The sequence below is a fragment of the Nelumbo nucifera genome, chromosome 5, assembly GCF_055504915.1.
Source record: "Nelumbo nucifera cultivar China Antique chromosome 5, China Antique-T2T, whole genome shotgun sequence".
Lineage (NCBI taxonomy): Eukaryota > Viridiplantae > Streptophyta > Magnoliopsida > Proteales > Nelumbonaceae > Nelumbo > Nelumbo nucifera.
Window position 1 is genome coordinate 4,976,511 of NC_142653.1, and position 265,737 is coordinate 5,242,247.

A 265,737-nucleotide genomic window follows, 5' to 3' on the forward strand; every position below is an offset into this window, starting at 1 on the left:
CCTACTTTTATGTTAAGGTCATGAGTAGATATTCTCTATGTATGGTTGGATGTTACATTCTAAGGATGTACACATGACTTTATTTTTTGGCTTTTTTAAGGAGATTTTGTCTCATTCAAACTCCCTTCATGAAATTTGATTAATAGCCACCTAGTTAGTTACCACTTTTTATAATGCTCATGGATTTCCTCTCCACACCCACCTTATAGCACATTGCAACTACACATTGAAAACATCTCCCATAATTGGATGGTCGCAAGTGTTGTGAGGAGGAAATTCATATTCTTTGGTATCATATTTTTTATCATCTTAGTTGAACCCCACTAGTTAAATATATTAATGATGAGAACAAAATACAAGAATGAAGACCAGGAAGATTTCAAATTCCAATCTCCCACTTTGCTTTTAGAGTAATATGGTGCAATTAATTTAAACTCATCGTCCATCCATATTTGAACAAAGGTTCCTTAAGAGTAGCTACTTTGGAAACCTTCCATGCCTAAGTTATAGGTGTAGTGTGGGTCACGACGGCTTGACACTATTTTCATTTTTTTACAATGGAAAAATAAAATTTATATATTTATATATTATTAATATATAGGAAAATCTTCATTCATTTACCCCACCTTACAAATTTTACTTCACCACATGGTTGGGAATAGTAATACTAGGGGAAATGATGTCAATACATTGGGGCTTTGGTGTCAAAAGTGGGGTATAATGTGGGACTCAATCCCTTAACCCAGCATGGCCGAGGGTTGTGGCCCATGCCTAGAAATAGCATGGCCCATAACTGTAGCATGTAGGCTATTCCAAGCCCAACATGTTTCATAGATTTATGGCTATCTATGCTGAATGTATGTCTAAGATTAAGATTGCTTAGCATGGAACATCTGCTATTGCCTAGGGCCTAAAATAAAATGATTTTGATTACCTAGCTCATATTGTTGTTGAAATAAGGATGATCATTCTTTGAATGGCCTACATTTAAGTCCCAAGGTAAAGGCTGGGCTGGGCTTGGGATTTCATGAAACCCCTTATGAGTCCCTAGCTCGGCATAAACCGGACCAAGATCACCCTTATTCTAAAACTCATAACATAGACATGCATCATTCTTTTGCAACTTCACCTAAGAGGTCGAGCTTAAACTTGAAGGCATGCTTTGCTTGCAATGCAATTTTATTTGCACTAGTGTAAAAGTTGAATGCAAAAGTCTAGTTTGTTTTGTGGATTTTTTTTGCTGCATAAATAAAATTCAGAGCAAAGAAAAGCAACATTTGAAGCAAAAGTCAATTGGGATTTATTTATTGCGTTTATATTTTCATGCATCTATTACTATATAAAGCGAATAATTGCCTAAATTTTAGTGCAGGTCCAAAAAGTTAAATTTGATTAAATGATGTTAGTTTATATTCTTACCCTTTAATTACACACGCGCATAAAACATGCCCTTGCACTAGTTTGTACTAATGCAAATGGAAATGCATTGCAAACAAATAGAGCCCAAAAAATATAACTATATTTTTCTCAAATCAAAGGCATATAAAACTAATCGTTGAAGGAGGTTTGACCCATAATCCAAAGCCTAGTCAGAATGTTTAAGTCCTACCATATATTTTTTTATATTATGGGTTTTCTCATCTACGGCCTAACCCATTACTCAAGGAGAGCAGACTTTTCATCCAGGCTAAGGGGCAAGCCCAATGCTTATGTTGAGCCCATTATCATAGTATCATCTTTCACTTTCCAACGATTGAACCACAGGATGCTCTCCAACCAGTGTCATAATCTTTTACTGTTGATAGACAAATCAAGGCTGCTAATTGTTATTTAAACCATTAAGAATGTGTCGTGGATAACATTGATGAGAAGGCTTCAAGTCACTCTCAACTCCAATGAGAAAACCATCAAATGGATTAATGATATCACCCCAATTTAAATCATTTAAGGTGTTGTTCGTCAAAATTCAGTGGGGAAGGCGGTGGTTTGATTAACTAAAGCTCTTGTATTATCATACCTTTTTGGTATCAAAGGTAATTCTTTTAAGCTCATTTTGGAAGGAGTAGAATTACAAATATGTAGAGTGAAAAAACCTTGTATTGTGTATTATTTTGTATATATTTGTATTTATACTCTTGGACTTTCCAAACTGATATTGATTAAATGTTACATCACAATTGAATGAATTGGCATAATATCATTGGGCCAATAGAGTATCCCCTCCTCGATGGCCTGGAGATTACTCAGAGTGACACTAAGAAAACTGGTTCTGCATGCCTAAAATCTATAGCTTTTGCACTAGCTGTTGGAATGGACTTGACAAAAGTGAATTTCATCTTTTCAAACTAGAGATTCATACGTTTTACCTTTTTGTTTTATATTTATATGGGTATTTTGCATGCAGGATTGTAAGTATCTTTTTTCCTAAGATAATGATGTGGAGATGGTTGCTTCCAATTCTTGTTAAGTTACGTAATGATGGGAAATATTGGCATGTTTACTAATGATTTGGTTTAATAGAAAGTGATACAAAGCCAAGCAAACAACATATTTCAAGTATAATAGTAGTAATAGAATCTATGGCTCCTTGAAATTCTTTTCTAAGTAGATTAAACTGTTGGCTAATTCATCACTTAAGTTTCCAATAGTATCTTCACTTGACAAGTTGTCCATTGTCATGAACATGCATTGCATAGATTTCATAGTGTAAAATTCTAAATACAAATATGTACAGTTCAACACCTTGAACACAGTATTCCTAAATCTTGTGTTTGAACTGTATATATTTGCATTTGCAATTTTCACAAACTGGGCCTTTAAAGGAATATAAATGCAAATGTGTAAAGTGTAAATACTTGTATATATTTTGTATTATTTTATTTACATTTGCACAATACATGCACTATATCCAAACCAGACCTTGGCTAATTTGATGATATTAGGGCAGTGTTGTGGGTCAATCAATTTAGCGTAGTTATTGAATGAATACTACCCAGGTTTCAGTCGATTTCTGCTCCTTTTACTGGGGCATAATTGAAAATAAAAAGAGTAGACTGGTAGGCTCATCCAACGTTTTTTCTAGTAAAAGCCAACAACTATTATCTTTTAAAAATCAAAGTTATGAAGCTTGTACATGTGGCCAATATTAAAGTTCCTCAACCATTTTTGACGACCATGAAAGAATCCACTTCTCGTCGAGTTGATTCTAGACCGTTGTTTGTACTCTCTTCTATGAGTTCGGAATTCCTGCACCTGGTTTTGTGTCTGCAAGGGTGCACTCCTAATCAAATTGGGACACGTTAGAATTTGGATAGCACTCTAACTCAAATATGCGAGTTATTTAAACGGCCAGTTTGCCTCTATTAGTTTTTTTAATAATACTTAGAAAATAAAAAAAAAAGGGTGAAAACTTTCCGCAACCGCAAGACTATTCCATGACAAACTTTAATATTGTCTGTAAAACCCTAATCCCTTTTTCTTCGTTTAGTAGAGAATGAAGGAAAAATCAGAACTCTAAATAGGGAGATATACACTCTACTCTACATACCTCATGAAACATGGGATGAAGAAAATAGAAAAGTTTATTGTCAATGGGCACAAATCTATCACTCCATGAATGCCGATCTCCACAGGTGAAGACATTGCTATTGGAAAACTATCAAGGGATTAGTGAAGCATATGAAATCTTGACTGATGAGTATTGAAAAACGAAAACAAAGAAAACTGTTGCAAACCAAACCAGCTCTAACCTGGTGCTGATGCATTAATAAACGATTGCAGACCAAATAACGGTGGAAGTCATTTGCAATAAATTGTTTCAGGTGCCCATCGTTTCTTATTCACTTGAGTACTCTGCTTTTTTCAAAACACTTGCAACCCATTATGAACTAGATTCGGTAATGATTCCCTTTTCAAGTCAAATTTATAAAATGTGAGCTTTATTTTCTAATGATGGTATTGAGAAAAAAATCATGAACAGAAAGACAATAGAGACTTCACAAATTAGGAAGCATGTTTCAAAGTAATTAACGTCTACCAAATTTGTTTTTGAACTTATCTCAACTTGAAGATTTCTGAATCTTTACCTCAATCAATTGGATAGAGTATACACTATAAAGTCATCAAAACAACAAGATTTGCCTGTTTGTTGCTTCAATTCTCATTTGCAGAATAAGAAACACTGAACATTGACTTAGAGAAAGCAAGTTTACCATGGAGGAGCTTTGCTAGCACTTTAGTATAAACAATTCAACACCTGAATTTTTTCCCCTGCAATCATTCGATAATGGCATCTGCTCCATGGAAGGGCTAGGTCTGAACAGTTTTCTCTATATTTTTTACCGTCTGTTGAGCTAGGCGGTCAAAGTATCTATTTTTATTCTTTCTTTTAAATTTTTAGTTTGAAAAAATTGAGATATTAGAAAATGCAAACGGTCCCATTAAATGACTCACACATGTGACCTGGGATACCATGCGAAGTCTGACGTGTTTCAATGTAATTGGGAGTGCACCACAGCACACACATAACCAAGTGCAGGAAATCTGTACTCAACAATGGTTTTGGCTATTTTTTATTTAATTTTTAAATTAGAATAGACTATTCATTTGAACTGGATGATCAGACCGTTTGACACAGGAACTAGTAGCCAAAATGGTCCTGTGTCTGGTTTGGTTTTTAAAACCATGTTGAGCTATTGGCAATAGATAGAAAATAGACTCCATGAGTGATGAGACAAATCGTGGTAGAGTTCATCCCACTTTTTTTTTTTTTTTTTTGGCTTAAAGCTACTACTCTAGATAGACATTCTGATTCAGCCAAGATTGTTCAACATTTTTTATTAGTGTGATGCCAACTAGGAGTGGCCACGAGCCGAGCTCTTCACAAGCTATTTGAGCTCGACTCTTGTAAAGCACAACTCGGTTCAGTTTCAACTGAGCTTTGAGCTCGAATAGCTACAAGCTATTCGACTCGTTTATTAATCGAGCCGAATAGCTACAGGCTCGTTTATTAATCGAGCCGAGCTCGAGCCTAATAGAGCTCGACTCGTGAGGTTCGCGAGTCGAGCTCGAATAGCTACATATATATATAATAAAATATAAAATTATAGAAAATAATATAGATAATATTTTATTTTCATATATAATAATAACTAATTATTATAATTCTTAATTCTTTAAATATCAAATAAAAATGTTTTATATATATATATTTTTATAAAACATTTTTTCTCAAATTGAGCTTGACTCGAGCCGAACTCGAGCTTATGAGTTTTTTATTCGAGCCGAGCTCAAGCCTCGTACTACCTTGGCGAGCCGAGCTCGAGCCTCGTACTATTTGGCTTGGCTCGGCTCGGCTCGGCTCGAATCCACCCCTAATGCCAACTAAAAAGTGGGCATGCGGTAGCAAATGTCATAGGTTGTGTTTGGAAGTGGTGTAAAACATCATCGATGTAAAAGTCCATCAATGACGTTTCACATCGAACCGCTTGAAAATGTAAACTATTGAACATAGAAAAACGTGTTTTTTTATTGATGTAGTTTTTACATCGATAATTGATGTAAAACCTCATCATAAGTAGGGGTGGCCACAAGTCGAGCTTCTCACGATCTATTTAAGCTCGACTCAGCTTGGTTTAAATCGAGATTCGAGTCGAGCTTGAGCCCAATAAAGCTTGACTCGTGAGGCTCGCGAGCCTAGTATTATAAATAAATAATTTTTATTATATACATACATATATATACATATACATATATAAATATATATAAATTATATATAATATTTTTATTTTTATGTATAATAGTAAATAATTTTTATAATTTTTATTTTTTTATATGTATAATAATAAATAATTCTTATTTTTTGTATGCAAAACAAAAACATTTTTTATATGTATAATAATAAATAATTTTTATAATTCTTAATTCTTTGTATGTAAAATAAAAAAACATTTTTTATATGTATAATTTTTATTTTTTAGAAAAAAAAACTTGGCTTGCAATTGAGCTCGAATTTGCAAGCTTTGAATTGAGCCACACTTGAGCTTAAGTCTCTAGCTTGAGCCTAACACAATTTCAATGGCCGAGCTCAAATAGCCAAGTATTCGGCTTAGCTCGGCTCGTATCCACCCCTAATCATAAGTGACATTTTACATTGATTTATGATATAAAACTCCACTCCATTCAAATGCCGACAAATCTAAAACAGAGTGAAGTTTTTCATCGATCTTGATTTAGACTCCAAACAAACACCAACAAAACTAAACCGATGGTGAGGTTTTACATCTATGATGTTTTACACCTCTTCCAAATGCAGCCTTAGGGATGCCTCTATAGGAAACTAAATTCATAGAAGAAAGGAGTCAAAACTTTTCGAGGAAGGATTGCAAAAAGGCCAACTCAAATCATTGGGTATCTTGCATAGTTAGGGCGCTAGGCCATTAGCAAATAACAATAGGATAGAAAGAGCATTAGAGTTCGGCTTTGTTGACCACAACACATAATGGATTGATAAACATTCTCCTACTCACCATGTTTATCATCTCAAATATGAGCCCAGATTTCCTACCCACTCTCTACCCGTAGTGAATTGGAGTCACACATATCTCAATTCATAACAGAGATGTGTGTCTCCAATTCACAGTGGGTAGAGAGTGGGTAGGAAATCCCGAGTGCTCAAATACCCCTTCACACACTGTACTTTAGTTTGTAGTGTTGCCAATGATCGGGTCTAGTCCAGGTTAGTGTAGGCTTGGTCCCAACTCTCTATAGAATTAGTTCGGACCAAGGTCTATTATACTAAAACATCATTAACCAACATGTCTGACCTGTTAAGATCAAATTATAATTGATATCTCTACTTTTAATTTATAACTAGATAATGACCCTTCATAGTACGCCTTATTGATTTAATAAAAAGGTGTACTAATTACACCTATTTTTATGTTATAACTTTAGGTTATTATTTTATTTGATATTTTTTAATATATAAATTTGTTATTTTATTTAAGAGATTAAATAGAATTTTATTTTTAATTAAATAATAATCCACTTTATTCCTGAGAAAAATAATAATTCACTTTATAGATCCTATATTATCTTAAATGTGGCTTTTTTGTTTTTTTTTTTTTAATCTTTAGTGGAGGTAACTACCACTAACCTTTTTGAGACTAGAGGTAACTAACATTTGATGTTCATACCTTTGTTTTGTTTTGTGTTTTTTATTTTATTTTTTTGAGTGGGTAGACACATGTTTAAGAAAGGACCATTTTATTTGAAAGTGGTAGTAACCACTTTTGAGATAATTTTTCTTTAAAAGAATAAGATGCCACTTATTTGAGAGAGAAGTTCTCTAGTCTACGTAGCAATGGCAACAGGGCAGGGACTATATTCACCATCCCCGACATTAACTTTAAAACAAATCCTTGTCAGGTTGTCCTCGACCTCAATCTTTGTCGGGGATAAAAGTGACCCTCCATCCTCAATCCTTATAGGAGACAAGTTCCCCGTTAGGGACTTAAATCCCTAAAATTTTTAAATTAGACTTAATGTAAGGAATTTTTTTTTTTAAACAGGCAGGGAACATAAAAATTTTAAATGTATTTTGATATATATATATATATATATATATATATCATAAATAATATCACAAGTAATATAGATAATACTATATATGTATATATTTAATATATAAGCAATGTCGGGTGAGGTAGGGAATTCACTCCCCATTCCCATCCCCATCATTATCAATCCCTGCCACCCCCTAGGTCCTTGCTAAGGCAATCTTCATGTTCAACCTCATTGAGTTGGGGAAGCTAGATACTCAACAGGTATGGAGAAATTTGCCATCTCTAAGTCTTAGTGCTTTCCTTAAGGGGGTGTTCTTTTTTTTTTGTATTTTGAGAGGGGGGAAAGTTGGCCAATTGGATTTATGTGGGAACTAGGGAAAATTTATTTTCCTAGGCATTCTCCTAGGTGGGTAAATAAGTTTTCCACTTGGAAGGAAAGTTGCCAACACTTGAATGAGACAAAAATGCCCATTTAATATTGGATTTTTATGGCTAAAATGGTCATTGCCTTATTTACATGGGAAATAAAAGAACATGGGTAAATACACTTACCTGGGTAAATCTTTCATGGGAAACACTTAGGGGACGTTCTTTTTGTGGATTTGGAGAGGGGGGTAAGTTGGTCAATGGGATTTTGGTTTCCATTGACCAAGAATCCCATGTTTATTTTTTAGATTAATGTGGTGACCATGGAAAGTTTATTTTCCTAGGTATCACTTACCCAGAAAAGTGATACCCATCTCCTAGGTGGATAAATAACTTTCCCATATAGGGGGAATGTTGCCAACACTTGAATGAGACAAAAATGTCATTTTTAATAATGGATTTTTATGTATAAAATGGTCATTACCTTATTTCTCTGAGAAATAAAAGAACATAGGTAAATATACTTAACCGAGTAAGTGTTTCACAGGAAAAACTTATACAGATAATTGCATTTACTCGAATAAATAACTTACGGATAAGAGAATCGAATGAGGCGTTAATTGAATAAATATGTTTACCTTAATTTACCAAAAAAAGAGCCCAAAAAGAATATAATAATTGGGACACGCAAATATCGGAATCTCCACTACAAGTCTTGCAAATTGAGCATGTTGGCAGATTCGCCGGTTAAGTCTCACAAATTATCTCGATTTGTATGCAGGGGGACCGAGTCACTTGGTTATTCCTCTTGGCATGACCTCCTCTCTTCGGATCTCTTGGCCTAGTCAATCTTCGATCATGATTGGGATTTACATTATTCGAATCGTCAACCTATACTCGTCACCTATGTCAGAATTCAGAACAACTCCATGAATTTCAGATAGAGTGAGCGAGTATGGAAACCTGCTAACAACCACTATTCAATGGATTAGTTTAATTAGCACATGACAGCCAATATACATGCAGTGGATTGGTTGGGTTTATTTTACAGAAATCCTGTGATCAATTGAATCTTCATGCTCTAAGAAGATTAATGCTATTACGACTTTCTTTCTTGGTATGACTTCTGTTACAACTCAATTGGAGCACTAATTAAAAAAGGAAGAGAATAGAGTAAAAGAAACGGTAACAGATAGTTCAACAGTACAAGGAAAACAGCAGTTTCAAGTTCAATATCAACAAATCCTTATCAATCACATCCAGTGGAGTATTAGAAGATAGGAAGAGAGGGCCTATACCCAAAATCAGCATGATCAAATGGTATATTGCTATACAACTTTTGACAAAGTTCCAAATAAATATTTACTCCAAAAACACATTTAAATACGAATTTAATTAAATTAAGTTTTAGTCGGTCAATCTTGAAGATGGGAACTTCTTGCCCCAAATCGTCAAAAAAATCCAGTATGCGGTTTCCTTCATGCAGGTGAGAAGATGTGAGCCAAAGAAATATCATTCCCGAAATCTTCTGCAACTGGCATGGAGTTTTTTTTCTTTGTTTTATTATTATTATTATTTGAAGTTATAAAATAAATAATTTGAACGTTTTATAGATTTTTTTGGGTTTGACTATGATATGAAAATGATATGATATCCAAAAAATCATAAATGTGATAACGCAATTCATGAATGACTTTCCATATCATATTTTTCTGTACCATAGTTTTTCCCTTTTTTTTTGATAGGCTTATTGTCTTAAAAGTTGGTGTGATGGATGCCATGTGCGAGAAGCGTTGCGTTTGTGTGGTTGCGCACATGTGTTTCTCGTGTTCCCTGTACAAAAACGTCTTCTTGTCATATTGTGTATCGTTTATCTTTGACACTTGCCTACCCGATCATTGACCACACGAATTGTATGGTCCGGCCGATATGACGCGGCCTGTGGAGGATATGGTTGGGTTCCTTTCTCCTATGCTATCCTCACCTCCCTCGTCCCTCCACAACTCCACTTGTATCTAATTGTACAAAATCTTGATTTCTCATGTCAAGATATTATATATCAGCCATTCTGATTATTAAGGCCTATTCATAGGCCGGGCTAGATTAATCTTTGACTCTTTATTAAGAAGGACCTAAATCGAGCCCAACCCTTACATAAATCATGAATCACAATTTGAATAAATATATTATGATATACTAATTGTATTTTTCTTATAGTATATTATATACTTTTATTTGTATATAATATTATTGGTCAGGCTTGTTTGATAAAACCTAATAAACCTGGTCTGAAAAATTATCGGACCTGATGTTTAGGGCTCAAGCCCAAACCTATGGGCTTAAAACTTTCTTCAAGCCTGATGAAAAACGAGCCAAGCCAGCTGGCCATCCTGTTAGGCTACCCGGGTATGAATAGGTTTAATTCTGACCCACTCTGAGCCTCCGATAAGCACATGATCTAGACGACACGTGGCACACCCTATCATCACTTTTTATCCGGTCTGAATCGTGCTGATTAAAATAGAACACATGGGCTCAAACAAAATTAAGAGAAGAGAAATATTTATTTGAATATAAAGATTAATGAGTACTTGAATAGGTAGAATTGGGATCAAATCCTCAGAATGTTCCGAGGTCGATGTAAGGAATAGATCCGGACTTGAATAAGTAAAGGGGTTGTGGATGGCTGAAGACAAGTTTCAAATCCCAAAGTCCAAAGCTTTACCAAACTAAGCAAGCTGGCATTCAAGATTATATATTCATGTGTGTGGGTACAGGAGTTAAGTTAATAAATGTACTTCTATACTTTTGCTAATTTAATGGATTATGGATCAATGGATTAGGTTAGTTTGGGATGTCCTTTCTCTAGAGATATCCATGGCTTGTTCTAATATGGGAATCTACCAGAAATGATTAAAATATAATTAGAGACCAGTGGTTTAGTTCTGATGATCGATCAAATATTTTGCCAAAATTCTTTTAAATTAAAACATATCAGATGGAAACAACAGGCTTTAACTTATTAGGCGATGAAATGCCATCTTATCTTCATGATCAAACACACTCATAATAACAAAAACAAAAGGCTGATATTTAAATAAGTTAATGCATCGTACTATTCAATTCTAATGGGTGTTGTTTGTTTGCTACTTTGCTTTTGTTTGTTTGTTAAAAAGTAAAAAAGATAATGGACTTTTGTGTTGCATTGGCGACACAAATAAGTGAATAACATATGTTGCATTGGCGACTTTTCGAGTGTATAGTGTTTTCACCAGTCACTACCAACCACTCCCAGTTTTCGTCGCAAGATGTAGAAGGACGTGCATGCTCAATTGGGCTCTGTCATTTGTGTCGGTGTTTCTTCTTCCTTCTTCTTTCTTTCTGTTTGCTTTTCCTGATACTTTGGGTCCTCTACTGCCATGAAAATCCGAGCTAGAGAATTACAGTATGCTAGTAGTTGAGTTGAGTGAATGCAAGATAAAAAGAAAAGCAACAAGTGCGTAGTAGAATAGCAGGGAGAAGAGGAAAATAAGTGAACATTTTAATCAAAGTTCATTGTTAACCACTAAAGAGTGGGTGGACAGATATTTCCGTATTGAAATGGATCAGCAAAAGCAGTATAGGATAGGGACAGACATGGAAAAATGAAGCATCTTGGTGTTGAAATATCAAATATAAATATAATGCTGTCTGAAATATTCGTGTGTAGCAAATCAAGTGCCTCCTATACTTTGATAAATGAAGATGATTTTATAGTGATAAGACTGCATGAGTGATTATTCTTGCGCGGCCCGTTAATTTGCCCCAACAGATTTTCGTTTATTTGGAGCATGTTTGTTTGAATTGATTGTGCCCAACGACGCATCAAGTTAACTATGGTGGTGTTTGGGATTGATGCCAATTTTTCAGAAATTGGTGCTATATGAGAGTTATATCAGTGGTTTCAAATTTTGTCCATTATTTTGATATTTGGTTGATTGATTATGAGAAATTGGTAAATTTATTAGATGTTTATTATTAAAATCGGCCTAGAAAAAGAATCACAAAAAGTGATGATTCTCCTTTTTAAGCCTTATCGTAAATACAAAAAGGGAAAATTACTGATCAGTACCCTATACTTTGGCTCGAGAGACAATTTGGTCCCCGGAGTTTAAAATGAGACAATTCAGTACTCAACTTTCAAAATGTGACAATCTAGTACTTGTCGTTAACCAGTCCATTAATCAGCCGTTGAGTGACATTTGAAAAGTCAAAAATGCCCTAAGAATGTCATTTAATTCTCTTTAGCAACCATCTAAACATTGATAATAAAATGAATAACCCAAAATGCTAAATTCTTCTAAACAGTTACCAACTTTTTTGAATAGAAGAGGCTAGGATTTGAGACTGTTCAGTTTTTCTTGTCAACATTTGGATGGTTGATAAAGAGAATTAGATGGCATTTGAAGGGCATTTTTGACTTTTCAAATGTCACTTAACTACTGATTAACGAACTGGTTAATGACAGGTATTCTATTGTCACATTTTGAAAATTCGAGTATCGGATTATCGCATTTTAAAGTTTGGGGACCAAATTGTCACTCGAGCCAAAGTACATGGTATTGATCGGGAATTTTCCCATACAAAAATTACTGTTGATAATCACTAACAAACAAATTCATAACCGATTTATGAAAAGTTGGTTGACATGGCAACAAAATGTATATCAAACAAACAATTTCTCTGCTTTTTCAAAAATCAATGATCTCAAAAAACACTATTTTTTTTTGAAAAATCTCATAAGAGGAATCATCATCGATCCCAAACATCTATAGGAAATCGGCCATATGAATGCATCCTATTTTGCCATGCATTTAGTTCTATTTAATGCCATAAGCCCCAATTGGTTTTATATGTGACAAGCCCCATTCTTTTTATTCCTTTTCCCTTGTCAAGGTTGTAACCTTAAGGCTGTGTTTGGTTTGAAGGAAAAGGTAGAGAAAGGAAGGGAAAAGTAAGGAAACTTTAACAAATCTTGTATAGGTTTCTCTACCTTTTCTTTCCCTACCTTTTCCTTCAAACCAAACATATCCTAATTGATCAAGTATATGTTTGGCATCGATGCTGCAGACTGCTGATGTGTGGGTTGGAAGCACCATTTTTTGAGAAAGTAGTGTTTTTTTTTGGTTTGGAATCGTTGCTGCCAAGTATGACATTTCTTGGAGCAACAACTTTTTCTGTTTGGTACCAATGCTCCAAGAAGTTTTTTTCAGCACTGGTATCCATTATCTAGTGCCACATAACTGCCATATCACTACCTTGTTAGCAGCAACGAGTTGTAGCTCCAAGAAACGCCAAATTTGGCATTACTCCAAGCTATGCCTTCCCGATTTCCGAGGCATGGCTTAGAGCATCGTTTTTTATGGAAAAATGTTCCAAACAAATGCCCATTTTTTGGAGCACCATTTTTTCTGATGTGACGCTGATGTGATGCCGTTTTTTGGAGCACCATTTCCGATGTAACGCTAATGTGATGCCGTTTTTTGGAACAACAACAACGACGCAAAACAAATGCCAAATATTCCATGTGCTTCTTAAATCTGAATTGAGACATTGAACTTGAATTAAGCTTCATATATATAGTTGCCTAAAGTCAACTGGTTTTTGTTTAAGCTATGTTTGGTTTGAAGGAAAATGCAAGAAAAGAAAGAAAAAAGTAGAGAAACCTTTACAAACATTATATAGGGTTACTTGTCTTTTCCTTCCATTCCCTACCCTTTTCTTCAAACCAAATATAGCCTTAGGTTACGTTTAATTTAAAAAAAAAAGTAAGAAAAGGAAGAAAAAAATAAGAAATTTGTATAGATTTCCCTACCTTTCCCTACTTTTTCCTTCAAACCTAACGCAACATTAATGTAAGGCTGACTTTGTTTGTAAGTATGGGGACGGGTTACCCCCGTTACGAATTGGTGTGAAGTAGGTGAAAAAGAAACCCCACAAGTTCCTCCATAATGGGGCCTTTTACTTTGTCAAGGCACCTCACGAGACCCGCCTCAGTCCATTAATTAATATTCCTCTTGGCGAGACGACAAACACAAAACAACTGATGGATGGTTTCTATCTTCAATGTGGATTACAAAAAACCAGAGACCTTACCAATAATTTATCCAGTTCCCATTTTTTCCTACGAGTTGACTTCACTGGTTCATCCAGTTACAGAGGAGATATCCTGAATCTCCTGAAAGTCAAAAGCGTATAAATACATTAAGAAACAGGGCATTCAGCCCCGCCTCAGGAAATAGTTATATGTTTAATTCACGGAGAAATGTTGGATTAGATTGTATGTTAAGAACATACATATATTTGTATATTTTTTTGCTTTAAAAAAATCCCAATCGTGAATTAAATCCAAGCACACCAGTTGCCCATCTTTTATTAAAATTCAAAACATTATTATTTTTATTTATTATTTCTTGTTTTTCATGCTCGCTTCTTGGAATAAGACGTAAGAGAGCTGGAGTGGTAGGGGAAGTGATTTGAACGTGTATTAAAAAAATAATGTAAATTACGCAATTAGCCTTTATTTTTGTTTGAAAACAAAAGTTTAGAAAATTAAATTAAAAATCTTTTCTTTTTCTTTTCATTCTTTTCACATATTTCATCGACCTTCCACTATCATCGATAATTCAATATATGCTGGTCACTGTCATTGCAGCTTGCAGGTAAAATCAGTTTTATGGGTTCGTGAATGTTTTCCCTCCAAATAACCTCCTTCCATGATCCATCGATCCAATATCGCTGACTCGTTGGTACACATTCAACTCATCCTAATCACTCACTATTGGTTATGTTTGGTTTGAAAAACAAAAGGAACGGAATTGAAGGAAAGACTTTCCTATATATATCCTAGCTAGTTGTTAGATTTGGATTAGGGCCCAATATATTGCCAATACCCTTTAGTAATTTCATTATATATACATTACCACCACTATTGTGTATGTATGTATATAAAAATTATTATATTTATTTTTTTTAATTCTCATTCTCAATATTATTATTTGAGATATTATATTTGTTTAATGATTAATTGAATTAGATGTGATTTATTTTATATTTGATCTTATTTTGAATCTATCACTACCATCGTCATTATCCAAGTCTTATCCCAACTATATGGGGTCTGATTTTAAATTCATATGTTTTATCAATTCTTAAGCTTAATCTTATATATAAACCTTCTTCTACGTTGTACGAAAAAACCAAAATCACATGAGCCATGCAATACCATTTAATATTTCTGGTCCAAGAAAAGTCTGATTTCACTTTGACAAAAGCGGGTCCCATATCTTTCAATTATATAGTATACAGCAGGTTTTTTAACTATAAAGCAAACACCACCTTAATTAGCTGATGGTTAAACTGGTAAAACTAATGGCACAATAAGCTTTCCTTTTCTTTTTAAACTTTTTAATCTGACCCTAGCTTGACAATATTGATAATAAGCTGTAGTTGAGGTGAATTCATTTGGTCTCACAACCTTTTGCAACTTTGCATTGGAAATATCTCTGTGTTTGTATATTCTTAAGTGTAAATTTCTTAAACTACCCTTATGGTTTAGCTAATTGACTAACTGTGTCCTTATTGTTTGAAAATTGACTAAGTGTACCCTTATTGTTTTTTACAATTGACTAAGTTTACCCTTAACCGTTAAATATGTATGAAAAAGGTAAAATGCCCATTATACCCCTATGCGAAATTACATTTTTATCCAGGTTTATATCTTAACTCAATCCCTCTCAGACAAGCTGCTATCGCCATCGTCACTGATGGTGGTCGTTGCAAATACCGAACGGCGAAGGTCTAGCAGAAGTCGACTCCGGCCGACGATGAACAGTGTTGGAACCACCACGGACTTCCGCCGGAGGTCGGTGAGTTTTTTTCTCCTATGTTCTTCGTTCAAAGTCGTTTCTTCCTCTAAATCTAATATCTCTCTCTCTCTGAAACATCCCAGATCTACAACACTGATCTGTGGTGGTTCCAATATCTAATCTAAAACGACCTTGGAGGTCGTTTTAACAATTGCAATGGTGGAAATATGTTGTGGAGTTGTCAGTAAAAGTGAAACGACGGCGCCGTGCGAGCTGAGCTCCCAAGCTGCCAGGCGCCAGAGGATGGAGATCCGGCGGTTTAAGTTTGTTGTTGGAGTTTCCATACCACGGGAAATTTGTCAAAAATGGCTGAGATTGGATGTTTATGGGGCTTTGTTGTCGTGGGATTGCGAAAATGCAGTTGAGAACTGTGGCATTAACGGAGTGTGAGGGAGTTTGGTCGCGTCGGATGAGGAGTCAGATATAGAGGAAGAAATGACTTTGAACGAATAACATAGGAGAAAAAACTCACTGACCTCCAGTGGAAGTCCGTGGTGGTTCCGGTGCCATTCGTCGTTGGCTGTAGTCGACTTTCGTTGGACCTCCGTCGTTCAGTATTTGCAACGACCGCCGTCGGTGACGATGGTGATGGTAGCCTGTCTGAGAGGGATTGAGTTAAGTTAAAAACATGGATAAAAATGTAATTCTGTATAGGGGTATAATGCACATTTTACCTTTTCTGTCCATATTTAACGGTTAAGGGTACAATTAGTTAATTGTCAGAAATAGTAATGGTACACTTGGTCAATTTTCAAACAGTAAAAATAGAGTTAGTCAATTAACTAAACCATAAGGATAGTTTAAAAAATTTACCCTATTCTTAATGCATATCTGCAAGGGGCTTTGAAGAAGATGTAGGGATGGTTTTGTAAGGATTAAATCCCATTGCTGTTGAGGTGGATAAAATCAGGTTAGAATAAATTATAATCTCATTGTCCACCTAATGTTATAAGGGAAAAAAAAGGTATCAACAATTAGAGAGTTGACCAATTTAATGATCTGAAATCTTCAGCTTGAGCCAATTTACCTTTGCCTCTTTAGGGATATATGGAAAAAAAAAGAGGTGTTATAGACATTAGGATAAAATTATTGCTTAAGACACCACGGCATTTTACCTTGCTAAAAACAAAATAATATAAATGTCTTTCTCATTTGCTTTTTCTACATAAAAAATAGAATCTTACAGAGAAAATGGAAAACTCTGCTCTCTCGGCAATGATCCTGAGAAAGGGAACCACTCATTTTGTCTCCCATTATCATCCACCCAAACCTTCAGATCTCTAAAATGTAGCATGATTTGATTCATTGCTTGAACAGCCCCCACTCTGACACTCATAAGAATCATACATTTTCCATCAAATCCCTCCAAAATCTCACTGATTGCAACATGAATTGAGAAGGATAGCGAGGAATACAAATTCCGATTTGTTTGTGTTTAGTGGGGTTTCATATTAAAACTTTTTGAAGGGGGATTTTGTTGCATTTTACATACAATTATATAGATAGATGGGCTGGTAATCTTTTGTTAAATTTTAAAAGTTTATACAATTAGCTTTAACTAATCACTATAAAATATCCAAAGAGAGAGGGTGGAATTTGAAAGTTGAATAGATAAAAAGATGGAAAAATTTTGCAAATAAGAGCATTAAATGTGATATTATTTTGGTGATAGCATTGAGCAGATTTATGTGGATGATCAATTACTGTACAGCTGCCTAGTATTATATCTCCCCTTCTCAATCATAATCCATGGTAAAGAGCTATTGCCTAAATGTCTTGATTAAGCAATAAGGAGTCCTTGCATATCAAAACTCTTTGCCTAAGACTGCATTTGTTTCAACGTGAGGGAATGATCATACTTTTAGCCATCCAAGTTAGACTTCCAGATATTTGAAGCCATTAGAAGTACAGTGGTTTAGATGTTTTTAGCTGATAAAGATATTTACTTTATGGTTTCAAATGGTGGGTCGGTGGGTCAATTGGGATAACGGAACTTGGGCTGTCCACGTTTGACGCATATATATGATATGTTATTTCATACAATCATGCCTTTTGCACTGTTTTATATATTATATAAACTACCGTATCACGAGAAAAGATGGCCAGCTAACAAATGCTGTTGAACGTAGATAGCTAATTATTTAGTTTTTTTAATTTATGATATGTTGAAGGAAGAAGTAGGAAAAGGAATAAAAGGTAAAAAAAACCTTTACAGACCAAATATAGCCATGGGGATTTCTCAATCACGCCAGAAAAATAACCTTTTATTTTATCGATTTCAACCGATCATCGGCAGAAAAGTGAGTGTGCATTGTGTTTGGTTTTCTATATAATATATAAAATAACCCAATTATAATTATCGATTTCATGATTTCACTCATCCAATCTCAATTTTCTTTTGTTAGGATGGGACGCGATGCATCAAAATGGTTGAGAAAACAATCCAAATTATCCAATTAGTACAGTGATCTCCCAGAGTTACTTTCCCACCGGGATTGGGACCCTTCAATTGGCTCATAAAACACAATCTAGCACTCGGCTGAAATGCCTAGCATTATATACCTAAAACCTGTACCCGGGCAGTACTGTTGAGATTCTATTACGGTATGGTGCAAGGTTTTTAAAATCGGATCAGACAGGAAATCATTGGGGAATGGATCCTAGGTTGAACGGTCTGACCATTGGTCTAAATAGATGGCCCGTTTTGATAAAAATAAAAAATTAAAAAAAGTAAAAAATCGTTACAGTTTAACTGCCTTGGTCAGCGGTTCATTAATCAAATCAACATTTTTCTGGTCAAATAACGATTTTGGGGTGAAACAGAACCAGCCAGGTGACTAATTCCCAGTTTTTCTGATCCGACCATCTGGTCTGATCCGATTTTGAAAACAATGGTATGATGATGGGTCTACAGTTATAAATGACTGTGCATCATTATATGTCATGGGAGGCTCTGCTTGGTTGCCAAAGCAATTTCATTTGCACTAAATATGATTGTATGGGAATACAAATAAGAATTTACACTCAATTAATTTGCATTTCCATGTTTTTTGCATTAACACAAATGAAATTGCATTACAAACAAACCATGAGAGGGAATTTTGTTACACTTCTAATAGCAAATTTAGAAATTTAGACTTTGCTTGGCAGCGTTTCCATTTCAAGTTGATAAATTGCCACGTCAACACTATATATGAGTTCGACTTCAATCAGGGCAAAGCCCGTTCAAGCAACTTTTACTGCCTTGCATTGAAAATATCTTCCTAATTATATATTTTATTACATGAGAAGATATTCTAAATGCAAGGTTGGAAAAAAGCTGCTAGAATAGTGTGGATACAAATTTGCCCCTCACTACATATGTGATTCTTTTACTTCCAAGTTGAAATTATATCTCGCATTGTGTAATGTCGAAATTATGTTTCCTCAATTTTGAGGGCAAGCCTACTGTCTGCTTCATTCTTCTTATGTGTTGTGCTATATAATAATAAAAATAACGATATATTATATTTTGAAACTTGTGCCAAAACTTACCTCATTCTCATTAGTGCAATTTTATTTGCACTAGTACAAACGTATGGGAGTATAAATGAAAAAAATGTATTTTGGTTTAATTTTGTTTTGAATTTTATTTTATTATACTTTAGATCTTATTTTACTTCATTTTTAATTCAATCAAACAAAGTAAAGTAAAATTTAAAACAAAAATAAATCAAAACTTGCAGCCAAACCATTTACACTACCATAGTTTTGCATCAGTTCAAAAGAATTTGCACTGCAACCAAATACAACTTAAGGTTCTGTTTGTTTGTAGTGCAAATAGACCTTGTATAAATGCATGTGAATGCAAACGAGTTGAATGTGAGTTTTAGTTTATTTGACTTAAGGTTTGACTTTGTTTTGTTTGATTGTGAGGAATAACTTGAGAAATAAAATAATGTAATTCCCACTTCATATGAGATAGAGCTAAAGTAGGAAAAAAAAAGGTGGTGCAAAATTCACATCAATTATTTTTGGGATGTAAAATTTGCATTGCAATGATGCAAGCAAAACAAAAAATGGAAATTTTGCATCAAAGGAAACAAATAGATGGAAATCTAAACCCCACACAAAATTTGTATTTGATTCAGATGCTTTGCAAACAAATAGAACCTAACTGCTGAAAATACTGCATTTAGTTGGATAGAATTAATTTCATATGCCCCTCACCTTTTTACATTTAAATACATTAAAGGTGCCGTTGATAACCGCTGAAATTACTAAACTGAAAGACTTATTGTTTTGTCTTTTAGTAAATATAATGATTAATAATAAAATATTTAAAAAGCATAATAGTCTGTTCAGTTTCAGGTTCAACCACTAAAGACCCTGCAACATTCTTAAAAGCTTTTTTTCATTAAAGTTCAATATGGAAAATAATACAAACAGCCTAAGTGTCAGAAGAAAGAGGCTCCCGTATTTAGAGGATATTCCTATTTTCGTCATGATATGTGGCACCTAGTGGCACCCCGTGCATTGAAATCATGGTAAGTCATTGAGCAGCTTGTTTGGTTCCAGGATAATAGTAACAGACAACAAAAGTATGCAATGTAAGGTTGGATACAAATTTGGTTAGGTTTGGTTACGCAAATTTGGGTTTTGATATTAATACGAGTATAGGCCAAGGTTAATGTTTAGGGTTAGTCTTGAGTTGATTTTTAACCTAACTCAATCAATTTAATTTATAACTTTATTTTATTATAAAAAGTTTTGCTTATTTCATGAATCATGTAATTCAGCGGATGATAAGGTTATGATTCTTTCCTTTAAGTTGTTCTAAATTAATTTAAATATTGAATGAGGTGATTTTAACATCTACCATATGGAATGGAATGGAAATAATATGGGAGCGTAATAAAATTCTGTTTTATTGGGAGGGTTTAAAGGAATTCAAAGAAATTCATGAAAAAAAACAATGAATTTTAAGAAAACAGGGGAATTGTTACTAGAGGTGCAAATGGATTGATTCATGATCTGATTCAAGATCAGATCTTATTTGGTTGAATTTGAATCAAATAATAGGATCTGATTAGAAATCAGATCAGATTTGGATCATTCCCTATCCGATTCAAAAAGATCCGATCCAATATATATTATATATTTATATAAACATATAATACATATATATGTTATTTATTTATAAATTTGTTATATTATTAAATTTTTTTATAATATATAATAATAAAATAATTAAAAAATACTTATATTTTATTTAAAATACTTATATTTTATATTTCTTTTAATAATTTATTAATTTTGCAGACAACAAAATCCAAAGATTTGACTTACCGATAATACTTGAATTCAAATCGAATCCTACCACATCCGATCAAATACGACGGATTCGAATCCGTTTACAAATGTGAACAGTGAAGAGAGAGATAATCTAACGATGGTTTTAACAGAGAAAATAAAATTTAATAGGGTTTCAGATTTTCATTACGATTGTTGATATTTTTACTAATTTAATTGAATAAAGCTAACATCATATGGTTGTGGCGTGTAGCATATCAAGGGATACAGGTGCGTGCACGACAGCACGAATGTAAATGATACTGTGTAAGGGTATATCTGTAAGTTAAAAAATAATGGCATTTCTAGTAATTAAATTATATAAACAGAGTAATTTGGGAAGTTAAATAAATTGCCAGCGAAGCTTCCTAGTCTTCTTCCGCACGTATTTATTCACTGCCACCCACACATCTGACATCTCCCCCTCTCGCTCTCTCTCTCGCCACTGCTAACTGACGCTCCTCTCCTTCCGCCTAACTCCAAGTTCCCTCTATAAGTCTAGCGATCTTCTACTTTATTCTGCCAAATCTGGAGTAGAAAACATCAACTCTAAGACAACACGAAAGCAAGCGGAACCTACGGATTCGCATTTTTAGGGTTTTCTTTAACAGAGCTCGATCTGCAGTTCCTCGTTTCGAGGGGCCTTGTGTTTTTCAAATCGAACATTTTCACCTCTAAATCTTATTGGTTTTACGTGTTAGGATTGAATAATAAGGAGAAAACATTAAGCTAATCTATAAGGCTAGGGTTTTTGTTCTGTGATCACTATTTCTGTTATTGTGGGTGTTTTCAACGGGCATGAGGTTTAACGGAGAGATCTCCAATCGAAATGAGGAGGAGAAGGAGAACGACAGGATTTCCCAGTCGTGTTCCATCGGTCTTGGGTTTCCGCATCCGCAGAAACTCGTAGTTGGTTATGCTTTGACGTCGAAGAAGACGAAGAGCTTTTTGCAGCCAAAGCTTGAAGGGTTGGCTAGGTAATAGATTAATTTAAGCCGTTGGAACTGAGTTTCTAATAATTCTTCTTTACTGATTTTCTCGTCTCATTTCGTCTCCCTCTCTCTCTCTCTCTGCGTTTCTTTGGTTACCTCCTTTTTGTCTATGTCTCTCATCCAATAGCTATATTGCAGTGTTTTACATTTCCTTATCGAGGAAGAAGGAAATTTGGAAATCACTCCTTTCCCACTAAGATTAATTAGCCTACTACTGGTTCGATTGTATCTTCAACTAGATTGTTTTACAGATAACTGATAAAAAATTTCATATTTTTTTTTTCATCTCCTTTTGGTGCATGCGTACGTGAGTATGCCACCAGATTAGTTCTCTGTTTTGATCCGTGATGACAAATATGGTCCTCGTCATCTCCTTGAGTGGGTGAATTTTACCCGAGGAATGACGGTCGTTTACTTTTTGGTTTTGCGGCTTTCTGTAGCCATATGAATCATATCTCTTGCAACAGAGATTTTGTGGAGAAAATGATTTATTTGTTTAGGTTACTTGTTTTGAAGCACTCAATCTGCATCCAATATGGCATCCGTCTTCTTAACGGTGGATTTCTCTTATAATAATAGAAACATCTGTTCAGTCGATTTCCTATTTCGGGATTTCTTTTTGTCGAATCCATACGTGATATTTTTTATTTGAATTTATATCCTCAGTTGCTGTTCTTGGTATCTTTAATACAATTAGAATATTCCTCGAGATATGCCGAAAGCATTTGAGGTCAATTCTTGATTCTCATGTACTTTGGTTTAAAAATATTAAAGTCTCAGCCCTTGTGCAACTTTTGTCTTAAAGAATGCATTTACATGCCCTTAATTTATTATCAGTTTTATGTTCCTCGGACTCTCTGAGGTTCAGATTACTGAGATCTATAAATGGAAGCAAAGTTTGAGTGGTTCTCGTTTGAGTTTCATACTCCCATGGTTCGTAGGAAAATTGCATTATTTCATGTTTATGCATATTAATATTAATTTATCTGTGTACAGAAATGTTTTTGCACATAAATAATTGTTGGATATTTTTGTCTCAGTTTTTTAATCATCGTATTTTCTATTTCTCACTATTTGCATTTACCCGAAGTTCTAAATTGACATGTAACTTCCTGTCTGATAAGTTGTTATTATTTAAATCAAAGAAAAATAAGCTTTACTTCTTATACGATTACTTCCTATGGTTATGCTTGAGCAACTACTGCTTCTTGGATTTTGCTAATGGTTGAATGTGTTAGATGAATTGTTGATTTTTCTGCTCTTCCTTTTCTATTTTTATTTGTTTGTTTGTTCACAAGATATTTTCCTTGAAACAATAAGTCTAATTGACATGGCCACTGTCTGTAAGCTTTACCATGTCTCTTTGCTTTGTGATAATAATGATATCGTTATTATTGTAATGTTTTTTTTTTTTTACATTCTTAATAATATTACTTTAATATTTTATACAGTGATTGCCTTTTTTTTTTCTTTTATCAAATATTTTAATTTGAAATTTAGTAACAATGAAGAAAATTTTCTGAGAACAATTGACTGAGTTAGCATCTTCTTGACGAAGATAGGATCTCATAGACTTATACTCTATTTTGTTTTCCATTTTCTAGTTTTTCGTTGTTTTTTGAGGCATTTCAGAGTTCAAACCCTCTCTTTATTATTTCCATCTCTGGAGTTTCTTTCCATTGTATTAAATAATTGTTGGTCACAGACATTCATTAAATGATGCAGGAATAAGGGGATATTCTTTGTAGCCATTGACCAGAACAGGTCACTTTCTGATCAAGGTCCTTTTGACATTGTTCTACATAAGGTCGGTTGGCATCTTTTGTCCTTTTGCATTCTCAGAAATTCTTGCATGCATTGGTCAAAAGAACTTTTATTTATTTTTTTAATGGTTTTCTTGCACTCTCTTTTCTGGTTTTAGCATGCAACTTCGACCTCCGAATTCATTTCTAGTCTTGAATTTTACTCATCCTCACATTTTGTCGAGTAATGCACTGTATTAGTGTTTGACTTCTGCATCTTTCTCTGATCATCAACTACATTTTAAGGTTAACACAGGGCAGATTCTTTTAAATCCTGATTAAGTTTATCTGGGTCTTTCTTGTCCAGTTATCTGGAAAGGAGTGGCGCCGACTTCTTGAGGTTAGTATGTCTGAATTTGTTTCATACTGTAGGTCCAATGGATTTTTCCGATGTTAACACATGCATTTGATATCCTGATTGTTTATGTCACCATGTAATGTATCTATTCTGGGGGTCAAATACACATTGACAGGCTGAACATGTCTTAAGGCTTAAAACTCATTTCTGCCTGACATAATTTGCAGAGTGCTTGCTCTTTCCTCCATCATGAGTCATGACCAGATAGTTGAGGTCGAAGCCTTAAGAATTTCAACAAGTGAGGATTTTTCCCCTTATGGCTGCATTTGGTAAGAGTGCAAATGCAAATATGTTCAATGCAAATACAAATATGTATGGTTTATGAAAACGCAAAGTTGGTTTGGTTTTGCATTGATAAATTTTGTATTCTTGCCAAATGTATTTGGTTGTGATGGGTAGAAACATGAATTCCATGACTTGAATCTACTTCTTTTTTTTTTTTTTTTTTTTCTTTTTATCTTTTACATTGACCAACTTTCATTGCAAAGTTTGCATCCATTTTTTTGGGAGCAACCTTTGCTCCCATTTTGAATGCAAATAATGTCCAAGAAAAAATGTTGTCATTTTCAGTACAAAAATGTATTCTTACCAAATGTCTGCAAAACTTAACCGGAGTGCAAATTTTCTTTGGTTCAGCATTTGCACTTTTACCAAATGCAGCCTATGTGACAAACTTGGGAAAATTTGTTAAGGTGTTGGTAACATTTCTGCCAAAAATGTTCTGGTATCATTTGACCAATTGTCCGGAGCATCATCTCTTTCATTTGTATCAGCTGAATGTGTAGTTTCTTGGCTATTCTGCTTATTTTTAAGTCTATATTTTCAGTTTCTGGTTTTTGTCCAATGCTTTTTAAGCATATTTGGTAGGCTATTTTTTTTTCTTTGTAAAAGATTGCTGGATACGTTGACATGTGTCAAATATCCAAGCTTTTAGGATGTGGGGCTTTTGTGCAGTCCCATGATACATGTGAAAGAATTGAGCAGTAGCCCCTTGTTTGGCCTTGGATAGGTCATTATCTTTTCATTAAAATTGTTGGTATTGATGTTTCTGCAGGATTTTAGTAAACAAAGGAACTACTAGCAGTACCTTGTTTTTTCGCTTTAATAACTATATGATTTAGAAATTTCTCATGCTTCTACAGCTGTTTGTGGATTTGCCATTTTATGACGACACTAGGTCAATTCATTTTGCTGCTCACATACTTGGGTTTACCAAGTTATGTGTGCGGGGCAGGGGCTGTGTTTGGAAGACTACTTCTAGGGTTAGTTTCATAAATTCAGGTTGTAAATTGTAATTATAAACAAAAGCCTGCTGAGTGCATTCTCTCTCTCTCTCTAATCCAGTGATGAATAGCTTTTTAACAATGAATTAAGAGAGTCCCTCAATGCCTATAACATTATACTCCTTTGAACTTGTTACTTTGTTTCAGAACAAGTCATCTCTGATGCCAATCAACCTCTAGAAGGTCAGCAATCACGCTAAGGCCTCCCTCCTTTTGCTTACTCTGAAGCTTTCAGATTGTTAAGACAACTAGGACTAGTGGTTCATAGTGTTATTATATGGTACATCATTTCTTCATTTTATTCCAAGTACATGTAGCTACATGATATGATGCACGTATAGATCTGTTAGATTGATCAAATTTGTTCTTGGCAAGTTTTGGAGTTGCATGCCTATTTGGACCCATGCCCAACTTGCTTTATGAACTGATTTTGTTGGAGGTTCTGGTTGGAAGTGAAATGTCAATATAATACAGAATGCCCATTAAGATGGTAGATTTTAGAGTTTCTTATTGCTTCTTATCAACTTTTCTTTTTTCCCTTCCCTTTCCTTGTGGATCATTTTTATATAATCTTTTTATTGTTAATGCCCCTTTTAATTGGATACAGATAGCTGGATGCATCTTTGGTTATCAAATATAGCTTGCTTGTTCACTTGGAAATTATGTATTTATGGTTCAATGTTCAATGCATGCATATCCTAGACCCAGTTGTTAGAACCATCTTACTGGAATCTACACATCTTGAGATTTTATATTTATATTTTTATTTTCTTTAGGACTGAAAGAATGATATATGGTTCATTTCTTTTTTCAAACGTCTTTGGATGGGCATGCATTAGAAGTTTAGAACCACTTCAAAACCCCCACCCCTCGCATTTGAACACATCCACCACCATTCCCCACTCCACAACACTTCCTCTCCCTCATGTTGCTATCTCCTTTCATGTGGACCTATTCATCTTTCTCTATTAAAAATGATCTAATTCATAAAAAAAACACCATTTAACATTAACTTTTGAAAGTTAAAGAATTGAAATAAATAAATAAATAAATAACCATAATACTTTACACAATTACATATGGTTCCCTTAACCTGATTACTGTTTTTTTCAGTAATAAGTACATACACACACAGACAAACATATGCATAGACATAGACATGTACACACTCTATTCCCACTTCATATGTTTGTAGCTTTTCAAATTTGATGTTCCAATGCTTCTGTTCTCTATCCTGCTTCTGATCCAGTCCCTGCTTCTGAGAACCTAGGCATGGAGTAGGTTCAAAGTTAATACCTATCTTCACATTTTGAACATTGTCTTAGCAATCCTCTTCTTCATTTATTTATTTCTGTGATGAGAGAGAGATGGCAAGTGCGTTGTGTGTGTGTGTGTGTGTGTGTTTTAAATGTGACTGGTAAATTACAACTACCTGTTAGATTCCTTTTTCATGCCAATCTATAAATAATTTCTTATTGGATAGTTGTACTTGGCAGTCTTGGTGATTGCCTGTCTGAATGAATTTTTTTTCCTTATATTGTCTTATTTTTCTCCAAGGCATGTCCTTTGATAATTAAGTAGATAATTAGTGACATACACAAAACTAGAAACAACAGGGTTAGGAATGAACTCATTCAAAGGAGTTGCCAAGTATCTCCAATGAGTGATAAAATGAGGGAAATTGACTAAGATGGTTTGGCCATGTGCAGAGAAGACCATTTACGCTTCAACTGGTGATGCTAATCTTGTGGGGGTGCCTCATGTGAATCTCTTTGCTCTTCAATTGCCTTATTGCTAAGCTAACCTTGAATTTGATGTTTGATGATTTACTTATTATGAGTTGTATCTATGATTTTTAGAGTTTAAACAGTTTAGGTTATGGACAGGGACCCGCAAGGCTGCAAATTTATGTTAATGGCATGACACTCCAACCTATCGAGCTAACATGATTATATTTTCTGAAACTTATGTATATATGTATGTATGAATGACAATATATATGATGATGTAGAGGTATGATACTGGAAGATGTTTGACTAATCAGCTAGTATCATAAAAGTGGCAACTAATCAGGGGTATTCATCAAATTTCAACCAGGGGGAGTTTGATTGATCAAACTCCTCCAGTATCATAAGCAGACTTGGGTGGAAGTAATAAGAAATGATTTAAGTGTCCATAATTTAATGATGAAATGGCACTAAATTGAACGGAATGGTGAAATATCTTTCATATAGTCGGGACAAGGCTTAGATGATTTCAGGCATGTGCCTTGCTTTGTGCCTCCTTCCTTGGGTTCTTACAATTGTTTCTTCTCTTCTTTGGGGTTACATAACTTGTGCAAGCCTAGGGCTTTTGATTTGCTTGTGTTAGAACCAGGCTCAAGGTATCTGAGTATGTAACTTGTGAAGAAAAGGAGAGATTGGGACATTTCCTCTTCCTAGATGAGTGGCTTTATTTCTTGACAGTCTTAGGAAAGAATCTAGGATAAACAAGATCCAGAAATAGTAAATTAAATAAAAAACCTTGGGAAAGGGAAGGGCATTCAGAAAGTATGGTTCTGAACCTATAGTAGCTATGACGCCTCTGATTGAGATGGTGTGACTGGTTTCATACATATTTCGGTATTTGCCTTGGTGGCCATTATCCTGTTTGTTTGTTGAGCAGAACTGCACCCAGCAAGAGAGATACATTAAAAAGGCCATTACCAAATGCTGGTTTTGCCTCTTCTGGGTCTTGGGAGGTTTGGACTGGATACAAACCCAACCTCAATCACTTATGCAGGAAATGGCTGTTCTGTCTCATCTCACAATTTTCTGAATTCTTATGCTCACTATCAGTTTCTTTTTTCTTTTTTTTTTCCTCACTTGTGCCTGAAATTTCACATGGTTTTTCTGATCATTTTCTTTGGTTTATTTGAAAGTTGTTCATGTGGCGCTTACTGTCCTTAACTTACCTTCTCTTTTGTGAAGGATTATAGAGAAAAGCATCCAGAAGTTACAGTTCTTGACCCTCCTGATGCTATACAACATGTACATAATCGCCAGTCCATGCTAAAGGATGTGGCTGATATGAACTTGTCCGACTGCTATGGTAATTCCTGTGTGATTTTTCTTACTTTCTTAGTAATAGTACTTTGTGTGTGTGTGTGTGGGGGGGTTTACTGTAAGGTGTATATTTTTTTTCTTTAAGGTTAAGTTTACTAATTATTAACTACTGTTGTAGGAAAAGTTGGTGTTCCAAGGCAATTAGTTATTAAAAAGGATCCATCATCAATCCCTGATGCGGTTTCTAAAGCTGGGCTTATGCTACCTATAGGTTAGCTTTTATGTGCAAGTGTACTTTCCCATGTTATTGTGCAAATAGGCTCATGTTTCAATATTAGCTGTTTATCACCCCTCCAAAAAAAAAAAGAAGAAACTTGTGTCGGGAAACTGATTACACCTTGTTTTTGCTTGGATACTTCCTGGTGTCAATGGAAATATTACTGTTCATCTTTTTTTGTAGTTGTTCTTTCTTTCTGATTGAGGAAACCATTTATGTCTGTTTGGTTGATTTCTGTTTCAGTTGCAAAGCCGCTGGTTGTGGATGGAAGTGCAAAGTCGCATGAATTGTCTCTTGCTTATGATCAATTTTCCCTTGCAAAACTTGAACCCCCCTTGGTTCTACAGGAGTTTGTTAATCATGGTATGTTGCTCTATTAGCAGCGGTCATTATCACCCTTGCTGTAGCTCTAACATAAATTAACACAGTGCATCTTTAATTGTCTGGTTGTAGGAGGTGTACTGTTTAAGGTTTACATTGTAGGTGAAGCTATAAAAGTTGTTCGTCGTTTCTCTCTACCTGATGTCAACAAATGTGAGCTTTTACATAATGCTGGTGTGTTCCATTTCCCAAGGGTTTCTTGTGCTGCAGCTTCTGCAGATGATGCAGATTTGGACCCTGGTGTCGCAGGTGAGATCACTTATTTCTTTTGATCTGTTTATGTAGTTCTTCTATTGCCGTGCGTTGTATTTAGTTTTGTTTGCTCGGACTCTTAATTGGCAAAACAGGATTTGTGCAGCTAATCTGAAATAGTTGGGATAAATCTGTTTTGAGTTTAGTTGAGTTGTGCTTGTTAGGTTAGAAAGCACTGCAAAATATTACTAGGTTTCTACTTTTTTTGCAAGGTTGGGGTTCAAAAGGTGGTCCTGCTCGACAGACTTTTTTTTTTAAATTATCTGTGCACATGTTTTTTTGGTGCTCCTCCATATGGTGTCTGCCATGTAAACCTCTATCTTGGTAAACATCAATTTAGAATTGATCAGAATTCTAGCATTTTTCTTTTACATTTCAAGTTTATGCTAGAAAAGATACTGACTTGTATCTTTCTAACAGAGCTTCCACCACGACCTTTACTTGAGAGGCTAGCAAGGGAGCTTCGTCGCAGACTGGTAATTCCCATCCTCCCTCCAATTTTTTCTTCCTCTTTATTTTTGCAGTGTTAATTCAATTCATATTTGGTCTGTACTCGATTGACTATTGAACTTTAATGTATAGGGCCTTCATCTGTTCAACATAGATATAATCCGGGAACATGGTACAAGAGACTGCTTTTATGTCATTGACATCAACTACTTCCCTGGTAAGAGAAAGTTGAAGAACCTATCTTGTTTACTTTAAATACATTTCTTGCTAATTTTACCTATATCCAATGTTTTACAGTTCAATTACAATGGTCCTTTGGGATCTAACCCATATTGTCAAATTTTAAAATGTCCCAATATTGTTAATTAAAAAAGGGCAACCCAGTGCATGAGGCTCCTGCCAATTTGGGGTCTGGGGAGTGACAGATGTACACAGCCTTACCCCTGCACATATAGAGAGGCTGTTTTCAAGATTTAAACCCTGGTTACCCAGGTTGCAATGGAGCAACCCAGGTTGCCAAGGCCCACCCTCTGTCAAAAGTTAATTGAATTGTCTAAAGGGTGGAATTCAAGTTCACTTGGGATATGAATCCCTTTCTTTTGTGAACCGGGTACATCCCCTGAACAACCCTTAAATACCTTTGTCCCCGACAAAAATTAATACATAGGGATGGGCACCTTTTGGCTGTGTTTTTTTAGACCCCTAAATTTACTCCAGGTGGAGGGGTGGCCACCTTAAAGTTTGATTAACCATAATCAAAAGGGAGGTAGTATTTGCTTGAATTTTCTATCAAACTAAACTCTACTTGTGTTTTTTTCTGTTTTTCTCTTATTTTCTATCAAGCTAAACATGGCCTTAAAGATTTGTATGTGCTCAAAATCAAATTACCACCCCCATTGTTTGGAAAGATGATTCTCAGGTTCATCCCGTATATTCTATGCATGACTAAAGTAAATTCTCTCATCGTTGTAGTATGCGATCTAGTGTTCTGGTTTTTATACAGGTGTTATATTGAGCTTTTGAAACCATCTCAGGATACGGGAAAATGCCAGAATACGAGCACATATTTACAGATTTCCTGCTGAGCCTGGTGCAAGGCAAGTGCAAGAAACGTGCTGCCAACAAGTGTTGAAGGATCCTGTTACCGGACAATGGCGTACTTCTAACTCGTAAGAGATTGCAGTCAAAATTCCTGGCTTTTCTCGCATTGGAAAGGGTTTTCAAGCATCCAAGAATTAGTTGTACAGAATTGTTTGTGAGATGTGGCTGCAGCTAGAGGTTTTACACCGAGAGTCAGTGTTAAGTGGACTCTTGTTTTTAACTTGTAATTACTGACTGGCATGATGACATGCCCTCTCCTAAAGCCTCTTATCATCTTGCAATTTAAGGTGGAGTTTTCTTCTTGGTCCAGCTTTCATCCTACTTGTCATCATCTTTGATAGAAATAGATCTTAATTTGGAATTGCATTGCTCCACTCTGGCTTCTTGGGGTTTGTTCTTCAGATACCACATCTATGCTCGTTTCCTTCTCTGTGAGCACCACATCAACCTCACGTTGGGATTCATGTGTACTTGACCAAATGTTTCAAGGCTCACTGAATCATGGTTTTACTGGTTAACTGGCTGGTTAGATCGTTCGGCCTCTGAAAACCATCAAATAACCGGGACCGAAAAAACTAATGAGCTCACCAGTTCACCGGTCAGGTATCTGGTAGTCTCGGCTCTCGAGTTCCGACAACACCGCTATTGGTCTCGATCTGCTTCAGTTGTCTCGGTGTACGTGCCTAAATCGGCAGGCAGGTATAGATGGGGAGTGTCAATGTGTCGTGGTGACAAGGGAATACTTGAGCTCCGCTCTCCCCTATCTGTAGAAATGAAAGGCATTGCTTAAACGAGTTGTGAATAGGGATGTCAACGGGAATTTTAAGGTACTTGATCCGTTTATCAAAATCCTAGGTTTGGGATTTTAGTAGACCTGGGTTGGGTTGCCGAATGCCAAACCCTAACCCTAAATGTGTTAGGGTTGACCCATGGGTCAATTTGGATCATCTCAAAAAGTAATTGAAATTTAAAAAATTAAAGAAAAAATATATAAAAATGCCAAGGAATTAACCTTAAAATTCTAAATATAAAACAAAAAAACTTGAACATTTAACAACTCAAAGAGTGAACAATAAAGAGTAAAGACTAAATAGAAAAAATTAAAGAGTGGAGACTTCTAGCAATGCATAAATAGTCCCAATTAGATTTGACAATCGGGTCAATGGGTTGACTCATGACCCAACACAATCCAACCTAATTTTTTCAGGGTTGGGTCATTCTCACATTCAGGTAACTACATATGAGACCCTAACCTTGCCTTTTCAGGTTGGATTGGGTCGGGGTTCACGGGTTGGGCCAACTCTTTGCTAAGCCTAGATTTTAGATTAAAACTCTATAGGTTTGAGTTTTAACTTTAGGATATTTTATACTGATTATATCTAGGAAAAATTCCTGATACCCTGTATTTTTGGGTAAGTCTCGATTTAGTATAGAAATTCAAAACGTGTCATTGCAGTATCTGACTTTAAAAGCCGTCAATTTAGTCTCTGTTGTTAAAAGTTGGTCAGTTATCTATATCACGTGATGATAAAATTTAAAAAAGGTCAAAATTATCCTTCGAAGATGACGCTGTTAATTGTCTTCTACATTAAAATTGAACCAAGATTCATAGCATGAAAACTTGTGAGGATTTGACAGCCGATGGCACGAAACTCCAGAACAAATTAGCCAAAAAGAAGAATCAGATCAAACTCTATAGAAGAGTTGGCCATTTGAGATTACTTCTTTATTGTTGAGAGAAAGAGAGAGAGATGATCAGGCGTTGGGAATGGGCTAAGAGATGGTATTTAAAGGGGAGGAATCAAGAGAGAAAGAGGGAGAAGCGAACAAGCTGTTTTTGTCTTTCTGAATTCACATATTTGGAGAAACGTTAAAACCAAGCAGAATTAATAATAGTCCACTCATTTGAAGAAGGGTTAATTACACTGCAGCCCAATGCAGAATACTGAATTATAACCCCCATAGTCTATTAGTAGCCCCCCTTATAAATCACATCCTGTCCATGAATTTGGTATCAATCCACGAGCAGGATTCATCCTTCTTGTACGATGGGACTAATGCCAATAACCAAAATAGACATCCGATGCTGTATTTTCCCTTATTGGCTGAAATCCCAATATCAACATACCACGTAACGTTCTACCTGAAAATCTCAATACTTGGTTCCGAGATGCACGTCCGCGGCCAACATGATCTGGATGTCGCCTCCTTCTGTGACAACCCCTTCATTGTGGTTGCCATGGCTGCTGTTAGAGTCACTCTTGATCGAGTAGATAATAGCTAAGGGTTGAGACTGCTGAGGGTTGTTTGATAATAGCTAAAGTAGTTGAATCCCATGATTTTTTTTGATCAGTAATCAAAGTAGATTTCATTACTTGGAGAAAAAAAGATAATACAGAAACATGGGCAGCCTCGGCTACCAACAATAGAAAACATAGACAAATTGATGATGAGTCTCACGATTGAGCCCAGAAGCACTTTGCTCTGTTTGCCCCTTGCGTTGCTAGATGGTCAGCTAAGCCATTTGCCGACCTAGGAGCCCATTGAAATATCAGCTGCATATCCCTTGAGAACCTCTTGAACTGTTTGAAATTGTTTCTGAAAAATCAAGGAATCTTTTCATTCTGCTTAAACCAATTTATTACTATTTTGGAGTTGCCTTCAACTATTAGCTTCCGGAACCCCATTTCCAAAGATTTCTGCATCCCATAAAGTACTGCCTTCAATTTTGCTGTTACAAAGTCACACACCCCAATGAGACCCGAGTACATTCCCAAAATCACTCTGCTTTCATTAAATCCCATGATTTTTTATAGTGAATAAAATTGTTTTTGCCTTCAGTCTCAAGAACAACATCTTCTTTTAAGGGTAGTGATGAAGGGTGATTTGACATGACCTAGTAAGAAGGGGACACGTAGATGCGATCTGCTCGAGGGGTGACAATTCAGTCAAACGAACCCATTTCACAACATTCGGAGCTCGAGTATCCAACCACCTCGACCTAAAAAACCATCTCGACGTAGAGACATCTCAATACCCATTCCAGTTCGGGGCTAAAGAATTGAAGTGCCAGTTCGGAGCTAAAGAGCCGAAACACCACATAATCGACTCCAAAGGCCTCCCCAATGGACCCCGAATTTCTTGGGATCATGATGAGACTCGTCCTAGCTCCGCCTGAATCGGAGGTAAACGATAAACCTAATCAACATATTGCTCTCCTTAAAAAATGGAACAAACCTTATCTACATAGCCCGGAGATCCCAGAGCTCTTTCATAAGGCCCACGACTACTCCATTATATAAGGACATGAAACCTCAAGGCAATGGTACGTGTGATTATTTTACTCACTAGCATTCAAGCACTCAAGTATTCAGCTCGCATTCACAGTATAAGTACTGACTTAAGCATCGGAGCGACCTCGATGGGTTAGCTACCCCGGGTTCTCTGATCTACTATTCTGTAGATTGGTCTAGCTCCCCGTGCAACTGGAGATCGGATCGTCTTCCAGCTAGGAGTATCTAAATCGCACATCATCAATTGGCGCCGTCTGTGGGATACGATCGAAAGGTCATCCCAACTTTAGTTACAATTTTATTTTTCAATTTACCCCAATGGACTCTTCTAGCAACACCAGAAAAAGTATTGAGATGAACGTCACCGGGGGGAGGGGGGCAAGATCAACAATCAACCTTCCCCCAAGGTCCTATGGGGCACTATGCAAGTGAGCATTCTGCTACCCCCAGTGGGCGCAACTTTCTTCGAGCCATCTGTGGTCCCTCTTGGAATCGGGCACTCCTAATTCCATGACCTCGTTTAGTGCATTCGGACGATACAGATCTACATGCAACAGTACTATCTGTACCAATAGTACCAGCAATAGTTCCCACCACTACAACCGATTCCACTCCGACACCTAGAGTTGCATCAGGGCCAGAACCCAAATCAGTTAGGAACTAGTCAGAACGTCAACCGATCCCCCCATCGGGGTGAGAGGACCTCACAAGTACCGATTCCTCCCAGGGGTCAGGTTTCGCCCCGTGGGAGGAGAGACAGTCAGCACACTTCTCCAGCCTCGCAAGAAAATTTTAGAAACAGGTCCGGGGATAGTCAGCTCAACAGGGCCAATCCACCTCGGCACTCCTAGCAGGAAAATGACCGCTCACGAGGAGATAATAATCAGCCCAAAGTCCGAGGTGCAAACTTGAGGCAGGACCTCTCTATCCCTCGTGATAGCCAGTGCGAACCCCGCAACCAAGAGAACCTAGCAAGAAGGAACCAGGATCTACCTCATGATAATGTCCGTAGTGATGCCGAAATACCAGACCAGACCGAAATCAACAATACCAATGCCGAGCCGGTGAAGAAGCAACAACAGTGACGTCGCAAGACACGTCGCTCCTCGGCCAAAAACAATTCACCGGCGAAGCTAGGCCAACAAGCAGAGCAAGCCAAAGAAAGGGAAGAAGTGAGCTTGGTGGCTACGAAGACTGCGCCTCCATTACTTTGTCGGTCATCTCCTCTGTCTCCCGAGCTCTTGGCAACTCCGATGTCGAAAGATTTCAAGGTACCCCCGTTAGACAAGTATGACGGGTCGTTTGACCCCAACGATCATGTGGATTCCTTCCAGTCTCAGATGCACCTAGCTGGGGCTGACAAGTCCTACATGTGTGTGGCCTTCTTCACTACGTTTAGGGGGTAGTCCGAACTTGGAATCGGAACCCCACGCCGGGTTCATCAAAAGCTGGCCCCAATTTTTCGATCTGTTTACTACTCACTTCATTACCAGTAAGAAGTGCCCGAAGTTGCAAGAAAGCCTTCTGAACGTGGTTCAGAGGGAAGGAGAATCAATCGGAAACTATATAAAGCGCTTCAACGATACTTGCTTGTAGATACCAGACCTCGATCCAGCGGTGCAACTCACTACGACAAAGAAAGGAATCACCCATAAAGAGTTCAAGTGGCACGTGGTAGCTAACAAACCAAAAGATATCACTGAATTCCTCAAGCTAGCAGATCAATTCATTAGTACCGAGGAGGAGATCAACCAAAAGTTCGACAACCCACCGCTGAAAAAGAGGAAGAGAGAGAATGAAGGAATGAGCAATGGTGGGTAGAAAAGAAATAAAGGAAATTCCCCGAGCAGGGGAAGAAGCAAGTCAAGAAGTCGGTCCCCCTCGCATACCCACAAGCAAGGTCGGCGCTCCAGGATCCCACCTGTGGAGAGAACAAGCTATACGCCTTTGAATGCTAAGCGAGGAGAGATCTTAATGGTTATTAAGGATTCCTCCTTCGTCAAATGACCTCCCAGGTTAAGGGGAGACCTGGCAACAAGAAACCTAAATGTCTACTGCCATTTCCACCGAGATCATGGACACAACATGGAGAATTACAGGAATCTTCGCGATGAGATAGAGGAACTTATCCACCGCGGGTACCTGAAGAATTACATATTGTGAGAAGAGAGGGGGCAAGTAGACCGACAGGTAGATCGATAGGAGACCAGAGGAGGAATGGCCCCGAGGTCAACAAGTAGAATGAGCAACCACCGCGACAGTTGCTAGAGGAAAGACCAGTCCACGGGGTGATTAACATGATCACCGGTGGGTTCATCATCGTCGGATGTACGTCGACAGCTAGGAGGACCTCGGTCTGCGAATTGGAGAACGAAGGTGAAAACCCGCCAAAGCGACCTCGACTCGAAGAACCGATCTACTTCACTAAGGACGATGCACGCGAGATCCAGTACCCTCATGATGATGCTTTAGTGGTGAAGCTAAGAATTAACGACTTTGAGGTAAAATGCATCTTGGTGGACTCAGGCAGCTCAACAAACATACTCTTCAAAGAGACCTTTGACAAATTACAGTTATAGCAGAGCGACCTAAAACCGGTAGATACACCTTTGATAGGGTTCAGCGGCGAGGAGGTCAGACCTCTTGGTCGAATCATAGTACCCGTGGAAGCTGGCACGTGGCCAAACATTGTGCGATTCGAGCACAAATTCCTGGTAGTCATGACTACCTCCCCCTACAACGCAATAGTAGGTTGGCCTATCACGCATGTTTTATGTGCGATAGTATCCACTTACTACTTAGCAATGAAATTCCCAACTGATTACGAAGTGGGAGTCGTGCGAGGTGACCAGCTCGAATCCCACAAATGCTATGTGGCTGCCTTGAAAGGAAAAGTGAAGCTGGCAGACGATGTTGAGCTCAAGTGACCGGTGGTGTATACCGACGAACGAGTTGCCCCGAAAGAAGAGATGGTCCACATACCAATCTCTGCCATCGAACCAGCCAAAGCTCTTCATATCGGTGCCTCTATCAACGAAGCACTTCGAACCCAACTAGTAAGTTTCTTACTTAAAAATTTAGATATTTTTGCTTGGTCCGCGGCAGAGATGCCTGAGATTAATAAAAAAATTATAACTCACAAACTTAATATTGACTCTTTAGTCAGGCCAGTAAGGCAAAAGAAATGCAACCTCGCCCTGGAACGTTGGAGGGTAGTTGATTAAGAGGTTGGGAAGCTCCTAGCGGCAGACTTCATCAGGGAAGTCCATTACTCGAGATGGGTGGCTAACCCGGTTCTGGTAAAAAAGCCAATGGAAAATGGTGCATGTGCGTCGACTACACCGACCTGAACAGAGCCTACCCGAAAGACTGCTTCCCATTGCCCAAGATCGATCGCCTAGTGGACGCAACCTCAGGGCATGAGTTGCTGAGTTTTCTGGGTGCCTATTCCGGTTACAACCAGATTAGGACGGATGCTACTAACGAAGACAATACCGCTTTCATAACTGAGCTCGGGTTATATTGTTACAAGGTCATGCCCTTCGGATTGAAAAATGCTGGGGCAACATTCCAACGCCTTGTAATTAAGATTTTTGAGCCGTTGATCGGCAATAAAGTAGAATTTTATGTTGATGACATGGTCGTGAAGACCTAGTTTTCAAATTCTTTACTGGATGATTTAAAAAATGTTTTTCAAATTTTACGAAGATATAACATGAAGTTAAATCCGAAAAAGTATGTCTTCGGAGTCACTTCGGGTAGTTTTCTAGGCTATATAGTCAACCGACGCGACATCGAGGCCAACCCAGACAAAATAAAAGCGATTCTAGATATGAGACCACCCCGAAAAATAAAAGAGGTCCAGAGGCCGACTAGCCGAATAGCCACCTTGAGCCGCTTCATATCTAAATCGGCGGATCGGTGCCTACCCATTTTTAAAGCCTTAAAAAAGAGCAAGGATTTCGAGTGGACTGAAGAATGCTAACTCGCTTTTGACGAGCTGAAAAAATACTTAGGTACCCCTCCAGTTTTAACTCGACCCAAAGAAGGGGATGTGTTAAAACTATACTTCTCTGCGAGCGATGAAGTGGTTAGTTCGGTACTGATCAAAGAAGTAGATTGGGTTCAACGACCCATCTACTAAGCAAAACTTTGCAGGATGCAGAAACTAGATATCCGAAGATCGAGAAACTAGCATATGCATTGATCATAGCAGCCCAAAAACTTCGCCCGTACTTCTAGGCTCATACTATCGTTGTTCTCATTAACAAACCCCTGAGGCTGTTTCTGCTCAAGCCCGAGGTGTCTGGAAGATTAATGAAGTGGTCCATCGAGTTGAACGAATACGATATCTGGTATGAGCCTCGACCAGCAGTCAAACCTCAGGTGTTGGAGGATTTTGTAGCAGAGTGCACGTTCGGCACAACGACCCCCCGAGTTGATCGAGCTCGCCCACCCGACGGGAGCATCAACCAGCGCGGCGCCAACCCTAGTTAGAATGGAACCGACCTGGGACGAGGAGCCCTGGATCCTCCACGTCAACGACTCGTCCAACCAGTAGAGGAGCGACGTAGGACTGATTCTGTATGACCCAAGCGAGGTGAAACTAGAGTATGCTCTCCGGTTCGGATTCAAGGCGTCAAACAACGAGACAGAATATGAAGTGCTGATCGCCGGACTAACCTTAGCAAGAGAAATGAAAGCAAGGCACCTCATCGTATCTAGCGACTCACAACTAGTGGTCAACCAAGTCACTGGTGAGTACGAAGCCCATGTTCTCTGATCTACTATTCTGCAGATTGGTGCATCTCGTCGGGTTCTCTGATCTACTATTCTGCAGATTGGTCCAGCTTGCCGCGCAACTGGAGATCGGATCGTCTTTTGGCTAGGAGTATCTAGATCGTGCATCATCAAGTAGTTTTGATATTTTAAAATTAATAGATGGATTGTTAATGATGGGGACGTAATTGACAATTTTTAAGAGTTCGAATATTGCAGTGCCACGTTTTGAAGTTTAGGTACTAAACTAAGACCATTTCTAAATTACAAGATACTAATTGCCTTATATTTATTACGAATACCATATATATATATATATATATATATATATATATAATAAAGAGGGTTGAGAGAGGATGCAAACCTTTGCCCTTGTATCCCATTATAGGCATCTTTAGCATTGGCCTAGGCCTATTACACTATTTTTATTTAAGAGAGGCATTGCATTTTACTAGTGTGATAAAACTGGGTGCAAAGTTCAAAGCATCTAAAAATGCAAAGAATATTGTAGAAATAATTTAAAGAAATGTATTTATATTTGGGACAATATATAGATATGGTGGAAAAATTAAGATACACACGATTCACCATGAAAATTCAAATATATATTAAAAATATATAAATTATATATAATCTACAAATCTAACTCTTCCGATATATGGGATGCCACATATTTCATGGGTTTTGAAAATTGGGAGAAAAATGTTAAATGGATTTGGGGCAGATTTGAAAATGTGGATAATTTATGCGGGTACCCGAACTGTTGCCATCCCTAGTATTCATTATATGGAGAGCTTTTCATGCTCTAGGCTTTTAGCGCTAGCAAAGGCCTCAAGCACAATACCATCCTTAAAAAAAAGTCCAATGGTCACCAAAAATCATTGGCGCTCAATTATTATTTTTTTACACTGATGACCGAACCACATGGTACAAAAAGACAATCTCAGCCAAATATATGTTTTCCTCCCTCTGCTTTCAGCTTAACTATGTATGTATTTAGTATAGCTTTTGTATTTAATTTGTCTTTAAAATCGACAAAAATATTTGATAAAGCATTTATTGACAATTAGTCACTACATCAGCAAATTAGTGAATAAATGTTCAACTGTTGGGGGAAGGCATTAAAATGAAGCTTCCCCCAACCATTGATGGGCATATAAATCAAGATTAACTTTTGTGAATGACTGACTATATGTAAAAATAGAAATAAAGAGACAAATGCTGATTTGGTGATGATATGACAGCATTTATCAAAAACTCCTATCATGAAATTCCCACAAAACCAAACATACGCTATGTTAAGAGTGACATCTTGATTATTCAGATCTTTATAAACCCTACAGACCGAGTCTGTATGCTGATAGAAATAAATATAATGAAACCTATAAATGCTGAGCAATGAAGTGTTAAAACACTCTTCAATCAAAAGAGGAGAAAAAGAAACATATAAGTACGAAGTATACCATCAAACAGGTGGTGGGTAAAGGCATCCGTTTCAGTTTTTTGCTGTATATAGTCGGGTTCGAGATTTATTTCGAGCCAAAGAATGACACAAGCAAACGCATATCACGTAAGTCCTTCCGACCCGCTTCAAATTGACCAAAATATTTTCGTGCAAAGTTACAGAACAGAACGAAAATCCACCTAATCTATAAACAACATAGCAAGTACTAAAGTAACAGTCAATCAAATATCCGATCAGGGGGCATTTCATTCATCGATCCATAAAGGGGAATAAGCAAAGATCCAAAAGAAGAAAAAAAAAATACCTAACGCATTAAGACGACGATAATAACGAAGGGTAGGGTGAACCGTCCTCGTGGTCATGGGTTGTCGAGTGGTGGTTGAGGAGGGGCAGAGTCATCAGAGGGAGCAAGCGTCCAATCGGGAGGGAGTGGAGGTAGAGGGGGATAGACAGTTGGGCGACGCCTAACATCCCAAGGCTGAGTCTTCTTTGGTCTTGTCTTCATGTGGTGCGCCGTTGCCTTCTTCTTTGGCCGAGACGAACATTCTATCACCATTCCCATCCCTCCTGCTCTTCCACCTTTTGGAGCACCCACTGCTAAGGACTTGTTGGGCACCATGACCCTCGTTCCGAACAACGCCGAGACCGACATTCCTTCGTTTCCTTTCTCCTTTCTTCTTCTTCTTTTTCTCTTGATTCCTATTAATTCTTCTTTCCCGCTACTTCTCTTTTTCCCTTTCCGCTTGGACTGAGTGAAGAGTGATCGATGAACGCTGCTGGCCTCTCATTTCTGCCAATAACGGATAATGCTGAACTACCTACCGTGTCAAATGAGCGCGTGCGACTCACGTGATTTAAACATTTTAATCAAAGGAACCAAAAGCAGGGTAACGGGCCTAACGGCCGGTTAGCCCATTAAGACGAGTTCGGCTTCAGTCAGGACTCGAACAGCATTTACTGCCTTGCATTGAGAATATCCGGAAGCCGAACTTATTTGACATCACTCGATTCATGTACGGCAGTAGATTCTACACAGCAGCGACTGACGAGTTGGGGTCTCCCACCAACAAATTTGTTGTTCATTAAAAAATAATCAAACTAAAGATGTAAAAAGAAAAAAAAAGGGTTTCTTGCAGATATGGGCAACTTTTGCCCTTAATATCAATAAAAATAATATTTTTATTTAATAACTAAAATAGGGTAGCTTTTTTGGAAAAATATCAAGAAGGGGGCACTGTTGCTCATCTTCCTCCTCTGCCTTTGGCCAAGTAATAACCGGTCATGTCCCAAAAAGCAAACCGGCGGCCACATTCGAATCTTTGATTTGTTTGGTGATCTTCTGCAAGGTGTAGATGGGATTCGCTGTTGTGTTGGTGGCATTGTGGTAAGATGTACCAAGGAAGGCGAAGACAAACTCGGGCGAGTTGGGCAGAGAAGCATGATCACTTTGACCTATAAATGAATTCCTTTTGCTTCGTTGCAGTCTCCACCGGAGCAGCTGGAGCCATTATAATTAAGCTGTGTTTACTTTCTTAAGTTTCTTCCAAGAACTAAATAACCAATTGCCTCTTATGCTATATAGCCTATATATCATTCTAGTATGTATCGATTCTTTTGACCTCTTACTGTGCTATATCATGTTAGTAGGCTGTCTGCATGGATGCCAAAAGAATCGTCACTTATCACTACTCTATAGTTGAACAGAGGCTAGTTTCCTTTTACATCCAACTAGTAACCATGGATAGTAAAATATACTATAGATGAATTTAAGATCTCTGGTTTTTTGTAAAGACTAAGACCTATTCTTTGTGTGCTATTTATGCAGAGGAAAAGTCACTTCGTCCAGTGTTCTCCGCCATGATCTGATGGAAGTGCGACAGAAGATTTCCTCTTGGATAAATGTAATTCCTCAGAGAAGGTCGTCAGGCAGCTATGTTCCTTGCTAGGATTTCACAAAATGGGCTCAGTTTTGCGGAAAGTATCTGTTTCCTACCTGCATGCATCTGACCAACTGCATTTTACATGTTAATTTTAGAGTTTAAGGGTTTAGATATGAAAATCAGAGGTGGTTGGATGATTCATCCCATGACAGGAGCGAAGTAAAGCCCTTTGTTTTGCATGAATGAGAACGTGCTAGAGAATTGGGATCAGCTCCTCACAGAACGCACCTGTACTGGGAACATCTCACCATCAATAATAAATACAAATACAAAAGATATTCCCAATGTGTGGTCAGGATATGCTGTGAAATTGGTGTGAGGTGCGCTCTGTGAGGAGCAGATCCGGACTTCATGTTAGACATAGGGATCACTTCCGTTGTTCTATTGTGGGAAAATCAATTAACATTAGTTATATCAATTGAGCTTTGGACGGAGAGGATCAAGAGACGAGCACAGCAAGAGACCACATAGAGACTAAACAAAGGTGGAACCAGTTTTTACGTTTTTTTTAATTTAATTTAATTTATTTTTTTTTTTTTTGGGGGGGGGAGGTGGGAAGGGCACGGATAGGGGGGTCAACTATCCAAGAATTAAGTAGGGATTTTGGGGCATAGGAGGACCAAGCTCCCCTGGTCCCCTGTCTCTACTGTGCCTGTGCCCATTAAATCATTTATTTTGTACTCTCCGAACTATTATAGATTTCAATGTTATTTTAGTGTGTAGGTAGAGAGATACAGAGACCGTACGAAGAAAGTCACATGCACTGTGTAGGTTGATCCCACAAGACCCTCCATGTGTTACAAAGAGGAGGGTTTAGAACTGTAAATGGACTTCAATGTTTGATATCCAATTTGATTCCCAATCTAATTATCCTGGGATTTGAATGTTAAAACTTGCATCTGACCAATAATCAAATTGAGGTCTTAAAGGCATAGTTGAGGTGTAAACTTTAAATCTTAAGAAAAAATTTATTAAACTTATATATCAAATTAAAATGATAGAAGGTACAAATATCTATAAAATATACATTTATAAGCAATAAGTTTTGGTGGTTAAGCATTAAATAAAATAATAACTAAATATTGATGCTAGATCTATGATAGAAGAAAGAAAACAACTTAGTTGATTTGATATATGCAAAACATAAAAAAATAAAAAAAGAAAAAAGTCCATTAGAAAAAGAAATGAGAAAGATAACAAACTCAAGATGTAAGATTTAGAATATTAAGAAAAAACCTCATTTCTCACTTGATTAAGGAAATGAGAAAGATAACAAATTCAAGTGTTTTTCTATATATTTTGGACTATAAATAAAATACATAATATATATTGTATTAAATCACTAATGGTCCATTTGGTTCGTAGTTGAAACTGGAATCCAAATACTTTGGAATTGGAATGGTCTATACGAATAGCCTGTTTGGTTCAAATAGGAATCAAAGTGGGAAATGAAATCAGCTGGAATGCCATTTCATCAGGAATGGGACCCAACCAAACAAAATCGGAATGGCCAATTCCGATTCCAGACCCCTATTTCCACGAACCAAACTGGATCCAAGTAATCATTGACAATTGAGGCATATTTTTACACCTCAAGCTACATGAGGCTTAATTACATGGTTACATCTTATTCTGACAAAGGTTTAGGCCTCAAAGTGTGAGGCACTCAGGCACATGCCTTGAGGTAAGATCTGTGTGACATGAGTAACGCCTCAAAGCTTAAGCCCTTTAAGCTGTGTTTAGTTTGGAAGAAAAGGTAGGGAAAGGCAAGAAAACCTTAACAAACCTTGCATATTGCTTCCCTACCCTTCCTTTCAAACCAAACACAACCTTAACCTTGAAGCAATGAATCAGCTAATATGTGGATTTAACCTCATCCAATATGATATTTTATATTTATATACATTTATTCTGTAGGTATAGGTAAAAAATAATTAATTTTTTAAACATCCTTTTTAATTTTTTGTTATTTTGAAGACAATATGATGGGCACGGTTTAAATTCAAATTGGATTCAGATCCAAAGGTTTGATAGTCAGATCAGTATGAGGATGTAGCTGGATTCAAATACAAGGGTTCGAAGATAGATTAGACGAGGATGTCATTGTATCGGAGTTGGTTACAGCCCGATGTGGGTCTATTTGACCCATTAGCAAGCCCTTCTTTTTAGAATTGCTTAAACTACAAGCCCAGGTGGTCAAGTTGCATTTACACTACAGTGCCCCAGAAAAATGTATGCGACACTTTGCGTGTCACGGGCTTCACCGCTGTGGTAGTGTGTTACAAAACTCAAAAATTAAAATAAAGCTAAAACGGAGTTCATGCACATAATACACAGGGTTACATGAGAACAAAAACTATGAGAGCACTGAATCTAGCCGCACATCGAGAACATCTCCCATAAATGTGGAGAGATGTTACCACTGTGCGGCTGGATGTCCGTACCTGCATAGTGTTGGCAGAATTTTTGCTTTCAGGAGATCCCATCATGGGTTACAGGGCTATTGCGTGTTGTGCGCGAACATTGGTGAAGAAAATGATAGGAAACATTGACATTCATTTTCCCTTTTGACGTCTCTTACATGATCACGGACTTTACAGTGACAGACATCATAAGAAAAAAAAAGGGGTAGGGAGGATATGTACACGCCATATACATAATATATTACAACTAATTCCCTGCTTACCAAAATGGACACCACCTGAAACAAGAGAGAAGTAGCAACTGTTAGTCAATTTATTATTATTTTTTGAAAAAAACGGAACAAAATAAATAACCCAATAATGGCATAAAAAGATTATCTAGAGGCAAGAGGTAGAGGAACAGACAATATTTTATTGAATGCTTTATCAGTAATTTAAATAATCCAAGATTCACATGAATCAGCATAAAAGGAAGTTACTAGAATCTGGGCCCCTTGTAACTTGCCAGGTAGGCACAATGGGACGTGGAGGCACAATAAAGTTCCTCTGTAATCTCAGGTAGGCAAACTATTTATGATATGCATGAGTAATAATTAGACTTGATTAACCAAATTGATTTGTTTATTTTTGATAAAAAAACTGGTTTCTTTAAAAAGGGATTCAAATCTAGGGGAAAAAAAGGGGGGAGGGGGGTAAAAGGGAAGCTGATTAACCAAAAAAAACTGGTTTCTTTAAGAAGAATTGAGAAAAGAGAAACAAAGTCTCATCTCACTCCATGAGAATAGAATGAGACCAAGGTAAACGAGCAGTTATGGCAACACCAGAGAGTTAAAAGAACATGAACAAAATACATAAAACAGCAACCAAACAGTATCACTGTTCATTTTTAACAAATTCCTAAAATAGAAGGAAATAAACAATTGGAAAAGCACGTACTTCAAATGCAGTAGAGAGATTGATTGAAATGATAAATACCGTCCAAGATGTGTTTACATAACAATCATTGTTTGGTAGAGACTTTTGGGCTGTCTTGGATATTGTGACAGAGGATGTTAAGAATACACAGCTCTAACATTAATTCTTAATAAAAAAGGATTAGAGGAGAAAGGGAAGATAATTCAAATCTTCTTCTTCTTCCTTATCTTTTCGCCATCTTCTTCTCTTGTATTGCTACTCTTACTTCTCTTCTTCCTTTTTTTCCCTCTAATCTTCAAATTTACACCTAATATTTGAGGACTGATTTACATCTACAACCGAGGGGGAGCAACAGGTAACATTGGCTGCAATGAGTAATAACAATATGGGGAAGAAAAGTGACTCCAAGAAAGCTGATGATAAAGACAAGTTGTTTTGTACCCACTGTTGGCGCTCGCGACATGCATGTGACACATGTTGGGAAATTAACGGGAAGCCCAAGTAGGTAGTGAAGAACCAAGAATAGGGTAACTGTGATGGTGAACCTCTGAAAGATGTAAAATAGTTTCAAAGGTTAGTGGGGAAGTTGATTTATTTGTCCATGACTCGTCCAGACATTGCCTATTCAGTTGGGGTTCTGAGACAATTCATGCACTTTCCTAAGAAACCTCACTTGGAGGCAGCAGAGAGAGTTCTTAGATACTTAAAAAAGTATCCAGGAACATGTCTACTATTCAGTAAGCATAATCATCTAAAGGTGGAAGTCTTTACAAATGCTGGTTGGGCAGGTGCGGTGGAGGACAGAAAGTCCACAAGTGGGTATTGCACATTTGTGGGAGGAAACCTAGTGACCTGGAAAAGCAAGAAACAAAGTGTGGTAGCAAGGTTAAGTGCTGAAGCGGAGTATAGGGCTATGGCACATGGGGTGGTTGAAGTTCTTTGGCTTAAAAATCTTCTAGGGGAGCTTGGAGTTGCTGTTCACAATCCTATGTCTCTTTATTGTGACAACAAGGCAGCCATTAACATAGCCAACAATCCTGTCCTACATGAGAGGACCAAGCACATTGAAGTGGACAAACACTTCATGAGGGAAAAATTGGAAAGAAAGGAAATTTGCATCCCTTATGTCAACTACAAGGAACAACTTGTTGATGTCCTCACAAAAAGACTTCCATACTCGCGGCACAATGAGTTGTGTGACAAGTTGGGTATGATAGACATATACAGCCCAACTTGAGGGGGAGTGTTGTGAATCTTATTTATTGGTTCTGTGTTAGTATGTTGCCAGCCTAGTCTATCTAGGTGCTGACAGCTAACTTTCTTTTTTTCTTGTTAGTTGTTTGTTATTAGGAACTGCCAGGGGCATTCTTGTAACTTCAGTTCTTATTACATTAAGTGAATATAAATAAGAAGCTGGGAACGACCAGCCCAGAGTTTTTGAGTCTCAATCGGCTCTCTCTTCTCTTCTCCTCTACGTTCTCTTCTCCTCTTTCTTCTCTCCTCTCTCTCTCGTCTCTCTCAGGAAGGAACACAAATTCCTCCCATTGGAACTTCTACCCACATGCTCCTCTTTGTATTAAACTTCTACCCAGCTACTTCTGAAATGGATTTTTAGACATCCAATTATCTTTTTCTATTGATTGTTTTTATTAATGAGGAAAGATCCAACCATATTTCATTAATCATTAAATCCATTTGAATTTCCGACAACATGATTCTAGCAAGCTAAGTTTCAATAAAAAACTCAAGAATATAAAAAAAAATATTCTCTTTTGTTGATAAAATATTGAGTAATGCAAAACGGAGTTTGTATCAGATTTTAGATGTAGTAGGCATAACTTTAAAAACAAGGAAAATTAGTGCAATGAGTTCACTAAACTACCCTTAGTTGGCATAAGGAATGAATATCATACCTAAAAAGGTTTTGATGGCTGTAAGTTTTATGATTTACAATTTTACATACTTTTCCCTGTTTTGAAGTTCTTAAGTTTTCTTTTCCCACTTCTTTCTCTTATTTCTCTCTCCTAAAATCATTGATATTGCAACTTTTGTGAATCAGACTTTTGCAAAACATGCTGCCTAACAATTACTTCATTAAGTTTGAATAAGTTCTACAGATGTTGCTAATGCAGGAGCCAATGGTCATATATGGAATTTTCTATTTTTTTTTTTATGTATTTTGGGTAACAAGGTCATTTAGTCTTTAGACATTGCATGTGGGGCCCAGGTTTCATAGATTGCAATGCCTCAAAATAAAGGCATTTTCTACATAGCACAACTAAATGGCGAAGACTCCGGTCTTCTAAAAACTCCTTTAATAAGAAATTTAAAAAGAAAAATCAGTTATTTTAATGTAACAGAAGCTTTCAATTGAAACTCAACACCAAAGTCGATAATTGAAGAATGAAAAGGTGGTCTGGCACATACCCAACATAGTTTTGGCACAAATTCTCATGTGATGTAGCTTGGATAATCAACTTCTGAACTTGCAGTTTAACAGATAAACCATGATCAACTTCACGAGCATCTCCAGAAATCAAAGTACTATGGTCTAGTGTGTGTTGCATGTAGCTAGTGGTGCCAGGCATAGAAGAACCAGTAGAAAAGTCACGTCCCGTAAGTTTATTACTCATCCGAGCCATAACAACCACCGCACGCTCATTTAGAACCTCATTAGCATCACCAAGTTGGTTGACAGCCTAAAGGCGGCGAATTGAAATGAAAGAATGAAATGATAGAACCAACACAAAAAAGTTCAGAATATTCATGATACAATGGAACAACCAAAAACAATCACCTGAAGAAGTTCCCTCTCACGAGCACCCCGCAAAGGTTGTTGAAGCTCTCTATTTGGTGCTGCTTCTTCACTATTCACAACTGGCTGGACATGCGTGCTTGCAAAACTTGACATTTGTGGCACTTCATTAAAATTGAAAAGTCGCCAATTTATAAGAGGATCGTGTACAAAGGCCTGAAAATAGGTTGCATTAAGAACTATTAACATGACATAAAATCAAAGATGATATAAAGATTTAATCCATGAAAAGTGACCAATTAGCAGACCAATAAATTTCCTACAATTGACATCTAGTTCCAGAAAAGCATACAAAATGTTTACTAAGATGGCCAAGAGGCTGTTTGATAACAGCTGAAGTGGTTGGACTGAATGACTTATTACTTTTGTTTTTTAGTGAATGAATTTTTAAAGAGGTTGTTAGCTTCTTGATGGCTGAAATTGGGTTGGTTACTATGCCCTCAAAATAATTTTTACTTAATTATTTCATCCACTAAAGGCAAAGCAATGAGTCATTCAGTTCAACAACTTCAGCTGCTATAAAAAAAACCCCTAATACAAAATAATTAAAAACTAAGGTAACTCATAGATACATGTCAAGTTCTGAGAGTTCAAGTTCATTTCAAAATTTTGATAATGAATCCACAAGAAATGAAGCTTTTGTAATTGTGCAAAAACAGAGCAGGAAAAAAGAAAAAGAATTGCCTCTTAGATAAACATACTGGAGAAATCTTTCTTTTCACTGTTTGTTTGTTTACACTGCCTCAAATGCTGGTTGATCTTCCCCTTACCCTTTAAGAACCTTTGACCTGAACTGGGTCATTCAACACTGGTCTATTCAACATAATTTATTTCACATGGCTAAATCCTAATAGTCTATCTCTCTTCTTATTTTGTTGCCAACAGGGTTACACTGATTCCCTTGAGATTCATCTGACACTTTTCAGATCCGATCTCTCAGTTTTGCTCATCTATCCCAGGTTCTATGCAATGCCCTGATTACCCAACATTCTTTAAGTACATACATCTCTTACATTACACCAAACAGCTCTACCTCTACATTATAAAGGAGCATTTTGTGTAATTATCTGTTTTCGAAACTTTATGAAATATTAGTATCATATCTTCAATTAGTGACCTGTGAATATGTTGATATGGTGAAATTTCTTAGGAAAGCCATGAGAATGATAGCTGATCAAATTATATTTCTAAAGGTAGTAATAGATAATAATTAGTTTGCATGACCATACCTCCATCATAGCCATGACACTATCCTTGTTTGTTCGGAGAACCTGCATCACATTTTCGCAAGTTGAACGGAAGTTTCCCTCAATGCCACTAACCTCCATAGCTTTCACAAGCATTCTAGTTAAGCGGAAGGGAACCTGTATCACAGTTTTAGGATTAGGAAACTAACATATTTGATTAGCCTTAGCCAAGGAACCATAATGTCCATGAAGCTTATGATAAAACCATATCTACTATTTGGAAGAATACCTTCTCAGGAAACTTCTCCCGATTCATAGAAGCTTCAAAGCAATCTCCAAAATCGATATGCAATATTTTCCCACTGAAAAACATGATAATTGATGGTTGAAAAAGATAAATATATGTAACTTGTTTCTATACAATTAAAAAAGGTAAATAAATTGTACCTGTAACGATGCAACATAAGATTACTTGGATGTCGATCACCCAATCCAAGTAAGTAACCAACCTGTAACACATGCAACTTTTTCATAAGCTTTTGTACTGACAATGCAATGGAAAAATGACTAAGAATATACATATGAGTGCATACCATACTCATGACAGCCAAGCTTCTTGTATAATTTGTCCTACGATCCAGCCATACCTCAGAAGTACGGCTTTTTAACCACAAAACCTACCAATGCTAATTACTGGTTAAAAAAGCCATAATAAATTTGCACAAAGGAGAAGAGTATTAAGAACCTTCAGTCTGAGATCATAGAAATTGTTCCCCACATGGTAATGATCAACTAGTTCAAAAGGAGATGACAAGTTCTGATGAAAGACAAGAACATAGAGAACCCATGGTCTGCAGTTCTGAAAACCTTTATCCCACATGACTACAAAATGTTTTTTTTTTTTTTTTTTTTTTTTTTTCTGGAAATAAATGAACATAAGAACAAAGAACATACCCTTGACAAGTCATTTCCTTCAGTATTTTGCAAAGCATGCTCAAAAACTTCCACTTTAGCTATAAGTGGCAAGTGGTCATAGTCAGGTGCAAAAGCTAGCATAAGTTTATGCTCTTGGTTTAAGGTGATCTGGAACTCACATGGAATGTGAAACAATAAGATAGAATTCTATAGTTACAATATGTAGGAAAGAAATACAAATTTAGTAAGCTAACCTTTCTAGCATCTCTGTATTCCCGTATGAGATGGTGAAGTGTGTCACAATTTGGAACCCATCCTATCAATCCACTGTTTGGAGATAATGGAATAACAGCATATCGTTGAATAGAAAGATCCTTTTCAGCAGTTTTTCTTGAATTCTCTAGCAGAGTATTGACCAGGCCAAAAAGCTAAAGGAAACAAAAAAGGCATTTATGTTAGCCATGACCAAAATTCTTCCCAGCAGCAAGGATGCTTAAAAAGAATAATGCAAAATTGTCATAGCAACTCGTATATTTAGTATAGTATTTGATGCCAAGTGCCTAATCATCAGCACACGGACTTCATTGTGCATGGTGTAAGGAAATTGATGAATTGCATTATCTGTTAGAAAGGAAGCAGACCTGCATGACACGTTCATCTTGGCGCAAATCTTCATGTCCCTTTAGCAAGAAAGCATAGTCTTCCCCATCACTTCCATGAATTGTCAACTTTCGGGGTCGTTGCTTAGATGTTATGACAACAAGCTGTGGTGCAAATGAAGCAATTGTCACCACAGGTGATCCTGAAAATAACAAAAGATGGATCCGAAATTAAGTGTCATCTGACCCAAGGACTAAGTATGCACATATATATGTATGTGAAAAAGTTGCCCAAATACCAGCACGGTATGTCCCAGGTACAGCCAACTCCAAATTGCGGCAACTCAACAACTCTGGGGAAACGGACTGTTACAAAATGACGAGGAAATTAGGAAAATGACCTTAAAGAGAACATTTTCATCTCAAAGACAAAAGATATTCCCACCTGCAAGTCCAACGTAGTAAGACTAGGAAGCTGCTTGTCTATGCGTCTGAATACATGATAATAAAGATCCCAAGCCTAGCAATGAAATAATGCAATCATTAATATCAAGTATCCAGAATACAGAATTCCTCGGGAATTGATATTGTTAAATGTCAAGCCAGGACCAAAAAAATTTATGTACATACCACAGAGTTAGCAGTTCAGTATTTAGAAGAGAAAGTAATATGAATCAGAAGCCTCTAGTAAGTAATGAAAAAACATAATTAGAAAAGAAGTAAATGTTAAGACACAAATGACTGAAACAGGGAGACAAGTGTACAAGAAAAGGCCACATCAACCTTTAAACAATACAACCGAAAACCAACCACTCGAACAGAATAAATAACAGAACTATACAAGTGGATAGGCTGGTGTAACTGATTTGTGTAACTGATTGTATCACAGTTATAAATAAGGAAAGAAAGATCAGATTGATTCTGGGAATTCTCTCTCTCTCTCTCTCTCTCTCTCTCTTCAGGAGGTAGGCTCCCTCGAAGATCCCTGCGTTAGGCAGTTACCTAACAAGTTGGTATCAGAGCTAAGATGCCGAGCACAAGGTCACCCTCGATGGAGAACAGGGTCGACAACATGGAAGGGGAGATGCAGCGAATGTCGGCAGACATTAAAGAAACGAAGGAGAACTTTGCGTTGCTCGGACGACTGGAGCAGATACCGCTGGGTTTGAATCGAGAAGGGCAAGAAATTACAGTGATACCAGTCATCGGAGCGGATCAGGAACCAACAGAACAGCAAGAATCGAGTTTCCCATCTTTGCAGGGGGTGATCCAACATCTTGGCTTCTTCGAACAGAAAGGTATTTTGATTACCATGACACGCCTGGACCTGATCGCGTTCCCCTGGCTTCTGCACACCTGGAAGGAGAAGCGATCGTCTGGTACCAGTGGTACCAGCGACGACACCCAAGAGCCACATGGGCGGACTTCACAGATGCCTTAACAATAAGATTTGGAGCATCGACCTTTGAAAATTATGATGAAAGCCTTGCCAAATTACGACAGACCGACTCTGTCCAACATTACCAGATGGCATTCGAAAGATTGGCTGTGCACGTGCAAGGGTGGCCGGAAAACGCATTGGTCAGCAGTTTTGTCGGCGGACTAAAGGAAGAACTGCAACTGGAGGTTAAAGCCATGCAACCTACCACCGTTCTTGATGCAGCAGCCTTAGCTCGACTCCATGAGGATAAACTGAATCGAGCAAGAAGAATTAATCAACCTTTGGGAGCCACAGTTAGACCAGGTATACTGAATTTGGAACCTGGTATCTTGGGCAAACCGGATTCCAGACCAGGAGTTGGACTCATGGGCAAGGAAGCCAACTCCAGTTCAGGCCCACTCGCCCTAGCTAAGAGGTTAACCTGGGCCGAGATGCAAGCCCGTTGAGAAAAGGGCATTTGTTATGCTTGTGGTGACAAATTTGGACCGGGCCATCATTCCAAGATCCAGCAGGTATTCTTCCTTCAGCCCGAAACTGATAACACAGAGGAACCACCTGACATCAGCGAGCTAGTGGATAACCAAGAATGGGGGCAGTTGACAAAAGAATATCCAGAAGTATCCTTGCAAGCTTTAACCGGTCTTGCATCCTCTCAAACTACGAGAGTAATGGGACTGATACAAGGGCGCCATGTGTCGGTTCTCATAGACAGTGGCAGCACCCTCAATTTCGTTACTCAAACATTGATCAGACAATTAACGATTCCGGTCCAACCGTCCACAACATTCTGGGTGCACGTAGTTAATGGGAGCAACCTGGTGCATGACAGTATATGCACAGGGTTAAAACTGAAAATACAAGGACACGAGTTCGAGGTAGACCTACATCCCCTAGAAATCAGTGGAGCGGATGTAGTTTTCAAAGTCCAATGGTTAAGGCAACTAGGGCCGGTGATATGTGACTGGGCCCGCCTCACAATGGACTTTCAAGTGGAAAAATCACAGGTGCATATTCAAGGGCAGATGTCCAGGGATCCAGGGCCCATTAGCCTCACCACTCTAAGAAAACAAGCGGCAGATCCAGCCCACATCATTCTAATGCAGATAGACTCCCATTGGAACGGTCCAATTCTAGCCAAAGGAAATAATTCCAGCAGATCTAAGGAATTCTGCATACAACTACAACAGCTACTTCAGTAGTTTTCGTTGATCTTCGAAAAGCCTAAAGAACTTTTATTGGAACGTGCCCATGATCATTGCATTCCCTTGCTGCCTGGAGTTGCACCCACAAATGTAAGGCCCTATTGTTACCCTTATTTTCAGAAACCAGAGATTGAGAGACAAGTGAAAGGTATGCTTGATAGAAAAATTATACAACCCAGCCATCGCCCATTCTCCTCACCGGTATTACTTGTCAAAAGGAAGGATGTGACATGGTGGTTTTGTATAGACTATAGAGCCCTGAACAACATTACTGTGAAAGATTGATTTCTCATACCGGTGATTGATGAACTACTAGATGAACTCGGCCAGGCCACAATATTCTCCAAACTAGATCTGAGATCAGGATATCATCAAATTCGGGTCCATGGTGGCGACATCCACAAGACCACCTTTTGTACACATGATGGGCATTATGAGTTCTTGGTCATGCTGTTTGGATTGACCAATGTGCCAGCTACTTTCCAAGCATTCATGAATGATGTATTTTGACCCCATTTGCGCAAATTTATACTAGTTTTTTTGATGATATAATAGTATATAGTGCTACATGGGACGAACACCTAGTGCATTTACAAATTACCTTGGAATTACTAAGGACTCATAACTCTTTGCAAAGGAGTCAAAGTGCGCATTCGGACAGACTCAAGTACACTACCTTGGGCACGTAGTTGAAAACGACACTGTAGCGGCAGACCCATAAAAATCGCAAGCATGATAAATTGGCCCCAACCTCAAAATGTCAAGGAGTTACGGGCCTTCTTGGGCCTAACAGGGTACTACTGTCGATTCATCAGAGGGTATGGACTGATTGCAGCACCTTTGACAAGTTTACTTAGGAAGAATGGTTTTTTCTGGACTATGGAGGCCCAACAGGCCTTTGAGACACTAAAAACAACTGTTTCGTCTCCACTGACGCTCGCACTTTGAGATTTCACAAAGGACTTCATCATTGAATGTGATGCATCAAACCAGGGAGTGGGTGCGGTTCTCATGCAAGAGGGGAGGCCACTAGCTTTTTTCAACAAAGCATTGACATCACAAAGATGGGCCAGGTCAGTATACGAACGAGAACTGATAGCAGTTGTTCTTGCAGTTCAGCGATGGTGACCCTACCTTCTAGGGAGGAGGTTCATCATACGAACGGACCATCACAGCTTGAAATTTCTGTTGGAACAGTCAGTGTTATCCCCGGAACAGCAGCGGTGGGTAGCCAAATTACTTTGCTATGATTATGTCATTGAATACAAGGTGGGGCACACTAACAAAGTGGCAGATGCACTGTCACGCCAACCACAACTATTCCCACTACTACTCACGTCCCCAATATGTTCTTTCATGGATCAGTTACGGGAAGAAGCTGAAAGAAATCCAAAATTGAGCAAGCTGCGTTCACAGGTCCAGGAGGACCCTACCAGCCACCCAGGGTACACAGTGGAGAATAACTTGCTGTTTTATAAACACCGACTGGTGATACCACAGGATTCAGCCCATATTCATCAACTTCTTGAACTGTTCCACTCATCACCAGCAGGAGGCCACTCAGGAATTCTACGCACTAACAAGAGACTAGCCACCCAATTCCATTGGAAAGGCAAGAGGAAATCGGTCCAACAATTCATAACCGAATGTGTCATTTGCCAAAAAAATAAGGCGGATACCCAGAGCCCAGCAGGCCTGCTACAACCACTCCCAATTCCTACACAAGTGTGGGCTGATATATCCATGGACTTCATAACGGGGCTGCCCCTTTCCTATGGCAAGTCCGTCATTCTCGTAGTTGTTGATAGATTCACCAAATACTGCCACTTTCTCCCTCTCCCCCACCCCTTCACAGCTTCAATTGTGGCTGAGATTTTTACTAAGAAGGTGGCATGGCTGCATGGTACCCCTAACTCCATTGTCTCAGACCGCGACCGAATTTTCATGAGTCATTTCTGGGCAGAACTTTTCCGGTTACAAGGAGTGAAGCTCTTCAAATCTACTAGCTACCATCCTCAAACAGACGGACAAACTGAGGTGGTTAACCGGAGTCTGGAAACCTATTTAAGGTGCTATGCTGGTGATAGGCCACGACAATGGCTCAAGTGGCTCCATTGGGCTGAATGGTGGTACAATACCACTTATCATAGTGCAGCAGGAATGACTCCATTCCGGGCTCTATAAGGATAGGACCCACCTACCCTACTTCCATATGAGAAAGGTTCTACGGAAGTAGCAGCAGTAGAAGACCAACTCCTCCAATGGGATGTAATGTTACAAGAGCTCAAATCCCACCTCCGTCGAGCCCAATAATGGTTGATAGACTCATACAACAAGAAGCATAGGCCAGTTCAGTACCAAATTGGAGATCAAGTCTTCCTTAAACTACAACCATACAAGCAAATTTCAGTAGCAGGCTGCGGGTGGAACAAATTGAGTCCTAGATACTTCGTCCCATTTCAGATTGTTGACCGCATTGGGTCCGTGGTATACAAACTTGACCTTCCAGCGATGTCAAAATTGCACCCTGTATTTCATGTATCCCTATTGACAACAATCCTTCCATCATTTTTGGAAGACGGCCAAGTTCAAACTGAACCTACCCATATAACAGATTTCAGATGGGTGCGCAAAGGTCATCACATTGAACGAGAAGCATTGGTGGTGTGGTCAGGTCTCCCACTTGAAGATACAACTTGGGAACCTTACTTGGACTTACAGAATAGATTCCCACATCTTGACCTTGAGGGCAAGGTCTCTTTCAAGGGAGGAAGAACTGTTAATGATAAATGGCTGAAACAGGGAGACAAGTGTACAAGAAAAGGCCATGTCAGCCTTTAAACAATACAACTGAAAGCCAACCACTCAAACAGAATACATAACAGAACTATACAAGTGGATAGGCTGGTGTAACTGATTGTATCACAGTTATAAATAAGGAAAGAAAGATCGGAAGGGAACAAGATTGATTATGGGAATTCTCTCTCTCTCTCTCTCTCTCGCTTCAGGAGGTAGGCTCCCTCGAAGAGCCCTGCGTTAGGCAGTTACCTAACAGTAAATCTTAATGAACCATCAATTAAATGTTAAAGAACACTTTGTCAAGTTCAGATGGTTAATCAAGAAACCTTGCAATTTCCCCTTATTTAAGGTCATGTTTTAAAACACAGAGACATGATGTGAGGCGTTCTACTACCTTGGTGTTATTTCTTTTCTTTTCTTTCTTTCTGTGTGAGGCATGCATGAAGCTTATGCCTCATGCAAAAGGTGTTAGAAGTTTATGCCTCAGGGCATTTTGAGTAGGGAGTCCAACTTGGGTGGCTATGGTTGGGGTTTTGTCAAGATTTCAATCATAGTTTTCAAGGCGCCAAGTGAGGCTAGGTGACCATGGGGCGCGGTGTTATTTCTTTTCTTTTCTTTCTTTCTGTGTGAGGCATGCATGAAGCTTATGCCTCATGCAAAAGGTGTTAGAAGTTTATGCCTCAGGGCATTTTGAATAGGGAGTCCAACTTAGGTGGCTATGGTTGGGGTTTTGTCAAGATTTCAATCATAGTTTTCAAGGCGCCAAGGTGAGGCTAGGCGACCATGGGGTGCCCAGGCGGGCGCCTAGCTCTCGCCTAGGCGATGGAATTTAAAAATAAGAAGCCGATGGATTTCTACCCCTTTTGTACTAGTTTTTTTGGTTTTATGTATTCTGCACTTACTTTTGTGCTTGTGTTTCATGCAGTGTTGCTTGATGAGAACAATTACTAAAATAAAAGAAGAAAATGAAGAAGGGGCGGAGCCCCTGTTCTAGACCCAGAAAAAGAAGGTGAAAAAATATTAAAACAAAAGAAAAAAATACGAAGAAGAATAGAAGGGGCTCTGCCCCTGTTTCAGACACCAATGATGAGAACAAAAAAAGGGCTGAAAAATGCAAGAAGCTAAGAACAAAAGAAGGGGGCGGAGCCCCTGTTCTAGACCCAGAAAAGCTGGTGAAAAAATACTCAAATAAAAGAAGACTATGAAGAATTTCAGACACCAATAATGAGGGAAAAGGAACTGAAAACACGCATGAAATTTCAGAACAAAAGAAGGGGGCGAAGCCCCTGTTTTAGTCCAATAATATGATTCAAACCAGGAAAGAAGAATGGTTTTAGTCCAACAAGGAAGAGGAGAACAATAGGGCGTATCCACTGTTTTAAACCAGTGGAAAAAGAGAACAAAACAAAGGAGGAAACTGATTGACTCACCTTGACTTAGAGAATTCTGTCGGAACGATGGAGGGCTGTTCTCTCTTCTTCCTCATTCGATTCTTTTGTAAAGTGAATGAAAACCCTTGAGATTATTTTGTTTATACTTTCCTCATAACAAAAAACTGATAACATGCAACATATCCTATTATAAAAACTAACACCAACCAATAAAATATTATATATTATATATTTATTTTTATTTAATAAAATAGTAGTTGATCAAGACTACAATCAGTCTTGAGTTCGAAAGCAAAAGAAAGATTTCAAAAGAAAAGAAGAAAGGGAGAAAAGAAGAAGCACACGAAGGGCTTTTAGAAAAGAGAGAGAGGGTCAATCATAATGATCTGCCGACCCACTCTTAATATTTATATATGTTGACTAATTGTAAAAGGACTGAATTGCCCTTATTGCTTACATGGCAAATAAACTAATAAAAAAACTGTAACAACAAACTGAAATAACTACCAACTAACACTGACACAACTAACAAAAAACATATGCTATGCTGCCATACGAACACAGTGGGGACCACAGCAGTGGGGTCCACATCAGTGTTCTCTACACTCCCCCTCAAGTTGGGATTAGATATTTGTCATTCCCAACTTGCATAGATCTGCCTCTAATTTCTTCCTTGGAACAGCCTTGGTGAGAAGATTTGCGAGTTGCATGATAGAGGTGATATACGGGAGACACTTCTTGAGACGAAACCCTTTCTCTGACAAAATGTTGATCGATTTCGATATGCTTAGTTCTGTCATGCTGTACCGGATAATGAGCTATATTAATAGCAGCCTGATTATCACAATACAACATTAATGGCTTCTCATAAGCAATACCCAACTCCTCAAATAATGACTTCAACCACACCATTAGCCATAGATCTATATTCAGCTTCAGCACTAGAACGAGAAACAACACTTTGTTTCTTACTCCTCCAGGAGACAAGGTTACCTCCTACAAATGCACAATATCCAGAGGTAGACCTTCTGTCATCAACACTCCCAGTCCAATCAACATCTGTATAGACCTCTATCTTCATGTGATCATTATTCTTGAATAATATACCTCTACCTGAACATCTCTTCAAGTATGCTAATATTCTCTCAACTGCAAGGAGGTGAGTAGTTCTAGGAGAGTGCATATATTGACTGACAACGCTAACTGCATAACTGATGTCCGGTCGTGTGAGACAAAGATAGAGGAGTTTTCTAACCAACCGTTGGAACATAGCTTTGTCTTCAAGAGGCTCTCCACCCTCTGCACTGATCTTGTGATTCTGTTCAATAGGTGTATCTGCAGGCTTAACACCCAACTTTCCAGTTTCTGCTAATAGATCTAGAACATACTTCCTTTGAGAAATAAAAATCCCATGTTTAGATCTACCAACCTCAATACCCAAGAAGTATTGTAGCTCTCCCAGACCTTTCACCTCAAACTCTTGATGAAAGAGTTGTTCAAGAGACTCAATCTCATTGTTATCATTCCCTGTCACTACAATATCATCCACATATACAACAATCAAAGTCAAGGAAGAGTCCACTCTTTTAATGGACAATGTATGGTCTGACTGGGCCTGTACATAGCCAAATTTTTCAAGGGCTTGTCTGAATCTATCAAACCAAGCTCTAGGGGACTACTTTAGTCCATACAAGGCTTTATTCAACCGGCAAACCTTCTTACCTGTCTCTGCATTATAAAATCCAGGAGGTAATTGCATGTAGACTTCTTCCTGTAAGTCTCTATTGAGGAAGGCATTTTTAACATCCATCTAGAACAAGGGCCAAGAATAACTGGCTGCAAGGGATAGCAGAACTCGAATAGTGGTCATCTTTACTACTGGAGCAAAAGTCTCCAAGTAGTCTATACCATAAGTCTGAGTAAATCCCTTTGCAACTAATCGTGCCTTATACCTTTCAATGAAACCATCAACATTATGTTTCACAGTAAATACCCATCTACATCCAACCGGTTTCTTTCCTTTAGGCTGGTCAACTAGCTCCCAAGTATTATTCCTCAGAAGGGCATCCATTTCAACCTTCATTGCATCTTTCCACTCAGGATCTGACAAGGCTTCCTACACTGTTCTGGGAATAGGAATATCAGCAATGGATGTGAGAAAGGACCTATAAGAGGGGGACAGGCGATCATAAGACAATGAGTTGTGAATGTGGTGCAACGCCGTTTGCCTTTACGGACTGCAATGGGGAGGTCAAGGTCATCCAAAGAAGGTAAAGTAGCAACAGTGGAAGGTATTTCAGGGGGACCTGGATTTGATAAAGGGACTGTGGTACCTGGATCTGGATCGTAGAAGGAATTGGGGCTGGCCTGGACTGCTGATGACCGAAATCAACCTGCCTCCACCGCCTGTGATAGACTCTCAAATCCTGACACCTCTGACAACCCTCCCCATTACATCCCTCATCACTCAATGGAATAGGTAAAGGAACTTCTGATGAGTTAACCCCACTCAATGGAACAAGTAAAGGAACTTCTGATGAGTTAACCCCACTCTCACTACTCTCCCCCTGAGGAGAAACCCTAGGGTAATAGGGTACCTCTTCAAAGAAAGTAACATCCATCGAGAAAAATCTCCTCCTAGAAGTAGGTTCATAGCAGCAATAACCCTTTTGAGTTTGTGCATAACCGAGAAAAATGCATTTGGAGGCCTTAGGATCAAATTTGGAACGATGAGGTCCAAGAATCTGAACAAAGCAAGTGCAACCAAAGGTTTTAAGGGGAACAGTAAATAATTCTTTATCGGGGTATAGAAGGGTAAAGGGAGGCTTCATGTCAAGAACCCGTGAAGGAACTCGATTAATGAGATACACTGCTGTAAGAATAGCATCGCCCCAGAAACATATAGGCACATTGGAGTTAAACATAATGCTTCTAGCCACCTCCAATATGTGCCTATTCTTCCTCTCACCAACCCCATTCTGCTGTGGTGTATGAGGACAAGTACTTTGGTGGATAATCCCATGATCAAGTAGATAAGAGGCCAGTCAGTGGCTTGGTAAAGTATTCTTTCGCATTATCGGATCTGAAGATTTTGATTTTGACCCCAAACGGGGTTAAAATCATCTGATGAAAGATCTAGGTCAGAGCAGGAACCTCATCTCGAGAGCGCATAAGGTAAACCCAAGAAAAACGGGTATAGTCATCAACAAACAACAAGAAATATCTGTACCCCCCATAGAAGGGATGTGATACGGGCCCCAAACATCGGTGTGCATAACATAAAAAAAATTACTACTTTTATTACTCAAGGAATAAGATATTCTACAATGCTTTGCAAGCTCACAACTCTCACATCTCAAATTTGACATCTGAACAGACTCAAACAAATTTGGAAGCAAACTCTTCAAAGACTGAAAGGATAAATGACCTAACCGATTATGCCAAAGCATAACCAGACTAACAGACTGAGAAACAAAAGACTTCCTATCTTCATGATCTTTCCAATGAGAACTCTCTCCAAGCAGATAGATCCCATTTGTCTCCCTTGTCTCCATGTCCTGAAAAATACATCGGTCAGGAAAAAAAGTTACTGAACAATTCTGATGTTTTGTAATACTACTGACTGAAAGCAAGTTAGTATCAAGCTTAGGAACATGCAGAACTGAAGATAAGGAAATGGTATTAGACAATTTGATGTCTCCCTTGCCAGAAATGGGAACAAGGGAACCATCAGCAATGGACACTTTATTTCTACCAGAAGATAAGTGATAGGTAGTGAACAGTGATGGCAAGCTAGTCATATGGTTAGATGCACCTGAGTCTATTACCCAACAATGTTCAGTGTTACCTGGAGTTGAAGCATGGTAAGCTAAGGCCCAAGTACCTGAATGAGCAAAGTCTGATGTGGAAGGAGCTGATGATGACTGAGATGATTGAGCTGAATTCCCAACTTCCTTTTCCAACTGAGTTAGGGGAGCCCGAACAACAACTAAGGTGTCTAGGGACATGCCTTTTGTGCCCGATGAGGATGCAGAATCGGTATTGATAGCCATATGGGCATTACCCCTTTTGTTCCTCAGTTTTGCTGGGACTAGATGAGGGTGCAGCTTCCAACATGTGTCTTTAGTATGCTTAGGTTTCTTGCAATGTTCACACACTAGATCCCGCTTATCTTCCTTCTTTATATCCCTTTCTGTATCACCCCCAGACTTAGGTTTAACTATTGCCAAGGCTAGTGGGAAGGGCTGATGTTGCATCATAACCTTTCTCCTAGTCTCTTCACTATGCACCAAGGAGTAGGCTTGAGATAAGGTCACACTGTCCCTTGTTAGTATTTGCTGTCTCACAATATCATAGTTAGGATTCAGACCAGCTATGAATTCAAAAACCCTATTAGTTTCAACTTGCTTTCTATGAGTTTGCGCATCCTTCTGACTTTCCCACTCAAGTGTTTCTAGGTGGTCAATTTCATGCCACAGATTTCAAAGTAGAGAAGAAAACAGAGACTGGTTTCTCTCCTTGCTTAAGGTTATTAACCTCACACTTCAATTCATAGGCCCTAGCAACATTAAGGGGTTGGGAGTAAGTCTCTTTCATGACATCTCAGATTTCCTTGGCTGTTTTTGCCCACAAATAGTTCCGGCTGATATGTGGCTGCATAGAGTTGCACATCCATGTCATAACCAAATAGTTCTCCTGAACCCATTTGGTATACATTTGGTCCTCCTTAGATGGTTCTTTCACATCTCCCAACAGGTAGCTAAGTTTTCCTCTACCCCCAATGGCCATCATGGCCGATTGGGCCCATTCTAAGTAGTTGGATCCATCAAACTTCACAATTGTAATCTGAAAGGCATTCTCAGACATGGTACCAGAATTGCTAGTCCCAAAAACACCTTCCCCTGATTCTTGAACTCCATTCTTGCTCAAGAATTAGCAATAAAAAACTTTTGAAGCTACTGTAATAGAAAAACAGCACCTAAACAACTAATAACAGCCGGCCTAGGTCTTCCAAAAACAAGGAAAAACAGAATTCTGTATGAAACCAGTTCAAATCTGATCTGAAACCAACGACAATTCTGAATTTTAGGGTTTTTCCTCAAAACCCTAGAAAGAAAAAAGGTTTTCCAGCCCTCAAAACCAGTTCAAATCTCTGGCCGCCACCTTCTGTCTGATGTAGAACCCTAATCTTGGGGATCCAAAGCCTTTTCTAATTCTTCCTGACTACTGGAACTCTCCCATCCTTCTACAATCTTCTTAGTAGTAGCCGCACACTACCAGTAGCCTCCAAGAATCAGCTGATCCTCCTTCTTTGTTGAAAAACTTCTAAACCTAGGAAATTCTCATGTAGTCAATCTAATTAGACTAACATAAGACCTCCTCTGCAACCAGTTTTAGGTTTTGAACAGAAATTCTGATCGCCACCTTCAGTCTTGATAAAGAAACCGATCTTGGACTCTTTATCTTCCTCTGATTCTTCCTGATTATCAAGAACACAATCCACTCTTTGGATAGCTGCTACAGTCTCTGATAACCTCCAAGAATCAGCCGAAAAAGGGATCCTCTTAATCTTCCAGCCCTAGGCAACTCTCATGTTGTTGGCTGGATCAGACTCACATGAGAAACCCTAATCCTTGCTCAGATACCAAGTAGTCGATCAAGACTACAATCAGTCTTGAATTCGAAAGCGAAAGAAATATTTCAGAAGAAAAGAAGAGAGGGAGAAACGAAGAAGCACACGAAGGGTTTTTAGAAAAGAGAGAGAGGGTCAATCATAATGATCTGCCGACCCACTCTTAATATTTATATATGTTGACTAATTGTAAAAGGGCTGAATTGCCCTATTGCTTACATGGCAAATAAACTAATAAAAAAGCTGAAATAACAGGCTGTAACAACAAACTGAAATAACTACCAACTAACACTGACACAACTAACAAAAAACATATGCTATGCTGTCATACGAACACAGTGGGGACCACAGCAGTGGGGTCCACATCAGTGTTTCTACAAAAATATTGTATACTATATATGTGTTTCAGTCCCCACAGCATGTGCCTAATACATTTTTTCTTGGCGTTTGGGCGAGGCGCTCCTTGAAAAGCGCCTAGTCGCCTAGGCGTCGCCTTGACAACTATGATTTCTATGTGCCCGGTCTGAAGCCTGAGCCTGAAGCAGTGTAAAATGCTAACTCGGGCCAACCCGAGTTGCACCTGTAATTTCGAGGGCACCTCACTTGGGGGCACTTCTCTAGCCATGCTTTTTAAAACATTTATGTGAGGTTTGGTTAAATTTCAACAATTTTGACTCCTTGGTTAAAGCTAGCTGCATAAGCAATAATTAAATTCTAAGCAACTGAGTAAATCCCTACATGATATTGTAAAACATTAAAGCAATTAACAAAGATATGAAGCATTGGGATTGATGTACTCAACCAGCAGCATATCTAGGCATTTGGTTACACATAAAATAAAACCGAAAATCATGCTATGCATCCAAGGAAATCTTGGAGTAGCTCTAGTGGTTACAAAATCCAGGAGAGATTATATGGTGATGTACAATGACAACTAACTGACAGCATTTGTGGGACAGCCAAGTGGTGCAGGTAAGAACACTCCATGTAAAGCAAAGGGAAGATCAACAAGGATGTCAATCAAGGTAGTAAGAAAAGGAATAAAGGCATATGTGAAGATAATATGAACATCAATGTTGAGTGTTGACTTTGGTCAAACTTACAACTGAATTTGCAAAACAAGTCAGATGGTGGACCAATAAAGCTGAGGAAACTTTTGGGTGCTTGTTAAAAGTTAAAGTCATCCATGAAACATGCATGGGCCAGAGGGTGGGGGTGGAGAAAGGAATCACTATGAAGATTGCATAACCTCTTTCATAAAGTAGAGCTGGTTTCATCTTGAAACAAAGAAAACACAATGAACCCCACACTCATCTATTCACAATTTTTTTTTTTTTTGCAAAATTAGCTTATAAAAGAAACAAAAGTTATTCCCATGAAGATCTTGATACCTGAGTAAGTTCAGCATCTTTTCCAGTTTTCTTATATTTCATGCAACACTCATAAGCCTCAAGTAATTCACGCCCGTAAGCCTGCATTCATAAAAAGTTTCGTAAGGGCCAAACTTTAATTAGAAATATTATACACTAAATATACTATTACTTATAAAAAATGATAAAAAAGCATGCATTCTTTGGTCAATAATAAAAAAGCATGTATTTCATTGAATATTTGAAGATTCCATAAGCAAAAGAGTAGTTGGGTTTATTTTAAATACATAGATTATGACTATTATCTTCTCTCATTTAGAGGGAAACGTTCACCAAAGATTGTACACTGATATAAAGGTTGTAAGGTGCTAGCATGCAACAAGGAAGGAGCGTTACACCTTTGAAATGCAATAAGACAAGTTGGGACCCAATAACACCTTATGCATTGTCTGCCAGAAAATTCTAACTCACCCAAAAATGGTTTTCTTTAAATACTTGAAATAATCCATAAGAAAAATGGGCAATTAAAATTCACAAGTTATGATTATGGGTCTCCTTTTATCTAAAAATCTCCTGAAGGAAAACATAAATCGACGAGTTGGCGCCTACAACATGGGATACAAGAATAGTTCTGGCAGTATACACATCTTACTTCACTAGAAAAAACACAATGTTAGCACAAGGCAAACTTTTATAAAGTAACCAAGACAAGAGTGGCTATTATATTATCAGGAAAAGGTGAACTACCTGAATGAAGGCTGTTTCTTTCATGGTGGTCCCCCCCTTGGTAACCCCATCCTCAACAATTTCATGCAATGGCTCCAACACCTTTAGCATTGCCTCAATGTTATGCTCACCAAAATACAAACGGCTAGCTTCTTCTAGTGCCTCATGCCATGTTTCATGCCACAGTATTGCAACCCGGATCAATTCCTTTGAGACAAGTTGTGCCTGCAAAAAATAAAATTGCAGTCTGACAAATTTTCTCTAATATTTACAAAAAAGAACACATTATTTATTTGATACTCACCTGATCCACAAGTGTTCCACTGTGCTGCCGAACTTTGTCAACCACTTCTTGAGCTGCAGCTCTGCGCAAATTGCTTATTGACTTGCATGCCACAAGAAGAGGATACATAAGAGCCTATGAACAAAGACAGACACAAACATAAGAAGGGGAACTGAAGGCAATCAAGACAGCCAATAACTTTTGATATTTTTTTGGTGGGGGGTGGGGGAGGGTATATTAGTAGACTTGTGGATTTTTGTTTCTCTATGTTTTGGAATTCCATTTACTTCGGTCAATATGTGTCATAATAGTGCCCTTTTTGGGTTTATTTAGTTAATTTTTGGTATCAAAGGCTCTAATAGAGATTGGGAGCAGAGTAGGAAGTTTTAAGAGAATATTAGCCACTTTTATAAAGAGTTGGGAATAGTAATTCGTGAATAGTGTTTTCTCTGACAAACAAGGGGGTTTTCTTCATTCTTGCGTATGGCTAACATATTGCCCTTCTTCATTCCCTCTCTTTACATTCATTGTTGAATATCTTTATCTTGATACCCGACTCTACCCACAGACAAGAAGAGGACTTTGTGTTCCCCAGTTGCAAGAAGAAAAACAGAGATTGAAGAGAAAAGAAGAAAAGAGAACAAGAAAGGATGGGCTAAGACAACGGAAAAAAAAGTAAGAATAGGGAGAGCTTGCCCTTTGGAGCCTTCAAATCAAACATGACAGTCATTCCCAGATAATACAAGGAAGAAATCTTAAGCAGATTGGCAAGGGAAACAACCTTTTCTTCTTTATTCTTAAAAGCAACAACTGATGATTAACTTTATTTTATTTTATTTTTTGATCAGCAAAGAAGAATTAATTTTATTAATCAGTGAAAAGCCAGAGCCAAATTACAATACAGCCAACATTCCAACAAAGCCAAAAAACTACAGTCGTGCCCAAAACAGCTGCTGCCTATGGACCCCCTGCTTAGCTAACAAATCAGCCATTCCATTTGCAGTCCTTCTGATCCAAGTGAATGAAGCATTGAGTTCCCTTGCCAGACTTTCTATCTCTCTCAGTATGTCTATATATCAAGGGACCATTACACCTTCTAGTAGTCCAAGAGATAACCAGTTTTGGATCCCCTTCTACCTCCAAATTTTGAAAGTTTGCTTGCTTAGTGAGTTTTAGACCTTGTAACAGCGCTAGCAGCTCAGCCTTATTGAATCTCCTACCCATAGAAGACCCGAGTACATTGCCAATACTTTCTGTGAACAATCTCTAAATACACCCCCTATTGCCTGCCAGTCCCAGGTTTCCTAAAGAGCTCCCATCGAAGTTCAGCTTTGTTTTATTTATTTATTTATTTTTGAAAGGTAAAGTAATAAATTTATTGAATCAGAAAGAACTCAGTGCAATAGAAGAGCAAGCCACAAGTAGCTGCTCAGAATACAGGACATGTTACAGATCCCAAATGGAAATAGACCTAACTAATTCAGGAACATTCAACTCTTTAAAATCAGGTGTAACTGACACCCAAGAAATCAGCTTGCTGACCGCCTGCTGCATTATCTCCTCCGTGCTCTTAGCTTTGTTGCTGAAGATTCTTCTATTCCTTTCAGACCAAACTACCCACATCACTGCTGCAGGAATAGTTCTCCAAACTAAACTTCCTTTTTTCTTCAAACCTTGGAGATTCCAGCAAAGCAGCAGGTCTTTCACTGAATTTGGCATGACCCAATTAAGACCAGCCTCACCTATGAAATGGTACCAGACTTTCGAAGAGATAGGACAATGTAAACACAGATGATCTGTGGACTTAGACAACAAGCCACACAACCCACACATCAGAGAAGGGAGCTGAATGCCCCTTCTGTCCAGGTTGAGTCTTGAGAGACATTTGTTCAGCACCAAAGTCCAAACAAGGAATATAGACTTCGACGGAGCACAAGACTTCCATACTTGCTGGTAGGGGAACTCAGTAACCCCCATACTACTAAGCTTCAAAGTAAGGGATTTGACTGAGAAACAGCCATCCTTACTCCAGGACCAGCTCCATTCATCTTCACCTGCAATGTCTATCGTCTGCTCCTGTAAAATCTGCAGAAGCTGCATCACACCTTCTATTTCCCAATCAAATAATTCTCTTCTGAACTGAGGGTTCCAGATCATTGAGTTGTTAGAAATCACATAAGACTGCCACTGATATTTCTTGATTAACTATACATTGGAACAGAAGGGGAAACACCTTAGCTAAAGGTCTGTCCATGCGCCAGGGATCTTTCCAGAATTTCAGCCTATTTCCACTTCCCACCTTAAACCTCACTCCCTCGTACATCACAGGAAGAGATTTTAGAATCCCTTTCCAAATCGAACAACCCCATGTTGTGTATGGATCCTGAGACTTATAGTTACCCCAATCCACACCAAATTTTGTTGCAATTAGGGACCTCCACCAAATTTCCAACACCATTTACTCAATAAAGCCAAATTAACCACCTTTAAACTTCTAAGACCTAATCCACCCTCTGCCTTAGGAAGACAAACATGATCCCAATTCACAAGGTACATCTTCTTCCCTTCTTCCCACCCTCTCCAGAGAAAATCTCTCTGCATTTTCTCAAGTTTCTTTGCAATTTTAGATGGCATAGGAAACATGGACATGAAATAGGTAGGGAGGTTGGCAAGGGTACTCTTGATAAGGATCACTCTCCCTCCTATAGACAGATATTTTGCCTTCCAGGAGGCCAATTTTTTCTCCTCTCTCAATTACTGGATCCCATAAGCCAGAAGAATAACATTTGGCACCAAGTGGGAGGCCAAGGTATTTACCCGCAGATAATCCACTTGGCAGGCCATCAACCTAGCAAAAGAATCAAGATTAGGAACGGGACCCACTGGGATTATCTTACTTTTATGAAGATTAACTTTTAGGCCTGATACAACTACGAATCAGCAAAGAATACCAAGTAGAACATCCACATGGTCAGAAGAAGTATCAAGGAAACAGAGAGTATCGTCAGCAAACTGCAATAGATTGACTTTTTCCGCTTCTGGTGCAATTGCAAAACCATCCCACAAGCCATTAGCTGCTGCCTTTAAGGAGAATTGGGTCAGGATTTCTGATATACAGATAAAGAGCAGAGGAGAGAGTGGGTCACCCTGTCTAAGACGCCTCAAACTATCAAAAAACCCCACTGACTGGCCAATGATCAGCACAGAGAATTTGGGAGAAGAAACACATACTTTTATCCAATTTCTCCATTTCTGCCAAAATTCATTTTCTGAAGTACCTGTTCCAGATACCTCCAGTTTACATGGTCATATGCTTTTTCTATATCCAGCTTTACAACCAGTCCCGGGGAACCCTCCCTTAATCTTGAGTCAATAAGCTCATTTGCAATCAAGACAGAATCGAGCATTTGTTTCTCCGGAACAAAGGCAAACTGATTTTTAGAAATAACACTACTTAGCACTAGTTTCATTCTCACTGCTAACACCTTTCTGAGAATCTTGTAGAAGCTGTTTAAAAGGCTGATGGGCCTAAAGTCCCTGATATTTGTGGCCCCTTCCACTTTAGGGATCAAGGAGATGAAGGTAGCATTAAAACTTCTGTGTAAAGATGCATTTCTGTGAAAGTCATGGAACACCTTTAACAGATCAGACTTAATGAAATGCCAACATTTAATATAAAACTAGTTAGGCAAACCATCCGGCCCAGGAGATTTGTCCCCTTCTAGACTCCAGATTGCTGATTTGATTTCTTCTTCTGAAAAAGGTCTCTCAAGGAACATCTTCTGATCTGAACTCAGCTTCTTGAAGGGTAATTCTAGTGGAAAAGGTCTCTTATCCCATTTTTCTTTATATAGATTTTTGTAGAAAGAGGTAGCTACTGATTTGATTTCAGCCACTGATTCCCCTACTTTATCCTCCCATTCCAGCTTTCTGATTGAAGACACTCTCATACGAGCATTTTCCATTTTATGAAAGAAATGAGAGTTTCTATCACCTAGACTTAGCCAGGTTACCTTAGCTCTCTGTCTCCATTTAATCTCTTCTTTCACAGTCACCTTATCAAATTTAGTTTTGGACTGAATTCTCCTCATCCTCAACTCTTCCGATATTGGACCTCCTTCTTCTTCCTTATCTATTTCTGAAATTGTTTTCAAGTAATTATTTTTCTCAGCTTCAAAATCTGAACCTTTTTCTGCCTTCCAATTCTTGACCCTTTCCTTAACTGCTCCCAACTTCTTCGCAAGGATAAAAGAGCTAGTCCCCTCCACCCGGAGATCATTCCACACTGATTTCAACAGAGATAAAAAACCATCTTCTTCAAACCAGGAGTTGTCAAATTTGAAAGGAGTCTTTACCTTTTCCCTATTCCCACAAACAAGCTGAATTGGAGTATGATCTGAAACTGGTCTAGGGAGGGCCAGCTGTTTAAAATCTGGGTAGATTTCCTCCCAATTTGAGGAAAGAAGAAATCTGTCCAGCCTTAACGGAAGATTCAGCAGCTCAAAATTATTAATAAATTCAGCAAACAAGCTCATCTCCCTTGATTCAGCAAACAAGCTCATCTCCCTTGATCTTCTATTTCCTGAATTCCTTTCCTCTGAAGATAGGGTGGCATTGAAATCACCACCTATTACCCACGGGCACAATAAAGAACCTCTCATGTCAGCCAATTCTGCCCAGAAATTTGTGTGCAACCCAGCAACTGAAGGTCCATAGACATTAACTATCTGAAATTGCTTTCCATCCACAGATTCCAGAATCACTGAAATTGAAAATTGCCCAACTTTGAAGGAAACCAGCTTACAGATCAGAGGATTCCAGAGAGTCAATAAGCCCCCCGCAGTACCCCTAGCTGCTTTTGCCCTCCATCTAACTTGGCCCTCCCCCCAAACACTCCTCACTACTTCTGCCTCCGCCACTTCAAATTTAGTTTCTTGCAGTAACACTATTTGTGACTTTGATCTTTTAATTGCATCACTCACCAGCAATCTTCTTCTTCCCGACCCTAGACCCCTTACATTCCAAGACAGAATTTTTAAATCCATAAAAAACAGGTGCAAATACAGAAATCCACTGCTCCTCCCTGCAACTACTTATGGCTCCTCGAAGATACTCCACTATTCCCCGCCTTATCATTTAGCCCCAAAGTCAATCTCAGTAATTCTCTGTTTCTTTTTGACTGCACCCCCCTCTTTTCCTAGCCGCCAGTTTACCTCTTCCAGCCATAATCCATTGCTCCACTTCTTCTAGATATTTTACTGTCTCCGATTGCATACCTTCCAAAGAGATCCCTAGAAATTTGCCCAATCCCAAGAGCTTTGGTGTAACCCAGGAGTAAGATGATGACAGAGCTTCCTCCGGCTTTCCTATTTTATTTGGTTGCTGAAAAGTTGGTAACCCTCCCACCCTTGAACTTTCAATAGAAGCAATAGTTTCCCTTTCAATCGCATCTGGACACAAAGGGATAAGTCTCTTATCTCCGTCTTCTGAGTTCACCACAACCGCAACCAGCGTCACTTCCATTATCTCTTCATTCAGCCTCGATAGTGCAAGGTCTTGACTCTTAGTCTGAATCATCGAAGACCCTTGGAGGGTTGGCAGCAGTTCCCCTTAAGGAAGAAAAGCATTGACATCATCCCCCACACTTCTACTCTCCATCTCAGTTTGGCGGTCAGCAGGGTCTTCTGAGAAAGACTGGAAGCCCCAATCAAGCACAGGACCAAGGTTGAACCGGATAGAATCTGACCGAGCAGGTAAAGGACTAGGGGGATCAGGGCTGATCTCCCGAAGTGTTCTTCACTCTCATTTGGGTCGGATGGGTATTCAGGTGGACCACCTGGGTTCTCTTTTCACCTACCTGCATCCCAACCTCTGCATCCGTCTGATCTTTCTCCCCTAAAGTTATCCCTGAATCCTCACTTACCACCTGTCGGCCCGAAGATTCCCCCTGTAATTTTGTCAGACATATTTTGATTAGCTCTTTCAGCTTCTTTACATCTATCCCTCCTTTTCCCCCATAGTTTAAGATTTGAAAGTTTTCCTCGGCCTTCGTTCCCTCTTCTACATCCTGGCTGTCCAAATGCAAAGTGATTGGATGGCCCTCCTCACCACTGTTGATTGGATGGTCCTCATTACCGCCAATCTCAAGGTTAGGAACAGCTCCCACCAAAACCCGTGGAGTTCGCTGGAATTGATAGGACTAGTCTTTGCTACCCACTTGACTGGTACAGTTCTCTCCTTCCAGCACCAGCGTCCTTGAGATTTCTGACCCAGGATCATCCCTATGGTAGGATTTGTCTTTTCCCGGATAATCTTTTCTCCATCTTCTAGCTGAAGGCAATCCGGCCAGATTCTTACTGTGTATAGAACTTCACCCGCCGCAATTTCCACCTTCTCCGGGATGAGGCTCCCACCACGCACTTGCATATGGACCCACTCGCAAGTAGCCAACTCTGCCGGCGCATCATCAGTTGCAATGAAACGCTCACACAGGTCCCCAATGGAATGGATCACATTTGGGCACCACAAAAGTAGCGGTAAGCCGTAGACCCTGATCCAGATCGAATCAGCGCCATCTCTTCCATCTCCGATTCTGGATAGAAACAACCTGCACTTGCTCTCCACCAATCCAAGAGCATGGATTTCTTCCCATTCGCCAAGGCTCATTGTTGAGAACCCAAGCAGCTTCTTCCCTTGATGGAAGAATGAAGAGGAAGAGTCCGTCTGCCAACTTCTTCACCCTAACTCCCCCAACTCCTCTCCAAGTTTTGTTAGCCCACCTCTCTACTTCTGAGATTTCTTCCGCCCATTTGAATCGTCCTACTAAACAGTCCCGCAAGAAACGCCTCCTAGCTTCCACTCCTCCTGCCTCCGTGGAAATAATTTGGTTGCCATTGAAATGAAGCAACTTCTCCTGGCCAAACTCCAGCCAAACCCTGCGGCTACAACTTTCCTGTAAGAAAAGTTAGCCCTTGTTCTTGCATCTTCCCTACCCCTATTATACCAGTTTCCCACCCCCCATCTCTTTCCCCCTTCTCTAGAACTACAAACTTTACCCCTTTGGTCCATCTGTCAGTGCTTTTGCCAAAGTCGAGATGGAACACCTATCTTTCGCAAAGATAATCACCGGAAGCAAGGAAGTACACCACCGTCGCCTACCTTCGCCGATAGCAACTGCCATTGCCGCTATGAACACCACTATCATCGTTGCTGTGCATCCCACTTTCTACCCTCGCCGCTATGTGAAACATGAAGGTTCACCATCATCGATGCCGACAACTGCCATCGCCGGTGAACTGTATACCTCTGTGAGAAGCAGACTGAGATCCACACTCAGAAGCGTCGAAAAATTTTCTTCTGTGCTCCTTCTTCTTCATAGAGGTATACACCATTATCATCTCAATTGCTTTTGTGGTGTTCATCACCAAAAATCAGCAAATGAATTAATTTCAACTAGATTCTCAAAATTTATGGAGAACAGAAAGCTCTCAAAGTAGAATATCAGGGGTATATTTGTGATTTTGTCCTTTGGGTTATAGTCTGGTCTGGTTCCAAGTACGGGTTAAATAATGTAATCATTAACTAGTAGAGTCTAGATGTTAATTGGGTGAGATCTAATCTAGTCATAGGTTAAATATCATAATCATTATTTTCTTGGTAATGAGTTAAATACGGTGATCTTCCTGTCTCTAATTGTATTCTTTGAAAGAAAGTGTACAAGATTTATACACAAAGACAACACCTCAACCAAAAAGGAAAAAACCAAAGCTCCAAAAATCAAAAGATACTAACAAATTAGTGCAATTTGACCAAAAATCAAATAATACAATTTCCATTAGTGCAGGACTAAAATCAGGGAAACTGTTTCAAGACTAAAATGGAAGATAGAGAACAATTAGTGTAAACATAATGGTGCTGAAATAGGATTTCAAGACCAAAACGGAAAATAGAGAATGTTTTGCTGTTTTAGTAATGAATAACAAAGAATACAATTAGAGACAAGAAGATCACCGTATTTAACTCGTTACCAAGAAAATAATGATTATGATATTTAACCTATGACTAGATTAGATCTCACCCAATTAACATCTAGACTCTACTAATCAATGATTACATTATTTAACCCGTACTTGGAACCAGACCAGACTATAACCCAAAGGACAAAATCACAAATATACCCCTGATATTCTACTTTGAGAGCTTTCTGTTCTCCATAAACTTTGAGAATCTAGTTGAAATTAATTCATTTGCTGATTTCTATTGAAGTGCCTAGAGAGGGCCTGGGGTTTTGGGCCCCAAAGATGCCTGGAATTAACTTGTTTGCTGGTTGCTTTCAGTCCCTGCATCAATAGGGGTGGATCATTTCTAACCTGGCCAGGCCCACCATGTGTGTGTGTGTGTGTATGCTATTCTATATTGTTAGAAATTATATAGCTGGCAGAACAGAATATGCAGTATTGATTTTATGACATTATGTAGGAGGTAAAATTGTAATTACATATTCTTTTATATCTTTAATAAAAGGACAGCATAGAGGAGTAATGGTTCTCTCAATCTCCCTCTGCATGAACCCTATTTCTCTCATTTTCATTGTTCTTCTTCTCTCTACTTCTACCTTCAATTCCCTTTATTCCAGATCTGATTTTCTCTTGTTTTCTTTATTTATAAAGTCTATTTCAGGCTAAATACATATACTTTATAAATTATAACATTATATTTTATAAAAGTATAATAAAAAATATTATGCATTTAATATAATCTATTTAAAGTTGTAGACCCAGAAACATGGGCCCAGGTTTATATTTCAGGCCTGGGCCCAGCTTGGCCCATGATCACCACCCCTACCTATGAACTTGATCGAAACTATCAAAGTATTCCAAAGGATAATCCTATGAGAAACTAGATAAGGAATCCAAAGGAAACCATTTAAAGCAAACCTGTGGATGTGCTCGTCCAATGCGCACCAAAAGTGATTGTATCAATTCCCTCACAGCATGGTTATTTGAGTGTATCCTTGCAATTATTTGAGGTAAAACAACAAGCCATGTGTCAATATTAACATGTGCAAAGCCTTTTTGCAATGCCATTTGAACTTCAGAAGTTGCTCCATGGTTGAACCATAATGTGAGAAGTCGTAGAATATCCTATATAAATCAAACAAAACATACAAAACTGTAAGAAATGACACACATTAGAACATCCAATAAATGTGTCTAGAAAATGGAACATGAAAAATGAGACTGATGTAATGGAGAAGACATATACACCAAAATGCCGCTGTTCCCAACTTTCCATGCCACACACTCCATTATCTAGGATAAATCCTTTGACACACACACACACATGTAGGCATGCATGTTTATTTATTGGGCACACACATACAGATACAGAGACACAGGATGCCATTTTGAACCATTTGGCACCCCGTATTTGCACATAATCCACTTTTAACATCCAAACTGACACCTTGTATGGAGTATTAATTGGAGTTTTTTATTGGAAATAGTTCAACTTCATTAATGATTACAATCAGTGATTGCACATCTGCTACCTAGTCACTTCCCCTAATGGTTACAATCAGTGATTAGACATTTGTCCCATAAATTGCTGACCCTATTTATCACTTGTTTGGCCATTGCATCGTCTAGTGTTTTAAAAGTTAAACATGCAACAAAAGCACAAGGGCTTCCAAACACCCCAAGTGCAAGGTGCAAGTCAAAACACATAACCAAACAAATCAAGGAGCAATTTTTGAAAAAAAAAGATAAAATAAAATAAAAACTTGATAAAGAATAATGTGAACTGGTCCTCAAATTCCCATAAGGGATAAAGGCCAACTAGAAACCGACCCTCAAATTCTCACAAGGGAATTAGATAAGGATGGCCATCCCTCCCTTTTTTGTTACTAATAGAAATCCCATATTTCATCTTTCAAGAAAATTGGATAAGGATGACTTCTGTAATATAAGAGCAAGACTCCCAGGCTTGTTCTTAGCTTACTGAGCCTAAATGCAAGGAAGCCTAGTGAGCAAGCCAACAGAGTGAATGGTGTTAGTGAGCATAGTGAAACACTGACATAGGTGCAAGTGTAAGTGTGTAACAATCTAATCAAGTGAGTGCAGCTTGTGGAGCTCCTAACTTGTTTTTCTTTCACTTTATCTTGGTTGCATCACTTTATCTAGGACCTCAAGCTTAAGGCAAATTGCCAAAGTGCCTCTTGCCTTCTTCAAGCATTCATCAGTTGAAGGCTATGAAACTCCTTTCAACTTGAATGTGTTTCACACTTTTTCTGAGATGGATCACTTCAGGAAGCTAGTGCTTCACGTTTTAGGCATGTCTTGTGTTCTTGTTAAAATGTTCATATACCATTACTAGTGTATAGGGCTATAAGCTACAACCGTTCAACCCCTAATATAGGGTGTTGAGCCCAGGGTAACTTTTCATTACAACACTGCACAGAAGAAATTCTCCCTCACAGTCCCTTGTTTGGCTAAGGTATCAGCTAGTCCATTAGCTGACCTTCTTGTCCACTTGAAACAAGCACCAATCTCCCTTATTATGCCAAGGATTTACATGATCAACTGTTTATGCGTCTAGACTCCGAAATAACCTGACTGCAACCATACAATTAGCAATTTAGGAGTCTCCTATCTCAATTTTGTGACCCCAACTGTTTGGTATATCTTACACCTTGAAGCAAAGTCATCACTTCTTCTCTCAACAAGTATCCCACTCCTATTGGCCCTGAAAACATAGCAAAAATTCTGCCATCTCCATTTCAGAAAACTCCACCTATACCCGAAGGGCCTGGATTACCTCTAGAGTTCCCATCAAAGTTCAACTTCATCCTTTGTTGTGTTGGTGGGGACCAAAGTTCCTGTACAATGGGTTTTAGGGAAGTGGTAGCTGCCACCTCTCCCCAATTCCTGTAGATGTCCTCAATTAAGAAGTCCCTTTGTGAAAATTTGAGAGAAAAAAATAAATTGACTGTATTGTCTTGGAAGGAGCATATACACAACTTTATATAGAATTACAGAGCTAATTTACAGGGTGATAAAATAGGAAACTAACTTTTCCTAAAAACTAATTTCTATATCAGTGGGATTCTCCAATTAAATTCCCATGATTCTAGGAAATTAAGTTTCCTAAACTGATGGACCTAAAATTATGGAGAATCAATCAGAGAATCAATATTCTACTTTCCAACACCCTTGAACGATTCAATTGATTTCAACTAGTGAATAGTCATTATGGTTATTCTTTTTCACAGTTTCCTCCTAGGATTTCTTCACTCATTTAAAGATCCTATTGTTTCTTTCTTACCAGATTGACCAAAGAATAGTTGCTCTTGTGGCTCTCCACATAATTCTTCCATGCCCCTTTGGTTGCATGCAAAAATTTGGGTCAAAGAGGCTCACCACATCCAGGAGAGAAGAGAACCAAGACCAAATAAAGAACACGAAAGGACAGGAGATTAATAGGTGTGTGATTGTCTCACTAGAACCCAAGCAGAGGCTCCGAACATTGTGTGCAAGGCAAATATTTGGACTTTTTCTTTGCAACACATCCAAACTATTGATTTACGTCTATGCCTAGGTGTTTCTAAAACACTTGTAGTAGCTAAACTTTTTTTTTTTTTGACTTTCAAACTCACGAAAAGGTAGTTCCCACTTCCCTAGCCAAATATTAATCAGTTTTGCCATGATCCTTGACTAATGTTTAACCATCCCGTCACCACCCAAGAATTCCCTCCAACACATGGCTGAATGGTTTGAATAAATGGTTTAATCCATGATTTATCTATCATGAATAAATGCATCTCAATTCTGTAGATCAAATTTGGAAGAGCACTCTTCAATATTAAAGAGAGGACTTTATTTAGCTATTATCTTGTAAGGAGGAATCCCTACAAATCTGATTGGTTTGAGTTCTCCCCATTCCATAGAACTCTTTAAATACTTCCAACAATTCATAAAATTCATGCTAAAAAACCAAAAAAAAAAAAAAAAAACTGAGACTGGGGGATCCGGGATTTTGACCTATCAAGTTTGGGCAATTTGATACCCTTTTCTAAGAATCTGGAAGAGGGTAAAAGGGCAGCCCAAATGCCAATGCAAGGTGTCTGGGGAGGGACAAATGTGCGTAGTCTTACCCCTGCACATACAGAGAGGCTGTTCCAAGATTTAAACCTTGGCCACCAAAGTTGCAATGGAGCAAATCCAACCGTTGCTATTGTAAATGGCGTTGAAATGTTCCACAGATATTTGCTCAATCTCTTCTTCATTCTCAAAGACCTTTTCATTTATTACCATCTTCTCCTTTTAATATCAAATCTAATTCATCCTTCAACTCTCTTGTCTTTCTACATTCTTATTATGATAATTTGTCCTGTCTCTTCTTTCCTTTCCATTCCCTCTATTTTCATTTCTCACAAAGCTTTTTCCTCCTATACTCTCCCCCAAATCTCTTAGTTCCACTACTTTAGCCTTCCTTTCAAGATTTACATTTTTTTTTGTAGAACCTATGTCCTTTCTGCCTTCCTTCTACTCTTATCTTCCTCCCACCATCTCTTGACACTACTAACAAAGGAATGATGTTTTAACCACATTTTCTCAAACCTAAAAGGTGACAGCCCATATAGCAATTTTTCTTCAGCCAGATGGATTGGACAGTGATCCGAAATAGTTCTAGGCAAGACCTTACAAATCACCTGTGGCAAATGCTCTTCCCAATTAATTGTAAAACAGAATTTGTGCATCTTTAAGAAAAATGGGGTACTCTTTAAATTAGACCATATAAAAGAGGCCCCTAGCATGAGAAATTCCTTGAGCTCACAAGAATTTTTTAAGAGATTGAACTTCCTACTAGTAATGATGTGCTGGTTGGGATTAGTAGATTCATAAGCATACCTGGTAATATTAAATCCCCTGAAATACATCATGAATCCTCCCACAAGCCTTGAATATAAAAAAGCTGCTCCCAAACAAATCCATCCTTCTTGTTTTTAAACTTCTTATCAGCTCTCCAATGTTTTCAAGTACATCCTTGTCCCACATAATTAACCTACCTCCTGAGACTGCATAAAATGGTGGCAATGCCAAACCTAGACCATATACTTCCACTTGTGGTTTGATTCTTTTCCTTGTGCCATTCAAACCTATAATGTTCCAATCTCTAATGTTTAGAAAGTCCTCCCTCGTTGTTAATTCCATCCTTATCATAATTGTCAAGGCGACACCTAAGCAGGCACCTAGGCGACTTTTAGAGGTCGCCTTGCCTAACGCCAATATGGTTTTCATATTACCTATATGTATTGAATCATTTTTTTGAATGCCCATATATATTTATATCCTTTTATTGGTTGCTTTTATTTTATTAATATAACTTTTTTAGTAAGATAATTCTTGTTTTATTGGAACTATGAGACGAGAAGACCAACAACTGCAACTCAGAAGAGAAGACAGAAAAGACTGATGAGTGAGAAGAGAAGACAGAGAAGACCAACCAAGTCATCCGGGACCTCCAGGACGACTTCTTCTTTAAGTCGTCCTGTGCTCCTGTATTTTTTTTCTTACGCTTTTTAAGAAATATTGTTGGAAACAAAACAGGGGCTCCACCGCCTCCTCTTCCTTCTTCAAATGGTCCTATTACTCTTTTATTTTCTTAGTTTTTTTAAATACTTTTGGGAACAAAACTTAGGCTCCACTTCTTCAGCTTCTGCAACAGGGCTGCGCCTCAACTTTCTAAATTTTTTCCTGTATTTTTGCACTATTTAAATGATGTATTTGTGATGCCATTTTTATGTTTTTATATGAAATTTCTAGTTAGTTATTCATTTGAATAGTTTTATTGATAATAGATAGTATACTGGTATGTGGGTTAGTATAGCTTAGGAGAAGAAGGGATCTTTAGATTTTATGCTTTCAGATTCCATCGCCTAGGCGCCTGGGCACCCTGTGGTTGCCTAGGCAAGCCAAGGAGCCTTGAAAACTATGCTTTTGACCCAATTCTGTGTTCATCCTAGTATACACCTTTAAACTTTCTGGTGACTTTACCTCTGCCCGCATTTTCGCTCCAACTGTCACTGGATCTTTTGACTGATTCCCACTCTGATTTGCTCTGTTATAGCTCCTAGGACTTGGGTGACTCATTGTGGAGTTGACCATCCAAAGAAATAAGATGGACATTCTCCGACCAAACTCACATATCCCTGTTAAGCATCCGTTACAAGTAATAGAAAGGCAGGTTACTCTTTACATTGATGGCAATAATGTTTTAATGTACATTAAAAGGATACTAGCCAACTGTCGATACTCTTCATGCTTGTCTTGAAAATATCAACCTACATCACACTAAATCTTAATTATATGCTATGGTATAGCATGAGATCTTTAACAAATTGGCTTTTCTCAGACTTGATGTCTTGACCCTGCATTTTTCATGCTTGACAGCCCAAGATTTTACTTTCTTTTTTTGATAATTGAAGAACAATTTTATTAGCAAAATATGAAGATTGTTACAAGTATCCCGAGGAGAGGCATGAGGTGTGACCTCTCCTTATAGAGTGAAGTTTACACCAAGACACTAGAAGGATCAACATTACAAAACAGCCCAGAATAGATGTTTTCTATTGAATCCCTTGTTTGGCAAGATTATCAGCCAATGCATTTTCCAACCTGGCCACCTAATGTAAGTTAATATTCATGTTCCTTGTTAACCACCGAGTCCCGTTCTGCAAACCACCCCACAACAACTCTAGAGTCTCCTTCAATCAGTAAATTCTCCACACCAAGTTGATCTGCAATCTGAATACCTAGTATAGCTGCTAATAATTCAGCCTTATTAGAGTCTCCTAACTCCACTAATAATTCAGCTCAACATTTTACTATTATACCAAACAATGTCCACTATTACATATCCATTGATGCATATCAATATTTTATTTCGACTATATATGATGAATGGAATTAAATATAGCTGTTACAACCACCAGTAGACTAGAACCAGTAAATAAGTTCAATGGCAACTAGTAAAAGGAATCTATAGAAAATGTTCTGAAAGCTAAGAAAAAAACTCAATATGTTCTCTTAATCAAGACAATTCAAAGAATAATTAAACATTATACTAAATAGTTGGGATTAACGTTGAGTTGAGTTGAGCCAATTATTATTATCACATTGCAACCCTTTACAATAGAAGGTTATTTAATTCCATGAACTATAGCCCATAAATAAAGCATAATCATGAGCCATGCAGTATACAGCCTCCTCCAATAAAGTATACAAGTAATCGCTGAAACTTTTAGGTCTTTTAGGGAGGCAAAGATATACTATAAACAAGATGTGTACAACAGGCTATGTAACCCAATCAAGAGTGAACATGTCCTTCATCCTTACAAGTAACTCGTACAGCACACTCCTACGTTCAGTCTTGATTGGGTAATGTAACGTGCTATACATGCCATATTTGTAGCAGATCCAAAGTGCTTTTAGGGAGCAAGTAACTCATAGGAAAAATGTACAGCATATTCGTTCATTCAATTGCTGGCATCCTCAGTTCCAGTTAAGACAAATTGGACAGCCTCAGCCTAAGCGAAGTTACAAATTTGAACATGCTCCTAAACCAGGCAAAACAGATACCTGTAGGCTGTCATCCACTCCTTTAGCAGTGGCAGCACATGCTATAGAATGAAAGTATCCAGTAACAGCTGCTACAACATATTGTCCTGCAATAGCAGGGAATCCTCTTAAAGTATAGTGAGACATCACTGCTGTATTGAACAGTGCCCATGTGTGCCATGCCTTCGCCCAATCTTTTGCACACTGAGTGGCATTACTAAATGCCATAAGAATTTCTGAACATCAAGATATTCTATAATTAGAAAGAAATGCATGCGAAGGGAAAAAAAGAATCAAGACTAATGGAAACCAAAGTGTTGATTACCCTGTATAGAATCGTCATCTAGTCCAGGAGAAAGTGCCCACTGCCAAGTTCCAAGCTTTAGATAGACACGTGCAACCAGAGGAACACCTGGACTTGAAGCACTAATTAACCCATTTGCAGTTGCTGTTGGAATGTTTGCTGCATTAGAAAGTTCTACAGCAAGGTCCTGTGACAGGCAGATTGCGATGATGCACCAAATGTACATTGTCAATGAAAAACCAGAAAAAAAAAGTCAGCAGAAAGTGGAATTTTACATGTTTTAGAAGAGAAGAAATGCATTGCATACCTGCAACCTTGCAAAAGCTTCCTTTCTCTTAGAATCCTCCCCAAGAGACCACTGGTATTTCAAGTATGCCAACATGACTTGAGGCGGTCCATGGTAAGATGAATTTTGTGGACAAATTTCAGGGTCATACTGAACATTTAAACAAAATAATGAGAACTCAAGCAAAAAGTAGGAGCTAACACCAACATCTGAATGCAACATTTTGTGTGTAAGTAGATATGTCCTATACTCCTTACCTGTAGGAGTTTAACTAAAGTTGATCGAGCCTGACTTATCCGGCCGCTTTTTCGGCAAAGAGAAGAAAATTTTAACCAAGTTTCAATGTCCTCTGTAGGAGGGAGCACAAGTGCTCGAACTACTAAAAGTGCTTGCCAAACCTGTACAGTTTAAATATGAGAAGGAATTGAAGGAAAGAGCAGAATGCTGATGCAGAAGGTGCAAGATGCAGCTGAGAGAACTTATTAAGCAAGGCAAAACTATTAGGAAAAAAAAAAAAAAAAAACAAGGCCAACCATGTAGTCACAAAGATGCATATATTAATCAGCTGAGTATTAAGATTGCCTATTCAATCTGTTCATATGCAACTATAGCAGTTGACAATGACAAACATGCACAAATCACAACTACAATTACTCTGCTTCCACAATAAGATACTTGACTTGGTTACTTTGCTTGAATGATTAGTTTGATGAATATAACCAATATGTAGAATACAAAATCTTAAAAGCATAGCCACCTCAACATTCCGCTTTGCTCCTTGTATCCGTTCAGTCCACATATTACGAACAAGGGCTCGTCGCCCCTCAGCAACAGGGTTTCCCGCTGGAAGAGTACAATAATCAATGACCTGTAATACATTGAAAGTAGGCTTTCACTCCCAAAATATAGTCTAAGTATTGCATGATAATAAGGTGTCATGAATAGGATGAAGTAAACAACCTCCTCTAGTTCTGCCAGTTGTTGAACACGGACCATGTTGCTGTAAGCCCGTTCATAGCTCTCAAGAACCTAAGAAATAATCATAAAAAAGAACCCACTAGTCATCTAAATAGCAACAGAAATATTTCTTAAATTCTTAATAGATATGAACTATTTAACGCCAGGCTTCCAGGCAAGATAAACCCAGTAACCACAACACAACACAACAAGACAAGATGCAACAATCAGGATTTTGATAAATACGGAGCTGCAAGATGCATGTCCAATCCTGGAGAACCTTTTAAACTACCAACTGTGCCAGTTAGAAGAAGTGATTTGTTACACATTGAAGGGGCTAGATGAGGTTGGGGTAGACCAAAACGGACATAGGTAGAAGTAGTAAGAAATGACTTAAGCACTAATAACTTAACAGTGGATATGGCTTTAAATAGAACAAACTGGCAAAACAGGATTCACGTAGCTGATCCCATATAGTTGGGATAAGGCATGGATGATGATGATGATGTAAGATAAGCAGAGCAGCACTCAAAACAAGGCCACTGGAGTACCCGAAGAAAAAGAAGAAAAGACTACATTCAAATTAACGGCATAAGAAATTCAGCAAAAGAAGGCTATTTGATAACCATTTAAATGGCTACACTGAATGACCTATTGTTTTGTTTAGCCAATGATTTAAAAGGCGTGCCTCAAGCAGGCCTAGGCACCCTGGCAAGGTGCATTTTAGGGTATGCACCTTGCCTGGGTCCCAGGCGGAGTATTTTCAATAGGTGCGCCATCAACATGTTAAGTTTATGTATTTTAATTTGAGATAATAGGTTTAAAATTTAAGTTTATATTTTTAACTAATAATGTGTTTAATATTTTAATAATTTGAATTTTTGGCATTTGTTTAAATTTTTGGATTTTTTTTTTTATTTTTTAAGTTTTTTTCTTTGCATTTTTGCACCTTGCTTCAAAAAGGTGCACGCCTCGCCTTGCACCTTGTGCCTCGGGCACCAAATGGCCCTTGCGCTTTTTTTTGCACCTTTCGCTTTTAGCGAATAAGTTATTTAGGAGGTTGTGAACTCATTAATGACTGAGGTAGAAATTAGGTTGATTGCTATGCCCTTTAATATTATTTTATTTAATTATTTTGTAAGCTCAAATACAAAGAAATAAGTCATTCAGTGCAGCCTTAACCCCCAAGATTATACTAAATCAGAGAGTTATAAAAGCACTTGTTGCACCAAACAGCCACATGTACTTTTCTAATTTCATTATCTTTCTCATAATAAACTAATGAACTTCAGAAAAGAAACAAAGGAATCCAGACATGCTCAGAAAAGGGAGCCTGTACGAGGACAGAATAAACAATAGAAAAAACGGCATGCTTTCCTGTAAGTAAATATTCCAACTCGAGAATATACCCTTTCTTCAAAGTTCAAGTTCCCCAACATTAGCTGGCCTGTTTTATATGGGTTAGCTTTCTATTTCTTATGAAAATGCCTAATAGTTGGAGAAGAATGTGAAAGCAGTTGACATACCAACTTTTCACTTCCGTTAAACAGAAGAATTAAATTAACTCTAGTATAGATCATATGTAACCTGTTCCTGCAAATCTTCAGTCATACTGCCCATCGCAGAGGTCTCTTCGAGGGAGACCTAACCTCCTACTAAGAGAAGAAGAAGGAAAATGGATTAAGTCAGGTCTGCCCTACACGTTTATCCTCAGATATTTATAAAGTTTACAAGGAGATCACGACATGTGCATGGGACTGTTCATAGCTGACGTGTCTTCCTTGTGTACATAAAGCGAATGTGCGGGCGTTTGGCTTCTTTCATCATGCTGTGCTCCTCATGGGCCTCTATAGGCAATATGGTCTAGTCCCCGGGCTGGTTAGGGGTATGGGCCTGAGGTTTCATATGGACTGGGGTCCCAACAACTCGCCCCTCCTTCAAAACAACCTTGTCCTCAAGGTTGAAGCCTGGAAACATCTTCTTGAGATTGTCACAGTCTTCCCAGGATGCATCCTCCTCAGACAGGTGCTTCCAAACCACTAAGACTTCCTTGTGCACTGCTTTGCCCCATTTTACCCACCTTAGATCTTGAACCACCATAGGCTCAGGCTGCAGGCGTCCCTCCTCACCGAACTCAGGCAATGTGGGGCTAGCATTCAAGTGAGATCCTATGCTCTTCTTTAGTAGGGAAACATGGAAGACTGGGTGGACGTGAGAAGATGGCGGAAGATCCAATCTGTATGCCACCTCTCCTACTCGGCCCACTATCCAAAAGGGCCCAAAAAACCAAGGTGCAAATTTAGGCCACTTCCGATGGGCTACTGACACTTGGCGGTAGGGCTAAAGTTTCAGGAACACAAACTCTCCTTCCTGGTAGGTCACCGGCCTATGCTTCTTGTCATACTGGGCCTTCATCTGCTGCTAGGCCCGGTTCAAATGCTCCTTCAATGACTTCAAAACTTCATCTCTCTGTTGTAGCTTTTCTTCCACTTCCGCCACTGCTGTCGACCCAACTTCATAGGGGAGTATAAGAGGTGGTTCCCTCCCATACAGTGCCTTAAATGGGCTCATTCCCAATGATGAGTGATAGGTGGTATTGCACCACAGCTCGACCCATGAAAGCCAATTCATCCACTGTTTGGGCCTTTCCCCCATGAAGCATCTCAAATAAGTTTCCAAGCACCTGTTAACCACATCAGACTGTCCGTTGGCTTGTGGGTGGTAACTGGTGGTGTGGTTCAACTGAGTCCCCTGGGCTTTAAAATATGTAGTCCAGAAGCGACTCATGAAAGCCGGGTCCCTATCCGTCACAATGGATCATGGGGTTCCATGCAGTCGGGTCACCTCTTTAACAAAGGTGTGTGCTACTTGGGCCACTATATATGGTGCGCCAACCCAATAAAATGGCTGTATTTGGTTAATCTTTCCACTACTACTAAGGGTGGCAAATGGGTGGGTTGGGTTGGGTTGGGTAAGGGTTGAATACCAACCCACCCATCCTAACCCACCAACCCATCATCAATGCTTCTTAAAGGGTCATAACCCACCCTAACCCTGACCCACCCTGACCCCCATATTAACCCACTTGACCCATTCATATGACCCTTGCCCACCCTCACCCATACTAACCCACCTACCATCGCATATAAATACATAAACGGGTCAGGTCGACCCACATACCCTAAAACAATAATTTTTGAGAGAATCAACTCTCCCGAGATTGTCAAGTGTAGACCTGTTCATGGGTCGGGCCAGGCTTTTTCTCTTTATTAACATAAACTTTTCAGGCCCGAGCCCGAGCCTGACCCTCAAAAAAGCCCGAAGTCCGGGTCCGAGCCCGAAGCCCGACTTGGGAGTCTAAGCGCCGGTGCCGTCTGAGAGAATGGTGCCTGTTGAGTTCACTGATTCCTGGGAGTCTGAGAGTGAGAATAGAAACCCAGAAAGTGAGAAAATAGAAGAGGACAACAGTGCCGGCTAGAGAGAGAGAGAGAGAGAGCTCACCGCTCGAGAGAGAGAGACGGTCTAGATCTGGTGGTGCTAGCCGCCGGTGCCTGAGTTCACAGAATGAAAACGGTGCGCCTGGGTTCTGGTGGCACCGGCTGGAGAGAGAACTGAGAAGATAGAAGACCTAGTTCTAAGAACAGAGAGAACTGAGAATGAGAAGAAAGAAGATGAAAACGGTGCCAGCTAGAGAGAGAGAGAGAGAGAGGGAGAGAGAGAGAGAGAGATGACTAGTTCTGGTGGAGTCGGTCATCGGTGACTGAGTTCGCAAGTGCAGTTGGGTTCACCGGTTCTAAGAGTTGAGAGGGAGAAATGAGAGTCGCTTCTCAGAGTGAGAGTGAGAAAGGAGAATGAAAAGAAAAATTTTAAGTATTTAGGGTTAGGGTTAGGTAGTTTAGGAAAAGACGGATCGGGCCGGGTTTTTTAACAAATCCCAAGCCCGCCCGTAAAATAGTCAGGCTCGGGCTTTTAGGCCCGAGGTCAAGCCCGCAGGCTAGAACACATGCTCAAGTCCGTCCGGGGCCGGGCCGGGCTGGGCCGGCCCGTCGGGCCACCCGGCCCATGAACAGGTCTAGTCAAGTGGTATAAACGGGTCAGATCGACCCATGTATCCAAAAATAACATTTTTTATGAAACACCTCTAAATGATGCCACATGGTAGAAACGGGTCGTGTCCGCTCGTAATACCCGAAAAATAACAACTTTTTGAGAGAAACAACTCTCCTGAGATTGCCATGTGGTATAAACAGGTCGGGTTGACCCGTACAGCTGAAATAACAGAAAATTCCAGAAAATGCGGAAATTAATCAGAAAAAATTGCAGAAATCTCACAAAAAATGTAGAAAATTGCAGAAAATGCAGACAATTGGAAAGAAGTAACAGAGAATTGTAGAAAATGCAGGAAAATAGTAGAAAATAGCAGCAATTACAGAAAATATCCGAAAATAACAGAAAAATACCAAAAAATTGTAGAAATTGCAGAAAAATAGCATAAATTGCAGTAAATACCAGTAAATTGCAGAAATGCAGAAAATACAAGAAAATTGCAAAAAAACCAGAAAATACTAGGAAGTTGCAGAAAATTTCAGAAATAACAGAAAATTACAGAAAATACAAGAAAGTAGCAGAAAATTACCAAAAATTTGCAGAAAATGCAGAAAATATCAGAAAATTCCAGGAAATTGCAGAAAATACCAGAAATTTTCAGAAAATAGCAAAAAAGACCAGGAAATTGCAAACAAATGCAGAAAATACCAGAAAATAGCACAAAATTGCAAACAAATTGCAGAAAATACCACGAAATTGCAGAAAATACCAGAAACTTCAGAAAATACCAAAAATAGCAAAAATTTGCAAAAAATGCAAAAAATACCAGAAAATTATAGAAAATGCAGAAAATACCAGAAAATTGCAGACAAAGAGCAGAGAATACCAGAATATTGAAAAAATTATGCAGACAAATAGCAAAAAATGCCGAAACTACCAGAAAAATGCAGAAAATAGTAGAAAATGCAAAAAAAGTAGAAAATTATAAAAAAAGTGTATAACTTTTGCAGAAAAAATGTATAACATTCTGACATTTTGAACAAAATCTACTTAAAAAACATGCAAACATACAATTTAGGTGTATGACAAAGAGAAAAAAAAAATACATATTTCATATTGTAAGTGTATGATCAAGTCTTGTCATGTCTGTGCTGGGTTAAAGTTATAAACCATAAGTATCAGAGTAGTTAAAAAGCTGAAGTTGTTGAAGTGTGGCATTTCTGGTGTATAATGTTAATGTTATTTTAATCAAAAGAGTGAGATCAGGGGTCATTGATGACAACTAGGGACTTTTCATAGCTACTTAGACACAAGACCTCTAACATAGTTTGGGGCCATATAATTTGCCATGTGTTCCAACCTGGGGTAAGCTACTCAGGTGTCCCACCCTCCTAGAATGGAGAGTGATAGGCTCAAAAATCAGCTAACTAGAATATGATTCCAAATGAATGTTTCTAGTATCAAATATTTAATTTGGATGACACAGTGAAGTTCTATCAATAATCTTTAATGTTCTGAAGATAATTCTTTATAAATGAAGTCATGTTTAAACTCAAAAAGTCTGCTGAAACTTTGCTGTTCTATCCAATATTCTTTATTCATTGGAGACCATCCCATGGTGTTGATTGAAAACTTCTTTACCAAACCATATTATAATGAATAAACAACCAGGGAAATTAATATTTAGAAACAGGACTCACAGTGGGTTGAATAGAGCAGCGGATTTGAGGCTATAAATTATAATAATACAACTGTTATGAGATTGGACTTGTGCAGCATAGTAGAAGATGTGACCTCCATTGCACCAATTTAATTAACAATCAGTCAATGTCGTGGACCTTAATTTAAATTACAGAAGTGATGTGGGGTTCAGTGCTGGATATTAGATAAGATTGTCATAAAACAGTGACCATGTTCAATGGGCATGGGCGCATGGCAGCCTCAGAATCTAAGTTCAGACAAGTCATCGTCAAGCTTAGACAAAATAAAAGAAATTAAGTAATCAGGAATGGACACTCACTTCAACCCAACTTAATTAGAACCATCACCTCTAGACAAGATATAAGAAGAAGACAAGCGGCCATTAGATATTTGAGAAAAGAACAAACTGAAGACATACTTGCTGGGTGGATTTGCATTAGACTATACTGTAAATCTGTGGTGTTTAAAAAATGAAGCTCCATTACAAGCACCAAGTTAAGGGAGACATTCATTGATCCAGTCCGGCAGCCTTGTAGCCGTTTCGTTCTTTTCTCTGTTTTATCTTTTTCTTCCAACAGTCGTCCAACACAAAGAGATCCCCATGAGCCCATGACTCAACTTGCCATGAATCATCCCACCTAACCAATGGGGATCTTTCTGTGTCCACTGGAGAGTAAATATATGTTTTGGGCACTTTTGGCGCAAAATATATGCAACAGGGACAAGTTTCAGACATGTTTCATGTTCAACTTTTTTATTTAACAATATGACTATGGGAGGCAAATAATCAATGAAGGTTGAGCAATGTCAAAAGATTTACCTATCCAAAACTTTGATGTACACGCGACTTGAGATTTGAGAACTCTGAGAAACAATGGCATTGAAGCTAAGAGGACAAACTTGTTTCAATGGCAAAGAGGACGATCTTGCTTCAATGGTGGAGAACTTGCTTCAATGGCGGAACAAAGAACTGCAAATGGATTGAAACCCTAACACCTTTCGATCTTGCACTTGATCTAATGACTAGTGGAACAAAGAGCAAAGATCTTAAACTTAAATAATGGGTTAATCTTCAATGGTGGAAGTTCGTTAGACTGAGAACTGAGAAAAACCCAGAGATCTTTGTTCGACAATTTAACTCTTGTAGCAACTCTCTCTCGACTCTCTCCTCTTATGGTCTTACCCTCTCTCGACCCTCTCCTTACCCAAGTGACCCTAACCCTTTTTCACCCAATGGGTATCCTCGACCCAACCCACCCTGACCCTCTTTTCCTTGACCCTAATGGGTCACTTGACCCATATAACCCACTGTTGAAATGGGTGGGTATGAGTGGGTTTTGAAGCGAGTGGGTTGGGTGGGTCAAAAGGGTCAGGGTCAACATTGCCACCCCTAACTACTACCATAATCACTGATTTACCATGAAAGTTGGGAGTCCCGTGATGAAATCCATGGTGATATCCTCCCATACTTGAGCCGAAATCGGGAGAGTCTGCAACAATCTTGATGGGGTTTGATGGTCAGATTTGTAACGTTGGCAAGCAGGGCATTGTGCTACAAACTGCTAGACGGCCTTCTTCATCGCTGACCAAAACAAGTGCTGGCTTACCCGGTGATAGGTCTGGAGTATTCCCGAATGGCCACCTGAGGCAGAACCATGAAACAACTGAAGTAACTCCGGGAGAAACTTTGATTGGGCTGCAATCACTAGGCGCCCTTTAAAGAAGAGATCTGGCCCCACTAAGTAGAACCCTGGGGCTGAAGCCGGATCTGTTGTAAACCTCTGAACAATCTTCTGAATAGTTTCGTCTAGGTGGGCTTCTTCCTTGAGCTTGACCCATGTAGAAAAATTGGGACAGGATTCACCCAACATGAAAACTTCATGGATGCGAGACAGAGCGTCCGCCGCCTTGCTTGATACGCCGGGCTTGTACTCCACCCAGTAATCAAACCCCAACAACTTATACAACCACTTCTGTTGAGCTAGGCTGTGCACTGGTTCTTTAACAAGTGCTTGAGGCTTTGGTGATCGGTACGGATGACAAAGGAATGTCCCAACATATAGGATCGCCATTTCAACACTGCAAGGACAACTGCCATCAGCTCCTTATCATAGGTAGACTTTAGCTGGGCCTGGGTAGACAACGCCTTACAGAAGTAGGCAAGGGGTCTACCTTGTTGCATAAGGATTGCTCCCACTCTGGACTTGGATGCATCACATTCTACTACGAACTCTTGAGAGAAGTCTGGTAAGGCAAAAGTGGGTGGGGTGGACAAGGCCTGTTTGAGGTCCTAGAATGCGGCTTGGGCCTGGTCATTCCAGATAAAAAGCATTCTTTTTGAGTAGTTGGATCAGTGGGCCAACTATCAAGCCGTAATTTTTTATGAACCGTCTGTAGTAACCAATTAGGCCTAAGAACCCCCTAAGAGCCCATATGGAATTTGGAATGGGCCAGTTAACCACGGCTGCAATCTTGTCAGGGTCCGCTCTAACTCGGCCTTGAGAGACAATATGGCCGAGGTAGTGCACCTCTGTCTGGTAGAATAGACATTTGTCTTTCTTGGCATAAAGCCGGTGTTGCCTCAAGACCTCCAAGGTAACTTTCAGATGTTGTAGATGAGAATCCCAACTGTCACTATAAACCAAGATGTCATTGAAGAATACCAGGACGAACCGCCTGAGGTAGAGCCGAAATATATCATTCATTAAAGCTTGAAAAGTGGACGGAGCGCTGGTTAGCCCGAAGGGCATAACCAGGAATTCATAGCGCCCATCGTGAGTCTGGAATGCTGTCTTCAGCACATCCTCCGGGTGTACCCGGATCTGGTGGTATCCGACCCTCAAGTCTAATTTGGAAAACACCATTGCAGCTCCTAATTCATCCAACAGCTCGTGAATTACTGGTATGGGAAATCTGTCTTTTACTATGATACAGTTCAAGGCCCAATAATCAACACAAAATCTCCATGTGTCGTCTTTCTTTTTTACCAACAAGACAGGTGAGGAAAACGGGTTGGAACTAGGTTGTATCATTTGCCTCTTCTTCAGATCAGCTACAATGTTTTCAATTTCAGACTTCTGGAAATGGGGATAACGGTATGGCTTCACATTGGCTGGTCTTGCCCCGGGCAATATGGGAATTTTATGGTCTTGGTCCCGTTTTTTGGGGAGGTCCATGGGTTCTTGGAAGACATCTTGGTAAGCCTACAACAGTCTGGATAATTCCGTGGGATCTCTTCCTGGGCCTACTAACCCCAAGGAATAGTTGAGTGTGGGCCCCATTGGATCGCCTCCCAAATAGAGATGACAGGTGGGGAGAAATGGTGGCTTGGCTTGATTGTTAGGCCGAATTCTTCTTGCAATGCAGGCCCTAGGTCGAGGCCTTGAAGAGTGCAACTCTGCCCGTCTGTTGTGAAAGTCATGGTTAGACGGGCCCAATCACCCACTGCATGCCCAAATCACATCGGGCCCCCTTAACTCCAATGGGTGAAGATCAGCTTGGAGTAAGTGCCCTTGCACCTTGATTTTCACTGCTTTACAAACCCCATCACAACAGAGTTTGTGTCTATTAGCTACATGGACTAAGAAAACCGGTACAGGCTCCACTATCCACCAATATAGTGGTGGTTAGATCAGAGTTTGTGTTTGTTAGATCAAAGTCTTGCCCCGGGCAATGAAGCTGGTCAACTAGCTGCTCTGAAACGAAATTTAGAGAGCTCCCACTATCCACCAATATAGACACTGGGCTACCCCCGATCACTGCTCTTAGCCTCATGGTTTGAGGTGAGGATGAGCCAGTCAGGGCATGGAGGGAAATTTTTGACACCTGCTCTGTAGGTTCTTCTTCAGTTTCCGGGGTCCCTTCTTCAATTGCGAGACCCTCCTCTTCTAGATCCTCCGGTTCTAATAGGAACAGTTGGGGTCTCTTGCAACGATGTTCGGGCCCGAACTTTTCATCACTGTTATAGCAGAGTCCACGCTCGCGGCGTGACTGCATCTCTGCCCAGGAGAGATGCTTGAGGGGCAAACCATTCGGTCCAATCGGTTTGGAAGGACCTGATTCAATTTTAGTCGGAGGAGTCTTGATGATTGGTCCGGTCAGGGCCGGTTTATCCACCCGTCTAAGTTTATTCAGTCTTTCTTCATGCAGGCAGGCCAAGTGTGCCGCCGCATTTACAGTGACCGGTTGCAGGGCCTTCACTTCATACTGGATCTCATCCCTCAAACCCCCTAAGAAAGCTCCCACCAACGCCGATTCAGGCCATCTGTAAACCCGAGAAGCCAACCTCTCAAACTCATTCTGATACTCCCTCACCATCCCCAATTGTTTAAGTCTCAACAAAATTTCATCAAAGTTTTCAAACCCTGACGGTTCAAAACAATGACAGAGGGCCTCTGTAAATCCCGCCCACCCAATCAGGGGGTTGGAACGTCGATACCAATGTAGCCACTGGATGGCCTCCCCCTCCAAATGGATCGAAGCCATCCTCACCTGAGAACGAGGGAAATACCAACTTGGCCATCCTCCCGAATCCGGAACCTGCATGTGAGTGGTCGGAGTAACTAGAGCCTTCGTTATCCCCTTCGCGCAGGTTGGAATGGGACAACCTCCAGAACTGGCTAGCTACCACCGAAATGGAGTCCTTCAAGTCTTTCAGCTCACCGAACACCTTGTGAAGCACTTCTTCGATCTTATTGATTCGACCCTCCATTGCTGAGGATCTCGTGTTCGTCATTTCTCTACCTAACGGCAGCTCTAATACCAACTTGATGGGATACTGCCCAACGTAGAGGTCTCTTTGAGGGAGACCCTAACCTCCTACTAAGAGAAGAAGGAAAATGGATTAAGCCAGGTCTGCCCTACTCGTTTATTCTCAGATATTTATAAAGTTCACAAGGAGATCATGAAATGTGCATGGGACTGTTCATGGCTGACGTGTCTTCCTTGTGTACATAAAGTGAATGGGCAGGCGTTTGGCTTCTTTCATCATGATGTGCTCCTCGTGGGCCTCATTAGGCAATGTGGGCTGGTTAGGGGTATGGGCCTGAGGTTTCATATGGACTGGGGCCCCAACACATACTACTAATGTGGTGAGCTACAAAATAGTGCAATATACAGACTAGCAATTAAGTTTCAATATAAGTTTGTCCTCAACTTTATCTTGCAATTGGGTGAGATGTGATATAACAGTAAAGTATGGCACTTGTAAAGGAAATAGGTGCATGTTTTTATGAGAATTTGTCCTTCTGATCAATTTTTACCCATTAGATAAAGGTGCCTTGGAGATGGTGAATGGTAAAACAGAAAATAGATTTGCATTGACCAGAAAATAAATATAGCAAGGAGGCTTCTATCTGATATGCTAAAGGACTGAAAATTGCAATTAGGAGGGATTTTCAAAATGCTGAAGAAAGTAAATATAGTGAGGATCAATTATCTCACCAGTGCAGCAAGCTCTGTTGCCAAACACTTCCTAGCTCTCTCTACAAACTCCCTTGCTTCATCATACTGAAATAAGAAAGCAAAGAAAATATGCATAAATACTGCAAACATCTCATCAGAGGTTATAAGATAAATGATTACCTTTCCTCGACGAACTAACAGAACAGCCCTGAAGAAAGTACCATTGCTACTTCCATCACCAGTAGCAGCGGTATTCCCTAAAATCCGAAGCTTGGTTTCATCACCGTCGTCCAGACGTGAAACATATTCTGACATTTGGTCCCACTCACCCATGTTCCAAGCAGCATTAGCAGCCTGTGTTAACAACATTATATAAATACATAAAGAAAGTAGTAAGCATGTTTTGCAATAGTTCAGAAAGCAAAAACAAACCATTGGTGCCATTTCCAGCCGAGCTGCAGGTTCAGCTGGGGTCCAAAACTCCTTGCAAAGGTTATTAAGCTCTTCCCAGCGGGCCAATGCAGCAAGACATCGCATCCTACCTGCAAAATATTATTGCAATGATAACAAAGCAGCAATAATATAAGAAACCCCCTAGGTTTCAATATACCAGGATGTGGAGCATTACTTCCTTGTTGTATTCCTGTCAAAATATACTAACCATGGGCCTTAAAAAAACACCCAGGGTATGTTTATGACTATACATTAGTACCTTAAAATTTAGCTAAAGAGAAAGTAAAATTGAAAACAGATCTAAGATGACATAGTTCTTTTGTATTGCCCTGAGCTTTGGATGTGAATTACTAAAATGGAACAACAAATAGTCAAGTGTGTTGGAATAGGCCCAGGATCAACTGCACCAACAAAGACTAACCATTTGTATTAAACATTGCAACAAATAATAAGCCTAAGGTAGATATTATCAAACCCAACAACCATCAAACCATTGGAGGTAGTTGGTCTACCCCAAATGATACGAGAAGCTTGTTTGCTTCAGCCTTTAAGCACCATACCTAGTAAGAGAGGGAGGGCATAATGGACATGTACAAGGGCAGCTATTTTGTGGACATTATGGGAGGAATGAAATGCAAGAATCTTCACAGATTGCATGGGAGATGGAAGTAGTGCTTGAGAGAATTGTAACCAAAATAGTGCATAAGGCTAAGACTATGGAAATGTTTGACCCTTTCTCAATGGATGAATTTCTGAGATGGTGGCAATGGATTGCATCCACTTCCACTTCTAGGTGCTTACCATTAACACGATGGGATCTACCTATACCCAGTCAATTTAAGTTAAACTTCATGGATAGGGATGGCAATTTTCCCTACAAGACCAGGGCTCCAATCTGCTCCACCACGAATGGGGCAGGTTTTCTCTGATCTTAAATGGGGACGGGGTGGAGATGGGAAACTTTTTTGCCACAAATTGGGGATGGGATCTACATATATCCCTTCCCAGCCCAGATTTAGCTAGATCATCAGCCACTTGATTTAATTCTCTCGGAATCCATCTAAAGCTGCAATGTAAATAAGAGGCAAGCTCCCTGAATTTTAACAACAGGTGGGATAACTTCCACAGGTCTAGAATCTGTCCTGAAGCCCAGTAAATAACATTTTTCGAATCACCTTCTGCTGCAATGCAGCTGAGCTGCTTTGATTTGGCAATTCTGAGGCCTTCCAAGAGGGCCCTTGCCTCTGCATTGGCTGGGCCACTATAGGCCCAAATCAATTCTCCATTTGCTCTTTGAATCAGTCTTCCGGTTCCAGCCTTTGATCAGAATAAACTCACAGTCTTGTCTTGGGGTGATTTTAAGGGGAGGTTGAGGGTGAAAAGGAGAAGTTGATAGTAGAGCAGGCCAGTTACTAAGTAAGTCATTCCGAGTGATACCCTCAAAGATTTTGCCGTTCATCATCGAGCTGCTAATGTTAGCCAGAATGCGATCTCGAAGAGCCTTCAAGGAGGAGTAACTATCCTCAAATAATCTCCTATTTCTTTCCTCCCAGATATTGAACATGACATCATAAACAATTGCTTTCCAGAAACAGCTTCCTCTTGCCCAAAATCATCTTTAGCCTTGCCAAGAGTTGATAAACTCTATAACAGAATTAGGGGGAGTCCAGCTGAGCTTGCCAAGGAATTACTAAAAACCCTAGGTTTAATACTGATTTCAAAAACCCTAGGATCCCATGATGCCATTTCAAAAATGCACCCTACATTTGATGTATATTTAGGTGGTTGCCTCTAGACATGGAAAAGTCAGTGATTCCCCATCCCTGATAGGGACAAGGATGGGTGTTGAATCCTTGCCCCACCATAGGGGATGAGGGTGGGGAAAGGGATTTTGCCTATGAGGTGGGGCAATGATTTAAAAGGCATGCCTAAGCGCTCAGGTGAGGCACATTTTATGGTATGTGCCTCGCCTAGGTCCTAGGCACAGCACTATCAAAAGACTTGTGCCTTGTGCTTCAGCCCAGGAGTGCACCTTTTTAATAGGGGGTTCTCGTAGAATCAGGAATGCAATATGTTTTACATCACATTAGCTATTTGAAGTAATGCAATTGAGGAAAAAAAGAGATTATAGGCATTCATCAAAAAAAAAAAAAAGAGATTATAGGCTTACGTGCTTGAAAATGTTTTATATGTTTGATTTTATTTTTAAATTTTCATTTGAATGCGCTTTACATATTATGTTTATGTATTTTAATTTTAGATAATAGTTTTTTAAAATATCAGTTTATATTTTTTATTAATATTATGTTTAATAATTTTTTGCTTTTTTTGAATTTTCTGACTTTTTTTTGGAATTTTTTGTATTTTTGTGCTTTTCTTCAAAGAGACACACGCCTTGGGCGCAAATTGCCCCTTGCACTTTTAAAACACTAGGGTAGGGCAGTGATTTAAAAGGCGCGGCTCAGGCACGCCTAGGCGCATTTTGGGGTATGCACCTTGCCCAGGTCCTAGGCGCACGCCTGGTGCGCCTAGGCATGCGCCTGATGTGCCTTGCGCCTCAGCCCAGGCACACGCTTTTTGCACCAAGAACCCCCTATTTGCTAATGTTGTTCATTCATTCATTGCAATAAAATATCTTCTTAAAAGGCAATCAAAGTTATAAAATCATTATTTTTTATGTGAGAAATAAGAATTTTAGACCCTAACATAGACTTGTTCGGGCTTGCCTTGAGGGGCGTGGTACAAAAGCGACTCATAGAAGCAAGAATGCAATATTTTACATCACACTAGCTACTTGAAGCAATGCAATTCAGGAGAAAAAGAGATTGTGGGTTTTACATGCTTGAAAATGCTTTATATGTTTGCTTTTATTTTTAAATTTTCATTTAAATACGCTTTACGTGTTACGTTTAAGTATTTTAATTTTAGATAATAGGATTTTAAAACATTTATTTTAAATTTTAAGTTTATATTTTTTATTAACATTATGTTTATTATTTTTTTTATTTTTTTGCATTTTTTAAAAGTTTTTTAGCATTTTCTTTGATTTTTCTGACTTTTTTTATTTTTTAGCTTTTTTTGTAATTTTGCACCTTGCTTAAAAAGGCATGTGCCTCGCCTTGCGCCTCAGGTGCAAATTGGCCCTTTCCCTTTCAAAACACTGGGGTGGGGACGGGGAGGGGTTGCCTGCCCCAAACCCACCCCATTGCCATTCCTATTGATGGATGTTGTTTAGGGAATGGAATCCAGGTTTGGCAGCTATAGCCTATAGTGGAGTGGTTAGAGACTGTTAAAAGGCTGTTTTATGTTCAGTATTAGTATCAGAGCAGGTTTATTAGACCTGAAAGGAAGATCGCTCAAGTGTTTTTTCTTCATCAGTTGCCTTTTAACAGAGACCATAATGGGAATATCTTGGCTCTTTATTCAGGTCCAGTGGGGCAAATGAGATTCTGTGAAAGCAGAATTATTGGCCATTCTTTAGGGGTTAAGAATTTGTAAGCAGCTAAACTTGAGGAACATTGTGGTGGAAGGTGACTCAAAGATGGTGGTAAGCTGGCTAAAAAAGATCTAAGGAATATGGCAATGTAGGAATTACACGAGAGAGACAAAACTATTGGTAAGGGAACTAAAATTAACATTATGCTGGGTTAGAAGGTAGCTAATGGTAAGGCTGATTAATTAGCTAAACGAGGTCTGAGAAGAGCGATTGTATTGGAAACAATTGTAATGTGGTACAGTAAGAAGGCCAGTGACCTATCAACGATCTTTGGGTTGACTAAGAAGGACGGTGGCCTATCAACCATCAACAGAATCATCCATTTTCAAAGGATGATATTCCAAGGGGTTGGCAGAAGGTGGCAGATACTTATCCCACTAAATAATTCATTTTAAAGGAATGGTCTCCGTCAACAGCATAAATATGATGAAAATAGAATCTTCAATCTCCCACACAGTTGGCCATAGGAAGCAGAGTAGCAGACAGATTAGTTGAGGGAACGAAGCAGAAGCAGTATGATAGCTAACCAGGAAAAGTGGTATCTTAACACAATGAACTCCACCTCATCCCTTTAGCAAGATAATCCACAGGAGAATTTTCCCATGATATGTGACACACTTATCCCTGTAGATTTTTGCATGTTAAATCCTTGACATAATAACCATGTCCACATTTGTTGGAAAATAGTTGTTAAGGCATACAAGCAAAGGCAATGGTGTAGTGCCTAGTCAACATCCCTCAATAAAGCATCTGATGGGCATTGAAAAAGAAAAGGGCTTTCAGTAGGTATATTGATATTATTAGGGATATGCATACAGGGACAATGAATCTACAACAAGGGTCAGCACTTCGTCCTGTTGGACCGGGAGGGGGTTTTAGGGACAAAGGTGGTAATATAATAGCTGTATTCTCAGGTCCTCTTGGAGCAGGAGCTTCAACATGATTTGAATTATTTTCTGTTGTACAGGGGTTCAAAAAGCAAAAGAGATGAATATAGAGAGGTTGGTTACTGAAGGGGATCTGAAATAGTGATTGACTAGCTGAAGGGTGATTTTCAAGGTGTACGGAATCATGGAGATGTTATAAAGAAGATAAAATGTTTAATGAGGGAAATGACAATAAGAATACTTTTGGTTCCAAGGGCTGCTAATGGTTTGGCTGACTCAATAGGAGAAAGTTGTATTGGGCTCTCTTACTTGTATTGTGGAGAGGTAGGTACAAACTTACCTCACTTTGGGGTCCTCATATGTACATATATCCTGTTTATATTAATGAAATCTGTTACTTGTTACTTATTAAAAGGAGGCCCCATGGTGTGTTGACTTATAGATATAATTGGGCTTCAATGCATTACACACAGATCTGTCATTCATATCTTTAATGGTTATTTGTTATGTTTGATTTTATTTTTCAATTTTCATTTTAAATATGTTTTACTTTTAAATGTTATATTTATGTATTTTAATTTGAGACAAGAGGTTTCTTAAAACATTTCTTTTGAAGTTTAAGTTTATATTTTTAATTAATATTATGATTATTTTTTTGTATATATATATATTTTTTTTGCATTTTTGTGCCTTGCGCTTTTAAAACACTGTCAAAGATATAAATACAGTGCAAAAATGTACCAATCATGAACAGATGCAGCAGAATAAATCACTTGAACAGTGGGGTGATGCAGAAGTAAAATTGTTGCATCATGCGTATGCTTTCTGAGCAATCGGTGCATCAATTATTCAACTTCTGCCTGACATCCTTCCTATGTGAGTCCTCTTGTTAGTGTTCATTCTATTGTGACCTTTATGTGGGATGCAGGAAAGCTATTTTATGAACACATGGTTCCCTTTCATTGGACTGGACTCCAGTTCTTCACGAGTTTAGCATTAGAGTAGCAGAGAATTTGCCTACAGGTAAACTCAAGTTTTGGGTGTAGAGGGTGGTATACTGTAAAGAGTCAGTTCGTGGCCCTTTTTAAATCTCTATAAATTAATAAAATCTCATTATTACTCACCAAAGAAATATTCAAATATAAGGTTAGTTTCAATTTAATGATGAACAGTGTTTGGGAGGCGTACGCCTGGAGGCGCCCCCAAAACGCCCTGAGGCGTATGCCAGAGGCTGATAGCCTGATACCTCTGAGGCATACACCTCATACGCCTTTTTCATGAGGTGTGGTAGAGGTGTACACCTCATGCACATTTCATATAAAAAGACAGGAAAAAAAAAAAAAAGAAAAAAAAGGAAAGGAAAGGAAAGGAAAAGAAAGGGAAGGGAAAGAAAAAGAAAAAAAAAAGATAAAAAGAAAGAAAAGAAAAGGGAAGGGAAGAAAAGATAAAGAAAGTGAGCCGGGGGCTTTCCCCCTGGCCCCCTTGGCTGGGGGGCTTCACACCCCAGAACCCCCAGCCCCCCTTTCAACTAGTGCTATGCATCTTTTCTTCTTAATATAAAAGATTTTTATTAAAAATAGAGAAAAATGAGATCCTCCTTCCTCTTCTTCTTCCTCCTCCTCCTCCCTCTTCTTCTTCTTCCTCCCCTTCCTCTTCATCCCCCTCCCCTTAAGGAGGCTTACGCCACCTTGTGTTTGGAGGTTTACGCCTCTTACGTTCTAACTACGCCTCATGCCTCTAGGTAGTGGAACACCTTGCGTCACGCCTCCACGTTTTAAAACATTGATGATGAATTACCATGCATGATAAAATAGTGAAATTTTACAAGGGAAGCAACCTGACATGATTTATTACAAACCTAATGTGGCTTCCAGAGCAAGATGTGGACTTGATGCTTGAGATGCTTTAACTGTGTATGCCTTGAGAGCATCATCCCATCGCTGCAATTTTTCATACCTAAACAGAATGCAAGAATGTGAATGCTTTCAGTAAGAGTTATCTTTTTCATGAAGACTACTAAGAGGAGGAAAATGCAAAAGGAGGATTTCCCGAAGAAAATTCTGAAATCATAGTTCCCTTGTATAATAAAATAAGCAAGATTATTTTTTGAAGGGTTAATATATTGAGTACTTCATCGCTAAAGCATACCAGGACTCCTTCAGTTGAACATCCAAATGTTGTTGGGCATAAGTCAATATCCCCACCGCTGCCTGAGAATAAAACTCGAATTACTAAATCCAGTGGAAAATGGACTTGTGAAAAAAAACTGGTGGAAGATGGCATGTAGTAATATAACTTCCAGAATAACAAATAAACAACCTCATGCTGGTGTAACTGATTATTTATGTGTATAAGAGCTTCCACAACGGCAACTGGGTTTGCATCCATCTTTTTGGAGTGTGCACCTTCAAACTCCATTTCTTTGTAATGTAGGGCCTTTGCAAATGCTCGACACTGAGGAAATGAATTGATTCACTAAGATACATCTAAGATTAAATAGATAATTCTATACGAAGACAAGAAAGTAACAATTAAATTAAGGTAGAAAACCCATTTTAGTTTTCAAAGATGAAAACTCACTTTTTCTGCCAGGGCACCAAGGAGTCTTATATCTATGGGAAGATGTTTCTCATCATGTTCCATGAACTCTGCCTGCAAAAGATATAGTTGAAGATCCTATCACTGGGGAACATTTTCATTCATGCATCCAATACCTAATGGATATCATAACTTCAATGATAACTTGCAATATTCCAGAGCCCATTAAAAATAACCTTTACGTAACAGACTAATTCACCTTAAACAAGTTTTAGCTAATATACACATTAAGCAGTTATTGCATCTATTCACTTATTATGCTCAAAAAAGAGAATTTATATCGTGAAAAAGGTAGCATGGTGTTAACAACAGGTTAAATTAATTAGTAGAGCTTCCAGTATATCATATATGTATTATCATTTCTCTCTCCCTACAACATGTCCAAATCTATACCACCGTTATTGTGAAAGAAACTTGAGGCAAGCACCTCCACCACAAGGTGCTCCCTGTTGCCTCACTTCAGATGCCTCCCTTGAGCCAGACAAGAGGCAACAAAGTCAAGAACCTAACTAATTCCTCTCAAATAATTACTGTTTAGTTCTCTCAGCAACTTAATTATTTCAAAATATATTTCTATTTTGACTGCAGTAGGGGCTTCTTTAACTTTAGTCATAAGATTGTTTTCCTCTGTACATACTACATACTCTGTATAGATCTGCTTGGTAAGTTCTCTTTGTTTCAATAAAGCTCCAATCCAATAAAGAGGAAGAAACCCTGGAACAGAAATTAGGTTGAAGAAACCCTTGCTAAAAAGTGGAGTAATGGTTCAATCAACCACCCAGATGCTTTTTTGAATGGATTAAATTTCCATTTAGTGGCTGTAATACAACCAGAGTAACTCATTTTTCTATGCCCTTGAAAGCCCTACACTCAAGGTAGGACCTGCTGTATTTCTAAAATTTCAATGATTTCATTTGGCATTTAGTCCATACATGCATTAGAGATTCCATGCTAAATTGCCAAGTATTAATGGATATTCTTCCTTGGGTTTTGTATGCATTTTCAAACTTTCATATATTCCTACAGCTTTTTTCTTTGGTTAAAATTTTACTTATTCTCCTTGTTAGAGCTAGCCGAATAAGGGTAGATTAGTCATTTTATTTCTGTTAAGTTATGTGCTTATGTGGCAGCCTTAATAGAGACTTCCTGTCCCATACTTAAGTGGGGGCAGTTTAGTCTTTGTACTACTAATTAGAGGCTAATCCATATTAAGGGTCGACTGATAGGGTTTAATCTATCAAGTTCGACTGTTCTCTTCATCTTCTCCTGGTACGAACTACTATAGCTACAAAACAAACATGGGATCAGAGCTAAAGGGGGCGGACATGCCTCCCGAGGAGGTCGTGGTGGTTCCGTATTTGGCCGTTGTGGTGGTCGTGACTCAAGGGGAAGCCATGGTAAAGGAAAAAGTAACTCTACAAGGAAGTGTACCCATTGTGGCAGGGACGAACATTCGGTGAATTTCTGTTATGATCTCCATGGCCCTCCTTCTACATGGGCCAATCATGCAGTAGCTGGTGGGGTTGATGTCAGTGATGAGTACCGCGTGATGAGTATGAGTAGTTCCTCCAGACTACTTCACAGCATACTACTGCCACCCTTGACCACTCAGGTATAGTTTGTCTGTCATCCAAACCCTCTCCTTGGATTATTGACTCTAGAGCCTCTAATCACATGACCAGGACTCCAGGTGTGTTCTCTTCCCTCTCTGAAACTTCCACATCTCAAACTGTTACCCTTGCCAACGGTTCCTCTTCTCCCATCTGTGGTGTTGGTAATGTTGACACGGCTTCTCTTTCTTTATCATCTGTTCTATATGTCCCTAAGTTTCCATTCAATCTTATGTCTATTAGTAAATTAACCAAGACTCTTAATTGCTCTATTACATTTTTCCCTTCCTTTTGTGTTTTTCAGGATCTCAAGACGGGGAAAAAGATTGGTGGGGGGCATGAGGTTGGTGGATTGTATTACCTTGACGGTGGTGGATCGTCAGTTGCACTTCAGACTTCACTCACTCCTCTACAGTGGCATTGCCGACTAGGACATCCATCTCACAAGGCACTCAAGATACTGGTTCCGTCTTTAAGTCATTTGTTGTCTTTACAATGTGAGTCGTGTCAGTATGGGAAACATCGTCGTGTTCCCTTCAGTCCTAGAGTTGAAAGTCGTATGTTGAGTCCTTTTGCTTTGGTTCATTCAGATGTTTGGGGCCCAATTAAAATAAAGTCTTATAATGGTTACAAGTATTTTGTCACTTTTATTGTTGATTGTTCAAGTATGACATGGATTTACTTAATGAAAGAAAGGAGTGAATTATTTTCCATTTTCAAAAAATTCTATGTTGAAATACGTACACAATTTGGTAATCCAATCAAAGTTCTTCGTTCGGATAACGGTCCTGAATACTTTCTTACTTCCTTTCAACAGTATTTAGAACAGCATGGCATCATTCATCAAACTTCATGTGCATCCACTCCTCAACAAAATGGGGTGGCTGAACGAAAGAACCGTCATCTCCTTGAAACTGTTTGGTCTATTCTTCATCATATGAGTGTTCCTAAACGATTTTGGAGTGATGTTGTACCTTCATGGTCGGTCTCCCTTCTCTATCTTGTTCCCCACCTTGTCTCCCTTTCCATTAACACCTCGTATCTTTGGCTGTGTGCTTTGTTCACAATCTGAGTCCTAGAATAGACAAGCTGGATGCACGCTCTATTAAGTGTCTTTCTTGGCTACTCTCGAACTCAAAAAGGGTACAAGTGTAACAATCCCATTACTCGGAAGTGCTATGTCTGTCCTAATGTAACCTTTTTTGAGTTTGTCCCCTTCTTCTCTAGACCTGAAGTATCCATGTCTCTACCTTTGCTTCCTCTTCCTCTTCCAGTTAGTGATCCCGTTCCGGGTGTTCCAGTTGGGGTTGACCCTTCACCCCGTCCAGTGCAGCTCCCTACTGAACGACCACCGATCTAGCACGTGTATACTCATCGACAGACACCGACTCCTCCTCTAGCTTCTACCTTGTCTGCGGATCCTATTGTTGCTCCTGTCCCTGAACCTTCAGGACTTGATCTTCCCATTGCTTTACGAAAAGGTAAACGTAGTTGTACCCTCCATCCTATTTCCAATTTTGTTTCAGTATCTCGTCTTTCCGCTTCACATCGCCAGTTTGTTTCACTATTGTCATCCATTTCTATACCTAAGAATGTCTGAGAGGCTCTTAGCTCACCTGGGTGGCGGCAGGCAATGGAGAAGGAACTCTCTGCCCTTCAGCATACTCACACGTGGGAGCTCACTACTCTTCCACCTGGTAAGCATGTTGTGGGTTATAAATGGGTGTATACTGTTAAATACTTGCCAGATGGTAGTGTGGAGCGTCTGAAGGCCAGACTTGTTGCTAAAGGTTATTCACAGTTGTATGGAGCGGACTATATGGAGACCTTCTCTCCAGTTGCTAAGATTGGCTTTGTTCGTGTCTTAATTTCCCTGGCAGTTTTATGTATGATTGGCCCTTGTTTCAACTTGACATTAAAAATGCCTTCCTTCATGGTGACCTTATGGAGGAGGTATATATGGAGCAACCACCTGTGTTTGTTGCTCAGGGGGAGGATGGTAAGGTATGCAAACTGAAAAAGGCAATTTATGAGTTGAAACAATCGCCTCGTGCTTGGTTTTGGAAGCTTAGTGAAGTGGTGAAGAATTTTGGAATGAAACAATGCCAGGTTGACCACTCGGTGTTTAGCTATGATTCAGAAGCCAGAAAGATTTTATTAGTGGTTTATGTGGATGAAATTGTCATAACTGGTAGTGACAAATTGGAGATCGATAAACTAAAGGTCTTTCTGCAAAATCATTTTCAAACAAAAGACCTTGGGACATTGAAGTATTTCTTGGGTATAGAAGTTGCCAGATTAAGACAAGGTGTAAACTTGTGCCAAAGAAAATATGTTCTTGCTGGATGAAACCGGACTGTTAGGTGCAAAACCGGTTGAAACTCCAATGGAACCAAATGCTAAGTTGAGCAGTGATACAGAGGAAATATTTGATGATCCTGGAAGGTATAGACGGCTAGTGGGGAAGCTGAACTATTTGAATATCACAAGACCAAACATCTCCTTTACAGTTAGTGTGGTGAGCCAATTTATGCAGAACCCTCGAATACCTCACTGGAATGCAATTCTTAGAATTGTAAGGTACTTGAAGGGAGCTCCAGGCCATGGGTTATTGTACAAACCAGGAGGAAAACTTGAACTAATTGGGTATACAGATGCAGATTGGGCAGGCTTTGTGTCTGATAGAAGATCTACTACAGGTTACTACACATTTCTTGGAGGAAATCTTGTGACATGGAAGACTAAGAAGCAGACGGTTGTGGCAAGGAGCAGTGTTGAAGCCGAATACAGGGCCATGGCACACACTACATGTGAATTAGTATGGTTGAGGAATCTCCTACAAGAAATCGGTTTCTCCATGGATAGACCTATGAAACTGTACTGTGACAATCAAGCTGCACTTCACATCTCATCCAACCCTGTTTTTCATGAGAGAACAAAGCACATAGAGATTGATTGTCACTTTGTGAGGGAGAAGGTCCTCATTGGAGAGATAAGCACAGAACATGTGGGCTCAGGTGATCAGTCGGCAGATTTGTTTACAAAAGGCTTAAGCTTAGGGAGAGTGAACTATATATGTAACAAGCTGGGATTATATGACATATATTCTCCAGCTTGAGGGGGAGTGTTAGAGCTAGCCGAATAAGGGTAGATTAGCCATTTTATTTCTATTAAGTTATGGGCTTATGTGGCAGTCTTAATAGAGACTTCCTGTCCCATACTTAAGTGGGGCAGTTTAGTCTTTGTACTACTAATTAGAGGCAAATCCATATTAAGGGTCGACTGATAGGGTTTAATCTATCAAGTTCGACTGTTCTCTTCATCTTCTTCTTCTTCTTCTTCTTCTTCTTCTTCCTCTTCTTCTTCTCTTCTCCTGGTTCGAACTACTGTAGCTACAAAACAAACACTCCTGATGTGACCAATATTTTGTACACTGTAGTTCATATGAATGCTTGGCCTGGCAGAGAATTCAAAAGTAAAACATAATATAAAATTTAAATATTTATATTTCTAACTATAATACCATAATTTACCAATTAAAACAAACTATAATACAATAATTTGTTTATCTCCACAAAAGCAAAAGTCAAAACCACCATATCATTCTTTGAAGGCTAGGATGTCCAGATAGTGTGCTCAAATTGCACCTCCTTACATTCATAACCTGCCTACCATACAGAGAAAGAAAGCAATTCATACATGCAGGAAATGCCATGCAGAAAGGCATACCAAGTTAAGAAGCGTCGCCAGAATTTCAGGAGGAATATTTGGAGATGAAAATGCCATCTCTAGACTTCGAACTAGCTGTTGTTGAGAAGATTCATTCAGCTGTGCCCAACAACTAACAAAACCAGCAGCAAACAGCTCCCGCCCCACAAATGGCTGCAAATGGCAAAGGTCAGAATTCAAACCTCAAAGAAGAGTTACTCAAGTGAAAACAGTTTTCGAAACCTGCAATTGTGCAAGCCTTGCACATGTTCGTAAAGCAGGCGAAGGAGATTCCTTTAGTAGTTCAATACTAAAATGTCTCATCCACTCTGCCCAATCTTCCTTGGTGCTACGTTGAGAAGCTTCCCCAGCAGTCCGTAATCGACCATCATTAACCTACATAGAATTAATGAAAGTTATAAAAGCTTCCACTGTAAATTGAGAGACAAGATAATGAACAAGCAAACCAAAAGGATGCAAACAAGCAAAGACGGACATGAGAATCAAATGGAAAATTTGACTAGTATATTAGGATCACTAATCCACACTCAAAAAAGAGAATGTAACACTTAAAAATATAAATGAAATTGCAAGCATATTCTTCATCTATCTAGGAAATAGAATAAATGTAATATCATGTTAGTAGGCTGCAAAAAAATGGAGACATCAGGACAACTAAGATACAGATGTTGGTTTCCCAATAGATCATTAATCTAATGCAGGATATGGATGAGAGATGCTACAACTCTATACCGAGCCAAGCATAGTGAAAATCACAAGAGCCTATCCAATTTTCAAGCCAAAAATAGCATTCAACAATGCCTACATTTCAATGTATCAGAAGAAACAGAGACAATACCATTAGTTTTTCCAGAGGTCACTAATATTTTGACATTGAATTTCAAGTATTTTATCAGGGAAAAATCAAATAGATTAGTGTAGGGCAAAAAACATTAAAGCCTTCTCATTATAATATTAAATAGCATTGAATCGAGAAAAGAAATTACTTGATGGTTTCTCAACTGTTTGTGCATCTCACCCCCTTCCTCATAAGGATCATTCTCAACATCATCTAGAGGGTCACTAATCACCTCAACAGGAACCCGACGAGTCAATTTTTGTGAAGAGATACTTCCCATAAGCAGTGGCTCACGTCTTTGCAAGTGACCTTCTATTTCCTCAAATTCCTTGTGCTGAAAAGAGAACCACTTTCATAACTATCTCCACAAAATGAAAAAAAAAAACGAAAAATAAAAAAAAAATCAAATCTAACCTAAAGTTAAAAATAAAAAATGAAAAGGATAAAACAGCAGACCCGCAAACGGTACTTCACTAATAGTTTCTGGATTGATGGAATGAAAATGGTGAAGTCCTCCCCAAGAGAATGTGCCAGAACACAAAAGGCATCAACAGCATCCTTTCTTAGCTCATCATTCTTTCTGCAAGTTAAAAGCTTACAGATGAACCAACAGATTGTGACAAACTTTAGAAAAGCAATAAAGTAAAACGGCATACAAGAATTCAAGTTCAACATACAACCTTGCCAAAAATTGGTCAAAAATGGTAAAAAATGGGCTTATAAATCACATAATAGATCTTAATTATCTCAAAGAAATACAGATAGCTTCATTTAGAGCTCAATTAAAGCTAAACACAGTGACACATTCTAGAATCCTTTAATACATACAGAGAAGCTTCCAACAATTATTCCATTGTCCCAACAGCTGCCATTAATCAAGAAAACAGACAAAAAAGGCTATGATTTCTAGATCCCACCAAATCTATCTAACCCCAGAAACAGCTGTTTATTGGATACAATGAAAAACAATGGAATTCATGACTTCATGTGATTATAAACTATAAAGTATACAAAAGAATGAAAAAATATTCATAATTCTTTTTAGTCAGTAACATGAAAGACATTTTAATGAAAGAAGAAAAAAAGGTATAATTGTAATCTCCCCAATGAGTAGAGTAGAAAGGTGCTGAAATAAAAAATCTGTAAAAGAAAAGAGTATTTCTTGAAGAAGAAGAGAATAAAGGAGAAAAGGAAGAGAAGAGATTTGAGAGAAAAGAGAGCAATAATGCTGGCCGCCCTCTTCACTATTATTTATAGTCTAAAATAATAAAGAGTATAAAGACCAATATGCCCTTATAGGGCGGCTAACACATAAAACAGCATAAAACAAATAAAATAACTGCTCAAAAAGGACCCAACAAGAGTGCTGTGGTCCCCACTTACTATCTAAACAATAAATAAACAAAAACTACCACTATAGACTACACAATTTGTCTAAAACCTCAACAAGTAGGAAGCAAGACCCAAAATAGACCTTGCAGAAACCAAAATCAAAACATTGAAGACCAAGATTTTCACAGCGTATCATCTGAAGTGGGCACTGGTAATAAGGAAATTTTGAGGAGGATAAGTGGTTTAGGGAGCATAAATTGCAATGAGGCATTTCCCCTCTTATAGCAGAAGAGGGAGCATTCGTGCAGGAACAGAGTTGTTATAGATAAATCCAATTTTCTTGCCTCCATACTAGGATGCTTTCAGCAATGCAAGATTTCCATCTGGGAAGGAAGACAACAAAATCTGGCACCCTGATCCAAATGGTTTCTCTCAGTCAGGACTGTTAATTCTTTATTGAATCAGGAAAAAAAAATACTCCCATTCCATGGTACTTGACTTGGTTCCACATATCCCACTAAAGTGTGACATGTGATCCACTTATTCCAGGATTGGAGATTTAAGAAATAGTTGTACTCTTTGTTATGAACAGATGAGATTAGTCTCTCACCCTCTTCTTCACTGCATATTTTCAGCCAAGAAAATATTCTTGTATCAATTTTTAGAAGGCAATGGTAGGAGTGGCAATTTATGACACAACACGTATACTTATAACCCACCCATTTCACACGGTTTTGATATATAAATATATGGTCGGCTGGGAGAGTCTCTTTGACTTCTCAGTTTGACACTCCTTTCTCCTCTTTTCTTCTTCTTCTCTCCCTCTCTTTCTCTCTTCTCTATCTCTGAAAACAGTTCAACTAAACTATATTTGCATGGTATCAGAGCATCGCTAAAAAGGAGAGAGGAAGACTACAGCTTCATTCAATCAGCTCCTCTTTCCACCCTCTTCTTTTTTTATTTATTTTTTCTGGTCTGCACAATCTGGCATAAGTGGTGGAGAAGGTTGCGGCAACCTATTCAGGCGTCCTAGGGTTACGGTGGCTTAGTTACAGGTGAAGGGGGAGTGCGACAGCCCAAGTGAAAAATTTCTGGACTGCTGTCATCACGCGTGACAGCCTTGGTGGTCGAGTGGTTGTAGTTGTGGTGGTCTGAACCCTCTAAATAGCAGTTTCAAGAGGGATTTTTTTGTGGTTATGAAATTGTTTACTCACAGAAGTGGCCGAATGTATGCTAGGCCATGTTCGTGGTGATTGGATGAGTGTGTTGGTGTAGTATTCAAAGAACAATAGTCGAGGTGCTGGGACTGAGTTTCTTTTTTTTTTTTTTTTGGACGGGCGGAATCAGCTTTGTAGGTAGAAATGGTGTTGATGAGGGATGTTAGTGGTGACCAGAAATCGAGTGTGATGATCTCCTCTAATTTTTTAAGTGTGCAGATGACATCCATCAAACTCAACAGTGAAAACTATGTGCCATGGGCTACATCGGTGGAAGTGTTTCTTAGGGCTAATAAGAAAGTGAAACATGTATGAGAGGAGAAACCTATTGCTGAATCTTTGGGTTTCAGTGATTGGGAGCAGGAGGATGCTCAAATCATGACGTAGTTGTGGAATAGTATGGAGCCTAAAATCAGTGTTAACTTTATGTTCTTAGACACAACAAAGGATATATGGAAGCATGCCAAGAAACTCTATTCCGGACAAGACAACACTACAAGAGTTTATCAGCTTTATCAGGAGTACTTCAGTTTGCAACAGGGAAACCAGACCCTTGAAGAATATTATGCCAATATGAGAAATCTTCGAAATAAACTTAATGTCCTTCATCCCTTAACTCCGGATGTCAAAATTCAGCAACAACAAAGGGAACAACTAGATGTTACCAGGTTCTTGGTGGGGCTGAAATCAGAAACGAACCTGTCAGAGCAAAGATATTAAGTGGATCTGCCCTCCTTAGAGGAAGTGTTTGCCCGTCTCCATAGGATCTCTCTTAATCCAATAGAGAGTACCATACCTCCTGACACATCAGCACTTGTTGGAACTCGAGGAGGAGCTTATGGGAACCGAGGAGGTGGTCGTACGGTTCGGGGAGGCCGTGGTAACCCTGTGTTTGGTCATAGCAATGGTGGAGGTCGTGATTCAAGGGGAGGCCATGGCAAAAGAAGAGGAAGCACTACTAGGAAATGTACACATTGTGGAAGAGATGGACACACAGTTAGCTTCTATTATGATCTGCATGGTCCACCCTCCACATGAGCTAATCATGCAGTTGGTGGTAGTGAAGCCAGTGAGAATGAACCAGTTGATCCAACACCTTCTATAGTCACAACTATTTCTCGGAAGGAGATGATGGGTATTCCAAGAGATGAGTATGAGAGATTCCTTTAGGCTACTTCACATCAGAATACTGCCACCCTTGCTCATTCAAGTATGGTTTGTCTGGCATCAAAACCTTTCTCCGGGATAATTGACTCTAGAGTCTCTGATCACATGACCGGAACTCCAGATGTGTTTTCCTCTCTCTCTCTAACCTCCACATCACATAATGCTACCCTAGCCAATGGTTCTACCTCCCCCATTTACGGTGTTGGTAATGCTGACACAGCATCTCTTTCTTTGTCTTCTGCTTTATATGTACCCAAGTTTCCTTTTAATCTTATGTCTATTAGTAAACTAACTAAATCCCTCAATTGTTTTATCATGTTTTACCCTTCTTCTTGTGCCTTTTCAAGATCTCAAGACAGGGGAGAAGATTGGTCGAGGGCATGAAGTTGGTGGATTGTATTACCATGACGGTGATGGTTCTACAGTTGCACTTCAAACTTCTTTGACTCCTCCCCAGTGGCATTGTAGACTCGACCATCCATCTCTTAAAGCTCTCAAGTTAATTGTTCCGTCATTGAGCCATCTGTCTTCTTTGCAGTGTGAGTCATGTCAGTATGGGAAACACCATAAGGTTTACTTTAGTCCTAGAGTTGATAGTTGCATGTTAAGTCCTTTTGATTTGGTTCATTTAGACATTTGGGGTCCAATTAGAATTGAGCCTTATAATGGTTACAGGTATTTTTGTTGATGACTATTCAAGAATGACATGGATTTATTAATGAAAGAAAGAAATGAATTATTTTCCATTTTCCAAAAGTTTCATGCTGAAGTGTGTACACAATTTGGTGTTTTAATTAAAATTCTTCATTCAGACAATGGTATAGAGTATTTGGAACACCATGGCATTATTCAACAGACATCTTGTGTAAACACTCCTCAACAAAATGGGGTGGCTGAGAGGAAGAACCGACATCTACTTGACACAGCTCGGTCTCTTCTTCATCATATGAATGTTCCTAAACGTTTCTAGAGTGATGCAATACTTACTGTTTGTTTTCTCATTAATTGCATGCCCTCGTTCATTCTTGATGGTCGTTCTCCGTTCTCTATTTTGTTTCCTACTTTGTCTCCATATCCCTTGACTCCCAGGATCTTCGAGTGTGTGTGTTTTGTTCAGAATCTTGATCCTAGTCTAGACAAGTTGGATGCACACGCTCCATTAAGTGTATCTTCCTTGGCTACTCTAGGACTCAGAAAGGGTATAAATGCTACAATCCTATTACTCGGAAATCCTTTGTCTATCTCGGTGTTACATTCTTTGAGTCTGTGCCATACATCTCAGGTCCTGATATTTCTCCTTCTCCCAAAGAGGTTCCTCTTCCCCTTCCAGCTGATAATCCCATTCCTGTTGTTCCCGTTATGACTGGCTCTCCACCTTCCCCAATGCAGGAACTTACTGAAAGGCCACCAATCCGTCAAGTGTATACTCACCGACAAAGACCAGCACCTCCTCCAGCTTTTACTTCGTCTGCAGATCCAAGTTCTTTCACACCCGAGTTGCCTTCTGACCTTGACCTTCCTATCGCATTGCGAAAAGGTAAACGTAGTTGCACTTTGCACCCCATATCCAATTATGTTTCTGTCTCTCCCCTTTCTACTTCCCATCACGAATTTGTTTCTCTATTATCCTCTGTATCTACACCTAAGGATGTTCAGGAGGCTCTCACCTCGCCAGGGTGGCGTAAAGCTATGGAAGAGGAACTCTCTGCCCTTAATCACAACCATACATGGGAACTCACCAATCTTCCCCCAGGTAAGCATGTTGTTGGTTGTAAATGGGTGTATGTTGTTAAATATCTACTAGATGGGAGAGTGGAACGGCTGAAAGCTTGTTTAGTTGCCAAAGGGTATTCTCAACTTTATGGTGTAAATTATGTGGAAACCTTTTCCCCTGTTGCTAAGATTAGCTCAGTACATGTGTTGATTTCCTTAGCAGTCATGCATGATTGGCCTCTGTTTCAGCTCAATTTTAAAATTGCCTTCCTCCATGGTGATCTTCTAAAAGAAGTGTACATGGAGCAACCACCAGGGTTTGTTGCTCAGAGGGGGGATGGTAAGGCAATCTATGGGCTCAAAAAATCTCCCCGTGCTTGGTTTTGGCAAATTTAGTGTAGTGAAGGAGTTCGGAATGAGACAATGTCAAGTTGACCACTCAGTATTTAGCTATGACTCTGAAGCCGAGAAGATCTTGCTAGTAGTTTATGTGGATGACATAGTCATCACTGGCAGTGATAGACTTGGGATTGATAGACTGAACGCCTTTCTTCAAGATCACTTTCAGACAAAAGATCTTGGGAAGTTGAAGTATTTCTTGGGTATAGAAGTTGCTAGATCAAAGCAAGGCATAAACCTATATCAGAGGAAATATGTTCTTGACCTATTGGAAGAAACAGGACTATTAGGTGATAAACCAATTGAAACTCCCATGGAACTGAATGCCAAGTTGGGCAGTGATATAGGTGAGTTATTTGATAATCCCACAAGGTATAGAAGGCTAGTGGGAAAACTGAATTACCTAACTATCACTAGACCTGATATCTCATTTGTTGTCAGTGTGGTAAGCCAATTTATGCAAAGCCCTTGAGTTCCTCACCGGGACGCAGTTCTTAGAATTGTGTGTTATTTGAAGGGGGCTCCAAGCCTTGGGTTATTGCAGACGCAGATTGGCTATACAGACGCAGATTGGGCAGGCTCAGTATCGGATAGGAGATCCACTATAGGTTATTGCACCTTTCTTGGAGGAAATCTAGTGACATGGAAGAGCAAAAAGCAAACAGTTGTAGCAAGGAGCAGTGCAAAAGCAGAATACAGGGCCATGGCACACACTACATGTGAACTAGTGTGGCTGAAAAATCTTTTGCAGGAAATTGGGTTCTCAACAAGCAAACCCATGAAGCTATATTGTGACAACCAAGTTGCAATTCCATCCCATCCAATCTAGTCTTTCATGAGAGAACTAAGCACATAGAGGTAGATTGCCATTTTGTAAGGGAAAAAGTCCTCAATGGTGTCATAAGCATAGAGCATGTGAGAACAGGTGATCAGTGGGCAGATATGTTCACAAAAGGGTTGAGTTCGGGAAGAGTGAGCTATATATGTAACAAGGTGGGACTATATGAGATATATTCTCCAGCTTGAGAGGGAGTGTAAGAGTCGGCTAAGGAAGGGTATTTTAGTGGGGGCATAGTTGCCTTTGTACACAGTTTTGGTATATAAATATATGGTCAGCTGGGAGAGTCTCTTTGACTTCTCAGTTCGATACTCCTTTCTCCTCTCTTCTTCTTCTTCTCTCCCTCTCTTTCTCTCTTCTCTATCTATGAAAACAGATCGACTGAACGACTTTTACAGTATTGTATTGTATTTGCATCAACTATGAAAGTCCTTTTATGAGAAAAAAAGTATTTAAAAGGAAATGGGTTAGGATATCCATTGGGTAAATCTAGATGACTTATTAGGTTGGGTAAAAGTCATACAATGTATCTGACTTAAAATTTAAAATTTCCCAAATTCCTTTCACATGTAAGTCAAGTGGCATAATCTAGTATTTATTAATTGATGTAGCAGATAAGTTTATCATTACATCCATGTTTACATGTGATGTAAGGGCATCTTTTCTTTTTTCCACCAAAAAAGGTTCAGCTCTGTTGTCCCTCTTATAATCTGATAAGAAAACACCTAAGATAAGAAAACTTGTGGGATAACTGTTGGATTGGAATCTTATAAAATCAGATCGTAAGAATAGACTTAAACCCAAATGGCCAAATCCTGAGTAGTGGACAAGATAATAGAAAATAATTCCAATCAGATAGCTTTTGAAAAGAGTCAAATATTCAAAATGTAAGATCCCAAGCATATTATGTTTCCATCCAATGATAGATATTGCACTTCCTCAATAGGCATCACTATGAGGGTTTGACCCATTTCAGGGGGTAGGCAGGCCTAAGACCTTCCCCTATTTCTTATTTTTGAAAAAAAAAAAAAAAAAAAAAAACTGATACACCCCTTCCACGGTATTGGGACGTATCGATACTTTGAACCTTGATCTGCTGCATCAAGTGTCACTCCAAATTTGGAGCGACCCCAATGAAATGTGAACACACCAGTGTTTTTTATCAGAAATTCAGTTGATGTGATATTTTGTTTTTTTTTTCAAAACACTGGCATGATCGTATTGCACTGGCGGTCACTCCAAATTTGGGGCAATGCCCGATGCAGCAGATGCGAGTTCACTCTTCACTAGCTCATATGGGCAGTTAAAAAATATTTCTCTAGCTCCATTTATTGGATATACATCATTTCTCCTTAAATAGGGGGTGCCCATACATATGAGCGGCAACATCTACATTTAGCTTATCTGAAATCCACTCCTAGTGAAGCTATCCTCCGGTGAATTCACCAACCTCAGGATCCATCTTTGCTATAGTTGCAAAAGGATAATTAAGTGCCACAAAGTCAAGGCCCTCACCCTCAGCTGACATCTTTTTTTTTATCAATAATTGAATAAATTTTATCAAAGAAGTACAAACAGAAGAGGGGAGATAAACTCTCTTAGCATTGGCCAGCAAATAAAAGAAGTTACAACGTAGCCCAACAAACATTACCTCTTCCCACCCATTGTTTAGCCAAACACATGAGCTTCCTTTTTTCATTGGTGTAATCTCACCATCCCATCCCCTCCTCCTTTTGAAGCCAGCTAATAACGAGCATTGAGTCCCCTTCAATTATCAGTGTATAAATATTTAATTCCTTGGCTTTCTGAATTCCTTCCATAATAGCAAAAATTTCACCTCTCAAAGAATCTCCCATGCCAATAGGGGTTGATCCCACCCTCATCTCACTGCTCCCTCAACTAGCATGAGAAAGTAGGCCCCTACACTAGCATGAGAAAGTGGATTGAGCAGACTACAAAATTTCAAGATTCCAAAAATTTTCTCCAATTTTTCTTCGGAAAATTATTTAAGAATGAAACATTTGTGTTAAAGCAGGCGGGCCCCACTAACAGTAAATTTCCTAGTCCTTAATTTTCTTATTTCCTATATAGTCTTGACAGTGAATTTCCTAGTCCTTAATCACCGTCCAGGCCTTATTTTTACATAAATGGTTGTTTTATCTGAAAGTGTGCAATTGTTGTTATCATGCTATACCTTGGGATTCATCATCATCATCTAAAGCCTTGTAGCAACTATATGGTTGCTTTGCCATTCCATTCTTGTGGTTGTGATCCTATATTGATCGTTTGTTGTGTTGGAGTTTCTTGTGGTGAATCAAGGTTGATCATGTGATAGTGTAAAGCCCTACACTTTGATAGGCAATGATTCCTAGGCAATATCAAGTGAATCGCCGAGTAGGTTCTAGATTTGAGTTCATTCCACACTATAGGCAGGAAGGCAAGTGGTCTAAGATAGCCTTTTGCATTCTTTCCTACAACTTCTCCCTTCCAACCCTCAACCTTATCCCATTCATCTTCCCTTGAAGAGGAAACAACAAATTAAGCTTGGTGGTAAACATATATATAATTCCATCGTGGCCTATTGTTTCACTTTCTATGTCTATTTTGGGACCTCATGTTTCTACTTTACAGCTTCCTTCAGAGTCCTCTGAAGGACAACAAAAGAAACTTTACATGTATACAAAAGAAACTTTACAGCTAATATTCCCATCCAGTCAGCTTCTTTCAGCCAAAGTAATTCTGACATTCATAGTGATTTGATCTGCATCCATCAACTGCAATTCATAACAACAAGCATAATTGTACAAATGGTTTGCAATTTTTCTGAAACACTGTGACATTTCCTATCACCCTAAGGAGAAAAATGTAAAAATTAACTAGTTTACAAGAATAAATTGGAAACAATCATGAGGCAGAGAAAATGCTCAAACCACATGTTTTGCATGAAATTAAGAAAACATAATAGGATTTATTGATTCTAGAACTTTGAGTGAATAATTTGAATTAGGTATTCTTAAATTAATGATCTAACCAATTTTTTTAAAAGTGCTTTATATTTGGAAAATCTAATTCAAGTTGTTCATTCCAGGGTCTAGAATCAATAAATCCTGATACCTTTATTTCATGCAATAGATGTATCTGAGCATTTTGTCACGATTAAGATAGAGTACCTCTAAGTGGAGTTAGCATTTTGTCATCCTTAAAATTTCGTTTTGAAGGATCCTCACCTTGCATGATAAAAATATAGTGGGTTGTTATTTTTATTTAGATTTTAAGTGTTTTATTATACCTTCTTTTAGAATTTCTTGAAATTTTATAAATAAATTCCCTTTTTTATTTTTTAAATCTCCCAATTTCAGATTTTCAGATAACTGAGAGAAATTTACAAACTTCCCTATTTGCACATGCAAAATGCCGAACTACCAAGGAGTTAATATTTTCTGTTTAAGGCAAGTGAACCCTGTATTTTTGTCGATCTAATAAAGGTCATTTATTAGGGGTATGCTAATCTTTATATTCTTTTAAGTTGTAGGGCATCATGTAAACCTTAATCCCACAATCTTTTATTTCTTTCCCACTTCTCTATTTTCTGCTTTCTCTCTTACCTTTCTTTCCATACTGGTTCATCTCAGCTCAGATGAAAAGATATGAAAACTATGTCCTTTTACTTCTTCTCTTTCAAGTGTTTCTGTTCCTTTCAGTGTTGCAGAAGCCCTTGAATTGTCCAAAATGAAAGAATATACCTGGAAAGTAGGTGATTTCCCAAGCAGTACAAGGCTACTAAAATGCAATTAGATTTTCACAATTAAGCAAGGTTTGTGGCTAAAGAGTACACACAAACTCATGGTATGGACCACCAAGAAACTTTCACACTGCCCCTGGTAGCTAAGACAAACTCAATTAGAGTTATACTCTTACTTGCTGTTAACATGTCTTGGACCTTCCAGATCTTTTTGGATAGAGATTTTACATTTTGAAGATGGTATATCCTTTCTGAGTCTTAAATTTCCTTTTTATATACATAAATATAAACATGACATCATTTTTATGGACAAAAACCACAAAACAAAGGAAACATAGAATTCAAGACTGGCAAATCAGTGTTTAATTATGTCTGTGCATATAGCCATATATGTAGGTATAACTGACCCATCCAAGACAAGCTTCAAATGATGCACCAGAGATGATACGTGACCAGTGACCTGAAAAGAGAATAAAAATAAAACACAAAGCAAAACAAGTACCATTATTAGATATTGGTTGAATCCCACATAAAGACATAAACAAAAGGCTCTTCACTAACCTGCACGCTTGGAATCAACCTTGTAAGTGTCTTAATAGCAGCACGGCGTATATCCACTGAAGCATCAACCTTAAATAAACGTATAAGTGCAGGAAGAAGTAGATGCATGTGTTCATCCAGTGTTCCTACATTTGAGAACATCTTATGAGAGTTTACAAATTGATCAACATACTTCATAGCTAAGCACATAAACATTTGCAAGTACACATGCATACATATGTAATACATATATAGCAAAATAGGAGGATCTTGTGAGACACTAAAAGGGGTTTTTAGTACAGCTTTTGCTTTACATTAGTTTACTAAGCATCCTCTCTATTAGAAAGATAGATATCTTTAAGTACACTTTTATTTACTTAATACTCAAGACTCAGATAAGAAATATATAGATTCCTTGGCCTTTGTGTGAATGGAGAATAGTCCCACATGAGCAACTTAGTCTGCAATGCACTAATATTCCTGTTGTTTTAGTTTTCGTCTTCTTTAACATCAATACAGAAACTTCTTTGGGACTTCTTTGGGACCTTACCAAGCTGACAATGTTCCAACTAATCAAAACCAGAACTCCAATAAATTCACAACATCACTCCCAATGTATAGCATTCTATACGCAAATCCATGAATTTTGCAAGAAAAGGGGGTCGGGAGGTAAGGGTGCAACTTGGGTGGGCTCAACCCAAGCATGACCTGACCCAACCCGAGTTTTTCATATTTCTGCATGGATTGGGCCTAGGCCAGAAAATTCAGGCCTGACCTAAAGTTGGGTAGGGCTTTGGTTGAGACCTCAGGTAGCCTGACCCCAACCTCAGACCACCTGAGCAAATACATACATATATGTATTATATTTCATATAAAAATATATTCTTTCTAATTATAAATTCATATATGTATAAAATATGTATGTATACATTTGTAAATGAAATTTGTACATATTTTTTGGAAAGAAATAAAGGAAACGTGATAAGATATCACCGATACAAGTCAAACCCAAGACCTAGCCCAACAAACCCTCCAACCCTACCAATACATCCAAAATTTCCCCAACCCTTACAAACGAAACAAAAAGCAACTTCCATAACCCGAGATACTACAAAGCCCAGCTATCCCCCTTCCCCCCTACTCTCCCCAAACCAACCACAGTCCTAAAAATTTTACCAATCAATTCTCCCCTTTAAAGTTAATCTTCATTCAGCGGGTATCCTTTTTTTCCCCTCCTAAAACATATACTCCAAATAACCAAGGTTCAAAGTATCGACATGTATCGGTCGATACATATCGTTCCGAGACCCCTCCGATACGCCCCCATAGTGGGTGTATCAGGGGTCTGACCAGTTCAGGGGGTGGAGGAGCCCTAAACTGACCCCCCTGAACCAATTTCGAAATAAAAAAATAAAAAAATAAAAAAAGTAAAAAAAAAAGGTATTGAATCGCCCGATACGCCGATAGGGGTGTCTCGGGCGTATCGATATTTTGAACCTTGCTAATAACTTACTTGGACTTCAGTTTCTACTATTTTTCCAAATTCCAAGTCCACCTTTTCTTGTATTTTTCTCACTCAATCAATAACTGTCTCCTCATTTTCCTCCTTCACTCGATCAATAACCTCTCCAATAATATTGTAAACTGATGTACTTTGGCTTGTTGGGAACCTATTAGCTTTTTTGGGAATCCTCCGTAACTGTAGCTTGAAAAATCTTGGGGATGACATCTTAGTCATCATATTGTAATGTTACAGCTTTAATTAATTTTAATAAAATAATCATCTCCTGCTGATCAAAAAAATAACCTCTCCACTAATTTTTCCAATGCTTCCAACAATGACAGGTACGGCTAGTCTAGGCAAAGTGGTAATAAAGAGAAACCCAATTTGGAAGCAAAAGCCCTAAATGAACCTTCTATTTGATAGTCATTGAGGTTCATTTTTTCATGTTTCTAGCCTTTCAGTATTAGAGGATTTATTTGTGATTATAAAGATTTGGAATCACCTTTCTATTTACCCATGGGATTCAGGTATAAGGGTTATTCAATAGTGTTGCTGCCAAGGATGATGTGCGCCTACACTAAGTTTTAAAAAGTTTTAAGTGTTTTAAAAGACCCATGTTTTTTATTTTAATTATCAATTTAAGTGTCTTCAAAAATCACACTTAAAGTAGAAGAAAAGGATCATGACTGATTTAGGCATCAAATTGAGTGAACAGTAACTCGAGCCCTATTCTTGCTCTACGGATATGTCTTGTAGTAAGCCACATTTTTAACCTCCTGAGGTAACAATATAAGGAGCATAAGCCCATCCTTTCTGTCCAGCAGATCAGGTGCTGAAAATTCATTTAGAGTCAAAATTTTCAACTCCACTCTAGCAAAACTTTAGTGACCATAGTTGTCAAGGCATTGCCTAGGCGTCGATTAAGCACCCAGCCAAGGGTGCCTCAAAAAAACACCTTTACTTACAGCAATAGGGCGCCCGCCTAGGCAACAAGGTGACAAAAATGACAAGGCAGGCACATTATTATAATATCACTCTTGCTATATGCTATTAATATGCATGCTAATAGCCGAATAGATTCTTTTTTGTTCTCTCTCCCTCTATCTTACATTAAATAAAATAGAAGCTCTAGCCTTGTTCTTTTTCTCTATTACTTTCTATTTTGAATTTTATCATATAAAATTATAGCCTTCTTTAGTGCTTATTTGATATGAAATTGCTCTATTAAATATTTATTATATTACTATTGTTTTTGAAAATATTGAAATTGATAAATCTCTAATACTATTGTCCTAGGTATGATGATTTGCCATGTTTTGAGGACTTAATGTTCTTAACAAGAAAACCGCTATTTTTTCAGTTAAAATGTTCATGCTGAATGGCATATAAAACTAGGGAATTAAGCAAAATTTAATTTTTCTAATGAAATTCTTATCACCTAGGTGTCGCCTAGACAACTAGGCGACCAAGCACCCCACTGTCGCCCAGAATCTCCTAGACACCTTGACAACAACGTTACTGACATTTATCTTTCTAGCACTCCCAAATCCCCATAGATCTTCAACGGTTCAATCCCACCTTTCTAGTTCTTTTGCCAGCCTATGTATTCCACCTAGTTCTCCTATTGGAGCTGGGTTTATCGATGTTTAGACCCGAAAAATGGAGTAGTTCTGTTCTTCTCCACATAGATCTGGAGCCTAAAGGTGTAGTCTCAGGGGAGGAGGATTCCACCAACTAAGTTCCCAAGGTTTCCAGCACATGTTCCATCCCTACATTGACTCTCCCACCTACCTTGAATTAACATCCCTACATTGACTGTCTAGCCAAGCAAGGGGCAGCTAGGGAAGTTATGTATTGGGAACAACTGTAACTTATTGCTTTTGTTTTCTTCTTTAGTGGAGAGATCACAGATCGCACCTCTCCAAGGGCTGCTTGTATGTGCTAATATTTCCAAATTAATAAAAGGTTCTATTTATTTATCAAAAAACAAACACAATACCCCCAACAGCAGGTGCAACCATGCAATCCAAAAAGTAAGGTTCAGAGCTATAGACTAGGGGGGAATCATCTTTCCCCAGAACAGAAGAGAGGTGTCATCCTCCTCAAAAATGTCAGTTTGGGAATTCCCAAGCTTCTGGGTTCACATCCATCTGTCAGAATCCAGCAATTCTCCTATGCCACCCCTCCACTAGAGGTTTCAATATAAAAATCACACCCTGCTATGTCCTTTTCTTTGGCAATCAAAGTTTTTTATAAAAGAATGAATATTGTACAGCGACTGTGCACTCTATGTCTCAAAGTAGACCATCCTACAAGCCCATTATATCATATTAAAATAAGTTCCCCATTGGAACTTTCCACCAGAATAGATGATCCCTTAGGCTGTGTTCAGTTTGAAAGAAAAGGTAGGGAAAAGAAGGGAGGGGTAGGGAAACCTATACAAACCTGGTACAGGTTTTTTTTTATCAATAACAACAAGATTTATATTAATGATTTAAAGATAGATACAAGATGTACAATATACACAGACATTGAGAGAAAAACAGACTTGTCTCTCCCCCACAACCTATAAGTGCTACAGCATTGCCCAGAAAATATTCTCCCGCTCCGCCCCTTGCTTGGCTAAACTATCTGCCATAGAGTTAGCAGACCGCTACTTTTGTTAACCATTTGAATTTCTTCTTTAGAGAGTTAAAAATCCACATCCTTTGATCATTGCATCGCAACCAGCTCACCACCAGCTTGGAATCTCCCTCAATTACTAATTTTCTGATGTTTAACAAAGCTGCTCTTTGTATTCCTTCCATTGCTGCCAACACCTCTACTCTGGGGGAATCTCCTTCCCCTACTGGTCCTGAGTAAAGTGCTATAACAATACCTCTCTCATCTCTGAATACACCTCCTATTCCTAAAGGTTCAGGATTACCCATACAATGTCCATCAGAGTTTCATGAATCCCCTATTCCGGCAGGCACATCAGGGAGAGTGCAGAAGTGTTGGGGTGTAAAGTGTCAGGGTGGCCATTGAATTACTTAGGGTTACCATTAGGTGACAACCCTATGAGGGAGAGCTTTTGGAACCCGGTGGTGGAAAGGTTTGAAAAAAGATTGGTCTCTTGGAAAAAGAATTACCTCTCTCTTGGTGGAAGAGTTACACTAATTAAGGCCACGCTTGCTAATTTACCCATCTACTTCCTGTCTGTGTTCAAAATCCCAGTGAAGGTATCTAACAGGTTGGAGAAGTTGATAAGAGACTTCTTGTGGAAGCCGGGAGAGGAGAAGAGGGATCATAGAGTCAGCTGGGAGGTAGCGTCCAAGAGTAAAACTTGTGGTGGTTTGGGGCTCGGGAATGTTAGAAGAAGGATTATGGCTCTTCTAGGGAAGTGGTTGTGGAGGTTCCCCTTGGAGAAGGAGAAGCTATGGGCTAGAATAGTGGCAAGTATACATGCACTGGAGCACAATGGTTGGGATGCTGGAATCAAAGCTAGGACCACAAGCTTTTCTCCTTGGAAAGCCATTCATGATCTGCTTCCAGCATTCTCCCCCAATATCAGGTATGATCTGAATTCTGGTAACTCATTAAAATTATGGGAACAAACTTGGGTGGGGAATGCCCCTCTAAAGGATCAGTTTCCTTCTTTGTATGCTCTATCTGATCTTAAAAATGAGCCAGTTTCATCCTTCATTACCCCGTCCTCGTCCAATTCTGGGCTTGGATAGAATTTGGGTCTCAGAAGGGCCTTGAGGGATTCAAACTTTGCTAATATTTCGAGCCTTCTTAAACTTCTTGATAATATTGTCTTAGACCCCACAAGGGTGAACTCTAGAATTTGGACCCCTATCCCCACTGGCTTCTTTTCTTGTGCTTCCTTTTTCAAAGTCCTAAGCCAGTCCACCAATCCTGTAACACCCCCCCCCCACACTTTCCCTGTTGATGAGGTTTGGTGCGGAGCAATCCCTCCTAGGGTTGGTAGTTTTTGTTGGGAAGCCTATCTAGAAAGATTCAACGCTGGTGATCTACTCCAAAAGAAGCGACCCAATACTTGCTTGTCACCCCATTGGTGTGTTCCATGTAAAGCGGATGGGGAGACTGGTTTTCACCTACTGGTGTCTTGCCATTTTGTGAGGTCAATTTGGGAATGGGCTTTTTCCCTCTTTGGGTGTAGATGGAACCCTCCATCAGATCTGCAGGGCCTTTTTTCCCCTTCTGTCTTCAGGTAGCGTAGGAAAAGGGGAAGGACTATGTGGAGAGGTTTGAGGGCTGCAGTATGTTGGACAATATGGGGAGAAAGAAACTTCAAGATATTCTCAACGGCTGAGAGAGGGGTGCAAGAACTAAAGGCTATCATTCATTTTAGGGCTGTACAATGGCTGAAATCTTTGGAACTATTCACAGGTTACACAATGGATGACATGCTGAGGAAGTGGGGTGAAATAGCAAAGTGCACACAGACCAAGTAAGTAATGAGTGTGTCTTGGACACCTCCACCTGCTGGGTTCATGAAATTAAATTTTGATGGGAGTAGTAGGGGGAACACTGGACAATCAAGGACTGGAGGTGTCTTTAGAGATGAGAATGGGGTCATTTTTGCTTTGTTCTCAGGCCCAATTGGAGTGGGTGACTCCCTTAGAGCTGAGATCTTTGCAGTTATGGAAGGAGTCCAGAAAGCCAAGGAGATGAACATCAGAAAACTCTTAATTGAAGGGGATTTGGAGGTGGTGATAGGGTGGCTTAATGCAAACAGCAATGGTTTATGGAGGTACAGTAATTAGATGAGGAAATTTAAGTGGCTGGTGCGGGAGATGGAAGTTCAAAGGTTTTGGGTCAAAAGATCAGCCAATTCTCTAGCTGATGGTTTAGCTAAACAAGGGACAGAAAGGGATTCAATGTTTTGGGCTAAGTTGTAATTTTTGTCTCTACCTATTCTTTTGTTTTCTTGATTGTACTTGGAAGATAAGTGTGTTTGTTTTCCTTATGTAACCTCTCAGATTCAATAGGATGTGAACCAGATGATGTGACAGTATAGATTAACAAATCATCATCCTCCCCCTGACTTGAATGAGGAGTAGATGGAAAGAAAGGTGTATCTTCTAGGAAATTAACATCACCTGACACAAGATATCTGTGAAGAGTAGAACAATAACATCTATACCCTTTTTGAACACGAGAATACCCAAGAAAAACACACTTCAAAGATTTTGGATCTAGTTTGGTAACCTGAGGACGAACATCCCGAACAAAGCATTTACACCCAAATACCCTAAGCTCAATAGGAAACAGTGTTTTATTTGGAAACAGAACATGATAAGGAATCTTACCCTGAAGGACAGATGAAGACATACGGTTAATCAAAAAACATGTTGTGGAAACTGCATCAGCCCAGAAAGGTTTAAGAACCTTCATTTGAAATAACAAAGCTCTTGCAGTTTCAAGAAGGTGTCTATTTTTCCGTTCAGCAACCCCATTTTGAGATGGTGTATCTACACAAGAAGTTTGATGAAGAATGCCATGCTGAAGCATGTAAGTTTGAAAGGATTCTGACAAATACTCCTTAGCATTATCACTTCTCAATATTTGTATAGAAACATTAAATTGAGTTTTAACATCAGCACAGAAAGCAAAAAAATGAGAAAACACCTCAGAACAATTTTTCATTAAATATAACCATGTTATACGAGAGTAATCATCAACAAAAGTAACAAAATACTTAAACCCAGTTTTGGACTCAACAGGACACGGACCCCAAACATCTGAATGGACTAATTCAAAAGGAGCACTGGCTCGTTTATTGACTCTAGGACTCGAACTAAGACGATGGTGTTTAGCAAACTGACAAGACTCACAATTTAATGACGACAAACTCTGAAATTGAGGACAAATTTGCTTTAACACATGGAGATAGGGGTGGCCCATCCGACAATGTGCTTCAAAAGGGGTTACAACTCCAGAACATGCTATGGATCTTGGAACTTGTGTATCAAGGATGTAGAGACCTCCAGACTCATGTCCCTTACCAATAATCTTTTTCGTCGTAAGATCCTGAAATAAACAATAATCAGGAAAAAATGAGACAGCAATTAAGGGTACGAGTGAGTTTGCTAACAGAAATTAAATTAAATGATAACTGAGGTAAACTAAGAACATATGACAAAGGAAATGATGGTGTTGGACTAATTGTGCCAGACCCAATAACACAAGATGTTGACCCATCTGCTAAAGTAACAGGAGAGGTAGACTTATGTGACTAAAAGGTAGAAAACAGACTTGAATTACCTGTCATATGATCTGTAGCTCCAGAATCAATGACCCATTTTGAAAAGGAGGAAACAAGACATGTTTACCTGACTCGACGACGGCAGTAACAGGAGTAGATTGAGGTTTCAATGATTCTTGGTACTGAGCAAATTTGGCATATTTATCTGCAGATATCATAACAGACTTCTCAGAAGTATCCGTAGTGGATGCAATATGGGCTGACTAAGTTTTCTTATTCTGCAACTTCCTGCAATCCCGCTTCATATGTCCTGGCTTATGACAGTAATGACACACTATCTCTCCTAACTCCTGTCCACGAGTAGTATTCCTGTCATAGTTACTTGACCTACCACTACCATTCCTGTATTGTTGTCTCCCTGATTCAGATGTATTATTGCGGCTGACAAGGGCACTACTAGGTTGAACAGGTGGAGAACATTCTGTACGAAGGACCCTACTGAAAGCATCTTGTAGAGAAGAGATCTCTGAACTGGAAAGAATCTAAGATTTAGCAGTCTCAAATTCAAAAGGTAGGCCAGCTAAAAAACTCATAACAGCCATCTTTTCTCGCTGAGCTTGTTGAACAGTCACATCAGTACTAAACGGAAGCAACATATTAAGTTCTTCATATGTTTTCTTGAAATCCATGAAATATCTTGTAAGAGATCTATCACCTTTGTTCGCCCTATAAAAGGCTTTGCACACATCAAAAATGCGGGAAATATTCCCCTTTCCGGAGTATAAGAACTCTAGATAGTTCATTAATTCCTTAACAAATCCACTGTGAGTGACTAAACCAACCACCTCACTTTCAATGGAGTTGTGTATCTGCAAGAACAAACGGGCATCCTCCCTCAACCAAGACTTTGAGTCATCATTAGGAGGGTCATCGGTCAAATGGTTATCCATAGCAATACTCAGCAAATGTAGTTGAACAGTTTTACTCCAATCCAGATAATTAGAGCCATTAAGCTTATGCTCAGTTATTTTTTACATCACTGGAACAACATCTGACATAACTACTGAATTCTTGTCTGCCATAATCTCAAAATTCAAATAAACAGAATATTTTGAACACCGAAAATCAACAAAGCACACCTGTTGAAAACACCGGAATGGATATGCACGTAACAAAGCACAAATATGTGCTATACAGGATGAGGTGAGCCAAAAGACAACGACCGAAAAAATTTTCCGATGACAAATGCGCCTCCTCATGCCAGCGCGTGTGACTGTGGCAAAATCTTCAGGTGGTGCGTGAAACACGCACAGGGCTGCTGACTACTGGACTTTGCAGAGACTAAATGCTCTGACTGCTCCAAGGAGGTGACCCGAAACACCCAGAAATTTTCCTCTACCTACTGTTTACTTAAAAAAAAAAAAAAACAAAAGGGCAGGCAAAGACTAGATACTCTGATACCATGTAAAATAAGAGTAAACAGAGGAAGAAGAAGAATTTGTTGTATTATTCATCAATCTCGTATGTATATATACAAGTTACAAATTCTATGTTAGGAAAGAAGACTAATCAAATTCCTACAATCAAGGTAAATCATATCTCCCTAGTATTTACTTCCTATTTTAATTATACAGTCTGTAACATCATATCTCCCTAGTATTTACTTCCTATTTTAATTATACAGTCTGTAACAATCTTAATGAGAGGGTGTCTAGGTGGAGTCCATGGAATATTTGCTCTTGTTCTCAAAGTTGAGGATTCTGCAATGGTTTGTCAATTCCTAAAGATACCATCAGTAGAAAACAAGCAAAGCTAGGCACAGTTTTCACACAAATATAGGCAAGGTATTTAGGCTTTTTCCGCATAACTCAGATACTGCTGTTAGCTTTTTGTATTTGTGCTAATTGTCCTCCATGTCTGGCCTTACAAATTGACTTAAACTTGCACAGACCAGCCATGATTACAGCCTTCCACTTCAATCCTTATTCTACAATTCCCTCATAAATTCAATAGGATCTCTTACCCATTTCCTCTGCATCTGGTTGTAGAATCCTACCATTACACCATAATCAAATATAACATTTAGCCTTAGCTTATACCTGTAAGGCTGTAACAAGTGCTATTTTCTGTCTAAGCAGCTTGTTAGTCATCAGCTTGGAGCATTAAACTATTTTCATGAATGTTGTTTGCACCATTAGAAAGGACCCATGTAAACTAAGTGGACTAAGCAGCTCATTTTTTTGCACCACCTAACTAGTTGCCTAGTAAGTCTCTAGGGTGCAATTTTCTGAAAATCATTTTCATATTGTAAATTGTAGAGAAAGCTGAATCAAATTGAATTGTGAACAGTATCGTAAACCATAAGATTATGTATATTTTTCACAACTTGTCAAAAAATTAAAAATAGACATGCTAAAAGGTTAAATATATATAGAAAAGTAATTCTACCCTAACCATAACTACCATATATGTGCCTAAAACAATAGAATCCACCACTTCTACAATGTAAGTCTAAGATGATATAATCAAGTTTGACTCGAAAGTCAAATAATCCACACACAATGGCTATATATGATGGAAAATCATTTTTTTTTATAATTTTTATTATGGAAAATAATCTCAATATATAATCTTAACTAACAATAATAAATTAATTTCTAATTAGTTTCTAAAACAAATTGCCCTTGACAAAACTAAATATAAACAAAATAAAATGACAAAGTAGAGAATTAATTCTTAATTGAATTGATTTGAATCACAATGAATCACAAGAATCATATAAATTGTAAGATTTATAAATCAAATTGTAGGATTTAAAGGATTCAGACATAAGATTCAAAATCAAAACCCTTGGGGGACTCATGATTCAACTTGTGAATTGTATCGTAAATCGTAAGATTTTGATAACATTGCTAGGGCAATCTTAAATACCCTGTTGACCAACCAGTCAACAGTCAACCCCATGAGGGAATGGGTAGAACTAGGAGCAGCAATAGTGAAAATGATAAATCAAACTGAACATACAAACTTGTTTACATTTATAATTCAATAAGACAGATGTTTCAGGCAAGAGGAAAATAAGAATTTTTAGGGGGAATATAAAAATAGAAGTATAATAGGAGGAAACACTTCATGTGGAGGTTAATGCATGCATTCATGTGCTTGTTGTGTGTATAAACAAACAATACCAGGTTTGAAGGATACAAACCACCAAATACTTCAAGAGTATGCAAGATGTCATGAACATAAGTATAGTCATTGCAACGTTCTGCATCAGTCAATACTTGAATACAACATGGAAGAATAACAGGAAGATATGTTCTGAATTCATCATTGAGTGCCAAGCATAGTTGTTCCACAAGATGCAGAATCTGCAAAGGAAATATCCCCAAGTAAGATGAAAAGATAGTTTCAATATAAAATGTGAAGTTAGATCATTTTGATGGTTTAACAACATAGTAGGAAGTTAGGCCAACAGAAGCCACTTACTGGTGAACCATGAACAGGGCGGTTGGTAGCAGGCAAGCTGAATGAAGACCACAGTTCGGATATAAGAGAAAGCAAGGCAGGCAAATATTTACGCACATGCTGCAAGAACACAACCAAACTGTAACTATATCCTCTGATGCCCATAAAACAGAAATGTGCTAAGTAGAGACAAACTACTAAGTTCCACTCCTACCTGTCGTATGATGGACACCAAAGTTCCTAGCTTCCAGGTAATAAACTCCTTTAGACCATCTTCACATGTCCGTACAGTGTGGAAGAGATCAGGTAGAACCTGAAAACCCAGAGGAAATAACCACTTCATGCTGTAGTTAAGCATATTGTATCTAGTCATGGTTTATTATATCAACCAACATCCTACTTCAAATAACATGACATATTGATATCAAGATAACAAGATGCACTCACCTAGGTATGTGTGGACAAATGGGGAAAGATGGAAGGACCAGGAGGTTTTCTTGTGTGTATTTAACCACTGTATAAAATTGGTATAGTTTCCATACAAGTTTTGCACCCTAAATCCATCTTATGGGATCATGTCTAGCAGCTCTTGCCTGTCTATTTTATCAGAGGATCATATCACCATCACCATCATCTAAACCTTGTCCCAAGTCCCAACTATATGGGTTCGTCTACACGAATCCTGTTTCACCATTCCATTCTTTTCAGCATATAAAAAGGGCAGCCCAGTGCACAAGGCTCCCACCAATGCAGGGTCTAGGGAGGGACAGATGTATGCAGCCTTACCTCAGTAGAGGCTGTTTCCAAGATTTGAACCCTGGTCACGCAGGTTGCAATGGAGCAACCCAACTGTGCTCTCAGCATATCCATCATTAAATTATGGGCACTCAAATTTTGGACATGCTGTTTCTTGACTGCCCAACACTCCTCTCTATACAACAATGCTGGCTTTACAACTGTTTTACTTAAGAGAATCTTATAACCAATTTACTACAAGAGTGAGGAGCTATCCACAGTTTTTTGTTTCTTTCCTATTAACTTAGGGCTTCAATCAGGTTCCCTGTTAAGATCGTTTCTAGGAAGGGACACCATGCAAACAATACTTCGGATACAATATAATAATTTTTTAAAGGAAAGAACGAATATAGTTTCAATATCAAAATAAGGTGAGTTTCCTCATATGCTGAAGAAAAGGAGAAAAAGTAACGATATTGCATTCTCCACAATGAAGGAAATTAAACTACAAAACCAAGCATAACAAAATGGACTTACCTTAGGCAAGTATGGAACGCAACCAAGGCCCATTGACTAATCCCGCAAGATAAGGGGTGGAAGGGAGTAAGAAATACAGGAGTCAGAAATCAAAGGCCAAAAAGTTTCAATGAATTTTATATAAAGAGACAGAGTAGTATATGTACCTTGAATATGAACATAAGAGATCCAACCACTTTTTGGTGATAACTAGAAAGTGAAGGATCACGAAGAATACGCATAAGGGAATTAATGGCAACCTGCAATCATAATCAATATTATAACAAACAAGAAAGAGAAACCTTTCTTTCTGGACTTTCTGTAATATAATTACCGTAGAATAATAATCCTCAGATGTTGCAAAAGATGGCCAAAGGTCTGTAGGCAGCTCATCCATTGACCGAATATGTTGGCCAGTATCACTTGCTGCACGGGTAACTTCACCATGTGATCCTGGCAAGCTTTGCTGATTGCGCTTATGCACGTGTGGATCCAAAGCACCCATAATCCCTAGAACCTGGTGAAAAATCCAGCATAAGTCAAAAGTGGAACATGAAAACAGTGAACAATATACCTCTAATAAATCAGCTCATAAAACAAATACCTTTAGTACTTCTCGTCTAGTGGACCACGCCAATTCACCATTCAACAATTTCAACAGTAAACCAAGCAACTGTGGGTACTCGTTATATGGAGCAATCACGTAACTGTCAAATGAAAAATATCAATCTCCACAACCCAAGACTTCAAAATATCACCTATCAAGGATTTTACTTATAATGATTCACAGCATCTATATAATCTGCAAAGATCAATTTATTGTATAGTCAAAACAATTGGGTTTAGAGCAAATCTCAATTACATAATGTCTGAGACCAAAGTTTTTTTTATGGGAAATGGTAACTTTAATTAATTCTTTAAAAAAACTTAGTACAAACTGTCACCATCAAAAACAAGGTGACCCCTCATCAATATTACAAACAGGCCCAAAAAAGGTTCTGCCTACTAACTCCTTGCTTTGCTAAAGTATCGGCCATTGCATTGGCTGATCTCCAAGTCCATTTAAACCAGACTTCAAGCTCCCTTGTTAGTTGCATAATCTCCCTTACAGGTTGTCTAAGGGACCAGAAACCTAAGCTGTTTGTTTGCATCCAATCTATTACCAGTTTCGAATCTCCCTCCACTTCCAACTGCTGAAAACCCAGCTGTTTATCCAATTTGAGCCCCTGTAGGAGTGCCAGAACTTCGGCTCTAAGAGAGTCCCCCAAGCCTATCGAATCAGAATAAAGAGCCAGGACTTTTCCTCGCCCACCTCTAAAGACACCCCCCACCATATGACTAACTTTCAAAATTTGGCAACCTCCATATGACTAACTTTCAAAATTTGGCAACCTCCATATGACTAACTTACCCCCCACCGCCCAAGGTGAGAAACCTAATATCAAGCCATGCTGGTTTGTTCAACACTCATATAACTAACTTTCCACATCCCATGTTTGGCTAAAGCATCTGCCAAAGTATTTGCTTTGGCTTTTAACGAAGCCAGTTCATCGATGGACGCTCTAGCAACAGTATACTCATCTGGGGTATGCTGCCTGACGCTGGTTTTGGTCTATTTGGTCTGAGAGGAATACTAGAAATTTTAAATGCAAATCCTCTCAAATAGATGAAGTTATACACACCATGACAGCAACGATTCTTTTGGGCAAAGGCTTCTATGATATCAACTGATGCCCTTCTTTTGTAATAAACACCATACAAATTTATTTTGGGGGTATCTCTCCCCATGTACAGCCACACTGGGTTGGGTTCTCCCATCTCATACAATCAATACAATATACTTTACTTTTTCAATAAAAGAAAACATTTTATTAAATAATAAAAATACAGAATGTGATAAGGTATCACCCACAACTAGGCCCAAACAAGAAAGGAATAAACCCAAGACCCAAGTATCAGTACCTCACCAATCCTTATACAAGCTTTTTCCTTCCCAGCCTTTAAACTTCAAAAGCCCAAAATGTTCCCTATTACCAAGACCTCTAACCTACAAACAACCAAAAAAGGAAACAAATTCTTCCCCTAAGCCTTTCAACCCAAACCAACCATAATACCTAAACAACCAAAGCCCAGACCTCAGCATTAGAACTTTTCTCACTCAAAGCAAACTTCTTTTCCAATACCCAAAAAATTTTCCTCACAAAATTTTCCCTTCCTATTTACGATAAACAAATAATTTGCTTAATTGAACCTTGATTTCCACTATCTTTTCCAAATCCGCATTCTTTTCTATTTTCTTTACTTTATCAGCAATCACTTCCTCTTCAGCCTTCTTTTTGAGCTTCAGAATAAGACCCGAAATCCTTCTTTCCAACTTCAATCTTCAGCATAGCTGGAATACTACTGTTTCCAACTGAGCTCTGCCTTTTAACTCTGGACTTCATCCCCCTCCTCTTATAAATCCTCTTGAACTTACTGCAAGGACCATCCCTAAAGAGACCTTCTATTAGGACCCCAACTGCAGACACAAAAGCCCAGGCCCAAACAGATGGGGTCCTGGTATCAGATAAAGAGAAGATAAATATAGTCCAGCACCCAAGCTCTCCTGTTCATGCTATGCCAGCTTATTGTCACGGGGTGACATAATTGGGCACTTGGCTAGAGGTTTTCTAGATGCTTCCTGAGGCTTCGAGGCTGCTCCAGAGCGTTCTAGGGTGTTCTAGAGTATTCTCCATGTGTCTAGAAAGGACTGGATGCTGGTGGAACCTTCCGAAACCTTGTGGAATGCCCTAAACTGGTCTGGAGTAATCTAGACTTGCTCTAGAGTGTTCTTGTACCTTATAGAATAGGCATCCCCTAGAAGAGTGTAGAAGGTACAATGTTCTAGAAGTGCTTCTAGATGATGCCAAGTGTACATAGTTCTAGAGGATTCTTTGAGGGGGTTAGTTTATAAATAGGGGTTCCCTCCCGCATTTGCAAACCATCCAAGTTGTGAGAGCATTCTTTGAGTTGTAAGCTTTCTTCCATAGTGCAATACAATCTACTCTTCTTACATTACTTGTTGTGCTCTTGTGTGTCTTGGTTTGTGTCCTTTTAGCACTTAAGCAACCTAGCAAGAAGGATCTTGGGCATGCAGTTTGGCTGACTTGCTTGGAAGGCCAAGTGAGTGCCACATGACAGCCAACGGGAACGGGAACGGGTCGGGTTGTGACATCATGCTTGAGTATACAACAGAAAATTTCCTCACTAAGTCATCTCAAGCGGTTGAGGCTCCGCACATGCAAATCAGTAGTTAGTTTTGATTATGTAATAAAGATAAATAGTAGTGAGGTCCCCTATGAGGGCATGAACGAAGAAATCATTTTCTCTATCTTCTTCTTCTTATCTTTTCTATAGGAGGTTTGCTACCCTCAAAGGAGCACCCGAGTTGGGCAGTAATCCTAACACCTTACTTCAAAAGATGAAAACCTCGGTAGCATAAACTAGATGTCCATTCTTTGAACTTTTAGGTTTTTACGAATTAACCAAGGACACAACACCCTTACTGTTCCCATCAAGCAAACTTACATCTCTTTTCCTCCCTAAATGCACTCCAAACTTTCCAATTAACACCAAGGTAAAAAAAGATTGATCCATTAAGCCCATTTCCCCTTTTGAATTTTCAAGTGTTGTAGGAAACTTAGGCCCTTATTTTTCCACAATCATCTCACTACCTCCACTCTTCAAAGTTGAAGGTTCAGTCTCCATACCTAAAGTCACCATTGGCTCCTTCTAACAAACATTATTGCAATCTCTTTTAGCGCAACCCCACCCCTAACTTCGAACTGTACCAAACTTCTTCCTCTATAATAGAATTCTCTTTAAAAGATCACAACTTCTGAAGACAACTCACCTAGGTTTTTGCACAATTTCACCTCTGAATACTATCTGTCCCTCGACTTAATAGACATCATGCCGGTTCTCAAGGAACTCCTACGCTCATCAGTTGAAAACCTAGTAATCACCCATTCGCATATTTCCATTTACCTTCACCTAGTCTTACATTTTTTTCTTAAACAATGCATTTTAAAAATCATGCCCTTCCTCCCCCTCAAAGCCTTTGCTAGCTGCCTTTTTTGTTTGCTCCAACAATAGATTGACAAGATCGATCAACATCTTCTTCTAAGACATACTAGGACATTTAAACTGTTTAGAGGTAGATGATGATAAATCGAATCTTTGGTCTATCATCACCCTTCTTAACTCTCCCCTCACATGATCTAGTAAGTCCCCATGACTCCTCATTTAACCTCTCAAGAGAAGGCCCATTCAAATAAGGCCTACTAAATCTTGAAATAGACCCACTTTCTTTCCCCCTCACATTAACACTTAAAAATTCACTTGTTGGCTCACTAACCCCTAGTTCAACACCATCAGCTCGGTTCCACCACAAGTCTCCTCCCAAACCTTAAGTCTACCCTTCAAGGCCTTCAAACTCTTGCACATTTGATAGAACTCTTCTGCCATTGGTAGCAATTGGAGCAAATGACCGATTACACACTAACCCTTCTTCCCTTCCTAAGCAAGCATCCTCATCTCTCTGACTTCTAACTTTTACTACACCTTGTCTTAGCACCTCGTTTGGTAAATCTAAAAGAAATTAAAATACTCCAATCTCTTTCCGTCACACAACCAATCTACTTCAACCTTCTAGTCTTCCTCTCTGTGAGTGTCCAACCAAAGAGACACTTCAATGGAGGTCGCCAACCAAACGAAGGGATAAAACTTATCAACTACCGCTTCTACTTTCCCAGGTATCTCCTCTGGCTTCATTCCATTAAAAAGATTAGTTGTTGAATGAAGGCCAAAGTGAAAGCTCCATTCAAATGCCCTCCACAGATCGACACAATAGAGGTGAATACTTTTTGTTTCCATAGATTGAATGGGAACCCTATAAAACAAGCAATAACATTATCTTCCACATACTTCCTTGCGTTGGGCAATGTCGACCATTTTGATAGCAAAATATTACCGCAATCTAAAATAAGATTTGTTGCTCCTAACTTGAACACCTCATCTACCAAAACAATGAAAGTTTTTCACTTCTCAAAAGGCGTGAAAATTGTAGTCCCCTTCAGATTTAAGCCATTGAATACTTTACCTACCATCTTCTTCCAATCCTTTATGTCTTCTTTCACCGTAGCAACAAGCATTCTCTCCCAACCTCTCTTCCCACCGTGAGCTTCCAACCGACATTTACCAGCATCCTCACCACAAGTGAAATTCTCTCAAACCTTCATCCTTTGACCAACTTTCATGATTTCATCATTTAGAACATCAGTTGCATTAGGTCCTTTACAGACTTTTTCCATGTACTCAATAAAGCTCTGTAATACTTTAGAAATCAATCCCCACCCCAAAAAACTACCATTCCCTTAAGGAAAATAGATTAGTTGCTTTCTTCCTATTCTGAAATATTTGCACAAAACAATGAAATTCCCTTTTCCATTCTTCTTTCTTTCTGCAATGAATCTTCTTGCTTCTACCTATTTTGACCTTTGCAAATCCCTTTCCCTATGCAATTCTGGGAACAAACTTGGGTGGGGAATGCCCCTCTTAAGGATTTGTTTCCTTCTGTATATGCCCTCTCCGACTTAAAATATGAACCAATTTCTTCCTTTATTACTCCTTCACCTTCCTCTTCTCAGTTTGGCTGGAATTTGGGTTTGAGAAGGGTTGTGAGAGATACAAACTTAGACTGTATCTCAAACCTCCTAGGTATCCTTGATATTGTTTTCTTGGACCCTACTAAGTTGGATTCTAGAATTTGGACCCCCACCCCCACTGGCTCATTTTCTTGTGCCTCTTTTTTCAAAGTCTTAAATCAGCCCCCTAATCCTGTTGGCCCTCCCTTCCCGGTTAAGGAGGTTTGGTGCAGACCAATTCCCCCTAGAATTGATAGTTTTTGTTGAGAAGCTTTTCTGGAAATAATCAACACTGGTGATCTGCTCCAAAAGAAAAGACCCAAGACATGTTTATCCCCTTATTGGTGTGTTCTTTGTAAAGCGGAGGGGGAGACTGGTTTTCACCTATTGGTGACTTGCCAGTTTGCTAATTCCATTTGAGGGGATGGGCACTATCCCTTTTTGGGTGTAGTTGGAATCCTCCATCAAATTTGCAAAGCCTTTTTTCCCCTTCTTTCTTCAGGTGTCGAAGGAAAAGGGGAAGGACCATGTGGAGATGTTTGAGGGCTGCAGTTTGTTGGGCCCTATGGGAGGAAAGGAATTCTAGAATCTTTTCTGAAGTAGAAAAAAGCAATGAAGAACTGAGAGAATTGATACATATAAGGGTAGTACAGTGGCTGCAATCTTCAGAGCTATTTACAAATTTCACAATGGTTGATTTGTTGAGGAAGTGGGGTGAGATTGCTAACTGCACCCAGACCAAAGCAATCTTGTGTGTGTCATGGACTCCCCCACCGGCTGGCTTCTTAAAACTAAACTTTGATGGGAGTAGTCAAGAGAATCCTGGACAATCGAGGATTGGAGATGTGTTTAGGGATGAGAATGGGCTTGTCTCAGCCATGTTCTCCGGCCCAATTGGAGTGGGTGACTCTCTCAGGGCTGAAATCTTTGCAGTTATGGAAGGAGTTCAAAGAGCCAAGGAAATGAATATAAGAAAACTCATCATTGAAGGGGATTCAAAGGTGGTGGTAGGGTGGCTGAATAAAGAAAACAGCAGATTATGGATGTACAGTAACAAGAGGAGGAAGTTTAGGTGGCTGGTTCAAGAGATGGAAGTTAAGATAAGCTGGGTGAAAAGATCAGCTAACTCTTTTGCGGATGGGTTAGCTAAGCAAGGAGTTGAGAGGGAGTCAATGTTTTGGGCACAGGTGTAAGTTTTTCCATTTTGTTCTTGGGTGTGTTAAGCTCCAATTGGAAGATAAGAAAGTTTATCTTCCTCTTTGTAATTACTTTTGTGATTAAGTAATGAAATGTTGTTATCGATCAAAAAAATATATAGCCTCATCACAAAAATCTTGAACCAAGCAATTGTCTCGTCTCCTACAAGCAAAACCATAGCCCTTCAAAGACAACTTCCCACTAACTCTGAGATTCTCAAACAAGAAGGTTTTCCCTTCAATCTTCACCAACCTCTTCCACTGTGCTGACTTAACAACCTTAGATCATTCTCCATCTAGCTTCAACACAACATGGCAGTATAACTCCAGAGGTAACCAAATCACAAATAAAATAATATATACATATATATAAGACTCCCCAAAATTAAAATCTTGATTATTTGCTTGGCAATAAATAAAAAAGCATTCAATAGTTACTCATAGTAAAATATCTCTTCACTTTTCCCTTACTAAATGGACATGTTAGAATGGCATCTCCAGACACCCCCCCCCCCTCCTTTTCTGGGTACAATTCTTTATCCTCTATACAAGACAGTCTTCATCATTTATAAATTAGGTTATATTGAAAAAAAATACAAGAAAACATGAAAATTTGAGTAAAGATATTATTTTGTTTATGTAGAAAAAGGTTATAGATATAAAATAAATTTTAAAAATATCATATTAAAAAGAATAAAATCTGATAAAAAGTAAATACATAAATGGACTATGAATGAAATAAAGTATATCTGAATATACTAGAAAATGTGCAAATTAAGCAGATGGATTTTTTTTTTGATAAATGAGAGTAGTTTTATTAATTCAAAAAATAGTAGTACATTCAGCCTAGGAAGAGGCACGAGGTGTTACCTCCCCCTAGGACTGAGTCATAAACACTAAACAAACACAAGCCTGAAACAAAGTTACAAAGTGGCCCAAAACAGATCTCCCCTTGACACCCCTTGCTTGGCCAAAGAATCAGCCATTGCATTTGCTGATCTGCTGACCCACTGAAACATGACTCACATATTCCTTGTCAGCCATTTAACTTTCTTTAACAGATCCCTGTAGCCCCAACAAGCTGTCTCTGGACTTGTCAACCAGCCCACTACTACCTTGGAATCTACTATCAAATTATTCACTCCAAGTTGACTGGCCATCTGTATACCATGTACAGCTGCTAGTATCTTTGCCCTTACAGAATCACCAACACCCACTGGTCCTGAAAATAAAGACAACATGTTGCTATCTTTGTCTCTTAGAATCCCTCCTATTCCAGATGGCCCTGGGTTACCTTGGCAGCTACCATCAAAATTCAGTTTTACCACTCCATCCGGTGGGGATTCCCATTCAGCTTGTGATTTGTTCTTTGTGGAGACCGTAGAAGCCACTGCTGCCCAGTTTCTCCTTAAGTCATCAAATGAGTAATCTACCAACAAGTGTGAAGATTTTAGCCATGAGACTGTCCTTATCATTATGCATTCCTTAATTTCAGCAAGACTTCTTTCCTTTTCTTGAAACATTGTAGCATTTCTCTCCTCCCATAAAGTCCACGAGGTAGCGGCTCTGATACATTTCCACATTAGCTTCCCTCTTTTTGTCAATCTCCCAAAGGCAGCCGGAATGAACAGTAGCTTTACTTTGGAGAGCAAGTTCCACCAGCACCCAAAAAGTGCAACAACCCAGTTCCAAATATTGGCAGCAAAAGAGCACGATACCAGTAATGGTTACAGTCCTCACCCTTCACTTTACACAAGAAGCACCAATTTGAGGACAAACACAAGTAAGGTTTCTTCTTTTGCAAGTTTTCCACCGTATTGATCTTACCCAAGTAGGCTACCCAACAGAACACTGCTATTTTAGGAGGAATTGGCCTTGACCAGACCTCTTTTACAGGAAACAGCTGAGAGGAGGGATTGGAGCAGAGGGCTTTAAAGAAAGAAACACAAGTGAAGGAGCCAACCGAGATTAGAGACCAAACCCTTTTGTCCAGATTAGGGGGGTCCAGGCACACTGAGTCTAGAAGCAACAAGAGCTCTGAAACACAAAGAAGTTCTTCATCCCTTAACCCTCTTCGAAACCTAAAATTCCAATTTAAATCCAAAGGGCGAACCGGGGGGGAAAGAAACCATGAAATTGGTTTCTTTTTAAAGAAGGAGATGGAATAGAGAGAAAGAAAGCGGTCTTTTAGGGGTTGAGTGTTCACCCAAATATCTTCCCAAAAAAGAATGGAGTTTCCAGAACAAGCATCATACCTTACAAATCTGAGGAACTTTGGGAGAATGCCATAAATAGCCTTCCAAGGTGTTGTGAAAGCAGATGGATTATTTTATATAGGTAAAATTTATAACCATGAAACAAACTAAAAACAAAAAGAATATATAACATAATTTCAAAAACAAACATAAGATTCGTGTTAAAAAGAATATATATATAACAAAAAGGAAATATGTAAATTGGCTATAAAAATAACAAATAATATTATATATACACACACACTTTGAGGCTTATGCCTCACCTCCGCTTTAAGCCTTTTAAAACCTTGGCAGTAGTAAGGTAAGCAGAGAACAGAAAGGCTTCAAGTGACAAAAGGCTAGCCATATAATGCTTACAGACCTACAGTTCCATCATACATGCAGGAAAATTAAAACCTGTGCTAAGTGTGACCAGTCAACATGTATTTACATACGGTGAAATTAATTACAGTTCAAATAAAACTTTAAACAAATAGTAATACAAATAAAAGACCATTAACTTTTTCTACAAAACAGAAACTACATATAAATTATGTCAAATACCCTGTGCTCTGTACAACTTGACCAAGAGTTGCAACAGCAACTTCACGTTTAGTAGCAGCAGCACCATCCAGCAAAGCTTCAACAATTAATGGCATAAGCTCAGAAAGATACTGCCTCATTGCAAAACCACCCTAAACCAAATCCAGAACAAATGAATTAAGAAATAACCATCATCAAGTGATTAAACAGATTAAGATACTGAAATAAAATCCAGACAACAGTAGATTATCATTTTTATGAGCAATAAAATAATATAAGGATGTTTGGAGATACAAAAAGCAGAATGCAGCTTTACAGTGTACCACCCTTTACATCCAAAATTGCACACCAATTACAGAAAGCCAGCAGGCCTTGGACACCCCCACTCCAACTGATTTTTAGAAATCCTTACCCTCACTAAAGCATCTGCTAAAGAATTTTGCACTTCTAGGCATCCAGTTTAATGAGCTTTTTTTTCTTTTGATTTCTTGGTTGAATGAGCCATTCAAGTTGCTGCCTAGAGAACAAGACCATCTGATCAGAGGCTTGAGCTTCCAAGGGGTCTCCTCTTGCATATTATACAACAAATTATTATTTGGCAGTCACTCTCCAGTTTTCCACATCCAACTCCTTTATATAATTCAAAATCAGCAGATCAAATCCTTAAATTAAAGCAAGAATTTCAGCCCTCAGAGAATTTCCTTGTCCAATCGGACCCAAGAAACTAAGGACAAAATTTTCATCATGATACCTTACTACTGGGACAGTCTTTCCATCTACTTTGTCATTTTTCATTAATAATTAGTTTTGTCAATGGAGGCTTGTTTTAAAGCCCTTACCAGAAAATGATTTATTTATGTTATTTAAGACAAACATTGAGTTTGCTTTCCATCATATGTAGGTTAAAGAGCCATTGCAAATGGATTATTTGACTTTCAAGTCAAACTTGATTTTATCATCTTAGGTTTCCATTGCAAAGTGGTAAATTCTATTGTTTTAGGTACACATATGGTATACATACATTTGATTCAAGATTTTTTTATTCAACTATACGATTTACGACATGATTGCAATTTTCAAAACACTGATCAATAGGCCTATAATCCAGTTTTCTTAGTACATTTTTTATATCAGTAACTTATAAGATCCCAATAATAACATAATAGATATACAAATATGGTGAGGGCCATAGGCCCTCCCCCAGAGATGAGAACAGAGGAACTAACTCCTCTGCTATTCTCACCCAAGCACAAGCTCATCCCAAAAGGGAGATGCATATAAACAACTCCAGGAGGTATGACCCCCAATACAAAGATTTATCAAAAAAAAAGATCCCTAATACCAAGTCTGACTCTCTCTCGGAAGGGAATTAACAAGGAAATTTGCTTATTTCAAAACACAACTAAAAGTGGCATACAAGCTATATGATAAAAATCTGGTTCCCCTAATGAATGTGGTGCTACAAACTCAGGGATTCATTGCCCATCCACCCAATTGCTGTTGGTGAATCTCCCTCCACCACTAGATGATAATAATCTACGGACCTACCAATTCTTAAACCATGGAGCAAAGATAGAAGCTTGGTCCTTGCAACCATCCCTACTCCAATTGGACCTGAATACACACACTGGTACAAGATCACCTTGATCATTCCTCATAGACTCACCAATACTTGAGTTGCCTTAGTTTCCAATGCTACAGCTATCAGATTTTTTTTTTAAAGGTAAAGTATTGTATTGCAAAAAGAAAGCCAAATACATCAGCCCATGTACAATGAAAGCCTGTTCCTTTCCTTCCATAAAACCCATAGGATAGCAGCTGGAAAAATCCTCCAAAGCAGCTTGCCCCTTACATTCAAACCCTCAAGGGTCCACCCCTGAAGAAGCTGAAGGGCTTACAGGCAGGCAAAAACAAACACCAAAGCAAGATAAAGCCATTTCCCAAAGCTGCTGAGAATAACTGCAGTGGATGAAAATGCAATTAGAGGATTCAGGGACCTCATTGCAGAAAGGGCAAGAGATGCTAGGAAGCTGCATCCCCCTTCTGAGCAGCCAACTGTAGTTAGGCACTTATCAAGTGCTGCAGTCCAAACCAGGAAGGCAATTTTTGTAGGTGCATAGGATTTCCAGATTACAGCCCAAGGGAAGTCTCCATCCTCACCAACCACAAGCTTGTTGTAGGACTGAGAAGAAAACTTACCAGAGGTCCCCCAAGATCATATTCTTTCATCATCTGACTGTGGGTTGGGCTTGAAACCATGAATATGACTGAGAAGATCTATTAGTGGACCAATTTCCCAATCATTAAGATTTCTTCTTTGGAGGATGCAGCTTCCATGGCTTGAAACCATGAATACAGCCATCAAATTTATCTTTACTTGATTTGGAGAAACTGCATTTTGTTTAGCACATCAGTTTATCATTTGGGGCATATTTTAGACTTTTAAACTCTTTGACGTTCTTCATCTGTATGTGTGGATATATACTTAATACTAACCCAACACTACTTTTTTTGATATTTTGAAACATTTTCCCTTTTCAAGAAAGTGTGAGGCTTAAATATCAATCAACACTCATGGCTTATTCATCAGATCAAAAAGCAATCTCATGTCCTCACCATGTAAAATACTTGCAAGCACTTCCAAAGGAGTAAAAGGTGCAAGCTATCACAATACAAAGTGCAAAAATCCAAGAAAAATGGAAGTTCACATACCACTCTAGCAAGCTCCCCAACAGTTACAAGAACTCCATTGATAACACCATTATTAGCACTCCCCCCAGTGCCTTCACAGAGTTTTGCAACAAGGGCCTGAGAATTCAATCTCCATGTTAGACAGATGACAAATTAGATTAGTATAAGAAGTAAGGAATACACCACTAAACCTTGTGTATAGGAGCAATATATGGAAGTATTAGTCGTTCACAATTGCGAATTAAGCATCCCAATAATTTAGCACTTTCTTCTCTGCATTTGCTATCTGTACTGCTGGCATAGCAAGAAAAGTCAACATGGGAATATAACAGTGTAAATTCTAAATCAAGAAAGACATGACTGGTAATAGAAACAACTAACATTACCTTTGCTCCAGATATGTCAGCAATTGTATGAGATGGCGACGGAGTGCAGGAAGAACATAAGCCGGATTCTTTTCAGATAATCTCCCAGCTACTGAAATAGCATACTCACGAACTTCAAAATCCTACAATGACAAAGAAGAAAATCATGATAAACAATGAGACAGTGAAGCATTCAAGGCTCAATTAATATCATCAAGATCAAAATCATGCAAAGGTCACCAATCAAAAAGAAGAAACTCCCACAAAGGTTCATTACCTTCATGTAGCTTTTCATCAAATTATGGAGAAATCTTTAATGAAGAATATTAATCCCCAAAACTAGTTTCTTTTTCTTCTTCTCTTTTCCTCCCTCCCCCCCTCCTCTCTTGTGGGGTGAGAGCAGACAAAAGAGGACAATCATAAACCACCAAGAAACCAAACAGGAATTAATAAAAAGCTCAACGCATACAAAGCTATAGGCTATAGCAGCACAGAAGAACCCTGATAGAGTTGCTGGTTGTTTTACAGAAGAAGAGCTGGTTCGAGGGGACTCACCCTCCTGAAATGGACGAGAGAGAGAGAGAGAGAGAGAGGGAGAGAGAGGAAGAGAAGAGAAGAGGAGAGACGAGACGAGAGAAACTTAGAACTATTTCATTCCTGCCACTAAATTGATTGCTACAGATATTTATAACTGCCGATAGTGGCTTGTAACAACCCAATCGCGACCTGTAACAACCCAGCAAACTCTGTTCAGATCTCTGGACGTGGACGGCGCGTGTAAACAAATCTCAGAGGAGGTGCTGCTCGCCTGAGTCGTGGGGTGTGCTGACCTGGGTCCGAAGTGTCCTGGGCCTGGGCCTGGCTCTCCATAACTGGGCCTGCTTCTGGGCCGGTCCTAACATCCCCTTCCCCATCAAGAACGACCTTGTCCTCAAGGTTGGTGGTGGGGAACTGCTTCTGTAACTGGTCAAAATCCTCCCAAGTAGCATCCTCCTGTGGCAGCCCCTTCCAAACGACCAAGATTTGTTTGTGAACCTTGCTGCCTTTCTTCACCCAACGGATGTCCTTAACATGCTGTGGTTGAAACACTATTTCTCCGGCCTCCGTGAACGGCAGAAGTGTGGGACTGGTAACATCGGAGGAAGATGGGCAAGGCTTCAGGAGGCTAACATGAAATATGGGGTGCAACTGGCACTCAGCAGGGAGGTTCAGTCAGTAGGCAACAGCCCCAATGCGTTCAACCACCTGAAATGGCCCAAAGTACCGAGGAGATAATTTTTGGGTCGACCTTCTTGCTAGGGACGCCTGCCTATATGGTTGGAGTTTCAAGTATACTCAATCCCCAACTGAAAACTCCAATTCTCGGTGCTTCCTATCATAAGCTATCTTCATACGCTGTTGGGCCTGCTGAAGATGGAACTTGAGGGTCTTAAGTATCTGGTCCCTTGCTAAGAGCTGGCTTTCAACTTCAGCAACTGATGTGGTTCCCTTTTCATACTGTAGGATAGATGGAGGGGCACACCCATAGAGCATTTTGAAAGGGGTGGTTCCTGCTGATACCTGGAATGTAGTGTTATACCAGAACTCAGCCCACGGTAACCATTGAGCCCACTGTTTGGGCTTATCTCCCACAAAACACCGCAAATAGGTCTCCAAACATCGGTTGACTACCTCCGACTGCCCGTCCGTCTGTGGATGATTACTGGCTGAGTGGAGCAGGTGAACCCCTTGAGCGGTGAAGTAAGCTTGCCAAAAAAAAATCATGAAGATGGGATCCCGGTCTGTCAAGATAGAGAGGGGAGTTCTGTGGAGTCTAGCCACCTCCCGAATGTAAGCTTGAGCCACAGTGGACGCTGAATAAGGTCTGGAGAGGGCAATGAAGTGTGTGTACTTAATCAGCCTATCCACAACCACCAGCACTACTGACTTCCCTTGAGAAGTGGGGAGCCCGGTTATGAAGTCCATAGTGACTTCTTCCCAAATTCTTTCTAGTATGGGTAGGGGCTGCAACAGTCCCGACGGTGCCTGTGTCTTATACTTTTGCTGTTGGCAAGTAGCACATCTCGCTACATACTCCTGCACCATGCGCTTCATGCCTTTCCAATAATAGTGCGCGGCCGAACGTTTATAGGTACGAAGAGCCCCTGAATGTCCCCCTTGTGCTGAGTCGTGAAAGAGTCGTAGTAACTCCTGGTGATAGTTAGATCTGTCAAAAATCACCATTCTCCCTCTGTAAAGGAGAGCATCACCCTTCACAGTGTACCTATCGGTGAGAGCTGGTTCCTTAAGAACTTGGGCCCGAATTTGGGCTAGCTGAGTGTCATCGTGGGCTTCCTGCCTTAACTGGTCCATCAGGGTATAAGTTGGTCGTGACACCGCAGTGATGTGAAGGTCTTCCACCCGTGAGAGTGCGTCGGCGACAACATTAGAAGATCTCAGCTTGTACTCAATGCTAAAGCCGTAGCCCAATAGCTTGTAGGCCCACCTTTGCTGGTCAGGGCCCAGAATTCTTTGCTCCAGCAGATGCTTGATGCTGCGGCGGTCTGTGCACACAATGAATGTTTGGCCCAGGAGGTATGCCCTCCACTTCTGCACTGATAGTGCGATTGCCATGAGTTCTTTCTCATATGTGGACTTAGCTTGGGCCTGGGGAGAGAGGGCCTTGCTGTAGAAGGCCAATGGTCGGCCCTGCTGCATTAAGACTGCGTCTAGCCCTTTACCTGAGGCATCCGCTTCAACCACAAATTCTAATGTGAAATCGGGAAGAGCCAACGTAAGAGGTGTGGTCACAGACTTCTTAAGTAACTAGAAGGCTTTATCAGCTTTCTGATTCCACTCAAATGCATGCTTCTTCAATAGGATGGTAAGTGGTGCCGCCAGGAGTCCATAATCTTTAATGAAGCGGCAATAGTACCCAATAAGCCCAAGGAACCCCCTAAGGACCCATGGAGAGTTGGGCCTAGCCCAAGCGACCATGCAAGCAATCTTCTCTGGGTCTGTATGCACCCGGCCATCGGAGATGATGTGCCCTAAATAGTTATCTGGGTCTGCCCGAAGGAGCACTTAGAAGGTTTCGCAAAGAGCTGATGGCGACGTAGTAAGATTAACGTACACTGCAGATGGTCCAAGTGAGCGGCCCAGTTTGGGCTGTAAACAAGCATATCATCAAAGAATACAAGCACAAATACCCGTAGATAAGGCTTAAAAATCTCATTCATGAGTCTTTGAAATGTTGATGGTGCATTAGTCAAACCAAAGGGCATCACTAGGAATTCGAAATGCCCATCCAATGTCCGGAATGCCGTCTTATGTATGTCATCCGGGTGCACTCGGATCTGGTGGTAACTTGGAGAAATATTTGGCCTTGCCCAGTTTGTCAAATAGCTCTTCAATATGAGGGATTGTATACCGATCCTTGATAACGATATTGTTCAAAGCTCTGTAATCAACACAAAATCTCCAACTTCCATCCTTTTTTACCAAAATGACAGGGGATGAAAATGGGCTGCTACTGGGCCAGACAAAACACTTGTCCAATAACTCTTTAACCATCGTTTCCACCTCTGCCCGTTGGTAATGGGGGTAACGGTAGGGTCTGACGTTGGCGGGTGGGGCTCCCGGTTGTATGGGAATCTTATGATCATGGGCTCGTGGGGCGAGAAGGGGTAGTGGGCTCCTAGAAGATGTCAGCATAGGTTTGGAGTAACAGTTGAAGCTGTTGTGTTTGTTTTGGGTTGAGGTTCTCAGTTTCAGACGAAACAGCCGTGGGCCCAAGTGGCATTGAGCCCATACTCATTAGTAGTGGGGTGGCATCGTACTGGCTTTGTTTGAATATAGCACCCAAATCTTCTGCTGTTATGGGCTGACTCTTAACCCCTTTCAAGGTATAGGTGCGCCCCTCTTGTGAAAATTGCATGGTCAGCTTGGCCCAGATACAAACCACAAGGCCCAAAAGCTGTAACCATTGTATTCCTAGGACCACGTCCGCTCCGGAAAGTTCTAAGGGGTGCAAGTCTACCCTGAAAGTATACCCTTGAACCTTAAGTTCGACTGACTTGCATTTCCCGTCACAGGTAATTCACTAGCCGTTGGCCACATTGACTACAAACATCGGGACTGCCTCAATCATCACTCCTAGTTGCCGGGCTAACCTGGAGGTTATAAAATTTAAGGAACACCCACTGTTAATCAAGATGGACACCTTCCTTCCTGAGATCTGGTCGTGAACCTGCATTGTTCAGGGGGCCTGATATTCGGATAAAGCCTGTAAGGAAATAACATGGTATTCAACTTTGGGAACCACCTCCATCTGTTGAACCTCAGTGTCTTCGAGGGGTGGGTCAAGGTCATCTTCTTCATCAACTCGCAGAAGGTAGACTTGTTGGGCCTTACATTTGTACCCTGCATCAAATTTTTCGTTGCAATTATAGCATAGCCCTTTTTCTCTTCGGGCCTGCATTTCTGTCCACAATAGCTTCCGGTAGGGTAAGGTCAGTGAGCCAGTTTTCTAGGTAGGCAAAATGGGCTTCGCAGTGGTGGTCACCGCATTGGTAGAGGTTGGAAGTAAGGGGCCCAGATTGCGCTCAGTAATGGGCCCGCTGGAGGTCCTGTAAACCTTCCCAGTTTCTTGAGCCGATCCAACCTTTCTTCTTGTAATTTGGCTAAACCAACAGCCGCAACCAACGTAGCTGGTTGCATGGTATTTACTTCAATTCTGATATCATCCCTCAATCCCCCTATGAAACAACCCACCAGAGCAACCTCCGGCCAACCATGAACTCTCGTGGCCAACCGCTCAAAACTTGTTTTGGTATTCTCTTACCGTTCCCGTTTGCCTTACTCTAGAGAGGGACTCATTGAAGTTCTCTTAGCCAGAGGGTCCAAACCTCACTCATACAGCCTCAGTGAGACCCAACCAGGTGGTTTGGGGATGGGTCTTCCGGTACCACTGGTACCACATAATTGCTTCGCCATCCATGTGAATGGCGGTAATGGGAACTCTTTGCTCAGCAGGGATCTCATGAAATTCAAAATACCTCTCAGCCCAGTATATCCAAGGAACGGGGGTCATCACCTGAATACAGTGGGAAGTCGATCTTGGCGGCCTTGACAAGGAAGATTCCACCTTGTCGACTTCCGCTACTACTACTGGATCCCTCGACCTCTGAAGCTCCGGGTGCCGCTGACAGACGTTCGAACTAACCAACCAATGCTGAGAGTGTTTCTTTGATGTCTCTCAATTCGTTGGTGGTCTATCGCACTTCCCCTTTGATCCGGTCAATCCTCTCCTCAGCCGCCTCCGTTCTGGTCGTTGGCAAGGAAGCTAGGCTCTGATACCAACTGATAGAGTTGTTGGTCGTGTTACAGAAGAAGAGCTGGTTCGAGGGAGCTCACCCTCCTGAAATGGACGAGAGAGAGAGAGAGAGAGAGAGAGGAAGAGAAGAGAAGAGAAGAGAAGAGAAGAGAAGAGAAGAGAAGAGAAGAGAAGAGAAGAGAAGAGAAGAGAAGAGAAGAGGAGAGACGAGAGAAACTTAGAACTATTTCATTCCTGCCACTCAATTGATTGCTACAGATATTTATAACTGCCGATAGTGGCTTGTAACAACCCAACAAACTCTGCTCAGATCTTTGGACGTGGACGGCGCGTGTAAACAAATCTCAGAGAAGGTGCTACTTGCCTGAGTCGTGGGGTGTGCTGACCTAGGTCCAAAGTGTCTTGGGCCTAGGGCTGGCTCTCCATTATTGGGCCTGCTTCTGGGTCGGTCCTAACAAACCCAAATACCCTCATAAGCTAATGGCACAATCTAGAACCATTTGAACAAGATGCACATTCTGGATGCCAAGGATCTTGCCTCTCTCATCTAATGTCCAATCAGCCCAAAGGAAGGGTCAGTTTTGTTAGTGTGGTGCCCTTGATGTATTTGATCTAGAGCTGTCAATGGGCTGGGTCTGGTTCAGGACGGGGTGTACCAGTCCTGTTCCAATTAGTAATCAGGACAAAATCTGATATCTAGAACAAAACCAATTATTTAACAGGACAATCAGGTCTGACTTCCAACCATATTTGTCATCTATATTTACCAATTATAACAACTACTTACAACCTATTTCGATAATATAACCTTGATCCATCAGCCAATGAGTTTAACTCCCTATGGATCCAGCTAATAACTACATTCATCAAAGCCATAGTCTCTAGCCTTAGTCAAGTAGTATGTCAATCTCTACAGACCACCTTCCTTTTCTCCTAACCATTTTATAGAATTTGCAGAATTGCCCTTAATGGCTCTACCATTCTAAGGTGCAAGGTTTCAAAGGCAGATTCCATTATTGATGGGGTACTCATTGCTAACAAACTCGAAGACTCAAAGAAACAATCAGGAAATGGTATATTGCTCAAGGTGGACATGGAAAAGGCCTTTAATCACATGAATCAGAAATTCCTAGATCATGTTCCTAAAAGAATGAACTTCGGGTCCCAGTGGAGAAACTGGATCAAGCTTTGCACTTGAACAGCCTCATTCTCTACTCTGTTTAATGGTGCTGCTGTATGGCCACTTCTCAAGCTCTAGGAGGATTCAGTAGGGAGACCCACTCTCCCCCTTTTTATTTATCTGTGTAATGGAAGCATTGTGTAAACAACTCTAAAAGCAGCAGATGGAAGGTTTCATCATTGGATCTCAGGTCACAAATGACTGCCAAGCTATTTCTATTCTTCAATTTGCTAATGACACTTTTTTTTCTGCAATGCTTGCCCAACACAACTTACTTGAAATATACCCTTTTGTGGTCTGAGGCTGTCTCATGAATTCACATCAATATGCATAAGAGTGAAGACTATAAAAAAATATGCATATGAATGAAGTAATGATGTTGGAGCCTTTGGAAGGAAAGGAACAGCTTGCCAAAGTTCATTGTTGCAAACTAGGGAAATTGCCTTCCAAATATATTGGGCTCCTTCTTGGAGACAAATGCAAAAGCAAGTCCATCTGGAATCAACACTTTGATAGAAGACTATCAACTAGGAAAGACAAATACCTTTCCAAAGGAGGTAAAGTCACCCTCATCAAAAGTAACTTATCTGTGCTACCCACCTATTACCTATGTATGTTCAGCATTCCCGTAGGTGTAGCAAAAGCTCTTGAGAAAAAGATGAGGGACTTTCTTTGGTCAAGGTGGAAACAGGAATCAAAAGTGCATCTGGTTAAATGGTGAAAGTGTGCACCCCAAGAAAGCGGGCAGGCTGAGGATAAGAAAGATTACTGCAGTGAACACAGCATTCATGGGTAGATGGCATTAGCAATTTAACATGGACAAGGATGCACTCTGGAAACAAATTATAGTAGACAAGTATGATGCTAGTAATAGAGGTTGGGGTTCAGGTCCTTCTGATTCATATAGCTGCGCTGTCTGGAAAGGAGTACTAAAACATTATAATCAGTTTCCTCAAAGAATCACATATCAGATTGGAAATGGTGCAAGAATCAGCTTCTGGTCTGACCTGTCATGTGATGTCAGGCCATTGAAACTCATCTTCCCATCACTCTTCTTGATAGCATCGGACAAGGAAGCCTCAGTCAGGGATTGCTATGAGATTCATGGCAGTAACATAGTGTGGACTTCAGTTCTAAGAAGAGCCTTCAATGACTGGGAAATGGAACCTTTCATGGAGCTCATGCAGAAAATTCCAGCTATTGGACCAAAACCAAACCAGGAGGACAAAAATGTTTGGGCCTAGAACGTTTCAGGACAATTTTCGATCAAGTCTTTCTTCAACAGGTTGACATCTGATGTTACAAATTTCTTCAAAAGCACTTTGATTTAGCAGTCCTAAGCCCCATCAAAAATTTCCTTCTTGGCTTAGGCAGCTGTACAACAGAAATGCCTCACAATTGACAAAATGATTTCAAGGGTCATGGAAGTAACTAATACTACTTGTGCACTATGCCAAGAAGCATCTGAAACTCACAATCATTTTTATACACTGCTGTGTGACTTCTGAAATCTGGAGAATGGCACTACAGAGCTGTGGGTTTCACTTCGCTTTCCTGAATCCCTCAAGGCCCTGCCGTCAGGAAAGCACATTGGAGGTCTAAGCAAGAAAGGTCACATTGTCTGGAAACTGTTTCCTCTTGCTATAATATGGCTAATCTGGAAAGAAAGAAATTCTTGCAATTTTGGAAATAGCAGCTGCAGCACTGATAATCTCAAAAGGAAAGTATTAGGATACATTTATTCATGGTTAAGCATTCACCACACTTCAGGGATATGCCTTATAACTTTATTTGTCTTATGATAACCTTTTTTGCACGGTTACAAGTATATATTTCATGTAAGCTCTCCAATGTACACATGCTTCTATACTTTTTGAATCATTAATACAAATTACAAAGTTATACTTTACCTTTAAAATAACATATATAGAATTTCTTGAAGGGGATGTCACTAAGGTGCTGAATGATTAAGTGATCAAAAATCTTAGTGCCAATTGAACAAGAGATGAACAAATTATTGGTATTCTCACAGTCTCACCACTAGCCTTGCATAAGATGCATGCCTTGTTGTTGCATCTCAGAAATGTTGATTTTTATGTTCCAAATCTAGACCTCCAGTAGAAAGGCAAAAGCTCTTACTTGGAAAAGTGTGGGACCAAACCATATTGATGTTATCCCAATACCGGTCTTCTGTTTTTATACTTCTCTTGAGGAGAAAAAAAAAAGGAAAAAAAAGTTGTTGCAACTTATAAAATACAAAAAAGAAAAGCAATGTGGACAGGGATTTTTTTTGAAGATAAACAAAGAAGAAGGCCTATTGAAAAAAAAAAACAAGGTGCAGCACCTTAGGTGACAGGGTGTCAAGGTGTCACCACCCAATGGGGACAGGGAATATACCAACATCTCTTTTTTCACTGCCACATGATTCCTTTTGCTTTTCAGGAGCTCACACTGGTGTTTCTCTTGTATGTTCTTACTTTTTCATTTTCTAATATGGTATTTATGTGGCAAAAGTTACTGTTTAAACATTTTCTTATATGGTATTTATGTGGCAAAAGTTATTCGCAGGAGCTCACACTCGTGCTTTTTTGGTGTTTCTCAATATATTTCTAGGTCTAAAGATTACTCATTTTTTTCATAAGTAAAAGATTCTTTAAAATTTAATTAAATCAGAAAAGTACCTTTCCGGGGGTTTGTTGACTTTGTTCTGTTCAAATGGAGATTGCTATCCCACCCATTTGCATTTGACCCATATTTGCTGGAGATGACAGTAGCCCAGAGAGTATTAGATTCTTTAGGAAATCTCCAAAGTCATTTACCCTAGAGAGAGGTATTTATCTCTTTCAAATGCCCAAGTCCCAATCCTCCTTCCTCTTTTGGCTTGCAAACTTGTTCCCAACTTACCAAGTGATTTCTGTAGAGAACACTAATGTGGACCCCACTAAGGCAGTTCCCACTGTTCGTATGTCAGCAATAAGTTATGATTAGGATTATTTCTTTATGATAAGATTAGGACTAGCCTTTTATAAGATTAGGATTAGTCTTTTTTCAGCTTTATCTTATCTTTCTTATCTTGTTACCTTGTCTTATCTTGCCATATAAGCAATTCAGTCCTTTTACAAGTATGATACTATGTATATAAATTTAAGAGGGGGCAGCTGTTTAAACACATCAACCCAACTCTCTTTTATCAAAATCTCTCTCTCTCTCTCTCTCCCTCTTCTTTTCTTATTTTTTTTCTCCTTTTAAGTGTCTCTTCAATCTTGAGCAATTACTTGGTATCAAAGCATTCGATCTAGGGTTTCTCATGTGGAATTAATTCAGCCAACCACATGAGAATTATTTAGGGCTGAGATTTTTCATTCGACTGATTCTTGGAGATTACAAGAAGTCTTCAGCAACTGTCCAAGGATTGGAAAGTGCTCCTTGTAATCAGGAAGAATCAGAGAATAATTAAGTGATCAAGGTTAGGTCTTTGGTCAAGATTGGAGGTGCCAATCAGATTTTTGGTTCTCTCATCAAGATTGAAGTTGGCGATCAAGAAGATTTTTCTCCGAGATCAGTTCTGTTTCAGAAGTTTCTCGGGTTGATCAGAATCAAGATCAGTTTTGAGCAAACTGAAGTTGGCAATCAGAATTTCAGCAAGAATTTTTTGGATCAAGATCAGTTTTTTTTCTCAAAAATTCCTGGGTAAGGTCTTATTCCTTCTTGAAGGCAGCAACAAGGATAGCTTAATTTGTGAGGTACGGCTATATAGATTTTTTTTTTCTTTTTCTCTTCTAGAGTTTTAAGAGAAAACCCTGAAATCCAGGACTGTTACTGTGTCTGGATAAGAGATTAGACTTGTTTTTAAGTTTAGCTGCTATCAGACTTCTGTTATCTGATCTTTGTTTTTGGAATTCTGTACCCAGGCCAACAGCTATTACTTCTTAAGATTTAGTAGGCTGATTGATACAGTGATACAGTGAATTGGAAATTTTTTCTTTCTCCGAATCTGATTTCTGCTTCTAGACCTACTGTCGTTAGTTTTTTTTTCAGACCCAGTAGGTTAATTGTTACAGTAAATAAAAGGTGTTTTTTGCTGAACCCCTAACCAAGAATGGAGTTCAAGCACCAAGGGGAGGGTGTTTTTGGAACTGGTTCAGGTGGCATGACTGAAAACACCTGCCAAATTACAACTGTAAAGTTCAATGGTTCAAACTACTTAGAGTGGGCCCAATCAGCCATGATGGCCATTGGGGGAAGAGGAAAACTGAACTATTTGTTGGGAGATGTGAAGGAACATAAGGAGGATCCCACTTATGCTAAGTGGATTCAAGAAAATTATTTAGTGATGACATGGCAGTGCAATTCTATGCAGCCACACATCAGCCAAAATTACTTATGGGCAAAAACAGCTAAAGAAATATGGGATGTTGTGAAAGAAACCTACTCTCAGCCCCTTAATGTTGTTAGGGCTTATGAGCTAAAATGTGAAGTTAAAAATCTCAAGCAAGGTGAGAAACAAGTTTCTATTTATTTTTCAATCTTGAAATCCCTGTGGCATGAAATTGACCACCTTGAATCAATTGAATGGGAAAGTCAAAAGGATGCACAGATTTACAGAAAGCAGATTGAAACTAATGAAGTGTTTGAGTTCCTAGCAAGTCTAAATTCGGAATATGATATTGTGAGGCAGCAACTGTTGACAAGAGACAGAGTAACTCTGTCCCAAGCCTATTCCTTAGTGCACAGCGAAGAGACTAGGAGAAAAGTCATGCTACAGCAACTCTGGCAGCAGTTAAGCACAAATCTAGGAGTGACAAGGAAAAAGACATGAAGAATGAAGCTAAGAAGGACCTAGTATGTGAGCATTGCAAGAAACCTAAACATACTAAAGAGACCTGTTGGAAGTTACATCCACATCTAGTTCCAGCAAAACTCAGAAACAAAAAGGGGAATGCAAATATGGTTGTTAACACTGATAGTACAACATCATCTAGCACAAGAGGCAATCCTCTAGATACTCTAGTTGTTGTTCGAGCTGCTCTAGTTCAAATGGAAAATGAAGTTGGTAATTCAGCTCCACCTCCTCAGACACCATCAGCACCCCCTACCTCAGCTTTTGCTCATTCAGGTAATCGGACCTCAGCTCACCATGCCTCAGTTACAAGTAATACAGAACATTCATGGATAATAGATTCTGGAGAATCTGACCATATGACTGGCTTGCCGTCACTATTTACTACCTATCACTTATCTTCAGGAAGAGACAAAGTGTCCATTGCTGATGGCTCCCTCGTTCCTATTTTTGGCAAGGGAGACATCAAGTTGTCTAATGCTATTTCCTTATCTTTGGTTTTGCATGTTCCTAAGCTTAGTACTAACTTGCTTTCAGTTAGTAGCATTACAAAAAACCAGAATTGTTCAGTAACCTTTTTTTTTCCGAATCGATGTGTTTTTCAAGATCTGGAGACAAGGAATGTGATTAGGACTGGTCATGAGGCAAATGGAGTCTATCTACTTGGAGGGAGTCCTCATTGGAAAGAGAGTGAGACTAAGAGGTCTTGTGTTTCTCAGTCTGTTGATCAAGCTATGCTTTGGCATAATAGGATGGGTTATTTATCTTTTTGGGCTTTGAAGAGTTTGTTTCCTAGTTTATTTGAATCTATCCAGATGTCTAGTTTGAAATGTGAGAGTTGTGGACTTGCAAAACACTGCAGGACAACATATTCATTAAGTAATAATAAAAGTAATATTCCCTTTGAAATTGTGCATACTGATGTTTGGGGACCTTACCATACCACTGCCATGGGGGGGTACAGATATTTCCTACTGTTTGTTGATGATTATACTCGTTTTTCGTGGATTTATCTCATGCGTTCTCGAGATGAGGTTCCAACATTAACCCGGATCTTTCATCAAATGATTTTAACCCAATTTAGGGTCAAAATCAAAATTTTTAGATCTGATAATGCGAAAGAATATTTTGCAAACCCATTAGCCTCCTATTTGCTTGAACATGGGATTATCCATCAGAGTACCTGTCCTCGTACACCACAGTAAAATGGGGTTGCTGCGAGAAAGAATAGACACATATTGGAGGTAGCCAAAAACATTATGTTTACCTCCAATGTGCCTATACGTTTCTGGGGGATGCTATTCTTACAGCAGTGTATCTCATCAATAGGATTCCTTCACGGGTTCTTGACATAAAATCTCCATTTACCCTCTTATATCCTGATAAAAAGTTATTTACCATTCCCCTTAAAACCTTTGGTTGTACATGCTTTGTTCAGATTCTTGGCCCTCATCGTTCTAAGTTTTATCCTAAGGCCTCAAAATGTATTTTCCTTGGTTATACACAAACTCAAAAGGGATATTGCTGCTATGAACCTACTTCTGGGAAAAGATTTGTCGCAATGGATGTCACTTTCTTTGAAAATGTACCCTATTATCCAAGGGTTTCTCCTCAGGGGGAGAGTAGTAAGGATGGGGTTGCCTCGTCAGAAGTTCCTTTACCTATCCCATTAAGTGAAGAGGGGTGTAATGGGGAGGGTTGTCAGAAATGCAGGGATGTGAGAGTCTATCACAGATGATGGAGACAGGTTGATTTCGGGCATCAATAGTGTAGGCCAATCCTAGTCTCCTTTGTAGATCCAGATCCTGGTACCACAGTAGCCCCAGTTCCTTCTACAGAGCTAGATCCAGGTACCACAAATACTACAGATGAAAGACATCCCACCATGGAGCATTCACCTTCATTAGATGATCTTGATCTTCCCATAGCAGTTCGTAAGGGCAAGCGTCGTTGCACCACATCTACAGCTCACAGCATTTCTCAGTTCTTGTCCTACGATCATTTGTGTCCCTCCTATAAGTCTTTTCTCGCATCCATTACCAATGTTCCCATTCCCAGAACAATACAGGAAGCATTGGAAGTACCAGAATGGAAAGATGCAATAAAAGCATAAATGGATGCCCTCATCAGAAACAATACTTGGGAGATAGTTGATCAGCCTAAAGGTAAGAAACCGGTTGGATGTAGATGGGTATTCACTGTGAAACATAATATTGATGGTTCTATTGAAAGGTATAAGGCCCGGTTAGTTGCAAAAGGATTTACTCAGACATATGGTATTGACTACTTGGAAACTTTTGCACCAGTCGCAAAGATGACCACTACCAGAGTCTTATTATCTCTTGCAGCCAGTTACTCTTGGCCGTTATATCATATGGATGTTAAAAATGTCTTCCTCAACGGAGACTTGCAAGAAGAGGTTTACATGCAGTTGCCTCCTAGATTTTATGGTACAGAGACAGGAAAGAAGGTTTGTCGGTTGAATAAAGCCTTGTAAGGACTAAAATAGTCCCCCAGAGCTTGGTTTGATAGATTTAGACAAGCCCTTGAAAGGTTCGGATATGTACAGGCCCAGTCAGACCACACCTTGTTTATTAAGAGAGTGGATTCTTCCTTAACCTTGCTTGCTGTATATGTCGATGATATTGTAGTAATAGGAAATGATAATACTGAGATTGAGTCCCTTAAGCAACTCCTTCATCAAGAGTTTGAGGTAAAAGATCTGGGAGAACTACAATACTTCTTGGGCATTGAGGTAGCCAGATCCAAGAATGGGATTTTTGTTTCTCAAAGAAAGTATGTTCTTGACCTGTTAGAAAATACAGGAAAGTTGGGTGCTAAGCCTGCTGTCACACCCATTGAACAAAATCACAAGATCAATGCAGAGGGTGGAGAACCCCTTGAAGATAAAGCTATGTTCCAACAGTTAGTTGGAAAACTTCTCTATCTCTGTCTCACTCAACCCGACATCAGTTATGCAATCAGTGTGGTTAGTCAATATATGCACTCTCCTAAGACTACTCACCTCCTTGTAGTTGAGAGGATACTAGCATATTTGAAGAGGTGCCCAGGCAAAGGCATTTTATTCAAGAATAATGATCACATGAAGATAGAAATTTTCACAGATACTGATTGGGATAGGTGTGTTGATGATCGAAGATCTACCTCTGGATGTTGTGCTTTTGTATAAAGTAACCTTGTCTCTTGGAGGAGTAACAAACAAAATGTTGTTTCTCATTCCAGTGCTGAAGATGAATGTAGGTCCATGGCAAATGGTGTAGCTGAGATCCTATGGTTGAGATCATTATTTGAGGAGTTAGGTATTGTTTATAAGAAACCCTTGATGTTGTACTGTGATAATCAAGCTGCCATCAATATAGCCCATAATCCGGTACAACACGACAGGACTAAGCATATTGAAGTGGATCGACATTTTATCAAAGAAAGGGTTACATCTCAAGAAGTATGTCTTCCATACATCACCTCCGACATGCAGCTAGCAGACCTTCTCACCAAGGCGGTTTCAAAGAAGAAGTTAGAAGTAGATCTATGCAAGTTGGGAATGACAAACATCTATTCCCAACTTGAGGGGGAGTGTAGAGAACACTAATGTGGACCCCACTAAGGTGGTCCCCACTGTTCGTACGTCAGCAATAAGTTATGATTAGGATTAGTTCTTTATGATAAAATTAGGACTAGTCTTTTATAAGATTAGGATTAGTCTTTTTTCAGCTTTATCTTATCTTGTTATCCTATCTTATCTTGCCATGTAAGCAATTCAATTCTTTTACAAGTATGATACTATGTATATAAATTTAAGAGGGGGGCAGCTGTTTAAACACATCAACCCAACTCTCTTTTATCAAAATCTCTCTCGAACACACACCCTCTCTCTCTCTTTTCTCCCTCTTCTTTTCTTTTTTTTTTTCCTTCTCCTTTTAAGTGTTTGTTCAATCTTGATCGACTACTATTTCCTTTAAACTTTGATGGAAGCACTTCAGGTAACCCGGGTTTAGCTGGCATTGGAGGTTGTTTGAGGGATGAAAGGGGTAATACTTGCTGGACTTTTAGTGGTCCAATTGGTTTGGCTGACTCTACAAAAGCTGAAGTAATAGCAGCTCTTACAGGAATCAGAATAGTGAAAAATCTGCAAATTAAGAACTTAATAATTGCAGGGGACTCAGCAAATACCATAAAATGGTTAAAGGAAAAGGAGGGGGACCTTGGAGACTGAACCATTACTTGGCAGAGGCTAGGGACTCCCCAAACTGCCTAAATGCAAGATTAACTTGGATTCCAAGGGAACTAAATCACATAGCATAGCCAAATGGGGTGTATTTCTGGAAGAACTGTATAGTGATAGAATTCCTCCTCCATAAGCTTTGGGGTTCTACCCCTACTATGTACATCTTCTCATGTACTTTTCTTGCTTTAATGAAATTTGGTTAAACTCTCCTCAAAAAATAATAATAATAAGCAACTGTTACAAGCTTCCCCAATGGAGGCACGAGATGCAGCCTCACTGATTAAAAAAAAAAAAAAAAGACAGCAGTCACAGCACAAGAATTACAATTGATCCCTGGTTACCCCTTGCTTAGCTTATGAACAAGTCGTCGCATTTGTCCCCCTCCTCACCCATTGTATAATCAAGCTCATATACTGTGTTAGCCATTTGAATTTCTTCATTTCGTCTCAATAGCACCATACCACTGAATCTGGGTCTTTTAACCAGCCCACCACACCTTGGAGTCCCCTTCAATCACCAGGTTTTCCAAGTTCATCTCTTTTGCAATCTGAACACCTTGTAGGACTGCAAACAGTTCAGCCCTTATAGAGTCTCCGTTCCCCACCGGTCCTGAAAAAAGTGTTATCAGATTCCCTTCCCCATCTCTTATAACACCTTTTGACTGTGAAAGGTTGATGGTTGCGGGTGATTATCATCAACTGATTTGCAGAATGGCCCAGGGACTATTCTCATTTACCAGAGAAATGTATTCAGAGAGAATCTCTCTTGTGATAATAGTCTTCAGGTGTTTTTAGGCATGCGGTTTTTTGCACATGATGCCAATTACGATATGGAAAACAGTTATCTTCTGCCACTTCTTTTTTTCTGATTAGTAACAATGATCAAAGAGCTTAGTTAAGATGAAGCAAAATACCCCTTTGTTAATAACTCTAACAGCAGAGAAGAGCCTTTTCTTTAAATCTTTTTCTGAGAAAAAATTAATAGAAAAGCCCACATTAATTTCTTTATCAGTACCTAGTGTACATATTGCTGGTTTTTGAATTCCAATGCAACACCAGAATTTGGGCATTAGTTGAAACCATACCTCATCATTTAGAGCAACAAAAACAGCACTAAGACTATCAGCCTGTGCCAGAAAATCATCAAATCCCCCGTTTCCATACAGAGATGAAAAGACTGAGTGTCTAACACTAACATCAGCATCTGCAACAGCTGCAATGAGAAGCTTTTCCACAATCTGTAGAAAATACAGATTAGTCAACACTTAAATCATGTCAGTAGTTTATTTAAGTATAAGAAACTTGTAAAATTTGCAATTATGTCGGTAGTTTATTTAGAATCAAAAGGTTTCAAGTTGGACAAAGAGAACAAAAAACAAAACATGCATTGCAATTTTTTAGCAACAAGTGATCGGGAAATGCCCCAAAGGCCCAAACTAACTACTTTGATACCTTGGATCAATCAAACATAATGAGAGAGATCAAAGATGTTGCCCAAATAGAACAAGGTGGTTAAAGTGTATAGGTGAAAGTGCAACTAAAAGGAAAATTCTTCAAAACAGTTATAAGTCCAAAATTGTTATATTCAAGGTTCAAAATATTGCAATGTATCAGTTCTTGTGCAATACAATAGGAATTTAAAGATGTAAGAGCATCATTTGGGGAAGTAGGAAAAACAATTATAATGAACAACTTACGAACATACCTCCTCAACAAGACGACGTCTCTTTCCTCCACCAGTACGGTTGGATCTGCTAGAACTGAACTGCGGCAACACTGCTCCTGAAAAAGAGTTTGCAACTAGCCTGCAACAACATAAGGCAGCATCCCTCCGTGTAGCACCATCCTCATCTTCCAAATAGATTACAACAGATTCTCTTGCAAATTCAAGAAGTTCATGGCCCTATACCAGAAATTGTTAAATGTAGAACAGATTAAATACATGAAGTAGAGTAAAAGTATACAAAACAACCTTGAAATTGAAGCGTGCAAGAGTCTGCAATGCAAGCTGTACTAAGGCTGAGCCACTAAGATCTGAAACTTGCTGAGGATTACTTATCACATTTCCACGAACTACCACACTGCCTGGCCTGGGTTGAGGATAATGAGGCCTTGAAAGAGCCATAGAAATGCATTCAAGCAAGCGTACTTGAATGGTAGGCAACAGTGATGGGATACTGAAATAACCAAAAAAGCATATAGATTATTAAATTTCATTGGAAGACCCAAACAAATTTGAAGTGTTATATGATATCACAGTACACTAGTGTACCTGGCAGTTATTTGCTCAAGTGCTTCTACAAGTGTAGGAGAAAGACCAGCAGAAAACATAGCATCCAAAAGACTACGAACATGATGTTCCATAGCAGGTCCCATGGATTTTGCAAAGCTTCCCACACAAGCCAAGGCCTCAAGTGAGGGTCTCCCTCTACGAGGAGCAATCTACAAATCAGATAAGATGTGAAGGTTCAGAGACCCTGTTAACAATCAAAGAATGACGTAAAACAAATCAGTTGACAGCATTGATGGCATACAGCATCACGCAAATGAGATGTAATTGTTGGTAAATAGTGGACAAGTTCCCCATCCAAAGCACCAGCCATTTCTCCAAGAGCTATGAACCCACTGGCACGCTCAGCTGGTATTCGCAAAACAGCAAGAATATGATTCATGCAGATCTGTCGAAGAGATTACAATTGCTGTAAATAACTCGTTCGCCAAAGGGTTGTGCTTATGTAAATATTACATAATGTTAGACAAGGCTCTAGTAACATGGAAAATGAATTAAAGAGAAGCCCTAGCCCAACAAGGCAACAAGGGGCTTCCCTGTACAAGTTTTAGCATGTTACTAGTGTAGACATGTGAATGTTCATGCCAAAGATATAGCTTAGTTTGCAATGACAACCTCCAAGGTTAATACGGGCCTCCATGGGCCCGAGGCCCAAGTCTACATAAACATGAAAGCCCAATTAGGTCCATGCCCTATTGTAATAGGATGGTCCCTTAGGAAAAACACTAACTCTTACATAATGAAGCATGTATGTGAGTTAACCCTAACCCAACACCCCATTTACATGGGATTGGTTAGCAAAATGGGTTGAGGTGGCAGCCCTAATCCTAAGCTATAAATAGCCTTACCCAGGGAGAAGGAGGCTTTCTTCTCTCTTTCTCTCTCTCTTGACAATAACACCAACATACTTGAGAGTTCTCACAAGCTCACACTAACAATTGAGAATAGCAAACAATCACAAGCTCTTGTAAACTCCAACTCTACTTCAACATCAAAAGAGGAGAAAAAAGGAAAGAATCTTCTTAGTTCTTTACTTCACACTTGAATTCAAGCTCTTCCAACATCAAGCCACTACGAAAAAGCCCTACTTAGAGAAGCATTCTTCACAGACGATCAAGCACAAATCCTGAAGCGAAGAAATCTACATCAGTTCTTCAAAAGCACCAAAATCAAGGAAATCTACATCAGCACTTTGAGAATCACGAGAAACACACCAATGGCCCTCATCTTCATCACTTTTGACCAATAACCAGAGGTTGCTCACATCGTCGAGCAAAATAAACAAGAGTTAAATCGCTTGTATTTTTCTTTATTAAAAAAATCATTTTTTTTTGTAATTTGTTTACATATTTTGTGTTAATCAAATACACAAAATTTAAAAGAATTTTGTAATAAAGAAAATACAAGAAATTTAACTCTCTTTGGTTCTATTCGATGACGTGAGCAACCTCTGATTAACGGTGGAAAATGATGAAGACAAGGGCCATGGCATGTTTCTTGTGCTTCTCAAAGTGTTGATATAAATTTCCTAGGTTTTGGTATTTTTGAAGAGTTGATGTATCCTCACATTAGGCTTCACACTTGATCGGTTGTGAAGAATGCTTCTTTAGAAAGGGCCTTTCCATAGTGGCTTGATCTTCTTGGGAGAGCTTGGATCTAAGTATGAAGTAGAGAACAAAGAAGCTTATTTCCTTTTTGTTCTTCTCTCTAGATATTGAAGTAGAGTTGGAGTTTTTAAGAGCTTGTGATTGCTTGCAATTCCCATGTGATAGTGTGAGATTGTGAGAACTCTCAAGTACGTTGGTGTGATTGTCAAAGAGAGAGTAATTTCTCCCTAGACAAGGCTATTTATAGCTTAGGATTAGGCTGCCACCTCAGTCCACTTTGTTAACCAATCCCATGTAAGTGGAGTGTTGGATTAAGGTTAACTCCCTCCCATACATGCTCCATTATGTAGGAGTTAGTGGTTTTGCTTTTGCCAAATAAACCATCCTATTACAATAGGACATGGACCTAATTGTTCTTAGTACACTTGGATCCTTGGGCCATGTGTCATGTTTGCATAGACTTGGGCCTTGGGTCTGCGGAGGCCCATATTAAGATTGGAGGCTACCATGTAAACTAAGCCCACATATTTGGTTCAGAAATTGCATGTCTACAACTTCAATTAAATGACCCCCATCAAACTGCATACGAACCGTTAGATAATTTGTAACAAAACGGTCACGCAAAAAGTGAGCAATACGAGGTAGCAGTGATGTAATGCTAAGGCGAACAAGCCGATCCCGGTGCTCCAAGTACCTAAGAACAATCTCTGCCACTTCCCTATACCTAGACATCATAAACTCGCCAGTGTTCCTGGAAATAACACAATGTTCAAAAATAGATATTAAAACATTACATGTATTAAAGGGCAGATGCAGAGAGAGAGAGAGAGAAATTATTAATAGCTGGTTGGAATGTATGTGATAATATGAAAATAGCAAATTCCAATGATTTATTACCAACGTCAGGATACATGCCAGTATTTAGCATCTAGGCAACAGATTTTCTTTTTTTGGTCATTGGACTGGGTAATAGATTTGATCAAATACAAACTCAGATAAATATCAGTCTTATACTGAACACACAGAAGAACTGATAGATGGATAAATTTACCTTTGGTAGTATAGGTTTATTAGTACAAAAACCAACTAAGTTGTTATCTAAGTAAAACATGATAAGGGAGTTTGAGTAGGGGTTTTGGATCTTCATTGTAATCTTCTGTTTAATTAGGGTGGCATTGTTTCTTTGTTTCCTCTCTCAAGTTACTGCTTGTCACCTTGTATCTTCTTTTTTTCTTTTACTCCCCCCCCCCCCAAAAAAAAAAAACACAAAAACTTCCACCCCTTCAAAAGTTTGTATGCCATCATCAACATAAGGTAATCAACTTATGGACTTCATCTAAAAGATTTTCTAGGAAAAAAATTAACCCAATCAAATGATCTACGTACCTAAACAATTTGATCAATTCTCCATGGACAACAATGTGAAATGAGAAGAGTTCATAAAAGTCAGCTTTCAAATGATTTCAAGCTTGTTCATATCCAAGATGCCCAAATGAAGCCCAATGTTGTGTATGTTTTTTTACAAGTCCCAATGGTTGTATGCTTCACAATTTAGAGAAACAAATCTATGCACCTAGTTACTACAATAAGCATGGATAACCAGGATTACTGAATATCTCTCTTCTATAGCTTAAAAGGACAAAATTAGGCTGATTAGTCAGCATGCATACCCATTAGGCCATTAATTGAGAGAAAATATGGCCATCCTTACCCACCTTAGAAGTTCCCCAACTGCAAGAAGAGAACCATGTATGCTGTGAACTGGAGCATTTCTACCCAATCCATCTTGTGTAGCCTCAAACATTCGGTAATACCTGATAAAATTCATAAAAATAATTATTTAATTAATTAAATGTTTCCCAGTTACTAAAACAATAGCAATATTGCATCATGAGTATAAAAACAAACTATTCACTAATAAAACAATCATAACTATCAAATACAAATACCAGACGCCGTTTTTATCAATATACAAATTCCACAGGCATTAAACAAAATCAAGCTGTAACAGAGACATAAATCATGTATAACCATACAAAGGAGATTTACACAGTGCAAGAAATGTCTGTCCTACTTCCTCCTGAAACAGTTAAGCTTGGATTCTATAATACCTTTCAGTTGTTACAAGGATGGGAGGAAGAAAGAAAAAAGCAATTCACTGAGGGCATAAAGAATTCCAATAAAAAGTAAATAATAGATGTGTGTAAAAACATCCATACACATAGATTGATATATTAGATAAAGCAATAGAGAAATAAACAGCACTATTGGGTTTGCTACGGAGCATTGATGATAGGGATAACATGGACCAGGAAGCAAATACACAATGAATCATTTAGCTATATAATCAAGTTACACATAAAAATACAATATTCAGAAAATGGAAGAAGTGAACACCCACCTAAACATATAATGCCTCCATTACAATTATATCACAAAAAGACTGAGAAAACAACACTGTTCTAATCAGACAAGTCATCCTACCATATGGCAGAAAAAAAGGATCTCAACCAGACAAGAAGCTTAACTGACCCAATCAGGGTACTTTTTGAATGCATACATGCCTGTACTATGTAAAAGTATACTTATAAACCATTGGCAACAAAAGATTGTCCTGTACATTGGATTCACTTTTTAGCATCCCTTCCATTGTACATGACATACTCTTTTCACTCTCAAAAAAGTGATACCCGACAAATTGAAACAATAATCGAAAATGTATGTCGTAGAAAAGAATCTAGATAATTCAGAAATATATGAATTACACTGCAGTTGTATCAAAGCAACTGACACAAGAATATGAAAAACATGGATATCCACAGCACCCATAGGACTGAAAATTTCTTCCAATAGGACCAAGATGAGGAGGAACAAGAAACATTTATGACATGCATTGCTTGAGTATGATATAAGACCGTAGTCAGATGCACTACTGAGAACAAAAGTATAAAAGTTTTAAATCTTAACATCTACATCAAGTTTTCATGCATAAAAGTAAATAAACAACAAGAAACTTAATATTTTTATTGGCTTCTTTATACAAAAAAAAAGATGAATTGTTTAACTCACCACTGCACACGCCAACGTGTTTCACGTTTTTCAATAACACGAAGACAAGCACGCAATGCCTCTACAGCCCGTTCACGTACTGCTAATGTTGGATCCCTCAGTGCGACCCAGATGGCATCCACAAATTCAGGAACATGGACATTGAAGACTGTTGATGCATTTTCTGCCATTTCCTACCATTTGGAAATATGTACACCCAAGAACACACAAATGCACACAGAACAAGTCAGGCCATAATATTGGTAATATAGGTAAAGAAGACACTTTTCAAAATCTCAATTGGAGATTCTAAAAAAGCAAATTTGAGTTACAAAAATTATTTAAAAAGTTTGTGATATTAGCATTCATCTTAGTTGAATATATAATTCTTAAAATAGAACTACCCCACATAAAAGGGGAAAATAAATGTTTTAAAATAAATGGAGCAGCAGTCAATATTTCATGGTCTCAAATTTAATAATTGCAAATTACATGATGTTTGAGGTGTGGCCAGCTTTAGGAATAAGAGGGAAGCAAGTATCCCCAAAGGAATCAATCCCAAGTAGTTGGATGGTTCACCAGCACATGAACCTAGCTCATCTATTCCTTGACCAATTACAGAAAGCAGGGTACTTCACTTTTTAAGTAGATACTTATCCTGTTTCAAACATGTGAAAGGATGAAGCAGAAAACAGGCTTCCAGATCAAATATCACATAGGGATCCTCTGGATTCAACATGTTTTCACTTGTGTAGTCCATGTCAGCTTTTTTTTTTTTGACAAGTAAAGAGTCATATTCCATTAATTCAAAGATCAGTTACATGAGAATCCCCTTAGAGAGGCGCGAGGTGCTGCCTCTCCATACAGAAAACACAAAAACTACATCAAAAAAACATGCCTATTACAAAAGAAACAAATTACAGTTGCGCCCAGAACAATGTTTCCCTGTTTGTCCCTTGTTTTGCCAAGACATCAGCAAAAGCATTAGCTGATCTCCCAACCCACTGTACTGTTACAGACATATTCCTTGTCAGCCATTTAAAGTTCTTTATCTCATTCTTGTAGTCCCACGTGACATTCTCCGGATTATTTAACCAGTTCACCACTGTCTTAGAGTCCCCTTCAACCAGAAGCTGCTCCACACCCATTTCTTTTGCAAGAATTATTCCTTGTAATGCAGCTAACAGCTCTGCCCTAATAGAGTTACCAACACCTAAAGGGCCAGAGTATAGTAAGACAGCCTCTCCAGTCTCATTCCTCAGTAGACATGTTCACAGGCCGGGTGGCCCGACAGCCCGGCCCAACCCCCAGACGAGCTTGAACACGCAAATGAGCCCACGGGCTTGACCTCGGACCAAAAAGCCCAGCCCACAATAAATTCGAGTCGGGCTCGGGATTTGCCAAAATAGCCCGGCCTTGACCGACCTATAGACTAAACCCAAAAACCCTAATATCCTAAGTAACCCTTCTCATTCATCTCTTTCCACATTTCCTGTTAGCCGAACTGCCTAGTGTCGAACCTCTCTTCTCTTCACATCCTCCTCACACTCTCAAGCAGCCGCAGAACCGAAGCAACAACTCCGGCAGAGAGTCTTCTCTCTCTCTCTCTCTCTCTCATACACGAACTGAATCCTCTTTTCACTGTCAAAATCGCATCTCACCGCGAACTGACTCCTTTTTTCACTGTCAAAATCGCATCTCACACACACACACACACACACACACAAGCGCAAACTCAGCACTGACGAACACAGTCAACGGCGGTGAGTTCTTTCTTCTATTAGGTCGCGCTTCGGGCACGGGCCCCGACTTTGGGCTTTTTATTAGAGCCGGGCTCAGGTCCGTTGGTCCGGCCGGGCTCGGGCCTAACAAAATCATGTTAATGAAGCATAAAAGCCCGGCCCGGCCCATGAACAGGTCTATTCCTCAATACACCTCCCAAACTAGAGGGACCCGAGTTGCCCTAGCTACTTCCATCAAAATTCAGCTTCAAAGAACCGTGAGGAGAGGGGACCCAGCTTGTCATTACCTTTATCTTTGAGGAGGAACTTGCTACTGATAACCAATCCCTCCAACAGTCAATAAAGGAGAAATGATCAAACAAATCCAAAGTCTTTAACCAATGTATTGCCCTATACAAAATGCAGTCCTTCAAAGCCTGACTGCTTCTCCCCTTTTCCTGGAAGATCCTGGCATTCCTTTCTTCCCAAACTGTCCATAACAACGTGCACACCTCCACATTTTCCTTCCTCTTTTTTGGGGCCAATAGAACATAGAAGGGTTAAAGATTGTACTTACTTCTGTTGGCATATCCCATCTACACCCAGACAAAGATAGAAGCCAAAACCAAAGTTCTGTAGTGACACTACAAAATAAAAATAAGTGATAACAGTCATCGCCATGAGATTTGCAAAGAATGCACCAGTTTGGAGAAATACATAGGAAGGGTCTTCTCTTTTGTAGGTTATCCATCGTGCTTAATTTACCATGTCACACTTCCCAACACAAAGCCATAACCTTTGGGGGAACCGGTCTACACCAGACTTCCAATCCATGTCAGCTTTTTAAACCAACCATTTCATGGATCTTTTCTTAAGTAATGGCAGTCATTGAAAGCTTTGATTATTACTTCTTTTTTGAAGAAAAAAATTACCTTGTTTGGCATGTTACATTGGCTATTGGATTGAAACTTACCCCATGAAAGTCCTTTTTGGAGTAGGAGAAATAAAGTAACTTCTTTGTTTGGACAAGAAAAGGAATTCTTGAAGCAAAGGTGAAGAAGTGAGAAGAGGAAGGGACCACAAAATTATGACTTTTTGCCAAGGAGATTTGATGGGCAAAGGTCTGGCTTGTTTCTTTTTCTTTTTCCAAAGAGCAACAGAGAGAGGATATTTACCCAACTTATCCTGCAGTCTTATCAATTAAGAAACCACTTTTCATTTGGAGAGAATACAAAGCAGATTAAGATGCAAGATCAAATGCAGAAAAAAGATTAAATAGTCCTTTGAGTTTCATAGAACAGCACCAAGAATTAAAAGTTGAAGCAACAAGAAGCTGTATAGCCAAAGAAACTTTACTTCATCAAGTTCAAAAAACTGACACTACTAAAATAGGCGTTGAATACTTCCTAGTTGACCTGCAGTCCAACTATGTAACATAGAAATCAAAAATAAAGAGCATAAATTGGTAACTTTTACATTTGTATACATACATATATATTATATCTACTACATAAAAGAAACATTTGCCTACTCAAGAGACTTTACTACAACAACTGCCTCACCTTGGTGTTTAAGGTATAAATACTTTTAGCTATAGCACAGCTAAATCATATCATATTATATAAACAAGGGGAAAGGTGTAAAAGTGCATCAGAAAATATCAATTTTCAATTCAGAGACTCATTAAATAGGTATACAGCCAACCACAATGGCAATGGAAGAGTAAGGTGTTCATTGCAATAAAGCTTCAACTAATAACCTTTTCCATATATCCTTCACAAGAGGCACCTTTTTCTACTTCCTCCTCTCGACTTCCATGGACAAAATAAAGCATCATCTCTCTCTAAGGCAATTCATTTACTCCTTTTTTTAAAAACATCTGTACCATTCCCTTCTATCCAATAACAGAAGAGTTTCTCATCACCAAACCACCCAAACCTAAACCTCCCTCCCTCCCTCCTAAAGCAAACCCTCTTCCAATTTAAGAGATGGATCCTTTTAGGATCCCTCCAGATCCCAAAGAAATTCCCTCATTGTCTTCTCTAATCTCTTTGCCACTAGGACCAGAACTTTGAAAATGGAAAGATAATACACCAATAAATTTGAAAGTGTGGGTTTGATCGACATGATCCTTTCTTCTCAAGACACCAGTAATTCTACCTTTTATTTTCATTCTTTCGTATTAGATCAATATTTATGGTTTTTAGTTGCTAAAAGCATGCTAGATCACAAGAAAAGGGTGAAAGAAGCTAAACTAGCCGATTTCTACATAAGATACCATTACCTAGTCACCTAAGTGAGGAGACACTCTTCCCAGCATCAACTTAGTGCCTTAACAACTTACCTTGTTCTTCAAATCCCTAAGTGAGGAGACACTCCCAAACAACACAACCCAATTGCCTTCCATATGCATTAAACATGCAACCTATTAGTTGTAAACATGTATATCTGAATGTAAGTACATATTTGCACATGTGTGCCTGCTTCTCAATGTATATCTGTGTGTTCATGCATATGAATGCTTGTGATTATATGTACATATTTACTCATGCATGCCTTCTTCCGAATGTATGTCCATCTATGCATTCATGTATATGTATGCTTATCTTTGCACTTACTTTCAAGATCAAGACAGCTGCAAAACGACGATACTCTATTCTGTCCCCACGAAGCCAATCCAATGCATTTTTCACCTGAAGGGAGTAAAAAACTTCATATTAAGTAATGACAACAAATACAGCTATACTATGAATGGTTTGGGAAGAAAGGAACTCAAGAATTTCCAAAGGGGAATGCAAAGCAAAAGAAAGTCTGCAAGAAAACATTCTAATTATGGTGGTAAACTGGTTAAAAACTTCTATATTATTTACTGATTTTACAGTGAATAATATATCAAGAGAGTGGAGGCTGATAGCTAACTCCTCATGGGTCAAGCTCAATTTCGATGGTTGCAGCCTTGGCAACCCAATTTACTTAGGATCTATAGGCCATGAGGATGTTATCATGGCCATCTACTCAGTATCTATAGGCCGATGGGAACTCAATGACAGCAGAGATATTGGCATTACTTTATGGATTAAGATATTGCAGATCACTCAACATCACAAACCTCCAAGTGGAAGGTGATTAAAATAATAAGGTGGATGCAAAACAACAGACCAGGATCACGGTGGTTTAGACAAAGTATGGGGGAGATCAGGCAGCTTTCAAAAGCCTTGAATACAAGATTCATTTGGATTCACAGATCTGCAATTGGCTTGGCTGATTCTCTTGCTAGGCAAGGGGTATATAGGGAGCAAATGTTTTGGGGAACAATGTAAAAGGGTTCTTTGTTTCCAAGCTCCTAATAGTAGATGGTTTAAACATCAGTTGTACATAGCAATTTTTTTCATAATTAATAAAGGTTTTCCTGTTACCCAGAAAAAAAAAAGGTAATGACAACATACTATTCCATTAGCTAAGAGAATTTATAAAAAAAAACAAACAAACAAACCTGGCGCTCTACTTCATCTGCAGTCATTGCCCCACCAGCTCTTGCCAGATGGCCAAGCACTGTACTAGCAAGTATTAGGATTTCCGGATCTCTCTTGGTCTCAAACACAGTCCGCATGTAATTGGAAAATTTTGAAACTTTGGAGGCACTCTCCCCAAGAGTCACATCTATCAACTCATCAATAGCTCTTAAAGCTCCCAAATTTTCAGCGACATCATTACTTTCTAGCAGGCTGGAAATACGATCATATAACTGATCCATGAAACGGGAAAAAGCTTCACCACTGAGATCACGAGCTTCTTCCTCTACATGTTTCCTTAGAGCCAATGCAGAACCATCCTGTACCCAAGATAACATATGCCCAAGCAAACCACAATATTTAGAAGTTATAAAACATATATGCACAAGCAAATAATAATAATAATAACAACAAAACAAAAGAAAAAGTAGCAAGTAAAACTTAAAATAGAATCTATGCATGAGCAGAAACTGAATATTTTAAAACTACAACTCTTTATTTTTCTATGGATAACTCAAGATATTGTCCTCAGAAGAATTTCTTGTTTTCTTTTTCTTCTTATAATCAAGAAGACCCATTGAGCAGAAATAGGACAAACAAAATATATAAAAGGGAAGAAAGCCTAAGGAAGGCAAAAGGGTTAAGTACCAAAAAAAAACATGAATTAGCCACCAAAAACAATATCAACACATTGATAATTATTTATCAGAAAGAAAAATCAACACCTTGATGAGCTGACACACATGATCCCTTAAAGCTCCGCCAAATAAAGATATTGCTAGAATGTAAGACAAAAGAGAAGTCATGGGAGCTTAGTGACCTTCTCAAAATCCTCAAAGATATGAGAAACTGAAATATTCTTATGCCACTTGATGCATCCAAAGAATTATTTATTCATGATCAACTCAATAACAAGATAGATACCATCTACAACTAATTCAGTCAACTTCAACTTTGGTGGTAGTAACCTTGTTAATGCAGGAAGCTCAGGAATAGGGGGAGTGTCTTTTTTACCAGCAAGAAAAATGTTAATTGAAATATGTGAAGCAAAGTTACAGTGGAGTGGTTGTCCAGTCACACAAAGATACAGAAACCAGAAAGAACAATGCCCAAAAAAAGCTGCTGCCTATAGACCCCCCTGCTTAGATAATGTCTTGACCAGCCCATTTGCAGTCCCTCTTGCCCATGTAAAAGTGGAATTCAGGTTCCTTGACAGGTTTTCTATTTCCCTTAAAGCATGCCTATAAAACCAAGGTACATTGCACCTAGTAGTGGTTCAAGAATACAACCAGTTTTGAATCCCCTTCAACTTCCAAGTTTTTTAAGTTTGATTGCTTAGCAAATTTTAGGCCTTGTAACAACACCATCAATTCAGCCTTCAGTGAATCTCCTACCCCTATAGGTCCGGAATGCATAGCCATCACCTAGCTTGAAGAGTCTCTAAACACACCACTAATACTTGTCATTCCTAGGTTTCCCATGGAGCTCCCATCAAAATTTAGTTTTATTTTATTACTTGTTGGGGGCTTCCATTCCATTACTTTTCTTTCCTTTCTTTGGAAGAATGTGCCACTTCATTCCACGCCCTTAATATATCAGTCACTGCAAAGCTTTGAAAAAGATCAAGTGTTTTTATCCAATGTGCAACTTTTATTTTCTAGTCTCCACAATTACCTCCTTCAACCTATATTTCTCATCGAAAATTCTTGCATTCCTTTCCTCCCAAATAGTTCACACCATGGCTGCCCTGACTATTTTCCACAAAAGTCTCCCCTCCTTCATTAGCTGCCTTAGGAAATTCGGATTGAAAAGACTCACTACATCATGAGGAGGAATCCACCTGCAACCAAAGAGAGAACAAAAAGACTCCCAAAGACAAAGCACAAAAGGCCAAAATATCGGTAAATGGGGTAAGGTTTCTCTATTTGCAGAGCATAGGAAGCACACGAGAGGAGAGGCATTTATTTGGCCTCCTCTTTTGAAGCATGTCACATGTGTTTACCTTTCCAAGAAAAATTTCCCAGCACAATGCTTGAACTTTGGGTGGGATGAGCTTACTCCATATCTCTTCCACCGAGAAGTTCTCCCCACTACAATAGAATGCAAAAGAATGTTGAAGAAAGAGGTACAAGTAAAAATACCAGAAGAACAAGTAGACCGAACACTAGTGTCCTCCACAGTTTGAACTACGAAAGCTGACTTAAGTCTGTCCAACAAATGAATAAAGGCCTCTTGCTCATTATCCCTCAACCCCCTTCTAAAGCCAAAATCCCAATTTAATCCGGGTGGAGAAAGGATAACAAATTTCGAGATAGGTTGAAGCTTGTAGCTTAACACTAAATAAAGATCAAGGAAAAGAGAACTGAAAGGAGTTTCAACCATCCAAAGATCTTCCCAAAAAAAAAAAAACTCGCCCCACATCCCACATCAAATCTGATGAAATTAATACAGATTGGATAGACCTCTTGAATTGCTTTCCAAAGAGAGTTTGAAGTTGAAAATGGGGCTACCTTTGCATCCCAGACATTGTTCATCATCCCATGAATGCCTTCAATAACCTTATGTCACAGCCTGTCTCTTTGCAGAGGAAACCTCCAAAGCCATTTTCCAAACAAAGATGTGTTCATGTGAATTAGGTTACCTATTCCTAGCCCTCCCTTCTCCTTTGTTTTACTAACTTGTTCCCATTTCACTAGATGGTCCATTTCCTCATCCAAAGGCTCCGATATAAAATCCCTCATAAGCTTCTATAGCTGTCCTATTATCCTACTTGGAATCCGAAAGGTGGAAAGAACGTAGATAGGTAAGTTGGCCAGAGTTGCTCTAATCAGAGTAGTTCTCCCCCCAATGAGATGTGATCCCTCTTCCAAAGAGCCAACCTTTTAGTGAATCTCTCTACCACCAATTCCTACAAAACTTCTTATCCTGAGTTCCCACCTAAAGGGAGCCCAAGATTCTCCATTGGCCACAACCTAATCTCACACCCTAGAATCCCCACCAACACACTCAAATCTTCTTCTTCCACATTAATCCCAACTACACACTTTTCCCCAGTTCACCCTCAACTTGGAAACAGACTTAGTTGTCAAGGCGACTAGGCGAGGCTAGGCGACCATGGGGGCGCCCAGGCGCCTAGGTGATGGAATCTATAAATATAAAATCTATAGATTTCAGCCATATAATCATATTCATATATATTAATGATAGGTTCGACTGTTAAAAACTGAAGTGAGAAGTGAGAACAATGACTAGATCAGTAAGGGAGGAGAGGAGTATAGGGAAATAAGCAAAAAAATGGACTCATGGGGCAGACGACTGATGACTGAGAGTGACTACTGACGACTGAGAACAGTCATGGACTCATGGGGCGGAGAAAGGGAGGACTGAGTAGTATAGGGGAGAGAAGATTAGAAGAACTTACCTGCTGGAGCTGAGGTGCGACGGGGTTGGGCTGGGGCTTGAAGTCTTCAGTTCTCCTCCCTCTCCAATCGAACCAAAAAAACCTTTACGACATAAAGAAAAAAAAAAGGCTGTATACTTGATCTTAATACTAAAATGATATCATATAACCAGTTTTAATTTAAAAGAAACAAACATCGAATAAAAATATCAATAATTTAAAAAATAATAATTTTTTAGATGAATGTAGGCGCCCGCTTAAGTCTCTGGGCGGGCGCCTAATATGCAAAACTGGTGGCATTTGGGCGAGGCGACCATGAAAAACTGCCTAGGCGTCGCCTTGACAACTATGGAAACAGATTCAAAGGAATTGATGAGCTCTTTCAGATTTCTTAGATTTTCTTAACTACCTCCCTCACAGCAAAGAATGATGTCATCTGTAAACTGCAAATGCATGGCTACCACCTCAAGCCTTCCTACCCCCCACCCTCTAAACAAAATAACTTGATCAGCCTTAATGATCATTCTACTCAGAACCTCTGCAATCAAGGCGAAGAGGAAGGAGGATAAGGGATCTCCTTGTCTCAAACCTCTTTTTGCTAAAAAAAATCTCTAGCCACACCATTAATCAAGATTGAGTAACGCATTACACTTAAACAGCCCTTATCCACATCCTCCAATGCCTCGGCCCAATTCTTTCTAGAATCTCAAGAAGGAATGTCCAATCAACAAAATCATAGGCCTTCTCTAGGTCAAACTTACACACCAGCCTCTTTCCTCTTTTCTGTTACACACTCATTTGCCACCATTTTTTATCAATATGATAATATTTTATTAGAGACAACTAAGTACAACAGGATGAGAAAGTTTTTCCCCAAAATACAGTTTTACAATTTTGCCCAAAACATTTGATGTCTCACATCACCTTGTTTTTTCTAGAGTATCCACCATCCCGTTTGTTGTTCTTCTCACCCATTTGAAAATAACATTCAATGAAGGCTCCTTGAATATTACACACTCATTTGCCACCAAATTTTGATTAACAATCCGCCTCCCTTCAATGAAGGCTCCTTGATATTGTGAAATTACCAAGGGTACACCTTCTTCAATCTCCCAACTAAAATTTTTGCTACAATTTCGTATAGACTTCCCACTGAGCTTATGGGTCGAAAGTCCTTTAGAGCTCTTGACTCCTTTTTCTTGGGAATCAAAGCAATGAATTTTGAGTTTATTCCTTGAGAAATTTCCCCTTCTTGATAAAACTCATTAAAAACTCACAACAAATCTCCTTTAATGATATCCCAATAATCCTAATAAAAGGCCATGGAGAAACCATCTGGCCCTGGAGTTTTGGATCTTTCCATTGAAAAAAACGCCTCTCTAATTTCCTCAAGGGTAAAGACATCCTCCAAGGCTACTGACGAGGCTTCTGGCACCCCATCTCAATCTAGATCTAGGGGGAGCATTTAGAAACTATGGAAGTGTCATCTTGGCCATGTATTCTGGTCCAATTGGTTTTGGGGATTAAAGAAGGGTTGACCTACTAGCAATTCCACATAGATTAAGATTGGGCAATAATCTGCACCTTAGACATATGGTGAAAGAAGGTGACTCTCAGGTTGTAGTAGGATGGATCAGAAACAACAGAATGGGCTCTAGGAAAATACAAACATTTAATGAGAAGCAACAGCTCTAGCTAGGGAATTGGGAACAACCTTTACCTGGACCAACAGCTCAGCAAACTACTTGACCAGGAAAGGAGTGCATATATCTCGATTTTAGGGGAACTGACTCCCTAGGGATGTAATACAAACATTTAATGAGAAGCAACAGCTCTAGCTAGGGAATTGGGAACAACTTTTACCTGGACCAACAGCTCAGCAAACTACATGACCAGGAAAGGAGTGCATATATCTCGATTTTAGGGGAACTGACTCCCTAGGGATGTAATATGCACCTTGTAAGTCAAGTGTTGCAAATCAGGGATAGGTAATGGGGCTAGCCTACCAATTGTATTGTAACTACCTAGATTTTTTCCTAAAAACAAAATATATTTCATGGGTTCAAAGACATTTATTAGAGAGGGGATATTGGCTTCCATGACAACAAGCTCTTTAAAACGGATTTCAAGGTTGATTAATTCATGATGTGTAGTCTTGCCAGGATATTGCTGATCAAAGAAAAAAAAATATATGATAGTCTTACCAGAAGAGGGTTTGGGAGGTGAGTTATATCCAGGACTACTACACCACGGTAAGTTTATTATTTTTAAGCTTCCTCCTATCTTGGAGGTGGTAGCCCTTTCTAAGGGTTCTTCGCCTTGCTTCCTTGCCTTAAGGTTGCAGGTGCTTGGGTAAATTAGAGCAGAATTAGGATGAGAGACTGGGAGATATCTCAATATGACCTTTTTAATTGCCTAGGGACCTCCTCCATAGTGCTATGAGAAATTGAGGAGGATGTCGCTCATACAATCAAAACGGGATGGGCAAAATTTAAGGATGCATCTGAAGTCCTGTGTGATAGAATAATACCACTTCAACTAAAAGGAAAATTTTTTATCCAAAAAATGAATGTGAAAAAAATGAAAATATTGAGACGGATGATTGGGAAAACTATAAAAGATGGGATCAGAAATTAGAATGACTGTAGGAACCTAGGAGTAGCCTCAGTAGGTGATAAAATGAGGGAAAGTAGACCAAGATGGTTTGGTCATGTTCAAACTAGACCATCTACAACCAAGGTTCAAAGTATCGATACGATATGCCCCGTATCAGGCATATCATATGGTATCTTTAGGGGTCTGAAACAACTATTTACAGGTAGCTGGAACCAACATTGGGTAATGGCCTTTTTCAGTTGCCAAGAATTATTGAAGTGAGAAAAGGGAACGCTATCCAAACTGCCATTGAAATATTGTTCACCAATTTAAGCTGATGGCGATCAGAACCTATCTTTTAACACTCAAACAACTTCACCGAACTAAATCAACAGGACAATCATTTAGCTTGTACAGTGAGACATCGATAAAAAACGGTTATAGTTTCCAGACTGTTACCCGAGATTGATCTATGAGGGGGCGAAAATGCAATAATTGCAGCAAAGAAACCTTGAATAGAAAAGGGGAACCAAAGGGGAAAAAACGAGTTGGAACGAACCTTGGGACTGCCTCTGGTGCATAGGTCCGCGAGGATCCGGTTGAGAGCATCCAGGCTTCCGCCACCACTAGCAGAAGCTGCGCCACCATAGCGAATGGAGGTTGCGGCGGCTGCCATGGTGTATCCCTTAGCTTGGTCTCGCAAGCATCTATCCCTCGTCGGATTAAGTGCAGAGAGATGAGTGTTCGTGGCGAGTTGCGCCTTGGCCTTCCGCTCTGTAGCTCCTTCTCTTGGTCCTTACAGAGTTGCAACTTTTCTCCTCCTCAGTCCTGAAGCCTCAAGACACCTAATTACCTAAAATGTTAAAGCACAACTTACGTGCGACACTGTTCGCTCCGGATCCTATGCGTTAGGACTCGCCTAAATATCCCGGTTAGTCCACACCATCGTGCGCCACATTAAAACGAGCCGCTCGGCTGCCGGCTAGTAACTCCTGAAATTGTACAACCCTGTATTGAGAATGGCTAAAATAAATCAAAGAAGCTGTAAATAAAAATGTCAATCGATTCCATAAATCAATTTGTTGTTCAACTCCAGGAAGCTCCTTGGTTAGAATTTTCCATTTGGATCTCCCTCTTTTTCACCATTCCTCTCACATCAGGGCAACCATCATTTATGCTTCAAGTAGTTCAGACTCCGGACTCCGGAGGATACCGCACAAGAGATAAGATCATGAATTTCAGCTTATTAGGAGAGAGGAAAAAAAAAAGAAAAACAAAGCGAATTAATTACAGTATCCATCTTCTCCATTAAATCCCGGAGTATGAAATCATTCTCTGTTTAAATTTCTATTTGGTATATGTAATGATAATTATGATAATCCTCGGTCTCAGACCACTGTCAAGCAAGAAGTGGAACTTCCCGTTTGCACCATAAGCTTTGCAATCCACCAACAGCTCTCCAGTATGACCTAGATATGCCCCCTTCCACCAATTTCTACACACCATCATGACTTATTGGAAGAAAAACAAAGAAGCAGAAGAAGCTCTGGAGTATACTCACCGTTACCGTTTGGTGGCGTTTGGAACTTGGAAGTGACGTGAGGATGAAAAGGGTTTAATCGGAGCTCAAGTTGAGAGATTTTGATCGCAGTGGGGGTGCGAAGTTGGGAAATTGGGTTTTCTTTTTGTTCTTTTCTCAAGGAAATGTTAAAAAAAATAAATATAAATTCAAACTCTTACCTTATCACCGCGAAGAGCACTTCGGATCGTGCACTCACAGGAATCCCCCTCCGAGTCTACAAGATGTTTTTGATAATATATGAAAAAATGGTAAATTTCTTAAACCTTTATAGTTTAGTTAATTGATTAAGTGTATCCTTATTGTTTGAAAATTGACTAACGCTACAATTGACTAACTCTATCTTTATCATTAACATCTATTAATATTCTCTCAAAACCTATACACATATGACATCAGGTGAAGTTTAATTTTTTTTTAAAACCCAATGCTACCCTTGGCCTTGTCCCCTTCCTCCTCCTACCTCTCTCTCTTTCCTTTATTTTCCTCCTACAGTCTCTGTCAACACCATATCACCAGAGATAACAGTACTGTAAAACAGAACAAAAAAAAAAAAAAAAAATTGTCGATCTTTTCACGATCAAGAACCTAAAAGAAAATACATTGAAGATGAGGGAAAAAAAACTACAAGGATGTTCTAAAAGATTTCTTTGAGCTTTAATATGAACAACATGAACAAAACAGATACGTATACTTTAAGGAATACCGTTCAATTTGGATTTATATACTATAGGGATGAGGAATTTTGTGTTATTGAAATTGAATATTCAAGGAATAACATTCAGTTCTATCTTTCTCTCTGCAAAATCCATAGAGGACGAAGGGAATTATCCAAAAAAAAATAGGAGATGGGCATAGATTTTTAAAGTTTACTTGTGGGTTTTGATGAGAAGGAAACAGAAAGAAGAAGTCCAATCTTTCTCTCTCTCTTCTTCCTCTAGGCAACGGCGATGGTAAATCCCTTTGAAGTGCAATCTCTCTCTTTCTTCTTCCTATGGACAACAACGGCGGCAACCCAACTCCCATCTCTCTCTCTCTCCCCTTCCTTTGAGTGGCAACGGCGGTAACCCCTCTAAAGTCTGATCTCTCTTCCTCTCTATCTTCTTCCTATGAGTGACAGCGACAACAACATCCCCTATGAAGTCCAATCTCTCTCTCTCTCTCCTACCTATGGGCAACGGCGGCGGCAACCCCTCTAAACTTCCACCTCTCTTTCTTCTTCCTTTGGGTGACGATGGCGGTTATCCCCTTTGAACTCCAATCTCTATTTCTCTCTCTTCTTCCCTTGAGCGACGGTGACAGCATTGCATTTTTTAAGCCCAGCGACATGAGTTACAGGGTCATCTTTGAGCTATGCATTTTTTAAGCCGCATGGCTCTTTAACCATTGCAAAACCAAATATTTTGGAACATAAAAGGGTAGTTTAAGCATTTTGCATGGGTTTTGATGGAGGTTAACGGTAAGGTAGAGTTATACAATTGTCATAAACAATAGGAAGGAGTAGCATCAGTCAATTTTTAAATAGTACGGGTACATTTAGTCAATCAACTAAACCATAAGGGTAGTTTAATAAATTTACCCTTTCTTAAATTATCCTTTTGGTTTAGCTAATTGATTAGTTATATCCTGTTTATAATTGCTTAGCTAATTGATTAGTCAATCAACTAATTGCTCTGTCTTCGTCTCCATCTCCATCTCCATTTTCCGTCTTTGTCTCTATTTTTGTATCCCCCTCCACCTCTGCCTTCTTTCCGTCTCCCTCTCTTAAATACATAGAAAAATTAGAATCTCATAATGAAAGCAGCACCATAAATCTCATGTGGAGCAGCGATTGTGTAAGCACTTGTAATATTTAGCAATCTATTCCTTCTTTCCTGGCATTGGTATTGTTGTGCTAGCAAAATGCTTGGACAAGACCCTTCAAACCCAAGGAAATACATACACACTTAATGCAAGTTCGCATAGTTGATTGTAGAATGTCCATTCCTTGTTGTCTTGATCATCTTCAATTCATACAAGATCTCTAGGCATTCAACATTTTTAGTCTTTGTCCTCTATATGATGGCATAAACAAGTTCATCCAATTTCTCTATACTATAATCAATTCTATGAATACGACCCTTTCTATCCTCCAATTTAGAGGCAAAAGCATGGTTTTTAGAAATGAACCGGTGATCGAATCAGTCAGGGGTATAGTTGCCGGTTCAAACGGTCTGACCGTTCCCAAATGGTCGGCCTGTTCTGATAAAAAAATAAAAATTTGGAAAACAGTCAAAACCATTCGAACAGTTTGAACGGTTTGAATGATTAATCGACTGGTTCAGCAGTTTGTTGATAAAAATCAATAATTTTGGGGGAAAAAGTGGTTTTAGAGGACAATGGAACCAGTCAGGTCTCGGTTTTTTTGGTCCAACTGTCCGATCCGGTTCAATTTGAAAACAGTGGGCAAAAGCATTCCCAAGACCAAGAGATGGATAGTGTTTTCCAAGATCTCCACATTCGGACGCCATTAATGCAGAAAGTTCACTTTGAGGGTCGTACTCATCATCCGGTGGCCCTAGGGTAAGTGCAGAATCCCATAATTTATGCATCATTGTGCTTGCCATGTCACTGGCAGCTCTAGAGCTCCACTCAACCATGGAAATTCAGCATGAGTAATATGCAGGATGTCCAGGCAAGAAGCAATATATCCTTCTTTATCAAGAACAAGAAAATGTAGAGTTCAGTCCTGAACGAGCCCAAAATGAAAAGGGCATTTTCAACCCTAAAAGGGTATTTTAGGAATACTACAAAAATATCACTTATGTGGTGTCACATGCAAAGGGTGTATGATGATGAAAAAATGGTAAGGGAGGTTTTTGACAACGGCTAGAAAACTTAAGGGTAGTTTAAGACAATATGTAAATAGTAAAGATACATTTAGTCAATTTCATAAATAATAGAGGTAGTTTAAGAAATTTACTCTACATGAAAAAAAAAATAAGGACTTTTGAATTCCAATCTCCCTCTGAAATCTAATTTGAAGCCCCCTCCTAGTCTACTAGTAGCCCCCCTATAAACCACATCCTATCCGTGAATTTGACATCAATCCACAGGTGCGATTCAGTCCACCCCTAGTCTTCTACTAGTAGCTCCACCTAGGGGTGGACTGAATGGTAAAACCCCCAAAAATTAAACAAGTTGAAATGGGGTCCGTTTGATAATGGCTAAAGTTGTTAAGCTGATTTCTTTTGTTTGTCTTATAATTATTAAATGATAAAAATTTCAATATATATTAATATACCCAACTTCAACTTCAGCAATTAAGAAACCATAACCTTTTTAAAACACTTACCCACTAAAATACAATTTGATAATCGTTTCAGTTCAGCATCTTCGGCTGTTATAAAACACATTGAAGCACAATGAGAGGCAGCACAACCCCTTGACTCCTCTAAGGTGGAGCGCCATAGAGGCCTAGACATCTTTCTTCACTGATCTTATATCCTTTTCAAACCTTTAGGCTGCGTTTGAAATCAGTGTAAAATGTCACCGGTGTAAAAATACACTAATGATGTTTTACACTGAACCATGAACGTGATTGTTGCTTTTTAAAAATAGCCGATAGATTTTACATTGATTATCGACATAAAACTCCACTCTATCCAAATGCATGCTAAACTGAATTGAAGTGGAGTTTTACGTCGATAATAATTACACCATCTTTCCAAACGCCTACGAAATTAAACCGATGTAAATTTTACATTAGTTCTTGATTTACATCGCATCCAAATGCAGCCTTAAGGATAAATTTTATTCATAAATTTTCAGATTATGAAACCATCGAATACAATCAGCAATAAAGTATAAAAAGCTACAATAGAAAGTTAGTGATGCAGCCTAAGACCCCCATAATTGTGATGAAAAGGAACCCAATTGTGTAATCATAGGACTACGATGCGAAAAATGACAATATTGAAGTGTATTGCAATTAATGAGTGACAAATAAGGACTTATTGTTGTAAAAAATAGTAAAGAAATAGCATATGGAACTTATCTATAATCGCTTTCCAAACCGAAGTTGTAGTGATTTGAAGTTGTTGCAGGAACACGAAACTGGGAACTGCAGGAAGATGGAGGGTTGAGTCATGCCACTCTCCTTAAAAGCGTATTTGCCCCCTACGGTGCAACCGGGTGATCGCAAACCAGTCAGCAAGATAAAATAGCCCACAGGCCACTGGTAGGCGTGCACTCGCTTACCAGACCTCCGCGAACTACACAAGATCGATGCTCAGATTTCTCAGAGAAAACAAGAATGTCGAAAATGGTGTGTGTGTGTGTGTGTGTAGGCTGGGTCGGCCAACACTCTTCTTATAGAGTGCTCCCATACCCAAATGGACACAGATGTGTCATTTCAGATAGGAGCCTATTCAGAATAGTGTACATGTTCGAAGAGGAACAAGGAGGAAGCACACGCCCACGCCTCGCATCGATCCAACCCGGCTCGGCTCGACGCACATGTGAAAAGCATCCCTAATCCTCCCTCACATGCATGGAATATCTATAGTCCTCTCCTCCTATGGGTCCCTACCCATAGAGGGAACAAACTACAAATATACTCCACTCCCACTCATTTCCCAAGCAATGTGGGAAAAAGGAGTCATTCAAGGGAGGAAAGGACAAAAAACAAGAAATGGATGAGAGAGATTATTGTAAATTTGAATCTCCCTCCAACAATCCCCTACAATATTCAAAATTATAAGAATATCGAACAATCTGAGCATCATAGTGAGAAAAGTATTCATGGTGATGTATTTTGGACTTCAATCAACACTTCGGTATGACAGGCTATGTTACAGAGTACGGGTGGAGTCAGACTCCTACAACCTTTCCTCCTTATTGTAACCAGCTAATCGGCTAACCAACTCAACTCACCCGTTCTTTTGTTTTGGAACATTTCGGCCTTGTTCCCCTATTGGAATCATTAGTGTTTTTGAAAGTCAACCTTAGATCTCTCTCTTAGAAGCGGCCACACTTCACACTTACTTAGGTCAGTTATTAGTGTGCACAACTTACACTATTCCTAACTGATTAAGAGCCTCATGTTCAACCTTCTCAATCTGTAGTGAGCACTATCTTACCTCGGCATCTGAAATAGGACACAGATGATAATGCTTTCCCAAGTCATCTAGCGACTCATTTTTACCCATTTAACCTATTTTCAGGGATCTCCTTTCACATAGGTTGGGTGTCCATCACTAATGAATTCGTAACGGGCTTCAACCCCATTCCTACCGATGCCTCATAAATCATCTTAGAAATTTGTGGCTTAGTTAACGAATCTGCAAGGTTCTTTACAGACCTTACAAAATCCAGAGCGATTGTACATTCGCTGAGGTATTGTCTTACCAGGTTATGCCTTAAGCGGATATGCCTTCTTTTACCGTTGTACGTTTGGTTATTGGCTCTGGCTATTGCTGTTTGGCTATCACAATTGAGAAATATGGACAGAATCGGCTGCGGCCAAAATGGTATATCTACCAACAAGTTCCTTAGCCACTCTACCTCGAACACCGCCAATTCTAGTGCAATGAACTCGGCCTCCATTGTTGAACTTGTATTGCTTGACTACTTTACCGATTTCCATGATACTGCTCATCAACTTAAAGTAAACATATATCCACTGGTGGAAGTACTATCATTTGAATATGAAATCCAATTCGCATCAGTAAAGCCTTCTAAAATATGAGAAAAAACCCGAATAATGTAAACTAAAGTTTATGATTCATTTTAAATATTTCAATAATCTTACTAAAACTTCCCAATGTTCATTTCCGAGATTATGAGTATGCTGACTTAATTTTCCCACAACTATAGCTATGTATGGTCTTGTACAATTCATTAAGAAGGATATAAATCCAATTATACTTGCAAACTCATTTTGTGAAAACATGTTCTCCTACATGTTTATTTAAGTGAATACTATAGTCAATAGGTGTTTTAACCGGTTTACAATCATAGTGTTCAAATTTCCTAACAATACTCTCTACATAATGTGATTGGGAGAGAATAAAGTCTCATTGTTCTTTATGGATTTTAATCCCCAATATTACATCAGCTTCACCCAAGTCCTCGGTATCAAATTTGGACATTAGAAATTGTTTCGTTTCTTTTATTACCTCTAGACTAGTTCCCATTATTAGCATATCATCAACATATAGACAGATCATGACTCGTGTATTATTTTCAAATTTACTATATACACAGCTATCATAATCAATTTTGCTATATCCATTAATTATTAACACTCTTGTCCAGGCATTATGAAGCCCTTAGGCTGCTTAATGTAAATTTCTTCCTCTAATTCCCCATTTAATAAAGTTGTTTTCACATCCATTCGGTGAACTACCAGTTTGTAAATGTATGCTATAGCAAGCAAAACCTAATTGTTGTTAATCTTGCAACCGGGGAGTAGGTGTCAAAGAAGTCTACATCTTTATTTTGTCTGGATCCCTTAGCAACTAACCTATTATTGAATTTATCTATTGTGTCATCTAGTTTTATTTTTTTCTTAAAAACCCCCTTACAATTTAGTGCCTTCGTTCTAGGTGGGAGATCTAATTTTTTATGGTTTCTTTCCAAAATATTGCATCGGGTGAAGTTATAGCTTCCTGATAGGTTACTAAGAAATGTGAATATTCCGTCACCCAAGTTTGTTTATCTTCTTTGTCTTTTACTTCTCCTTAGGTTTGGGTTTTGCCTAAGTGAAGTACTGGTTTATTGAGCATTCACTTGTTATTGGTTTCTGACTTGGTTTTGGGAAGGTTCCCTATTTAATATTTCTTTTATCAAAGGAAATATATGCATAAAGAGTTATGCATATCGAGGCTATATTATTGCATTATTATTTTCGACAACATTTTCAATTGTTTTAATTACAATGAACCGATAAGCCGCACCATTTTGTGCATAGCCAATGAACACACAGTCACAGGTTTTTGACCCTAATTTCTTTATTTTAGGTTCAGGTATTCCAACCTTTACTAGGCAACCCCAAACTTCTAGATAGTTCAAATTAGGTTTTCTGTTATACCAAAGTTCAAAGGGAATCTGTCATTTCTTCTTAGGTGGTATTCTATTATATAAGTGACAAGCTGTTAGAATTGCTTCCCCCAACAAATTCAGAGGTGGATTCTTTTAGTATTCTGTTATGTCTTTTTGCAACTCCATTAAATTCAGGTTGATAGGGAGCTATGGTTTCATGTATGATTCCATTTTCTTCAAAGAATTTTCTAATGGGTTGTTCATCATACTCAGTTTCTCTATCTGTTCTAAGTTTTTTTATTTTATTTCTTAACTGATTTTCTATTTCAGTTTTATAGTTTCTGAAAGCTCGATCAGCGTCATCTTTTGACCTAAGTATAACTAGTTTTGCACATCTAGAAAAGTCATCTGTAAAGGTTATATAGTATCATTTTCCTCCTCTAACTTCATGACATTTAAGGTCTCTTAGACCACTGTGAATAAGTTGTAACAATTTTGTTTTTCTTTGTACACTTTTATGAGGTTTCTTAGTAAATTTTGCATCTACACATACTTGGCGTTTTTCATTTGTAAAGTTAATAGGATCATTCAAAATTCATAATTTACATAAACGTTTTAAATAAGGAGCATTACGATGTCCTAGTCTAGCATGCCAAATATCAAAATATTCAATAATATAAGTAGTAGAAGAAGAAGAAGCAGTTTTATTCATAATAAAATCAGAGATGCTCAATACAAATAATCCACCAGCATTTTACCCATTTCCAATAAACACATTATTTTTAGTTAACATGACATTGTCTGCTTCAAATGTGAATTTCAGTCCTACTTTGTTGAGGAATGCTCCTGATACCAAGTTCTGTCAGATCTCCCACACTTGCAGTACATCATTCAGCATTAGGATTTTTCTTGAAGTCAGTTTTCGGAGCACCTTTCCTTCGCCGATGACCTTCGATGTTTGTGAGTTTCCCATGAAGACTTGCTCTCCTTCAAACAAAGTTGTATACTCATAGAAGGAACTACGGTTCCCACATATGTGCTTGGTAGCACCAGTGTCCAGTACCCACTCATTCGGCTTATCAACTAAGTTTACCTCAGTTACCACTGTTGCGATATCATCCTCAATCAAATAGGCTTTCGATTTCCCAGAGTCCTGCTTCTCTCGGTACCGGCGATCCTTCTTGTAATGTTCGGGTTTGCCACATACATAGCAGTTTCCTTACTTTTGTTGTTTCTTGAATTTCTAACCATTTTTTACATTCAGTTTCTTTTTGAATTTGTTAGTCTTTTCCTCCACCTGATTGGTTTTGGAAAACTAGTCATCATTTTTCTTTCTTTTACTTTCTTCAATCTTAATTTGGACCACTATTTGGTCCAAAGTAATGTCCTTCCTCTTGTGCCTCATACTGGTCTTGAAATCATTACATGTATGTGGTAGTTTCTCTATGAGAGAACCGACAATGAATTCATCTGGTTGTACCATGCTTTCCTTTGCCAGTTCTCCCACAAGAACCTATAACTCACGTATTTGGGTAGACACATCCATGTCTCCTTGCATGGTGAAGTGCATGAAGTTGACAATTACATATTTTTTATTTCCAACATTTTCTATAGCAAACTTAGTGTCCAATGCATTCCAAATTTCATAAGCATAATTATAGGAAGAATATACATTGTACAGTTCATTGGACAAGCAGTTTAGGATATGGTTGGTGCAGAGGTGGTCGGCTGTAGTCCAATGTTCTGCAACAACAGAACATGCTAGTTCCTCCATGTTTAATGGGTTTAGTTCAGTCAAAGCGAAAGCTACCCCTAACTGTTCTAAGGCAAACAATAGGCGTTGTCTCCAACGCTTGTAGTTGGTTCCATTGAAATGTTCAATTTTAGAGAAATCATGAACTGTTGATAGTACTCGGTTCATCATGAAGGGGTTAGCAGAGATAGGTTCCATAAATATGGTTTTAAGAATGTTGTAAAAAATAGTAAAGAGAGAGCAGATGGAACTTATCGGTAATTGCTTTCCAAACCGAAGTTGTGATGATTTAAAGTTGTTGCATGAACTCGAAACTGGGAATTGTAGGAAGATTGAGGGCTGAGTTGTGCCACTTTGTCACTCTCCTTAAAACCATATTTGCCCCCTATGGTGCAGCCGGATGATCACAAATCGGTCGCCAAGATAAAATAGCCCATAGGCCATTGGTAGGTGTGCACTCGCTTACCAAACATCCGCAAACCACACAAGATTGATGCTCAGATTTCTTAGAGAAAACAAGAATGTCGAAAATGGTCTCAAACCCGAATGGACACAGATGTGTCCTTTCAGACATGAGCCTCTTTAGAATAGTGCATCTGTTTGAAGAGGCACAAGGAAGAAGAAGAGACACGATTATATCTCCATATCAGGCTTGGGTTTTAGGTCCGTATGCTAGGCCGACACGGCATGACCGAGCGGGTCGTGCCGCCTGCAGCCCGACTTGGCTCACATATATTTATATATTTATATATAGTGTATATAATATATTATATAAATTATAATTACATAATATTATATAGTATATAATATGTTAATAAAATAACAATTATTTTTTTATTGTACTATTTTACTTAATTATTGTATATATAAACACTTGTATACATCAAAATTCTTATCAAATAAAAATTTTAAGATTTTTTTTCAAATTTTTAAATTAATAGCTTCGGCATAGTCCACGGCCTGGCCAAGCCTAAGGCTTGGCCCACAAACCAGTCGGGCTCATGACATGGCACTACACAATACAGGCTCGCACGGGCTCCAGCTGTGGGTTGTGCCGGGCCGACACCCCAAAATATCCCAAGGCAGGGAGGCATGACTAGCAGACCGATACGACATGGCCTACACTTTGCACGAGCTGCACGCAGGTCAGGCCATGCCGACCTAGCACGACCGTTTTATAGCTCTACGGATGATACATGCTTAGGTTGTGAACACAACATACTCTAGTACTCGTTATGCTGACTTCTCTCACCAAGACCCTTATGACTAGACCTGTTCATGGGCCGGGTAGCTTGACGGGTAAGCCCAGTCCGACCCGATCTAAGTCGGGCTTGGACAAGATACCATGACCGCAGTCTCGGGCTCAAGCTTTCTCAAAAAGCCCGACCCTAGCCTGAGCCCGACTTGATAATGTATTTAATATATATATACATAAATATATATTTCTTTATTATTCTTACCTTTTTTCAAGCAATAGTGAGATCTTTCATTGTTTTTCAAGTTTTGGGGTATTTTAATATAAATAAAAATAGTTTTTTATTAAATAAAAAAAGAAAAAAAAAACTTTTTTCCAATTTTTTGGCCGGGCTCAGACTCGATCCCAAGTTTTAGGCTTTATACAAGGGTTGGGCTCAGGCTCAAGACCTAGGCTCGCTGGTTGGACCAAGCTTGGGCTCGGGCTTGGGTATATTCTATTAATACAGAAACAAAGCCCAACCCAAGCCTAGCCTGACCTGACCCATGAACAAGTCTACGAGTGACGATCCACAATCACACCCAACAAGCTTCAAAGTTTGGGTCATTGTACTTACCTATCACCTGCTAGAGTTTGCAATTAACTCCCAATATGTGACAATTGCAATACTAACCCACGAGTGGATATTATGCTAAGCAATTTTATTACATGTTATGTTCCATCAACAATAATTTCCCTTTTAATCATATGATTATCTCCTTCATTCAACTATCATGTTGTTTAACTATTTTGGTAGAATGTTCTTTAGGCGTAAAAAATTATAATGTTTGTTTCGTCTTTCAGCATTATATAGTCCGAATCAAGCTCTAGGGATGGCAATGGGGCGGCTTCTTGGAGGGCTTTGTAAATTCTAGACCCTACCAATTTCCTTAAACCTCGCAACCCATATTCGCCCCTAAACCCATAACGGGTTGAATTTTGAGAATCTAAACCCTCCTTTCTCTGCATTAAAGTGTAAGGGTGAATTGGGTTTAAAACATGCATATAATTTTCTATTATTTTTGTCATACATAAGCAATAAATAAGTAAAACAACACAAATAAGCAACGAAGTTTCCAATTATTTGATTAAAAGATATAGAAATCACATAGACTAACAATCACACTTCACATAAAGTTCAAGAATACCAGTAAATTCAACACCTAGTACATAAAGTTTATATATTTTTAAACAATATGCGAGTCGGAGAGGCCCTGTCCCAAAAACCATCATTCAAGCAAGAAAACCCACCACGTCGGGAGGGTGGGGGCGAATATCCATCGTGTAGCGTATAAATTACTATCCTTACTGATGAGGGATGATTTGGCCTAACCTAATAAGTAAAGGACACATAAATGTGGCCTGCCAATCAGACGACAAATCAGCATATGGTGCCACATCAATAGATCGCGGGACCTCGGGTGCTTAGTCACTTTAGAGTCGGAGCACCTCGGTACCCATGTATGCCGAGGTGCCACAAAACCAAACCTAGAAGCTCGCCTCTCGAACTTCTCGGGATCACACCACGAAATCGTAGGCTTTATCCTCGCCCCGCCCGAATCGGAGGGAAACGGTAAGCCTCATTAATTAGTACATTATCATCATTCCAAAGCGGAATGGATCCCTACATCACAGGCCGAGAATTCCGAGAGCATTTCGCGAGACCCACGACAACCCAACTATATAAGGGCATCAACCCTAAGACTTAGGTACTTACTCACTAGCCTACTTGCATTCAAACTTTTAACTCACAACCAGAGTACAATATTGACTTAAGCATCGGAGCGACCTCGCCGGGTTAGTCACTCCGGATTCTCTGGTCCTTTGTCTTACAGCTTGGTCCAGCTCGCTACGCGACTAGTGTCCAAGTGATCTTCCAACTAGGACATTACATATCGCGCACCATCACCTACCAAGCCCAATAAATAGATAATATTGAACATTGAATACAACCGATGTCGTTTGTCTTATAGGTGTCCTTATCTTTTTCTCCCTCCATTTTTCTCTTGTTGGTCTCATTCTAAAGCCGTAAAGAGCCTCAAGACTTTACCATCAAGGTCACTGACCTTATTGGCGCAAAACAAGAGATTCAATGTAGCTATTGTTGGTCGCTCTCTAGAATCTTTCTCTGGGTTATAGGCTACATCAGTTATAAATAAATTAGCTTGGCTAAACAAAAAGTAACCATGAGCACCAATAGAGAACAATACAAAATATATCTACAAACGACATAAAAAAGGAATGAGATGGAAAAAAGGAAGTCCAACCTCCAACATAAAACAATTTTACCAATCATGGCACGGGTAGCAACAAACAATAAAACAAATTGCAATATTGCATAGGAAGGGGTTATGTAGAGATTATGGTAGTGTTCAACATTGTGTTTGGTCTTGTCCACGATAATAACTGGTATTTGGTTTGTTGGGAATGGTCCCCATCCTCAATAACTTATGGACAAGGACCGCCTTAGGTAAATTTCTCATTCATTCTAATTTTCGTGGTTCATCGATGGACAGAACGAGACATGCGATATATACATCACATGCCTTAGTATTTTATTGTTTTTTACCATCAAACCCCCGAAGCTATAATTTGATGACATACCTTTTAATTTCCTAGAATAAGTTCTTCACTTCTACTATTTTTATTGAAGTTTTAAATAGTCCAATAAATGTAGTTTTAAATAGTCCAATAAATGTTATTTGAAATGTTTAATTTTTTAACAATAAATTAATATTTTTAATTATTTATCACTTATTTTCAATTAAAATAATTTTTTTATCAGTTAATACGAATTTATCGATGATATTTCCATATTAATTTGGATGTATACCTTTTAATTTCTTAGAATAAGTTCTATTATTTTTATTGAAGTTTTAAATACTTTAGTAATTGTTTATTGAAGTATCTAAAATTTTTAACAACAAATTGTTATATTTTAATTATTTCCCAGTTATTTTCTATTAAAGTATTTTTTTATTGGTTAATACAAATTTATCGATGATATTTCCACATTAATTTAGATGATTGGGTGTAATTACTTATTTATAATCGATTGTATAGTTATTTCACAAACTGTATGTGAGATATATGGAATCAAAAAGTGTCTACACCTATAGAATCTGATTCGGTTTTATCAACCACACTACAAATTTTTTATCAACCATGAACTGAACATCATTGATCATCAAGATTCCGTTATCGATCCAATTTTTGTTCTTCTATTTTCTTATTCTGATCGTATCCTTTCTTTGATTGATTCTTTAAGCGGGAAGTTAATAACAAGGCCGCTCTCTAAGTAGGTGTTCGGCATCGGTGTTGGGAACACTACACCATTTTCTCATAAAAACGGTGTTGGGCACGTAGAATTGTAAGCACCATTTTCTCTTTGGAATCGGTTATGCCATATAGGAGTTTTCTGAGAAAATAACGCTTGTTTTGTTTGGTACCACTGTTGGCAGCAACGTTTTCAACATTGATCTATATTATCCAACATCCAAGATGATGCCACATCATTGCAGTGCTGGTAGCAACGCGCCATTTTTTCATAAAACATTGAATTTGGCGTTGCTCCAAACACACTTTCCCGATTTCCAAGGTGTGGTCGGGAACAACGTTTTTTTTTCTATAAAAATAATATCAAACAAGAGGACGTTGTTTGAAGCATCACGTTCTCTGATGTAGCGCCTACGTGGTGTCGATGCCAAATATCAACTAAAGCAATTGATTATGAAAATAAAAGGCATCTCTTATATAACTTATTTGTTAGTTTTTTGAAAAACAAGCCAAGAGACTTCATTAATGCATTAAATCCAAGTTCAATACATGTAATAAGAAATTCGGAGGAAACGACTAGGTGACGATCTAGTGATATTATGATCATGTTTTGCAATACAAGCAACTATAATATCTCTACGACGAGTGAAAGAACTAAAAAGTGTTATGGTCCCGCACGTAGGATCCCGTCACGGGTCGGTCCACGGTGCGAAAGCCCTGCTTCCCCTTGCACCTTTCCTTGCTTGCAGACCCGATTACGGAAACTGAATGGGTGATTTGTCTAAGAGACCACCCGAACTCTCCCTTGGGGTGATTTGTCCAAGAGACCACCCAAACTCTCCTCACTCTTTTCTTGGCTGGAAAACTGAATGCTTTATTTCAATTCGTGTCTCCTTAAATAGGAGCTTACAGAAGGAAATTCCTAATTAAACTCAAACTCCTAATTACCTACTCCTATTGGTAACTCACTATTACTTAAGATAAGATAAAGATGAGATTAAGATAAAGCTAAGGGATAAGGGATAAGATAAGGATAAGGTAAGCTGGCGGCGAGTTGGCTTGATGTGTCCAGATGGGGGTGGGCCCACCCCGCGGCGCAGTCATAGGCAGAAGCCCGCACAACAGGCCGCACAACAGTGGGCACCGCCTGGCAGCACTGCAGCATGCACCGCTGATAGCGCGCAGCACGCATCGCCAGGCAGCAGCGCACACCGCACGGCAGCATGCACCGCGCACACACACGGCACCGCACGGCAGCGGCACCATGGCGCAGCACGCACCGCCAGGCAGCAGCACGGTAGCAGCACCATGAGGCGCGTGCACGGCAGCGGCACCCTGAGGCGTGCGCACGCACTGCGCGGCAGCAGCACGGCACGCACGCACCGCGCGGCAGTGGCACCATGAGCCGTGCGCACGCACCCGGCAGCAGCAGTAGAGCGGGGCCCACATGACAGCTCATGGGGGGTGGGCCCACCCCCATCTGGACACATCAAGCCAACTCGCCGCCAGCTTACCTTATCCTTATCTTATCCCTTATCCCTTAGCTTTATCTTAATCTCATCTTTATCTTATCTTAAGTAATAGTGAGTTACCAATAGGAGTAGGTAATTAGGAGTTTGAGTTTAATTAGGAATTTCCTTCTGTAAGCTCCTATTTAAGGAGCCACGAATTGAAATAAAGCATTCAGTTTTCCAGCCAAGAAAAGAGTGAGGAGAGTTTGGGTGGTCTCTTGGACAAATCACCCCAAGGGAGAGTTCGGGTGGTCTCTTAGACAAATCACCCATTCAGTTTCCGTAATCGGGTCTGCAAGCAAGGAAAGGCGCAAGGGGAAGCAGGGCTTTCGCACCGTGGACCGACCCGTGACGGGATCCTACGTGCGGGACCATAACAAAAAGCTTGAGGAAAAAATGCTCATCTTCTTCTCAAATTACACCACTAATTAGAATGTTAAGTCTCCTAATCCCATGTGTATGGAACTTAAAATTAAAAAGGTTTCAACTTTAGGTTATTTTGCTTTTAAAAACAACTCTTACCAAACATTACAAGACATTATCATTCGTTAGCATTTAGCAATAGTAAAGGGTAGCGACATAAAACACTCTTTTTAAACACGTGTCCATTATCAATGGCATCCAACGGTCATGTGGGTGCCATTTAGGCCCCATTTGCATTTAGGTAAGTTACTTACCCGGGTAAATGAAATTGCCTAGGTAATTGTTTCCTAGGAAAGATTTACCTGAGTAAGTGCATTTACCAATGTTCTTTTATTCCCCATGTAAATAAGTCAATGACTATTTTATTCATAAAAATCCATTATTACAAGGGGCATTTTTGTCCCTTTCAAGTGTTGACAACTTTCCCCCAAGGTAGGAAAGTTATTTACCCACCTAGGAGATGGGTGGGTGATACCTAGGAAAATAAACTTTCCCTGTTCCCTACATAAATATGAAAAAAGAACATGGGATTTTTGGTCAGTGGGAATCAAAATCCCTGTTAGGCAGTTATGCCCTTAGCTCTAATCAGATTGTGGTGTGTTTCTGTGTAATACCCTTAAACTAGACACTTATGAGACTCGTGTTAGTTTAGAATCTTCATAGCCGTTGGATAGATCTAGGGAGATTTATTCTGTCAAGGCTGACACTGATGTGCCGCCAAGTTGGTTGGGGTGGCTTGTCTCAGCCACTAGGGTGAGACCTGAGGTACATGTAGTGTGGGTTATCTTGAAACCTTGAATCAGACCAAATTCCAGTATTGCCTTCGACCTTGGAGACAAATGGGCAAAATTGGAATGTTACACCTAACCCCTATACTCGATTATGGTACTGCACTAGGTGTCGGATTGGGTTATCTTTGATATGCCAATCAGTTAGATCCTTAGAGGGGGTCAAAACCTGGGTATGTTGGGACAGTCCGAAAATTCACCTGAGTGGGTGATCATAGTGAGAGGATTAGCCCCTTTGTTGGACAAAGTGAATGATCGGGTAATGCACTCTCTCTGATGAAAACCTAAACTGTCGGCAGTTGATTTCAAACGTTAAGATTTGTTTTGCAAAATATATTTATATAGACACACACACAGATATATATATATATATATATATATATATATATTATGGTTTCGAAATGTTTGCAAAAGGTTTTAATTCCCGATATCCATGTGAGTAGAAAGTGCAACACTATCCCTTGCAGCTGAGGGAAATGTCGTCTATTGTCGGGTAGTGTTTGATCATTATGGGCTGAGAGGTTAAGTGGACCAATGAGGGTAATACCTGATGGGCTAATCTTGCATCTGCTCATAGTCCTTGGGTTTTCATAAGGTGGATGGACCCAATGACCATTTAGTGTAAATGTTGGGCCCATTAAGAGTCCATGGTGATGGACTCAAGGTTCACTGTCTCCTATAGTGAATTCGGCCAAGCCTTGTAACAAAGGCTGGGCTGAACCCATGTGGCTGACGTGTAAATTAATGTTTGTGTCCCACGCCATACAAAGTGAGCCAACTGGGCAATAGGTTAAGGGGTAAGTGAGCACATAAGCTTAATGGGCCTAAAGCCCAATTCGAGCTGGGCTTAAATTAGTTAATTAAAAGGAGGAAATATCTGATTAGGATTAGCTAAAAAGATAAGATAAGTCTTATCCATTGAAGAGTCCAGATCCAAATATCGGATTTGGATCAAGAAACTCTCTCCTAATTAGATTAGGCGGCTGATCCAAAGAAGATTATAAATAGGGGGCGAATTCCTTAGTTTTAACACACAACCTGCAGAATTCTCTCATATTCTTGCCATCCCTGCCCAGCTCGATCTCCTTTTGAGGAATTGATCAAGAAAGGTTCTTGATATTGTTTCTTGGTTAAAGAAACAATTTGAAGGCATGCTCACCAGCCCCTGTTCGATTATTACTGAAGAGCCATCCTGTTGATCCTATTTCATCACACACTGTGTCATCTTCAATGGAAACGGGTTTTGGTCTTCTCTTTGGGTGTGAACACATTCATTGGGAGTTACTGCTACTTCGTATCAGGTATATCCTTCTTCTCCCTTTTGGTTTCAGATCTGGTCCAGTTTTGGGTTCAAGATTGATCATTGAAAATGCAGTTCTAAAATAAGGAATGCGATACGCAGATGGGAGAGAAAATTTTTTTGAAATTTCGCCCAACCTTCCTGCAAGGGTTCGGCCATCCATATGATGGATCTCTCATCCCTTCAATCCCATTGACCCACTTCCCCCTCTCAAAATCTAGAAAAAGAACGCCCCCTTAATATCTCGAAGGCAATGGGCTTATGGGCATTCTTGTCCATTTATGAAATACAAATGAGCATTTTCAATTTTTTTACACATGTCCTTTGAAATACCCTCAACCTATCCTTCAAAAAGATTAAAAACAACTTTTAACGATTGTTAGAATATTTATAGAGTATTCACTGAATGTGCTTCCTATGTTGGGCCAATAGGATCCGGTCTTTAGTGATTCAATTTGGGGTTCATTAAGGTCGTATTTGGCTTGAAGGAGAAAGTTGTGATAGGAAGGGAAAAGTAAGGAAACCTTTACAAACCTTTATAGGTTTCCCTTCCATTCCTTACCTTTCCCTTCAAACCAAACATAGACTAAAGTTAAGCATGGATGGATAAATGGAGCATGAAAATGATGAACCTAGCTTTACTTTATTTTGCAAGAGTGGCCATAACGATTTGGATTTAGGTAGTGTTCGGTTTCATGGAACATCCACGCTACCCTGTTGTATGAGATGACGAGTTATCCCATATTTCGCATCTAATATTTACTGTTGCATATATCATGCTATTTAAGTTTGCATGAAAAAGTCAAGGTTTTTAAAATCGATCCGGAGAACGAACCAGTCAGGGGTCTGGTTCCCAGGTCAAATGATCTGACCGTTTGAACTGAATGATCGACCCATTATGACAGAAAAATAAAAAATAATAAAAATGGACAAAACTGTTGAACGGTTCAACCACCCAAGTCAGCGGTTTGCTGACAAAATCAACATTTTTTTATGGAACCAGTCACCTAATCGGTTCCTGGTTTTTCCAATCCAATAGTTCGGTCCGGTCTGGTTTAAAAAACCATGGAAAAATTAATAAAATTTAATTGGATAAATGTATATTTTATTATTTATTATTTTTCATGGTTTTTAAAATCGGCTCAGAGAACGAATTGGTCAGGGGTCTGGTTCCCGGGTTGAATGGTCGGCCCGTTCTAACAAAAAAAATGATCAAAACTGTTGAACAGTTCAACCGCTTGGGCCAGCAGTTTGCTGACCAAATCAACGTTTTTTTGGCCAAAATTTGATTTTGGCGAAAAACGAAGCCGGTCACCTAACCGGTTCCCGGTTTTTCTAGTATGACCGTCTGATCCGGTCTAGTTTTGAAAACCATGGAAAAAGTAATAACATTTAATTGGATAAATGTATATTTTACTATTTGTTATTTTACAAGGTTTTTAAAACTGACCCGAAGTACGAACTGGTCAGGGGTCCGGTTCCCGGGTCGAACAGTCAGCTTGTTCTAACATAAAAAAATAAAAAAAATGATCAAAACCGTTAAACGGTTCGAATGATTCAAACGGTTCAAACAATTCAAATGGTTCAACTGCTCGAGTCAGTAGTTTGTTGACCAAATCAATGTTTTTTTTTGGTCGAAAACAAATTTTGGCAAAAAACGGAACCGATCACCTGAGTCAACCATCCGGTTTGGTCTAGTTTTGAAAACCATGTTATTTTACATAAATATATAGTAGTAATGACAACTTGTCAATAATATTAGTAATATTATTAATGTTATTTGTATTAATTATTAATTTTTTTATAATTTATTAATGTTTTTTCTATTATATATATTACTAAAAAATAAAATATTATATTTTAATGATTAACAGCATAAGTAATATCACATGTTGTAGTTGAGATGCATGGAATAAAACACAAGATGTGGACAGAAATGTGCCACACCTTGTAGAACGCCCATTAAGGTGTGGTATGGATCAATACACACACTTTTGTCCATAGTGCAGAACAACTATCTTATTGGGGTGTGGATGAAAAACACCACCCAATTTCTCATCTACGTTACAGAACACTCCCTTAATCAAGAATTGTTGCACTAACCAAAATAAATAGTGGAAATAATTAATTAATTATTTTATAATTATATTTAATTTAATTTAAATAATTAAACCATGTTTAATTTATAATTTAAAAGTTTTTTGTGATGATTCTTCTATTTGAATCTATGTTTTTTTTATATATATTTTTTAATGTTTTATGAACATTGTCAATGTTTTAAAAAACGACCCGGAATCGGAATCGTTATGGCCATTAGTTTCTAGGTCGATGGTTCGGCTGTCCGGTTCGAATTGACGACCTATGATAAAAAATATTAAAAAATAATTAAAATAAAATGGCAAAAATTTGTTGAACAAGTCAACGTTTCGACCACCCAGGTCAACGGGTTATTGATTGATTCAGCGGTTTTTGGCCAATGACCGAATTTGGGGTAAAACGGAACCAATTGCTTGGACAGTTCCCAAGCCGAACGATACAATCATCTAGATCAACAACGATTCAAAAACCATGAACATTTTACTTGATTGAACTGATAATGTAACAGAATATAAACTACTAATGCTTGGAAGAATGCAAATATAAATATGTCCGATGAAAATATAAGGTTTAGAAATATCATAAGATTTTTATGAAATGTGTATATTTGTATTTGCACTCTTCCCAAATATATAGAATAATGCAAAACCTTGTATTATAGATTATAACTATAAATATATAGAGTGTAAAAGAGAATAGATTGATAAGCAATTGCGAATTTATGGGTGCGAGAGAATAGACTTCAAAATCTTCTTAGGGGTTGCTGGAGTTTTAGGTGTGGGGATGGGCTGCCCCCAGTCGTGTAGCTCAATGATAAAAGGAAAAGAAAAAATCCACAGGCCCAGTTTAAAGTTTAAACAACTTGGGGCACCAAGCAGTTGGCCAGATAGGGTATAAATAACCCTACAAGTAACATTGGAGCACAAGGGGGGAGAAGGGCACAACCCCAATGGGAGAGCAGAACTTCCCTCCTCTCCTCTTTCCCATGCAACTTGCAAAAACTGCGAGTATCTAATCCCTCTCTGGAAGGTACATAATGCAATACCTCGTCGGAGCTTGGATTTCCTACCTATAAGTCTACAACAATTCTACTCATATTTATACACTGGAAATATCTCCCATAGGTGTTTATATATTATCACTCATGGGAGATGTTCTCAATGTACAGCTGTAATGTCCTATAAGTGAATATGGATAAAATCCTGTATTGATAAGAGATATCTGGATTCCCTTGAAAGAGTCGACAGGCTACTTAACTCATCCATTTCAGTTTCGAAATAGACCGCCAGTTCCAAACCCCACCATGGTTACAGTGTATCGGAAGCTAGGTCGTTATTTAATGACAGGAGCCAGGAGGGCATCGATGATTTTGTTTTTTCCCTTGTAAGTCGTAACCCTTTCCATTATCCATTATCGGTGCCTTCAATCCTTATTGCAATCTGATCCGCGAAAAGAGGGCTTAGGTGCCTGACTCGGCAGTACAGTTGCACTTGTCAAAAACAAATTAAATAGGGCCAATCGTCGCACCTTCTCAGTGTTTTCAGCCACTCATAAGAAAGTCCCTGGACTTGATTAGTTTCCAAATATGCACGTCTTCCAATCAAGTCTGCCCTGGGACTTTAGTCGTCTTTCTTGCTAGCACTGCTCGCCTTCATCGCCCCAGGGACCCTTTTATTGCCATCTTGATATTCCCAGTGATAACATTAACATTGTGGCTAGTCAATCAAAGGCCAGCACTTTTTTTGAAACTTCATTAATGAGCACATGGGATTACGGTACCCATAGTCATTTTGAGAATTGGAACAAATTAAGGGCGAGTACAAGCACCCCGCTGTCTTTTAGGTTTGATTCTTGAAACATAAATCAGTGGTTGGCTCAGCTGGTGAACATTACCACCTTCCTTTATTTGAGATATAGACGATTTAACAACCAGCAGACATCAGCTTACGCCATCTCCAGATCCTAATTAACTTATGTAACTTTAATCAGACTCTGATCTTGATCAAATTAGGCCACATTTGGTATTCCTTATTTGATTTATCTTTTTATTGTTAAAATGTCTCTCTAAATATTAAGTTTTTAACTATAAAAAGGAGATAAATCCTTAAAATAAGAAATGCCAGATACAGCTTAAAACATATTAGATCCACTTAAAATTTCAAATTAGGCTGCGAGATACAAAGAATTAATGAAATAAAAAAAATGTTTTTAGCATTTTGGAAAGGGTCGGTTTTGAAAACGATATATATATTGGTATAAACCCAAAACTTTGTGCCTTGGGTCTTTAAAAGGATATAATATATCGTGAAACTCTTCCAAGGGCAATATTTAGTAATATTATGGACCTATTCACTTTTCGGTAAGTTACTTAGCAGGGTAAATGCAATTACCTGTGTAAGTTTTTCTTGAGAAATACTTACCCGAATAAGTGTATTTATCCGTGTTCTTTTATTTCCTAGGTAAATAAGGCAATGACCATTTTAGCCATATAAATTCATTATTAAAAGGGGCATTTTTGTCCCATTTAAGTATTGGTAACTTTCCCCTTATGTGAGAAAGTTATTTACCCATCTAGGAGATGGATATCACTTTCCGAGGTAAGTGTTACCTAGGAAAATAAACTTTCCTTGGTCCCCAAATAAAGTTGAAAAAAGAACATGGGATTCTTGGTCAATGGGAACCAAAATCCCATTGACCAACTTTCCCCCTTCTCAAAATCCAAAAAAAGAACACCCCCTAAAAGTAATTGGAGATGTTGAATAAGAAAAGGTGGAAAGAACTTATCGAGGTGCCAACTAGCTCGATTGGTGAGGCTCAAAAATCAGCTACTACCATTGAAGTAGATCTGGAATCACAACCCTTTGATGTATATCAGGCGATGTCACTTTGGATGAAGTGAGAGAAGGTCTACAAGCCTACAACAATGTATTCAAGCTAAGTTAAAATTTCACAGCTTTTAACCTAACACTATTCCAATGTGTGGTTGATTTTTCCTTGTTGATATGGTATTTGGCTAGGATCAAATCTCGCCTTCACCAAGGTTACATGGGTTATTCATGATTATGCATGATCTGGCGTTCTCTGTTGATAGACAACTTGGATGCTTAACTAAGTAGGTCACCTAGTTGAGTTGCAACGAAAGAGATTAGAGTGTATGGGTTGCTTTACTTGGGATGGACTCTCTAATGCTTAAGTGAGCGATGAGTTTTGGGAGAGCTAAAAAGTGAAAGAGCTAGAGAGTTGTGAATGTTAAATCACGCCTACCTTTTCTAAGGAAGGGAATGCCTTTATATAGGCTAACTGTCGTGAGCTTCATGAAGCGCGTCCGAGATCTTTGGCCCATCTGATTCGGAGGCGGTTTCATGCAAATAGATGGATTCCGCATAAGCAATAAGTGCTTATCCGATCGCCCTCGAAGCGGGTGGGGCAATAGTTAACTCATTCGATAGGGTGACGTGATCCTGGAGGATTCGGAGACGAAAGCCCACTCATGATGGGGGTCGATCACCACGTCCTACAGGTCACCAACTGCGCTTCAGCCAGGTCAACAAAGAGAGGTCCCCCCTCATGCTGAGGTCCCTAGCTCAATCTTGTGATAGCTGACCCAATCTTGCAATGGACGATTTGGTCTTGAGATTGCCGACCTGGTCTTGGGCCGAGGTGCCTACGTGATGTCGAGGTGTTAAGCAATCGTTCAGGGCCGCCACATGGCACAATGTCACTAGAGGGCCAAATCACCCCTCACCAATTGCCCCCACTCTCAAGTTGAGGTCGGTTCAATAAACGAAGTAGTTCATTGTAGGTCTCTATCCCAAAGTGACTTAGTTCAACTGCTTCGTTGGTGTTGGCCCGATTTGTTTGCCTGAGCTAGAAGCGTTTAAGGGCTGAACGTGGCATTGCGTAGCACATCGCCATCTTGATCATTGGGGCACATGAGCGAACTCGTCATCATGAGGAGGCCGAGTAGACACTCCAAGGACATCCATCGATATAGGGATATAGTCATCGAGGAGTTCGGTTGTTCACCGGAGCACCTTAAAAGCGAAGTTCGTCATGCCCACCCTCAAGGAGGGCTTCAAACTATGCCCCTACTTCCTCAGGTCACTCCACTCACAAGCTTCTACAGGCTTCTACTTAGTGTGTCTTAAGCCGGTCCTCGAGGGGGTGACCGACATGGTCGACGCGGAGCCCAAAACTGAGGTGGAGGATAGCGGAGAGGGCAACGAGAATGATGCTGACGAAGGTGTTGTTGATGAGGACGAGGACGATGTTACATGTTTGCTCGAGTTGAGGTGCGCTAAGCGCAGGTTAGCCATATGTCGTCGTCGTGTTTCAAATAGGTTGGCTTAAGGGAGCTTTAATGCTAAACGCGGTTTGGCTTCCCATTCGTAGATTTTTTCCGAAGTACGTGTATCACGAGTCAGCTCATACGAGTCACCAAAGCTGGTCTTAGTTAGGTTGCCGAAATTTTAACAAGCCAATTCATTCTTAGCACTTCGGCCTACAGACACTTTGTCACCACGGTAAAGGTGACCTGCGAGGGTGGCTCCATAGTCTGTTGGTCGTTAACTCCCACGAGAACCATGGAGTTCTCGACCTGCGGTGGCAACTCCACTCTTTGTTGGCCATCAACTCCCATGGGAACCATGGAGGGCTCAACTTGTAGGGGCAACCACAAAGTTTGTTGGCCATGAACTCTCATAGGGAGCATAGAAGGCTCGACCCGTGGGGGCAACCTCGTAGTTAGGGTTGGGAGATTCTGTCCGGGTGAAACCGTATAAACTTGTCCATCTTGATCATTCTAATTTTAACCCCTACCGGGGTTCCTTCAATCCAGGCGTACAAGCGGACAGATCGGATGCCATACTAAGTAAGTTGCTTGGTAAGAATGTCGGGGTTGCTTTACCCGGGGTGGGAACTCCGATATTTAAGTAAGTGAACTGATAATGTGACTGCATGAACGTGAGAGAGCTAGAGTGTGTGAGAGCTAAATCGTGCGTACCTTTTTTGAGGAAGGGGATGCCTTTATATAGGATAACTGCCATGAGCTCAACGAAGCACATCTGACATCTTAGGCCCATTCGATTCAAAGGCGGTTTCAGGCCTGTAAGTGGAAAGTGCTTATTTGGTCGCGCCCAAAGTGGTCAGGGCGGTAGTTAGCTCCATCGACGGGGCAGCGTGATCCCAGAGGAATTGGATACGATAGCCCACTCATGATAGGGGTTGGCCACTACGTCCTACAAGTCACCAACTGCGCTTCAACCTGGTCAACGGAGAGAGGTTGTCCCTCATGCTAAGGTCCCTAGCTCATTCCTGCGATGGGCGACCTGGTCCTAAGATTGCCGACATGGTCTTAGGCCAAGGTGCCTACGTGATACCAAGGTGTTAAGCAATGGTTCATGGCCGCCACTAGCATAATGTTACTGGAGCACCAAATCATTCCTCATCAATTCCCTTTTGTAGCCTCATACTAGCTACTAGGGCCGGAAATTTAAATTTAAAGATCTAATTCAATTTGATAAACATTTGATGTATTTTTCTATTATTCTTAAGCTTAAGGATGGGTTGGAGTGTATAAGGAGGTATGCACATGTCTTGTTTACTTTTTTTAGCAATATTAGTAAGTGGTGAGAGCCGACGATAGTGGGGTTGGAAACTGCATCTCTCCTAGGACTACCTAGTTTATATGTAAATTGAGTCACTGCTCAGTTGGCTTCTCTCTTTCTTTCTTTTGATAATGGCTAATTATATATTTGAATATACTTAATCAATTGAATTTGAATTCAAATTCGAATATTGATTGATTTGATTTGAATTTGATCCATTTAGACCCCACATGATGCCAAAACGATCTCTATACAAATTCGGTTTATATTGCCTCAATTTCTATGGTTTTGAAGGATAAGATGTCAAATGAATTTTGGTCGATCATAATCCACTGTGAAATTTGATAGAACACAAGTTGATTGATTACCATTTCTCGGAATCATAATCGGGCTCGTTGTAATTAAAAATTTAGAAGTTGCCAAAATAGTAATTTTTAATAGTGAAATATCAAGTGTTGATACATGCCCTCACTGTTTTGCTTGTTAATGGTTTCAAAAATTAATCAAAACCGTTTGGTTTGAAAACAGATTGTTTCTTAAAACGAAAACGCAAAAAAAAATATGTTCTTTGGTATTAGGGTAATCAAGAAATATTGAAAAACCGAAAAATGAACCAAATTTATTGTTCGGTATTTTCGAGAAACTAGGTATATATATTCATGTATATTATATTTATTTTTCACATATTTTACATTTTCTATATATTTAAATGAATATGTATGCATTGTAAAAACAAATATATATATATATATATATATATATATATTATTTAGAATATAATAATTTATATGTATTTCTATTTTTATTATATATTTATATATTTATTTATAATATATTTTATAAAATCCAAAAAATAGAAAAATCGATGATTAGCTGAATCAATCAACTTATTAACCTATCAGCTTCAGTTTAGTTTCAGTTAACGGTTTTTCAAAAACAGATTATACTGATTCAGTTTGGAAATTAGACCCACAGTTCGGTGAGCACTCCTTCTCGGGAGTCGGGTGTATTGTGTGGTTTCTGTTTACAAAACTGAAATCCAAACGTGTTCTTGAATATGATTTTTAAAATCCATTATCTTCCATGGTTTTTAAAACAAAACGAACTTATTTTTCTATTTCAAAACATAAACATTCAGAATATGTTTTTGTTTGTTTTTTATGACGTAGCGATTCAAAAACAAACGAAAACAAAAACATTCATATGGCATAACGCTCCCTTCGTGTTTTCACGAGTCTCAACAATCAGCTACTCCCGTTGGAGTATCCCTGGGCTAAAACCGTGAATCACGGCCCTGGATGTATTGATGCAGCCCTACCTTGAACATGATGGAGTGACGTAAGGTGGGACCGTAATCGAAGGCCATGATTTCACCGTTTTAACCAAGCGCAACTGTAACGGGTGTAGCTGATTTCTCCTCATTCACGAGTGTATGTACACGAAAGTATATGAGTCACGATTCACGGCGTGGAATTTAAGTCCAACGACTTCGTCGTAGAGGAGGACTCCTTGGTTCTTGCTTCCACCCGCGCGCGCGTATGTAGTAGCAAATCATAAGTCATAACAGATTGCCTAAGAGTTAGAAACCTTTCACTCCATCCCAAATTTCCAATCTCTTCGTGTAAGGCCGTAAGCTTGGACTATCTTTAATGGCAACGACAACGGCCAAGATAACTCCCGTCGATCCCAACTCTAGCCGAGTGTGTTTCTCCTTCGCTGCGTACGCCAAGAACTTAATAGATCATCTAAAACTATGCAGGATTCCAGTAACCGAAGGCCTCACCGACGATGAGTTCTCTTCCATTGAGACTTCCTTTGGCTTCATCTTCCCTCCTGATCTCCGTTCCATTCTTCGTGAAGGATTGCCGGTCGGTCCTGGGTTTCCCAACTGGCGATTGTCGTCTCCTCAGCAGCTCCAGATTCTCATCAATCTCCCCATCTTGGGAATCTGCAAAGAAATCTCTAAAGGGACTTTCTGGTGCCAATCCTGGGGTGACGAGCCTGATTACCCTAACGAAGCCCTATCCCTTGCCAAACAGATCATGCGGAAAGCTCCCATTCTTGTCCCGATTTATAGACACTACTATATTCCTTCTATGCCCAACATGGCCGGAAATCCGGTCTTCTTCATTCAAGGCGGATATTTCCGGTGCTCTGGTTTCGACGTCGCCGGATTCTTTCAGCAAGTCGAAATCAGGCAAAAGGACTGTGTTTACCGGTCATTGAATTCATCCCCAGCTTGGGCAGCAAAGGCGGCGAGGAGGATCGAGTTCTGGTCTGATTTAGTGGAGAATGTCACGTGCAGTAAGAGAGATAACACGTGCAGATGGCGGAGAGGAGTGCCATACAGAATTTTCAAGGAGGTAAGTTCGAGACTGCGAGAGGGCGGGTGGACGGAGGAGGAGGTAAGAGATATGATGATGACGACGGAGGGAGATGATGGGAAGGAGGGAGGGTCGTCATTTCTGAAAGACAGACATAGCTTGGAGCTGCACCTGCGGTTGCTATCTTTTACCTTGCTTCGAGCCGGGTGGAGGATTCACGACGTGGTCTACTCTCTTGGGTTCCATGAAGGCGGCATTCTGGATGCGGACTCTTGCTTGGACGTTCTAATCACTAAAGCTAAACAGCAATTATCATGACGGTCCCTAAGTAAAAAAGATAGGAGGAAGAATTTCCTTCGTTAAGAGAATTGCAGGTGCAGGTTCACCTGACAGTGCTGGATCGACACGTGTATATGTTTGGTTCTTACGCTTGAATGGGTTGGATCTTCGCAAACAGACAAGCATCAATTCTCAACCCTCAACCATGGATTCACGGGTCTCCAGTTTCCACAGTGCAATGACCATCCAGTTGTCCAGAAAATTCTAATTACCCGTCCAAACTTGTCAAGCAAGGGCCAATAAGTCTAATTCTGTGGGTCCTGCATCCTTAGTTCTTTTTAATTTTTCTTTATTAATTTATGATGAAGAAAATCAGTTGTCAAAATAACCTTATTTCCCAGTCTCAACTTCCAACCATTTCTTTTGACACGGCATTTACTCAATATATAGTCCTTCTAGAACGGAGTATTATTTTCTTTTTTCAATGCCTAAGGTTGGCCCGGAAAAAAATGCTGTTAATTATTTACAGTTTTCATGTCACTATCATCACATTTAACAAATTAATTGGGAGAATATATTTAATTAGGTGAAAATAAAGTGTGGTAGATTAACATAATTTTTTTTTGATAAATAAGGCCTATGGTCATATTTTATGCTTCATTCATAGCCGTTTGATGATTTATTTAACAAGACAAAGATCCACTGGTTGCATTTGGTTGTTGAACTTGGAAGAGAGTGGAACAAAATGAAGCTGGACTGTACTGTTGCATAATTCACAAGTAGCGACAAATAAGACAAGAATGCTTTGACATGTGAGTCCTAAATTTATATAGAAGATTTCTTGTGTTCCCACAGGCCTTAATTTATTTGTCTGCCTCCCTTTTCGCCTCTTTCCACAAGTTTTTATGATGGGTATGACCTTGTTCTTGTTTTTTTCTTTTTTTTTTTTTTATCAACTTGATAGGGTTGGAAGTGTTCGATCAAAACCATTTGCTTTGATCCACCTTGATACGACTAACTAATGATATATATGACAATGCTGTTATTGCAAAATTTTAATTTATATAAACCTGACCGAGAATCTGCAAGAGTGGATAATCAATATCTTGCATTCACAAACGCACACGCTGTGGTCCTCGTGTTTCATGCTGCTGTGGAGGGCCAGAAATTAATTGTTGAGCAAAGTTAGAATGGATTGATATATTCGGTTTTCTTTGATGAGTAATCAGTCGTATAACACCATCTATATGATGGTGGTGGTGACTATTGGCTCAAGCGTACTATTGCCCCAACCATGTAGTCTAGTCTCCATTCTCCAATTCATGGTCATCCAATTCCAATGGTAATCGAACATGTAAAAACGCCACAATTTTGGTGCCCAATAAAGAACAAAATTGATGCCTCAAAGGGAAGGTTTATCTGAAATCAAATCTTGTAGCAACGCCTAAATCCACCCAAACATCCAACTTGTTGTTATTAGGGCTGTCAGTGGGTCAAACAAACTCCATGGAACAAATCCAAACTGATTCAATATATGTCATATTGGCATATATATTACAAAAAAAAAAATAAACTGTCCATTTAATATATATCTTTTTCTTATGAGATATGCATATAATATTGTGATGTTTAAATGTAACAATTAAAAAATTTATCATCAATTTACATGTTGGAAGCATAACTATTACTTATAATTGGGTCTCATGTATATAAGTTTCATTAAAAATTGGGTCTAGTTCAGACAGGGTCTACCCAAACTGTATATTGGGAATATCTCTTCATGAATTATAATATGTTCTCAATGGGTGGCTGTATTGATGTGTGGGTAGGAAGATCCGGATTGTTATTTGTCGTAAAATTGAAGCCTTTCCCACTCACTGGCAGAGACTAGAGAGTTGACTAGTTTATGGATTTACTGCACTTTTTTGCCAGTCTGGATCTCCTGCGCATAAAACACCACAGCTGCACATCCGGAACATCTCCTGGTGAATGACAACATACACATACAGGAGATGTTTCTGATGTGCGCCTTTGGTGTCCTGTGGGTTGGAGATCTGAATACTTTTGTTTTTGCATTGCATTTGCAGTATACTTCCATTCAGTTTATTTGACGGATGTCCATTATATTTGTGGGATTCATATTGTAATTGAATGACAGTGCGACGCATGGTCGTTTAAATTACATGGTCAAAAACCTAAAATTGGAAATAAAACACTTCTCAAGGTCCTAAATATATGTCATTCAAGTACACTAACTATTCATAGGTTCGGCTAGTTAATTGCTTAGTTGGTCATGATTCAGAAATTAGCCTCAGAAGTCAGAAGCATGTATTGCCATTTGTATCTCATTTTCTCATATATTATTTTATATTTAGTTCACCTTCTGGGCATTACCGGGGTGAGGACAGAGCAGGGTGAACCTAAGGTCCATTGAACTTATCACGAAGAGTAGATCTACAGTTACACAGGTATGTCACCTTGTTATATTAGGGGAATACATATGCTGGTATTGGACTTGATGGCATTATCTGCCCTCAACCCTAACCTCAGAGCTGAGGTTGTATTTGGACCCTTACATTGGGTATTCATATGCTGGTATTTTGTATGCTAGCATAGAAATGATATATGTGTATGGACCCTTCCATTGGGTATATTTACTAATGGTTGTGTTTGGTTTGAAGTAAAAAGGTAGGAAAACTTATACAACCTTACCTTTTCCTTTAAATCAAATACACCCTAAGCGTTTATTTTATTAAAACTTTGATTGAACTGATTTTACTAAGCCTAATTCACATCCGAGCCCTGCATACACATCTCAACGTGTATCGGGAACATCTCTTATATTTGTCATTGGAAAATGTTCTCAATACACACAATCAGGATGTGTCGTGGGGTGTCCAGATGTGATCTCCACTAAGCTGCTATTGAAGAAGCTACTAGAGCAAGCTTTGCGGAAAAGCCAGTTTTTTTGCTGAATGACAACATAGCAAAACATAGCTTATAGTCTGTTTATATATGCAGGACCCACCTTGCGAATCCAAAAGCCACTGCGTGGAAGACCATAAGATGCCAGATGACAAACTATCACTCATCAATAGTATTTTTAAAATGCCAACTAATAGAAATATTTTGTCATTATCAAGATTAAGGGCATAAGATTCTCAAGGTCCAAACTTAGTATGTAATCTTATATATGGAAAGTAAAGATAATTATTAGCCATAAATTTAAATTTTAGACAGCTTTCAAGTTGAAAATTCCAAAGAATGAACCCCCCCCCTTAAATCTCCATGTTCCTCCCCTTACTTTGTTCCCACGTCTATCAATCTACTCCATTCATCTCTTATTGCTTTGAATATGATGAAGAAGACTAGCATGGGTCGTCAAAAAATCGAAATCAAGAGGATTGATCGGGAAGACTCTCGACAGGTGACCTTCTCTAAGCGCCGAAGCGGCCTCTTCAAGAAGGCAAGCGAGCTTTGCACCCTCTGCGGTGCTGAATCTGCTCTAATCGTTTTCTCTCCAGCTGGTAAGGCTTTCTCCTTTGGCCACCCGTCTGTTGACTCCATATTAGACAGATTCTTTACCCAAGATATCCCTCCTGAGGATAGTGATGGTGTCTCATCCTCGCTGCCTGAAGGCCATCGTGGAGGCATCATTTACGAGCTCAATCGACAATACACCGAGGCTTTCAACAAACTGGAAGCCGAAAAAAAGCGAGCACAGATGCTCAAACAAATTAGCAAACCAAACCAGATCCAATCCTGGTGGGAAGCGCCAATTGAGAATCTTAGCTTGCATGAGCTTGAGCAGCTAAAGCTGATAATGAAAGAGCTTAAACACAGTGTAGCCAAAAGAGGCAATGAGCTCTTGATGGATTCTTCCTCTCAGTCACCATTCTTGGCTTTTAACTCCTTATCAATGGTGGATCCTTTCGTACATGGCCATAAACCAAATGAGCGTAATACTCCTACCTTTCCTCATGGTCATGGTTATAGTTTACCAAATTGGAATAGTTCTTCATCTGTTGCCTTTGGGCTTGGTCTGCCCACTGTTCCCCATCGTCTTGGCTTACCATCCACAATTAATACTTCCAATAGTGTTTCCCATAGTTCTGGATTAATTGGGGATAATGTTTCTTTTATTCCCCACAATTTTGGTTTTGGGCATAGACTTTTCTGAATTATTGTACTTTCATATATGTTTGTGGCTTTGAGAAAGTACTTTGGATTTGAGTGTGGATTTATGATTTTGTTTTTTTGTTAACGGAATTATAGCTACTTCTCGATACCATTTTCAATTAATTTTTTCTTGTAGAAAATAACTTACATTCTTTTTGGTTCATACAGGAATGGAAATGAAAATTGGACTCACAGGAATGGGATTTCATTTCCAAGGGATAGGCAAGGAATGGTCATTCCCAGAAATAGAGGAATGCCATTCCAGCAGGAATAAAAATAGATTCCGATTCCACCCAATTAAACAATTAAAATCGGAATAACCCATTCCGATTCTGATTCTGGGCCCCTATTCTAATGAACCAAACGGGGCCTTACTATTGATAACATTTTATTTTGCTTGATTGGGAAGCAAGGCCCATTGGGGGCTTGGGGGCCATACCACAGAGCTTACAATTATTTAGGGCCAATCCCATGCCTGCTATATGGGAGTGATTCGAACTGACTATCTCAGTTATTGGGTCCAAAATGGGAAAGTGGAAATTGAAATTAGTTGATGCCAAAGACATTGCAAGTACAATGTTAGAAAGACAATGAAATTTTATTCAAATAACAATTAAGATGTTTTATACATGGCAATATATACAGAGCTTTGACCGATCAAAACCTAGTCGGGATCTCCTGCCCACAAGAACTTTTCCCACGTCTACCTATATAACTTCGTAATCACACATAGAGAATATCTCATCCTCTCATATGGTATTATACACGGGGAGATGTTCCCAATCCGTGGAGGTAATGTGTTGTGGGTAGACGTGGATAGAGTCTTTGGGCAGGAGGTCCAGAGCCATCAGAATCCCTCTTGTTAATTTTGAATAATACCAACTGATTGATTGCCACTTTTATGATAATGATTGATTAGATTTCTCAATTACATATATAAAGATCTAACATTTAATAAATGTCATATAAATGTTTAAGCCGCTGTTGGCTGATATAATTGCAAAATCTTGGACTGACAAGTATGAAATATAGGTTCAGTTTAAAATGCAAAACCTTACATATATCTCTAAGTAATTACGTATAAGTTCATCTCCTAAGAACCTAAGGCCTTGGATAGATGGGAGTAACATTAGGTAATTACCTTTATATTATGGTACAATTTTATCCATTCAATCCATCAAATTCATTTCTATTAAGATGCCATGATAAGCAGCATGATATGGTTCCTATTCAAATTATCCATATTGGTATCAGAAATTGTATATATGGACAGCTTGTAAGACTTAATGGGCTATGATGTAATTTGTGTATATGTTAAGAGATGATTTTCTTTGAAATTTATTTGTTCTCAATCAAATATTACAATCTAAATGAACTAGTTTTTATTACCAAATTACGTTTCTTTGTGTCCATCCCTATATAGATGATGTACAATCAATTTTTGCATGCGACTTGTTACGTAAAAATATGAGTAAATCTACCCTGCAGAAAGATATTATGATACGAGAAAGAATTTTGATCAATCAAAACCCTCTCGTGAAGTTTGATACATATCAGGTCATTAGTGGTCGTGTATGTGTATTTGCACATGGTTCATACTTAACGCATTTGCGGCGTTTATTTAAGCCTTTAACTATCGATGATGAAGTGTGGGTGTTGTATGTGTTATTTCTCTTTTTGATCCCCATAACACTCTCATTATAAAGATTCTTTAGTAGACCTATTATTATACGGTTATAAGTGGGCAGTTTCTAAAATGAGAGTAAAGGATATATATGCCCTCTTTTAGGGACGCAAATTGATCGGATCATTATTAGATCCGAGATCCTATCCTATTTGGTCGAATTCGAATCACCCCTACTAATATCTTTGGATTGTATTCGAACCCCCCCCCCCAAGAAGATCCGATCCGATGTGTTATATATTTATAAATATATATAGTACATATATATGTTATTTATTTATTTATAAATATATTATTTATATTGTATTTTTATAAATTTGTTATATTATTTATTTTTTTATAAAAAAATGTATATATGTGTATGATGGAAATAATTAAAAAATATTTATATTTTTCTGTTTTTCTTTATTTAAATTGGTATATTTTATTTTTTTTTCTTTTTAATAATTTATTAATTTTTAAAGAAAACAAATCAGATTCGATAGGATTCGAATTCAGATCGAGTCCTATCAAATCCGATCGGATCTTCGGAATGGATCGGATCCGACCTGAATAGTGTAGGATCGGATTTGAATATACCCTGATTCTGATCCGATCCGTTTGCATTCCTAGTCTCTTTATGCCCACTATATGCTTAGACAAGGGGGGTAGAAAATGTCTTGTGAAAATTCTAGAAATAAGGGACATTCACTAAGGTAGTATAGATTGGTTACCACTTTTGTAATACCGATATATTGGTTAAAAGTTTTTCCTATATCATGTCTTTTTGGCATCATAGTCGAGCCCTAAAAATATATCCATTACAAGTTGTAAAGGAAAAATTAAAAGAAAGTTTTTTTCTAGTGAGCAGAAATTCATACTGATTCCTTGATTGGGTGGGGCTACAACATTACATTGAAGGCTTTGATTTGTGGTATAGCTAACCTCGTTAATTGTAACAAAAATGGATAGACATCAGTTTACACTTCGCACTGATCACTCCTTGTAACTTAGGATTAGTTGAATGCTTTAGCTATAAAGTGGGTTATGGAACTAATGATGAAACTTCACTCAGATAATATATTTATGGGCCCCATTGTATTTAAATACTAGCATGAAATCATATCATTGATTCCATAGCCCGCTGAACAGCTAAAGCGTTCAGCTAAACTTTGCTCCTTTATAACAGTTTCAGTAATGCATGCTCGGTAGACTAACGTTGTTGGACGGAAGTGCTGGTGTGTATATAATGCATTGCTTGGTAGAGTAATGGGTGTACCAACGACTAACGGTTTAGTCCTATTGATATAGCCCTATTGATAGCCAGGTCTGTCGGTCGTGAATGTTTTCTCTCCATGAGGACCCACTCAATTGGCCATGTCAGACCACGGGTATCGAATTGTCGATTCCCATTAGCAACGGATTAGCTGAACACAAAAACATACACACCCGACTGGACTATCTATCACAGCTGAATACTCGCGTCGTCAACCGTGATAGGTAGTTCGCGCGCATGTTTTTGTCTCCAGCTAATCTGCTTCCAGAAATAAAACAACCATGAACGTTAACTTCGGTCTCAAGAATGCCAACGTTTTTTTGCAGATTTGGAAATTAAAGATTTTACTTCCTCCAATTAATCATAGTAGCGATTTATATATAGTAATTAATAATACCGAGGATCTATAAACAACAGCTAGGACAATTACAACTATTATATATTTAACGCCCCGGTTCCAGTCAAATCCCCATGAGGAATATAGAGCCCATTTACTCTCCTTTGGTCTGTTCTTTTCATTAATTACCTATTTTTTTGAAGTATGGTGAAGGAGAAAAGGCATAGCTTGGGCCGCCGGAAGATACAAATAGCCAAGATTACAGACAAAGATCGATTACATGTTACTTTCTCAAAGCGCCGTGCAGGATTGTTCAATAAAGCATGCGAGCTCTGTATCTTATGCGGTGCAGAGGTCGCTGTAATCGTCTTCTCCCCAGCTGGTAAGGCGTTCTCCTTCGGCCATCCATTTGTGGACTGCGTACTAGATCGCTTCCTTTCCCAGAGCTCCGCTCCAGAAATCTGTTCACACCCTCTGGTAAATGCTAAAAGTGGGGCTGGCGCTATGTCTGAGTGCAGCCAACGGTATATGGCGGTCCTTAGCCAATTGGAAGCTCTGAAGATGGGAGGAGAGACGACATTGGACCCATTGAGCACAGGACAGTTCTGGTGGGATTCGCCTATTGGCAATCTTGGGTTGCATGAGCTCGAGAAATTTAGGGCAGCCTTGGAAGAGCTGAAGAAAAACTTGATAATGCGAATGAATGAGCTGCTGATTGGGTCTTCTTCTCAATCAGGAGCATTCTTCAATGAGAACTGTGGTGAGGTGATTGATGATCCACTTGCTTTTCTTACACCGAACTATTTTTCGCCTATTGGTCCTTTCGATTTTGGCTCCGGATATGGACCTTTTTGAAGGAAGCTATCGTCTCTAGTTTAAGTGAGGACTTAAATGTCTTTGGTTGCACCTATACTTTTCTTTTTTTATTAAAAAAAAAAAAAAAACAACAACAACTTCTTGGCTTGGGAGATGGTATGCGGAATGTGCATGAAGTAAAGCGGTTGTTATCTTCTGCTAAATTATGTTTCTTTTGGCTTTGATCAAATTATTTAAATAATTTTAGATATTGAATGTTATAATTTGTCATCTTTCTCTCGTGCATTAGGAAGAATTACACAGAGAATAACTGAGAAAAAAAAAAGTAAACTGAAATTTGAGAGAAACTTCTCAAGGAATTAATTAATTTCACATATTTTATTAATAACTTTCCCTGAAATTTCTATTTCTCTGTTATTTTCTGTATTACCAAACCTAGCATTAAGGGAACGCAACAGAAAAGCTTTACCGTTCATTAGCTGTTTTTGTCTTCACCCCCCCCCCCCAAAAAAAAAAAAAAAAAAAAATTAAAGAGGCGAGGTCCTTTGCTTGAAGCTCAAATTGGGTTGAGTAATAAATATTATATCCTTGAATGTTTTATTATTCAAGCTCTTACCAAGAAGGACTTTTGCTAGCCAGCTCCGGCTTCATCTTGAATTGTGTTCTGCCTGAGGACGGAACTTGGGTGGGTTGAGTTTACTTTTTTATTGGGCTTGGGCCTTCTGACTGGACTCACTGACTTTTTGATAAAACCCAACTTGCGCCCACCCGAGTAGGCGAGTAGCATACACTTAACAAATAACAACACAGCCATACTAGTAATTTACTCACGCAAGTACATTAGCCACTCAAACCCTCAACCTTTTTTTTTAAACGCCTAAGGGCAACTGGGGTCGCCGCATAAACCGACAACCTCCGATTTGAAAGACTTAAAAATGAAAATGCTTCTCCACATTGAATCCACATGCACGTGAGAGGATTATTTTGCTGCCCATCCGAGGGCCTTTCATGGGTGATTCTGTTTTAACGATTTCGACATTGGTGAAAACGGGAAAAGATAGAGAGGGGGCTTAAGGGAGGGAGTGGGGATAAGTAGGGGTGTCAATTGACTGGTTTTGGATTGGATCCAAATCTTTTCAAGTCAGATATGGATAGTCCATTATAGTTATTGGGTTGGGCCAACCCAAAATAAAATCATCCAAACTCTTATCGGTTTGACTCGGCCCTAGACCAAAACCCCAATAGTTTGATTGCCGAACCCTATTGCATCAGCGGCAAGAAGACTATCGGTGAAGGCAGACGTATTCAGCTTCGGAATTGTGGTCTTGGAGTTGATCAGCGGCTAGAAGAACTCCACGTTTTACCTTGACATGGATTGCCAAAATCTACTAGACTGGGTGAGGACTCCAACTTGCACCAACATCCTCTACCATAACTTGCAGCAGGGTCTATAATTGTATTGTATGAGGGTGTCCTCATCTGTGATGCCATGCCCCTTCCCTTATGAAGGGTTTCGAATCGAAGGGCGGAACTCGGAAGGGGGCCTCGCTCGCATCACATGAATCAGTCACAGAGTCACTTCACCATGAGATGATGAAGGCGACGCCGTGAGCCTTCAGCCATACTCGACAGTTGAGACCACCCGAATTCGCTCAACTTCTGAAATCAATGTTGTCATGATCCGACCAGGAGACCACCCGGGTCGGTTTGAATCTTACAACATTGTTTAAATTGAACGATGACAGCCTGCCAGGGCTACGGCTGACATATTGGCGTATTGGGTACAACCAACCGTACGTATGGAGTATATGCAATCCTGTCAATGTCATGAACAGTAACACCCCCCATTCGGATGCTTGATCACGTGAACACTGTTGAAATGTCAAATAGCTCCAACAACGTGGTCATTTAGTTTGGATCGGTCCATTGTCATTTGGGAGAAGTACCAATCAGCCCATATCAGAATTCTCTTGCCCCAAAGTACAGGGGAATGCATCCTGACCGTGAATTGATGTCAACTTCATGGGCAGGATGTGGTTTATTGGGGGCAGAGGGCTAGTAGTAGGGGGGGCTGGAATTCAGAATTCTGCATCGTATGTTTTTGTACTTCTCCCTTTTCATTTTAATTGGACCGGACTGAATCCAATTTGTATGGGATTTGGACCGGATTTGGTTCAATGATGGACTGAATCTGATTGGACCAAATCCAATCGAATTGACAGCCTTAGGGATAAGAGAATGAGTGAAGTGACTGATTAAGATAACAAGTGTAAGGACTGATTTAATTAATGTAGTCAAGAACATGGAGGTTCTAATATAAAGGAAAAAACTGTTATGTTCACATAAGAAAACATGAGAGATTATAGGAGATGTTAGTCATCGAGAAAATATGTTTTTCTAAGACTCCATTTGGTTTGTGGGAAGATTTGGGTGGGATGGGAAAATATGGGATGAGATGGGAAGGTGTAAAAATTTAAGTTTCCATTGTTTGGTTTTATATATGGGAAAATAGTAGAAAAAATAATGTCACGACCTGGTTCTTCGCTGGATTCATGTAAGATGGAGAAGAGAGCTCCATGACTGCAACTCCCCTGCTATCTTCGACAAAGAGAGGAGTTGCAGTGACCTAACGATAAAGGGAGGAAGACGAGAAGAATGCGAAGAAGAAGAAGGTGAGGGATAAGAGAGAAGAGAGAGAAGAGGAAGATGGAGGGAGAGATAAAGAACATGGTTTGGTTCGATGGTAACAAATCGCCGCCTCCTCTGTTCGATGGTAGCAGATCGTCGTTGCCCCTCGCATTAGTTCTCTTGCCACCGTCGCCTCCTTTCTTCGAACGGGGAAGCCAATGAGTTATGGTTCAATGGTAACAGAGGAGAAAAACGAAAACGAAGGAGAAGAAGAGAGCAAGAGAGAGAGAATGATGAAGGGAAAGGGACCGTCGTTGGTTCCTCGTCGCTGGTACGTTGTCGCTCTCGAGTTTTCTTGAGTTTTCCCACCGGGGTCGCATTGTTTTGGTGTGATCCCGATTACACAATTTTGGGATCTTGCATCCTACGTTTTTCTCATCCCATCCCACCATTTCCCTCGAAAACAAATTAGCAAAAAAGGAATATTTTGGAATATTCCCATTTTCTCATCCCCATCCCATAAACCAAACGGAGCCTAAGTGACTAAGTGAGATGATGCTTATAGTGAAGATGATCTCTCTCTCTCTATTCGTCGCCAACAAATTGCCAAAAAAATGAAGATGGCATTTGTCCCTCTATCTCTCTCAAGAGTGTGTAACCCAAATTAAATTAAACAAAATTCATTTTTTTCTTTGGATTCACACCGTTAAGGCCCATACATTGTTAAAATTTAAAAATAAATTCCTGATTAGTACCCTGTACTTTGGGCCTAGTGCCACTTTGGTCCCCGAACTTTAAAATGCGACAATTCAGTACCCGAACTTTTAAAACATACAATCCAATTATGGATTAATAACATTTTTTTATTTTATAATTAATAATTAAAAAATAATAGTAAATTTATAATTATAATTAATAATATTATTTATGAATTAGTAAATTTTATAATTCTTGATTTATAAAAATATTACTATTATTAATAGTAATAATAGTTAGTCTAATAATCAATTTAATTATTCATGAAACATTTATTGATTTTTAAATTTTAGTATTAATAAGTTAATTAATTATTATTGGTAATTAACTAATTTGTTGATAATATATCACTTATTAATTAATCAGGAATTATTAATATATCACTAATATTAATTACTAAAAACAATAATATGTTTTGATATTTACTAATTAATCCTTAAAAGAATTAATTAATTTTAAAAAGCTATTAGTAAATTGTTGACAATATTACTAATTAATCCCATAAATATTATTAAAATAGAAATGTTGTTTGAGAATTTGTAATTAATCACAAAAATAATTAATTTATTTTGGTATGAGTTATAATAAAATTAAATGAAATTATTAATCATAACCAATACGCAATATACCATTCAAAGTAAATGGATTGGATTAATGAAAGCCAAACCATGCCCGATCCAAAAAACCACACCACTTTAGTTAAATGGATCAAAGAGAGAGATGAGTTGAGCTATATATTTTAGGTAATATATATTGAGTTAATTAGGAAATATAGATAAAGGGTGCTGAATTGGCTTAATAGGAGTGGTGTGGGAAGGGGAGATGATAGAGAAAGAGTCAAGGAAAATGAAGATTGGGGTAATGGAGCAAGGAGAGGCATGATGACAACTTGGATCATCTTGCTATAGATAGATAGATAAATAAATTATTGAATTTTAATATAAAGTTCAATAAGATTAAGTGATTGGGATTCAAATTGATGAAGGGTGATTTGGCACGACGTATTAAGAAGGGGATACGTAGATGCGATCTGCTTGAGGGGTGACAATTCAGCCAAACGAACCCGGCCCGCAACATTCGGAGCTCGAATGTTCAGCCACCCCAGCCCAAAAACCACCTCGGCGTAGAGACACATCGACACCCAATTCAGTTCGGGACTAAAGAACCGAAGTACCAATTCGGAGCTAAAGAGCCAAAATACCACGTAATCGACTCGAAAGGCCTCCCCAATGGACCTCGAATTTCTCGGATCACGACGAGACTCATCCTAGTTCTGCCTTAACCGGAGGTAGACGATAAACCTTATCAACACATTGCTCTCCTTCAAAAAATGAACATATCTTACCTGCACAGCCCGGAGATCCCGAAGCTCTTTCGTAAGGCCCACGACTACACCATTATATAAGGACATAAAACCCAAAGGCAAAGGTACACGTGATTATTTTGCTCACTAGCATTCAAGCACTCAAGTATTCAAACTTGCATCCATAGTATAGTACTAACTTAAGTATCGAAACGACCTCACTGGATTGATTATCCCGGGTTCTCTGATCTATTATTTTGTAGATTGGTCCAACTCACTATGCAACTGGAATTCGGATCATCTTCCGGTTAAGAGTATCTAAATCGTGCATCATTACACATAAAATTATATATTTTTCCACTTATTAATTTATAGTTAATCTTTAAATTTAGTTTAATAGAATACATATACAAATATATACAAATAGTACGAAATACAAGATTTTGCACTCCATATATTTGGATTTATACTCCTTCTGAACCGAGCCGTATGTACAGTTTTTTGAAATTCAAATTATCCTGGTCCGAATAAGGCATCATGAAATTGAAATCCATGTTCTATAGATCAACTGGCATTAATCGAATTTGATATCCGAATTCGATCTGATCCATTGTTGGTCATACGGGTTTGGTAAGATACACATACCCGATTCTATCACAAGACATTTACTAGCGTAGATCTATATAAATACTCTTGATTAGACCGGAACGAATCAAGTTCTACCTCTTTATTAATAAATACATTCAGGCCTGACCTGAGCCCGTACCTCCTATAAACCAGAAGCTATTAATTGCTAATTAATCTTAAGTTTACAAACCTGAAATCATAAACGTAACCTTTTCGGGCTACTCGGGTCAGGGCCGTAAACTTAACTTTTTTTCCGGCGAGAAATTTAGGTTTATACAACATGATTTGAGCAATTAATCTTATTAGTAACGCTTGAATACGTCTTTTATGCCGGGATGATAATAGGGCATGTACGGAGAGGGTTTTGTAAATTACAGATGCTATTCGCCTATTTAAACATCTCAATCTTTATTTGCTCTAAAATTCGTAGTGGATTGGGTTTTTGAGAATCTAAACCCTTATACTATGTGAAAATGCAAAACCCTCCCCGGCCTTATTTTTTTTCTATTTAAGGGTAAGGTCGGGTTGGATTTAGAACCTATATCTAATTTTCTATTATTTCTTATCATATATAACCAATAAATAAGTAAAATAACATATAAAATTTTAAATTATTTGATTAAGACATTTAGAAAACACATAAACTATCAAATTATCAATTATCCTTCACGTAAAATTTGAAATATTATTAAATTCAACACTTAGTACATAAAATTTTATGCATTCCAACAATTTGCGAGTCGGGGAGGAGCAGGTTTAGCTTAATATCATACCCTACTCATACCCGTACGTGTTGTAGAATCCCAAAACCCATAATTCAAACAAAAACTCCGCTCCATCAGAGATGGCATGCATGGGTATCGAGTAGGGTAGAAATTAGGGGTGTTCACGGGTCGGGTTGGGTCGGTTTATTGGGGTTTTCCCAACCGACCCGACCTAGTCGGGTTACCTGAGGTGGAAACCGAAACCGACCCACTGATACGCCAAACCGACCTGGTCGATTTGAATCGGGTTGGGTCGGTTTCGGTTTTGCTCTTGTATAAAATGACACCTAATTGAATTCTAATTGTAATTGCCTATTTGGTGTAAAAGATTATAGAAAGTTAGAAAATATGATAGATTGCCTGTTCTAATTGTAATTGCCTAATGGGCCTTCTAGTTCTAGTAGAAGACTAGTTATAGTTAAGTAGGAAACTACTCAAACAAGGAACTACGGTTCGGGTCGGGTTGGTTTCGGTTTTCACACAAAAAAAACCGAAACCAACCCGATATATCGGTTTATATATTTTCCCAACCCGAAACCGACCGGTACTGATGAAAACCTGGCCGACTCGGGTTGGTCAGTTTGGTCGGGTTGGGCATTCTTATGAATAGCCCTAGTAGAAATTGCCATCCCTAGTTTTATGCGTCTACAAGACTACAAATTGGTTGAACTGAACCATTAGATATTTATAGGGATGCTCACGGTTCGGTCAACTGAACCGTGGGGCTTTTTTTGGAACCAAAATGGTACTATCGGTTTTTGGAAAACCGGTAATCAGAACCGAATCAAAGCTAGTTGGTTAATCAGTTGACCGGTTTGATTCATCGGTTGTTTAATTTTTGTGATAAATATTATAAGAATATATATAAATATAAAAAAAATATATATATATATATAAAATATTATATTTTAAATAATAAATAATAAATAATATATTTATATATAATGCATATTTATTATTTTATAATATATAAAAATATAAAATATATATAATATACATAAATATATAAAATATATAGAAATATATTTATATTGGTCGATACCGCCAGTTTTCTATATTGGTTAATCGAAACCGAACTGATACTTTCAGTTTTTAAAAAATACTGGACCGAAACCAAATCGATCGATTTGATTAACCGATTTTTTGTTTTTTTTTTCAGCCCTAATATTTAATAGTCCAGGGCCCAATGTTTTACTTCACCAATCCATCTACTACATTGTCCTCCAGATGAACGGTTAGAGTTGCGTAATGACGAGGTATGGGGTTCATCGTAGCCCACTTATCTTGCAGTTCGTTCCATTCGAACAATTGCCTTGTTCCCGTAGCACTATCTCCTGAAAACAATATCATGTACACACCTGAGAGAACTACATCTCAAATATCGCCCGGACTTATATGTTAAATTATGGGAAGATATACTCTATTTACGGCTGGAAGCTGTGCTCTCAGGGTGTGTACACGATTGTTACTTCGAGGAGATACCATTCTTATCCCTCGCCCTCTCTCATAAAAAGGCTCATTGGGAGATTAGGGTTTTATTTCTTCGGCCGACTGCTGAGTCCTTCGTTTCTCCTTCTCCAAGGTTTTCTCTAATCTCCTCTCGATCATGGCTGAACAGGTTAGATTCGTCACTTAACGGTTTTTAGTCTTCATGTTGCCATTAGGTTTTCTGTAGGAACGTTCTCGAACGTGGTAATCCCACTGTTTTCGTGTTTTCCATTTTTATTTCCGTCGTGTTCTTCTCATGGTTGAAGTGGTTCACCAGTTTCGGTCGTTAAATGCCCCTTTTTTGTTTTTGTTTTTTAATTTTGTATGCAGACGGAGAAGGCATTTTTGAAGCAGCCGCATGTGGGCATAAGGTGAGACTAATTGAAAGAACCTACTTATTCTTGTATCAAAATCCGTTTGTTCTAGTTTTGAGTTGTTGCCTGGTTTTCACTGTATCAAAACGTTGCAGCTCGAAGAGAACTGGAAAGGGGAAAAGGCCCGGAAAGGGTGGAAATCGTTTCTGGAAAAGCATTGGATTGGGGTTTAAGACTCCCAGGGAAGCCATCGAAGGTTCGATCTCTTCTTCTTTATTGTATGATGGCTTCTGATACGGAAAATACTGATCCAAGACCAAGATGTATAGAGAATAAGTGTATAACATCTCCAGATCTATGTATCTATGGTACATAAGCACGGGATAGCGTCCACATGGTGTGAAATTACGTTAGGGCTCAATTAGGTCTTATCATATTCTCGTCTATTCCCCATTTTTGTTATTGACTTCTTATAATGTCTAGAAACCTGAAATCGTTAACTTTTCCCTTGGTGGCTATTAATTGCTTATTTATGTTATATGAACCATAAATTTGATGCGAATAAAGAGGCTTCTAATAGGTCTATACCATGTACTTGTATTAATCCAGGTTGGGCTTGGATATCTCTTCGTTCTGGCAGCTATGCTAGTTATGATATGTGTATACTTGCTGCTTAATTATAATCTATGGACTGCTTTGTAGACCATTTCGAGGTGGAATGGGAATTTGTTCACCTGTTCTAATTTATTTCATACTGTCCTGGTCCTGGGACTATGCCAATTTGTTTTGATGCTGTTGATGTTTGTTTTGCATCATGGTACGTTCAATGCCATTGCCTGCTGCCGTATTTCTTTTGGAGGTGAAAAATGAAATGGAGTTTTCCTTTGCACCGGGCCACCGGCCTTGTAGTTATCGGCATAAATGTTGAATTTGATGGTGTTCAACTTTGTTCTCTGTAGCTTCAATTGATTGGTGATTCTAGTTGCAAGAAGATAATAATCTCTGTTTTTTCTTTTGAGTACCAGCAATCCAAGGTCAATTGCTAAAGCAAGTAGACAATCAATGCTAACATCCTTTGTGGTGATTTAACTTGTATGTGTATGGCCAAAAACTAGGGCCGTTATGTTTGATTTTTATCATATCTTCTTTTACATTGTGATGTTTAGGTTTTGCTGCATGTAATTCTTGATGATGCTTGACATTTGTAATGATTTCTCTCATACATTACTGCGGTGTTAATGTCAATATAACTTGTTCTGATCGTTCTCATCTGTGTCAATAATCCTATTAATTTGATAGGTGCAGTCTATTGTTATGTCATGAAAGGTTACTCTTGAATTCCTCTTCCAACCAATGCCATCTTATGTCTCATAATTGCATACCTCATCCTCTTATTCTTCTTGCTTTTAACCTTTCAGCACCCTTCTGGTGGAAAAAGGTTCTTTCATTTAATCAATTACAAAATGTTTCTCTTTAGTTCAGAACCTATTGTTTCTAAGACCAAGGTTTAATGGAAATTGTCTCCCGTTTGGACCTATAGTTTCATTAAAGAATATTGATGCCTAAAAAGTACCCTTGCTGTCATAGCCTTTAATTCATATATTTGACGGTTGACATGGTCTCTCCATTAATCCTATTTGTTGATTTGTGTGTCTGGCCCCATGTTATTGCAGGATTTGTGGTATTGCATAGTTTGTATGCCATGCACTCACTCTGCTATTTCCTCACCACTATTTCTTTGAAGCTGTATTTAGTTTGATAGAAAAATAGGGAAAGGAGGGGAAAAGAAGGGAAAGGTATGGAAACCTATAGGTTTCCCTGCATTTTTTTGTAAAACAAACACTGCCTTGTCTCATGATGATCCCTTGCCCAACAATTTATATTCTCTGAACATTGTGATGTGACTTGAACAATATGGAGCTGATCCTTACAAGAAATTATGAACCCTTGAAATGTCCTACAGCTGTTCAAATTTTCACTTTAAACTTTAAGCTCTTGTTTACATTCATTTTCTTTAAAAATGCTGAGACCATGTTGGTTTTTTTTTTGCAGGAACCTATATTGATAAGAAATGCCCTTTTACTGGCAATGTTTCCATTAGGGGTCGTATTCTTGCAGGCACTTGCCATAGTGCTAAGATGATGAGAACCATTATTGTCCGTCGAAACTATCTTCATTATGTTAAGAAATACCAAAGGTAAGTTACTGAACAACTCCAAGCTTATATGATATTATATGATGATGACCTTATTGTGAGGAAGCTGATGGGTTACTGAACTCGTGACTGGATAGATATGAGAAGAGGCATTCCAATATTTCTGCTCACATTTCTCCTTGCTTCCGTGTGAAGGAAGGTGATCACGTTATCATTGGCCAATGCAGGTAAATGCTTAGTAACCTTGGTATATCATATATAAGCAATTTTATTATAATGTATTTTTATTTTGCAGTATTCATTGATAGTTTTGTATCTTTGCAGACCGTTGTCCAAGACTGTGAGGTTCAATGTGTTGAAGGTCATTCCTGCAGGATCTTCTGGTGGCGGTGGGAAGAAGGCCTTCACTGCTATTTGAAGTTGATAGTCTGTTATTTGTTACCCTGCTTTTGGCTGTTAGAACTTGGAACATTCCCCTAGAGTTTTAGATATTGTAGATGAGCAATTAGTGACAGGTCCCTTGGACGCGGTTATGATTTCTTTGGAATGGTAATTTTAATATTTTGGTTTTGGCGGACGGGATGCTTCCAGTATCCGTTTTTGTTTTGAATTTTAAATCGACATCAATGAAGTCTAAAGAATTGTTTGAAGGTGCACTATACCGTTAATTTTTCCCTTTTATTGCTTGAAGCTATTTATTATTCATCCCCTTCCCATTCTGGGTCAGATTGTTATATAGTCGGCCAATGAAGCTGATTACTGATGCTTTGGAAGTGTTGTCTTAGGTTTGTTCATTTTAACTTTTTTCTGAAACGTTTCTTCTATTTTCAATTTTGACCGATAACAAAAGCACCCGTTAATTTAAGGTCCTTTTACATGTTACATCACATTTGGCTGCAAAGTTTCATAAACCCAAAAGGAGCCGCGAAGAAAATAAACACTAATGGGTTTTTGAGAGTTGTGGAAGATTGAAGATTCATTTGTTGGCCGGGACGTCGACCAAGCATAACCGGGAGGAAGAAAGGCTGTAAAGTGTAAACCAAATATAAGCTAGCCTGCCAAAACGAATAGAGATGGTTCCTTGCATGGAATCCCGTTCACACCTAGGGCAGGGGTTGCCTTTTTTAACCAGAAAGAGATGTTACTCCCTTTAATAATCTATTTGAGTTTTATTCAAACTAGAACTTTTCAGAACCAAATCCATGTTTTAATAAAAAATTCCACCATTTAATCTTCGACTTTTTTCCCAATCCAATTTTACGCTCTTCTATTACAAATAAATAAAATCGGGCTGCAGACACAAAAGAAAGTCCATCCCTTCTTGGTTGGGGATTCTTATTTTATCTTATATGTATGCATCACGGAAAAAAAATTGGTCATGCTAGCTTTTGCAAAATTAAATTTTCTGCGAATGTTTGTCACTGGATCATCCTTCTGAAGCCTAATCCTCCTTTTTTTTTGGGTTTTCTAATCTTGTCCCAAGCAATTGTGTGGGAGCCCTGCTTTGAGGAACTACCCTTCCACCAGATTTTCTTTTTGCAGTTTTTTCCATTTCTATAAGACTTTCTTTGGGTAGGAAATTTGAAGACATCTGGTAAATTGGTAGTTCTTGATCAATAGATTGTACCATGGTAGATCTTCGTTCATATGAAAGGAGGTTGGCTTTCCACATTAATAATTTGTCTTAGTTTCTCCACTAGATTTAAATAAGCTTGAGTTTTTTTTGGTCTCCCAATCCATAATCTGATTCCAAGTTATTTGTCATTTGTTTCACTCCAAACATGTAAAGAATAAATCTTCTTTTCCTTCTATGAATGCTGGAGATATATAAGATTGAGCTTTTTTGAGGATTTATTTTTTCCCTGATATTGATTCAAAATGACTTAGAATATGCTTCAAGTTTTCCAAACAACTGGAGAAGACTGGACGAGAGTTCTTTGATAGGGAAATGCCTCTTAACATCCCTTGCTCTTCAGCACTTTGCAACAAGGAATTGCATTGACAGTATGAACAAGTATGGGGAGAGGGTGTCTCCCCCTTTGAGTGGCAGTTTTGGGGCCCCGATCTGTTTTGGACTTTGTACAATCAACTGGAAAAGACATTTTACTCTTAGCAGGTTTTAGCCCGTAAACCTGAACCTTATTTTTGGAATGATACAGCTTTTGATGGTTTTATCAAAGGGAAGGTGTAAGCATTTGCTAGAAACCTCAGTGGAGGTATATATAAGTCTTTATCCCTTGTTTTTTCCTGTTGTGATCCGTGGCTACTCTCCTTTGGCAGCGCAGCTCTCGTGAATTGTGGTCATGGTATATGATTTGTTTCATTGCATCTTTAAAGCTCTGCCCTCTGCCGATTGCATCTTAGACGCCGATTCTGGTGGAGTTATTTCATGCCAGAGGAATTGAACCAGAAGCTACCGATAAGAGGAAATGAATTTGAGGCGCAAGGGTGATCCAGATGGAATAGTCCTGGCCCAAAGCCCAAGCAGGAAGCAGTGTAAATTGTTTATGGGCCAAGCTCGAGTCTTGGCCATGAACAGGTCTACCTCTCGTATACTAGTGCAGTGTGGCTAAACAAAATAACAAACACGGGCCTAATCCTGAGTGTGGAGGAACGCTTGTTCCTGCAATGGAATAACAAGGATTGGAATTTAAATGGCGATAAGATGTGAAAGTAGATGTGCGAAAGATTGCTTATTTCTTGTGGTTCTTGAGAAAAAAGAGATTCTGCGTGATTTAAAAGTGTTAAAGAAACCTGAGCCTCTAAGGCCTATCATGAGTATCTGAAGCCTGAAGATTCATTTGAGGATCCACCCATCGACCTAAGCATGGAGAATGGTGGTGAAATAATAGCTGAAGTACCGTGTGTACATATATTATATTAGTGGTGACCCGTGTGATGCAGCGATGCTGTATTTCTACTTTTCTTATGTGTAAAATAGTAGAAAAGGTTTTCATTTCTTTTTCAGTTATTGGACTTCGAACTTTTCTTTCTATATATAGCTTATATATTATGAGAATCACATAAACCAACCCATACCTTATGGGTTGGGGCAAAGGGCTATACCTCCCATTGTGTTGCCCTATAAAGCCAAAAATTGTGTTTAGTATGAGATTAATAATCAAGTTAAAAAAAAATTCAAAATTGAACCGATGAAGATAAGATAAAATTCACATTAAGTTCTTTCTTACTACATTTTTTTATTGAACAAATCTACATTAAATTAAATTAATAAAAACAAAGGGAAAAACCTGAACCCAAGGAAAGGAGCAAAATAGAGGACACATTAATTTCTGTCCAAGCTAAGGTTCATATTTGGTTGACCCTTAACCTAACCGAACCCATCTAATTTACATACTACTTTATTAGAGAGAGCCAAAAGGGATTTAAGATAAAAATAAGGATTTAATGGGCAGGGGAGATGCTACAAAATTTGACTATTAAGGCGTGTATATGAGTGAGAGAGAGAGGGTGTATATGTATAGATTTTATGAGAGAAAATAAAGACCCATGAGGTTTTTAATGATTTAATATAAAAATAAATATGCACATGTGTGAGACATGAAAAGAGGAAGAGGTACTCATGAGCCCTGTGGTTAGAGGACCCTCACCTCCCCTCCTTCCTCTTTCTATTATACATATAGATACCAATATATAAGACATTATATATACATTTAATATTTTGTATCTAAAATCATAGGCCAGAGAGACATGGTAGATTAGTAAAGGGCTGCTTAGTTCTTACAAAGTTATGATAATCTTAAATAGGGATAGCAATGGGTCGGGGACTGGGTTCTAGGAGCGTTTTGTAAATTTTAGACCCTATTTGTCTCCATACGCCTCTCAACCCCTACCTGATCCATAACCCATAACGGGTTGACTTTTGAGAATCTAAATCCTCCCCACACATGAAAATGCAAAGTCATCCCCAACCCTATTTCCCCGCATTCAAGGATCGGGTGGGTTGGGTTTAAAATCCATATCTAATTTCCTATTATTTCTTGTTATATATAAGCAATAAACAAGTACAATAACATAAACAAACAACATTTCCAATTATTTATTTAAGACATGTAAAAAACACAAACTATTAATTATCCTTCACACAAATTTAAAATATTATTAAATTCAACAACTAATAAATAAAGTTCATATGATTTTCAACAAGCAATAATATGTGGGTCTGATTTATCCTAATACTATACCCTACCTGTATTCATAAGGGTTGTAGAATCCCGAAATCTGTCCCCCCCTAAAATCCGTCCCTAAAAAAAAAGAAATCACCCCACCAGGACAAATACGCAGTGAGTGGGGCAGAAATTGTCATCCGTAGCTGAGAACATTTTAGATGGATCAGAAGTGAACCATTCAAATCCACTCCGTGCTTTCTAGTGGCTTGAGAATAAAGCCTAGTTTGGAAAGAGGGCAAATGCAGACATGCTCAGTTCCAAACCTTGTATACTCTTTAGTTTTGTTATCAACCAGCCGATGGTTGCTTGTAAATTTTCTGGCTACTTATGGGGGAGACTTGGAATCAAATCCCACTGACACCAGCATCGGGGATGGACTACCCCTGTTATCTAGCCATATGAACCCAAAAAAAAATCAATAGCTTTGAAAATAAACAACAGTTATCAATTAAAGTTTAAAGAGTTAATATATTGTTTACGATAATCACCTATTTCAACAATGTGAACTATAGAAAGAACAGAAATTCCTTTAAGACTCGGTTTGAAAAAAATATAAATAGAAATATGTAGGATGCAAATACAAAATATAAGGTTTGCACTGTATATATTTATATTTATACTCTTAGCAAACTGAGCCTTCTGCTCAACTTTCTATTTTTTTTCTTATTTGCCATCTCAAACCATATATAGCTTTATGGAGCTGTATTTTTCCTAGAGTTGTGGGTTGCGGAAAATGAAACCCAAATACACATCATGTTAACAAAAACATCCCCTGCTATTCTGTGATTAAGAAATACCATATATCCCTTACCGGAATTTGCATGAGCGCAACTTCCCTTAGAGGTTGGCACATCCTTTATAGGTGCATACATAAATATGCATATAAATAGTGGCATGCACTCATGAATTGATGTGTCTAGCTCAAAGCTCAAGTTGGTTTGAAGTTGGCCAAATAAAGCCTCAATTTTAACACAAAAAGATTGTTGAATTGGGTTCCAGTTGCCCTAAAGGGGACTACGCAAATTGCATTTCTAAATTCTAGCTATGTGGGAAATTTGTGGAGGAAATTGTATGTATATGTCAATGTCTAAAAAATTGACATGTAAAGGAAATTGCTTTTCCAGGTGATGGGTTAATCGTCCAACCATCTATATCAAATAGGTTATCTTTTGATATCATAAACCATTTAATAAAAATCTAAAAACTGACAAAAATACAAAACGTTTGTAAAAGTATATATATATATATATATATATATATATATATTGAGTGTCAGTTGATCGATTTGACTGAAGGGGTTAATAATGGGTCTATGTTCTTCTTTCTAGGGAAAATTCCATATCAGTACTCTATATTTTGGCTTGAGTGATAATTTGGTTCCCAAACCTTAAAATGTGACAATCCAATATTCAAACTTTCAAAATATGACAATCCACTACAGAAATATCTATGGACATATTTTTGTTTTAAATTTACAAAACCATGACAGTGATAATTTGCATTGTTGACACTGCAAATTATTGTGATATTTCTGTAGTGGACATATTGGATAATCCACTACAGAAATATCTACAGACAGTGATAATTTGCATTGTTGCAAAACCATGACACTGCAAATTATTTGACTGTAAATTCGGACCTATTTTTGTTTTAAATTTTACCTTATTTTGTTTGATTTCCGTACAAATGAAGTAAATTATGACACGAGGCATAATAAAGTAAACTCCAAAACAAAATTAAACAAGAATTTGCATTTCTTTACATTTGCACTTCCATGTATTTGTACTAGTGTAAATAAATTTTGCACTGCAACAAAACATAACGTTGGGGGAAAAGTTTATAAAATATAATAGAATAAGTTTGCCCATTTCAACATTGGCCATTTTTTGGGTAATAAGTCATTGTATTATATACATAGTAATCAAAAGAACGTGGGTAATTGAGCTTATCTACGTAAGTGTTATGTAGGAAACATTATCTGAGTAAGTGTTATATAGGTACCTTGTACTTTGGGGTTAGTGATAGATAGGTACCCTAAAATTTTAAATGTAATACTTGAACACCTCGAACTCTTAGAAATAGACATCTCAATCTAACCATTATTACGTTTGTTACCCACAACATGTAAACTCACGTGTGACTTTTAAACATCCCAAAATCACAAACTACCATTTTTTCCAAATGTTTGTGATTGAAGCTATAAAGTGGGTTGGACTGCCTGTAGTGGTTTTGAATCCCATAGGCTGAGGCCCACATTATAATTGTATACATCAAAATTTATATAGAATAAAATTTTAAAATTTTTTTGTTTATTTATTTATTTTTCAGTTCTCTAAAATAATTCATACCACTCATGGCCGAACCCAATACGGCACAGCATGGGCCCGCTTAAACTCTGGCCATGCCGGGCTTCCCTTTTGAAGGATTCTGGGCCAAGTAGACATGGCCCCGCCAAAGCCCACATGCAAGCACGAGAAGACCCACAATGAACCTAGTAATTAATAATAATAATAATAATAATAGATTAATAGAAGTAGCTTTAGGGATATAAAATTCAAATTTAAAATGAGAGATAAGATTCAAAATTAAATTAAGGTTCAAAATTTTACAATATATTGACCCGCATGAGTTATGCAAATTATGAAATATTTCGAGGTTTGACCTGTTTCAGGGATAGAAAATTCTTATTTAATTATACCGACCCCTAAAGAGGTTTGTAAAAAAATATAAATCGTCTATTGATATTTAAAATCTTGATGGGATTTTTTTCTTCAGTTGGAATTACATATATCAGTGATGATTCAGTCCAAAAATCTTCAAATGAAACTCTGCTTATGCATCTATCTTCACCTTTTATCCTTCAATATTTTTAAAAAGGGATCTGTTCTGATTTTAATAGTGGGACGGACCCCACGATTTTAATAAAAATGGTATGGTGCAAACTGAGAACCTGTGCTAGAAAACGTACGCATATGGCAGTCGTAGCCCCACCCCTTCTGGGCCAAGTATGATCCAGAAGGATCTAAGACTACAAGTCTAAAACCATCCTCAACATTCATCTTAAAGTTGTTTCATTTTCACCTTCAATATGGTACGAAAGTCAACAGTTGTCTATTTCTTATGGGCCCCGTGGTGTCCTTCAACTTTTATTTCTTTCTCCATCTGGTTTTTAAAGTCGACCCGGGGATCGAACCGTTAAGGATCCGGTTACTGGGTCGAACAGTCCGACTGTTTAAATCAAACGATCGGCCCGTTCTAATAAAAAATAAAAAAGGTTAAAATTATTTGAACGATTAATCACCCGAGTCAATTATTTGTTGACCAAAATCAACGATTTTTAAAGAAAATTCGATTTTAAGAAAAACCGAAATTAATCACCTTACCAATTCCCAATTTTTCCGATCGAATCATCCGGTCTGGTCTGGTTTTGAAAACTATGCTTGTCATCATGGGCCTCTGCGAATCAAGTCAAATACCCCATTTCAAAATTGCGTCATGGGCTCTCATCTCTCTGGATTCCAATATTTATTGCTATTAATCTTATTCTTTCTCTTTTTTTTTTGCCCAATTGCTTTTCATCTGTAGTTTTCATTTCGTTTTCTGTTTGCATATTTTTGTGTCACAACTAGAAGATTGCAGTCGAAAATTCAACCACGCGTCGTTTCAGATTGTTGAGAAATATTGTGAAAACATTTACAGTAAGACCTGGAAATCACCTCGTTAGAATATTTTTTTGTTCGCAACGAGCCAAGCCCATTGCAAGATGTGAATCTGTGGTCTGAAACCATTTGATTGAAAAGCAAAATAAATATCATTTCATTTCACGTGGTGTCTGGAAAAGGCTACCAGCATCCTTCCGAAACGTCTATAATTTGAGATCCGTAGAACGTCATTTGGTTTGTCATCAGTCAACATGTTTGATTTCAGATCCCTCCGTGGACCATATATTATGCTTTGAGCGAGGAACTAAGTTCTTCTTTTCATTAACTTTTTTGATACTTTGCTTAGTATTAGCACACAGCAGTTATCCAGCTGCAATGGTGATACGTAGAAAAAGTAAAAGCAAAATAGATATAACTGACAAAGACTACTTTCATTTCATGTATACTACAGTGCATAATTACTTATAAATCTTACATATACATAAGGCAAAAGGATTGGAGGACGTGACCCTCGGCTATTGCAGTAAACGGAATATTTTGAAACCATAGTCATCATTTAAACCATATTCCAACCAATTTGAACCGGCTTCGGCTATATGAATCTTGTTTCCTCATTATATTTTGGTTAATATATAATTTAAAGCAAAGTCCAAAGTATTCAATACAATATTCGGGTATACTATATCCATATCCATTAGATATGTTCATGAGTCATGATCAAGGTTCAAAGTATCAATACGTATTGGTCCGTATTAGTATATCGTTTTGGGACCCTTTCGATATGTTCTTACAGTAGGTGTATTAGGGGTTTCTGATTTAGGGTGTGGAAGAGGCCTAAACGATACGCCCATAACGGCGTATCAGGCACATTGATATTTTGAACCTTGGTCATGACTAGGTTCGGGTTTGGCTTTTACCAAATATTGAATGGGCCCTGTCCAAAACCCGAGCTCAAAACCCAGCCCTTAAACAAGTTTAGTATCCATAATTATATATAAGATTTGCCATACATATCACACAAGTCATACATATCGGCACTATATTCTTTCAAAATGGGCCATATCAAATTGTATCGATAGATAGATGCCTAATTTTACAAAACTGTATATTGACCACTTTTTGATTGTTATTGAACTTTTATATAATTATAAAAATTGAAATAAATATTTTAATATTTAGTTTTTTGAAAACAATAAAATTAATAACTACTGGAAGTTATACAAATAATTTATTTTATTTATCCTAAATGATCTTTACGTTTTATTTTACATATAAATTATATCTAAGAAAAGAAAATATATTTGATGTAGCGCGATCTAACTGCTCCCTGCTGGAGGTGATCTGTTTTCCGGTCGGACAACGGACTAGGTTGATCTGCAAGAGGAAGATCAAAGAACCCGGGGTGGCTAACCCGACGAGATCGCTCCAATGTTTAAGTTAGCAAACTTGTTGCGAGCTGAAAAACTATGCTTGTCATTGTGGGTTTCATGGATCGGTTCCGGGATCTTCGTCACAATGAGATCCGTTTCCGTGTTAATTGAGGGATAACGTCGTCAACTGATAAGGCTTATCAATTCCGCCCGAATCGGGCGGGGCGAAGATAATGCTAGCTGTTATGCAGCGTGATCCCGTGAGGTTCAGAATCCGTTGGAGGGATTTTCGGGGTCACCACGTAGTGATCTAAAGTTGGTATCCCCGAGCTGATGCTTTTAGGTTCCGAACTAAGTTGAATGCTGAAGTGCCTTGGGATTGAAGTGATCCTGTTGCAATCTGATACCGAGCTGATCTCATCCCGATGTGACCTTGTCCCAAGGTCACCTTATCCAGAGGTGATTGAATATCTGAGCTCGATCTATTGCGGACTGGTCGTGCTAGGCTGAGTTATAATCTCTTGGTCAGGTCGTGTCCACGTGTCCCCTCTTTACTAGGTCGGGCAAAATCACTCTTCATCAATATTTCTTATTTAAAAATAGTTATTATTTATATAAAAATACTGAATAAATAGAATTGTCCAAAAAGTTTATTAAAAATTGAAAATGATTCTTTTATTTTATGCATATGTTAGAGTTGTGTATTGTTGATTGTAATGCTTCTTTTATATAACCCATTAAAATCTGCATTTCTGATGTATTTATACTTTAAGTAACTTTAGATTTAATATTACTAATGTATTTATATAATTTATTTGTATTTTTTAATATATTTAAAAAATCAGTAAAATGATTTAATTGGTAAGCTATGTTTGATTTAAAGGCAACGTAAGAAAAGAAAAGGAAATCTTTACAAAAACTTGTATAGGTTTCCTTTCCCTACTTTTTCCTTCAAATCAAACACATTTAAAATAAATTGTTACATGTCGATGTTACCGGGTTTGATCGTTGGCCCACTATTGATGCCTACAAGAAACCGTCATCAGTCATTGTCTCATTGATGCTTTTAAGCCATCCAGCTAGTAGTTTTGTAGTGTCACAGTGTGCTCTTCTCGCTGGACAGTCTGGGACCCCATGACTCATCATGGATCTTCTTCTTGGAATTTTGGGCCGAGTGGGTCGCACCTTTGAGATTTATTGACCACATCTTCTCTGGTTCTATGCACCTCTCTCTCTCTCTTAATTTTGATAATCAAATAGATTTTACAATACGGTCGGACGGATTAATGTGTCCACAAGTGCTCTCTGTTCCTCCTGGAATAAGAGCGATGGCCGATTGGTGCAAGCATAACCTGATAACCCATCCCCTGATGGCCTGATCCCCACCCCAACCCCGGTGGCAGCGGGATTTGATCTCAGCATCCGTTGCAACGAGTCATGTCAACTGAGTCCAGGTAATTAGAGCTAATTTTGCTGTATCCGTGGGTTATGCCACATTATCGTGACACTTTCGATCCTCTCTGCCTGTGCCAATCATAATACGACACATTAGCTAGGTACGCTTTTTAAAAGTTTCATAGGCTGACCTCGCCCTGTCCGTTTCCAATTGCTGTTTAGCCCGTCATGGGCTGAACGTTTCGCTGAGCTCCTTGGTCCTTTAGCTAGTACATGGTTCCGTGCTCGCCCGTTTCGGTTCTTGCCAAGGGATTGCCAATGGTGTTTGGTTGGCTGTGAACGGGGACGATTCATAATATAGTGGATTATCTTCGCCCACCTCCTAAATTCTCGGTTTTATATATATATATATATATATATATATATTTCTTAGATGTGGTTGGTTTATAATATTTTTAATTTTATTTTGATACAATATATCTTTTTTATATGTTTTTCTTTTTTTTAATTTTAATATTTTATTAATAAAATAATAAATTTTAATGTTAATTTTAACATAAATCTGATGGTTTTTCATTTCCATTATTTTTCCATTTATTTAAATGTTAATTTTTAAATATTTTATCAATAAAATAATATTTTTATTTATTTTATTATACTTTTTCATTAAAATTAATATTTATTTATTTATTATTCATAAAATATTTATAAGATATATCTCATATGAGATATGTAATCGACTATATGAAACACTACTGTTGGTGTAAATTATTCTGACTTACATAATTTTTTTTATAATTTAAAATAATTATAGATGAATTGATCATAATCACAGAATATAATTTATAACCACCAATTTTTCATTCGCACAATAAAACACTCTTTATCTATTCGTAAGGGCAAGCGGTGGGTTAATTAGTTCAGCCGGCCATACTTTGGCCCAGCACAGGATACCCATTACCCATCCCGTGTGCATCCCCTGCCCGTAACTCGTACGTGAAAAAACACTTTGAGCTCAGCTTAGTTCAACGGACTTCAAAAGAATATTACACATCGCGAATTCTTAACATACTAAAAGTCTAGAAGAAGTACTGAATACTGATGCTGTGTGGAGTGAGCGGGACAGGGGAACTGGACAAGGCAAGTGGCAGCTTTTGATAAAATAGAGGAATCATGAAGGATACTGTTATTACTTACTACTACCATTTACCATTTATATTTGTAAAATAAGCATGATTAGAGGGGGTAAATTTAGTCCAGCTGGACTAAAGGCTGGGGTTTGAGCTTTGTACTTGGTAAAGTGCGGCAGTGCGCAGGGTTGGAGTTGTGGCTGGGTAGGGTTGGGGTGGGGGCCCGTTCCAGATACCGTCGACTTCGGGTAGGACTGGCAAAAAACATGTGCCCAGCCTGTAAACAGCTGGATGCCAACGAAATTGTAATTAATGAATGCTTTATCTCTTTCTTCCGTACAGCTTAGAGCGAGGGACGAATAGATAGACGAGAGATAGAGAGAAATTCTTGATTTCTTTATTAATTTTCCAGCTGAAACCTGAAAGAGAAAGACTGGCCACAGATAACAGATTTGTGGGGAGAGTAGAGTTGGGTTGGGAAACAGCCGAAGACAAGTAAGTTAGTATAAGAGGAGATTGGTTTGGCGTACGTGCGCACTGCGCACCAGCTCAACTCACCATGGACGCACGTATCTCGATGGATTCTTCTCTACGGCCCAGCTATTCCAGCCTGTTGCAGCGCATGCACCATCGCATCACTCCCCCCTTCCCTTAAAATCTACCCGCTCGTGTTCTCAATCTCTCTGATCTATTTTTTTAGATCAATCAACCACTCTTTATACTTTTTTTTCTTATCCATTGAAGAGGTGAACATCTCTCGCCGGAAGGGCACATGGATCCTTGTCCTTTCGTGCGTCTCCTCGTCGGAAACCTAGCTCTTAAGATTCCGGTGGCTTCTAAACCCTCTCGTTGCGGTGTGCATCCTGTCTCATCTCCTTGTTTCTGCAAAATCAAACTCAAGAACTTCCCCCAACAGACTGCTATCGTCCCCTTGATTCCGCCGGAGAACCAGTTCCCGGACGGTCAACAACCTCACACCCTAGCTGCGAGTTTTCACTTGAGTAAAGCCGATCTAGAGAAGCTCGCCGGTAAGTCTATCTTCTCCTGGAAGCCTTGCTTGAAGATTGCGATCTACACTGGCCGGAGAGGGACTACGTGTGGTGTCAACTCTGGAAGACTCTTAGGGAGGGTTTCCGTGCCTTTGGATTTGGCGGGAACGGAGTCTAGGGCTTCTATTTTCCATAGTGGTTGGATTTCAGTTGGTAAAGATGCCAAGGGATCGTCCGTGCAGTTGCACTTGAATGTGAGAGCGGAGCCTGATCCTAGGTTCGTGTTTCAGTTTGACGGAGAGCCGGAGTGTAGTCCACAGGTCTTTCAGATCCAAGGGAACATCCGGCAGCCTGTCTTTACTTGCAAGTTCAGTTTCAGAAATTCCGGCGACCGGAATCAGTTGTCAAGGTTAGTCTTCCAATCGGTTACTTGGGGCCTTTTGCTTTCCTGCGATTTATTTCCTTTTTAACATTTCAGTTTTTATTTTACTTGAAAACTTCGGAAAATGCCGCCTATATACACAACGTATACTCTCTACTTCTCTACTGTAGATTTAGCATTCTCGTCAACGAAAAACCTGCTTAAGTTGTATGGTAAAGCTATGTAGTAGGGCCCTGAACTTTCTCTTTACCTTCAAAATGGTTACTACTTACTATTTAGTAGGCGGGGCGTTTGGGTTGATTAAAAGTGAGAGTTGTAACTTTGACGTGTACGGCAGTGGTCTGCCTTTATAATTTCGAACAAGAAGCGTTTATTTTAAAAGAATTTCATTATTCTTCTTTTTGAACGTGCAAAGAGTTCAATTTTGTCGATTTTTATCAAGTCAAAACCATAAATTTTGTCGATTTTTATGGTATGATTTTTGTCAAACCACGAATTTCCCAAAAAATTATTAATTAGTTCCGTGATTCTTCTTATAAACTCTTTTATTTTTAATTAAAAAACGCCGATTTATATTAACTCGTAGTCTGGTGCCAACAGATCACCAAGCAGTTCAAGAAGCTGGTTAAGCTCATTTGGAAGTGAGAGGGAACGGCCTGGGAGGGAGCGCAAGGGGTGGTCGGTCACGGTCCACGACCTATCTGGCTCTCCGGTGGCGGTCGCATCAATGGTAACCCCGTTCGTTGCTTCACCTGGTTCAGACCGAGTCAGCCGATCGAACCCGGGTGCTTGGCTTATTCTACGCCCGGGCGATGGAACTTGGAAACCGTGGGGCCGGCTCGAGGCCTGGCGCGAGCGAGGCAGCAATGATGGGCTTGGCTACAGGTTCGAGGTCATGTCCGACACGAATGGTGGCATGAGTGCAGATGGCATCGTGCTTGCCGAGTCCACACTCGGCACTGGCAAAGGCGGCAAATTCGTGATCGACATGAGTGGGAGTGGAAGGTCTACGCCGGCAAGTTCGAACTCGCCGGCGTGTAGCCCAAAGAGCAGTGGTGACTTTGGGTATGGGCTGTGGCCGTACTGCATGTATAGAGGGTTCGTGATGTCGTCAACGGTGGAGGGGGAAGGAAAGTGCAGTAAGCCGACAGTGGAGGTGAGTGTGCAGCACGTGAACTGCACGGAGGATGCAGCAGCTTTCGTGGCGCTGGCTGCTGCCATGGATCTTAGCATGGATGCTTGCAGGCTTTTTTCTCAGAGGCTAAGGAAGGAGTTAGTCCAACATCAGGACTTGCTGGGTTGATGATTCCGATTGTTTTGTCGTCATGTTATTTTTTTTAATTTTTTTTACCATTTTTCATTATTTCCTTGATTTTTAAGTGGTTTTGGCGATAGGTTTTGTTTTCGTCACCGTGAGATAGAGATACTACTAACGGCAGCTTAGCTGGTTTTCTGTAAAAGCTGTACAGAGAGAGAGAGAGAGAGAGAGAGAGAGAGAATTAGATAAGGCAGTTTTTTTGTTTAATTATTTTTCTTGGAAGTTTGTAGGTGTCGTGACTTTGTGAATTTAATTGTTATTTTGCGGTTGTAGTAAATAGCTGACTCAGCTCCAGAATTTGATAAAGTTTTTTGTCGTTGTCGAGCTGGCAAATGAAAAATTATTTTGATATGTTCTTCTGGCCTGTTTGTTTTGGTTGGAATCTAAGGTTGGGTTAGGGGTTAATGCAGTTGACAAACGTGGCATTGGGAGGTTATGAATATTATAAGTAAAAATTGCGTAAATACATTACCATTTTTGGTGGGGGCGAGAGAGGTGGTTGGTTACTATTAGTGGTCCACTTCATATCACTGTGAGGGTGAGGTGTATGGTATACAATGATATGTTTGTAAAAAAAAGGATAAACTCGAAGTGGGTGATAGCTGTAAGCCTGGAATGCGCGCCTTGCCTTTCTTATTGATTGAAAAGAGGATTACCTAAATACCTACCAGGTCACTACTACCTTCCGGTCCTCCTCCGTTCACAGCCATTATCCTCGTTGACGCAGAGGAGACAGACTTGAGAGAAACACATGCGGAAAAGCAAAGCACTGGGTAACCTGGAACTGGAAGAACCCATGCCCCATCTAGCCCTATGGGCTCTGGATCGAGTTTGAATTCTAATTGGAAAGGAGATCAAGGTGGTTTCCGGCAGGAAACGGCAAGAGATGGAAGTGCAGCCGTGACAGTGATATGATCCCAAGGAATGAGTGGGGGCCACCCCCACCCCCATCTTGCCCTTAACCGTATGTATTTGCCCTAATTACTATATCATAAAAGAAAAAGATGCGCCACCACGCACGCTTACATGGAATGGAGGATGATCCGGTTTACGTTCTTACTTCTTACTAGTAAGACTAGGAATATTCAAAAGTCAGAATGATTCAATTTGTTTTTTAAGTTTAACAAACTGCTCTATGCGTTACGTTTCTTCTTAATTCACAATAAGTAGTAGTGCACCGGCATACCGCTGTGCTGTGCATATAACAAAATGAACACGATTAATTCTATGTTAGGCCTGCCCTGATCACGGTTTTATTGGAGAGACGTGAGTGCAAGAGAGCAAGAGGCCTGACTCGACTCTTTACTCTTCAGCACATCTCCCCCCAAGGCCAAGGGCGTATTTCACACACTGACTACATAAAAAGAACTATATATATATATATATATATATATATATATATATATGTATATACTACTCTGGTAAATAAATTATCAGTTGTTCCATGCTCGGGCGTCTGTTGGACTTGGACTAACGGATTCAAACCTTCTCTATTCCACCTTGGAGATGGTCCATGTCTCAAATCTCAACAATTAAAATTAGTAAATAAATCTCTTTTCAAGGAAAGATGCCCTATGTTTTAAACCTTAAAGCTCAAGTACTAATTCATGTCATGTTGACTTAGTTTTAAACAAAAAATAATAACAATAATAATGGTGATACTGATACCCAGTTCTCTCTACTCTTATTAATTGGAGCAGCAGATGACCTGGATGGATCCTATGTTTTGGTTAGCAAGCCAATGCCAGTTTTGGACAGGCAACTTTACAGGAATTCTATGTTTGACTATGACCCATAAGTTAAACCCAGATTTGGGGATTTAACATACAGCTCATATTATCTTCCAGTCTCCACAACCATTGCCCAGCCGGCCCCATGACATCAAAGCACTTCCGCATTGAATGTAATAACCAAGCTCTCGCTCTACCTCTGAGCTACTGGCACATGTGAGGTCCTTTCAAACAAATAACCAAGATCAACAACCATACTTTGGACGTAGGCTTAAGTTTGAACTTTGAAGAAGGGAAATTTCGGATCCCATATCTCTCTCTCTCTACAGATCCAATCACATTCCCTTCATATGAAACTGTTGCCCCCAAAGCCCATGCAAACATTATTACAATGAACTCAAGTGGGGAAAAAATAATGAGAGAGATGACATCCAATTAAATGCAAGGACACAAATTTGTCTAAGCTTAATTAGTAAATAAGTAATGGAGTTTTCAAGTTGCATTTACAAAATTAATAAACACCATGGCATTAACATTTCAGTCCTATAAATTAAACTGGCGTATGTGCTCTTTCTTTCGTCTCACTACCTCTACTAATCTTCTCCCTTTTGTTACGGCTCCTGCTAATTAATTTTGATTCTTTTTTCTATTTATTTATATTTTGGTTTCATGGGACTATACAACAGGGATATCCCATGAGTCCATATCTGGTCCCTCATAGCCATTGCAGCTGTACGCCACAACATCTTATGATCAGGGCAAGAAATTTTGACCTATTTTTTTTTTTAATTTTAGCTTATTTAGTTTGATTGCAGTACAAATAAAATAAATTAAGACATATAAAGTAAAACTCAAAACAAAGTTAAACCACAATTTGCATTTTTTTCATTTGCACTCTTATGTATTTGTACTAGTGCAAATAAAATTGCACTGCAACGAAACGCAACCTAATGCATGGTTTGGATCTCCTCCCCACATATCACTACAACGGCACATTGAGAACACCCCGCTTATAGGTGATTTGGATGCTGATTGATGGTGTGCGATCTGACTGCTCTCTAGTCGTCTGGCTACTTCTTGGTGGTTGATGACTCAGAGGTCGAGATGGAGGATTTATGATGGATGAAGACTTAGATGCCGAGTTGGGTAGCTCTTTAGAGAAACCTTCAAGGAATCAATGTCAGAGGACCCAGGGTAGCTAACCCGGCGTGGTCACTTTGATGCTTAAGTTTGTAGTAGCTGTATTGCGAGCTGAAAGCTTGTAATGAGAGAGCTAGTATGCAAATAATCGCATGTATCTTCCCCCTGTGAGATTGGAGGTGAGGCCTATATATAGGCGTTGCTTGGCGTGGGCTTTACGCACCGTGTCCGAGGTCTCCGGGAAGACGTGCCTAACTAGCCCGATGTCCTCGGAGGTAGTTGTGCACGTAGATCAGTCTTCGCGCCTTGTTCGGTTTCATTCGAAACATTCGGTACGGGGGCCAAATTCCGAGAAACCCGAGAGTGTTGGGATATGCATGCCGAATTGGTCGGTGAACACGTCTTGCAGGTCATCATCTGGACCTCAATCAGGTCAGCAAGCCCTCAAGGGAGGTCATTTTTACTGTACTAACGAGGTGCCATAGATCGGCCCCTGGACGAGGTGCTACAAGCCGCTCAGAGTTGTGGACAAGGTTGTCAACTAGGTTTTTGTCAGGTCAGTGGTGGTGCAAGTCGCCAGGTTGGACTCCATATCTTTGGCTAAGACAAGTAATCACCTAAGTGGTGTCGATGTATCATCCAACTGTTCTGAGATGCCATGTATCATGATGTCATTAGAGGGCCAAATCCGCCCTCATCAGTTCCCAATATACATATGTGAGTGTCTTGTGAGTAGGTATGGGTAGGATTCCTGTGGACAAGAGATAAGGATTGGGCTGTAATGCCGTTGGGAGCAGTTATCAGGACCTTTGTCTTCGGATTAGATCTGAACTCGTAACCCATCCCCCATCCCCTTAACCCCCAAACCGTGGTGGCAGCGATATTTAACTCTGTTTTTTAGTGCAAATATTTATTCTAATTTCAGAAGAGTTGTTTGGAGTAAACTTCTTATTTTTCAGTATTATTGGTTTGGAGCAATTCTTTCTTCGTGGAAAAAAGGGGATTTTTTTTATGTTAAAAAAACTAAAATAAAATAGAAAATATCTATGATGCCAGAAAAGTATGGTTTGAGAAGGCAGAAGAACACCAATCAAAGTCCTCGTGAATTTTGATAAAAATCACCTGATTGGTTAGCACTTTTATGATAGGGTTTGATTGTTCATAAGATTTCTATCATGTATTTTCGGTATGATAGTCAGATCTTTAATAAATTCCTTTAATTTATTTTGAGTTTGTTATAGTTTTATTGGTAGAAAAGGTAAAATAAAATAATGTAATGATTTTTAAGCATGAAACACTGTAAAAAAATTGAACATGTACCGTACTTCAAGATAGATAATTAAGGGCCTATTCAGTTCTCAGCAATAGGGGTTTGGATCACACAATTGGAATGGCCATTCCTCCAACTATTTGGTTGGGCATTCCTGATGGATTGACATTCTTCCGTTTGAGATGATGTCCATTCCTCTATTCCCTCTCCCTCTTTTGGAAATAAAATTCCATTTTAGGTTGTTCAAATTCTCAGTGTAATTCCTGTTTGAGCCAATTAACAGATTATAGACCAATTTCAAAGGATTTAGACCGGTTCTAATTCCAACTCTGTTTATAAATTAAATGGACCCTAAGCTTTTTAATGTATTTCACATGCTTGCAAGTTGCAACCTTTGTTATACATCCATGAGATTCATGTTGCTATTGATCTACTTTGTCATGTTTTAATTTCTTTTTTTCTTTTATCATGTATTTATTTCATTCACTTTTCACCAAATCCACTTTGTTACCCTTTTTTAGGTCCTATTTGTTGTAAAAACTCAATTTGGAAGGAGTAGAAATACAAATATATAAACTGCAAAACCTTATATTTCGTATTAGTTTATATTTTCATATTGTACATTTTTTATTTATGTTCTTTTTAAATCGAGCCTAAAGAACAAACAAAATCCAGGTTGAAAGGAATTTCGGTTTCCGCCCCATTTATTGAAGTGAAACAAATGGATCCTTAAGAAAACCCGAAATCGTCTCACATTTAAACCCACTTGCAAACTTGTTTAATTTGTATCGACCTTCAAGGAAGGCGAAGTTGTTTGTCTGTTACCTGGGCTGTTCCAACAATGCCATTCATTCCCAGGCTTTGTGAGTTGAGCATGTTTCCACTCGTTAATAGGTAACCATCATTTGTCCTAGTATGTTGATACTTAGATACCCTTAGGTTGTGTTTGCTTGGTTCACAAAAAAAAAAAACAGATTATTAATTTTCACAAAATTCCTTTAGGCTCAGTTTGAAAAAAAAAAGTATAAATATATAGAAAGTAATACAAATACAAGATTTTACTCTCTAAATATATATTTTTGTACTTCGAAATGGAACCTTACAAACTTTTCATCAAATTTTATTTCTTTGCATTTTGACGGAAGGAAACACGACTTAAGGTTTAAAACAAACGGCGAGACCTAGCGAATGAGAGGCTCAATGTTTTTTAGTATTATTTTTAATAAGTATAACTTCCTTCCCTAATCCCTAGTTCCCTTCCTAGGGTGTAGGGATGTCTCCCATTTATTGAAGGAAGTGGAAGGCCGGTCGAGAGGGTCCATTTTTTGCCTGTCCAGCGTATAAGCCATTCGAAACATGTTTCTATTTATTTTCACATTTCACTCCGAGAATCATGATTTAATTCTTTGGATTTTTATACGACGGGGCCGCTCAAAAGGGCAAAAGATGATGATGCTGTCAGATTTATTTTTCATTATCCAACTGTTGGGTACATGGTTGAGCTGGCCCAGAAGTCCATGGCCATCTTTCACTGCTCGGCTACGTTAGCATAGTCCGACCAAGTTACAATATTATTGTAATCCCATTGACCACGTCAGCCATGCCCCTCACGGATAAGCCCACCTAGCGGATAGAGATGGAAAGACAATTCCACCGAGGGGACTCTACCCCCTGTAACCTCGACGGAGAAGTCTATCCCAATTTTCTTGGAAACCTATTCTGATCAGGATACGAACCGAACCCTTTAGCTATAAAAAGGAATGATACTCCATGCTCGAGGTAAGGGACTCTCCCAACTTCTAACACCCATACTACTGATTAGGTCGAACCAGCATCCTTATTGTTCGGCCCGGCCATTCACCACCTCCTACTGACTTGGGCATCGGAATACTTACCCGGGGATAATTCCTCAGGCCTCTAACTTCTTCTTTGATCGCAGGTCTTGAAGCGCAGTCTCGCCCTTAAAGCTTGGACCCGACCTGCCAGAAAGGATTATCTTATTGCCATCATCGATTTGTGCACTACCTTGGATTGAGCGGCATCAGATTTGCTCCATCTGTGAGAAACATATTTGGTTTCACTTGAAAATAGATATATCTGTCTTAAAGAAAAGATTCAATTCATCGAAAGTTTAGGCCGTATTTGGTTTAATTCTTATTCTTTTTCAATTTTATCCAAAATGAAATTTTAAAATAGACAAAAAAAGTAGAATGAGAAAATATTACTATGAACCAAAACTGTGTTGATAATCATAAATTGCCAGCCTAAATCTCCAAACATGCTAGAATATATGTTTACTCGTGGATGGCTAGTAGTCAATGTATGTCGAGGTGAGTTTCCAGCTGGTAAACATCTACGCATGGTTTTCAAAACTGGATTGAACTAGACGGTTGGATCGGAAAAATCGGGAACCAGTCAGGTGATCGGTTCTGTTTTTCCCCAAAACTGGATATTTGCAAAAGGATGCTGATTTGGTCAGCAAATCGCTAACTCGGGTGGTTCACCGTTTGAACCATTCAACGGTTTTGACCATTTTTTTATTTTTTTGTTAGAACAGTTCGAATGGCCGGACCGTTCAACCTAGGAACTGGACCCTTGACTGGTTTTTTCTCCATGTTGGTTTTAAAAACCTTGCATCTATGGCTGCTGTTTTGTAGGTATAGAGTTTCTTTAGACTATGTTTGGTTTGAAGTAAAATGTAGGGAAAGGAAGGAAAAGACAAAGAAACCTATATAAGATTTGTAAAGGTTTCTTTACCTTTCTTTTGTTTTCCCTACCTTTTCGTTCAAATCAAACACGGCCTTAAAGAATGAAAGTGAGTAAGATGGGGCATGATTATTTTTCATACTTGACATTACTTTAATTTTTTGTGCTATGAACTGATTTTTTATTCTAAAAAGAATGTGCCCTATGGTAAGAATTTTGTAATAAAAGACTAGTGTTATTCATTGTAGCCCAAAATGAACAAGAATTAAAATAACGAAGCCCGGCCAGAGCAATGAACCAAACATAGCCTCAATTTCTTTCATTTTGAATCCAGTTTTGGAATTTGGATTTGCTGTGTTTTTTTGGTGTTCAAGTCAAGATCTGTTACAAACAAGATTTGCACGTCATCAAGCTATAAAAATTACGCAAAACTTATTTTTATGGGTCCAGATCAGGTAGGCTCACTCATTGAGTGCAAAGATTAAACGCACAAAAACAGATTTTTAAAATAACTGTCAGAATGTTTATTTATTGATTGCTTATTCAATTGAATTCGCATCAGCACCCTACAGAGTAAATCCTACGGGTGGATGCCTAAATGCACATCCAAGCAATGTATTGGGAATATCTCTCAATGACAAGGGAGATATTCCCAATGCGCGCATCAATATGAACTCTATTCATTTGCTTGCGAGGGTATCTCTATGAGTTTGGATATGTTAATCACAACACATTTTTTGCTATGCTGATCCAATTGTACATCTGGAACATCAGTTGTATTTTACATCATTAATAATAATGTATTGGAAATATCTCTCAATGACAAGTAAAAAAGATGTTCCCAGTGAACATTGAGACGTGCATGTAGGCGCCAATGTGAATACTGTTCAATTTGCTCGGAAGGGTATACATATCTATAAGTTCCGATATGCTAATCAAAATGCATTCTTGAAGTGCAGGTGCCCAATAAATGTTTCATTTCTAATGAAACCATGGTTCATTAGAAATAGCACATATTGGTAGATCCAAATTTGATTTATTTGTTTCCTGATTTAAAGGAAACTACAACCACATATTGGATAGTATTAAAAAATAATTGAAATAGCACATATTATTAGCAAAATGAACTGAAATTGATTTTGATAATATATATTGTGAACATTTGTTGAAAAGCAGAACGCTCAAACAAGCTTTTAATATTACGGATAGATGAATATTAATTTTAAGTCAACACTCTACTATGGAACGATAACAGTTTGATGGACAAGACTTATTCATCATTCTTTATTTAAATTTTCGAAAACAAAGCATTTGAATAGTAACTTGTTGATCACTTGGTCTTTTCTTGACAATAACATCTTGCTAGTCTTTCTCCTTACGGCAAACTTTCTTCATTAATAGGGATTTCTAATGGATAGAGATGGGATTATCTTCCTTCTCTGTTATTGCAGAGGCATCTGAATAATTGAAAGAATTAAAGTTTGTTGAAGTATCCATGGCATAATTTTTTCTTCCTGTTTGATTTTAACTTTCAAAATTCCACGATGGTCCAAGTGTATAGAAATTCCGTTATGTGTTCTTGGCCTTCATTGAGTAAAGGTTGAAGGCTTTATTTTTGTTCGCAAGGTGGATGTATTGAGTTTTATTTTGAAATTTTGATGAATAATGAAGGGCAAAATCAATCACAAATGGATAATATTGAGTTTTAAAAATTTTTATGTGTGTGTCACATATATTTTAAAGTATCAATACATCCAAATGTATCAATACTTTTTTTTTGGCCATGCATATTATTATCTTTTTAGTTTTTTTTTTCCAAATTTCATTTTTATACAGGCTTTTGTATTGTTTAATTAATAAAAAAAAATCAGGTTCTTGAACAATACAATGAGGGGTGCAACTTGGGTGGACTGAACTGGAGCCCTATCGATCCAACCCACAATTTTACATGGGCTGGGCCTAGGCACAAAAGTTAAGACTTTTGGATTGGACTCAAGCCTAGCCTGTAGAAATCCCGAACCTGGCCCAAGCCTAACCTACCCTTATCCCAACCCGAGCCCGGCCAATTATATACATAGATATGTACATAAGAAGACATATATTTGTATGCATACATGTATATATGCATATATTTTTTAATAAATTATACATATATTTATACGCACATACATATACATACACGTATATCAATTTTTAATATGAATTAATTTATTAATACGAACTTGACCCGGGCCTAAGCCCATCCCAAGCGCATCAAAATTTAGTACAAATTAGACTCGAGCTGAATAATTTGAGCTTTTTCTTCAACCCTTGGGCACAATTCTTATGGTTGGATTTGGATTGATCTAAAATCTAGTCCAGCCTGCTTAACTTGTACTCGTAGATGGTCACATTGGATACGAGATATATCGATACTTTCAACCTTAATTGTGATGGAACTTTAGTAGATTTGCCCTATTCCCAATTCCCAATGCATGCTGTCCTGTTACCAATAAAGCACGCTCCTTCCAACGTGCCACACTAGCCTCACATTTGGAACATGTTTGTCATTCGTAGGGAGATGCTCCCGATGTGCGACTATAATTCTGTAATGGCATTTTGGGACATCGTTGGCGGTAGATCCAAAACTTGTGATCCTCACGGAGGTAACAATCTCTGCATTGGAATCTCATTGAGACCATATCTCTTTCTCATACAACGCGCCTCACACTGATCTCATAGTTTGATAGACAAATCCCAGCATGTATAGGGGATATCTACTGTACTTGTATGTTAGGGAAAATTCGAAATTAATATCTTATACTTTGGGTCCAGTTCCACTTTGTTTTCAAATTTTAAAACACGACGATTTAATACTCTAACTTTCAAAACGTGTCAATTTAATACATGCCATTAAATAAGAGTACTTATGAAACCGTGGGCCTTTTTTTGAATTGAACTGGTAATACCAATTTTTGGAAAACCGATAACTGGAACCAAACCGAAACCATTCGTTTAACCGGTTGATCGGCTCGGTTCATTAGTTTTTTGACTTTATAATATTTATTATAAAAATATATATAAATAATAATAATAAATTATAAATATATAATATTATATTTTAAATAATAAATAATATATAAAATACATATAATATACATAAATATATACAAAAACATATATGCCAATCGATTCGGTTAATCGTCGATTTTTTAAATTGGTTAACCAAAACCGTACCGATACCTTTGTTTTTTAAAATCATCGAATCGAAACTGAAACCAAACGATTCGATTAACTGATTTTTTGGTTCGACTTCTATCGATTCTCACTCCCACCCTGTTAAGTAGTCGTTAAATGCCATTTGAAAAGACAAAAATACTCTCTGAGTTTCATTTAATTCTTTTATTAACCATCCAAATATTGACAAAAAAAAATGAACAGTTCCAAATCCTTGCTTCTTTTATTTAAGAAAGTTGAGATCACTAGAATATCTATCAAGATATAACCTAAATTTTGGATTTGAAACGATTCAATTTTATTAATATATAAATGGTTGATAAAGAAAAATAGATGATACTCAAAAGGACATTTCTATTTTTTCAAATTTCATTTAACTTGAATTATCGCGTTTTAAAGTTGGGAGACGAAAATCAAACCGAGTTCGGCTTCTGTCCAGACACGCTATATAGGCGTACCGTTCGCTTAACACGAGGACGCGCCACGCGTCTTTTGATTCGTGCGTTCGCTTAATACCTGCGAAATGAATTAAACGGAGTCTATTTATGCCGTTAGCTTCTCATAAGTTCCGTTCCACTTCCTGCTCGAGACTCACCGGACTCTGCCGTCGCCAGTCACTCTCACTCTCTCTCTTTCCAACTGGCGGTGATTAACAGCTATCACCGGCGACCCCCTCATGTATTTTGGACTTTGCCCTGATATAAGCCGGACTGCTATCACCGGCAACTGATAGAAGCCGGAAACAAGAAGAAGTGGAGGTGTCATCGTCGTTGTCTCGTGTTTTCTCACTCTGTTGCTTGGGGAGTCGGTTTCAACCTTCAATCTGGAGAATGTCGTCTGCAGCCAAGGACTGTATCACAAGCGAAGTTGGATGCCCGGAAACGCGCAAGCAGAGCTTCCTTTCCCTGAGCCAGATGGAACAGAAGGAAATTGAAACAAACCCAGATTAACAAAAGCTGGATGCATGAAAGAAAGAAAGTGATATAGAACTAATGAAAACCCAAATAAAAAAAAATGAGGAAAGTGCTTAATGTGTAAAGAAAAAGATAGAAAGATGAAGATCACCTGGATCTTAGCTTCGCGAATTTCACAAACCTTCTTCGATTCAAACCTGTTCCATTTGTAATTATTGAACGATTTGTAGAACCTTTTTGTTGCAATGCTGCTGGTGAAATCCACAAAAGCGTAACCCAGATTGTTCCCAAGCCTGAGGAGTGGAGAGAGAAGAAAAATCCACAAATATCAACCTCTGAAACAAAGGTGATGAAGGGAAATTTGGCCCGACCTCGCAATCGCCCAACACGTGGCAAAGGCAAGCAGCTCGGGACAGTAGAGTGCCCGAAGCGAACATCGGAAGCAAGTCCAAGCTCACTACCGAGCCCGAACTCCAGACCGCTGTACTGAATCCGAGCTCCCTGTTAAGGGTCCGAACTCCCTAAGAGTTCGAGCTCCCTAATAGGAGCCCGAGCTCCCTAAGTCCGAGCTCCCCAAGTAAGAACTCGAGCTCCCTAAAGACCGAGCTCCCTATTAAGAGCAAGCTCCCTACTGGGAGTCCGAGCTCCCTATTAAGAGCGAGCTCCCTACTGAGAACCCGAGCTCCCTGCAAGGAGCACGAACTATACTAGGCCCCAAGCCTCACAAAGCAGACCCGAGCTGGCCCATGGCAGCTCGGAACACTCCAAACCGAACTCAAGACACCTCGCTCGCCACTCCAACGCTTCCGAAACACCAGGCTGACCAAACGTACCCGACACCAAGGACGTCCGTATCCAAGGGCGACACACCTGACTAATTTGGGATCTGACGCCTGACAGCCGCATTTCAAACGGCTTCCTGCTACCGCCACCTGCAACCGTCGTCACTAGCCGCAGAATCGGCTCCGACAAAATGAACAACAGCGGTTCTGTCCGGCCAGAGGAAATGACATCCGAACTGGCAGGAGTTCAGAAGTAATCATGCCCGATCTAACGGAAGCCTGGAAGCGAGTGCGCGAGGTGGTTATAAAAGGCTCCTACCCCCAGGAACGAGGTATGCTAACTTTTGCGCTATCTGGTTTATCTTGCCTTTGAAGGATTCTAACTTGAGCTTCGGAGCCCTTACGCCGGGTTCTCCCCAGAGCTTCTCTTCTCCTTCCGTTTCAGGTCCCTGTTACTCAGTTCAGAGGCAAGATCATTGACAGCTAAGACCGGCCAGATTGTGCATCATCAAAAGGGTTACTGGTGTTTTTCTTTCTTTTCTTGTTACAGAAAAAACGCAGCAGAAGAAACAAAAAGAAGATGAGACGATTACCAGAAATCCATGGGCTGGTACACGAAGTCGTATTCAGAGAGACATGAGTCCAACCCCAACTGGGCTTTCCCGTGTGAGTGGAAGGAGTTGAACGAAGATTATCTGCAGTCTTCGCTGGAAAAAAACCTTCTTGAAATACCGCCACTTTTCACCTCCATGCTCTTAATCTGGTTCTCTGTAGCAATGGTGCAGCTTGCGTAAGTAGGAAAATGTAGTGCTGGTCATGGCAATAGTGGAGTGGAGGATAGTAGAAAACGTTGCATGGTCGTCGGTACTGATGGCCTGGAACTGGGTAAAATGGATGATAAAATAGAGGCCCAAAGGCCCCGAACGGTGATAGCTGCGGTGGAAGAGTTGGAACCACCGTTGCCATCTTTGGTGGTGGTGGAGTTGGTGGATAGAACAGAGGAAGAGATGGGCTTTTCAGCTTGTAGGGCCTGGCGTATGGGTTCAACATTTTGGTTGAGAAACAGAGATGAGAGAGAGAGAGAGAGAGAGAGAGAGAGAGAGACAAATATACAAAAGGAGAGATGGCTGGGATTCTCAGGAGAAGAGGAGGAAGAAGGAGATGAGTTCGGCGCCAGCCCAGGCACGCTATATCCGCCATGAAGCCAAGGAAAGGGGTTTTGGCAGAAAGATTACGAACAGATGATGGTATCAATTTTTAGTGTTAAGTAACTCGTCATTTGGTCTGTTTCTAATTGATTGATGACTCAGAGGCTGAAGTGAAGAATTTTTGCTGGATGAGAACTGGATGCCGGGTTGACCAGGCCGAGATAGGGGCAGATTAGGTGTCGAGCTGACTGAGTCGAGCTGGGTAGGTTTGGTGCCGAACTGACTTGCCCGAGATGGGCAGGTTAGGTGCCGAACTAACTGGGCCGAGCTAGGCAGGTTAGGTGCCGAATTGACTGGGTCGAGTTGCATATTAGGTGACGAGCTGACTAGAGGTCCGAGCTGCCTATTAGGTGCCAAGCTGACCAGAGTGCCGAACTGCCTATTAGGTGCTGAGCTGACCAGAGTGCCGAACTACCTATTAGATGCCGAGCTGACCAGAGTGTCGAGCTGCCTATTAGGTGCTGAGCTGACCAGAGTGCTGAGCTTCCTATTAGGTGCCGAGCTTACTGGTGGCGAGTTGGATTAATTGTTGAGCTTCGTAGTTTTTTATAGACTTGCAAGAAATTAATGTCAGAGGACCCGGGGTGGCTAACCCGGTGGGGTCGCTTCGATGATTAATTTAGTACTCATAGTAGATTGCGAGATAAAAATCATAAAGTATGAGATCTAGAACATGCTTACTTGCCCCCCTTATGTCACTGGGGTTGGTGCCTTTATATAGGCATTGTTTAGCGTGGGCATCATGCACCGCATCCTAGATTTCCGAGAGGTCGTCGAAGTGGTCTGAGATTTCCAGAGGCAACCGCCATGCACGTTGACCATCCTCTAGAACGTTCAGTACGTGGGCCAACTTCCAAGGATCGTGGGAGTGTTGGGATATGCATGCCGAATTTGTCGGTGAGCACGTCTCGCAGGTTGCCAAGTCGGCGCTTGTGCCAGGTCACAGGTCAGACACTATCAGCTTGGCTAAGGCAAGTTGTTGCCTAAGTGGTTCCGGGATGCCATGTTGTCACGGGGGTAGTTCTACAACGAAAGAAACCCGTGCAACATCCAGGCCAAGGTAGGCCAGGACAAGCCTTTGTGTGCTACCTAGGAGTTGCTCGATGAGATGGCTCCCCCAAGGTCAATAACACTGGATCATGACCTCAAGTCGCATGGCCGGGCACTCGGCTGGCTCTGGCCGGTCCATGGGAGGCGTCTCTTACGTGCTAAAGGGGGATGACCATAATGAGAGGCGACTGGGCGCCGAAGAGGTGGTTGGGCACCGATGTGATGGGTCTCTTGTATGCCGATGGTGATGGGCACCTGTGTGCCATGTTGAGAGATCAGCTTGGGCAAGGGGCTGGCGAGGTGAAGGGTCATGCTTGAGCCAGGCCTGCATGCCAAACCTCCTTGAGTGTCGATAGCGCAGTGCCGGTCCATGCACTGTCCCCATGAGCATGCGTGCGCCCATGAGGAACCCTGGTAGCTATGCTAGCCAATACCAGGGCCGCCCCACAAGGGAAGTTGGTGTAGAAATGCCAAGGTTAGGCACCCAAGGAGGTCGACCACCCCTCCTCAAAGAGTATGTTAAGCTTTTGGTGGTTTGTTTGAAGATGACATCATTTTTCCCAAAAATCTTACACGCAAAAATGACGATGGTGTCCCTTAACGTAAGCCTGCCAAGCATAGTTTAGGCTAAGCCTGTGTCAGACCGTAACAATGTATCACAATGTCATTGGAGGGCCAAATCTGCCCTCATAAAGAAATCTGTAAAATATACAAAATACAAGGTTTTCTACTCTACAATCTGCATTTCTTTCTCCATAGAATCCTCCATTCTTGCTTGTTCAACAAGGGTAGGCGAATCTGAACTCTGGTTACCGTTAAGAGGAGTCGGCTTCTATCAGTAATCGGTGATAACAGTCCATTTTCTATCAGGCCAGAGTCCACAAATACTTGATGTTTTTCTCCGATTGCCAGTGTTAACAGTCGCCGGTGATGACTGTTGGTCGCCGCCGGTTGGAGAGGGAGCGGGTGAGAGTGACTAGTGAAGGCAGAGTCTGATGAGTCTCGAGCGGGAAGTAGGATGGAAGAAGCTAACGGCATAAAAGATAGACTCCGTTAATTCAGTTCGCACGTATTAAGCGAACGCACGAATCAAAAGACGCGTGGCGCGTACTGCTACGCGAACGGTGCGCGTATATTGCGTGCCTGGACTGAAGCCGAACTCAATGGCGCTAGGCCCAACCAAAGTACATGTTAATCGGGAATTTGCCCTATATGTTATTATTTATGGTCCCACAATACGATGAGATGTGCCTGTGAGATCAGTCTGAGGCGCGCTCAGTGAGGAGCAGATCAGGTCGCAATCTCACTTGGGTTTTTTGCTTGCTCTAAAACTCGTGCCACTGAGCTCCATTTGTTTGATCTCTGTCATTCTTGGTAAGGGAGGAAAACCGGAACAGGGGAAGAAAGGAAAAAGGAAGAAAGAAAAAAAAGAAAATGAAGGCGTTGGGGTGGTGGCTGATGTTAGTTGGTTCACTTCGACTGGCAGCAGTTTGGTTCGGATTTTTTGACATATGGGCTCTCCGACTTGCTGTCTTCTCCAACTCCACAAGTGAGCTTCTAGTTCTAACCATCTTTTTTTTTTTTTTCCTTTTTCTTTTTCCTTCTGTCAGATCAGATTGTGCTTTCGATGATTTTCTTATGGTCTTAGTAGCAATAGCAATGTAGTATGAAATGCTCCGTATACAAGATAGAGTGACTTAACGATGAGTGAACGCAGTGGATCAACAAGCTTATTTTGGTCCGACTGTGGAGATGCTGCTTGCAGAACTCCTGAAAGATGTCTTTTGCTGCTGTATTTCTGATGATTTAACCTGTTTACCAACTTGTTGTCATGGTTTTGATTCAATCTAAAGTTCACTTTCGCTCCTCATGCTCATGAATGATTCCTTACTTGTTAGCTCAAAATGATTTTATGTATGGCATATTCTTAGATATGATTTTATAAGTTCTACTAAATTGTGCAATAACCTACTTCTCTTTAACCAGTTGACAACATCTTATCATCAGAGTATAACGACGAATTGATCTTTTGAATTTAATTGTGAATAAAGTATCTTACCACAACGGATGAACTGCCTTGCGAACCATCTCATTGGAATACTGAGCATTAACAATTCTATGACAGTACTGCATCTATTATTCAAGACAGAAGAAAACATAGTTTCGGTTTTGAAGCCAACTAAAGACTGCAAGGAGTTGTGGCATAGGACCAACATACTTGGTTCTAATTACTGGGTTTAGGGCTTCAATTGACTGCTTTAAAAGTCCCAAGAATATTAACGAATGGATTTAAAATCCAGGTTGATTAGTCTGATGGAAAAGATATGTGGCGCCTAATATGGGAAATGTTAAGAAAAATAAGTTAGGGTTTTTGGGAGCAAATCTAGAGCTGGAAGAAGAAATACAGTTTGGTGGACTATATTACCGTGATGTTGAACCAGACATTCAACTACAAGAAGAAGAGAGATGGTTAAAGAGAAAATGTAGAATTGGCTTATGACGTGTAGAGAGAACCAGCATCAAGAAGAGAAAAGGTTTAGAGGCAAGAAAGGGGAAGTATCTTTAGAGAAGTAAGATAACATGGTTGTTTCTCTGTTAAATCTATGTTTCTCAAGCTGTTTAGTTCAGGTCAGGAGAATTTCCCTGCCAGGCAGATTTGGAATTCAACTAGCCCCTCTAAGGTTAATTTTCTGGTTTGGACAATGGTTCTTGATAAATGTCTGACTAGAGTTAATCTGGAAAGACGTGGTATTCAGATTCCGGATCTTTTGTGTGGCTTGTGTGGTACTCTTGCAGAAAGTACTGAGCACTTGTGTATCCATTGCCCAATTTCTTCTTATGTCTGGGGGCACTTTCTTAAGGCCTTGGAAATTAATTGAGTAATGCCAAATTCAGTGAAGGAGCTGTTGAACTGTTGGAGTATTGAGGGACTCAGCAAGAAAGGAAAGCTGTTTTGGAACACCATTCCGGCAGCTGTGCTTTGGTCCATTTGGACTGAGAGAAATAACAGAATTTTCTGTTGTAAAGCTAAAAGCCCAGATGAAATAGTGCAGAGAGCTGTGGGCAAGTTATTTTCTTGGGTGTCAGTAACGGAGGAATTTAAACATCAGAATTTGCATCTTTTGTTTTGTTCTCAGTCTTGGATGAGATTGTAGTCTGATGTGGACCCAGGCAGCCTTTATGGCCTGGGCTTTGTTGTAATGTTTTTTTGATGAATAAATTACCTTACCTTTTACAAGAAAAAATAAAAAATAAAAAGCAACTAAGAAAACTAAAATCTGATCCATTCTTTGCTGCTGAAAGGCTGCAATATATCAGCTTATATAGACCTCGACCACGATATTACTAACAAGTAAACTTCTTAAATTAATTACATAAAAGACTTCTCATTTCCTTGTCCTCATTGAAGTGTATCATTGACAACTCACCTCCATGTTGTGATGGCATCATGAACAAGTCACCTATTTGACTTTTTACTCCATTTACTAAATAAATACTACTAGTCCATAACCATCTTTAGTATAAAGGTGAAAACAATAGCCTAAACCAGATATGACACATCCAACTATGGTCCATATAACCGTATCAGATACAATATTCTAAAATGAAAATGAAACTTAATTTGCATTCTCTGAAAATCTCCAAGAAATGGGACGACAAGTACCTGCTTCATTTGCAAGGTCAGGTTATATGTTACCTGTTTCATTTTTCCTTCAAACATAAAATGCAAGAGAGGTTGGACAAGATCGTTCCATGCTTACTAAAAGTTAGGCATCAATCATGGTTCTGCTTTATTTTACTTGAACATCTTTTTCTTTGGAAAAAGGTGAACTTACAACTTACAAATTCCATTTCTAGTGGTGGATTAGGATTGCCATCATGATTGCTTCAGGTTTGTTTTATCTCATTCATGGTCTGCTAACTCACATCTTGCACAATGGATTTCTTTTCTTATCTGGAAGGGGAAATTGAGAAAGCTGTAACCTTCATTTGTAATTATGCTAGTTCCATAATGTAGTTTCATGTTTTGTCTTTTTCTTTCTCTTTTCTTCTTCTTCTTTTTTTTTTCCATGGGTTTTTATTATGTAGGTATTCTAACATATTTATGAGGTTCATATTCTGATGGAGAATCTTGCCTTTATGTAGTGACTGAAGTTCATGGAAGGACATTTGGAGTTTGGACACTTCTGACATGCACTCTTTGCTATCTTTGTGCATTTAACCTCGAAAACAAGCCACTCTATATAGCTACCTTTCTATCATTCATCTATGCCTTTGGTCATTTCTTGAGTGAATACCTAATATATCATACAATGGTCATTGGCAATCTGACAACCGTTGGCATCTTTGCAGGTATCAGTCTTCCTATTATAACTCAGTTGTTACCCCTTAATTCCTTGGTCATGGATTTCTGTGTAATTGGTTTCTTCTTTTGTGAAGCATAGCTTTCCTGTATCCTGTGCAATGATTATATTAACAGCATTGCGTGAATACACAGTAGATATTTGTGGTTGCTGGTGCAATGAATGTAAAATAGCAAGGAGTAACCAGTGTTACTGTGATATGTGATGCAGGTGCAAGTATTCTGGTGTCCAACAAATCAACCTCCAAAAATCATTGTGCTTGGTCACAGCACAATGATTTAGTTAAAGCAAAGGAAAATAAGAAAGTTAAATTGTGGAATCTACATTCGATGTTTCCTTTCTTGTGATATCTTGTTTATGAATGCTAATTGCCAAGGTTTTATGTTGATTTCAGTTTGGAACATTGTTGAAATGCTACAAAAAGTGTCATGCGAAGTAACAAGTGTTGGGCAAAATTCTACAACAGTAGGAATTATTAAAAGGAAGAGTCGATGCAAATTTTGGTATAGAACACCTAACGGCCCTTATATTACATTGATAGGTAATTAGTTGGTTTGGAGATGGCATCGAGGACCGTTATATTCCACTGATCTCATTAGAGAGGTCATCCTATTTAGATGGATCTAAAAATTGGTCAACTCCTGAGTTGATAATTTGGGAAGAACGGGGATATCTTGGCTTTATTAGGGGTTCTTCTTTATGGAATAGTCTTCCCTTAGTGTTTTTTCCTTTTTTTTTTCCTTATGCCTACTACTTTTGATCGTGTACTTGGGATTCATCTATAGCACCAGTTAAAAGAACTGATCTGTCCGAGGAATTAGGAGCAGGCCAAACAGGACATGGGTTGAAGTAGTAAGAAATGATTTAAGGGCCCATAAACTTAACAATGGATATGGCACTGAACAATGTGGAATGGCATAACAGGATTCATGTTGCTGACCCCTTGTAGTTGGGACATGTCTTAGTTGAGTTGAGATACCTGGTTGGGCCTAGTTTACCTCCTTTTCTGTTATGTTGTTGGGTCTTGCCTGCTGAGATAGATAAGATTGATTTTTTGTACTTCTAAATCTTTTTTCCACTGCTAATGGATTCTTAGCTCTTCTGATATTTCCACTGCTAAAAAATGATTAAGCATCGAACATGTTGCCCATCCCTGGCTCTTCAGCCTAATTAATAGTGGTGGGACAAAAGATATCAGAGTGAATAATCTGCCTGGGTGTTGTTTTGTGAAGTTTTATTTATTTATTTTTTCTTTTTTTTTTATCTCAAAAGTTTCCTTCAATCTTTGTCATTATTCTTAATATGCCAAACAAGTTTGCTAGTCCAGTGATAGTAAGGAGATTTTTGTGATTTGAGAACTTTCCATGAAAGTTCCATGTTTTTCTGCTTCACTCTGTCATCATGTGGTAACCTTTTTTTTTTTTTTTTAATAAATCATCATGTGGTAACCTTCACCCAATATCCCTCTGGCTGGGTCTAAGAAATCTCACTTCTAGGAGCCCTTTTCTGTTGAAGTATGGTTGATTTTATTGGTAGAGAAAATCTACCATATTGTTTGGTCACATGTGGAGAGGACCATTTAAAGCACCAGTTAGAAGTGATCTATTGCAAGTTGAAGGGTCTAGACGATCGAGGATCAGGCCAAAAATGATTTGTTGAAGTAGTGAGAAATGACTTGGGGGCCTATAATTTAACAATGGTTATGACACTGAACAGGAATGGCAGAACAGGAGTCATGGAGCTGATCCCATCCCATATAGTTGGGACAAGGCTTGGTTGAGTTGCAAATCTTACACATGGTGATTGATTGGCCACAATTGATTTGTATACTCATTTAGAATAAACTCTCGTTTTCCTCTTTCATCCATTTCATGTTCTACTGGCTTCTCTCTCTTCTAAAATCAACTTTCCTAGTTCTCTTCATTTAGCCTAGGTTGATAGCCACTGCAAGTTTCAGTGCATGAAGTAATGGCAATGAGCCAAGTCAACAGGTGGTCTATTTCTCCTTTTCTAGGGACTGTTCTATATGAACCTTTCTTTCTTTCTTTCCTTATGGATTGCTTGAACTATTATCTCTTGTTTCCTCTCTTAGGTTATTCTGGAATCAGATCTTCAACCTCAAGTTTGCAGTGCAACAAGATAATGTATTTGAATTATGTGATATAATATTCTGTCATCATCAATAAAGTTACACTGTTAATATAAAAAATTATAATTGAATTATGGGTTCAAATCCAGGGAATTATTTTTCATATGTGAATCTAAAAAAGAAATCAAGTCATACAAAGGAACCTAGGAGTAGCTTCAAATCTCCAGTCCTCATCGTCATCGTCGACATCATCATCAAGCCTTCTCCCAACTATATAGCATCAGCTACATCAATCCTGTTTCACCATTCTGTTTGTTTAATGCCATATCCATTGTTAAATTTTTAGTACTTAAATCATTTTTTACTACTTCGGCCCATGTCCTTTTAGTTTTACCCCTACCCCTTCTAGACCCTTCAACTTGCAATAGATCACTTCTTGTGGGTGCTGTCAAAATCAGTATTCATGATCATGAGAGTTGGGGAAAAATTTTAGTGCCAGATACCAACCTAACACAACCCTCCTTTATCTGAGCTCGGGACCATCTGTGTAGGACAAGATCACACTGGTGGAGTTTAGGAGTAGATCCAAAAGGTGATAAAATTAGAGAAAGTTGATTGAGATGGTTTGGTCATGTGAATAGAAGACCTTTTATAGCTAGCACCTGTTAGAAAAAGTAATCTATTTCCAGTTGAAGGGACTAGAAGAGCTAGGGACGACTGAAAAGGACCTGAGTAGAAGTAATAAGAATTATTTAAGCACCCATAATTTAATGGGTATGGCACTGAACAAAACAGGATTCGTGTAGTGAACCCCCATATAGTTGGGACTTAAATGGTGATGGGTAAATCTGGAAAAGGAACTGTTGTTATCCATTTTCTGTGGAGGAACTATTTCTTAAAGCCTTTTAAATTGTGCTAAAGCCTAAGTACAGGATGGGAGGACTTTTTCCCTTTTATTACCCCCTATTTGGGGGTAAGAGAAAGAAAGGGACATGCTAGTTCTTATCTTTAGAGTTCATTACTCTTTGTTTATCTGAAGTTATTGGTTTCTTTTCTTCTTTTCTTTTATTTGCTGCCTTTCTAGGTTAGAACTGCAATTCCCACTTAGAGGTTTCTCCTGGCTAAGACTGTTGGGATTCACATATGAGTAGTGTATGAAGAGAGTCCCACATTGGAAAAGTACGAGAGGTGCAAGGGACTTACAAGAGTGGCCCATAACCCAATAGCTTAAACTTCTGGGTTGTATGTGGTGTCCCTCTCTTGTGTGCAAGTCTTATGTGCGTGTATGTGTATGAGCCCCTGGTTTTGATGACTCCCCTCAATGCACAACAGACTGTTCTCTTTTACTCAATGGAGCTGTTAATTGAGCATGTCCTGAAACTACCTTCTTTCTATTACAGTTCAATATTTATGATTTATCTTTTCCTTTTCTTTTCTTACTTTTATCCAAGATTAGGTCAAGCTTTCTGCTTAATGCCTTGGATAAGTGTGTATAAATGGTATGCATATATTTTATCTTTGACTATTTGAATTGGTCATGGTCAGGGACCTCAATTATATGGATGTTGTTGCAGTGGAACGCTCATCAACCTCAAGCCACCTTGAAGACAGAGTGAAACCTTTGTTGCCTATTCTTCAAGATGCAAGAGGATTTGGATTTACTCAATTGCTATCATTTCTTTTTTGCTATTTGATTTGCAGTTCATGCTCAAACAAACAAAAGATGTTTTGGTTTGTTAATTTAATTATGATGGTTAGTATGAACAGCAATGGGCTGTTGGTGAGTCTCTTTTTGGGTAGAAAGCTGTTGGTGATCTTATTTTTTCAGGCAAGGACACAAGTCTCCTTAAAGCTTTCAACTTACGGAGACATAGTTGGTTTAAGTATCAGCTCGGGAGAGAAAACTCAAGCATTTAATACATAATCATGTAACTGGATGGTTAGATGTCCATCCATTGCATAACCGGAAATTTGGCTCCACTTTAGACAATGAATTGGTTCTATCAGATTCAGATTCAGATTCCATCCATTGCAAAACCATGTTATTTCATTTTCATGATTTCGAATGGGAAAATTCCACTTTTGTACTCTGAACTTTGGGGGTAGTTTCAAGTTAGTACCTGAACTTTCAAACGTGTCACTGCAGTACCTAAACTTTCAAAAAGTATCAAGTTAGTCCCTGCCGTTAACCGACTTCCAGTTATCTGTTGAAACTGTCAAAACTACCATTCAAAAGAAGATACTGTTCATTGTCTTCTACCTTGAGACTGAACCGGTTAAGGTGTTTGAGATTCTAGGTTAATGAAATCATTGTCTTCTACCTTCAGATCTGAAATGCATTCTTGTCTAGTTATTTCTTTGCTTTCAGTTATTGTTTCTCTCTATCATATTTCATGTTTTTTTTTTCTTTGAAAATAACCAGTTCAATCTCAAGGTAGAAGATAATGAACAGTGTCTTCTTTTGAATGGTAGTTTTGATATTTTCAACAGATAACTAACGGTTGGGTAACGGCAGGGATGAATTTGATACTTTTTGAAAGTTTAGGTATTGCAGTGACACGTTTGAAAGTTCTGATACTAACTTGACACTACCTGCAATGTTCAGAATACTAAATGAAGTTTTCCATTTCAAATATATGAAGAGTTGAACCTGTTGCACCTGCTGAGTTTTTTTTTTTTTTTCGATATTATATCTATAAACTATGTAAACAGATCCTTTAATGGGCTGCCATGAATAAACTGGCATATAATGCTTGTGAATGCTTATGTAACGATAGCAGCCTCACTGCTCCCTGTACTAGTTCTCCAATATCTTGATGGAGCTTAGGAAAAAAATTACCTTGGTTTTGCATAAATCCATCTTTTTAATCTGCTTAGAGTTGCATGAGCTACCAAGCCTACCATCTCTTATCAGACTTCAAACGTGAAACGCCCATTTAATACCGTAATGCTAAGATTCATCGGTCCCACTGTTGTGCTGTTAATTTGACGGTTTGGGCCAGGTCAGGGTACATTCGGTGAGTCGGGATCTGAGATGGATGTGCTGTGTCAGATCATATGTTGGAAGGATTATTGGAACGCGTTTGTTAGCAGGAGATCTGGATTCAAATTGGTTTCTTAGTCGAGGAGATCCGATTATAATTGATGTCTATTTTTTTTTTCAATATGTAAATCGGTTTATTTATTTGTCAATTATAGTTGATGTCTATTTCTTTTTATTTGTTCATTATGTAAATTGACTTATTTATTTGTCAAATTGACACATTTGCATAATAATGAAATATTATAAGTATACTAATTTTTTTTTTGCTCCACGGGTCGGGACTACACAATAAGGGTAACTCATCCCCCAAACTCCATAGTTAGTTACTCATAGAGGGTTTCGATCAGATAGGTCCCAAATCCATAACCCTCCCCCTCCGTGGGTAGATGGAATTTGATATTGTAGAGGCTTTGTAGAGAGAGTTTCAGATCTTGGATCTGAGATCCAAGTGAGGTCTTGTAGGGAGGGAGTCTCTGGAGTTTAACTTTAAGGAGGTTTTCCTTTTTGTAAAGTTCCTTCTTGAGTTTGTTATAAAGCAGTTTGATTCACTCCAATTGGAGTGATTAGGGTTTATTCAATTGTATTACTGGTAATATGTGATGATTAGTTGTTTGGTCTTGTCTTAGGTTGCAATCATAACGAGCTTTAATCAAATAGTTTGGGCTTAAATTTGATTAGGCTCAAATCGAGTTTGATCTAATCGAGCTTGAATCAAGTTTGAATTTTGGGGTAAGCTCTATAAATTGTTTGAACTTGACTGATAAAAAGTTTGATTCAAAAACTTGCGAGTTTGGTTCAATTAACACATACATACTATTGGGATTGTCTTATTTTACAACCACTAGATTAATTTTAATCTGACGATTGGTGTGGTCTTTTTTTAGGTTAAAGAGGTTTTATATATAAAAGCTTTTTTTGTATGTAAGGTTTAGGTTTTTTGGGAGAAAATGTGTGAGAGAAGAATACAGAGTGCTCTTGGTGTGAGAGTGGGTTTTTTCTCTTGTTTTTGTTCTTCGGGTTGAGAGGAAAGGGAGAATGGGTGTACAAGGGTTAGGGTTGGTTTGGGCTGTAAGCCGCAAGGTACTTGTATTGTTTTCAGTTTTCTTTCATAGTGAAGAATAGATTTCGTTTCTCCCATTGACGTAGGCGGTAAGGCCGAACCATGTAAATCTTTATGTCCTTGTGGTGCTTGTTTTATTTGTCTTTGCTTGGATTTTATCTTTTTTGCTTATATTAGATTTCTCATGGGTGCTATTTCAAATACCTTGTTATTTTATATTGTGGGTGATTGTTGTGAGACCCCAACAAAGTGGTATTAGAGCTCCCAGGTTAGCGTTTACAAAGTGTTTGTAAAATTGCTTGAGAGATAATGGCAACAAAAGGTACATGCTCTCAATTCCATATTGAGAAGTTTGATGGTAAAGGCAATTTTACCCTATGGCAAAGAAGGATAAAGGACATCCTGATTCAATAAGGCTTGGCTAAAGCATTGAAGGGAAAGAATGAGAAGCTAGAAGACATGAATGATGTTGATTGGGAGGACATCGAGTCAAGGTGTTAGTACGATTTGATTGCTCTTTGCTGATAACGTTATGGAGTAAGATTTTGCACCATAATTGTGGGATAAGTTGGAGAAGCTTTATTTGGAAAAAGCTTAACTACAAAGCTATATATGAAGCGACAATTGTACGAGTTGAAAATGGAAGAAGGTGGGAATCCCCTGAAACATCTAAATGTGTTCAATAGTATCTTGGATCAACTAGGTAAAGTTGATGTTAAGGTGGAGGAAGAAGATAAGGCCCTTTTGCTTCTTACCTCACTTCTTGATTCGTATGAAAATTTGGTGACAACATCGCTGTATAAGAAAGATACAATGAAGTTGGAAGAAGTTACTGCATCTCTTCTATCTAATAAGGTTAGGAGGAAGCCCAAGTATGAGAATGGGCAAAACTTTGCGTTGGTCACTGTGGGAGCGGATCGGAAAGGAATGTCGTCTGACAGGGAATTTGAGAGCAGCAGGTCTAAATCCAAGGCCAGGGAAAATGGAAAAATACGGTGTTATAGATGCAAGGAATTTGGCCACATGAAGAGAGATTGTCTTGCATGAAAAAGGAGTGGGGATGAATTCGGAAGCGTGGCAGTTACATCTGATGATGATGGAGACGTTCTCACAGTCTTTGAAGGTATGCGTAATTTTTCTCCAAATGAGTGGGTTTTAGATTCTGGATGT

At 38.9% G+C, this 265,737-nt stretch overlaps 9 protein-coding genes across 14 annotated transcripts; 7 read left to right on the forward strand and 2 right to left on the reverse strand.

Annotated features, from left to right (window-relative positions):
• Window positions 1–21,575: 21,575 nt before the first annotated feature.
• Window positions 21,576–31,483, forward strand: LOC104589111 (inositol-tetrakisphosphate 1-kinase 3-like). 2 transcript variants are annotated; one of them, XR_016076346.1, is made up of 11 exons: window positions 21,576–22,146; window positions 23,887–23,968; window positions 24,271–24,303; window positions 28,574–28,694; window positions 28,827–28,919; window positions 29,169–29,288; window positions 29,379–29,555; window positions 29,771–29,866; window positions 29,979–30,034; window positions 30,141–30,225; window positions 31,043–31,483. XR_016076346.1 is itself a non-coding variant. In XM_010247304.3 (10 exons), the coding sequence occupies exons 1-10, from the start codon at window positions 21,968–21,970 to the stop codon at window positions 31,138–31,140; spliced, it is 1,044 nt and encodes a 347-aa protein (XP_010245606.1). In that variant the 5' UTR covers window positions 21,578–21,967; the 3' UTR covers window positions 31,141–31,483. The 2 variants fall into 2 exon arrangements, 1 of the variants encoding a protein (XP_010245606.1); XM_010247304.3 differs by lacking the exon at window positions 29,771–29,866 and having other exon boundaries at window positions 21,578–22,146.
• Window positions 31,484–40,747: 9,264 nt separating this feature from the next.
• Window positions 40,748–41,426, reverse strand: PSRP6 (plastid-specific 50S ribosomal protein 6). Its single transcript, XM_010247309.3, has one exon. It carries the CDS (start codon window positions 41,296–41,298, stop codon window positions 41,005–41,007), a length of 294 nt encoding a protein of 97 aa, XP_010245611.1. The 5' UTR covers window positions 41,299–41,426; the 3' UTR covers window positions 40,748–41,004.
• A 3,683-nt stretch (window positions 41,427–45,109) lies between these two features.
• TOR (target of rapamycin) lies at window positions 45,110–179,925 on the reverse strand. 5 transcript variants are annotated; one of them, XM_088888344.1, is made up of 58 exons: window positions 179,801–179,925; window positions 178,620–179,052; window positions 172,047–172,385; window positions 171,172–171,246; window positions 166,854–167,026; window positions 165,500–165,598; window positions 164,376–164,535; window positions 162,422–162,565; window positions 162,160–162,329; window positions 161,860–162,064; window positions 161,593–161,790; window positions 160,973–161,125; window positions 144,330–144,451; window positions 144,135–144,234; window positions 143,965–144,060; window positions 141,274–141,404; window positions 132,200–132,302; window positions 131,930–132,112; window positions 131,763–131,855; window positions 131,617–131,652; window positions 130,559–130,657; window positions 130,366–130,464; window positions 130,085–130,247; window positions 119,180–119,304; window positions 119,026–119,078; window positions 108,667–108,790; window positions 108,359–108,544; window positions 107,595–107,747; window positions 107,373–107,525; window positions 102,016–102,087; window positions 101,755–101,889; window positions 101,584–101,645; window positions 101,294–101,391; window positions 95,032–95,141; window positions 94,780–94,953; window positions 94,639–94,704; window positions 83,452–83,520; window positions 83,249–83,359; window positions 82,749–82,889; window positions 82,513–82,641; window positions 82,227–82,392; window positions 81,923–82,137; window positions 75,221–75,427; window positions 66,306–66,419; window positions 66,023–66,226; window positions 65,297–65,377; window positions 51,886–51,960; window positions 51,740–51,806; window positions 51,483–51,643; window positions 51,096–51,269; window positions 50,881–51,009; window positions 50,520–50,603; window positions 50,374–50,435; window positions 50,216–50,288; window positions 49,969–50,103; window positions 48,722–48,895; window positions 48,352–48,623; window positions 45,110–45,287 (listed from the first exon to the last, which is right to left on the reverse strand). In XM_088888344.1, the coding sequence occupies exons 2-58, from the start codon at window positions 178,734–178,736 to the stop codon at window positions 45,269–45,271; spliced, it is 7,431 nt and encodes a 2,476-aa protein (XP_088744470.1). In that variant the 5' UTR covers window positions 178,737–179,052; window positions 179,801–179,925; the 3' UTR covers window positions 45,110–45,268. The 5 variants fall into 5 exon arrangements, with proteins under 5 accessions (XP_088744470.1, XP_019051810.1, XP_010245613.1 ...); XM_019196265.2 differs by having other exon boundaries at window positions 144,135–144,237; XM_010247311.3 differs by having other exon boundaries at window positions 179,622–179,811.
• Window positions 179,926–203,217: 23,292 nt separating this feature from the next.
• LOC104589115 (uncharacterized) lies at window positions 203,218–207,292 on the forward strand. The gene is made up of 2 exons (XM_010247313.2): window positions 203,218–203,351; window positions 206,410–207,292. The coding sequence occupies exons 1-2, from the start codon at window positions 203,218–203,220 to the stop codon at window positions 207,290–207,292; spliced, it is 1,017 nt and encodes a 338-aa protein (XP_010245615.2).
• Window positions 207,293–210,556: 3,264 nt separating this feature from the next.
• LOC104589137 (agamous-like MADS-box protein AGL29) lies at window positions 210,557–211,525 on the forward strand. Its single transcript, XM_010247345.2, has one exon. It carries the CDS (start codon window positions 210,609–210,611, stop codon window positions 211,431–211,433), a length of 825 nt encoding a protein of 274 aa, XP_010245647.1. The 5' UTR covers window positions 210,557–210,608; the 3' UTR covers window positions 211,434–211,525.
• A 3,387-nt stretch (window positions 211,526–214,912) lies between these two features.
• Window positions 214,913–215,563, forward strand: LOC104589138 (agamous-like MADS-box protein AGL61). Its single transcript, XM_010247346.1, has one exon. It carries the CDS (start codon window positions 214,913–214,915, stop codon window positions 215,561–215,563), a length of 651 nt encoding a protein of 216 aa, XP_010245648.1.
• A 7,538-nt stretch (window positions 215,564–223,101) lies between these two features.
• LOC104589116 (small ribosomal subunit protein uS17-like) lies at window positions 223,102–226,218 on the forward strand. The gene is made up of 6 exons (XM_010247314.3): window positions 223,102–223,220; window positions 223,421–223,461; window positions 223,560–223,660; window positions 225,457–225,601; window positions 225,697–225,786; window positions 225,884–226,218. The coding sequence occupies exons 1-6, from the start codon at window positions 223,209–223,211 to the stop codon at window positions 225,975–225,977; spliced, it is 483 nt and encodes a 160-aa protein (XP_010245616.1). The 5' UTR covers window positions 223,102–223,208; the 3' UTR covers window positions 225,978–226,218.
• A 10,695-nt stretch (window positions 226,219–236,913) lies between these two features.
• On the forward strand, window positions 236,914–240,346 carry LOC104589117 (uncharacterized). Its single transcript, XM_010247315.3, has 2 exons — window positions 236,914–238,704; window positions 239,278–240,346. Exons 1-2 carry the CDS (start codon window positions 238,079–238,081, stop codon window positions 239,978–239,980), a joined length of 1,329 nt encoding a protein of 442 aa, XP_010245617.1. The 5' UTR covers window positions 236,914–238,078; the 3' UTR covers window positions 239,981–240,346.
• Window positions 240,347–255,283: 14,937 nt separating this feature from the next.
• Window positions 255,284–262,482, forward strand: ERG28 (ergosterol biosynthesis protein). Its single transcript, XM_010247316.3, has 3 exons — window positions 255,284–255,560; window positions 258,158–258,364; window positions 262,010–262,482. Exons 1-3 carry the CDS (start codon window positions 255,446–255,448, stop codon window positions 262,078–262,080), a joined length of 393 nt encoding a protein of 130 aa, XP_010245618.1. The 5' UTR covers window positions 255,284–255,445; the 3' UTR covers window positions 262,081–262,482.
• The last annotated feature ends 3,255 nt before the right edge of the window (window positions 262,483–265,737 follow it).

Coding starts and splice junctions, on each gene's coding strand:
- LOC104589111 (XM_010247304.3), top strand. CDS start 21,968: ATGAGGTTTAACGGAGAGATCTCCAATCGAAATGAGGAGGAGAAGGAG. Junction 29,556..29,978: donor TTTGGACCCTGGTGTCGCAG/GTGAGATCACTT, acceptor TCTTTCTAACAG/AGCTTCCACCACGACCTTTA. Junction 30,226..31,042: donor TGACATCAACTACTTCCCTG/GTAAGAGAAAGT, acceptor AAACCATCTCAG/GATACGGGAAAATGCCAGAA.
- PSRP6 (XM_010247309.3), bottom strand. CDS start 41,298: ATGTCGGTCTCGGCGTTGTTCGGAACGAGGGTCATGGTGCCCAACAAG.
- TOR (XM_019196265.2), bottom strand. CDS start 178,736: ATGGCAGCCGCCGCAACCTCCATTCGCTATGGTGGCGCAGCTTCTGCT. Junction 66,420..75,220: donor TTGGACGAGCACATCCACAG/GTTTGCTTTAAA, acceptor CTTTGTTCATAG/GCTCTTATGTATCCTCTTCT. Junction 65,378..66,022: donor AAGAAACAGCCTTCATTCAG/GTAGTTCACCTT, acceptor TTATGAATGCAG/GCTTACGGGCGTGAATTACT.
- LOC104589115 (XM_010247313.2), top strand. CDS start 203,218: ATGGTCGACGCGGAGCCCAAAACTGAGGTGGAGGATAGCGGAGAGGGC. Junction 203,352..206,409: donor TTGAGGTGCGCTAAGCGCAG/GTTAGCCATATG, acceptor AAAACTATGCAG/GATTCCAGTAACCGAAGGCC.
- LOC104589137 (XM_010247345.2), top strand. CDS start 210,609: ATGATGAAGAAGACTAGCATGGGTCGTCAAAAAATCGAAATCAAGAGG.
- LOC104589138 (XM_010247346.1), top strand. CDS start 214,913: ATGGTGAAGGAGAAAAGGCATAGCTTGGGCCGCCGGAAGATACAAATA.
- LOC104589116 (XM_010247314.3), top strand. Junction 223,462..223,559: donor CAGCCGCATGTGGGCATAAG/GTGAGACTAATT, acceptor AAAACGTTGCAG/CTCGAAGAGAACTGGAAAGG. Junction 223,661..225,456: donor TCCCAGGGAAGCCATCGAAG/GTTCGATCTCTT, acceptor TTTTTTTTGCAG/GAACCTATATTGATAAGAAA.
- LOC104589117 (XM_010247315.3), top strand. CDS start 238,079: ATGGATCCTTGTCCTTTCGTGCGTCTCCTCGTCGGAAACCTAGCTCTT. Junction 238,705..239,277: donor GACCGGAATCAGTTGTCAAG/GTTAGTCTTCCA, acceptor TGGTGCCAACAG/ATCACCAAGCAGTTCAAGAA.
- ERG28 (XM_010247316.3), top strand. CDS start 255,446: ATGAAGGCGTTGGGGTGGTGGCTGATGTTAGTTGGTTCACTTCGACTG. Junction 255,561..258,157: donor TGTCTTCTCCAACTCCACAA/GTGAGCTTCTAG, acceptor GCCTTTATGTAG/TGACTGAAGTTCATGGAAGG. Junction 258,365..262,009: donor AACCGTTGGCATCTTTGCAG/GTATCAGTCTTC, acceptor GGTCATGGTCAG/GGACCTCAATTATATGGATG.